At 45.9% G+C, this 243,793-nt stretch overlaps 2 protein-coding genes across 3 annotated transcripts; both read right to left on the minus strand.

Moving 5' to 3' along the window:
- Positions 1-7,572: 7,572 nt before the first annotated feature.
- On the minus strand, positions 7,573-86,285 carry PHF12 (PHD finger protein 12). 2 transcript variants are annotated; one of them, XM_029612083.1, is made up of 15 exons: positions 84,773-86,285; positions 84,426-84,607; positions 31,197-31,253; positions 30,443-30,846; positions 23,583-23,700; positions 22,679-22,811; positions 14,223-14,387; positions 13,675-13,830; positions 12,587-13,376; positions 10,880-11,008; positions 10,194-10,337; positions 9,659-9,760; positions 9,242-9,324; positions 8,943-9,081; positions 7,573-8,730 (listed from the first exon to the last, which is right to left on the minus strand). In XM_029612083.1, exons 1-15 carry the CDS (start codon positions 84,836-84,838, stop codon positions 8,384-8,386), a joined length of 3,015 nt encoding a protein of 1,004 aa, XP_029467943.1. In that variant the 5' UTR covers positions 84,839-86,285; the 3' UTR covers positions 7,573-8,383. The 2 variants fall into 2 exon arrangements, with proteins under 2 accessions (XP_029467943.1, XP_029467942.1); XM_029612082.1 differs by having other exon boundaries at positions 30,443-30,831; positions 31,180-31,253; positions 84,773-86,284.
- Positions 86,286-95,083: 8,798 nt separating this feature from the next.
- On the minus strand, positions 95,084-237,733 carry SEZ6 (seizure related 6 homolog). The gene is made up of 17 exons (XM_029613524.1): positions 237,163-237,733; positions 197,366-198,199; positions 196,778-196,911; positions 149,618-149,810; positions 129,648-129,833; positions 127,023-127,191; positions 126,049-126,215; positions 125,543-125,737; positions 122,477-122,615; positions 112,225-112,421; positions 111,002-111,196; positions 100,100-100,291; positions 99,626-99,820; positions 99,410-99,448; positions 98,214-98,334; positions 97,194-97,296; positions 95,084-95,928 (listed from the first exon to the last, which is right to left on the minus strand). The coding sequence occupies exons 1-17, from the start codon at positions 237,731-237,733 to the stop codon at positions 95,899-95,901; spliced, it is 3,660 nt and encodes a 1,219-aa protein (XP_029469384.1). The 3' UTR covers positions 95,084-95,898.
- Positions 237,734-243,793: the final 6,060 nt, after the last annotated feature.

Raw genomic sequence — 243,793 nt, forward strand, 5'->3', positions numbered from 1 at the left:
CATAGGGTCTCATGTTTTTTGTTTTTGTTTTGTTTTTTTTTTAACTGGGCTACTGCATCCTGGATCTTCTCCCCAAACAGGTTGTCTCATATAGAGGGTAGATCTGCAAGTTTGTCCTGCACTTCCGGGTATAGATCTGAGGCCTTGAGCCAGGCCCAGAGCCTAGTACTGATGCCCGCTGCCGAGACTCTGGCTGCTAAGTCAAAAGAATCGTAGGCAGCTCTGACCTCATGTTTGCCTGCTTCCACTCTTTTTTTTTTTAGGATGGAGGACAAGGTCTCTTGTTATTGCTGGTGTAATGCCTCCGCAAATGCCTGGACTTGTTTCCAGAGATTTCTATTATAGTGGGTCATGTATAATTGATATGCTATTCACGCTATCAACATGGACCCTTGGAAAGCTCTTCGTCCCAATGCATCTAATGCCTTCTGTTCCTTACCAGGAGGAGCAGAGGAATGTGGATGTGATCATTTAGCCTTTTTCTGAGCTGATTCCACCACTACAGAATGGTGGGGCAGCTGGCTTTTCTGAAAACCTGGGTTGGACCAGGTACATAGCATCTGTCTTTCTGTTGACTGGAAGGTACAGTACCTGGATGGTCCCACAGGCGGTGCAAGAGGTCAAGAAGAACTTCATGCACTGGTATTGCCATTATCTCTTTTTGAGCATCTACAAATTGTAAGACCTCCAACATCGTGTGGTGAGTGTCTTCATCCGTAACCAGTGGAAATGGGATAGTCTCATATCTCTTTGACAAAACTGGCAGAGAGGTCTTCTGGAGGAGATAGTCTCCTTTCTTCCGGGGTGAAGGCTCAGAGCAATTCCTCAGAAGCTTGTGAGGAGTCAGAGAATGCATCTTCCATGGATTATAGGGACTTTCCCCTTCCGCCGGAGAGCTTCCTGAGGGAGGAAGTATGCCAAAGCCAAGAGGGCAGGAAGGCATCGATGGATGTGGCAACAACATTGAGGGCACCGGAGCAGATGAAGTGCTCTTGGGCACAGATAGCACCCGATGGACCTGGCATGGGTTCCAGCATCAGTGGTTCCCATGGAGGGATCTGGCCGGGAATCAATTCTTCCTCCTCCGAGGAACTCTGTATTGGGACCTGCGGAGGCCTCGATGGACGACTCTGTGCCAGCGTGTCTGGTGGCACAGGTTGAGTTTGCAAGGAACCGATAAGCATATAGAGGCGCACGAGGAGCGGTACAAACGTTGAGGGAGCTGGTTCCGGTGCCAGCAGCAATTGGATGCCTCGTAGGGTATTCAGCACTGCCTCTTGGACCATGCAGTCTAATTCGTCCTGAAAAGCCGGCATGGATGGCACGGCAGCTGGGGTAGGAGGCAGGCTAGGTGTCACCCGAGCTTCTATGGGGGCCTGTGGAAGCTCAGTGCCCAGCACCAGTATCTGTGGGGAACGCCTAGGGGTCCTGGGTCCAGAGGAGGATGGGGGCTCCTCTCCTGGGCCCTCATTGCAGGCAGCTCAGTGGAAGTCGATGGCGCTGCGGTATCTGTGCCAGCATTGGGCAGGGATGCCCGTCTGTGCCGGTGATGTTTCCCTCTGTGCTCGGTCCGGTCCTTCTCCGGCACAGAGGACGATGACGCCGATGGTGTCTGAGAAATATGGTCATCCGCTCCACAATGTTTCTGGCAAGGCGTCTCTGAGGTCCATGGACCCTCTCCAGCCGGTGGCGCTTGAACTGGTGTTGATGGAGCAGAACGTTTTGAAGCAAACAAATGCTCCATCTTGTCCAGATGAGCGCGTTGGCCTTTGGGGGTCATTTGAGCGCAACTAGAGCATCGACAGACATCGTGCGAGGGACCTAAGCACAAAACACAAACACTGCATGTCCATGATGGACATAGTCCTCTGACACTCGGGGCATTTTCTAAACCAGATCGCCATTGAAAAAGAGGCGGACACGCGGTCGGTAACCATCAGGTACTGCGAGGTATGCTGCCGGGAACAGACCGCAAATCACGGGGAAAACACTTACCGAGCATAGGAGGGAACAGAGTACAATGGGGGACCCCAGTGAGGCTGATTTTAAGACGATAAACTTCAAAAGTTTCCGTGAGGAAAGTTATGAGAAATTTCTCACAGAGCTGCAAACTGTGAGGCAACTTGCTGCGTGGAAAAAAAAAAAAAGTGGGACTGAAACACCTGGTGGCCACAGGGTTAATAGCATGCTGAACATGCTCAGTGTGCCAGTCAAAGTTCTAGAAACTTTGACAAACGTATTCAGTGACAGGGCTCCATCTGATATCACCCATATGTGAGGACTACCATCCTGCTTGTCCTGGGAGAATCACCTTTCCTGGGTGGATTTCTATTCTTCTCAGAACTTTGCCCACCAAAGGCCATGGTGGGAACACATAGATCAGGATAACACGCAGCTAAGGAAGAACCAGGGCATCGACCCCCTTCATGCTTTTTTCTGTGACTGAAGCAGGGTGACTTGGCATTCCGTTGAATTGCCATCAGATCCATATGAGGGATTCCTGATCTGCAAGTAATGAGTTTCATTGCTTCCTCCAATAGCTCCCATTCTCCGGGATCCGATTGTTGTTGGCTAAGAAAATCTGCTTGCACACTGTCGGACCCTGCTATATGGGAAGCTGCTATCATAACTAGATGCCACTCCACCCAGTTCATCAGCATCTCCACTTCTAGAGCAACTGCCCGACTCCTGGTACCACTTTGGCGGTTGATGTAGGCGACCTTTGTTGCATTGTCAGACAGTATCCTGTTTGGATGGTTGCGCACAAGGGGCAGAAAGTCCTGCAAAGCCAAGCGCATTGCTCTAGTCTCTAAGCGATTGATGGATCATGATGCTTCCTCCACCAACCACTGGCCTTGCACCATTGAGACTGACACACTGCTCCCTAACTGGAGAGGCTGGTGTCTGTAACTACCATCCACTGTGATATCTCCCGGTCCACCCCGCAGTCCAAATGGTTGCAACCAAGCCACCACGAGAAACTGGACCTGGCTGAATCTGTAAGAGGTAGCAGGAGATGAAACTGTTCCGACAATGGATCCCACCAGGAAAGAAATGCTTTCTGAAGCGGTCTCATACAAGCAAAGGCCCAGGGGACTAGCTCCAAGGTCGAAGCCATGGAACCAAGGACCTGCAAGTAATCCCCAGACCATGGGTACTCAGGCCTCCAGTAGGCTCAGAACTTGAGTCTGTAGCTTGATAATCCACTCCTCCGGTATCGAAGTGCACACCCAAGAACTCCAGGACCTATGAAGGAAAAAGGTGGCTCTTGGCCAGATTCACTATCCAGGTCCAAGGACCTCAAGCAGTGCAACATCATTTCCACCGCCTATCTGCCAAGGTCCTCCGACTTTGCCCGGATGAGCCAGTCATCCAGATATGAATGAACCAGTACACCCTCCTTCCTGAAGGCTGTCGCTACCACCATTACCCTTGGTGAAGGTCCTCGGGGCCGTGGCTAGACCAAATGGTAGCGTGCAAAACTGAAAATGCCTCAAGGATCATAAGCCAGAGGCAGCTCCGATGATCTCGGCAGATCCTTATGTGTAAATACGCTTCCATTTAGATCTAGGGAAGCCAAAAACTCCCTGCTTCATACCATTGCTATGACAGACCTGAGTGTCTCCATCCAGAAATGGGAAGCCTTGAGAGCCATGTTTACTTTCTTCAAGTCCAGAACTGGACGAAATGTTCCTTCATTCTTTGGTACCACAAAATAAATGGAATGTCCCGGCCCCCTCTCCTCCTGGGGGCAGGAACAATGGCGGCCAAGCAAATTCTAAAGCGTAGCCTTGTCCTAATTCACGCTTAGAACCCACTGGTCCGAAATGATCTTGACCCACATCTCGTAAAAGAGTCAACCAACCCCCGATGACTGGGACTGAGGAGTGGGTTAGCTGCACTTCTTTGCGCAGACTTGGCTCTGCCAGCCCCTTGGCCGGAGCCTTCTTGGTTCGCTCTGCATCCACGAAAGGACTGGGACCAGGACCGAAACCTCTGCTATGACAGAAACACACCTTTGCCCTCGAGAGCGAAACGGAAGAAATCTTTTGGGCTCATCCTCTGTAGCTTGTGCACCATATTATCTCCCAGATGCTTTATCAGCTGCCCTAAGTCTTCCCCAAAAAGAAGCTTGCCCTTAAAAGGCAGCGCCACAAGCTCAGCCTTCGACAAAACATCTGCTGACCAGTTTCATAGTCATAGGAGCCTTCTAGCTGAGACCACAGACATCATATAGTCCTAGAAGAAGTGTGAAGAAGATCATATAAAGCATTGGTCCCCATAAGCAACCACTGCCTCCAAGCATTCCGCCTGCTCAAATTCCAAGGGTGACAGATCCCTGGCAACTTGTAACTGCTACACCCATCTCAAGCTAGCCCGAAGCATAAAACTGCTGCACATGGAGGCCAAGAGCAGAAACCTCAAAAATCTTCAAGGTGCACCTCAAGCTTCCTGTCTTGCAAATCCTTCAGAGCTGCTGCACCAGCTACTAGAATGGTGGTCCTCTTTGTAACCACAGACCCAGAAGCATCCACCTTCAGCACCCTCAAGAGCTCCAGTGTATCTTTGGGCAAGGGATAAAGCTTATCCATGGCTCTACTACCCTTAAGGCCAGTCTTCTGAGTGTCCCACTCTGACCACCAATTGCTTGACCATCCTATGAAAAGGAAAAGTCCTGGCCAGGCCCCATAAGCCATCCATGACCAGGTCTACCAAGTCCTGATCTGAATCCTCCTGCGGAACCATTATCCCTAACTCCGCCAGGACATGTGGGATCATAGGACCCAGCTCCTCCCTTTAAAACAGGCGAGTCACCTTGGGATCATCCCCTTCCATGGAAGGAACCTTCCCAGGTTCCTCCTCCAGAGCTTGACTACACTTGGGCCGGATAACATTGTGAGGACCATCCCCCGACAGCAACCCCTGGTCAGACTCGGAGGAAAAGTCATCCATGGCCCTCTGCACTGCTGGACCTATGACTTTTTGGATCCTTGTGGACCCCGAAGCCTCCGAAAACTTGGGCTTTTTTCTGGGCGGGCCCTCAAAGCCTGCACTTGGGGAACAGCATCCCTTAGCCCTCCAGGCCAGATATGCTTCGTGCATTAAAAGGACAAACTCTGGAGAAAATGGAGAAGGACCATAAAAATCCTCCTCCAGGGGATAAGGATCCCTCCCTGACTGCCCCTCTAGCTCCCCCTGGGCCTTATCGGGGCTAGAATCCACAGGTGATGGCACTGGCGAAAGATCCCCCTCCCCCTGCTGCCCTCTCAACAGCTGTGAATGTTTTCAAAATGGACACCATTCCTGTGCTTAGCGGGAACCTTCTGATGCAGCCAGCGACCTGCCAGGCCTATACTGCTTTGATGATGCTGCCGCAGTTCCCCAGATTAACCCTCCCCACTGAAGAGGCATCAGGAGCATCGGCCGGTCTTAGAGAGCCACGAGCAGTGTTCCCCACAATCGGAGCAACTCCAACGCAGCATGGCTCGGCATGATTCTGTCCGTGCGGCACTTGCTGAGACTGACGGGATCGGGGGAGCCACAAGACTGATTTCCCTTGACCAGCTTTATTGCCAGCGACAGAAGAGCCAAAAAAAGAGAAGCACTGTGTTTTGTTTTTTTTTGTAATCTTTACTAGAACAAAAAGCTCACTTCCCTGAAAGAAGGGTGGCAGAAGCTTCCATCCATCTTTCTGAAGGGGAGAGAACTGGACCATTAGCATTCACCCTCTGTGTGACAGAGAGCAATTTAGGGACCCTAGTCCCTGCTAGTCTTATCCTACTACCAGAAGCAATGGCTCCACCAGGAACTGCCAAACTCCTGGGAGGAAAATCTCAAACTGACCAAAAATCCCTTTTCTTTTTTTTTACACTCAGGTATAGAACAGCAGGTTTTGCACCACCTCCACCTGATGGAGACAGAAATACTGAGGAACTACAGGTGGCTCATCAAGTTAAGAGGCAGGTCTGTGAAGCTCTGTCTCCATCTGCTGGGAGGCAAAACCCAGGAGTCTGGCCTGATCTGGGTATGTACAGGGAATGAAGTTTAAGATTTTAGAGAATAAATATCTGGAGAGACTGAATACATGTCCGTGCTTGCGCTCAGACAAAAAATGACTGGGGAGACTCATGAGGCAACGTCCGCGCAGGAACTTGCGCTCATGCTCGGTAAAACTAAAAAGCTCTACTAGTTAGGAGAGACAAGTCCATTTGGTGCCGTCAGATGACATACATGTCATAGCTAATTCAGCCTAGCAGAAAACCTGGAAGCAGCAAAAAGGGAGATGGAAGTGGGGAGGGGGATATAATGGTGCACCATACCAGGGGTATGCACACTAGTCCTCAAGTGCTATATGCAGATTGGGTTTTCATGACAGCACTGAACATGCATGAGATCCATTTACATGCACTGACTCCTTTTCATGCAAATACATCTCATGTGTATTCAATACACATTTACTGAAAACCTGACCAACTTCCAGCACGCAAGAACCAAAGTTCCCTACCTATGCACCACACCATCTGCACATCCCTTTTTAAAATCCTTGATCTGCCACTGTGTTATGTATGAAATTCAGTCAAATTTTTTTATCTGGGCAGAACTCAAGATAATTTCCTAAAAACTGGTTATCTGGCCACTCTAGTTATTGTTGATACCAGGTTCCAAAGCAGAGCGCATCTCATCTGTACAGAGTCATGGCCTGATGGTGACCATCCCCCTCTCAAAATGGCTACAGTGTAGTGCCCAAAAAGCAAAGTGGGGTAAGGAAAGGGTGCTGTGGGCTTCTTTTTAAAAGCCACTGAAGTCTGGCTGAAGCCTCAGACACTTAGAGCTCCCAAAAATAGTGAACCTACCCAAAATCCAGGGGAAAGCAAGCAGGAAGTTCTCAGACTAGTAGAATTAAAGTCTGCAAACCTTGTATTTTGTTTTAAAGAATTTGAATTTGTTAAACTTCAATACCTGTAAACCCTAAGACTGCAAACAAAATTTGTATTCAGGTAGCAGAATAAAAGTCATAGCTGCATTCTGCTGCACTTGCAAGTGGTAGAAGAGAGGCTGGTGCTGTAGCTATGCATGTGGAAACCGGATTAATATCTCGAGCAACTCAGTGCTTTGTTACAGTACCCTAAGCATTCCCTTACCTAAGCTCAGAATAAACTGACAGGGAATTATCCATGAGAATTATCTTGTAATGTACTGTGCACACACGTCGCTGTAGATATATGTGCCTACAAAAATGCATGCTGGTAGCAGCCCTTCACAAACCCTACTGTAATGTATAGACAGAGTAATTTCTGGGGGCAGGGAGGCTGATGAAGGTCCTCGTTGTCCACGCCTATATTTTATTGCTGCAAGCTCTTTCAGCATCTTCCAGCTGCTGTGCACGCTAGTGCCCCATCAGGCAGCTACACAGAGCTATCAGTTTCCATGTTACTCTGACCCCCTCCCCCCTTCAGAGTCACACAGATGCTACAGGTGGAATGCAGAAGGCTCGCAAAGATCTCTCACTCCAGCATCAAGAGGAAATGGGCTGTTTAAGACCAACAAGAGAAAGGCAGAGAAACCAAACAATTCATTTGTTTTTTTTTTTTATATACAGAATACAGGAAAAGTTTTCTGTAAAATCTAAAACAATACAATTAGTATTTACACTGAAACTAGCTTAACTTCCTGGGAAGAGAGGCGGGAATATCATAATTATAATAAAAAATAAAAGAAGGGACAAACAAGTTTACGACAAAACGCTTTGTTACAACAGACGACTCAGAACCACATGTAGCACTGTACAATTCCTTAAAAAAGAAAGAAAGAGGAAAGAAGCGGTGGAAAAGGCCGGATATATACATGGATTCCACTGCTTCCACAGAGAAAGCGCAAGGATTCCCAGCAGCAGACACCTGCTGTCAGCAACCTGTTGTGCAATCACAGCCGGAGGTTCCAGGGGCAGGGGGCACAGACAGCACTACCCACCTTCCAGAACAGAGCATCTGCGGTATGAAAACTGGATTTCTTTTTCATAGAAAACTATCGGCACTGGCACAAAATAGAAGGAGTCTCTGATTGGATTGTTTTTTAAACCACGACAGCTCCTTCCTGGAAGCTCCAGTGCTGAGCTTGCGTTTGGTAAAATCACCTCTGTAGTCCCCTGCCCACACACACACTGGACATTTTCACGGCTGTGCAGTGAGATCATCATCTTTTTCCATTTAAAAAAAAAAAAAAAAAAAAGAAATGAAATGCCTGGTACAAATATATGTGCAAATGCTCCTAAAACTCGAGCAAAGAAATCGTAAAAAGTTCTTCATGTCATGCAAAGGTGGGACCAGCTTCTGGCCAAAGTAGAAAAAAGGGAGGGGGCAGCTTCTGTACAAGTCTCGTGGCCCTAAGGGACAGAGTGGGAGCGCAGCACGGGCACCTGGTATGGGGGCTTCATGAACAGCTTCTCTTCCAGTTCTGTGTCATGCGCTAGGCCACTCTCCCCTTTGGGCTGTTTGGTCGCAAACTCGCTGATGCTGAAGACAAATTGAAGGCAGCCCAGCTTGATATAACTGCCATGGTGGAGCAGAGCAGTGCCCTCCCAGCCGGCCCCGCTGCCCCCAATTAGGCTGGAGCTGCTGGCTTTGCAGCTGCACGGTCTATGGTGTGGCCCTTGGGCCTGGGAACTCATCATAGCCACAGCTGCCGTTTCTCGGTGTGGCTCTTCGTCCTGCTTTCGGTTCTTGCGTCGCTCTGGAACACAAGAGAGAGAAGTTAGAAAGAAGCAGGCGAAGTTGTGAAAGGAATGGAAAGTTGGCCAGTAACCATTAGTGTTACATCTTAAGAGTCTCCACTGATCACTGATCTCTGGCAGGTCCACGGCCCCCACCCAAGATACAAGCTTAGTACTGCCAGTTCAGTCAGAAATGGCCAGAACGCAAGCAGCCGACTGTTACTTCACTTACTTATCACACTCTGCACTTTGGCAACAATACTGCTGGGAGGGCTGGGTATCGCCTTCTCGGAGAAGTCACAGGAGTACAGGACATTGTCCACAGTCGTTCCATGCTCACTGTAGTTCAACAGCTCGTAATGCTTTGTATTCTAAAGGGAAGGAAAAGAAGAGCTGCCCATTACCACACTATCAATGCAGCCTTCGGTGCTCACTAACATGCACAGATTGAAAATACTGTGTCCTGCAGCAGCTAACCAAAGAGAGCATTAAAAGAATGCTGGGGCAGACATCTGAAGCACAGGTGCTCACCTCATCATAGAATATGCAGGCATGCTTTGCAGATACGTAGTTACAATGACCGTAGTTTGTAAGGCACACGTCCATGTCTGCTCCTGCAAGGAAGAAGGGGCTGAATACTGGTAGGACAGTTGCACCTCACCTACTCTCAGGAAGAATGGAAAATAACCCAAAAAGATACTCTCAACTTGGCTATGGGATGGGGAAGGGGCACAGCAGACTTGTACAGACATTTAACCACATGAATTATATCCCACTGCACGTTTTGGATGGGTCACAAACTATTTAAATAAACATCTAGACCCAGAATAAGGAACTGTTTATGACCCTGAGCTTGAATTCTAAGCTGCCCAAAGAACCTAAAAGGACCGAAGAAAGAAAAAGCCTGCAAAAGACTTTGCATACATATGTATCATATGACTAACTCACCTGTTCCAATGTAGAGGGTCCTGTAACACATGTTGACTGGCACACCAGTTCCCACCATGAGGGGATAGAAGACAGCTCGGGCCTGCACTTCTCTTCTCTGCACTGTGAGAGAAACAAGGGGCAGAAGAGATTAAATATCTGGCATCCAATGCTTATATTAGCTTTAAACCTCAAGCTTTTTACCCTGTAGTTCTATAAAAGGAACTTAAGGACGGTCACAAAGAGGGCAGTACTGTCAGTACCAGCCTGCTTACATGAGCTCTAAATGTCCTCTGTACACATTGTGGAGCAATCCTGGAAGGAATACACCTCTATTCTGCTTACAAAAAGACTCATTAAAATGCAGCCCCCCCGCTTCCATTCTGAATTTGGCTCATGCTGTGTGAAAATCCTGCTCAGCAGCATGAAGGCATTTCTCCCGCAGGACCCCAGAACCCTTCTCTGCTCAGCAAGGAAGCAGAACCCAGCATGGGGAGGGCGGAGATCTGCTCTAAATAAGGCTACTAATCCAAGACCCCTCCCCAAACTGACTCACCTTGTGAGTGATTCCCAAGCAGAGGGGGCTGGTGAGCATTGCTACAGCCTGCTGCAGATGGGGTTTTGGAAGAGAAGAGCTGATGTATCCTCTGCAAAGCCAGGAATTTCACCAACCTGTCATCCAGCAGACTAATCTCCAGCTCTGTAAAGAACACAAACTTAGAGCAAGCAGTTGACCCCGTTTACCCTCCCCCCCAACACACAGAAATCACACATTACTCCCAGCATCCTCTACAATAGACCCAGGGCAAGCACCCATCCCCATTCTCTCCCCAACCATCCCACTGCCTGTCCTCCATTCATTCCCCCCAAAAAAGTATAAACCATTCCCATTTAAAATGACAAACTGAAACCCTGGTGAATACATCAATTGCAATGAACTAATGGATTCCCAAAGTAGCATAGAGAATTGAAGTTACCAAGTGCATCCTTCCATCTGAGAAGGTAACTATCAGACAGGGTGAACAACTACAATAAGAAGAATCAATATGAACCTAATGCACAGGTGTTCTCTACAGAACAGTTGGCACCAATGCCAATGAGGAATATTAACACTGACCCTGCTATAGGGATGAACGTACATGTATTAAAAGCAGTTCTAGAAAGAAGACTTCCCATGTGCACTAAGATTTACATAGAAGAATCGAGTGGAACAGATGCACAGCTGAAGAGAGAGTCACTCACCTCCACTGCCGGCCATTAATGCTCTTAGGGAATTGGTGAGTTCTGCCATCACTGCAGGGTTTGACAGAAACGAGGAGGGAGCTGTTGCAGAGCTTCCTATGGATAAGGTGCTGGGGCTGAGCTTCCCATCTACAGAGAGAAGCAAAGGCAATCAGACACAGGCACCATCACCCTACAGAGCTCTGCTAGTTTCTCCTCCACCCCTCTGGCCAGTGCTCCTGCACCAGTCCCTTCAGGGCCTCATATACCTGCATGTTGCATACAGCTGACACTAACTGCAGATTAACAAATGCTTTTCAACTTCTTAAACAAATTCCTGAGATGCAGTGTATACCATGGAATAGGAATGAGAGGTTTCCTTAGGGATACACTTAAATCAATTTATAGTGGTTAGCTACTTTTCCACGGTAATGTTTCCTAAATCTTCAGCAAGAAGTAACACTAGCTGATCAGTTCAGGATGTAAAATGGTGCTGGAATTGCTGACAGCTCACAAGTTTATTTTTAGACTCCAGACCCACTGGGTTGCAGTGTCAGTTTCCCCAGGATCTTGCAAACTGAATTCCACATAGACACTCCTGTAGGTGTGCTCATGCGTCTTGAAGAGGCAAGGGACAAATGCGACAGGCTGAGGTCCACCACACCTATCCTCACAAAAACCTCTAAGGGAGATCAGTTCATTTCCAGGTTTTGTTGAAAAAGGTTTGGCTGCATTTGCTAACATAGTTCCAGGAGAGTCTCTTATCAGCTTAAGAGCCATTCCACACAGTTTTGTTTTTTTTTTAATTTTTATTGCATTTAATCAGAACATTATAATAAGTAACAAAGATATTAAACAAGTATGCACTGGTTTAATACGTAGAACATACTTTAGAAAAATACAGTGGGGGGGAAAAACTGTGATTATGATGATCCAGACAGTTTTAAGTGAAATGTGAAGCATATCTGCATCCCATTTTCTAATGGATTTAAAGCCAATTAGGTGGCAGAAGGCCAAGTTTCCAGGTTGACAGGAGGTAGAAGCTGCCATCTCCCAAGCCATTTGAAAGAGGGTTTCTGGCCAGCACTTTCAGTGATAAATCATAAAACTAAACAGTCACATTCCTCCAAAGGCAAGCACAAGGCAGGTATGTAGCACAAGTGCTTTTGGGTCCATGCAGCTCTCCATGCCTTTAAACAAGGCATGATCATGCATAATGCTAGACAGCATTATTGTGCCAACAAGGACCTTTGCTGGGTATTCATGGAAAAAGACTAGTAACAAAGCTCAATGTCAAGGGTGGCCAACTCAGTCCTCAATAGCAGGAAACAGATCTAGTTTTCAGGATATCCACAATGACTATGCATGAGAGATCTGCATACAAAGGAGGCAGCACTTGCAAATCTCTCTCATGCATATTTATTGTGAATATCCTGAATACCAGGCCTGCTTTTGGCTAAGGACAGAGTTGGACACCCCTGCTGTATGACATCAGGTATCTAATCCTGAGTCATGTGATCCCACAGTGATTATTCTCAGAGCAACTTCTTTACCTGCAAACCAAGTCTATACCCAACCCTCTCCAAGTTCTCTACCAACCTTTTGCCAATAGGTCATGCTGCAGGAAGAACTTTCTTGCCGATGCCCACTCCTACCCATCAGCCCTACCCAGTAAACCCCAAGCTCTCTCTGGAAGCTGGTGATGCCAACCTCCATGAAGTTACTCACCTGAACACAACCTCTGTGAAGCTGCTACAGAGGCAGAGAGCCCATCACTGGTGGTCTGTGGAGGGGTAAGTGCCCTGGTGCCCGTTAACGGAGACCCAATGGGCCGGGAATCTATCACCGGCAAGGGTGGACCTAGATGTGTCTGAACACCGATGCCTTTCCGCTGCAAAGTGCTGGTGGTCTGTAAGCTGGTACCAGAGCTTGGGTGAGGAGCTGGTAGACCAGGGACAGGTAGAGAGTTTCTTTGTGCACATGACGTGGCTCCCGTCACATTCTCTGTCTTCACAAATGGTCCAGTGGTGTGATTGGGGAGCACGCCTGCTGCTGGTAGCGTGGTAGGCTGGGGCCATGACTGTCGGTGGGACAAAACAGAGAGCGTAGTACTTGGTCCCATTAGCCTCTGGGGTTCAGTCAACTGGGTGGAAGTTTCTGGAGAAATGCTGTACACATGAGGTCCGTTCACTTTCACTTCAGCAGTCATGGGACCATTGGAAGTTCCACAAGGTGCTACCTTCTTGAAGTTTTCCACACAGGTGCCTTCTTCCAACGGCACAGACTGAGGGGACGAGGGGGATTTTGGGAAATTCTGGGATGATGTCCCTGAGGAACAGGTGGTAGGAAATGAGGAGACCAGAGTCTTGTCAGCTGCCTGGTGAGAGCTGGGGACGAAGCCGTCTGTTGTGATAAAAGGCTTAATATCAGCCTTCTCAGTGTCCCCATGGAACGGCATCTGCTTAGCAGATAAATGCTTCAGTATACTGCACTGAAGGGCAACCACGCTGCGGAGCCACTACAGACAGAAAACAATGAATTAGCATACTTCACCGACCATTAATGACAGCCCCTCACTCAACACAGCGAGTATTGGGATAACCCCTCACCCCCTCCACTTACACCAGGAATCTTTGCTCTAATTATGGAAACATCATCTGCAATACTGAGGGAGTTTGGTGACACTGACTTAAGTATCCCTAAAATGTGAGGAAGGCAGAGGGCTGTCAAGGAGAGGGAAAGAGCAACAGAAAAAGCAGGATGGCAGCAAGCCAGGAGGAAGGAGAGAATGAGGGGGAGTGAAGGGTAGCATGTACCTCTTGTTGCTCTGATTGGTTGGTTAAGTGCTCAGAGTTTAAAAGGTGCTTCTGCGAGTCAGCAGTCCCATTACAGACCAGTTCTCCATCACGGATCCCTGCAGGAGCAAGCAGCTGGGGTGGACACTGGTATTGGGCCTTTATGGCATCAGGAACCTGGAAGAGAAGGATAAAATGACAAACTGCTAACAGAAGTTTGTTATGCAGCTGGAAACAAACTGCAATCTTAGAAATGTGGCACGTGTGAAGCTTTGCATTTTTATACTAGGCTGCTGACGCTGGCATTGTGTCTGAACATTGGTTTCAGAGCTACCTGACCACCATCAAAATCTGTTAGGGGACCATCAATTTCTGAACAAAGTAAACATGACTAAAATTTTTTGCTAGTCAAACAACTTTTCCTACTGCTTTCTTCTCCGTGCACTAGCAGATTAGCGTTTCCATCGGCTTATGTGGGAATCTGTCCCTGCAGCAATGAGTGGGACGGTAGAACTTACGTTAGTTTCCTGCCTGCTCCACCCAGTCCAGCTTGCTCATTTCATACCTACCTTCAAAGTTCTTCTCTTGGCAGACTGGGCGACCCTGCGGTTAGGAGGATGCTTCTTGTGGATTCTGTTCAGGAAGTCCACCTTTACCGTGTGTTGTGATATGGTGTCCTGAAACCAGTCAAACACCTGGCACCTGTTGCTCAAGGTCATGTTCTTCTGATTGAGCTGTAGAGAGAGCACAACAATGGTAAAATAGAGGCACAAGCAGCAAAGCTGAAAGCTTCACCATCACGCAGAAGCACAATGCCCGTAGGCACAGAGAGGGGAAGGAGTAGACAGCCAGGGCCAGCAAACACACACTCTGGAAAAAAATATCCACATCCACACTTATGGACCACAACATACAATTACTATTCGCCAGAACTGAGCAAACAGGAATGATGAGAAAACTGACAGTTTTGCTTTTCAAGCTCAGGAAGTGAAAAGCAGAATTTGAAGATGTTTTATCAGTGCCTGTTAGTATAAACTCACAGAAGTGCCAATTTTGTTTTGAATTTCACTTTCTTGCATAGACACAGATGGGATACATTTGAGGGTACTAAGGGAACTTGGAGATGTCCTAGCAGCTCTGCTGGCTGACTTTTTCAATGCTTCTTTAGAATCAGGAGTTTTTCATGAATAGGAACCAGATGTGGTTCCTATTCATAAAAGTGTAAGTAAAGAGGCAGCTGAGATCTACAGTCTAGTTAGTCTGACCTCTGTGGTAAGCAAATTAATGGAATTGCTACTAAAACAGAGGATAGTGCAATTTCTGGAATCCATTGTCAGATGAAGCCAAACAATGTCTGATTGGGTGACCACAGAGCTGGATTAAGGGAGAGCACTAAATGTAGTGTACTTGGATTTCAGTAAGGCCTTTCACACTCTTCTGCATAAGAGAATTATAAACTGAACATCCTTGGTATGGGCCCTAGAGTGATTGACTTGGTTAGAAACTGCTTGAGTGGGAGATGACAAAGGGTAGTAGTAAATAAATTCATTCCGAAGAGGGGGTACTTTACTAGGAGTCTACCTCAGGGATCAGTCCTTCCACTGGCTCTTTTCAACATTTTCATGAGGAGGATTGTCAGGAAAGGTTTGTCTTTTTGACAATGATACCAAAATCTGCAAAAGGGTAGTCAGGAAGATGTGGAAAACATAAGGAGGGATCTAGCAAAGCACAAGGAATGGTATAGGGTCTGGCAGCTAAGATTTAACACTGAAAAAAATGAGTTATACATTTAGGATAAAAAAAACCCAATGTACAGTATGGGGGTGAAATTCTTCTAAGCACAAAAGAAGAGCAGGATCTGCAGATGATTATCTCTGATGATCTTAAGATGGCCAAACAAATGGATAAAGCGACATAAAAGCCAGAAAGATGCTTGGCTGCATAGGGAGAGGAATGGTCAGCAGAAAGAGGGAGGTGATATTGCCCCTGTATAGGTCCCTGGTGAGACCTCACTGGGAATACTGTGGTACAATTCTGGAGACCGCACCTTCAAAAGGATATAAACAGGATGGAGTCAGTCCAGAGGGTGGCTACTAAAATGATCAGTGGTCTTCATTCTAAAGGACAAACTTAAAGATTTCAACATGTATACATTAGATGAAAGGTGAGACAGGGAAGATATGATAGAGATTCAAATATCTCAAAAGTTTCCATGCACAGGAGGCGAGTCTCTAAACAGAAAGGTTTAGATGGGATCATGGGATAAGAGAAAAGGGAATAGACCCAGAAGTAATCTTAGGAAAAATATAGGAAAATTGGTTGTTACCTGCTAGTTTTTGTTCCTGTAATATCACAGATCAGTCCAGACAAGTGGGTTATGCATCCCTCCCAGCAGATGGAGGCAGAGAACACAACTTGAAGCACTGCTACATAACTGAGTGCGCCACCTGCAGTCCCTCAGTATTGAACTGTACCCAAGCCAAAGAATTAGAAGCTACAAAACCCCATCTAGAGTGAACAGATAATGCAGGGCTGGAACACCCTGCCTGGAACCTCCGTCATCTCCAGAAACTCAAAAATTAAGTACAAAAACTCTTCAGACTATATTACATTGACAATCAGGAAACAGTCTTTCAGCAGAGATTGGGAGGGTCTCTGGACTGAACGAAAATAAGCAAGTAAGAACAAAAAGTTTCCTTTCCTGTACATAACCAGATCAGTCCAGACAAGTGGGATGCACCCAAGCGCTCCTAAACTGGGTGGGAACCTGAAAGGCCCACGCGCAACACACTCACCAAAAGATGCATCCTGCTGTACGTGCACATCCAAACGGTAATGTCTGGTGAAAGTGTGAAGACCACACCACCGCCCTGCAAATCTCCTGGGGAGAAAGCAATTGACACTCTGCCCAAGAAGCTGCTTGCACCCTAGCAGAATGCATTTTCAGCTCCTCTGGAACCTTACGCAGAGCAAATAGCCTAAGTCACCATGCAATCGTGGTCTTAGAGGCCAAAAATATGGGTCCGTGTCGCAGCAAGCAGGTCAGAAGGGTCAATCGGAGGGGTCCCTTAACCGCGAGATACACGAGATCCGCGAACCATGGATGATGCGGCCATTCTGGCGCCACAGATCATGGATACGACTATGCACCATAGGATGCGTCTGATGAGGGACCACTAGAGAAACACGTACAACAGGATCTCCCATCTGCCAAGGACACACCAAGCCATCCAGGCCTACCGCACTGGCCTATCTTCTGGGACTGAAAAACCTTGCCCTTTTTGCATTGTCCCACGTCACCATAAGATCCAACTTAGGCACGCCCCCATCTGGCACAGATGCGATCCCAAGCTTCCAGGGACAACGTTCATTCCCCCAGGTCCAACTACTGCCTGCTGAGGAAATACACCTGCACATTCTCCACACCTGCGACATGAGACGCTATCCCCTCGAGATGGAGCTCAGCTGACAAGCTTCAAGTGCCACCGCATGACTTTTCATCCCCCCTTGGCGATTCATGTATGCCACTGTTGACGCATTGTCCAAAAAATAACTCGGAACATCCCGCCTTTGATCCAGGGGAGAAATTCCTCTAATGCCCCAACTGCCCTCGTTTCCAGGAGACTGATAGACCAGGTTCTTTCCTCCGCTGATCAAAGGCCCTGGGCAGACTGCCCCAGGCACACCGCACGCTAAGACTGACGTTCACGGTCAATACCACCCAAACCGGGGTCTCCAAATCCACACCCTTTTCCAGGTTGGGACGCAACAGCCACCACGACAGACTGGATCTGGTCTCTTGTAGGAGAGGTAAAGGCAGATGATACTCCTCTGACAGAGGATTCCGCCTGGATAATAGCATGCTCTGCAATGGTCTCATATGCACAAATACCTATGGAACCAAATCCAATGTGGAAGCCATGGACCCCATAACCTGTAAATAGTCCCAGACTGATGGCAATTAAAAGTTTAAGCAGACAAGACACCTGCGCTTGCAATTTGATCGCTCTGTCGGAGGCGAAAGACACCCTGCCGGATATCAAAGAGCACCCCCAGATACTCCAATGTCTGGGAAGGGACCAACAGACTCTTCGCCACATTTATCATCCAACCCAGCGACCACAAGGTGTCCATAACTCGTCAGACAGACCACTGGCATGCCGCCTCAGTCTTCGCACGAATCAGCTAGTCGTCCAAATATGGATGGACCAACATTCCTTTCTCTGCGAAGGGCGGCTGCCGCCGCCACCACCACCACCTTTGTGAAAGTCTGAGGCGCTGTGGCCAGCCTGAAGGGGAGGGCCCGAAATTGGAAGTGCAGACCCAACATCTTGAAATACAGAAACCTTTGATGGTCCCGCCAAATGGGAATATGAAGATATGCCTCCGTCAGATTCAATGATGCCAAGAACTCTCCTCTGCGGACTTCCGCCATTACCATTCTTAACATCTCCATCCGAAAACATGGCAACCTTAGGGCACTGTTTACCTTCTGCAAGTCGAGGATGGGCCGATACATGCTTTCCTTCTTGGGCACCACAAAATAAATGGAGCACCTTCCTCGTCCCTTCTCCTCCCTCGGAACAGTAACGATTGCGTTGAGGCACAATTGCCTCTGTAGAGTCCCCTGCACCACTTCTCGCTTGTTCCGGGAGACGATGTGGGACTCCAGAAAGGCTTCCCTGACAGGGTGAGAAAGTTTTAGTGCGCAGCCATCTCGGACCACATCTAACACTCATCGGTCCAAGTTAATCTTGGTCCACTCCTCATAAAAGCTGGATAATCTGCCCCGCACTGCTTCTACAGCAGAATGGGTGATGCTGGCTTCATTGCGATGATTTTCCACCAAAGTCCCCCCTTGGTAGGCACCAATCCTGGTAAGACTGTGGGCTCCTCGAAAGGACTGCCGACATCCTGCTGACTGCTTAGCCCCCTGCCCCCGAGGTGCGCTTGCCGGACTGGAACCTACGCAACTCCCGAAACCGGGACAGAGGCAGAAGCACCTTCTTGTCAGACTTCCGATCCTCAGGCAACTTATTTTCCTTGGACTCTCCCAAAGTCTTCAACAGCTGATCCAAATCCTCCCCAAACAGGAGCTTTCTCTTAAAAGGAAGACTGCACAGCTGGGGCCACATGTCCGCAGAACAATTTTGCAACCACAAAAGTCTGCGAACCGCTACTGCCGAGACCATCCTCCTGGCCGAAGTGCGGACCAAGTCATAAAGCGCATCTACAACATAAGCCACTCCAGCCTCCAAGCTCGCTGACTGTAGAGAATCCCCATCCCCAGAGGAAGCTTGCTCTCGTATCTTCTGCAACCAGCATAGACAAGCTCTCTGCATCATGCTACCACAAATCACGGCCTGGAGACTCAAGACAGACACTTCAAATAACCACTTCAATTGAATTTCCCTCAAAGAGACAGCCCCTGCCACTGGGATGGTCGCCTTCTTGATGTCCGCTGAAACCGCTGCATCCACCTTTGGTACCCACAGAAGTTCCAAGGTCTCTTCCATCAGGGACAAAGCTTAGCCATTGCCCTCTCGACCTTCAGACCCATTTCCGGGGAGTCCACCTGCCAGTTCACCAACTTGCGAATTTTCTTCAGCAAAGGGAAAGGCACTAGGGGGCCCCCACAGACCATCCAGGACTGGGTTCACACCCTCATTATCTGACTCCTCCCGAGTCACCTTCACCTCCAATTCCTGCAAAACCTGTGGAATGAGGGGACCCAATTCCTCCTTTTTAAACGAGTGGACTACCCGAGGGTCATCACCCTCCGACACCGGGAACTCATCCAGGTCCAGATCATCCTTGTTCTCATCTGGGTCCACATTCGAGGTTGCATCCGCATCCAGGTCAGTGCACTGCAAATTGAGAGGATCTTCTGACATATCAGAGTCCTCCCCATCACTGGGGTCAGCCTCTGAACCTGCTTGACTCAAACCTAGGCGTCGCATAAGGTCCCCGGATCCCACTGCTGGAGCCACCTTAGCGTTCTTGGAAGTACAAAAGGGTGGCCCTCCCCTTTGGATGCTTGATCCCCGCTCCCTTCTTAACCAGGAAGGCCTTATGTAGGAGAAGAACAAACTCTGGGGAAAAGTCTTTGGGGTCCTCAGCCCCCTGGATCAGAAAGTCTGCCCTCCAAATCTTCACCCCCATTGAGATCTTCCTATGCCACAGGTGACGGGGGAATCATGGGAGTCTGTTGAGCACTGGATCCCATCCATGATCCCCAGCAGGTGCAGCTGTCCCAAGACCCTCCCCCCAGGGTCTCAGCCAGGGCCCTCTCCTCCAAGGATGCCCCCCCCCCAAGGTCCCTTCATGTCCCACCCTGGAGCTAGATCACAGGGATTTACTACTCTCATCTGAGCAGACCAAACCCCGCAGGCCACTACACGCGGTTTTGGCACCATTCCACAAAAGGCGTGCGCTGCAACACAGGCCCCAAACATGGCTCAACCGTTGTGGCATGCACAACAGGCTGCACACACGACAGAAACAGTGTGCTGGCTGCTAACAAAAACTGGCCTGAGCAGCATGTGGGAAACTCCAACTTGAAGACAATCTGTTCTGCTGCAAAGTCACACATCAGACCTGGCCCGAGAACCCAACTGGCAAACAGCAAATCAAACAGCACCTGCGGTCCCCGTTAGCAGAACCACCACTTCCCTTACCACCCCCGGGGCCCCCCGGAGTGCGGGATAAGGGAGAAAGACCCCCCAACCTTCCCCTCCTGAAGTGCTAACGGCTCCTGCAGTCACAGAACCACTCACTGCCCGACTGTTCCCTTAAACTGCTGTAAAAAAAAAAAAAAAGAAAGAAAAAAGTCACTTTTTTTTTTTAAACAGCTTAACTCAAAGACAACAGGGCACTTCCCTGACAGGTTGGTGAAGTCTCAGGCAGAGGCATCAGTGACCCTGAGGGAGCCAGTCCCCTGGCTCTCATGACCTCCGGCTGGCCAAGGACAACACCAACCAAGGGTTTCCAACCCCCCAGTTGCTCTGCTCCACCTGAGGGATGGTCTACAAAGGAGCCTAACACCTCAGGGAGCCTTCAAAAACTTCAGAAACCACTTCTCTCTCTCAATTTAAATTTGGTCAGACTGCAGGTTTGCACCTCTACCATTTGCTGAAGACAAATACTGAGGGAATGTAGGTGGCATTCTTCGTTATGTAGCAGTGCCTCAAGGTTTTGTTCTCTGCCTCCATCTGCTGGTAGGGATGCATAAACCCACTTGTCTGGACTGATCTGAGTATGTACAGGAATTCATCACAGAAAGGGTAATGGATACATGGAAGTGGTGGAGACAAACAATATCTGAATTCAAGAAAGCATAGGATAAACCCAGAAGATCTGAGGGAGTGATGGCAATTGTGAAACTAAATTAGTTGGGTAGATAGACCATATGATCTTTTTCTGCCATCATGGTTCTATGTAGTTCAGCCAATTTGGTTTGGGGACACATTAAAGTTCCTTCTGAGAAACTCCTGACAAATTAAAAAGTCATAGGATAGAAAGCAGTGTCCAATTGAGGACTGGTAACTGGTTAAAAGACAAGAAAAAGTAGGTCTAACTGGTCAGTTTTCTTAATCGAGAAAGGTCAATAGTGGAGTGTCTCAGGACCGGTGATGTAACAAACAACCTGAAAAAGGAATTAGTGAGGTGATCAAATTTGCAAATGATTATTCAGAGTTGTTAACACACAAGTGGATTGTGATGAACTGCAGAAGGACCTTGTTTCTTTGGGCATGCAAATGGCAGACGAAGCATGTCAACAGAAAGACCATATAGCCTAATTTGCCCATCTAGACCAACTACTTTACAATCCCGACCACTCACTTAGAGATCCCCTGTATTTATCCCGTGCTTTCTTGAATTCAGATAATGTTCTTATCTCCACCACCACCAAGGGGAGTTGTTCCATGCATCTTACCTTTTCTGTAAAGAAATATTTCCTTAAATTACTTGAGTCCACCAGCTTTCATTATTATTCCTCATTCTAGAGCCTCCTTTCCATTGAAAAATGCTCACCTCCTGTGCATGGAAACCTTTGAGATGTTTAAATCTCTCTCATATCTCCCCTCTCTCGCCTTTCATCTAGGATGTTCATGTTCAGATCTTTAAGTCTGTACCCATATGAAATTGTGTGGACAGTTGCAAACTGATGCTCACAGGGAAAAATAATTATGGTTACAAAATGCTGGCTTCTCTATTAGGAGTCGCCACCCAGGAAAAGGAGCTTAGTCTTTGTGAATGGTATTTTGAAATCCTCATCTTCAGTGTTCAGCAGTGGTCAAAAAAGCAAACAAAACATTAGGAATGATTCAGAACAGAATGGAGAATTAAATGGAGAATACCATAATGGCTCTATCAATCTATGGTGCGACCTCACCGGAGTACGGTGTGTGGTTCTGGTCACCCCATCTCAAAAAAGACATATCAGAACTAGAAAAGGTATAAAGAAGGGCAACAACAATTATAAAGGAGATCGAACATCTCCTTTATCAAAAGGCTAAAGGAATTGGAGAAGAGGCGTCAGAGGGGATATGATAAGAGGTTTTTAAAATCTTGAGGGAGTGAATAGGTAAACAGAGGATGGTTATTTATTCTATCAAATAGTTTCATGGTGTGTCCCCTAGACAGCAGATTTAAAACAAATTGGAGAAAGTACTTTTCCTCTCAGCCAACAATCAAGCTGTGGAACGTGTTTGCCAGAGGATGTGATCAAGGCATCTAGTACAGCTGCATTAACAGGGATTTGGATAAGTTCATGGAGGAAAAGCCATTAACCATTATTAGCCAGACTTAGGAAAGCCACTGCTTATCCCTGGAAGTGAACAAGGAATGAATCAACTTTCTGGGATCTGCCAGGTAATTTTGACCCAGAATGGCTACTGTCTGAGAGAAGATGCTGGACTTGGTAGAAATTCGTTTGACTCAGCATGGCTTATGTTAAAAGCTACCAGGACTCAAATCACTGCCACAGGCCATAGTCTGCCCATCTATCTTAGATTATCCTTACCACAATGTGCTCCATGTGGTTGGGGCACATCCAGCGACCAGCAGGCATGGCAGTGAGGGGTGGTTCTAAGCAATCCATATGGAACAGAAGCGGGCAGTAATCACACTGTATAAGAGGGGCCACTCGGCAGCTCCTAGGAGAAAGTTATTTAAAAATGATGGGTTTGTTCTAACATTCAAGGACAAGTGTTTCATATACATTTATATAAATTGTGTTTTGAGCTAACAAAACTTCTCTATCATACAGGTCCTATAGGTGTCTCAAAGCTACACCTATACGATCTATACTGCTGGCTGATAGATCCAAGAGCTTTCAGAACAAAGACCCAAAATGTTATGACCTAAGAACCAGTCTTCCCCCCTTTCCCCTGCAATATAAGAACCTCTGTTCCACATGAATATGAAGAACAGTGTCTGGTGATCAAGTCATGCTGTTGCTACACTATTCAAAATCCTGCAAGGTGTTCAAGTTCTCTGACCAGTCTTGTAAAAAGGCATCTCCTAATCAGCTTATGGTTTGGGTTATGTCATGTCAGACAACCCTTCCACCACCACCACCGTCAGAATTCAGCTCCTTCCTTACCACTTACATTTCAACTTTAGAATTAGAACTTCCTAGAATAATTCCATTTCATCCTAATTCCAGCTTTGTGGCATTCAGTAAGCCAGTCTCTGACCTAGTTTAATCTGATGCAACCTTTGGCAGGCTACCGTTTTCCACGATTTTACTGTCTTCTGAATCTTGTGCAGTGTTGTATAACAAACTTCACATTTTAGCATGCTGAGAAGTGTTCCAGAAGCCGCTATGCATGCCCACTAAGCTTGGCCTGTTGAATCATGGCTTAGAATTGTTCATAGCCAGAGAGACAAGGGCAAGGATAGATGGAAGACCGACAGCTCCTCACCTGTTGCAGGTGAAGCAGACTTTAACAGGCAAAGGAACCAGCCCATTGTGATCCAACTCATGTTGTGGTTTCTTTACATTCTTCCCCGTTTCCTCCTTCCTCCTCCTTTTACTAGTGCCTGAAAAATAAATAAAAGCCCTGTATTAATTTCCAGCATGTTTATATCACTGCTTCCCACCTCACAAGAAAGCCAGTTTCAGCTTTATCATAAGCTAGTGTTTACCTATTCCCTTCAAATCATCACTATGCTGTAAAGATCAGCGATGCTTAATTGTTTGTTATAAGTTTAATGAAAGTTTTCAGTTTGGCATATTAAATTTTATTCAACAAATTAAAGTAAATTATAGATATTAAGAAGCCATAGGACCTGATTTACTAGGCTCCCCCCCCCCCTCCATAGACACAAAGGGAGAAAAGGCTTAGTAAATCAGTCACTAAAGTAAACTAAAATCAATTTAAAGATAAAATGCAACTCTAGTGTCCAGGCACATTTAAGCACACAAGACCACCAGATATCCGCTGCACTGTGAATCTGACTCAAAGCCCTCCTGGCTGGGGCTGCTGTTCCATTTGAAGAACCTTCTGCTCTCCCTGGCAAAACAAGTGAACTGTATTCATACTACAATTTAACAACTGTAAAAACCAGTAAGGTGCAGCTAAAACTTGAGATATCTGAAACCAGTCTTGCCATAAGCTTTTCCATTTCAAGTGCACAATTCAGTAAGGACGGACTCTATTTTGGCTGCTGCAGTAAGATCAGCATAATCTCAGAGATTCTAGCATAAGGAAACAGCACTGTACAGAAGGCCAGAGATGTGGTTAAAGCAAGTTTGCTGATCTGTATAAAGCAGACTGACTTTCTGTAGGCAGCAGGATGAATTAGCCATTACGCACGGTTGACATCATCTGATGGTACCAACAAGACCTAACCCTCAGAGTTCAGTAAAGACTCTGAGCATGTGCAGGAGCTCTCAATTCTCGCATGCTCCCTAGTGAGCCCCTCTGTCTCTTCCCAGTTTAAAACTTTATCAAGACAGTTGATTCTCCGGGGAGGTAGGTGGGTATTAAGAAAAGCTAACTCATCCTGCTTTCTAGAGAACCCCGTTTACAGTTAAGTAAACGTTTTCTCAGTTAACAAGGACACATGAATTAGCCATCACACAGGAGGAGTCCCAAGCTGAGGCTTCTACTGCAGAAGCATTTACTTAAAGACAACCCAGCTCACCAAGTAGACAGTGGACTACTGGGTAAACAGATTTCACAGAACTGTCTCCTTGGGACAAGCTTCCAGACAATAGTGGGACATGTAGGTGTACAAACATGACCAAGTAGCAGTTTTACAAATGTTTCCAATGAGGGGCCCTGAGATGAGCCACTGAAGTCACTAGAACTCATTTGAAGAGCCCTGACAGCATCTGTAGTTTTTGGCCAGCGAGTGCATAACAGTATGTGATACAGTTCACTAGCCAACTGGACAGAATTCATTTGGCAGCTGCCATTTCCAATCAAAGGACAGAAACAGTTAAGAAGCTTGATGGGGAGACAGAGTTCTCTTTAGGTAATGCCAGGGCTCTTTTACAATCCAAGAAGTGAACAGCCCATTCTCCTTTGCATGCATGTGGTCTTGTAAAGAATGTAGGTAAGCACAATAGCTTAATGTGGAACAGACGCCATTTTCAAAGGACCTTGGGAAAAGTTTGTAGAAGCACCCTATTGTGAAAAAAAACTGCAGGTATGGCAAATATGAATTCAAAGCCTTTAGTTCAATTATTCTTCATGTCAAAGTGACAGGTCATGAGAAGTCAAAAACTTTCCAGTAAACAAAGCTTCAAAATCCACAAACAAGTATGAAAAGGAGGTTTTGTAAGTTTAGCTAGAATCAGAGGTCCCAAGGTACCGGAGATCTACTGACCGGAGGTTTGGAATGCCAGACTTTTCATGAATTTTGATATCAGGGAATAGAGTCCCTTCCACTTGCTAGTGATATACCACGACGACAGATGAATTTTGAAGAGGTGCTCTTGCCCGAGGACGAGAGGCAGAACAGGGAATAAAGAAAGTCTCTTGGGCCACACAAGAAGGGATCCAGCTGATTGGACTTACACCAAGACAAGCCTCTTCCATTTGAACCCATAGAATCTTCTGGTTGAAGGTTTCCTGGCCAAAATTAGAATATCCTCCACCTCTTTTGGCAGGACCAAGGTGGAGACTACCATGTATTCAACATCCATGCCATGAGGGACAATGATGGCAGAGCTAGTGTGTAAATTAGCAACTGAACTGACAGATGGATGAGAATGGGTACTACACTTGTCATGGCCCAGCTGGTGCTACACGGATTACTGCCTTGTCTCGAAATTCCTCCTAGACAGTCCTGGTGATTAGAGGCATCTGTAGTTAAGCAGACCAATGCTCCAGTCTAGCACAAAAGCGTCAGGAGCTAACCTGCAGCTGGCTACGATGCAAAGAGAAGAACTTTTACCTTTGTCGTCTTCTGAAGTGAACAGATCGATCACTGGTTTTCCCTTGTGACTGAAAAAGTCGGCCATGATCTCTGGATTTAGAGACCACTTGTGCAGCTGCAACTCTCTGCTGAGGTGGTCCAACATCATGTTCTGGATTCCCCGAAGGTAGAAAATCTGGAGATAAGCATTATGTTGTCTGCCTATGACCAGATTCAGAGAGCTTTCTGGCAGGAGGCGTAAGAGCCAATACTTCCCTGTTTGCCTGTCTGGATCAAGACTATTTTCTGAAAGAAGGTTGTCATGTTATGTTATTGACTATTTATATACCATCAATCTGGAGTACAAAATTGGCGGTTTACAGTAGAGTTAAAATACAAATACATGGCATATAATTAAAATCATACATTAAAATCTAAGTATAATCTGAATCGAAAAATAAGATAATAATCAAATTTCAAGCTATATTTCATCTTTTTTTTACCTTAACTGCTATCCTTTATCCAAGACCTTGCAGCTCCAAGTGGTTGATTTGCAGAAGACACACAGAGGGTCCACAATCCTTGGATCCACACCACATTGGCATAGACTCCCATCACTTGGACAAAGTCACTTGATGTGTGGAAAATGCAAATGAGACCCCCTATTTTTAGAACTTTTGGACTCAAATATATCACTGAAGATACTCTCATCCCGGGCATGTTAGATCTGGTAGGATAATGGCTTAGAGAGATGACCCCCACTGGCTTCAGAGGCCCACATGTATAGACGAGTAAAAGAAAAACATGTGTACCCTAGCTTCCATGTATCCAACAACAACGAGAACAGACCTTGCTAATGTTCAGTCCTGGTAAAGGAGAGACCTTACCAGGCCCATCAACAATGCAGCTCTTTCAATGAGGAGAAATGCTTTTTCAAGAACGAGTCTATCCAGACTCCTATAAACTGCATTTTTGAGCTGGGATGGAGGTTTGACTTAGCAAAGTTGACCAGGAAACCCAGGGGATTGGAGGAGCTATATGGTCTTTTCAAGGACTCCAGTACTCCTGATAAGGTTGGATGTATCACTAGCCAATTGTCCAGGTATGGAGCCGCACAGATTCCATAACTACAAAGCTGTACCACTGCTACCCAAGGCATTGTTAACATCTTCTAGACTAAAGAGAAGCCAAAGGGGATTATCTCGTATGGGTAGTATGGTTCCTTCACCACAAACCTGAGGAATTTCCAATGGGCGGAGTGAATGGGAATAGGCAACATAAGGATCTTTCAGATAAAGAGCACACCTCCATTCCCTCTATTAAATGAAGGGGGAATTGTCTGGAGGAAATTCATCTTGTACACCAACAACCTGTTCAGTTTCTGCAAGTCCAGAATAGATCTTAAACCTTCTAAATTCTTAAGATCAGTAAATACCTGGAAGAGAAACCCTGATCACACTCCTAAGGAAGGACAGGCTCAGTCACCCTCTGCTGAAAGAGCAACTTCATTTCCAGTTGGGAAGAATGAAAAGGGCCAAAGGGCAAGAGAAGAATAAGTGGTAGCTATGCTCCACAATTCTCATTCTGGAAGGAAGGATTAAACCCTTATCCCAACTAGAGGACATGGCTAGGTTAGTCTCAAAGCTATCAAAAAGTGGTTCCCAGCTTAGGCTGCATCTACTGCTGAGCCCTGGGCTAATTATTTCCCTTCGTTGACTTCTGAATGGCAGCTGCTGTTGAAGAGCAAAAGCAGTTAAATGATGCTGAAAGGAGAAGAATGGACTTTAAAGGAGAAATACTGTGCATGTCTTCTTGGAGGCCACATATACTTGCAACCATGCAAGCTGCCAGAGTCCTATCAAAGTAGCCAAGGTTTTGGCCACAGTACTTAAAGCTTTGTAAACAGAACAAATGAGGTGCTACACTGCTTGGAAAACGTCTGCCTGTTTAGGATCTGTCGAATCCAAAGGCTTCAGCTTTTGCACACATTTATGGAGCTACTGCATCATGTAGAGCTGATAAACTGCAATCCAGGTGCTCAGCATAGATCCTGGAAACCATACTCCCCTCCCCAAATACTTCCAACACATTTCTATCCTTCCAAGACCATTCTGGAGTGATCATAAATGTACTTAGCACAATTCAACACTGACTCCACCACTACTGAGTTGGAAGACCTTTGTACCCTGTATTTTAAATCCAGCTTCTGGGCCACCAGCAGGCACAATGTCAGCACCTTCCACACCCTCTTCTAGAGGTCCTTAAGTTGTGACCCAGGGTAGCCAGAGAATCTGCAAAGACTTAAGACAACCAAAGACATCTGTCCTTGAGTCCATTTCCTTCCTGATACTAACAGCATCTTCACAGCTTATCTAAGAGGATCTTAGTAGCAAAGATCCTCCTGAAGAGAAATATGCTGGGACAAGTCTGGCAATGGATCTGAAAGACCATGAGAGATCACTGAGCCACAATCCCAAAGATGAGGACAACTGAGGAGTCTTCCACTGATCTGAGGGGAAATATTTGCTAAGAACTTAGAATAAGTCCATGTCACCCCCTTCTGATTGTATGGGAACTCCCCTGGAGAAGGAGAATCCACCACTTTATTGGGAAAATATCACACAACTCTGGAAGCTTTTGAGGAGATATATGCATTTGTAAGGGTTATTTGAAATAACCACTATATGGGAATATTTCCTCCACCTTGGACAGAGAAGGCTTTCAAGTTTCCCTCTGGTCTTCAGGGAATAAGGAGGCAAAGAAAGTCTTCACCAGCTCTGACAGCTGGGCCCCTACCAGGTGGAGTTTGAGGCGTATCATCTTCCAAAAAAACCCAAACAAACCAGATCAGTTCATCATCGCTAAGGTAGCTTGTACCACCGTGAAGGAACTCTGCACTGTAGCAGTTATCCTTGCCATAACAGCAGCCAGCTCTAAGGCCCTCTGTGCCAACTGCACTATTACTTCCCATCGATCAGTGCGCCTTGGACCATGGACAGCTCCAGTTCTACCTCCTGAGACGACCCAGCTTAAGTAGTAGGATTCCTGAGCTTATGTGAAACACTCTGCTCAATATTTCCAACACTTTGTCATGCTACACAGAGAATAGATAGACTTATTTAAAATATTTATTACTTGCTCTAAAATCCTAGGCAAGTCACAGCATACAAATGGAGTGTGAGCTCTGCACAAAGAGCATTAATGTTGCAGAGTCTGGGAAGAACAAGTGACTCAGTGCCATGGAAATCTTCTGTATCATGAAGGATGAAAGGACCCACACAAATAAGGCTATCTTCTGCCTCAGATTGATAAGGGGTCCACATTGGCAGAACCCTATGCAGATGGTCTATGGCTCTGAAAGGGGACAGCATTGAAGGGAGTCCTGTGTGTCATTTGGATGCTCTTCTTGGCACCTCACCGAAAGCCATAGGTTCTTCACCACGCTTAGCTCCTGACTTGAGGCAGATTTGAAAACCAACATCATGGGAATGGGGGAAGGTATGTTGATCTCCTGTGCTTGTGGGATTGAGAAGAGGAAGAATCTCGATTCAACTTCCTACATTGAGATTTGTATGACATTTCTCACTCCTGGATGAGGAACGGGTCTGCCACCCAGCCTCATGCTGTGGCTTCAGGCTCTTCATCTTCCAGGCATGGTGTTGTAGAACTCTGGGGCAAATCCGACCACAGCTGTAAAAGCTGGAGAAGTCATGGTCTGGGCACAGGCAGTGATAACAGACTGCATGCATATTCATGATGGACATTTGGCACCCACAGATACAGGCCTTGAAGCCAAGGGACTATGGCCTTTTTGGCCATAAACTTTTCCATACTCGTCTCCCTCTACACTTTTTTTTTTTTTTAAAGATAAAACTTAAGGTTTGTTTGAGGAACTGCTGAGCAATAAGGCTAGTAAAATAAGGCACAATACCAAAAGTTGAAAAGTTTTAACAGACTGGGACATGTCTGTCCAGTAGTTCTGACCAAGGAAGACTGAGTAGCTCATGAGGCAACACACATGCAGAATTCCCAAACATACTCAGTAAAATCTTTACTGAACTCTAAGATCTGGATCCAATGACAGCACTGCAGGATGACCTCACTCACACGTAATGGCTAATTCATACCTACTTGCTGACAGAGAACCCATGCTTCAACATGAGAAGGGTAAACAGCAGGGCTGCTGCACCTAAAGAGATCACTCAAAAAATAGTAGACAAGGATCTAGACTTGTCCATAGAGGCCTGGGATAAAAGTGGCTCTCCTTTAGTAGTGGCTCCTTGGCAATCTATAAATGAACAAGCACTAGAGAGCAATTACATATTAGAACTCAATACTTTTTCAACTGGGCTGAAACAGGGGCTGAAAGTACTGTGGTGCACATCAGCCCTGCAGGGTATAAGCCAAGCCCTCTCACCTGGAAGTGCTGTAGTACACGTCAACTCATTTGGTAGCTGGAACTGGGTGGGGTTTCTTTCCATGGCTGCTGCTATTAGCAGCTCAAAGGGCCTCTTCAGCTGGGGTTGCCCATATTCTGTTTCCAGGACTGTTGGCTCATCGTCCACATCAATGAGATCCTCATCCATATCATTCTGTTCAGAGTTAGGGGTTTCAGTGCTGGCACTGGAAGTGGGAGTACCAGGTCGGCTCGCTCTCCGTTCTAAGATTCTTGAATGGGTGAAGGCCCGGATGCTACTGGCTGTGCGATCAGACAGATCCACGTCATTAGTGGGAGAGATGGTTCTTCTCCCAGATCTGTCAACCAGTCCATTGACCTGACCAAGCTCTCTCTTTCTGGTCTCGTTTCTGCATGACAAAGGAAAATGCTCAGCACGCACGTCTTGAGAAAAGACAGAAAAAAAAAAGCACTTTACATCCCACATTAAAACAAACTAGTCCATGCTTTTACCTACATGCCTAAAAGAGGCATGCAAGAAGCTCACACAATTTACTGACACTCCTAACAGATTGCACAGATCACTTCTGCCCCTCTTAGATCAGGGGACTGCAACCTTGGAACTTCCTTCACCTACTGGTTCATAGAATGGTACAAAAATTCTTGACAGTGGTGATCTCTTTACAACAGAAGAGCCTCATGCTTTTGAATATATAACCTAGTTTCTAATTTTTTTTTTTTTTTTATTAGGAAGTTACCTTTCTGCGGATAGTGTCAGCGATGACAGATCCATTCTCCTGGTGGCAGCATCTCTTCGCTCAGTGGAGGGTTACTAAAGAGTAAGAAAAGACCAAACATCATTTAAGGCACCAGGGTATACTGGGAAAGGCAAACTTACATCAGGGCATGGACAGGCTTCATATAGACTGCATTTCCTATACCAGCCTTCGTAGCAAGCTCTGAGAAGCAACTTTAATTCCACTTTACATCTCTGCTAGTATATGCCTTACAATGATAAAGTGAGTTTGCTTACCATAAACAGGGTTCCCTGTACAGAGCAGGATGAATTAGCCGAACAGATCCCTTTCTCTTAGTTCATACAACTTTGCTCTTCTGAGCATATGGGGGGAGTTTATCTTTAGCTACACAGTCTAATCTCCAGGTAGGATTATTAAGCATGGTCAATTTATCCTCCTGTCTTTCAGAGAAGCCCATTTTATATATAGTAAGCAAACTCACTTTCTCCAAAGACAAGCAGGGTTTGAATTAGCCATAATTACATGAGGATTTCCAAGCGAGGACTTACTGACTCACCTGTGGAGAATGGACTAATCTGAAAATAGGTTACTCAAAACTGCTTGTCCAAGTTTACTATCACACTCTGAAAGGTTGTTCAGATAGTAGTGGACTTGACAGTGTGCAGCCTGTGGATGTCTGATGGGGACAGTTCCGAGATGAGCCAGAGAGGCCACCATGGCCTACGCTTAATGGACTTTTACCAGCTCTAATCTGGAGACAAGCCAGGTTACAGCAACGTGCAATGCAGTCTGCTAACCAATTGGACAAGAGTATGTTTAGCTACTGCTTTCCTCATCCTATTGGGGATAGACAAAAAATGAAGCTTGAAATATGGAGGAGTCCTTCACAGGTAATAAAACTATAGCCCTCTTACAGTATATATGAAGGGCTCTCACACCTGTTGGCATGCAGCTTTTGGGAAAATGTTGGTAAGAAACTGCTTGATTTACATGAAAAGCGGACTCAACTTTCAGAAGAAGTTTTTGGGAGAACGTGTAGTATCACTCCTATTGTGAAAAAAACTGCATATAAGGAAAGTAAAAGACCAGGACTTTGTAACTTGCTGACTTTCTCACTGAAGTGATTGCCACTAAAATCTCAGTAGTACAGGCTATGGTTCAATGTTTCAGGAATTGTTGCAGAACCATATCAAGATGCCACAGATCTGCAGGTTTGGAGATTGGGGTCTTAATATGCCATAACCTCTTTATGACTTTGAGACCAATGGGTGAATGGAATTGAGTTTCCATCTACACAGGGGTGATAAGCTGCAACAGCACTTAAGTGAACCTTCACGAAGATATATTCAGACCTGAGGAATACAGTACTGAGGATACTTAGGATGGCAAGTAGAAGGATTTAAAAATGATTGGTACCAATCAAATATTTTCCATTTATAAAAGCATATATCTGATGGTTTTCTTGTGTCTGATGAATTGTACAAAGATATTTAAGGTAATGCTGAAGACCTCTTTTCAGGCTAGCATTTAAGTTGCAGAGGGATCTCTATTTGTAATGTTTATGATTTTTATTGTGGTTTTTATGAATTATGTATGTTTCATTGTTCATCACCTAGGGTTTTGGTATGGGTGGTAATAAATTAATAAAAAAAACAAACAAAAAAACCCCCCAATCAAGATGTTCGCCACCTCCTTGAGTAGTGCCCTTGGAGAGATTAACACAAGCACTCAATCCCCACGTCGTACATTTGAGAAGGTTAGGCACGATGGTGAGGTAACCAATGAAATTGGAGATGAACAAAGTCTAACCAGGTAAGAGACCCACACCAAGGTAATGAGGAACCTACTCTGTTTGATCCTGAATTACCTTTTGATGTATCCTAGTTACTAAAGCTAGTGACAAAAGTGTACAAGACCACCAACATTCCTTTTGAGCAGAAAAGTTTCCTGTGTGAGAATGGAACACTCCATTTTGAGTTATGACACAACCAGGTCCATAGTTGGCTGACTTCAAAGGGAGAATAGGCTGTTTGCCACTTCCCATTTTAATAACAGGACCACTCGTGGTTGAAAATCAGGAGGCAGTCGACCAGTGTGTTGACAGTCCCGGGAGGTACATTGCCGGAGGGTAGGCTCTGTGACCAAAAATCCGTGCCCACACTTTTTGGGCCTCCTAACAGAATCCAGGATCCTGTTTCTAACTTGTTTACATAAAACATTGTCACTTGATTTGTCCTGTCTGGATTAGAATCCGCTTGCTTTGCAGCAAGTGAATAAAACGTTCAGAGCATAAATTCTTAGGGTCCAACAATTTATCTGATGGTAGTGCTCCAAACACCACATCCCTCGAGTTAATAGGGTCCCGTTATTGCACTCCAACCCACACTGTGTTACTTGATATGGAAAGGCAGACTATTGTGAGAACTTCCAGCCTCAACCACCATTGAAGGGATTACTGTAAAGTCACTGGTACCCTGATAGGATGCAACAAGGGCCAAAATGTCCACTGAAGAGGCCTCATATGAAGGCAAGCAAACTGTACCATGTGGACAGTAGCTGTCATGGTACAGAGGATGACTTGAATTGAGTACGCTGTGGATAGAGTTTGGTGTACAAAACTTTGTACCAGAGTAGATAGGTGCGTTGCCCTGTCTTCTGGAAGGAATGACTTTTCCCTGATTAAGTCTATCCAGGCCCCAATAATTGGATCCTAAGTTGGAGCTAGGTTCGAGTTACTGAAATTGATGACAAACCCCAGAGACTATAGAAACTATCATTTCGCCTAGCGATGTTAAGGCTTCTGTCCTGGAGTGACATGTCACTAGCCAGTCATCCAGGTAGGGGAAAACTGATATGCACTGACAAAGGTGTCCCACTATTGAGCGTTTCATGATTACTCTTGGAGCTGCTGATAGGACAAACAGCCTTGCCTGGATCTGAGGTATTGCCAAATGAGACAGGTGAACTGGGATATGGGCATAAGCTTCTTTTCAGGTCTGGAACATACATCCAGGTATATTCTGGATAACTGACAATAGTGTTGAGGGAGTTAATCTTAAAATTCTCTCTTCAGATGTATGTACTGTCTTACATCCAGGAGGGGTTTTAGACCCCCCCACGATCTCTTTGGGATATGAAAATATTGTGAGTAAAACCCTTTGCCATGTTCCAAGAGGGAATCATCTCTATTACCTGTTGAAGCAGCAGCGTGTCCATCTCAGAATGAAACGAAACTGGATTGAAGAAGCAAATGGTGCTGCCATGGTAGATGAGAGAAAAACAAGATACCCCACATTCCACAAACTTGAGGGACCAGACGGTCCCTGGTGAACATCTTCCACTCCTGAAGGAATAGTTTTAATTCTCCCTCTTACCAGGAAAGAGTGAGGCTTTAGCCTTGACAAAAACTGGGCCTTGCTTTCACTTAAGGCTGCTGGGTCATCTTAGACAAGTGCTGCTCATGTGATTGACCTCTAGGAGGAAATTGTGGGGCCCGGTAGCACCAATATATGTGGAAGGGACAACACTGAAGTATGCTTGTTTGTACAAGAAATATGGGCATCTTTATGCTGAGAGTTTATCAGCAGCAGTTGATAAAGACTGAAGACCACATGCTGTCCTTGATTTGCAACAGTCTCCTTGATCTTATCTCCAAAGCGGTAATCTCCCAAGTATGAAATGTCTGCCAACTTATCATGGACATCCTCTCATGACCCGCTAGCTTGCAGCCATGCAGGACCCAGTGGTGGCAGCTGAATCTCTCACTGTTCAAAGGACTCAAACCGAGTGAGAGAGGTGATATTCACACTCCTCTGCATCTAGGAATGTCTGGTGACAACCTCCATGTTCTTCACCCAGGGAATAGACAAAGGGGAGCAATTTTAGATCTAATTCTCAGTGAATGAGATTTGGTGAGAAAGGTAACTGATCATTATCATTATTGCAAAGCAGCCCCACCACAATTTTGAATTAATGACTGGAAGGGGGACAGTAAATAAATCCACAGCTCTAGCACTAAACTTTCAAAAGGGAAACAAAATAAAAAAAAGGTTATTAAAAAAAAAACCCCTGAAAGGTACAGCTATGAAGGTTAAGAGTATGAAACAGGTGTGGACATTGTTAAAAAAAAAAAAAACCATCTTAGAAGCACAATCCAGATGTATTCCATGCATTAATAAAGATGGAAGGAAGGCCAAACAATTGCCAGCATGGTTAAGTGGTGAAGCGAAAGAGGCTATTTAGCCAAAAGATTTTCATTCAAAAATTGGAAGAAGGGTCCATCAGAAGAAATTAAGATAAAGCATAAGCTAGCAAGTTAAATGTAAGACACTGATAAGAGGCTAGAGAATATGAAAAGAAAAGAAGTTTGCTATAGAGACAAAAACTCAAAACTTTTAAAATATCTCCGAAGCAGAAAGCCTACAAGGGAGTCAGATAGACCATTAGATGATCGAGGGGTTAAAAGGGGCATTTAGGGAAGCTAAAGCTATCGTGAAAAGGCTAAACAAATTCTTTGCTTTGATGTTTACTGAAGAGATGTTGGGAAGATACCCGTTCTGGAGACTGTTTAAAGGTGACGATTCAGATGAAATGAACCAAATCACAGCGAACCTGGAAGATGCAGTAGGCTAGACTGAAACTGAAGAGTAGTAAATCACCTGGAACACATGATATACAACCCAGGGTTCTCAAAGAACACAAAAACGAAGTTTCAGATCTATTACAATTCATTTGTAACCTATCATTAAAATGATCTGTTATACCTCCTAAGAGAATGGATGTTCAAATGAAGATGGAATTTAATGTGGACAAGTGCAGGGTGATGCATATAGGGAAAAATAACCCTTGCTATAGTTACACTATGTTAGGTTCCATATTAGGAGTTACCACTCAGGAAAAAGATCTAGGCAGCAGAGTGCATAGCTTGAAATCATCGGTTCAGTGTGCTGTGACTGTCAAAAAAAGCAAATAATGTTAGGAATTATTAGGAAGGCAATGGCGAATAAAACAGTGGATGTCATAATGCCTCTGTGGCGCTCCATAGTGAGACCACACCTTAAATATTGAGTGCAATTCTGGTCACTACATCTCAAAGACGATACAGTTGCACTGGAGAAAGTACAGAGAAGAGACACGAAAATGATAAAGGGTATGGAACAGCTCCCCTATGAGGAAAGGTTAAAGAGGTTAGGGCTATTCAGCATAGAGAAGAGATGGCTGAGGGGGATATGATAGAGGTCTACAAAATCACAAGAGGACTTGAACAGTTATTTTCTCTATACAATAGAAGGACTAGGGGGCATTCCATGAAGTTAGCAAGTAGCTCATTTAAAACAAATTGGAGAAAATTATTTGTCACTCAATGCATAATTAAGATCTGGAATTCTTTGCCAGATGATGTGGTTACAGCAGTTAGTGTAACTGGTTTAAAAAAATTTTTGGATAAGTTCCAAGAGGAGAAATTAATAAACTGCCATTAATCAATAAATAGTAGCTTGGGATCTATTTAGTAATTAGCTACTTGCTAGGTACTTGTAACTTGAATTGGCCACTGTTGGACACGGGATGCTGGGCTTGATGGACCCTTGGTCTGACCCAATATGGCATGTTTTATGTTCTTATGAGTCCATGACGGGTCTCATCTTATTCATGCAATTGTGCAAAAACTGCATCATATAGAAGTAGGTGGCTGGCAATCAGAGCATTAGACTTTGGATGAATTTTTCTACACCCCCCACTCCAAATGAGTCAAGTAGCCTTGGATCCTTCCTGGAGGGGTGACTGAATAAAACTATTATATTCACCTTCAAGTTATATTCTGCCATTATCAACTGACAGAAGTTGGACCACCCCAAAACCAGGTGATTATTGCACCCTATACTTCAGATCCAGTTTCCTTGCCATTGGTTTGAAGGTCTTTAAGAATTCTATGAGCTGGTAAGGCCACTGGCTCAGACGAAGTTTCCAGCACACAGAACAAACACATCCTTGTGAGGATCCTTAACATGTGAATGTTGAGCACGTTCCCTAGCTTATCAAGAAATATGAAGAATGACAAAGCTTCCAACAGAAAGGAATGCTCCAGTAGTTCTAGTGAAAGTCTAAAGGTATGCCTGGCGAGCCCTCTTTTGAATCAGATAAGGATGGGACACATGCACGATCCCGAACACCACGGAAACCTTGATGGTTCCAGAGGCAAAAAGTCCAGTGGAGCCAAGCCTTCTGTGCTTTTCCAAGGTTTCTGATGGAGCAGAATAGATAGCTGCTATACTGCAGTGTATGCAGTTGGGATTCCCCCCTTGAGGGAAGGGCTCTGTGAAATGGAAAACACTGGATGTAAAATCCCCTGGCTGTCACTGGTTGCTAATGATGTGAGGGTGGCTCTAAAACAACTCCATCTGATTAACTGGTTGGGTCCACTATGGTGGTATTGGGGGAAGATATATCCTTCTCCAAGACCATGATGAGATCATTACTCTAGGAGGCTTCTGACCTCCATGGACGGCCTCATACTGGATCTCCTGAGTCTGTCCTGATATGACAACTACAGGCAAGATGATGCAGATGGGATTAGAGGTTCCAATCACAGTATTTAGATCTGTGAGCCACTCTCCAATGCCACTAGAGGACCTGCTGGTATTGGATCGGGTTAGAAGAGATGAGGTGGTGGCATGGGAATCCTTCATGGCCAAAAGAAGAAGGGACTTGCATAGTATCACCCCTAAATCTTGCCAAGACACTTGCTTAGATTTTGACAGGTCCTACACAGACTGCTCAGCACCTATGCAAAGAGAGTGTTCTGCCAGTGCCAAATAATTCAGTAGTGCAGATGACACCCTGTGCCAGATCCTTAGCTTTAGCATGGTTTGCGCTGCCAAAAGCTGTTGGTGCAAATGCTTGTGACCTAGTAGCAGAAGACTCTTGGTCTTTTGCCGGTGCATCAGGGCCCTGTGCTTGGCAGCACTGAGGAGCCCCAAGCCCATTTTGTATGCTCCGAAAGACCATGTCAGCCAATGCCCAGCATTTCTTGGATTCCCTGCTCGAATCAGTGTATGGAGCTTACTGAGGAAGAGCAGCAACAAACTCTGGAGTTTGGCCACAGCTCTAGTGCTAAAACTTTCAAAAGGGAAACTTTGATAAAATGAGAAAAATAGTTAGAAAAAAACTGAATGGAGCAACTACAAAGGTAAAAAGTGTGCAAGAGGCATGGACATTGTTAAAAAAAATACCATCCTAGAAGCATAGTCCAGATGTATTCCATGCATTAAGAAAGGTGGAAGGAAGGCAAAATGATTACCGGCATGGTTAAAAGGTGAGGTGAAAGAGGCTATTTTAGCCAAAAGATCTTCATTCAAAAATTGGAAGAAGGATCCAACAGAAGAAAATAGGATAAAGCATAAGCGTTGGCAAGTTAAATGTAAGACATTGATAAGAAAGGCTAAGAGAATTTGAAAAGAAGTTGGCCAAAGAGGCAAAACTCACAGTAAAAACTTTTTAAAATATATCCGAAGCAGAAAACCTGTGAGGGGAGTCAGTTGGACCGTTAGATGATCGAGGTGTTAAAGGGGCACTTAGAGAAGATAAGGCCATCGCGGAAAGACTAAATGATTTCTTTGCTTTGGTGTTTACTGAAGAGGATGTTGGGGAGATACCTGTTCCGGAGAAGGTTTTCATGGGTAATGATTCAGATGGACTGAACCAAATCACGGTAAACCTAGAAGATGTGACAGGCCTGACTGACAAACTGAAGAGTAGTAAATCACCTGGACCGGATGGTATACACCCCAGGGTTATGAAGAACTCAAAAATGAAATTTCAGATCTATTAGTAAAAATTTGTAACCTATCATTAAAATCATCCATTGTACCTGAAGACTGGAGGGTGGCTAATGTAACCCCAATATTTAAAAAGGGCGCCAGGGGCGATCCAGGAAGCTACAGACCAGTTAGCATGGCTTCAGTGCCAGGAAAAGTAGTGGAAAGTGTTCTAAATATCAAAATCACAGAACATATAGAAATGCATGGTTCAATGAAACACAGTCAGCATGGCTTTACCCAAGGCAACTCTTACCTCTAAAATCTGCTTCACTTTTTTGAAGGGGTTAACAAACATGTAGATAAAGGTGAACCGGTAGATGTAGTGTATTTGGATTTTCAAAAGGCATTTGACAAAGTTCCTCATGAGAGGCTTCTAGGAAAAGTAAAGCGTCATGGGATAGGCGGCGATGTCCTTTCGTGGATTACAAACTGGTTAAAAGACAGGAAACAGAGTAGGATTAAACAGACAATTTTCTCAGTGGAGGGGGTGGGCAGTGGAGTGCCTCAGGGATCCGTACTGGGACCCATGCTTTTCAATATATTTATAAATGATCTGGAAAGGAATAAGACGAGTGAGGTAATCAAATTTGCAGATGATACAAAATTATTCAGAGTAGTTAAATCATAAGTGGATTGTGATAACTTACAGGAGGACCTTGAGAGACTGGAAAATTGGGCATCCAAATGGCAGTTGAAATTTAATGTGGATAAGTGCAAGGTGATGCATACAGGGAAAAAAATAACCCTTGCTATAGTTACACGATGTTAGGTTCCATATTAGGAGCTACCACCCAGAAAAGAGATCTAGGCATCATAGTGGATAATACATTGAAATAGTCAGTTCAGTGTGCTGCGGCAGTCAAAAAAGCAAACAATGTTAGGAATTATTAGGAAGGGAATGGTGAATAAAACGGAAAATGTCACAATGCCTCTGTATCGCTCCATGGTGAGACTGCACCTTGAATACTGTGTACAATTCTGGTTGCTGCATCTCAAAAAAGATAGTTGCGATGGAAAAAGTACAGAGAAGGGTGATCAAAATGATAAAGGGGATGGAACAACTCCCCTATGGGGAAAGACTAAAGAAGTTAGGACTGTTCAGCTTGGAGAAGAGACGGCTGTGGGGGGATATGATAGAGGTGTTTAAAATCATGAGAGGTCTAGAACGGATAAATGTGAATCTGTCATTTACTCTTTCAGATAAATAGGACGACTAGGGGGCACTCCATGAAGTTAGCATGTAGCACATTTAAAACTAATCGGAGAAAGTTCTTTTTCACTCAATGCACAATTAAACTCTGGAATTTGTTGCCAGGGGAATGTGGTTAGTGCAGTTGGGTTAAAAAAAATTTGGATAAGTTCTTGGAGGAGAAGTCCATTACCTGCTATCAAGCTGACTTAGAAAATAGCCACTGCTATTACTAGCATCAGTAGTATGGGATAGACTTAGTTTTTGGGTACTTGCCAGGTACATTTATCCTGGATTGGCCACTGTTGGAAACAGGATGCTGGTCTTGATGGACCCTTGGTCTGACCCAGTATGGCACGTTCTTAAGCTCTACTGAGCTTAGAGACAATGGTCCGTTTGGTATCATTGGATGTCACCCCCAAGTCATGGATAATTCATCCCTGCTTGTCAATGGAGAAACATTAAGGTTTTAGTTCATTTAATAAAGACATTTTCACAGGGCCGGTGTTTTCATTAAGCATACTAGGCCTGAAGTACCAAAATTTTGGGGGTAGCAAAAGCCTGCTACAAGGGAGACCTGTGCTGGAGGAATGTTGGGGGGGGGGGGGGGGGGGTATGGCCAAAGGTTTGCCTAGGATGCTAAGTTCTTTCACTGGCCTTGGGTTTTCATGATGATGATCACAGTATTGTGGTTGCAGCCACAGATATGCTGTGGTGTAAATTCCTGGGGTAAACGCTGTCTCAAAGAGACCATCATTACCCTTGCTCATTACAAGAAACTTTTCTAAATGTCCTATCACACTCAGGGTTGCCCATCATCTGCTTATGTCTCGCTCTCTTTTAATAAAGGGAACACTTTCCCTTGCCCCCCCCACCAAGATACAGAACCAGGCAGAACAGAGTTTACTGTTGTTCCTGAGTAATCCTTTCCTTTACATGTGGCAAAAGCCTGGAAACAGACTACAGAGACCACAGGGTGGAGTTTCTGCTTCTTCTAATCGCACCATGACATGGTGAAGCAATGCTGATCTCCCAGCTAGGCTCCCAGATGTGTAATCTGCACCTGGATGAGCAGCAGCTGCCATAAAACAATCACCCAAACACCTGCAAAGCATTTCTATCACCTGTAAAAAGGACCAAGAATGAAGGCCATTACTTGAAGATTTTGTGCTCAAGCCTGACAATACCTGGAAATAAGCTAACACCCTCCCACCCCGCGCCTCCCAAAAACACAAAACAAAACCCAAAACTTCAGCCAAGCATAGAAAACCCACAAGAGCAAAGTCAAGAAGAGCCTGGGAGTCACAGGGCATTAAATGTCCGGATGCTCTGTGAAGACCTCCATACCAAGTCAACAGAAGCCTTTTACTGACTAAAATACATCATGTAGAGCCTTGGCTAGTGACAGAACAGAATATAAAATAAAGCTTATTTCTTTGCATGTGCCATCTTTTGAGACAGAATCCTGAGAGCACATTTCTGCAGGAACTGGTTATTTTGTTCCTCTATTGTGCTTTTTTCCCTGAACTGATAGTATATACTGTTCTACTAGGATGTAATAAGGCGAAACAAGAGGAGCACAGGCTTTCCTCAGCTACCTGCATTTACCTTGTTTCTAACCCAAGTTCCTATCCCTACATGCATTATGTAAATCTCTGCTTGGCAAATATTACAATTCATTTCATTCATTTATAGTCCGCTTACACAGTGGCACTAAGCGGGAACATAAAACACACAATCTTTAAAAAAAAAAAAAAAAGGCAATCTAACTTTGAACAGGGTCAAACTGCAGAGAACCTTATAGGAGCTTTCCATGAGGCAAGTATCAGTTGAACAGTGTCCCCAGTTTTAAATTTCACAGTCCAGAGATTACATAAGTGACTTACATTTTTTGTGATGCCTGTCAATGGCCATCTCTCAAAGCACCCCAACACTGAAAAATGTCTTTCCCACCAACCAAAACTGCAATATGTACAATGTAATTCTAAATTATGATGCAATAAATTTGAATTACCAATTTCAGCTTATTTCACAATTCATCATGGAGTCTGGCGTCAGCAATAAGTTATACACATGAGCTGGTAACGTCAGTAGAGGAAGTATCAGAGAATTGTTCAGAGCTGTTCTGATACCCACAAAGGAGAAACCCCTTGCCACATGCTATGCTCTGCTACCTTCCAATGTGTTACGGCGCCATAGGAAAAAAAACAATTTCATGTCACTGCTTCCGTGAAAGTGTTGATCAGACAAGGATGAGTGGGACTTTAGACCTCTGCCATCCCAAGTCTTTACTGTAATCGACTTGTGTTAGTCCATAAAAGGTCAACAAGGCCAGTCAGGGCAGAACTAAACATTCATAATTCTCTATGTACCTGTCCATCATCAAACTACTAACTCATATGACACATACTTAACACTGACAAAACAGAAATCATACTACTACAGAGAAAAACTAATTTAATGTCTTCCCTCCATTAAAACTTGAACACCGAGTATCAGAAATTGCCCCTGTGACACATGCACGTGACCTGGGTATCATTATTGATAGTGAATTAAACTTCAAAACACACATCAACGAAAATAAAAGACAGATTTCACAAATTATTAATTCTCCGACAAACCTCAAATTCTACTGATTTCAACTACTGTTCTACAACTACTCATATTTGCCAACATTGATTATTGTAATTCCCTCCTACTCGGCCTACCTCTTTCTACCATCTGCTCTCTACAAATACTCCAGAATGCAGCAGCAAGTATCCTAACCGGCACCAAAAAATATGAACATATCACTCCTATTTTAATATCACTGCCTTGGCTTCCAATAAAATCACAAATAGAATACAAGATTCTTACCTTAGTACACAAAATTATATATGAAGAACAGACTGGTTGAACGCAGCAATTAAACTTCACATTCCACAACAAAATCTCCACTCTGTGAACAAAGGTTTACTGACAATCCCCTCCTGTCTGATCGGCTCAACTCTTACAAGTGCGCGAGCACACAATATCACTTGCAAGCCCCAAACCATGGAACGCACTCCCCTCTGATCTAAGATTACAAATTAATCTCAAAACTTTTAAAAAGGACTTGAAGACTGGCTCTTCTCAACAGCTTATCAAGATCCCTATTTTTTAAATAAGCCCAAGAGGTCTCTACAATCCTAACTTTTAAATCCTTCCTTTTATCTGATATTTATGCTCTAGTAATTTTAAATGTAATGTGCTCTTATTACGAACACATGTGTACTTGTATTTTAAAATTTGTGTATTTTTCATTCTAAAGTGCAATTTTTAATATTTTACTGTTTTACCTCTTATTTAATTTAATGAATGTATACTGATTGATGCACTACCCTGTCAACTGTTGTGATGGCTATGCTGAACGACGGCATATAAAAACCAATAAATAGATTCTCCATTTATTCTATGCCATACAAGATCCCGAGCATCCTGGTATGCCATATCAGCAAATTATGACGTCCCAACACTCCAGAGAGAATCAGATTATTTGCACAAGACTAGTTCAATGCTGCCAAGTTCAGTTCACAAATTCTCCAGACTTTTATGACACTTCCCCACCTCTGCCATCAGTATTGGGTAACTTATAACAAACATTCGAAAAACCTAGAGCAGGCACTGCCAGATTACTATCAGATGACTACTTGTGTGAATGTGTGAAGCTTGTCATGCTTTTTACCTAGGGCACAAAAAATATTAGTTTCAAATCTTCAGAATATTTCATTTAAGAGGGATTTTTTTTTTTTTATCACATATACTGTACAGTCACATCAACGAGTTAAATACAATACTACAGGATAGAGAGAGATTCTTCTAAGCCTAGTCTAATTCTCTCTGTAGGAGGAATTTCAGCCAGGGAAATGGAAAATGTCATAATGCCTCTGTATTGCTCCATGGCAAGACCGCACATTGTGTACAATTCTGGTCGCCGTAACTCAAAAAAAATATAGTTGCGATGGAGAAGGTACAGAGAAGGGCGACCAAAATGATAAAGGGAATGGAACAGCTCCCCTATGAGGAAAGACTAAAGAGGTTAGGACTTTTCAGCTTGGAGAAGAGACGGCTGAGGGGGGATATGACAGAGGTGTTTAAAATCACGAGAGGTCTAGAACGGGTAGATGTGCATCAGTTATTTACTCTTTCGGATAATAGAAAGACTAGGGGGCACTACATGAAGTTAGCATGTGGCACATTTAAAACTAATGGGAGAAACTTCTTTGTCTCTCAACACACAATTAGACTCTGGAATTTGTTGCCAGAGGATGTGGTTAATGCGGTTAGGGTAGCTATATTTAAAAAAGGATTGGATAAATTCTTGGAGAAGTCCATTACCTGCTATTAAGTTGACTTGGAAGATAGCCACTGCTATTACTAGCAACAGTAGCGAGGAATAGACTTAGTTTTTGGGTGGTTGCCAGGTTCTTATGGCCTGGATTGGTTACTGTTGGAAACAGGATGCTGGGCTTGATGGACCTTTGGTCTGACCCAGTATGGCATGTTCTTATGTTCAGGACTAGACTCACAGAACCTGTGCTGACCTTTAATAGGGCCAGCAAGGACAATTCTGTCTAATTTTAGGAAAAGTGACCTGGGGCAAATCCACGGCAGATACAGGACCCTGGATTGTTTCATCTCAGCTTGCATACACAATGGGGCACTAGTGTCTCAGGGAACAGCATCCTCTACTTAGGAAACTACTTCCTGCATTGCCTGGAAGTCTCTTGCACATCTGTTTAGCTTCTGAGATATTCTGCGATCAGGTCTCTACTACACTAACAACTGGGTGCTTTGGATTGGTTTCCTGTGAAACCATGGCAGAGTAGAGGGCTCACTGACATTTTCTTTTTCAAAAGTCCACTGGTTAAAGCAGACAGCTGTTAGCACACAGTGTGCCTGATAAACATTATGCGACAGGCACTCTGCAACCAAAGGTGCATAACAAGAAAAAGCAAATAGCAAATCTCCTCGCAAGAGGTATAACTACAGTTGAGACAGACACCCACCCATTCATAATGCTCAATATATGCAAGTTCAGTATCATACATGCTATGTTATTCAATTTGAACAAATACTCCGTACTTGGCAGCTAGTGAACACTAATTCATATGTACTGATATATAATGAGTTAAAAGTAGACCTGCTGCAGTCAAGCAGCCTGGGTCAAAATTCTCCATGACCCATGCCTTTTGAACATTTGTGTATGCTAAATTAAATTAATCCTGATATGAAAGTCAATCTTCATTTCCCCCTCTTTGATCAAGGGGGACAAGGGGATTACACTTCAACATAAACTTTTGCCAACAGCACTGAACCTGCACATGTGTTATCAAGTAATGCATTAAAGGGAAGAGCTAGAAGAGAAAAACATTTTACCAGTGCGATCCGAGTGATTTTCCTGGAAGATGTCTAATGCAAGGAAACAAAGGTACAGCAGATAGGGCAAAGTACACCACACAGCTCTTTTTTTAGCCATTTGTATTCTAGTGAGAACTTGATCAACGTAGACTATAAATACTATCTAAATACATTTATAGGTTTTAAACACACACACAGCACAAGCAAATGATTTTATACTGAAAACAAAATCATGAATATATCCCAAATAAAAGTTCAATCAACTTAATGGTTTAAAGCGCTTGTCTTTGAGAGGTACATAAGGAATTACGATTATTAAAGCATAACATGGTGTAAAAGTACAAAAGGAGGGAACACCATCAAGCATGACACCAACTATTGCATCCATGTCTAGGTCCATTAGCAGTACATTTCACAGCTAAACCAACTGATATTACCAACAACCATAACCTATAAGAAAAAAGCCGTTATTAATGCTCCATCCTGGGTACTGTAGAAACTGTCCTATGTAAGCTCAGGCTTGCTAAGGGGCAGAAAACTCAAGCTGATCTGGATCAAAACACAGATGCATTTTGTTTATAACAGAGACATTAAAAGGGAAAATTGCCATGATCAAGAACTACTTGATAAAGTTTATAAACATCTTCATTAGGAGACCACCTGTTTCTGTGAGTAGAATAGATGTAGAATTCTGTGCTCAGGCCTCCTCCCTTGGCACTTTGACAGTTATTTGTACTCAGACGTTCTACTTGAGCCTCTTATTCCTCCTGTTGGCCCAGCTGGCAAAAAAAAAGAAAAAGAAAAAGAAAGAGCAAGCCAGTGTCTCCCAAGATGGCCAGACGCACAGACAAGGATCAGAACGGTGTTAAAAATGTTGGCAATAAGTGAACTTAAATCTGATTGTCACTGCACTAGAACCAGAGTTTGAAAAGATCGCCGATAAGCTAGATGATTTTTCGGCGACTATCTGGTTTCAAGAGGTGAATGCCTGAGGCGGTGCAGAGGATTTCTGATGCGCATGATGACCTACATGCTATGCAAACAGATTTCGTGGCAGTGCAAACGGTTCTGGAAAAGCATAGGGAGCGACTGGAAGACTTCAAGAACAGGTCGCGCCGCAACAACTTACAGTTCATGGCCTACCGGAAACACTGGAGGACCGTAAGTTAATCAGTTTGAGTATGGGGATTTTCACACTGAATGTGATCACCTGGGCTCTCAAAGAGAATGCGAACCGGCAGAGAGTCGTGATTGTTTGCTTGCTCAACTTTGCCCAAAAAGTGAAAATTCAACAAGCTATACGAGCCAGGAAACAACTAACCTACAATGGGAGAAAAATTATGGTCTTTCAAGATTATTCCATGAAGCCGTCAGCGCAAAGGTGAGAATTTGCTATTTGCTCCAAAGTTTTTCAGCTGGGATTCTGTTCAGCCTTATTGTATCCAGCTAAACTCCAGGGAGCGCATAAGGGCAGAGTTAAATGGTTCGATACAGTCAAAGTGACCAAAAAAATTCATGGATGTATTTGAATCAAAAATGAGAAATGTTCAAATAGACCCTGATACTTGTGTCGTTATGGCTCTCCATTTTTATCCCCATGATGAGAGTGGTTTTGTTTTGATTTGTTTTAACTGTTCTGAAGGCCTGTTCTGGATATAGTGTACTGCGGCGTAAGTGTCTGATACAGAAAGAGGCCTACTCATCTTTGACTGCATACATTTGGCGGGAAAAGACATTCTGCAGATCAGTTATGTAATTAATACATTTATAAGTTTTTCTTTTCCTTCAAACAACAGCTGTTGGCAGCAGTCTGTTTAGAGTTATTTTTACTTTAACTGTTGAACTATGTATTGTGAATTTAATTGGAGAGCTATTACTCTCAGGGAAGGAATATGTCAATTGTTGTAATTGAGATGGTGGGTAGGATGGGGTGGGGAGGTGGGTCTTAGCAAGGAACATGATCTCTATAGTGGTTGAATGGCATTGCAGGTTGGGGAAGAGGGGGAGATGGGACAGTTTGCATATTTCATTGCACAGACGATATAGGACCAGGATTGGTGCTTTTGTTTCGAATCAAGATTGTGGTGGAGGTTTAATGGGTGGGAGTCTATGCTGGGAGGACTCCTTCTCACAAAATCTGTTAGCTGGTTGTTCAGTGAATACCTGTTAAATGTCAAGGTAATATATGTCTTCAAATCTTGTGAAAATGTTATTCTGGAATGTGTGTGGAATTGATTCAGTAATTAAGAGGTCTAAGATCCTGGCTGCTTTAAACAGGAAAAAAGCAGACATGGTGTTTCTTCAGGAGACACACTTAAGTGATTTGGAACACCAAAAAAGCTAAAAAGGTGGGTGAGTGGGGGAAGTCAAATTTGCATCCACAAACACAAAATCAACAGATGTGGCCATTTCAAAAGGTAAAAATGTACCAATTCTAATTAAGTGGGAAATTAAGAACCTTAAAGGGCACTGATCTTGGTTGCTGAACTGAATCACAAATTGTAATATCTAAGCACCTAACAATAATGAGCAGGGGGGTTTGTTGTTTGTTTTTTAAGAACTTTATAAACATCTCTGCCCATTCATGAACAAAGGTCTAGTAATAGAAGGTGATTTAAATTGGGTTTGAGATCCAATGGTAGATAAATTTAATCCAATCTGGGGTGACAAGATTCGTCCAAATAAGGGAGTACATTTTTTGGAAAATGGGCTACAGGTAATGGATGCTTGACGACTCCTGCACCTGCTAGAGAAAGATTTCACATGTTCATTCATCGTATTCCCGAAATGATTGCTTATTGGTATCTAAAAATGTTTTCTCTGGAGTACTTGGATGCTGCCATTGGTGATATTACATTATCTGATAACACTCCAATTTGGCTGGAACTGACTGACGGGGATGGAGAGAGTTGGAGCCATCAATGGAGATTCCCATATATTTTGGCAGCAGAGCCAAGTTTTCATGACTTCCTTAAAGCAAAGTGGAATGAATGTGTGACATAATGGAACATATCCGAGCAATCTGATTTTCTTTTGGCAAGCCACTAAGGCTGCCTTGAGGGGGGAAAATCTCTTATGTGATTAAAAGGAAGAGGGACATTGATAAACTGTTGAGAATGGAATGGCAATTGTAGAGAGCAAAGATAAGGTTATCTTTTAATATGAACGAAAATAGGGAAAGTTATTTGGCCTCAAGATCCCACTTAAATGCGCTAGTTCATCAGAAAACTAAGAAAAGTGTTTCTTTAATGTAAATTATATTAGTAGAGCAGTAAGACTGGAAAATTTATGGCCAATATAGTCAGGGCCAATGGTGGCTCGCAATTTATATCTACCCTTAAAACAAAGGAAGGAAACTGCTAGAAATAAGGATATAGCTAACACTGATGGAGTATTATAAGAAGCTATACATTTCATAGGGCAATGATATGGGTAAAGGAAAGGAATTTTTACATATGATCTAACTCCCAATAATTATGGAAGCTCAACTTGAATGGCTGAACCGCCCAATTTGTGAAGAGGAAATTAGGGTGGAAATCAGACAAACTAAGCCATTAAAGGCCCCAGGGCCAGATAGCTTCAGCAATGAATTCTTTAAAAAATTGTGCTGGAAAATCTTCGACACCGCTTAAGGTGATTCAGGCCCTATTGGCCAGGCATTATAACCTGCAGGAGACAACACAGCCCAGATCATTGTCATTCAAAAGGGCAAGGTTGAGTCCTTACCAGCTTCCTACCGCCCTATATCCCCCTCTTGAATTTTGATCAAAAATTATTGGCCAAAATCTGGGCCAACAGGCTAGCTGTCATCTTGCCCAAGGTAATCAAGAATGGCAAGAGGGCTTTGTGTGGGGTACGTATGCGCTGATGAATGTCCCAATTGGTAATGACAGCGATGACACATTGTAAACTGCAACAGAGCTATATGTAAGATGTCAAGTGAATGTGAATACCTTGACTCATACATTTTGGACATTTTTAAACTCTCAATTTTTTGGATAAAAGTAGCTGGATACTTTTCAAAGATTTTGGGACATATGGCCCCGACATCCCCAAAGGCTATTCTGTTTAAACATTTCTCTGTTCCCTTTAAAAATAACGCAGATATTCTATTTTTCAGGAAAGCATGTCTGATGGGAAAAAAAGCTATCAGTGACATGGAGAGATATGGGTCCTTCCTACTGGGCAGTGGCGCAATTCACTACATGACCTTATACAAGTGAACAGCAGAGCACCAATGTCAGCAGCTGTTTCTAGCGATTTGGAAACATTACCTTTAAACGTTTTCTCCTGGAGTGAGGAGCTTGGTGTTGAATGGCACCAAGTGAACCTTTCTATTGCAAGATTTATGTCCCCTGAGCATCTGAAGTTACTATTGACGCTTTTAGATTTAAGTGGGAAATTGGGGGGGGGGGGGGGGGGGGGGAAGAGGGTTACCCGGGTATGGAAATTTGTACTTGCATCAATGTAATGCTTTTCTTCTTTTTGCCATGTGACGTGCATAAACAAAATGTACTTTGCGGGGGGGGGGGGGGGGGGGGGGGGGGGTTCTGTAACTGATTTTTTGGAAAATAAAACAAATTCTCACATAAATATCGATTCTAGCCCTGTCCTTGCTCCACCAACTCCACTAAAAATAAATACTTCTTTAGATAACTCCTGAATCTGCCTCATACCATAACCCCTTGTTTCAGTCTCCCTTCCCTTGAAAGAGGCCTGCTTCCGGTGCATTGATACCTCGGAGGTATTTAAATGTCTATTATCTCTCCCCATCCCACCTTTCCTCTAGGGTATGCATCTTTAGATCTTTAAATCCCCCAACTCCATGGCCAATAACCATCCTATACCATTATCCTGGACCCTTGTTTTTGTTTGATATAGCCTCCAGGGTACCTAGCTTATGCCTTTGTAAACTCATCCCAAGGCCTACCTGCCCCCTGCCTGTTGCAAATTAGCATGCAGGTCATCTTCTTGCCAATCCATTTTATGCACTCTGTATCAGCCCCCTGCCTCCCCCTAGCTCTTGGTCCCTCCCTCCCCCCCAATTAGTTCTCTTTTGCAATTGATCTTTTTAACTTGTTGTATTGTATTCCCGTATTTCACAGTTTATTGTAAAGCCTTGTTGCTGCATTCTGTTTTCTATTAACCGATGAGATGTTCCCAACGACTGTCAGTATATAAAAGACTTAATCTAACACCAAATGGTTTATATGGAAAACCACTGATCATTTTAGTAGCCAACCTCTGGACAGACTCCATGCAATAGCAGAGAGGAGTCTGGGAACCATAGGCTGGCAAGCCTTACTTTGGTGGTGGAAAATTTAATGGAGTCTCTGCTGAAGGAAATGATCCAAATGGATTTCTGGATCCAATGCAACATGGTTTTACCATATGAAGGCCAGGTCCAACAAATTGGATTGATTTTTTTGACTGAGCGATTAGAAAATTATTTATCTGGATTTTGGCAAAGCTTTTTATATGGGCCCGTACAGGTGGTTCATGAATAAAATGAAAAGCTGGGATTTAATGCCAAGAAGTTCAGTCATGCATTTGGGATGCAGTAATTCAAAGGAGCTTTATGTCATGGGGGTGGGGGTAGAGGTAAAGATAGAGGGGAGATGAGGTGCTGAACCAGGAGACATCATCTTGGGGTGATAGTGCCTGATCATCTGAGGGCAGCAAAGCAATGTGACAAGACAGTGACTAAGGCCAGAGGGATGCTGGGCTGCATAGAGGCATATCCAGCAGAATAAAAAAGATAATTCTCCTGTACAGGTTACTGGTGAGGCCTGACCTGGTCTATTGTGCTCACTTCTGGATACTGTAACACAAAGGATAGGGACAGGATGAAGCAGTCCAGAGAAAGGTGACCAAAATGGTATGTGCACTGCACAGAAATCAATACAAGACTGAAGGATCTAAATAAGTATACCCTAGAGGAGAGTAGGGAAGATATGATACAGACTTTTAAATACCTGAACGGTATTAATGGTGCACATTAATTCATCATTTTCCAGTGGAAAGGAAGCTGTAGAATTAATGGTCATGATAAACTCCAAGAGAGTAGACTCAGGAAAGGAGAAATTACTACTTACCTGATAATTTCCTTTTCTTTAAGGACAGGAGGATCCAGAACCAGTAGGTTATGCACCTCAACCAGCAGATGGAGACCAAGCAAAGCTGTCATGGTATATATACCCCTGCACTGACATCAGCCCGCCAGTATTCTATGCAGAAGCCACCTGTGGACAAACACACCCCACTTGATTATTAACAGACAACCATTCCAGCACTCAGTCAACAGGAAACACTGAGCTCAAAGAGTGTAACAACACTAGTCTAGGGACTGGAGAAACACTTACCAGTAACCCTGGAACACGCAGCCACAGGAGGACAACAGTACAACCATCCGGCAAGCCAAGGGCGGGAAGGTGGATCCACCTGTCCTTATTAAAGAAAAGGAAATTATCACATGGGTAGTAATTTCTCCTCTCTCAGCATATGGACAGGTGGATCCAGAACCAGTGGGATGTACCAAAGTTATACCTGAACAGGGAAGGAGACTGCCCACGGTCCTACCAACACCACATGCACAAAGGTTGGGTCCTCCTGGGCTTGAACATGCATACGGTAATGCCTGGAAGGTGTTTAAGGACCATGTCTCAGCTCGGCAAATGTCGACGGGAGACAAAAATCTAATCTCTGCCCATGACGCTGCCTAAGCCCTAGTGGAATGAGCCCTAACCTGACCAGGCAACTGCTGTTCAGCATCCACATATGTGGCCATGACTACCTCCTTAATCCAGCAGGCTATTGTAGTCCGTGACGCAAGGTCTCCTGTTTACTCCCCCCATGGAGAAGAAACAGGTAATCTTGTCTTCCTGAGAGGTCCGATAAACTCCAAATACCTCAAGATATGCTTCATGACATCCAAGGGCTGTAACGTGCGATATTTCTCCGCATCTCTTTCCCTGTCCAGGTATGGAAGGGAAATTGACTGACAAATGAAAATCTGACACCACTTTTGGCAAAAAAAAAAAAAAAAAAGGAACAGTATGAGGCTGTATCGTCCCCTGGAATCAACCTAGAAGGGCTCCCAGCAAGACAAGACCTGCAGTTCGGATATTCTATACGCAGAACAAATTCCCACAAAAAAACAGTTTTCAAGGTCAGTAACCTCCAATGAGAGGCTACATATCTGTCGAACAGCGAGGCCTGCCAAAAAATCCAAAACTAGATTAAGACTCCACAAAGGCACAGTAACTGTAAGGGAGGACAAAGATGCTTCACTCCTTTTAAGAAACAGGCCACATCTGGATGAAATGAGAAGGGTCCACAATTCACCTCACTTCAGGACAGGCAAAAGCTGCCACACGTATCTTTAATGAATTAAGGGTCAACTCTTTACTCAATCCATCCTGCAAAAAATTCAAAAATAAATGGGATCTTAACCGAATGAGGAAGAAGCTCTTCACACCAATCCTTAAACACTCTCCAATCCTGCAGATAGGCTAAGGAAGCGGAGAACTCTCTGCTCGTAGCAAGGCTGCAATCACCGCAGTAGAATATCCATGGCTTCAGCAACCGAGCCCTCAAGGAAACCAGAGGGAATAGTCCACCAGGAGCCTTCGTAAAACTGCATACCACAGTCTCCTGGGCCAATCTGGTACCGCCAGAAGCACCATTTCCTGTGACTCTCGATCTTTCGAATCATACTGTCCAACATGGGCCGTGGGAGAAAGACACAGCAGCTTCCCCTCCAGCCACTCCTGCTCAAACACATCGATTCTCAAAGGACTTTTGATCTCTCCTGCGACTGAAGAAGCGAGGAATCTTTGCATTGTGAGAAGTCGCCAGAAAGACCAGAAACGGAAGGCCCCAGCGATCCATATGCTGGAACGCCTCGTTTGACAATTTCCATTCTCCTGGATCCAGACTGACTGCCGAGAAGGACTCTTACATTATCTTTTCCCATAATGTGCGAGGCTGAGATCCTGTGACAGTTGCTGGCTCCTGGCTTCTCCCTGCCAATTGATGCTGGCCACCGTTGTCGCATTACCAAACATTATCCGGATCGCTAGACCCTGCAAGCGAGCACCGAAACATAAGCATGTCAACCAGACAGCATGGTTTCCATAATGCTCCAGAGAGACTTCTGTACTCCAGCACCCTTGTGCTATCAAATCGTGACAGTGAGCTCCCCAACCGTGGAGGCTCGTATCCGTCATGAGTACTAGCCAGTCTGGTGATGTTAGGGAAACCCCCCCTTTCTTATAATATCTGCTTGGAACACCACAACAGCTGTATGCAGGTCTCTATCAGAAGAAGCCAAATTGAATAGTCCTGAAACTGTGGGCTCCAACAAGCCAGCATAGTACACTGAAAGGGGGTGCATATGCGCCCTTACCCACAGCACCACCTACAGGTTTGATGCCATCACACGGAATGTGATGCCAAGGAGTGAGGAAGAGGAATAGAAGGAAAGGGAAGGTGGTGATGATGCCAGGAGTGAAGAGTTGGAGAGAGAAGGTGATGTTGATGCCAGGTAGTAGCCAAGTCCCAACTTCAGATTGGCAGCCCTGGTGCTGCCTTGGAGGAAGAAGGTCGCATGATTGGAAAGCATCAACTTGGTGCAGCAGGAAAGGATCCTGTAAGCAAGGACCTGCTCTTCAGGTATTGCACTGTCCTTTCACACAGAGGATGTCTCCCCAAGGGCTACTGCCCAGGAGGGAAGGGTTAGGTCGGCCATCCTAGTTGGCGATTCGATTATTAGGAATGTAGACAGCCAGGTGGCTGGTGGGCGTGAGGATCGCCTGGTAACATGCCTACCTGGTGCGAAGGTGGCGGACCTCACGCGACACCTAGATAGGATTTTAGACAATGCTGGTGAGGAGCCAGCTGTCATGGTACATGTGGGCATCAATGACATAGGAAAATGTGGTAGGGAGGTTCTGGAAGCCAAATTTAGGCTCTTAGGTAGAAAGCTTAAATCCAGAACCTCCAGGGTAGAATTCTCTGAAATGTTCCCTGTTCCACGCGCAGGTCCACAGAAGCAGGTAGAGCTCCAGAGTCTCAATGCATGGATGAGATGTTGGTGCAAGGAAGAGGGATTCAGTTTTGTAAGGAACTGGGGAAACTTTTGGGGAAGGGGGGGGGGAGGAGTCTCTTCCGAAGGGATGGGCTCCACCTTAACCAGGGTGGAACCAGACTGCTGGCGCTAACCTTTAAAAAGGAGATTGTTCTAGTTTAAAAGCTGCTCTAAGGGGAAAGCCGACAGTCGCTCAGCAAGGCTTGGTTCGGAGTTATCTTCAAAGGATACTAATGAGACAGAGTTAGGGCACATCCTGACAGTGAGGTTCCAATAATAAGAAAAGTAGTCTAAGTGCCTGTAACTAAAAACTCACCTGAGCTAAAAAATTCTAAACTTATCTCTATCAATTAAAAAGCAGAATGAAAATACAACACACACACTTTGAAATATCTGCTAATGCCAGAAGTCTAATAAGTAAGATAGGAGAATTAGAATGTATAGCAGTGAATGACAGACAGACTTAATTGGCATCTCAGAGACATGGTGGAAGGAGGATAACCAATGGGACACTGCAATACCGAGGTACAAATTATATTGCAATGACAGAGAGGAGCATCCAGGAGGCAGGGTGGCACTTTATGTCCAGGATGTCCCTTGTCTGTTGGGGAAGAGTATAGTGATAGAAGTATACTACCATCCACCTGGCCAAGATGGTGAGAGACAGTGAAATGCAAATAGAAATTAGGGAAGCTAACCAAATTATTACTGCACTACCAATGGTAGATTTCAATTACCCCAATATTGACTGGGTAAATGAATCATGGGACATGCTAGAGAGATAAAGCTCCTGGATGGAATAAATGAGAGTTTTATGGAGCAATTGGTTCAGGAACAGATGAGAGAGGGAGCAATTTTAGATCTAATTTTCAGTGGAGCACAGGATTTGGTGAGAGAGGTAACGGTGGTGGGGCTGCTTGGCAATAGTGATCATAATATGATGAAATTTGAATTGACTAGAAAGGGGACAGTAAGCAAATCCACAGCTCTAGTGCTAAACTTTCAAAAGGGAAAATTTGATAAAATGAGAAAAATAGTTGGAAAAAACTGAAAGGATCAACTACAAAGGTAAAACGTGTGCAAGAGGCATGGACACTTAAAAAAAAAATTATACCATCCTAGAAGCACAGTCCAGATGTATTCCACACATTAAGAAAGGTGGAAGGAAGGCAAAACGATTACCGGCATGGTTAAAAGGTGAGGTGAAAGAGGCTATTTTAGCCAAAAGATCTTCATTCAAAAATTGGAAAGATCCAACAGAAGAAAATAGGATAAAGCATAAGCATTGGCAAGTGAAATGTAAGACATTGATAAGACAGGCTAAGAAAGAATTTGAAAAGAAGTTGGCTGTAGAGGCAAAAACTCACAGTAAAAACTTTTTAAAACATATCCAAAGCAGAAAACCTGTGAGGGAGTCAGTTGGACCGTAAGATGCTCAAGGTGTTAAAGGGGCACTTAGAGACGATAAGGCCATCACGAAAAGATTTCTTTGCTTCGGTGTTTTACTGAAGAGGATGTTGGGGAGATACCCGTTCCGGAGAAGGTTTTCATGGGTAATGATTCAGATGGATTGAACCAAATCATGGTGATCCTAGAAGATGGGATAGGCCTGATTGACAAACTGAAGAGCAGTAAATCATCCCAGATTTATTAGTAAAAATTTGTAACCTATCATTAAAATCATCCATTGTACCTGAAGACTGGAGGGTGGCTAATGTAACCCTAATTTTTAAAAAGGGCTCCAGGGGCGATCCAGGAAACTACATACCAATTAGCTTGGCTTCAGTGCCAGGAAAAATAGTGGAAAGTGTTCTAAATATCAAAATCATAGAACATATAACAAAGACATGGTTTAATGGAACAAAGTCAGCATGGCTTTACCCAAGGCAAGTCTTGCCTCACAAATTTGCTTCACTTTTTTGAAGGAGTTAATAAACATGTAGATAAAGAGTGGGGAAGCTGCTCCTGGTTGCTCCATGCTGTTTTTGTAATTTTACTTGACAATTTCAAGTTATGCCGCATAAGAGAAAAGGGAGGGTTAGGGTTTATCCACCTGGACCTAACCCTCCATCCTATCAGCACCTAATCCAGGAGTTTGCAGTCCCTGCTCCAAAAGTAAGTGCGTTCTCCCCCGCTGGTGGAACGGACAGAGGAGCTCAGTTTTCACCTGAGGAATGGAGAAATTACTTACCTGATAATTTTATTTTCCTTAGTGTGGACAGATGGACTCAGGACCAATGGGCATAGTGTACTCCTGATAGCAGTTGGAGACGGATCAGATTTCAATCTGCCGTCAGCCCTAGTACATATACCCCTGCAGGAACTGCAGCTCTTCAGTATTCTCCTCGAAAAGCATTGGGGATATATGTATGACTGAATAAATTGAATAACTTGATTAACTTTATAACTTGGTTAACTTAATTCATTTGAACTGGTTGAATTGGCTATAGCTGGAGACCACCAGTGCCCTCAACCAAGAAACGTCGACACCTGGTAGGATGAGTGTCCTGGATGAAGGAAGCATGGCTTACTTGTGAATCACTCGCTCCCGGGGATGTCCCCCGCGAATTCCATGAGTAACGGAAGCAGTGGGTGGGTTGCTGAGTCCATCTGTCTACACCAAGGAAAACGAAATTATCAGGTAAGTAATTTCTCCATTTCCTAGCGTGTAGCAGATAGACTCAGGACCAATGGGATGTATAAAAGCTACTCCCGAATAGGGTGGGAGGCTGCCCATGACCCACTTAGTACTGCCCTTGCAAATGCTGTGTCCTCCCGAGCCTGAACATCCAGGTGGTAAAACCTGGAGGTGTGGATGGAGGACCATGTCGCCGCCCTGCAGATCTTGGCGGGTGACAGCATCTTGGTTTCTGCCCAGGACACTGCCTGGGCTCTAGTAGAATGGGCCTTGACTTGTAAAGGCGGTGGCTTGCCAGCTTCTACATAGGCCGTCTTGATGATTTGATCCAGCGGGCTATGGTTGCTCGCGAGGCCGCTTCCCCTTGCTTCTTCCCGCTGTGAAGGACGAATAGATGGCCCGTCTTTCGTATGGATTCCGACCTTTCCAGGTATCGGACAAGGAGTCTGCCAACGTTGAGATGGCGTAGACTTCGAGCCTCTTCCGAATTCTTATGCTCATCTGGTGATGGTAGCGAGATGGTTTGGTTGAGATGGAAGTGAGACACCACTTTGGGGAGGAACGACGGAACTGTGCGCAACTGGATGGTTCCCGGGGCGAGTCTGAGGAACAGCTCTCGGCAAGGCAGTGCTTGTAGCTCGGATATACGACGGGCCGAACAGACTGCCAGCAGGAAGGCTGTCTTCAATGTTAATAGTCTGAGAGACAGGCCGCGGAGAGGTCTGAAGGAGGTTACTGCTAGGAAATCTAGGACTAGGTTGAGGTTCCAAAGAGGCACCGACCACTAGGAGTGGTCGGATCTGCTTGACTCCTTTCAGAAAGCGGGAGACAGCCAGTTGAGAGGCTATGCTGCCGCTCTCGCTCTTGATTCCGTTGCATGATAATGCGGCCACCTGTACCTTGATGGAGTTGAGACACAATCCCTTCTGTAGGGCGTTCTGCAGGAATTCCAAAATCACAGGAATTTTGACTGAGCGTGGTATGATGTCGTGGTCCTCGAACACTCTCCAAATCCTTATGTATGTTAGGGATGTGGAGAACTTGTGTGCTCGCAGTAGGGTGTCAATTACTGCCCCCAAGTATCCGCTCTTCCTTAGGTGAGTCCTCTCAATGGCCAGACCGTAAGAGAGAATCGAGATGGATCTCATGGAGGATCAGTCCCTGTTGGAGCAGGTCTCTGTGTGGAGGTAGTTGCAGGGGGCTACCTGTCAGCAGTCTTCGCATGTCTGCATACCACGGTCTTCTTGGCCAGTCCAGGGCCACTAGAAGTACTGGTCCCCTGTGGTGTTCTATCTTGTCGATGATTGCGCCCAACAGGGGCCACGGCGGGAAGGCGTACAACAGAGTCTCCTGTGGCCAGGACTGTACCAGGGTATCTATTTTCTGGGACTGGGGTTCCCGTCTGCGGCTGAAGAAACTGGGTACTTGGGCATTGGACCGGTTTGCCAGGAGGTCCATGGTTGGTGTTCCCCAACGGATTATTATCAATTGGAATGCTGTGGTCGACAGCCTCCATTCTCCTGGATCTAGACTTTCTCTGCTGAGGTAGTCTGCCGTGATGTCTTTCCCCGGCCGAGATCTCTTGAAGATTCACTTCTGCCCATGACATTAGGTGGTCTATTTCCAGAGACACCTGCTGGCTTCTGGTTCTTCCCTGACGGTTGATGTAGGTCACTGTTGTGGCGTTGTCAGACATTACTCTGACCGCTTTGTCTCTGATTCTGTGAACGAACCTTAGGCAGGCTAGTCTGACTGCCCGGGCCTAGAAGCCCGGGCTAGTCTGACTGCCCGGGCTTCTAGCCGATTAATATTCCATCCCAACTCTTCTTCATTCCATTGCCCTTGGGCGGTTAGCTCCTGGCAGCATGCTCCCCATCCTCATAGGCTGGCATCAGTGGTGAGTAGGATCCAGGTTGGTGAGGATAGTCTCGTTCCCTGGCTCAGATGGGCTCCTTGTAGCCACCATCATAGTTGGGCCTGAACTCTGTCCGGGAGCTGAAGCCATACGGTGTAGTTCTGGGACAGTGGATTCCATCGTGATAGTAGTGAGCGTTGTAGGGTTCTCATGTGAGCTCATGCCCATGGCACTACTTCCAGTGTGGATGCCATGAGGCCGAGAACTTGTAGGTAATCCCATGCTGTGGGGCAAAGTTCGCTCAACAGAGTTCGTAACTGGGTCATCAGTTTTTATCTCCTTGTCTTGTTTGGTGTCGAACCGACTCCCAAGTATTCTAGAGATCGGGAAGGCTGCAGGTAGCTCTTGTTTGTGTTGACCACCCACCCGAGGCTCTCCAGTAGAGTTTTGACTCTGTTGGTTGCCTGGTGGCTTTCCTCTGCGGATTTCACTCTGATCAGACAATTGTCTAGATAAGGGTGCACGCGGATTCCTTCCTTCCTCTGTGTTGCTGTCACCACCACTATGATCTTGGTGAACATCCGGGGTCCAGTGGCTAACCCGAAAGGTAGCGCCCGGAACTGGTAGTGATGGTCCAGGATCGAGAAGCGTAGAAAACGCTGATGCTCTTGATGGATTGGAATGTGTAGGTAGGCTTCAGACAGATCCAGGTATGTAAGGAACTCTCCCGGTTGTATCGCCCTTATTACAGAGCGTAGGGTTTCCATGCGGAAGCGAGGAATCTTCAGGTGACAGTTGACCGCCTTTAGGTCCAGGATGGGTCTGAACATTCCTTCTTTCTTGGGGACGATAAAATAGATGGAATAATGTCCAGTATTTATTTGTTGTAGAGGCACAGGTGTTATAGCCTCTAAGGCTAGCAATCTGGTCAGTGTAGCTTCCACTGCCATCCTCCTGGAAGGGTTGTGGCAGGGAGATTCCACAAACTTGTCTGGAGGGAGGTGGTGGGAATCCAGGTAATATCCCTCTCAAATGATGGATAGAATCCACTTGTCCAAAGTTCTCTCGACCCATCTTTGGTGGAATAGGGCAAGTCTGCCCACTATGGCTTCTTCCTTTGGATAGATCGGCTGATTTTCATTGTGGGGTGCAGCTGGGGCCTAAGCCCGAGCTGGATCCCCTTTTGTTGTGCTTGTTCCGAAAGGACTGGCTCTGGCCTGCTGGGCAGGCCGCTTGATATGTGCTTCTATATGGGTTGAAGTGCTGTGATCCTCTGCCCCTGGAGGCTCGGGGGAAGGATCGCTTGTTTCTCTTATTCCTGTCCTCTGGTAGCCGCGGCAGTGGGGACTCACCCCATTTGTTGGCTAGTTTCTCTAATTCGCTTCCGAACAGGAGTGTTCCCTTGAAAGGTATTCTTGTGAGTCTCGTTTTGGAGGACGCGTCAGCCGACCAGTTTCGGAGCCAGATTTGTCTTCTGGCTGCCACGGCGGATGACACTCCCCTAGCCGCTGTGCGTACCAGATCAGAAGCAGCGTCCACGAGGAATGATACAGCTGGCTCCAGGGCCTCCCCAGGAGTGTTGTCCCTGGTCTGTGCTAAGCAGGCGCGTGTCACCACAGCACAGCAGACCGCGATCTGTAAAGACATAGTGGAGACGTCAAAGGACTGTTTGAGGATAGATTCCAGATGTCTGTCTTTAGCATCCTTGAGTGCTGCTCCTCCCTCCACCGGGGATAGTAGTGCGCTTTGAGACCACGCAGACCATGGCATCCACTTTCGGACATGCCAGGAGATCTTTAGCGGCTGGGTCCAGGGGGTACATGGCTGCCAGAGCCCGGTCCCCTTTGAATGTAGTTTCTGGGGCATCCAATTCCAGGTCAATTAGTTGCTGGACGGCTTGTAATAGTGGGAAATGGCGGGAGGTCTGACGGAGTCCCTCTAATACTGGGTTCATCCTAGGTTCCCCCGAGGCACTCGTGCCCGGGATAGCAAGCTCTTTTAAGCTGTGTGTGACCAGGTCTGGAAGCTCGTTCTTGGTGAAGAAGCGTCTCATGGTTCGGTGGGGCTCTGTCCCCGGGAGTTCCCCTTCCTCCAGGGGTTCTGAATCCTCATCTGAGTTGTCTGTGTCCCAGAAGGTGGGGCTTCTGGGCGGTGGGAACACTTCCCTGGGCATAGAGGGTCCTGGCATGTTGAGGTCCTCTGGTGGAGCCTGTAGTCATATTATAGAAGGCCCCTGTTGCATATGGATGAAGGTATGCAGACCTTTGAAGAATTCCACCCAGGAGATAGATGCTGGGTCTAGACTAAGGGGCGCCGTGTCCCTGGGGAGCCCCGTTTGAGGGGGGTCCCACTGTGCAATGCTAGGTCCGGCATACTGCTCAAGAGGCTGGAGCCTGGTACCGGCTGGGGAGGGCCATGAATTGGATCCCCTAGGGCCTCTTCGCAATGTATACACACAGGGCCATGGCCTCATGCTGTGCAGCTCTAATGTGGCATGCTGGGCAAAGGCCCTGAGCTTTGAGTTTATTTTCCGGTGGTGCCATGGTTTGTGAGTAAAATACAGTTGTGCGCATAGGTTTGGTGCGCGCAGGTCGAAGTTATGCGCCTGGCACAGTAAGCGTGTGGCTATGCATGTCGCTTGTGTGCCCGGTACTGTGCACGCAACATTGTGCGCACAAGGTGTGTGTGCACGGATCGAAACGGCGGACAGGGCGGCCAACAGAGCAAAATGGTGCCGGCGACCACGCCGACAATATGGCGACCACATCGGAGGGTCTCCACGTGGGAGGACCCTCGGATCTGACCGGGGTCTAGCCCTGCTAGGGCAGATCAACCAGGTGGCACTGGTCCCGGCTGGTGACCTGTGCGGCTCCTCGAGCTTCGGAGACCGGAGACTTTTAAACAGATTTCTACCTTACCTTGTCTTGGCGCTTCCCGGTCTCGTTTCCGGCAGTCTCCAGCTGTGGGGGGGAGAGGGAAAATACCTTCACCGCCGAGCTCGAGGTTGCACCCGCTGCCTCTCAGCCTCACCCGATGTCAGGGGCTAGGTCGCAGCCGGACCGAGGCTTACCTCCAAGGGATCGCGGAAATCACCTCGGGAAATCACAACTGGGGGAGGGACCCAATGGGTGTCACCGCAGGAGAGCAGGGCTCATCTGTAGAGGTAAGATTTCTTATTTTGGTTTTCTTTGGTAAAATTACGCCGTGCGAGCGTGCATAGAGTCCCTAACTGCTATGGAGATGGAAAATACTGAAGAGCTGCACTTCCTGCAGGGGAATATGTACTAGGGCTGACGTCAGATTGAAATCTGATCCGTCTCCAACTGCTATCAGGAGTACACTATACCCCACTGGTCCTGAGTCCATCTGCTACATGCTAGGAAAATAACCTTAAGCCCTCCGGACCCACGACAACTGCTCATAGCTTCCTCCTCAAGAGGCACCACAGACACCAGGGAAGCAGGAGGGAAACCTACTGAACAGCCTCGGCCGGACAGAGCTGGGGGGCGCTGGTCTTGAACGGGTGGGGACTTCGACCCCAGACCAAAGCCTGGAAGGCTCTGAGGAGGGTAAAGGAGTTGACCGAGACGACCTGCTGGAGGCAGTGAGCGTGCAAAATTGCACAGCCGAGGTCGGTGGGGCGAGTCAAAGCCCTGTGGGGATTGTAAGACCAACAGTTGTGATGCTAGAATCCCTTTTGGATTTGGTGGCAGGCCTTGCCACTACATTTCAGGAACAGTCCCCAATGATTGCAAGGTGTTTCTCAAAAATTGGATATGGTTGCCCAGGACCATCAAACTATTCTGGTGCAACAATGTGCTGCTATTCAAAAATTGGAGGAGGAGGTGAAAACCTTAAAAAATACAACTGCAGTGATTATACAAGAGCGCTTGGTCTCAGCTAGAAAAATGGAATTTCTGGAAAATTCACTTCATCATCTTAATCTGCGGATGTTACATTTTCCAAAGATAAAAGGAGAACAGATTGTGATAATTTTAAAGAATATCTGGGGGATATTTTAAAAATCCCTTCAGATATAGTTCCTGTGATTAAGAAAGAAATTTTCCTGGCTCAAAAGTCCACCGAGAATTAATCCTATTGAGAACTTATCCAATCTTACTCAATACCTGGAAGAAACTCAAATAGAAGTCATAAGTAGAACAATGCTACTGGTGACTTGAATACAGTAATGTGTTCCTATTTTAAATCTCTGGATATAACTTTTCTGGAATTTGTTGCCAGAAGATGTGGTTAGTGCAGTTAGTGTAGCTGGGTTTAAAAAAGGTTTGGATAAGTTCTTGGAGGAGATGTCTATTAACTGCTATTAATCAAGGTGGCTAAGGGAATAGCCACTCCTATTACTGGCATTAGTAGCATGGGATAGACAGTTTTTGGGTACTTGCCAGGTTCTTATGGCCTGGATTAGCCACTGTTGGAAACAGGATGCTGGGGTTGACGGACCCTTGGTCTGACCCAGTATGGCAACTTCTGTTCTTAAGTCCAACACTACTTGGACCATGGTAAACAATTTGGAAGTCCGGTGACTAGTTAATGCACCAATATGCTTCAGAGGAACAATTTGGAACATAAGAATCGCATACTTGGTCAGAGGGTCCATCAAGCCTAGAACCCTGTTTCAAACAGTGGCCAATCCAGATCACAAGTACCTGGTAAAATCCAAAACATTAAATAGATCTCATTCTACTTTTCCCACATCTACCTGGTAAATAGTTTATGGTCTTCTCCAGGACCTTGTCCAAACCTTTTTTAATCCAGCTATTCTAGCTACCTTTACCACATCCTCCAGCAATCAATTCCAGATCCTAATTGTGAGTTGAGGGAAAGAATTTTCTGCAATTTTGTTTCAGATGTGCTACTTACTAACAGGCCGATACAGTACAGTGTGCTCTGGTGGAGCGCACTGTTAACCCGCGTTTGCACGCACGTTTTCGACGCTCTAGCTTTACCCCTTATTCAGTAAGGGGTAATAGCGCGTCCAAACCCCCCCCCCCCCCCCCCGAGACTAATAGCGCCAGCAACACGCAAATGCATGTTGATGGCCCTATTAGTCATTCCCGCGTGATACAGAAAGTAAAATGTGCAGCCAAGCCGCACATTTTGCTTTCAGAAATTAGCGCCTACCCAAAGGTAGGCGCTAATTTCTGCCGGCACCGGGAAAGTGCACAGAAAAGCAGTAAAAACTGCTTTTCTGTGCACCCTCAAACTTAATATCATGCGGTTATTAAGTGGAGGTCCCGAAAGTTAAAAATAGTAAAAAAAAAAAATACCAAATTTAAAAAATGGGCCTGCGGCTTGAAAACCAGACGCTCAATTTTTGCCGGCGTCCGGTTTCCTAACCCGTGGCTGTCAGCGGGTTTGAGAACTGACCACCGCAAAATTGAGCATCTGCTGTCAAACCCACTGACAGCCGCCGCTCCTGTCCAAAAAGAGGCGCTAGGGACGCTACTTGGAATAATTTGCATAGGCCACGCTCAGGAGAGTGGCCTGGGCGCTCTCCCGTGACTTTTTCTGTATCGGCCTATAACTTGGAGTGTTCCCTAGTTTTTGTATTTGAAATAGTAATAACTGAATCACATTTACTGTTCTATTGCACTCATGATTTTATATCCCCCTCAGCTGTCTCTTCTCTAAGCTGAACAGCCCTAACCTTTTTACCTTTTCCTCGTCTTCTATCATTTTAGTTGCTTGCTTTTTTTTTTTTTTTTGAGATGCAGCAACCAGAACTGCACACAGTACTCTAGGAAAGGTGTAATGAAGTTCTCCATTCCTTTCCTAATAATTCCTATCACCCGGTGTTTTTTTTTTGTTTTAAAAACAGTCACTGCACACTGAGGGAAGGATTTCAAAGTATTATCCACAATGACACCCAGATCCTTTTACCTGCGTTGTAACTCCTAAGATAGAACCTAACATCATGTAACTAGTATAGGATACTTTTCCCTAACTGCAATCATTTTGCACTTGTCCACATTAAATTTCATCTTCCATTTAAATGCCCAGCTCACAAGGTGGTCTTGCAATTTCTCACAGCTCAACTTGTGATTTCACTACTTGGAATAAGTTCGTCATCTGCAAATTTGATCACCTCACTTGTCATTCCCTTTTCCAGCTCATTTATAAATATATTAATAAGTACCGGTACCAGTACATATCCCTGAGGCACTCCACTTTGTACCTTTCTCCTCTGAGTAAACTGACCATTTATACCTATTTTGTTTTATATCTTAACCAGTTTACAATCCACAATAGGACACTGCTTCCTATCACATGCCATTTTATTCTTCTCAGGAGTCTCTTGGGGGACAAATCCCTTCTGAAAATCCAAATATCCACATGTTTCTTAACCCTTCAAAAAAAAAAAAAAAAAAAAGTAGCTGATTGGTAAGGCAAGACTTCTCTTGTGTAAATCCATGCTGGCTGTGTCAAATTAAACTATGCCTTTCTATATAGATCCCTGATGAGACCTCACTTGGAATACACACTTTCAAAAAGATATAAACAGGATGGAGGTGGTCCAGAGGATGGCTACTAAAATGATCATTGTTCTTCATTCTAACACATATGGGTATAAGACTTGGAGATCTAAACATGTATACCTTAAGAGGAAAAGCGAGATAGGGGAGATATGATAGACATTCAAATATTTCAAAGGTTTCCATGCAAAGGTGGTGAGCCTTTTTCAATGGAAAGTAGGCTCTAGAATGAGGGGTCATGAGATGAGGCTGAAAGGGGGCACATTCAGGAATAATCTTAGGAAATACTTCTTTACAGAGAGGGTGGTGGATGCATAGAACAGCCTTCCAGTGGAGGTTGCGGAGAAAAAAACCAGTATTTGAATTCAAGAAATCATGGGATAAATACAGGGGATCTCTAAGGAAGTGATAATTATAACGCTAAATTAATTGGACAGACTGGATAGGTCTTTTTTTGCCATCTTTTCTATGTTCTGTGTTTTATTTTTTGGAATAGTTTCTATGATTTTTTTCCTGGCACTGAGGTCAGGCTGATTGGACTGTAGTTTCTGGATCACCTGTAGAGCCCTTTTTAGAGATCAGTATCACATTGACCACCCTCCAATCTTCAGGTACAATAGAATATTTTCATGATAGGTTGCAAATTACTAGTAATAGATCTGCAGTTACATTTTTTAGTTTTTTCTGAACTCTGGGGTGTAAACCATCTGGTCTAGGCGACTTGCTACTCTCTTTAGTTTGTCAGTCTGCTCTATTATGTCATCCAGGTTCTCTGTAGTTTGTTTGTTCTCCCAATCATCACCATTAAATATAGTTTCTGGCACAGGTATCTCCCCAACTTTGACTCACATGAACTCCAATATCAAATGTTTTTTGTATTAGTACTCAGGTGAAATACCACACACTGTCATAAATCAAAAATTCACCAGTACTATAGATATATGGGACAGACACTTAAGGTAAATTATGACCTGTCATAATAGGCTTCATCTCATGAGCAAGTTTGCTGGATGATTGGCCTTATATTTAATCATCGGTCAATATCATGTATCATCAAATAATTTTTTGGTATTTTCATTTGCTTAGTGCGATTCGTGTAACTTAACTTTGTGAAGTCGCTGAAGCCATCAATACGCCCAACATGGTTCCATGTTTCGAACGCTCCTCGTTCTTTGTCAAGGGCTAGTATTCAGCGTTGTATTTGTAGTCCTTTAGGATTTAGGAATTCAAAGTTTCAATGTGAAACTTTGAATATAAGGCCAATCATCCAGCAAACTTGCTCATGCGATGAAGCCTATTATGACAGGTCATAATTTACCTTAAGCGTCTGTCCCATATATCTATAGTACTGGTGAATTTTTGATTTATGACACAGGTATCTCTCCCCAACATCCTTGTCTTCCATAGCTCTGACATTTGATGGCTTATTTCATATAAGGGTTTTATGTCATGCTTTTGGTTTTCTATTTTGATTCTTTTATGTATTTGTCTTGTATGTGGTTTTTAAGTATTACATTTTTATTATGAGATTTTACGTGTTTTGTTACAGTAAGGTATGGTTTTAGTTTGTTTTGTATGGGTTTTAATTTTGAATGTTCTTTGTAAACTGCGAAGCAATGCTGACAGTCTAGAAATTAGTAAATAACAAATGCCCCTTTAAACCCTCGATCTAACAGTACAGTAGATGGGGGATATATGTGCTGGGGATATATTTTAAAATGGTTTAATTATGAGTTGTTGACTCTATGGGCAACTTCTTTGCAAATTCTTTTTCCCATTTAATGTTCTGCATCTAATTTGCCAGTGCTTGTTTTTTTTGTTTGTTTTTTTTAAGTTCTTTTGGTTAAAATAGCCTCTTTTACTTCACTTTTTAACTATGCAGGCAGTTCTTTGGCCTTCTATCTTTTAAATGCATGGAATACATCTCATCTGAGCTTCCAAGATGATATTTTAAAACAATGTCCACCACTGATGTAAGCTCTTTACCTTTTTGTGACTGCACCTTTTAGGGGTTTTTTTCTATTTTCCTCATTTTATCAGTATCCCTTTTGAAAGTTAGATGCTAGAGTGGTAAATTTACTTAATGTTCTCCCTCCAGTCATTAAGTCACATTATGATCACTGTTGCCGAGTGGCCCTACCACCATTATCTCTTACATCAGATCTTGCATTCCAGTAAGCATTAGAATGTCTAAAATAGCTCTCCCTCTCTACTCCATGTGGCAGCCATTTATTTCATCTAGAAACTATCACCCTAGCATGACCTGATGTGACATTTACCCAGTCAATACTGTGCTGCCAAATCTGTTAACGTCACTAATTTCTGTTAGCATTCTATTCTTTTCTGTTCAGTTTGGCCAGGTGGATGGTTGGATACTCCCCGCTGCTATACTCTTTCCCATTTACACATGGAATTTCTACCCATAAAGATTCTACTGTGCATTTAGTCATTCAAGATCTTTATCCTGTCGGACTCTGTGCTATCCCTTACATGAAGCATTGCCCCAGAGTTGACTATAAAATAACTTGCATCCTGGTATAGCATTGTCCCATTAATTATTCTACTTCCACCTGGTCTCTAAGATGCCAGTTAAACCTCTTCATTTATTTTGACTATTCTATTTTACTTTATATACTTCTGGCATTAGCATATAGACATTTCAAGGTACATCTTTATTTTTATATACACTTTCTTAGCTGACAAGAATAGTTTGGAATATGTTGTCTGTTCTTTACTTATAAGTAAATGGGCTATGTATGCTTTTATTGGAACCTTTTTATTAGAATGCCCTAACTCACCTGTTTAGTAACCTCTCAAGATATCCCCCTCTGATCCATGTGCTGCTGAGATATTGTTGGCTTTCCCCTATGTTCAGTTTAAAAGCTGCTCCATCTCCTTAAAGCACTGGTTTCCAACCCTTTTTGTTTCGTGGCACGTGGGTCTCTTCATTGTGGCACACCACCCATTTCCCCATCATTACTTTCTCTTCTCTCACCTTACCCCATGGCATCATCACTTTCTCCCTTCCCTCAACATCATAATCATGCCTGTTCCTTGGCAACATCATCATCTTCCCTAGCCCCTGCCTCCCTGGCATCATCATCATCATCCTCCATCTCGTCCCACTCCCTCACTACCTAAGAATATGCCATACTGGGTCAGACCAAGGATCCATCAAGCCCAGCATCCTGTTTCCAACAGTGGCCAATCCAGGCCATAAGAACCTGACAAGTACCCAAAAACTAAGTCTATCCCATGCTACTGTTGCTAGTAATACAGTGACTATTTTCTAAGTCAGTTTAATTAATAGCAGGTAATGGACTTCTCCAAGAACTTATCCAATTGTTTTTTAAACCCAGCTGCACTAACCACATCCCCTGGCAATAAATTCCAGAGTTTAATTATTCGAGTGAAAAAGAACTTTCTCCAATTAGTTTTAAATGTGCCACATGCTAACTTCATGGAGTGCCCCCTAGTCCTATTATCCGAAAGAGTAAATAACAGATTTACATTTACCCGTTCTAGACCTCTCATGATTTTAAACACCTCTATCATATTCTCCCTCAGCCATCTTTTCTCCAAGCTGAAGAGTCCTAACCTCTTTAGTCTTTCCTCATAGGGGAGCTGTTCCATTCCCTTTATCATTTTGGTCACCCTTCTCTGTACCTTTTCCATCACAACTATATCTTTTTTGAGATGTGGCTACAAGAATTGTACACCGTATTCAAGGTGCAGTCTCACCATGGAGCAATACAGAGGCATTATGACATTTTACGTTTTATTCATCATTCCCTAATAATTCCCAACATTCTGTTTTCTTTTTTGACTGCCACAGCACACAGAGTCAACTATTTCAATGTATTATCCACTATGATGTCTAGATCTTTTTCCTGGGTAGTAACTTCTAATATGGAGCCTAACACATTGTGTAACTACAGCGAGCGTTATTTTTCCCTATATGCATCACACCTTGCACTTGTCCACATTAAATTTCATCTGCCATTTGGATGCCCAATTTTCCAGTCTCGCAAGATCCTCCTGCAATTTATCACAATCAGCTTGTGATTTAAGTACACTGAATAATTTTGTATTATCTGCAAGTTTGATTACCTCAGTTATAGTATTCCTTTCTAGATCATTTACAAATATATTGAAAAGCACTGGCCCAAGTACAGATCCCTGAGGCTGGCCACTGTTTACCCTTTTCCACTAAGAAAACTGACCTTTTAATCCTACTGTTTCGTGGATTAAAAACTGGTTAAACAGGACGAAAGGACCTCTCCTCCTGTCCCATGACATTTTTGTTTTCTTAGAAGCCTCTCATGAGGGACTTTATCAAATGCCTTCTGAAAATCCAAATACACTAACCTCATCTACCTGTTTACCTTTATCCATGTTTTTAAATACCTTCAAAAAAATGAAACAGGTTTGAGAGGCAAGATTTCCCTTGGGTGAATCCATGCTGTGTTCCATTAAACCATGTCTATGTGTACTGTGATTTTGATCTTTAGAAGAGTTTCCATTATTTTTCTCGGCACTGAAATCAGGCTCACTAATCTATGGTTTCCTGCATCATCCCTGGAGCCCTTTTTAATATTGGGGTTACATTGGCCACCCTCCAGTCTTCAGGTACAATAGATTTTAATGATAGGTTACAAATGTTAACTAATAGATATGAAATTTCATTTTTAGTTCTTTCAGAACCCTGGTGTACATGCCATCCGGTCCTTGGTACTGCCAACAACAGCCACCTTTAAAGAAGCCCTCAATCATTATCCAAAGCATCTCTATTGCAAACTCTGCACATAATTCAGTCTTCCCCCATAGTATCCAATCCCTGGGGTCTAAACTAATCTGCTCTTATGACATTCCAAGATGGAGCCACCATCTGAAAAAGCTAAGGCACCCAGATTCATCTCAAATACCATCAAAGCTGAAACCCTCTCTTCTTCATTTTTAATGGCAAAGAATTCTTAGCCCGTTTTGCTGGCTAAAGTCTCTTTGGTGTCAGAGTCACCTATTGGGTTTTGCTTGACTGATTTCTCAGCCTAGCACCAGGAGTAAATCCAGAGAGTAAGTGACCCAGACTGAGCCCCATCTTCCAGTAATATACCCGAGCCTTATCCTCTTAGCATATGGTTAAGGTTTACATAGTAAAATGTAGATACTCTGATAAATGTTATTCAACTAGGAGAACATATAAGGCACTGAAAACATGTCAAAACATACTGCAGCCATCTTGGAACTCCCCCATGGCATAAGAACATAAGAAATTGCCATGCTGGGTCAGACCAAGGGTCCATCAAGCCCAGCATCCTGTTTCCAACAGAGGTCAAACCAGGCCACAAGAACCTGGCAATTACCCAAACACTAAGAAGATCCCATGCTACTGATGCAATTAATAGCAGTAGCTATTCCCTAAGTAAACTTGATTAATAGCAGTTAATGGACTTCTCCAAGAACTTATCCAAACTTTTTTTGAACCTAGCTACACTAACTGCACTAACCACAACCTCTGGCAACAAGTTCCAGAGCTTAATTGTGCATTGAGTGAAAAAGAATTTTCTCTAATTAGTCTTAAATGTGCTACTTGCTAACTTCATGGAATGGCCCCTAGCCCTTCTATTATTCGAAAGTGTAAATAACCTATTCACATCCACTTGTTCAAGACCTCTCATGATCTTAAAGACCTCTATCATATCCCACCTCAGCCGTCTCTTCTCCAAGCTGAACAGCCCTAACCTCTTCAGCCTTTCCTCATAGGGTAATTGTCCCATCCCCTTTATCATTTTGGTTGCCCTTCTCTGTACCTGCTACCGAAAGAACATTTAGAAGGAAACTGGCTTCTCCCTGAAAGAAATACTCTATCATAGGCCATATACAGTTGGAAAAAAGACATGATGGTTCAATAATGCTCTATTCAGCATAGCAACAAGTTCTGCAACATGAGTATCCACATCCAGCAGCTAAAGGTACAACAGCACAGACCCAAGTACAGAAAAATGTTCACTTTCTCCAGCATGGATTTTGTACACCAGAGTAGCTCAAATGGCCAACCAAGCAGCTAGCAAGTGCACTTCCTTCATGCTACGGCATGAATCGTCAGTGTGAAAAGGTCTCAACTCATTCTATGGTGAAAAGCAGCATATAATTTTTTTTTTAAGATCAAACAAAAGTTAGCTTGTCCCTATGGCTATTTCTTTTTAAAAACACAATATTGAAGAACACCGACAGGGCAGCCTTCATGGCAATTTAAAAAACTATCACTTCAATTGTGGTGCAACCACAAAAAGATATGTAAATAGAAGCCACAGGATTGCCCCATTCTACTAATAACCTGCATCACCACTTAAAGCCTGTCACTACAGTTACCAAAGACATTCTGAAATCCAAAGATTTATAGTCTACCTATGATGGCACACTCACCCATAAGAAGTTATAGATGGGTACCTGTGCCCACAACCAGCACACCCTGCACAACAGGAGACTTGCAGCAGAGGTATGTAGATGCAGAGTGTTATCAGTAACCTGGCCTCTTCCATGTGAGCTTTCATCAGTGGAGAACTCCCATGATAGCTGGTAACTAAAATTAAATGTCTAAAATGCACCATATACATGGATGACAAGTTTGATCTTTAGCAATTTTACCATCACAGATAATGGCACAATAAGTACCCTCAAAAACAGTGTGCCAGAAGCTCCTTTGAGAACAATGTTCATCTGTGGCACTCAAATGTTTGATCAGGATTTTGATTAAAAAAAACAAACCAAAACAAATACTACACCAGATAACAGAATCGAAGATGTTAAACAAAAATCTTCACAGTGCAGGAAATTGTCTGACGTGGTTCTGTGAAAGTAATGGCCCAGTTTTCAAAATAGATCCTCTCGTGTACTGACAAAATAAAGTAGTCTGCTGTATGAGGAACAGTGATAATAGCGGCACTGTAAAAAAAAAAAAAAAGAAAGACAGATCCAGCTGCATGAGCTTTCCTGTAAGGACCTCAGAAGACAGTCCCTCACTAGCACAGAAGAGAGGAGTCCGGCGTTCAAGATTCACATTCCAGCATGGATACAGAACAAAGTCGATGAGACTGAATTCACTTTAGTGTGGAATTGGCTTGTCAAAAATTAAAACCCATTCAACTTAAAGCTGAATTAAAAAAAAACAAACCCAGAAACAGTGAATGCTAATCTGCTGTTTTTAATAAGCTTAAAAGATTCCTCAGGCTCTAGGCTTTCCCTCTGGACAATACCCAAGGTTCTGCATGCCTCCTCTCTCCAGGTCCCCTACAGCACCTGGATTCAATCTCACGAGAAGAGTTGCTCCAAACTGTTTGCATTCCTGGCAAAAATGCACTAACCGTGATCATCACATCAGAATTAATCTTAAACACCTATGACCGTTGTCCAATTAAAAGCCCATTTATTTAAAATATATACAGTATTGGGGAGCCCATTACAAGCCTATGGACACACCGGAAGATGAACCCTATTTTGTCGTTTCCACTCCACAGCCCCCAAGAAGAAGTGGTGAAATGGCTGGAGGGTTGACAGCATGAAGATGCTCTGAATACTTGGAATAAATAAAAGCTTTTATAACCTAAAACACCTCTACTCACAAACCCAGCATGTGGCAGCATTGCTTGGTGTGAATCTTCCCCAAGTGGGATGTCCACAAATTACTGTACTGTGGTTGGTCATAAAAATTAAGTCCAAACCTAAAGTCTCCAAAAACCAGAACCTACAGTGAAATCCCATGTAATGATGAAAAGTTTTGATTCTTCACATTTAAGATATTTATAACCTGCACCATCACCTCTTCTAGGTGGGTAACAAACAAAATAAGACATTAAAATGTACAAGCATCTGCACGCTCGACAGGTGTCAAACAAGCACAATTTAAAGAAACACAACCAGTAAACAAAAACCTGCCAAACCTCAGCTCAGCTATTAAAACTAATTCCAGTAAGCTTAAACTGATACCTTTTATGCATTTTTCTAAAATGAATGCAGCACATTCACAAAAATGTCATAAAATGCAGTTTGTCTACAGAATGAATTTTAAATGTGTTCACAGTTAAGCAGTTTCTCTCTTACTACATTCATGTCTCATTTTATTTAATTTTGTATTCCACCTTTCAGCCACTTCAGTCAGGAACTATCCCCAGAGTGCTCACAATCTACGTTTATACCGAAGGCAGTAGAGTGTGAAGTGACTTGCCCAAGATCACATTGAATGGCAGTGGGATTTGAACCCTAGTTCGCAGCCCACTGCTCCTTCACTAAACACTTATATCCTGCCTATTAACATTCCTAGGAGGCTTACAATAAAAACACGTGTTAATCTCCGCTAAGATAAGATCAAAAAATTCACACTCTTGGATCCTAAAGAAATCTCACCCTATTATATATTTTATTTGTTATGAAAAAGTTTGAAAAAAACAAACAAAATAAAAATTAAACAAATTATAAAACTGCAATAGTCTAAAAAGCAATAAAATGTTTAACATAACTAATTTATAAAAATCACAATTTTCAGGTATTGTATGACTCCACTCACTGATTGAGTTATCCCATTTCCCGAAATGACATCACACAATGTCTCTAGGGGCTGGCCTGGTAGTGGTGCTCACAACCACATGGGAGACCTGGGTTAAATTCCAGGGCTCAGTTTCTATTCCTTGGGCCAGTGGGGATGTTACAGGTAGTGTACAGTCCAAATTGTTATGCAATGGTGACAGACTGGGAGTGCATGTGTACTGGGTTCCAGAAGGAGATCCTGTCTGTATCTCCTGACTGGACTAAATTGGAAGGTGTGGGGAAGCTGTGAATGAAGGTTCATGCTACCACAGAGCAGCCGAGGTTGGTTCCCATTGGGCTAGAAGCCCAAAGAAAAACGACCAAGTCAAAAAAAAAAAAAAGAGAGTGATCTCCACAGGGCACGATTGCTGTTTGTGAGCTTAATAATTTGAGCTGGAAAGAGATGCTGCTCAAAACTAAAGTAACTGGTGAAGAGTCCCCAAATCTCCAGACCTGGGCAGGATGAAGGCAGGGTGAGCGCAGGGTCCCTGGAGAGGGATGGGGCAGGAAGTTTGGGTTATAGCATTCTATGCTTTTCTACATTGCCTGCCTTTTTGGGGGAGATTAGGGCTTCGCATGAACTGTACCCGATCTTTTTAGATATTTCACAAACAATTGTGTACACAGTCGCATAACTCTTAGCAATTAAAATATAGATATCCCTGAAACTCATCCACAACTAATTGACACAAACTAGGAGTACTAAATACATCCATGAAACAATTCAAATCTTTACTGTTCAACACCGAGAAGAGATGAAATGTTTAACTGTTTACAGAAATGTCTTTCCATCTAGACTTTTTCTGAGGTAACTACTCAGAACAAAAAGGGTAAACTGACCTCTCCACTAGCCACAAATGTAATTCACCCAATCCTCCAGAGAAGTACTAGTGACAGTGAGGTGGTAACTGCTTGCTATTTATTTTTGCTCCCAGGTTGTGGCAGCACCTGACGTTCTCAGCATTAAATGGAGAGTGTCTGATGCAGTGTAACAAGCGCCAAAACAATGGCCAATCCACTTAAAGAACTGAATTTTACACAATAGATGATTCCAGATAGACAAACAGGGTATCTTCCACTTCGGTAGATAAGTAGGGGGGGGGTGTAAAAATTTCCCAGGCAGCTATTACTGGCCCAGAAGATTTGTCACAGCCCAAGGCTACACCCTGACAGCAAGGAACAAGCATTACTATTCTATTACGGAGTCCCTCCACACACACTATGCCAATGCACTTCACTCCTGCCCTGCGGTAGCCCCTGTCATTGGCCATGCAGCAATGAAGAAACACACTGCGACCCGTTTAGCCCAAACATGTTTAATTCTGTCATGATTTTGGTCTGCTGCTTCCTCTGCCGGTAGCTTGTTGCAAACATTCTCCACCCTCTCAGTAAAAAGTATTTTCTTCAACTTTATAACATGACCCAGGGTCCTTGAATTTCCTATGGAAAGTGTCACCTTCCTGTACTTTATTAAGTCTGAATATTTCAATCAAGCCCCCTTCCCTTCTTTCCTCCAGTGAGTGCATTTTGAGCGTCTTAAGCTTCTTGGTAGGGTTTGGATTGCAGGCCCCGTGCTCTTAAGAAGGTGCAGCCTTCCCAAAGTGAACACAGTACTCATGGTGGGGTCTCACTAGTGACTTGTACACAAGAGAATTTACCCCTGCCCTTACTTTTCTCTTGTTTTGGTTGTTGCCATTCTGCTTATTTTGCTCTGTTTTGTGTTTTACTTTTCTGAATTTTAGACACTAGGCCCAAGTGACCTGGCTCCTGGAATTTGCCAGCCCTTCCTATACTTTTACTTATGCATCCGAGCACACAGTTAGCTTTATTACGCTGACTGGCTACCTTCAGATCACTCCAGACAAGATGACAAACCTGGCAGAACTATGGAGTCAATTCTGTTTTTCAGGGAATCAGCCATTTGAAGTCTGCCAGCTGATTTTACTCATAAGTAAAACGGCAGTTGTTTCTTGCACTACTGCTTACTTTTCCTTTTGGCAGCAGACAGCACTGCCAGAGTAAAAGCAATGGCTAAAATGAAGAGCAAGTAATCAGGTGCTCACCAGTGCTTGCATCAATCAAGAAGTACAAGAGGTTTCTGCCCCAATACCAACTTGGAGCAGAAAGCCACATCATGCTGTTATGGCATCCAGCAGTTCAGTCTATGTTGACGTTTTCCCCAGCGACTTCAGATCCAGTCACTGCTGGGAGAAGCTCATTCTGTTCATCTAAATGTAGTATGCTCTCTCACTTCTTATAACAACTCAAATTAGTTTATGATTGTTAGTTTTCAAATGATTTTTAAGCATGCCTGAAGACAAGGCATCAAATTAAAACTAATTATTAAGAACAGCCTGCACTTCTCCAAGAATGCTCCTATTCACTATTCCCAACTCTGCCATGACAAGTTGCAGAACTGAATGCGGATCTCCAACTACAGCTTTGCACTTCTCAACTTCTCCGGTGCCACTGTCAGAACAGACTGCCATGCATCTCTACCCATTCCTTAAAGGCTACATGGACGATCTGGTTTTCAGCATATCCACAAAGAATATGTATAAGAATTTTCATACAATGGAGGCAGTGCTTAGAAACATTTCATGCAGATTTGTTGTGGGTATGCTAAAAACTAGAGTGGCTAAGTGGTCCTCAAAGACCAGGTTAAGAATCACTGCAACAAGGTAACAAAGCAAAACATACAGAACTTCACTGCAAAGCACAAGAACCTCAGCAAATATTACGCCACAATTTCAACACATGAAGAATAACAATGCAATGAAATGTGCTTCTCCAGATACAAAATCTGCCTCCCCTGTAACTGCCCCAGACGTATCTGAAAGTAGCACCTCAGACTCAAAACAAATATCCAAAGTCGTTCTGCATATAATTTTCTTATACAGTATCACAGAGTAGTGTACAACTTTGATAGAGAAAAAAAAAAAGATTCAGAAAGCTAGGAGGCACTCTAGATTACCAGGGAAAATACCTGGTTTAAAATATAGGACTTTTTTTTTGTTAGGGACCAGCCAAAATTCTTGGGAGCTTGGGTAGAGGGCTTTATAGCCACCCCCCAAAAAAAAAACCAACCCCAAACACCTTTTCCCTCCACCATCCAAATCATTGCTCCTCACTCCCAGTCCCTTCTTCCCCAGCTGCTATTCCCTGAGGCCATTACTACTCCTCCCATTCCTGGCAAGACCGCTGTTCCTCCTTGCCCTAATGACTGCTGTAATTGTGGCACATGGCCACCAGAGCTCTTGCCTGTCTTGATGGCTGATCTTTCCATCCCTGGTTCCTCCATATGGTGGCAGGTGCCACATTTTAGGCACCTGGGCTTTTTCCAGCCCACTGTGCTAAAGAGAGATGACACTAGTTCTTTACAAAACATTATTCCATATGTACAGGCCAATGCTCACGTAAAACGGGCCCTCATGATTGAGCGCTGGGCATACGATGCATTATTTAAATGAGGGTGTTATGCTAAAAAGGATATGCTAGGGATAAATTGTGCATGCCTCGCGCATCCATGGCATCAGACACCCATGAGAAGTGGCTGTGTGCCAGATAGGAAAAACGGACGCTCAATTAATGGGCATCCGTTTTCCTAACCTGATTGCTCGCAAAAAATGTTTTCATGCTGCTTCCTCATGCTTAGTATCAGGAGGAACCACAGAAAACCAGTATTTTAGGCTTGTTTGTGGCTTTGTTTTTTTTCACGATTCGAGCTAGCGTTAAGTTCTGTGTTAAAACATGCACAACGGGTACAGGGTGATTTTTTGCATTGGGGTAATAAGTATTAGCCTTATCTACATGCATTTACATGTGATGAGCACTATTAGCTATACACTCCTTTGGACACCCTAAACCCCATTTTGCAACAGGTGTTAGCCTAGCACATCTAAAACACAAGTCCAAGAGCTCGTTAGCCTGTGTGCTAGCCTCTGCGCACGATACAGCATTGGCCTGATGTTTCAGCCTATAAACCAAGATCTTCATTAGCTCTTCAAGAAATGTTACAAACCATCCAACAAAATATTTAAACCCAACATGCTGACGTGTCACAAAAGGAGGAATATACTGGTAAACTATAAAAACAACATGGCTTAGTAGCCCAGGCTTTATATGAGCAAGCCACCTGTTACAGGCAGCAAAGACAACTTTAACAAAAATATTAAAATTCTAAATAGGACCACGCAGCCAGCATATATACAGCATCTATCACTTAACGACTCACGTTTATCACCAATCATGTATATTTCCAGCTAGGCTTATTTTAAAACACACTGCTGGGAAAGTGGAAACCACCAACAGGGAAACATCTGGAATATCTCTGTAAAGAAAAGGTAGAGAAGAGTATGATGGTGGTTTCTCAAACACCTTCCATTAACTCAAATCAACCATCAGTGGAACAAGCCCAGAATTCAGGAATGAGAAGGTTGATTTATTGAAAAACATCACCCCTCCAGAGGAAAGTAAAGTAATTCCCATCTCCGTCATACTTATTTTTTTAAAGCAGCCTACCATCCAGCAGTCAGGAGTAAAAGGTTCTCCACAAAATGCTGCCACTAGGAGATAGCAAGGGACAAAATCCCTGTAATCTGGTTAAAGAATCTGTTATGCATTGATCAGATTCAAAATCATATCCCAACACACACATCTTCATACATTCCCATCACAAAGAGCAGAATGTCTAGTCACAACTTCTCCAGAATTTCATAAATACGCCAATAAAATGTGGCTCAGTCTGCCTGGTGGAAGATATCATCTATATAGTAACCTTTAGATATGAACACAAAGCATGCCAAAAAAAAAAAAAAAAGGGAGGGGTGAAACACAGCTATGGTAAAACCTGGATGGCAGGCACATTATCTAGAACCAGGAAACGATAAAGTTCTTTATTAAATGGAGCCTTGGCCGAACAATTCTTTATATAAAAACTCTATAGTGCAACATGATTCAAGCTAAAATCCATTTCACTTTCTCCCAAAGCTGCATCCAGACTTTAGGCCTCATTTGCAAACCAGCTGAAGTGCAGAACTGGACGAATATCAGAAGCTACTGGACTCATGGCAAATTTCATGCTGTATAAAAACAGACTCTGCCCACCTCAGGGGATATGTGGCTTTCACATATTTTGCAAAGCAGAGGTCTTAAAAATCAATTTCCTACTACCTATCATTGAAATAAATCTGTATACAGAAATTTCAGTTTTCCAGCAAGAATGAATGAAAACATCTCAGAAAACTCCACATACAAAGCCAATAGCCCAGACTAGAGAAACTCAAGCAACACCACATTTCCTGACAGGTCTCATCTATAATGCTAGAGCCCAGCCTAGTGTTGTGACTTGTGTACAAACAAACAATTAGAGAACACACTTCAGGATCAGGAACAGAGGGACCTATTCACCAAGGATACACAGGCAGGAAATCCTCACTCACTAGCAAAGCTCTTCTTCCGGCAGAGTAATTAAAAATAGAAACCCTCACACAAGAGGAAACAGTGGGCATATGGAGAAAATAAAGAGAATCAAAACAAGCTCCTCTGAAGAGAAGAGCTGGATACAATGCCAAGAGACGAAGCCAAGTCTGAATCTTCAGAGGAGACAAGTTGAGCACTCTCCCTCTTTCACAAGGGTGCATTTCTTCTCCACTTATCTTGCCAATTTTCATTCTAGAGGGGTCTGGGCCTGCACCTCCTGAATGTTCTACAGTCTCCTGAGCCTTGTCAAGACTTCTTAAATATGAGATGCCACACTCCACCAGGAAAAAAAAAAATACAGCCATGTGAATAATTAAACAGTTAAACAGAACTACTACAAAGTAGAGAAACCAATGACACGCAAGATCTATTTAAAAAAAAAATTCTCTGGAGATTCAAATATATATAATATAAATCATGTTTTAGAAGTGAACGAGTGTCTCACTGCAGTGTGCACAACTCCAAAGAATCTAAACAGTAATCTTACCAAGTGTTAAGAGAACTAGAGAGGAAGACAACTGGGCAGACTGTGGGGGCCAACTGATCTTTATTTAGCCTCATTTACTATGACACTATGAAAGCAAGGAATCCATGCAAGGTCCTCTGCTGCACCAGGATTCCATGACTGTGCAAACTGCCAAAGGACAGCACAGTATCTGCTGGCCACAACTGCTTCTAAAAGTCACCGGTATGCTGGCAGCAGGCCCCAGTGTAATAACATGCGCTTGGGTGTGTGCACAATTTACTCTTCATTTAGCAAGGAGTTTAGTGCACAAACACACAAAAAGTGCACCTTTGTGCTCCTCTGCATAAATCCCATATTAATCAAGGTATTAGCTAGAACATCCCAGTGCAGAGAAGCTGAACTCAGGTTCTCTTAACATTGGAAATTTAACATCTGACCAGAAGAGGAATCAAGCTTCTAGGGCAGGGGGGGGTCCCATATTTAAGATTTATGAACATAAAATAATTTGTGCACAAATCAGGCTTTTCTACACAAAATGTATGCCAAAGAAATGCTTTGTGCACTTTACAGGTTAGCAGCCTCTCGTTCTAAATTCCGGATGAGCTAGTATACTGCATCAGGAGATAACTCGTTTTACTGCACAAGAAAACACGCAGTGAAATTCAGCGTTTTGTTCATGCCTTATTTTACTTGGGTCTTGAGTGAGTGGCAGGAGGAAAAAAAGAAAAAAAAAATCAACCTGAGGATTAGAGGCAAGTGTGAGAAACACACCTTTAGAAAGTGTGGCAAGAGGGGTGAGGGGATAAAGGAACATATACAGGAAAGAAATGGGACAAAAACAAACTAAAAATACAAAAAAAAATTATCTATAAAGAAAATTCTTAAATGGGAATTAGGGCTGGAATCCTGGGGCTAGGAGCCTTCATTTGTAGCTATCCCCTCATATGTAATCAGTCTAGTCATTGCAGGGACAGTTGGGATGGCACAGCAGGAGGTGCACCATTGCTCCTTGCAAGCAGACACGAATCTGGACACTAGATGTCACTCTTAAGCAATAACCATATTTCCTTCCCTCCCCAGGAGCTGTGAACACTGCCTCTGCAGCCCTCAGTGGAGGACCAACTTGGGCATCAAAAGAGCAACCTGAGAACTGCTACCAAGCCAGCCCTGGAGAACTTTTTAAAAGAGAAAATTGTTGATCACAAAGATGAGAATGTAAGCAAATGTGCCACAATCTTAAAAGGCTGTGCTGCCACAGAAAACAGGAGACTTGCCCTTGTGGCAGTGTGCTGAAACGCATGCCCAGAGCATTTCACATTTTTTCTGTAAATAGTCTTATCTACCATGCCAAAGAAACAGACTAATTTACATCAGCACCACTGCTCTAAAATAGCAAAAAGATCCCCGCCTGAATACACTACACATAAGATAGTCAAACAGGGCAGCAACACACAAATGGAAGATTTGAGTCCATTTTGAATTAAAAGTATAGGACCTCCCATCCCTAAACCAGGTTGCATGACACTGGCCAACATGTAGGATCCTTGCTGGAAAGGATCAGTGGCTGAGAAAACAAGAGAATTATCCCCAGTCATCTATGTCAAAGAAAGCCCACAAAATACTAACTCACAGCAAAGCTCAATTGCCAATGTTTTCAGATAGCTGGCTTGAATACTAGCTGAAAAAAATTCAACAGCATGTGTGACAACTGAACTGTATCCAGCTCTAACATATATGTTTACGCTGAACCACAAGTGCATTCTGAATAGGAAGACAAGAAAATGAAGCAAAAGAGCAGTGTGGAAGACAGTTGTCAAAAAGGACATTGGGGTGCTCACAGAAAGAGGCATAGCTAGCAGAAACAAGGGAGCATTAATGCTGGCAAGACCTGACCTACAGTACTGCGCCCAATTCTGGAGAGCATACCTCCAAAAAGATAGACAGCATGCTGGAAATGAGCCAGAGAAAAGCTACCAAACACCATATGAGACTTAAGGACCTAAATTCGTAGACTCAAGGGAAGAGGAGTAACAGGGGAGATATAATAGAAATTTACAAATGCCTCAAGGAGGTATACAAAAATATATAAAAGACCAACTTTTTCCAATGGAAAGGAAATGAGGCTTCAAGAGGGCATACCCAGAAATATCAGAAAATGTATTTTCCCCAGGAAGGGTGGTAGATGTATGGAACCTCCCCAGCAGATGTGACAGAGGCAAAAACAGTAATGATTTCAAGAAAGCCTGGGATAAGCATAAGAATAAACGCAAACCTAGAGGTCCCATAGCACTACAGGAAAAAGTAAAGTAAACAGATGATCTGTTTCAATAAATGCAAAACAGAACCAAACTGACCATGTACTGTCAAAGCCTGAGCCTACACACACATCTAGGAAAGAATGAGATGTGACCTAGAAGATGGAAAAGCCATTAAACAAAAGATCAATTAGAAGTAGCAATTAGGGTTAAGTGAATCCTGAAAATCCTGGTGCTTCTAATTAGGAGCACTATTCTTAACTAAAGAGGATTTCAGCAATTGTGGCAGCCCAACAGGATTTCAAGGGACAGTTGCAATCTTGTTCTCATGGGCTTCCAGTGATCAGGTCAGCTTCAGAGGCCCCACATTGTGGGAAATAATTAAGTTTAAAAGCTGTTAACTGTTAAGAGCCTTCAAACATGACTAGTTGGTAATCTTGTGCCTTATATAGAGTATATTCTCTGCATTCTTTCAAAGAACAGATACCTCTTATAAACACAAGACCATGATATGAGGGGTAAGTTGCCAGAAGGATCACAAACTCAGCAACCCCAACTGTAAGTTGTAATAGAATAAAAGGTCATCATAAAACAAACACCTCCTATAAACCTTTTTAAGCATATTTTATATGTATTTTTAACAAATGAGTAGTGTAGCGAAAATCTATTACATATGCACCTGTAGGCAGAATCTGATTTGGTCCAGAGTCCACTGATCACTGTGGACCCAAGACAGATTCTTAGAATCCAGTCAGGACATCGCATGAAAACAAAACAAATAATTATGTGCAACAGGAAAGGGGTTATTCCACATCTTACTGCACTCATTACATAATGGATAGCTCACGGTAAACGCAGAAGCAAAACAGAATACCTGAACACGCTTATATGGGGCTTCCACAAGATCAGCAAAATCTGTATTCTCCGATAACGGGACTGAGGATTTCTGTCCTATGCAAATGTCAGAATACTGTTACTAATATCTCGCTCCCTACATTGCTCTGCCCACAGGTCCTACCCTCCTCCTCCTCTGCAATAATCACAGTAACCAACATCTCCAAGCCCTGTAATTACTAGTTAGCTAATCACGGAGTACAACAAACCGAAAGTAGCGAACAGGGCAAGATTTCCTTTCCGAGTTTATTAATAGCGGGAGCAGAAAGGCACGTTAGAAAAGTTACAACACCATTTTCGCTTCATTTTCTGGGGCGGCAGTTCCACAACACCCCACAGCACGAAGTCTGAGCAGAAAGAGAAAGTGAAAACTCCCGGAGGAAAGCAAGCCGGACTGCTGAGCCTGACCGGGAGCCTCTCCCTGCATAGCCGCTGCGAGCTGCAGGGTCTGCTCCACAGCGCCGGGGAATTTCTATTGCATCCAGCCATAAACATGTCAGTCCTCCCCAAGAGCCGATCGTAGAAACCCCGCTGCAAGATCCCCCGAACATCACTTCCAGCACAAGGTAGGGCAGAAAAGTCCACCCGGGGCACGGTAGGGGGATCGCAGGGTGCCAGGGCTGCAACCATCTATGCGGCCAAAATGGCGCTGAGAATAAAAATATAATTTAAAGGCAGGTCGCCATGTTGAAGCGAGAGCGGCAGAGGCAGAGACCCGCGCAGCCTCCATATTTCTGAACGGCTCCGCCCGCAGCAGCCCCGGCCCCACCATCGCAGCCTGCACCGGCGCACTGGCACCCTGCAGCCCCGATCCCCGGCTTACCAGCACCGCTCGGCCGGCGGAGAAACCAAGGCGGTGCTGGACGATGGGCCCCGGAGGGAGAGGAGAATTAGGAGCCCTAGACAGAGAGGGATGGAGAGCGGAGCAGACAGTAGGGAAGAAGGAAGGAAGGGGGAGGTTCTGAAAAGGGGGAGAAGCGTGACCCCTGGAGGGGGTGCGATGTGGCCCCTGGACAGAAAAGTGAAAGGAGGCCCTGGACAAAGGGAGGTAATAGAAAGGACGTGGGGCCCTGGGCAGAGGTGGTGGGACTCCGGGCCCCTGCTTACCAGCATTGCAGGTGGAAGGCGGCGGGGCAGTGGTCACAGCACAACAGGTCCCCTCCTTCCTTGCAGCTATCGCAGCTGTCGTGGTTGGTGGCGCGGCCGCTCCTCCGGGGCTCTTTCTCGGGCTTCCGGCTCTTCTTTTCTCCGTCCTCGCTCTTCGGGGGAGCCAGCAGGGCCTGGATTTGCTAAAGCGGGGAGCAGGAGAAAGTCTGATTTCAGGATCCCTTAGTGGGGGGTCCCCTCTCACCACCTCCCTCCCGTCAGCAGCAGCTCCGGCCCTCTCCCTTCACTTCCTCCTCCCCTGGCCGCAACCCTACCCGCTCCGGAGCGCCCTCCCCTCCGGCACTCACCTCCATCAGCCCCCCGGACGTATCCAAGTCATACACGATCGTCTTGGTCTCCATTTTCTCCCACATTCATCCAGCTCCGGTGCCGAGGGAAGAGCAGGAGGCCGGCGCGGGCCCCGGAGAGCACCGAAAACAAAGAGGCGGCGGGGCCCTGCCGGGGCCTCTCCCCGCGTCCGTCCGACGCAGCTGAGCCGGAGCCGGGCCCGGGCCTGCAGTCCTGGAAGAGGCGAGACCGGAGCAGCTAGAGCGGCGGACAGGCCGGGCGGCGGGCGGGCTCCGTGCGGCCTGCGCTGGGCCTAGCCGACATGCAGCTGGTTCCTCGTCCTACGGCCGGAGCGAAGGCCGCTGCTGGCGCCTCGCAGGCCGGCCGCGGACATGGTGTCCCCGGAGGCCCGGGGAGGTGGCGGCGGTGGCGCGGCTCTCCTCACGCTCGTTGGAGGAGGAGGAAGGAGTAGCAGGGAGACGGCGGTCGCTGCTCGTCGGTGCGTCCCCGCCGAAGGCTCCGGCTCGCTCTCGGCCTCCGCTCCCCGCCAGGCGCGCTCCCTGTCTCTGTGCCCGCGCTCGGTCTCCGCCACAGGAACTTGCTTACGTGCGTCTCCCTCCACCGCCGCCGACGCGCACTTGGCGCAAACTTACTGCGAGCTACCACACAGTGCGCAGGCGCGACAGCCAGTCTGGCGCAGACTCTCCTTCAGCGCGCCGGCCGCCATATTGGTGAAGGCTGCACGACACTCTGTTCGAGAAGAGGCCGAGGTCGACGGGCGCCATCTTGGTAAAGACTACGCGGCCCGGGCAAGCGCAGAATCCGTGCGGGCCGGGCGCCATCTTGGTAAAGGCCGAAGGGAACGCGGCATTAGCGCTGTGACAGGGTAGGCGCACACATCTGCCTAAGGAGCCGCGGCTGCTTCTTTTCCATTGAACTTGAACGAATTTCACTGTTCCGTGTTGGCTTTTTCTTAGAGTGGCAGAGAGTAGTGACACGTGGGGGAGGGGCGCAGGAGGTTTTCCCGACGCCATCTTGGTACAGGAAGGCGAGGAGCCGGTGGCGGAACGGGGCTGTGCGCAGTGTCTTGGCCGTTCGGGACTGCCTAGCCTGGCTTGCCTTGACGGGAGTGATGCCGCTATCTCACTTGTCGAGCGGGGCTTGGGTCGCCGCAGTCTTACTCCCCGGCTGCTCGGGCACGGGTGGTGCGCATGCGCAGCGGGATTCCAGGCCGTGGTGCCCCCGAGTCTTTTCCTTCTCGTTATTGAGCGGTGAGCGGAACACCTAAGAGCGGAGATGCCGGTGCTGTTGGAGATTCAGCTTTTACAACGTTAACCCAGCGCCCACTTCGGCCTCGAGTCGGGGTGGTCGGAGTGAGATCACCGGGGTTAGCCCCCAGACCGAAGACAGAACCGCTTGGATGGGATCCGACCCGTTAGAGTCCGGTCCCCTCTCTGCAGCGACGGAGTTAACGGGCTCGGTTCCGTGCCCGAAGGGTTCGCTCCCGAACGCGCAGGCGCAATGACGCCATGTCGTGTGACCGACGCCATGTTGGATGTGGCGTGTGAGCTCTGCTGCAGCTTGGGGCCCGGAGCCGCCCAGTCCTCTTGTTGCTAGGAGACTTCAACTCGGGCCCGGCTTACTGGCACCCCCTTTTGGTGCAATTTGGTATCTGCCGTGCTGGCTAGACGTGGAATGGAACAACAATTTAAATGCACCGTGATCGCAGTTCAAAATCGTGGACACACCAAGTGTCCACGAATCCCGATATTCTGTTTCTAATAGTCACCAGTCCATGTTACAGGGACCTGCGCATCACTTCTCAGCATTTTTGAAGGCTAAAGAAGGTCCAGAGCTGCTCGCGGGCCTTTCTTGACATTTTGATTGAGAACATGTATAGTAGGCGAGGAAAAGTCTTGCAGCCATTGCCAAAGTGGAATAGTTAAATCTCTTGGCTTTTTTTTATTTCTTTAAAGCCTTTGAGTAACGGGCTGTTTCTGTGGAAGCTGCTGTGTCCTTGGTCAGGTGCTACTGGCTCCTGTTGTTTTAATTACCTACCTCATCTGTAAGTTCTTCTGGGCAGGGATTCATTAGATCCTATGATTTGTTGTAGGACAGCCTGGTCAACAGCTGCTGTTTGGACTTGGCTAGATGGCTGTACTCTTGTTAGCCACAAAATAAATGAACACAATTCTGCAATAAATAGAAATTGTGTGTATTATAGCTTGTAAGATTAAAAATGTATTTTTTCAAATCTGTTTATTTACTAACACTAATGATATCTCTGAATAATATGAAATAAAGGATTAATCTTTGAAGAGATTAGTGTCCAGAAATAATTAATTTCTAGAACTGCTCCTCCCTGCACTTGGCACAGTGACATACTGTGTAGGATTACTTTACTTAACTCCTTCAGTCCATGTCAGGACAAATGGCTTAGCACAGTTAACACAGAAAGGAAGGAGGCTTGCCAAACACAGTTTGTTGCAATATAGTTCTAGCCTATGAACAATATTTCTAGAAACTCTTCTGATGTATTTTCACAATGCACACATGCTCTAGCTTCTGGCCCTGGGCACTAACCTCCTCTTCGCCAGCTATTGATAGCAATAAGAGGGCTGCTGGTGGCATGTCTTTTCTCTGTTTATTGGAGCTAACTTTGAAGGAAATGTCCTTTCCTGCTTCATCACACTCTTACTTTGGTGGGGAGAGCAGTTTTCAAAGGCATTTACTTGGGTGAAAGGGCCTGGCTGAGAATCATCCTCCTTGAATATGGTTCTGGAGTGTGTACTTTTATCTACATTAAAAAGAGGAATTTCCTGTGGGTGTTCATGCTGGAGGAGTAAATAGCACGTGAACAAGTGATTTTCAGCTCTAGGTGGGCTATTTTGTCTCCACTATTTAGAAACAGGCAGAAGAACACCGGCGCACAGCATCTAGGATGGTACAGTAGAGTGGTCCACAAACTCTACATCACTATAAATATAATTATAACACTATGAATAGTGAATTTTACCTGTGAACAGTACCTCACTGGTACAATTGGTCATGACCTACCCCACTAAACAATTGATTGTCTTTAATGATATATTGTAACCGAAACTTTAGCGGCACCTGTTAGAATGTACTATTGTACGTCCTCACCTACATTAATTTATGTGCCTACATGTAAACTGTTGCGATGGTATATGACTTAGCGACGGTATAGAAAAGATTTTAAATAAATAAAAATGTAGTTGGGATGGTTTTCCTTTGAAAATGGGCTGCAGTGTAACAGACTTCATGTGCTCACACTCGCTGGAAACTTCATGGGCCGTTCAAAATTGCCTCTTCTCTGTCCTTTGCCGTGGTATATTCTTGAGGGCTGTGAGATGCATCAGGAAAAGGGATCATAGGGGAGATGCTATTCACACCTAAGGCAGCTTGCTGCTCCATATTCTAGTGCATGTTTTATTGTTCACAGCTAAATCTAGATGTCTCCAATTTACCAAATGTATCAGCAGATTTTATTCCCATCCCTTGCATTCAGCCAGGGGTCAGGAACCTCACAGACTATGGCTATGATGATTTTAGTTGTACAGTGGAGTTAGAAAAGACACCATATTAGCAGAAGCCTAGCAGATCCATGCAAGTGTAAACGGCACTTTGTTTCACTCTTGTAGTTGTGGCTGCTGGTTTTTCTACGTGTCACTGGACTGCTGAAACATTGGTGGCAGTGGGCCAACTAGGGTGACTCTCTTCAGACCTAAGCAATATTTGCATGGAAGAAGTGGCATTGATGGTGCAGAGAACTCCTTCCAGAACACACATCCATCCCAGCTGCCACGGGTTCACCACAGTTCAATAAAGAAACAAATGAAAGAGACTATTTTATTTTCTTCTCAAAACAGAACGAGTGATTGAAAGCATCACAGCTCTTCTATTTACACTTTACATATACAAAGTTACTGCTGTCTCTGAGCGAAAGTGTGAGCCCTGGGCTGAGGAGGTGGAGGAAGGGAAGAATGTATAAAATGGATTCCAAAATGTCAGCATCCCAAACTTTCTGCTTTCCCCCAAAATGTCAGCATCCCAAACTTTCCCCCGCCACTCCTCCCATCTGACATAACATGTATATTCCAGCTGTATATATTCCATATATATACATTTCCATGTATATTTCCGCTGATTATAATCCATGTTTTCTGTATTATTAATTTATTGTTTTATGTTAATTTATAGTTTGTAATTTTGTTAACTTATTGTTCAATTACTTAATTCTGTCCTATCTTCCGACATCCATGTTTTTACTCTCCCTGTTTTAATGTAACTTCTCTTTTCCACTTATACGTTAATTGATTTTTCCCCTTGTTCTAATGTAAACCGGTACGATAAGACCTGGTCTTGAGTGTCGGTATAGTAAAAGAAGTTAAATAAATAAAAATAATAAATAAATAAATTGAAACTAAATCTGACTTTCCCCAAATATGTCAGGACGAAATATTTCTACCTGGTAAGCATTTCCAGTCTCAACATTGAGAGAAACTGGGGCCAGCTGCAGAAACAGCACCTGGGAAAGCCACGAGGCAGACTAAAAGTTTTTTTTTCAGTTTCTGTTTATGGAAGAAGATCTAGTGCATCCGGACCATTGTGCAAGAACCCTAGCATCTCATCCTCCCACCAGAATCCCCACATCACTGTATGCCTTCTTGCCCACTTGTATTCGCTCTAGCTGAGTGTATGTCATGCCCCGACACCCTAAGAGCATGCAGGGATACTGCTCTGGAGGTGAGCCTGTAAAAACAGCTATGATAATTTCAGGTACCTCTTCATCTGAATCAGGAGTTTTGAACAATTTTCTGGTGATCACACTGATAATTTTTTTTACTAAATATCCGTCAACAATTATATCTGTTTGAGAAACACTGCTCTGAATAATATACAATTATCTACAGTTACTAGCTGCTGACCCACTTCAAATTAAAGTTTAATTGAAGGATGGCATAAGAACACTGTTGGCATACATTTTGCCATTTGTGGTTTATCATCTTCAGCCACCCAATCACTGCTTCTCTCAGGTGCTCTGGCTTTCAAAACCACACATGGAGCAGCAGAAGGCGAGAGGGTAGCCTGCACAGAGGGGGGGAGCAGCAGTTACAATCCTAAACAGAAGGTGAGGGGTAACTTGCACAGAGTGGCAGCTACAACCCTAAACAGAAGGTGAAGAGGAAGCCTGCACAGAGCGGCAGTTACAACCCTAAACAGAAGGTAAGGGGGTAACCTGCACAGAGTTGCAGTTTCAACCCTAAACCGAAGGTGAAGAGCAAGCCTGCACAGAGCGGCAGCTACAACCCTAAACAGAAGGTAAGGGGGTAACCTGCACAGAGTGGCAGCTACAACCCTAAACAGAAGGTGAAGAGGAAGCCTGCACAGAGCAGCAGTTACAACCCTAAACAGAAGGTAAGGGGGTAACCTGCACAGAGTGGCAGCTACAACCCTAAACAGAAGGTGAAGAGGAAGCCTGCACAGAGCAGCAGTTACAACCCTAAACAGAAGGTAAGGGGGTAACCTGCACAGAGTGGCAGCTACAACCCTAAACAGAAGGTGAAGAGGAAGCCTGCACAGAGCAGCAGTTACAACCCTAAACAGAAGGTAAGGGGGTAACCTGCACAGAGTTGCAGTTTCAACCCTAAACAGAAGGTGAAGAGCAAGCCTGCACAGAGCGGCAGTTACAAGCCTAAACAGAAGGCAAGGGGGTAACCTGCACAGAGTTGCAGTTTCAACCCTAAACCGAAGGTGAAGAGCAAGCCTGCACAGAGCAGCAGTTACAATCCTAAACAGAACGTAAGGGGGTAACCTGCACAGAGTGGCAGCTACAACCCTAAACAGAAGGTGAAGAGGAAGCCTGCACAGAGCGGCAATTACAACCCTAAACAGAAGGTAAGGGGGTAACCTGCACAGAGTGGCAGCTACAACCCTAAACAGAAGGTGAAGAGGAAGCCTGCACAGAGCGGCAGTTACAACCCTAAACAGAAGGTAAGGGGGTAACCTGCACAGAGTTGCAGTTTCAACCCTAAACAGAAGGTGAAGAGCAAGCCTGCACAGAGCGGCAGTTACAAGCCTAAACAGAAGGCAAGGGGGTAACCTGCACAGAGTTGCAGTTTCAACCCTAAACCGAAGGTGAAGAGCAAGCCTGCACAGAGCAGCAGTTACAATCCTAAACAGAAGGCAAGGGGGTAACCTGCACAGAGTTGCAGTTTCAACCCTAAACAGAAGGTGAAGAGGAAGCCTGCACAGAGCGGCAATTACAATCCTAAACAGAAGGTAAGGGGGTAACCTGCACAGAGCGGCAGTTACAACCCTAAACAGAAGGCAAGGGGGTAACCTGTGCGGCAGTTACAACCCTAAAGAGAAGGTGAAAGGGAAGCCTACATAGAGCAGCTGTTACTACCCTAAACAGAAAGCAAGGTGATAGCCTTCAGGGAGCAGCAGTTTACAACCCTAAACACCTTGCTAGGCAGACTGGATATGGAGCATTTTATCTGCCTTCATTACTATGTTACCGCCCCTCTTTCATACTATCTTTGTACTTCCTGTACCTTATCATTTCCCTCCTTGCTTGTGGTTAATCAGAAAATCTTTTTCTCCCTCTCATATTTGCATTCTTTCATTTCTCTGTTGCCCTTATCCCCACCATCAGCAACTGGAATATAACATTTCCAAGTCTATCTGCATCTGCTTAGCCACATTTTCTCCATTGACTTTCTAGCCGCTGTCCTGGCTCCTTACTTTCTTTTAATGCATCTTGGCTTGCTGTTTCTGAGATCAGACTTTCTCCTTCTGACACTACCAGCCCTGCTGCTTTTAATTTTACACACACGCACATCCCAACCCTCTATTTGAGGTGGGGCTGGTGGTCTTTAATGCACCTCTTCTTGGGCCTGAATGTCCTCTGACTTTCATCTATAAGAACTTAAGAGCTCATAAATTTATTTCATTTCTCAGATCCCACTTCTGCAACCGACCCATAATCCCCACTCTGTTCCCCTTGCTAACCTTGATGCCTTTCTTCTCTGACCTAGCCATTTTTAGCACGTCACTTTCTTGTCTTCTCATTTTTAAAGCTGCCTTATTGTCACCTTCAAATCCCTAGACTCTCTTTCCAAGGTTCTCAAATGTGCTGTTCAGTAGCAGCTCTTTGGCTGCCTCTCCTCTTCTATTGATCCCTTTCCTCTCACTCTACTGAGACTCTTGTTATGCATCTACTTACTCATCTCAATGGTTCTTTTACTGGCCTTGTTTTCCGGGATCTTTCTCCCGCCTTCGATACAGTTCACTGTTCTCTTCTGCTGTGCACCATTTCTTCTTTAGGAATATCGGGACAGGTATTCAGCTGATGGTCACCCTTTCTCCCAATTGCTCACATTCAGGCCATTGCAGTAAAGTGCACTCAGGCTGAGCGCACCGTTAGCCCGCGTTTTCGACATGCTATTTTTACCCCTTATACAGTAAGGGGTAATAGCACGTGGAAAACACGCGTCCAACCCCCCCGAAGCTAATAGCGCCCGCAACATGCAAATGCATGTTGATGAGCCTATTAGTTAGTCCCGCGCAATACAGAAAATAAAATGTGCAGCCAAGCCGCACATTTTAATTTCAGCCAGCACCGGGAAAGTGTACAGAAAAGCAGAAAAAACTGCTTTTCTGTACACCCTCTGACTTAATATCATAGCGATATTAAGTCGGAGGCACCAAAGATAAAAAAAAATTAAAAATCTAAAAAAAAAAAAATCTGCCCACGGGTTGGAAAATGGACGCTCAATTTTGCCGGCATCCGTTTTCCGAACAAGTGGCTGTCAGCGGTAAAATTAAGCGTTGGCTGTCAAACCCGCTGACAGCTGCCGCTTCTGTCAAAAAGGAGACGCTAGGGACGCGCTTGTGTCCCTAGCGCCTCCTTTTTACCGCGGGCCCTAATTTGCGTACCTGGGCTTCCTGAATCGCGTGCCCAGGAGAGTGGCCTGGACGCGCGTCGGGAGAGCGGGCGCTCGCTGGCTCTCCCGCAAAGTTTTCTGTATCGGCCCATTTATTTCTTCCCTGATCCTTCTTGAGGTCCGGCTCCTTTTCTCTGACCCACAGGTCTTAGCTGATGACATACAAATCCATTGAACCTCTTCTTTGCCTTAAAAACACAAGTACCACGTGATGGCAACCCAGTGGTCCATTAGTGGCCAATCCGGACACTGCAGGTCTTCCATTGTTTTTCTCTTGCCTTTCTGTTATTGCCGCCTGGACAAACCGCAGACATCCGGCTAGAGGCTCAAGCCCCCTGGCTGCCTGGTTTCAGCAGTCTGGTTTCTTCCCCTCTCTCTACTCTTTTGCAGGAAGCCTCTCTCCTTTTTTTTTTTTTTCCAGACATCCACCCTCTGTTTCTTTCTCAGCTTTCAGTTATTCAGCATCAGGAAGATAAATCCATATCTGTCCTTTAACTTTGGCTGCTCCTAATCCAAGCGTTTCTTTGTCATGGTTTGACTTCTGCGATGCATTGCCGCTCCCCTCCAATTCTTGAAAACTCTCTCCCTCCCTGCTGCTCCCATGTCACTCTGCTTCTCCTGGCTCTTCAGTGGCTTCCTGTTTGTCATCAATACAACTTTTTCTCCTCACTCTTAAATGTAGACAGAGCTCTGCCCCACACTCCCTGTCTTCCTTCATCTCCTGCTCTGCCCCTTCTTGCTTACCCCATTTTCTTCATCACAAGGCACTATTTCCTGCTTTGGAAATTGTCTATGTGCTCTTTCCTTGGGAACCAAAGATTTGCAGGGTGCTTCTTCCATGCCTTCAGCTGAACTATGCTATGCTCATTTTTTTGTGTTTTCATCCTAGCCCTGTAACTTTGCTTTATGCGCTAGAATTGCTGAATTAAATAAACCTCAGTGTGATTTTATTTCAGTTACAAATTTATGAATGCAAACTATATCCTAATTCTGCAAAAGAGGAATCGGCAGAAGGCAATGGGATGTTTTCATTTACAGACAATGATTTAAGAGCAGGATATATAAAGTCTAAATACTGTTACTGATGGAAAATCTGCCTCTGAGGCCCCAATGCAATAAGATGTGAGTAAAAAAATGAAGGCAGAATTTCATCACAAGCTAAAATAACTTAATGCAGTAAGCTAATGGGATGTTAATGTATTGGGAGCTTAAAGAAGCATGCTAACTCAAAAAATGTGCACAAAACAATATGTTTAGCATGCAGAAAACCTGATTTATGTGCCTTTCAATCCAAAGTATAGGACCACTGCACTACAGACTCCAGGTGCAGCCCCAGCAACTTTACTCTGACCAGGAATTCAGTAAGAAAACATACATTAAACCTACACATGTCTCTCATAGGGGAGTAATCAACATGGGATTTGCATGAAGGAGTGCTAATTTGTGTGCTTGTTTTTTTGTGTGCTAAATTTGGCAAGTTGGTAGTAAAGTCATACACACAAAAATGTGCACACACCGTGGTGCATCTTATTACATCGTGGCCTCAGTGAGTTACCATTGGTAGAAAAAGGAGATCATAGGGAATGTGTCCTTTCGCAGAAAGCAATAGTTTATGAATAAAGGAAATAATTTCACATCTAGTTGCTGAGAGAAATGTAATTAGTTATGTTACTTTCTTCCTCAGAGTATTAATTCAAGTGACGCAGCTAATACTTTAGTAATAGTGAATCTACACTGCTGGTTGGGGTACTGCCCCATCTCTATGAGAGACAGAAATTGCTTAAACAGTAAAAGTACAGGAAACTGAGCCAGCACGCTCAGATCACCAGAGTTTATAAAACAGTGTAAAAATGAAAGCTTCTCTCCCTGCCATTTTATCCTTCCTCTGCATTTGCCTCATCCCCAGGCTAAGAATTTGCCAGTGCACTGAGACTGCAGGAACAAGGACTGGGAGGTTTGAGCGTTAAGGACAAATGACAGATTACAAGGGAGAAATGGCCCCAAAATAACCCCCTTCCTAGTATGTCTTTTTCTAACCCTGCAAAATCACAGTCTGCACACCCCACTTGCTCCCTGTCTGCTGTTAGCTCATCGTTGTCTTAGAGGTTGAAGGTCTCCAGTGACTACATGCCCATCTCCTGCAGAGGCTCAGAGCTTATTAAATGTGTTGTCAGCTGCAAGGTCTCATTGCCCACCTAGGTTACAGAGTTTCTATGGCATCGTGGCGCTGGAGAACGATCCTGCAATTTTCTGAGAGTTCTTCTCTTTCCTCCCCACAGGATCCTGCTCTCTTTTGGCACTGGGGGGGGGGGGGGAAGTGCCCATTGGCCAAACACCAGTGCCATTGCAGAGCACTGACAGGCAATTTCCTTCAGACCCTACTAGCCTTACAGTAGTCAGCGCTGGGCCTTGAGAACTAACGACAGCAGTCCATAATGTACCAGACTGAAATGAGGCAGGAGTTTCCAGCATGTCCACCTGGATATGTACATCTTACGCCAGGGTTCCATTCTGCTCAGGCCGGGCAGGAAGAAGTCAGGCATTCTGAAGTTCCTGTGCAGAGCTTACCCTCCCCCCTGGGTTTTGGGGCATGTCTCGGCTCTGTCCAGGATACGCTGCAGGGATAACACACATGTTCCTTTGGGATGATGGACATCAGGTGGAGGGTGGGGGAGCCACGCATGCATCAGGGTGGGGGCGGAGCTGCAGGGGAAGTGTTGTGAATGCACGCCGGGATGAAGCACCACTGTATGGGCAGAGTACAGAGCGCACGTCAGTGTGGAGGCAGGGGAGCAGTCAAGCATGTGTCAGATGGGGGGGGGGGGCCCAGCTGTGTGCAGGAGATGAATTGTGAGCATGTGCCATAGTTGGGACACAGCTGTACGGGAGGAGTCCAGAGTGCACATCAGGGTGGGGGCAGAGCTGCAGGGAAGAGCACTGTTTGACGTTACCGTTTGTGGCAGTTGCTGCTGTATCAGTCCATGCACATTCTCTTGCAGTCCTGGACAGAGATGTTAGGCATTAAGAACAAGTCATTGTGGCTAAAAGACACCAGAGAAAGCTCTCAGTTATTTCTGCAAGACAAACCGGGGTGAGGGGGTGGAGGGTGGTGGGGGAGCTTCTTCCCTCCTCCCCCCGCTGACAGACGGGTTGGGTGATGCTGCTTTTCCAGCCTTCTATATGGACACTTCATACTCCCTCATCTCCTGCAAAGGAAACAGTGGCTATTAGGTCTTAGAGTTTGGTAAATGCATTGTTGCACTATAGGCAGAGATTGGAGGTAAGTGCATACTGGCCACACATAGACATGCAACTCAGCAGTCTCTGTTTCACATGCATCTTCCTGTTTTCTTTAATGAAACATAAACTCCATGAGTGAACACATGCAAACCTGCACATGGAGGCTGATATGCAAAAATCGTGGTGCCTAGATCTGGTAAACTGAAAAAAATCCCAATCGGAGCACTTAACTTCACAAAGTGCCTTAAAGTGGGTGGGGAAGGAACAGGTGCCTGAAGTTAGGAGAATCAGTGACACCTCTACATTTAGGTGCCTTGATTTTAGTGCTTTAATTTCATCCTGAAATTAAAGTGCCCGAGTTTAGCCGCTGAACGTCAGGCTGATAGTGTTTTCTGCTAATAGAGTGCATATGTATTCCTGTGTATCAGTAATTCAGCTCAGCTTTGCATTTCCTGTAAGATCATTGGAGAAGTCATCCATTTTAACTTTGAATGAAATCTCCATTTCTCTTTTCAGTTTCTCTCTTACTGTCTGAGCTGGAGAGGGCAGTGACACTGCCTGTTGATGATGCTGGCTTTGAAGAGTGGAATTGATGGTGATGGTAGTGATAAATCTGAAGCATTACATTGATGGTGGTGGTGGCGTCAATGGTTGTGGTGAGGATTGTGATTGATAATGGCAGTGATGGTAGTGGGGACTGTAATTGTGATAACGGTGGCAGTAGTTATGACAGCAGGGATGGTGGTGGTGGTGATAAATCTGAAGCACTACATTGACGGTGGTGGTGGTGGTGGCCAGGATTGCGAATGATTGTGATGATGGTCGTGGTGGCAGTGATCATGATGGCAATAATGGTGATAGTGCTTGTGACCGACAGTGGCAGCGTTCACGGTGGTGAGGATTGTGATCCATTGTGATAATGGTAGCGGTGATGGTGGTGAGGTTTGTGATAACAGTGGCAGTGACGCTGAGCATTGAGATAGATCGTGATAACGGTGGTGGCGATCGTGACTGCAGGGATGGCGGTAATGGTGTTGTGGTGAGGGTTTGATAGTTTGTGATGATAGTCGCAAAACCGATGACTGCTAAGAATGTCAAAATAATGACTGATGGTGGTGATGCTGAGTCCATTCCTAGCAGAATTATGAAACGGCACAATTTACTCTCCTCTGCTTATGCTTGCTGAACTATTGGGAATCTTGGAGACAGGGGTGTGCGATTTCATACTTACTCCAGTCTCAAAGGTGGGGTTGTCAAAGGAAGATTCCACTGTAATATGGCTGTAGGGGTGAGAGCCAGGGAGAGGAATACGAAGGGAGGTTTTCCCTTGCAGCCTAAGAAAAAGAAACCAAAGAAAAGACGTTTGAAGGAAACATGATGATATCAGAACTGCACAGAATTAAATTGCGCCTTACTGGAGAAAGAACAGGAAAGGAATTCAAAATAAAAAGGATCTGGAGTACAGGTGTATACAAGCCCTCCCACCCTTGGGTGAATGAGGTGGGGGTCAGAAGCTGGGTTGCAGGTGTATGCAAGCTCCTTCCATACCTGGAGCAATGAGGTGAGGGTCGGAAGCTGGGATCCAGGCATATGCAAGCAGCACCCACACCTAGACAAATGAGGTGGGGGTCGGAAGCTGGGATCCAGGCGTATGCAAGCAGCACCCACACCTAGACAAATGAGGTGGGGGTCGGAAGCTGGGATCCAGGCGTATGCAAGCAGCACCCACACCTAGACAAATGAGGTGGGGGTCGGAAGCTGGGATCCAGGCGTATGCAAGCAGCACCCACACCTAGACAAATGAGGTGGGGGTCGGAAGCTTGGTTGCAGGTAATTGCAAGCCCCTCCCACACCTGGAGCATGGAGATGGGATCAGAAGCTGGGGTACAGGTATAGGCAAACCCTCCCATACCTGGAGCATATGAGGAGGGGATCAAAAGCTGGAGTGCAGGTATATGCAAGCCCCTCCCACACCTGGAGGAATCAAATGGGGATCAGAAGCTTGCATATGGGTGTATGCAAGCCCCTTTAATACCTGGAACAATGAGGTGGGGATCAGAAGCTGGCGTACATGTGCATGCAAGCCCCTCCCACACCTGGAGGAATGAGGTGGGGATCAGAAGCTGGGGTGCAGGTGTATGCAAGCCCTTCTCACACCTGTACCAATGAAGTGGAGGTCAGAAGCTGGGGTGCAGGTGTATACAAGCCCCTCCCACACCTGCAGCAAAGGTAGGAGTCAGAAAATGCTTACTTTGCAAAGTAAAAGTAAACTCCGCCTATGACCACCGCAACAATGGCCACAGGGACAAAGATGGAGATCAAGAGATTTCTGCCTTCCGGATGGATCTGTGAGCTGACAGGTTTTGCTGCAGCTGCAGGACAGACAGAGAAGAAATGTAAGAGCAAATACAATGAGAACCATACCAAATGGCACACTGACTGTAAGACCCTATCTCCAGCATGCAGAGACACTGTATGTGGTAGAAAGACTTTCCTTTAAAGACTGGGCCTTCCCAATGCCATGGGCATAGAGCACATGAAGGTGCTGATGGCCACGCTCTTCTCTGTCATGATCTCCGTATGTCAGATTGGATTTTATCTAAGAGGGAAGCCCCATGGGCAGTCTCAGAGCCACTGACTAACAGATTTTAAAAGTATTGCTCATGCAAAAAAGAGCCCCATACGCATGTATGTGGGTCGCACACAAGCAACGCAAATTTTATGACGCCAGGAAGTAGGCCGCGTCCATTTTAGGAAGCCGAGACTTACACGCATAACCCTGAATTTTGCAAAGGCTGATCATGGCACGCATTGGCATGTTACCTGCATAACTTTACTACTGGTCCTGATGAGGAGCAAGGTTTGGGCTCAAGTGTGGGGCTTACAGGATGGGGAACCAGAGGGCTCCTGAACATGGGGGGGGGGGGGGGGGGGGAGAGAGAGAAGGAGGGTGAAAGAGAGAGAGAGACAATATGACCTCTCTATTTCTCCCACTGTATGAGGGGCACTTTCAACTCACGGCAGGGTGGGGTGGGATGGGGGGGCAGTGTTACATTGGTTTACTTGGGGACAAGGGTCTATAGACCCTTATAACACTGCCCCCCCCCCGTGAGTTGAACATACCTCTCATACAATAGGAGAAATAGAGAGTGTCAGATTGTCTCTCTCTCTCTCTCGCCCCCCCCCCCCCCCCAAAATATGGTCACTTGTTCAAGCATGTTATTAAAATATGCACTTAAAGGCTGCACACATATGCATGGCAGGGATATTTTAAATGATACGCGTGTCCTTGCACTCATGATATAAAATTAAGCGCATCTCTGCTCGCGTGCCAATACGCACGATTATGGGTGCACGCCCGCTCCTTTTAAAATGTACCCGTAAGGATCCATAAACCCTCTGCTGAGAAAGGAAAGGGGAAGTGGGATCTGAGAGAGAGACTCTTACCAGCCAGGCTGTGGTCACTGTAAAAATCATCAGAAGGTGCTGAGACAAGGGACAGGAGAAAAATATTGTAAGAACCAACACAGCAAGAAAAAAAGATTGCAAAAGAGGTTTAAAAAGTACGAGTCTATACATTCCCACTAACACAGGTACACATTATTCATTGAAAAGCGAGTCTTCTAATTATAAGCACAGGCGGGCCCCCGCAGAGCCCTTTACCTTTGCAGACAGGTGGTGAGCTGTTCCATTGGGAAGGGTGTCCAGGGATGCAAATGATGCTGGCATCCCCTACCAGCAGGTAGCCTGTAGCACAGGAGAACTGCAGGACATCCCCTGCCTGGTACAGCGGCCTTTCAGGGCTCTGCAGGGCCTTCTCTGGTACTCCAGGGTTGTGGCAGGCCTCGTAAATGTCAGCTGGAAATATTACAGGGTGAATGAAAGGACGAAAGTGTCAGCCCAAACAGCAGCCTGGAGCAAGCTCCGGAGAGTTCCTCATCACACCTCGTCACCCCCATGCTCATTTACAAGGGTGACCCTGGGGGAGCACGGAGGCACATCTGCTATTAAATAATTGGTGAGTGTCTGTGTGTGTGTGGGGGGGGGGGGGGGATTCTGGGAATGGGACAGGGGCAGGGCGGGTGACATTCCGCAGGGTGAAAGTGGAATAAAGAGGGGGGAAGAGCTCACACTTACGGACACATTTGGGGAGGCGGTCACTCCATTTCGGGGTCCCAGTCTGTCGGCCGTGACAGGTCAGGAGGCTGCTCCCTGTCAGCGTGTAGCCCTTGTCACAGAGGAAGCGCACCGTGGAGCCCACAGGGAACTTGGAACTGGTGAGAAGTCTGCGACTGTGAGCCACATCTCCGGGGTCTGAGCAGGAGGTCACTGCCGAGGGGGGGGGAAGAAGAAATTGTGAGGAAAGAGTGCATCTCCTGCATCCTCTCCTGATAACCCCAAGACCTCGCTGCGTCCCCCGAGAGACTGTCCTCCCCTTATTCCCCCCTTGGTCTTTCCTCCTCATTTTTATTGCTTTCCTCTGCACCTTTTTAAGTTCTGCTTATATCCTTTCTGAGGTGACCACGGCACTCAAGGTGTGGACTGATAGAGAGACTCGGGCAATATGATATAGGAGAAGCACTTTTCCCAAAGAATGAGCAGGAGAATATCTGTCTAATACTGGGAGAAAGAGCAGCGAGAGCAGCAGAACTCTGTGGGATCCTGCCAGCAGGCCAGAAACACGAACCACACCAGAAAGCTGAGGTTATCTTTGCTTTTATCCTTTCTGTACTTTGCAATGTTGTTTTGCTGTGCTATGTTTTTCCCACTGCTTTTAACTTTTTAACCACTTTATGTATTACTTGGCAACACATGCGCAGATTGTTAGGCCGAGAAACTTTCCTGAATCTCAGTCCCATTGATTATTCAGGTTACTGTCCAGCAGGGGGAGCCCCCTCTGGTGGGTCACAGAGTCTAAACAGCAGAGCTCTAACGTTACTGCAAACGCTGCCGGCCCACCCCGACGCCGTGTCTCATCCTTTGCGGCATGGACACCGGTGCTCCTGTGCGCGCACTCCTCTTACAGGCTGCGTGGTGGGAAGAGAGCCGCAGCGCCGTCTGATGACATCATCTGACTCTTCATTATAAATACCCCCCCCCCCCCAGCTATCCACTCTACTGATGCCTCAGCAACAGCTCCTGCAGTGCTTGCTGCTTCCTTGTCTCAGTACCTTGCCTTGTTATATCAATGCCTGCCTTGCACCACTTGTGATTTGATCCCCAGTGCCCTGTTTTATCTTGTCTTGTCCTGTCCAACTCTGCCTGACATCTGGTTCTGACCCTGGCTACGGACTCTGATTACTCTTTTGGACTGCTGCCTGCCCCAACCTTGATCTGGACCTCTGTCAGTCCTGATCTCTGCCAGTTATTTGACTTCCCCTGACCGCTCCATACAGGACTCTCGCCTAAGCCCTGCTGGCTCCTGGAGCCCAAGGGCTCAACCTGCGGGGAATGGGACTGGTATAGGTGAAGATCCAGTCCTGGTAAGAGCGAGTCCGCCTGCTGTCAGCATGGGCCTAGTAGGTTCGCCTGCTATGCTGTGTCAATCACACCACGGCTCAAGGGCTCACATCCTGTGTGGGGAAAGGAAGCAGCAGGGGGGGTATTGTACAGGCAACACAAGGGTCATTGGGGCCGATGCAATAAAAGTGCGTCGAAAGCGGGCGCTTAGTGTTGAGCGCCTGCTTTTCTAATGCGCGCCCAGGCACCTCTCTTGGTTGTGCGATGCAATATTTAAATGAGGGGGTCACGATGCCAATGAGGCACTAGGGTTGATTGCTCACCCCTAGCGCATCCTTGGTAGCGGGCGCCCAGGAGAAGTCGGCTGTCCGCAGGTTAGAAAAGCAGACACTCAATTTTACGAGCATCTGTTTCCCCTAACCGGTGCACAGCCATGGGTTAGGAAAATGGATGCTCGTTAACTGACCATCCATTTCCCTAATTTGACTACTGGCACTTTTTTTTAAAACTTTTAAAACTTTTGGTTCTCTGACTTGATGTCAGCATGATATTAAGTCGGAGGATGTACAGAAAAGCAGTATTTTCTGCTTTTCTGTACAACATTTTGGGCTGCTCGGAAATTAAAGTCTGCTCTGGGGAGGAGTTCATTTCTGAGTGTAAAAATGTCCGGGTCCGGCGCCCATTTTTTTTTTTTTGCATGTGGGTGAATAACTAATAGCCTCATGAACATGCATTTGTATGTGATGAGCGCTATTGGTTTTAATCCCCTTATAGAATTAGGGACTGTGGACGCCCAGCCAACTGCGGATTAAACAGTGCACTCGGCTGAGCGCGCTGTTTTGCATGGGCCGCACTGTGTGTAGGGAGACTGCAGCCAACAGGGGCATCAGGTGTATGGAGGTGTGGGGGGGGGGGGGGGGAGGTGTAAAGGGGGAAGGACTGCACAGACAAGTCTGGGACATGGGCTGGGTTAACATTCACAGGAGTGAGCTGAGGGGATCTGGGGATCTGCCAAGGGCTCAAAGGTGAGAAATAGTCTGCCCTCCGTAGGGAGCATAAATCTTTTCCTCATTTCTCTCTCCCCCCCACCTTTCTTTCTTTGATGAACCTGTCCCCTCCGTTTTAGGAAGGAAGGGAGATCTCTGGATGTGCGATTTTTTCAGCCTTCTATACCACTATCTGAAACAGCTGAAATGCTAATTTTGATCAATCATCTGCTCTGTTTTCTAAAATTAGCTGCACAGGCCAGGGCCCAACCTCTCCGCTCCCCCCCCCCCCCCCCCCCCCCCCAAGCAGAGAGCAAGAGGGATTCATTCTATCAATGTGCTGCTGATTACATTGGAATAAAAACACAGCCGCAAGAAGAGTTCAGGAGAGGGAGCAGCCAGGGCCGTCAGAAGAGGCGGGTGAGACAGGCACCCCCCTTGGTGGTCTTGCCAGCTTCCTACCGTACCTGACTGTAAGTCCCCTTCAGCTCAGGTGTGTCCCCCACCCCTGCACACACTGCCTGAGGCACTGCTTAGCCCGACAGTGGTGATCAGAGAGGAAGGAAGGTGACTCGGTTTCTGAAGGGACAGTTTTGGTTGGTTCTGGGTTTTGATTTTACACCCCAGCGCATTGTGGGATGTGTAGTCCTTGTTTCTTCCGTTTGAAATTAGCACCACATATACCAGAATGCACCAAGAGAAAGCCAGGATGGCCTTAAGATCTTTCTCCAGAAACCAGGCCACCTAGCAGATGAGAGAGGGGGAAGCAAATTTAAAAACAAAACAAAAAAACCCCCTTTTGATTATTTGATACCCAGGTCTGCAAACTGGAATCTGATACAATTAAATCCAGGAATTCATCATTCATCAGTAAGGTAAAGATAAGGAACCTGCAGACAGAGCAGGTCAGGCGGGCCGCAGTCTGAGCCCCATCCACTTTAATATCTACATCAAGGACCTCTCCAAAGAGATGAAATCCTGTTGAATGCAGACCATCCCTTACTCCTAAACCTGCCAGAGACCTACTGCAAATCATGGATTCTAAAGGAGAACCAGAAAAGCAACAATATATGATTTTCCAGAAAAAGTCAAAAGAATTCTCAAACAGAAATTCAAATTCAAGCTAAATAACAAGAGGTAAAGCACACGCAACCTCCACACTGCAGGACGTGCCTCTGCTGTTGACACTACAGGAAAAAGTTCGGAGATGCTTATTTCCAAAGCTCTTTCCAGTTCCTGGCCTTCTAATTGATAGGCGCTTAATGCGTTTTTGCATCCCAAACGCAGGAGTTCACACTTGTTAGCAGTGAAGCTCTTGACCATTCTGCTGTTCTTACAAAATCCCCTTACATTGTTTCTGGTGTGCTTACTCTGTTTTGCCATGCACCCCAGCATTAACTCCCAGGACTGAAACAGCAGCAGCCCTACCTATGAAAAGGCCGCAATGGAAATATTACATCGGACCCTAGAGCTGGAGTCTGTCTCCTACTGGGAGGAGGGAATAAGCCAAACTATCAATCCCTACACAGAAAGTACATCAGAGCTACCTAGGGATCTAGCTCAGGGGGGAGTCATTTGGCCAGCACTGATTTTGCATAATGCATTTTGGTATTCAATAGTCCCTGCTTCTTTATTCAATATTTAAACTTCTTTATTAAAAAAAATTGCAAAATACAATTGCAGAAATAAAGTGGACGGATCCCCCTGTCCCAAACATAATGATACATAATAGGAAGTCACTACCCTGACGGTTAAACAACAATTGATTACGGTATCACTTTGAAAACATATACAGAGCTGCTCACTGCTTCAACGGCAGGGGGGATGAAGAAAAGAGGATTTATATTCAGACAACAACTAACAAGGACTAAATTGCACAGGCTGGATAAACAAATAAGCGTGGGAGTAGCTTGCTTATTGCAGCGGTTACTACCCCTAACCAATTAGGCTTGATACTTCACTTTTATGCAGCTCCAGCACTGCTCTCTACATCAATAGCAGGGGTGGAAGGAAATTAGAACCAAAAAAGTTACCAATAAGGGCCCTGACCTCAGCAGTCAGAGTAACAGATAAGTATGAGAAAAATAACTGTGAAAGCTTGCTGGGCAGACTGGATGGGTCGTTTGGTCTTCTTCTGCCGTCATTTCTATGTTTCTCTGTATCTGCACACCTTTACAATGCCTCAGTCTGTAACAGTTGCACTATCCAAACTCTCATACAGGCCGATGCAATACCGAGGCGCTAAAAATGTGCATCTACATTGGACGCACTTTTTTTTTAATGCGCATGCAATCGCCTTTCCTGGGTACTCGATGCAATAGGCAAATGAGCCACAGGACGTGGCTGTGCGCAGGTTAGGAAAATGGGCGCTCATAAATGGAGCATCTCTTTTCTTAATCTGACCGCTTTAAAAACATTTATTTATTTGCTGCTTCTGAGGATCTCCCTGCTTAGTACTGCAACAATATTAAGTCAGAGGAAGCACAGAGAAGCAGTATTTTTTGCTTTTCTGTTCATGGCTTGGGGTACCTCAAAACTTTTGAGAGTAAAAACGTGAGCATCCAGCACGCGGAAACTTTTTTCATCGGGCATACTAGCTAAATAGCCTCATTAGCATGCATTTACACTTGATGAGAGCTATTAGCTACGTGCTGGTTTGTACGCACGTTTTGGATGCGCTAATCCCCTTATTGCATCAGGCGTAAGTCTAGCATGTCGAAAATGCGCGTCCAATTGCGCATTCAGCGCTGCACTGACCTTAGCGCCCGATATTGCATCAGCCTGAAAGTTAAGGAATTCAAGACTGGGTCACATTGCCTTCTGCAGCACATTTAAGGAATGTTTTCCACGCTTTCAATACAGAAATGGGTGTCCCACAGAAAACTCCTTCCACGAGAATTGCAGTCAACAAATGTGTGCTTTTCCTGCGACTTCCAATGAAGTGTCACACTTCTATCATTTGAAATCGATACCAGAATGCAACAGGACGGGGTTATCAGAAATCCATGGCTCAATATCTCCCTCCTTGAACTGGGTTACGCGGCAGCTCTGTCACATGTGCAGGACGCAGACAGACCCTCACCAAATACAGAATAAGTCTCGACAAATTGGAAAAAGAAATGTGCAGGCAAAAACTGAACTGGAAACCCCAAGAAGCTGGACTTGGCCTGCAGTGCAATACCAAGGAAACAGAACCAGAACTGCAATTCCTCCTGTGCTGTGCAAAACACAAACTGGCCGATACAGTACAGTGCGCTCCAACGGAGCGCTCTGTTAACCCTCGATTGGACGCGCGTCCAATCCCCCCGAACCTAATAGTGCCCACAACATGTAGGCACTAATTTCTTCAGGCACCGGGAAAGTGCACAGAAAAGCAGTAAAAACTGCTTTTCTGTGCACCCTCCGACTTAATATCACGGCGATATTAAGTCGGAGGTCCCGAAAGTTACCAAAGTAAAAAAAAAAAAAATTTGAAGTCGGCTCGCGGGTCGAAAACCGGACGCTCAATTTTGCCGGCGTCCGGTTTCCGAACCCGTGGCTGTCAGCCGGCTCGAGAACCGACGCTGGCAAAATTGAGCGTCGGCTGTCAAACCCGCTGACAGCCGCCGCTCTGGTCCAAAAGGAGGCGCTAGGGACGCGCTAGTGTCCCTAGCGCCTCCTTTTACCTGTCTTTACCGCCGGGCCTAATTTGCATACTGAATCGCACGCACAGGAGAGTGGCCTGTGTGCGTGCCAGGAGAGCGGGTGTTCGCCCGCTCTCCTGCGGACTTTACTGTATCGGCCCGAAAGAGATCAGAGCCGCACATTTCCCAGAGCTGACAGAAACTCCAAGACTTCCCACAGAAGAATGAGCAAGACCAACTCTTCTGATCCTGGGAGAAAGAGGAGATACACAAACTACAGCAGCAGAACCTGTGGGATCCTGCCACCAGGCCACAGCCACAAAGGGGATATCCACAAAAGGCTGTCAATAGTGCTTATAAAAGAGCAAAATTCAGTGCACGTTCGTCACTTTTACAATATAAACCCCAGAAGGAAGAATCCAGGTTGACGTGTGTTTTGCAACAATCAACAGCAGCAAGCGCAATAAAAGCAGCAATATACAGACACTGGCATATATTATCTATGTATGATATTTTTTCAGAACCACCTATATTTGCCATGTCACGGGGGAAAAACATTAGAGATCAGACAGTACATGCTCAGATAGACAGTTATGACAGAGAGGACCCTTTAGTGGGTCATCGAAAGTGTGGCCATTGCTCTTGGTGTTCACAGACCATTACGGGTGTCCTATGGGAAGTTCCACCTTCAGGTTATAAGATTTGGAGGAAGAGTAATACAGATTGTCAGTCTAATAATGTGGTGTACGCGATTATCTGTACATGTCCAAAATTATACATAGGACGGACCACCATACCCATCCGAGTGAGACTTGGGGAACACAAATCACGGTTTACCACGTTGAAACTCACGGCACCCATGGTTCAACATCTGGTGGATTTTGGCCACACAATCGCAGATTTGAAATGGACGATTATTGAGCAAATACAGCTCTCACCACCCCGTGGTGGGGATATACGATCATTGCTCAACACACGAGAAGCCTTCTGGATTTTCACTTTGCAAACTTCTGTACCTCACGGTATGAATGACGAGCTCAATTTCAATATTCTTTTATGAACGATCAAATGGAGTAATAGTGACAATTCACCGGATATGCCAGTTATCTCGTTACCCGATCGCTCAAAAGACTGAAATATCCGGACTTTTAAAGCCCGTGGGAAGGCTTCCTTTGTTTACAATTTTGACAGCTTGAAAAGCCTCATTTAAGATTCTTGGACCGCAGCATCAGCCCATAGAATGAGTTCTTTTGCAGGTGTGATACCGACATCATTGATTATGTCTTGACAGTTCAGAGTGCTTCTTTCAGGTCCGAGACTCTTACCATCAGTCCACAGAGCGAGTTCTCTTGCAGGTCCGATAGAGACGTCATTAACCACGTCGTAATGTTGAGATTTCTCATTGGTTGTTTTGAGCCCCAGTAGTAATATATATAAGGAGTCTGTTCCCCTGACAGGTTATTCTTCCGGGCGATCCAGAGAGGAAGATCGCTTTGGGGCACAACACATTGAACTCAGGAGAAACCGTTGAGAAGAGGGTTGCAGACTCCGTGAAGTTGGTTTCGGGAAACATCGAACCCCCTGAGGAAAGACATTTCTGTCTGAAACATGTTGGGATAACACAGAAGAAGATGGACATACCAACCAAAAACGGGGAAGTCTGTTTTTATACCCTTTATTAACATTCTCGTCGAGTAGCATTCAGTAAATAGTTTGCAGCATTGCATTTAAAAATTATATTGCCACGGAAGAATCCTGTAGGTGTTTTCAGGGATAACACAAGCATACATATATAAAAAAATCTTTTTAAAAAAAAACTATTATTAAAAATCAATTGAGGAGGAGGAGGAAGGTTGATGATTATATGTTCACCTTACAGAGGTGCAGGGCACCTACACTAGTATGAAACCTTTCTCTGACTCCATTAATATTTTTCATAAATTACATTAACATACAAAAAATTTTTCCATCTGACAGTGTAGGTATTTACTTTATTTAAAATCACTTGTAAAACACACATTATTTTTTGAAAAGTTTATTTAATTGTTCAGCGACAGAGCTTTCGCTCTTGATTGTTTTTTGATTAACAGCAGTTCGCTGTTTTGGTGTATTTTTGGATATTCATTGCACAGCCAATATAGGCCAGCGCCAGAACCCAGAAATTGGCTGTTATTTCTCCTCTGCACTTTGAAATTCTTCCCTTTGCCGACTGTTTTTGTTACTCTGGCGAAATATTGACAAAATTGTCAGGCCACGCAGGTTTCTTGAATCTGAAGAAGGGGTGATTGTGCCTTCTCTGTTTCTGATCAGTGTTCAGTTTCTGTATGCTCCCCTCTGCCTTCTGTCAGTGTGAAACAGGATGCCTGCATGGCCTCTGCTTTTCTCTTGAGACACCCGACCTTTCAACCCACAACTGAAATTTAGATTGTTGGTCCTCATTGATTAATATATTTGTCATTTAATTAAGCTTGGTCTTGTCAAATGCTGGCAAAAAGTCCCCTTTGTACAGCTTTCTAATGATACTGAAGAAGTGAAAGCTAGCCGCTCAGGGTCCTGTCAGAGGCAATGCACACAAAGCGAGTCAAACAATTTAAATAATCATAAAAATAAACCACGTCGAAAAGCAATACTTGACTTGCTTGTGTAACTGTATGCAGATCGATGTAAAGATGCAATGACGGAAAGCACTGATGATTCTTGAGTTTATGTGGCTGCCAGGATTGGTAATATTGGCTGCCTTTTGCCAGACCTCCCTCCCCAATCTGCTGCCCTGGGCCTGTGCACACTTTGCACAGTGGGTTTTGGCGGCCCTGAAATTATCTTCATTCCAAAATGCTCTTAACATAAAAAATATTCTTCAACTCAGAGTAGTTGAATGAACCCAGTTTTATAGCACAGAGCAGAAAGGGTGGGCATCACACAATCTGTACCCTGTGCTGTTGTGATATCGACGTCCGCAGCCGAGGAAAACATGTGCCTTCCATTGCAGTGCAGGTTATGTTGGCTTGTCCTCTTTTTTTTCAAATCCTCTGTGTCAGCTTAGGACCATGAAGTTTTAGCTGCAAAACTCTGCGCTCTAGCATATGGTGAAGCGTCACCAATCGTTCAGAAGTTTGGACTACTGCGTAAAAGTAGATCAATAAATCTCCAGTGACTCCAAAATGACATACAATTTGATGTGTGGACAATGAAAGAGGAAAGCACTATGTGAGAGCATTGTAAAGCCAAATTCCACGCGAAATACCTCTAAGCAAATAACCTTAGGCCTCAGACAAGGTGCAACAAAGAGCCGAGATATTTTACTTTTGGGAAGGGGGTCCAGCATGTATTTCTGCATTTGTATTTATTTATTTATTTACAATTATTTATTAATTGCCTAACTGATAAAAAAAATCTTTCTAGACGATGTGCAACATATTATAAACAATATTTACAGTGATAGTCAGGAAACTTCAAGTCCTATCACATCACAGATGGAAGGTGCACCAGTGTGCTCAAAAGGACATTACTGCTGCCACATGTCTGGCTCATGTTTTGCACAGTGTGTCAGGAAGCTGCAGGGCCTCAAACCAGTGACCCTGGAAGAAAAAGTCTTGGAACTTTTACAAGAGCCAAAAGAGGCCAGAAGGAGACCACCCAAGACGTTCCCAATTGGTGGAGCAGGGCAAATGCTCCAGTAGGTACCAGGATTTAAGGACCGTTCTGGAAACCAATCCTCACTGGTAGTTTCAGTCTGTTTCTGCTGGGTTCTTGCCTTTCCAGATTGCTGCCTTGTTCCGGCATGCTTCCTGCTTCCCGGCTCTGTAACCTGAATGCAGACTGGATTTATGCTGCCTTCTTCTTTCCCTCTATAGAGCTCTGGAGATTCCTTTGCGTGCTCTGATCAGGTAACCCTTTTCCTTTCCTTTCTGGCCCAATGCCACAAGGCCTGCCGTGGGAAAGCTTGATATCGATGCAGAAAATCTCTTTCTAGCGGTACAAGCAGAATAGTGCGGTTGAAAGAGTTTTGTGACTTTGCTGACGTGGAGAAGTGTAATTTATCGCAGCGTGTTGTGAGTAGACAGCTTTCTCTGCTTCCATCTCTTGAGTGGTTGTTGAATGCTCAAAACCTCAAACAAGTTATTTTCAGATTTTAAGTCAGGATGAGTACCCCAAAATACTGTGGAAATACTTCAGCAAGGAGGGAACTGGCTGAGCTCTGCTTTCTCTTTCTCAGCCATGCCCTGAAATAATTTAAAAACTGTATTGAAGCTTTAGAAGCCAAACCATTTAGCGCTATCTCATTGTATGAGCTAATGGCTGAAATCTCTGGGAAACCTGAGGGAAGTATCTGAAACTTTTCAGCAAAACCCAGATAACCTTCAAGAACATGAAGATAACCAGCTCCTACATATTCTCAATACCATGCAGCAATGTTCGTACAGAACCTGTTTTTCAAAGATGACCACAGCTTGGAAAAATGAAAGGAACAGACTGGAAACGGATACTGTGAAAGCAGAGCTCCAAATGTGCATTCATTTTTTTTTTTCCAAAGAATGCAAAGATGTACTTTCACTTCCTGGGGAACAAAAAAAGGTCTGAAAAGTGCTAGGAAAGCACAGACATAACAATACTTGTCACTCCTAGAATTAAGAGTAGCATTTTTGGTAGTCTTTATAGATGTCATTATTATAAATTAGCACTAAATTTAGTTTAAAAAATCATTATGTATTAAATACGATTGCCTTCTATACTTGAGATATTTCAGTGGCTACCTCAGGTGGGGAGTGGAGGTGGATAGGGCATGTATTGAGATGAATAGGTTGCCACTCAGCCCTTTCCTTAGCAGATTGTTGAATCTCCATCTGCGCTAATCAAGGCCCTGTTAACTCTTCCGTGACCAATCACAATGAGGCAACTCCAGCATATGCAGTTTTTCCCCCTCCCTTTAGCCTCCTGCAACGCTATGAGGATAATAATCCCACACTTACCTCTCTCACATGTAGGCAGATCACCACTCCAGGTCAGATCCCATTGGCACATCAGAAGCTCCGCCCCAGTGATGTCATATCCTGGGTAGCATTGATAGGTCACCACCGTGCCATGTGTAAGCTCAGATTGGGAGGAGGTTTTCCAGCCATTGGGAATCTCTGGCAGCTCTGGACAAGTGTCATTCCGTGGGACCTCTGAGGAAGAATTAAGGGGCGGGGGTGTATGTAGAGCACAGAATCACTCCAGCTCCCACAGTACATCCACTGTTTATTTTGGATGATCCTACAGCTCACTCTGACTGGACATTATTCCAGTATCTTGAGAATTTGATTCAACAGAAGTAACTGACTCAGCCATCCTCATTACCTGGCACCATGCAACATTTATAGAACTATACAGGTACAAATAGTCACTGCTGTGCTATCCGCACCCCAAAGAATCTATGCATGGCTCTTAAATATCAGAACTCAGAGTACAGCTTCGAGGATTCCTCACCTGCTCAAGGAGAGTCTGATTTTTCACCCTCCACAGGCATAACTGAAAGAGGTACCAGGGAGAATCTGGACCTCATACTCCAGGGCCATAATCGAGAGAGGTGCTAGGGAAAGTCCAGGCCTCAGAAACTGATTTCAGATTTTAATAAATTCAAGTAATTACTACAAGTATCTTAACCTCAAGTTAAATATTGAGACAGAGAATGTTTTCGGTGTAAGACTACAAAGGATTACATATAGAAGCTGGGAAAATACCATGAGCATTTGTCTGATTTGCCTGAAGATTTTGTAAATGGTGAGACTGTGGAATGGGGTGTTTGTGTCTAGGTTTCAGTGCAATGCTACGGCTAGCACTGCCCAGAGCGGGTTCAGTTCCTGCACCAGCCAGCATTGAGAATTTAATGGCGGCAGCATTCATGGTCTCGAGGTGGGGGGGAGTCCCAGGCGTTGTGCAATGGATTTAGGGCCCCTGACTGCAGGTTCTGAGGGGGAGCTCTGGTGCATGGCCCTGGCCCAGGGCTGTCACTGACTAAAGAAAGTTAGAAGGGGATATACATTTTTTGGGGGGAGGGGTGGGGAAGTCTCAGGCTAATTGTGAATGAAGCTCCTGGCACCAGATCCCAGCCCTGGTTCTGATAGAGCTGGAACAGAAGGAAACTGCCAAGGGAAAGTGTGTGTGTGTGTGTGCGCGTGTGTGTTCATGGAAAGACGACTGGGGAAATTCTCACCAAAGAAGTGGACAACGAATCCTTGACGATAGCCGAAGACGCTGCTGCCAGGGTCTGTCTGGAACTGGATGGTCACGTCAGCGGTGGAGGTGTAGAGTTTAAAACGCCGCTGGGTCCCCATGTACTGTCCTAGGATCCTTGCACTCAAGTCGTCACCATCATAGAAGGTGAGGATGTCATTGCGCCCCATCGTCAGGCTCCTGGGGGAGGGGAGAATGGCCATACTTTACAAACTGTGAAAGGCTAAAGGAGCAGTGAGCACAGAATGGTGACATTAAAAGGGTTCTTTGTAAGCCGCTCGGTGGCAGAGCTGTGCGCTGCCATGCAGAAAGCACCTATGTGATCCCTGCCTCGGGTCTTTGGCTGGAGGGGATGGGGGGAGAAAGGAGATCTTGTCATTAATCAAGGGTGACATCTAGTGGCCGGATTGCACAGTTCCTGAAGGAAGCATTGGTGCATGACTGCTTGCCCAGGAACATGGCTTCAGTGTCCAGGCAAGGCAGAGAGGGGCTGGAAGTAGAATATAAACAAGAATATAAATAAGTACAACTTTATCACCCTCCCTCTCGCTGCCCTTCTCCATCACCCACCGCCGTCAGCGAAGTTTCCGCAGAGTCTGCCCCGACGTCGCCCCGACTCCTCCTCTTCCGGAGCCGATGCCACCCTGACTCCGCCCCGATTTTTTTTTTGCATGCGAAAAGTCCCTTTTCGCGTGCGATATCAATAGAAAATGACCCCCTAAGTTAACTGGCTAACACTGATATTCAGAGTTAGCTGAAGCCAAAGGCCAGCCCTAAAGTTAACCAGCTATCTTTAATAGTGCAGCTACACCACTGAATATGCCTCCAAAGTTAGCCGGAAAGCCTATCCAGCCAACTTTGCTGTCCAGACTGTATGTGAATATAGACCTGACTATGTACATGTGAAAAGAAGATCAGCAAGAAAGGATAATGAAGCTCTCTATTGTACTTATACTAAAAAAAAATGTATATTTAGCATTCATACAAACTTTCTTATATACACTCTAACACCAGCACACCTGCCCATTCACTCTCATACTCTCACACACACACACACACACACATTCTCAATCTTCTCATTCACTCCCCAGTCTCTCATGCACACGTAGACTCACTCAGTTCTCCTCCTCTCGCACACACACACCCTCACACACACTCACACACTCATCTCACTAACTGCAAACCTTTCACCGCCAATACTTTGAGAAGTAACAGAAACCTCTCAGGACTCGAAAAGCAGCAGCCTTATCTATGACATGGCAGCAATGCAAATATTATACCATGCCCTAGAACACCACCTACTGGGATTAACAGAATAAAGCCCTACAGAAAAAACTATATGCCAGCAGAAATACTGCATCTCAGTTACACATGCAGAACACAGAAAGACCCTTACCTAATACAGAATAAGGGACTACAAATTAGAAACAGAAACATGGAAAGCCTGAGAAACCAGACTCTGAACAGTGGAATACTGAAGAAAGAACAAAATACAAATATGATAAAATTTGCCAAAATTCAAAATAAGTTTGGTTATTTTTACCTTTGTTATCTGATCTTATTTTTCTAATCTGTTGATCCCAGGCTTTTTTTTCCATGTTCCCTTTCTCAGTCTTTTCCTAATTCCTTTTACAGGGTCTCTTTTGTTTTTCTTTCTGTTTCTTCTCTTTTTACTTGTCTTCTTCCCTTTCTCCCTCAAACACACTCAGGCTCTCATTCTCAGATGCTGTCTCTCTCTCCCTCACACACACACACACACATCACATGCTCTTTACCTCTCTCACACACACATACACACACAGGCTCTCACTCTTACATGCTGCCTTCTCTTAAACACACATTCAGGCTCCCACTCATATTATCTCACACACAGGCTCCTACTCTCACATGCTGTTTCACACACAAATGGCCCATTTTCACATGCTTTCTCTCTCATCCATACACAGTGGCTCTATCTCTCACATGCAGTCTCACACACACATGCTCTCATGTACATGGCTGTCTCTCACACACACACACACAGACACAGAGGCTGTCATATTATATCTCTCTCTCTCACACACATACACACATACACACACAAAGGCTCTTACTCTCACATGCTGTCTTTCATACACACAGTCTCAAGACTCTCTCTCTCACACACACACACACACACACACACACACACACGCACACTCTCTCAACAGGACCTCAGCTTCTCTCTCAACTCTGGGCCTCCTCTTCGCAGGTTGCCATGGGATGGGCTCCATGGCGGCCCTGCTACTGGGAATCTGCTTTTGGCTGCAGCAAGACGGGATCTGCAGCAGCCCTGCTACAAACACTGCTCCTCTTCCCTACGCGGGTTGACGGTCCTCCTTCTTCCTGCCCGCACGGCTCTGGCAATTTTTTTCTTCCAGGGCTGCATTGGCAGGAAGGAAGAGGAGCACCCGGAGTTTTGGAGATCTCTTCTTTGCTTTGGGTTATGGTGGGACGTGCCCCGCCCATCTTCCTGCAAGGGGGCTGAAAGCTGTGTGCGGCTGCGCACATGCGCAACTTAGAGGGAACACTGGTTACGCACCTGGAATGCCCCTAACTTATCCGGCTAAATTCTAGCCTCCTAACTTATTAGTCGGGTAGAATTTGCCAGATATTCATGTAGCTGGCTAATTGTTTATGAATATGAACCTCGGTGTGTCCAGATTTCCTTCCTTTTAATTCTCTTTTAGGTCTGTTTATGGCAATGTATTGCCCTGATGCAGGCGGTAGCCAAAACATAGCCATGTCAGGTTCGGGCTTTTAATTTGTGTCCAGAATGATTGTGGTCTTTTTCTCATTCCTGTATTTTCGTATACTTTCACTATTTCATTTTTGTACTTATATTATTATTATTACTTTCTGTTATCTTAGTCATTGCTTCTCTCTGCCCTTGCTTTGGCATTCTTTGCTTGTGTTGCGTTTCCCTTTCCTTTTTGTTTTCCAGGAAGGCTCCTGGCAGCAGACACCAGCCCTGGTTCTGATTGAGCGGGAAGTTTAAAGGCCCAGAAAGAAACTGCTGGGTACAGAAAACAAAATTGATAAAACTTTGCATTCTGATTTTTATTTAATTCTGAGGCAATATTAATGTTTCAAGACCTCAATGGCTGTTGTCAGCATTAGGAAACTAAGAAAAACTGGGCACTGATGTACTGATCATAATCAGATCATCATCAGAGCCCCATGCAGGTGTCACACTCATACACATGTGAAGCATGAATACAGCACAGACAACTGAGGAGCAGATCTTCATCAAAGCCTCATGCAGGCGTCACACTCATACACATGTGAAGCATGAATACAGCACAGACAACTGAGGAGCAGATCTTCATCAAAGCCTCATGCAGGCGTCACACTCATACCCATGTGAAGCATGAATACAGCACAGACAACTGAGGAGCAGATCTTCATCAAAGCCTCATGCAGGCGTCACACTCATACGCATGTGAAGCATGAATACAGCACAGACAACTGAGGAGCAGACCTTCATCAAAGCCTCATGCAGGCGTCACACTCATACGCATGTGAAGCATGAATACAGCACAGACAACTGAGGAGCAGATCTTCATCAAAGCCTCATGCAGGCGTCATACTCATACGCATGCGAAGCATGAATACAGCACGGACAATTGAGGAGCAGATCTTCATCAGAGCCCCATGCAGGCGTCACACTCATACACATGCGAAGCATGAATACAGCACAGACACTTGAGGAGCAGATCTTTATCAGAGCCCCATGCAGGCATCACACTCATACACATATGAAGCATGAAAACAGCAAAGACAATTGAGGAGCAGATCTTCATCAGAGCCCCATGCAAGAAGCATGAATACAGCACAGACAATTGAGGAGCAGATCCTCAGCAGAGCCCCGTGCAGGCATCACACTCATTCACATGCGAAGCATGAATACAGCACAGACAATTGAGGAGCAGATCTTCATCAGAGCCCCATGCAGGCATCACACTCATACACATGCGAAGCATGAATACAGCACAGACAATTGAGGAGCAGATCTTCATCAGAGCCCCATGCAGGTGTCACACTCATTCACATGCGAAGCATGAATACAGCACAGACAATTGAGGAGCAGATCTTCAACAGAACCCCATGCAGGCGTCACACTCATTCACATGCGAAGCATGAATACAGCACAGACATTTGAGGAGCAGATCTTCATCAGAGCCCCATGCAGGCGTCACACTCATACACATGCGAAGCATGAATACAGCACAGACAATTGAGGAGCAGATCTTCATCAGAGCCCCATGCAGGTGTCACACTCATTCACATGTGAAACATGAATACAGCCCAGACAACTGAGGAGCAGATCTTCATCAGAGCCCCATGCAGGTGCCACAATCATACACATGGGAAGCATGAATACAGCACAGACAATTGAGGAACAGATCTTCATCAGAGCCTCATACAGGCATCACACTCATACACAAGTGAAGCATGAATACAGCAGATCTTCATCAGAGCCTCATGCAGGCATCCCACTCATACACATATGAAGCATGAATACAGCACAGACAATTGAGGAGCAGATCTTCATAAGAACAGAAGAACATAAGAAATTGCCATGCTGGGTCAGACCAAGGGTCCATCAAGCCCAGCATCCTGTTTCCAACAGAGGCCAAACCAGACCACAAGAACCTGGCAATTATCCAAACACTAAGAAGATTCCATGCTACTGATGCAATTAATAGCAGTGGCTATTCCCTAAGTAAACTTGATTAATAGCTGTTAATGGACTCCTTCTCCAAGAACTTATCTAAACCTTTTTTGAACCCAGTTACATTAACTGTATTAACCACATCCTCTGGCAACAAATTCCAGAGCTTTATTATACGTTGAGTGAAAAAGAATTTTCTCCGATTAGTCTTAAATGTGCTACTTGCTAACTTCATGGAATGCCCCCTAGTCCTTCTATTATTCGAAAGTGTAAATAACCGATTCACATCTACTCGTTCAAGACCTCTCAGGATCTTATAGACCTCTATCATATCCCCCCTCAGCCGTCTCTTCTCCAAGCTGAACAGCTCTAACCTCTTCAGCCTTTCCTCATAGGGGAGCTGTTCCATCCCCTTTAACATTTTGGTTGCCCTTCTCTGTACCTTCTCCATCGCAACTATATTTTTTTTGAGATGTGGCGACCAGAATTGTTCACAGTATTCAAGGTGCGGTCTCACCATGGAGTGATACAGAGGCATTATGACACGTTCTGTTTTATTCACCATTCCCTTCCTAATAATTCCTAACATTCTGTTTGCTTTTTTGACTGCTGCAGCACACTGAGCTGATGATTTTAAAGTACCATCCACTATGATGCCTAGATCTTTTTCCTGGGTGGTAGCTCCTAATATGGAACCTAACATCATGTAACTACAGCAAGGGTTATTTTTCCCTACATGCAACACCTTCACTTGTCCACATTAAATTTCATCTGCCATTTGGATGTCCAATCTTCCAGTCTTGCATCTTCAGAGCCTCATACAGGGATCACACTCATACACATATGAAGCATGAATACAGCACAGACAATTAAGGAGCAGATCTTCATCAGAGCCTGATACAGGCATCACACTGATATACATAAAGCACAAATACAGCACGGATAGCTGAAGAGCAGATCATCACAGCCCCATGCAGGCGTCACACTGATACACTCAAAGCATAAATGCAGCACAAACAGCTGAAAAGCAGATTTTAATCAAAGCTCCAGGCAGATGTCACACTGATATATGCAAAGCATGAATAAAGCACTAACAGCAAAAGAGCAGATCATCAGAGCCCCTGCAAATGTCATACTGATGTTTCACTGCACCTCCTCTTTTCTTCCCCTGGCTCTCTCCTTCCCGCAGCTTCTCCTCCAAACCATGCCCACTCCCCACAGTTCCTCTCTTTCCCCCCTCCTCTGTTCCCCCCCCCTTGTATATACTCCTCCTTGGCAATAAACCTGTCCTTTGGGAGGTCTCATCACTGCTCCGGCTGTAAACACAGGTGTCTGCTCTGAAGCAGTGAAAAACCTGCGGCTGCTGCTCCTCCGACGATTCCCTGGGATCTGTGCTTTCAGTAATTGCGCTCAGGTAATTGATTACAAGTCACTAGGAAATGTTATCGCTGAAAGCAAATAGCAGTTCTTTTCCTGTAATGAGTTTGTCTGTGCTCTGCACAGAACTACCCAGAGAAAGACACAGAAGGATAAGTTAGAAAGCCTGCTACTACCCTGCCCCTGGTCTCGCTAAAGCAGAAGCCACGCAGCTGGCAAGGAAGGTATGCACACCCATCTGGTGCTGCCAGGCCAGAACTATGGCTCCCTGGGGACCCTGGGGATCCAAAGCTGTTATAGAGCTCTAGAAGGAGACTCCGCACCTGTCTAGCCCTCTCTTCTCTCTCACATACAGCAGATTGTTGGGTTCAGTAGCAAATGGGACATTAATTATGTTGGTGCTTCTGGTGAAGGAATGGTAATCATTATTAAATGTGGTTTGGAAAATGACAACTCATTGAGGGATAATACAAGGGAGAAAGATACAGATACAGATGAAGGAATGTTAATTAGCAAGCGACATAAACAAAGCAAGAAACAATCCATCAGAGCGCATCATGTCCTGGGTCATTCCTGTGAGGATGTGGTGTGAGTCCCTCATGTCCCCAGGTCATTCCTGTGAGGATGTGGTGTGAGTCCCTCATGTCCCCAGGTCATGTCTGTGAGAATGTGGTGTGAGTCCCTCATGTCCCGGGTCATTCCCGTGAGGATGTGGTGTGAGTCCCTCATGTCCGCAGGTCATTCCTGTGAGGATGTAGTGTGAGTCCCTCATGTCCTGGATCATTCCTGTGAGGATGTAGTGTGAGTCCCTCATGTCCTGGATCATTCCTGTGAGGATGTGGTGTGAGTCCATGTCCCGGATCATTCCTGTGAGGATGTGGTGTGAGCCCCTCATGTCCTGGATCATTCCCGTGAGGATGTGGTGTGAGCCCCTCATGTCCCGGGTCATTCCTGTGAGGATGTGGTGTGAGCCCCTCATGTCTCCGGGTCATTCCTGTCAGGATGTGGTGTGAGCCCCTCATGTCCCGGGTCATTCCTGTCAGGATGTGGTGTGAGTCCCTCATGTCCCCGGGTCATTCCTGTGAGGATGTGGTGTGAGTCCCTCATGTCCTGGGTCATTCCTGTGAGGATGTGGTGTGAGCCCCTCATGTCCCGGGTCATGCCTGTCAGGATGTGGTGTGAGTCCCTCATGTCCCCGGGTCATTCCTGTGAGGATGTGGTGTGAGTCCCTCATGTCCTGGGTCATTCCTGTGAGGATGTGGTGTGAGCCCCTCATGTCTTGGGTCATGCCTGTGAGGATGTGGTGTGAGTCCCTCATGTCCTGGGTCATGCCTGTTAGAGATGTGAATCGTGTCCTCGATCGTCTTAACGATCGATTTCGGCTGGGAGGGGGAGGGAATCGTATTGTTGCCGTTTGGGTGTTTAAAGTATCGTGAAAATCGTGAGCCGGCACACTAAAACCCCCTAAAACCCACCCCCGACCCTTTAAATTAAATCCCCCACCCTCCCGAACCCCCCCAAATGCCTTAAATTACCTGGGGGTCCAGCGGCGGTCCGGAACGGCAGCGGTCCGGAACGGCCTCCTGCAATTGAATCGTGTTGTCTTCAGCCGGCGCCATTTTGCAAAATGGCGGCGGCCATAGACCAACACGATTCGACTGCAGGAGGTCGTTCCGGACCCCCGCTGGACTTTTGGCAAGTCTTGTGGGGGTCAGGAGGCCCCCCCAAGCTGGCCAAAAGTCCCTGGGGGTCCAGCGGGGGTCCGGAACGACCTCCTGCAGTTGAATCGTGTTGGTCTATGGCCGCCGCCATTTTGCGCCGCCATTTTGCAAAATGGCACCGGCTGAAGACAACACGATTCAATTGCAGGAGGCCGTTCCGGACCGCTGCCGTTCCGGACCGCCGCTGGACCCCCAGGTAATTTAAGGCATTTGGGGGGGGGGTTCTGGAGGGTGGGGGATTTAATTTAAAGGGTCGGGGGTGGGTTTTAGGGGGTTTTAGTGTGCCGGTTTTCCTGCCCTCCCCCTTCCCCCGATTTACGATTTTTTGACGATAAATCGGGGGAATTGGTATTGTATCGTGGCCCTAACGATTTTTGACGATTTAAAATATATCGGACGATATTTTAAATCGTCAAAAAACGATTCACATCCCTAATTTGCCTGTGAGGATGTGGTGTGAGCCCCTCATGTTCCAGGTCACTCCTGTCAGGATGTGGTGTGAGCCCCTCATGTCCTGGGTCATTCCTGTGAGGATGTGGTGTGAGCCCCTCATGTCCCCGGGTCATGCCTGTGAGGATGTGGTGTGAGCCCCTCATGTCCCCGGGTCATGCCTGTGAGGATGTGGTGTGAGTCAATGTCCTGGATCATTCCTGTGAGGATGTGGTGTGAGTCCCTCATGTCCTGGATCATTCCTGTCAGGATGTGGTGTGAGTCCCTCATGTCCCTGGTCATTCCTGTCAGGATGTGGTGTGAGTCTCTCATGTCTTGGGTCATGCCTGTGAGGATGTGGTGTGAGTCCCTCATGTCCCCGGGTCATGCCTGTGAGGATGTGGTGTGAGTCCCTCATGTCCTGGGTCATTCCTGTGAGGATGTAGTGTGAGTCCCTCAGGTCCTGGGTCATGCCTGTGAGGATGTGGTGTGAGTCCCTCATGTCCCCGGGTCATGCCTGTGAGGATGTGGTGTGAGTCCCTCATGTCCTGGGTCATGCCTGTGAGGATGTGGTGTGAGTCCCTCATGTCCTGGGTCATTCCTGTGAGGATGTAGTGTGAGTCCCTCAGGTCCTGGGTCATGCCTGTGAGGATGTGGTGTGAGTCCCTCATGTCCCCGGGTCATTCCTGTGAGGATGTAGTGTGAGTCCCTCAGGTCCTGGGTCATGCCTGTCAGGATGTGGTGTGAGTCCCTCATGTCCCCGGGTCATGCCTGTGAGGATGTGGTGTGAGTCCCTCAGGTCCTGGGTCATGCCTGTGAGGATGTGGTGTGAGCCCCTCATGTCCCCGGGTCATTCCTGTGAGGATGTGGTGTGAGTCCCTCATGTCCCCGGGTCATTCCTGTGAGGATGTAGTGTGAGTCCCTCAGGTCCTGGGTCATGCCTGTCAGGATGTGGTGTGAGTCCCTCATGTCCCCGGGTCATTCCTGTGAGGATGTAGTGTGAGTCCCTCAGGTCCTGGGTCATGCCTGTCAGGATGTGGTGTGAGCCCCTCATGTCCCCGGGTCATGCCAGTGAGAATGAGGAGTGAGCCTGTAGTACCATCTAGGGTGGGGGACAGGGGCACAGACGTTCTGTCTATTGGTGAAAGGAAGATAAAACATTTTCGAAAGCTCCTTTTGCAGAGCTCTGTGTGTGCGCGAGCTTTGGAGGAAGATGAATGCATTCCCTGCTGCTGTACTTTTTATTGATGTTATGGTGTAGAATTTTAGTGCGGCTTTATTGTTTGTTTAATGATTGTTTGTTCTCATTCCTGGATCTTATTGTTTAGGTTTTATATATGTACTCCACCCAGCACGGCAGGTCTGATATAGACAGGCAAGAAATCTTTTTAAATGAATAAATAAAACTTTTATTACACACCACATCCCACAAGATGCAACTTATAAACAACGATAACAGGACTCTGCCCCCTCCCTATCTTCCTCCCTAACTCGTCATGCTCCCCTCTCTCTTTCACCCCCCCCCCCCCACCTCGGATGTTTTCATCTCCCCTGTCCAACTTATTTTACCTGCTCCAGAGCATCAGAAAGAAAGGGAGGGGGGGGGAGGGACCACCCTGGGGGCAGTCTGTGAGGATGTGAGCCCCATAGGAAAGGGAGCGTCAAAAGCAACCCTCACCTTTGCCACCATTTTGTCTAGCGCCTGCCCTGATGCTCCCCTCCCACAGCTCGTTCTCTTCTAACCCAGCCCGTCTCTCCTCTCCTCTCAGCCCATCCCACCTCCCTCCAGCCCCTCTCTTCCCTCCTGCCTTCTCCACCTCTCTTTAGCACTTTATCCCCCCCCCACTATCCCCATCTCACGTCATCCCCTTCTCTCCCCATTTACCCCACTTCTCTTCAGCCTCTCTCTCCCCTTGCCTCTTTATCCCCTGTTTTTCTCTATCTCTCTCCCTCCCTGCCTCGCTTCTCTTTCCCTCCTCTATCCCATTGTATGGCTCGGGGGTTCTACTCACACTTGGATGTCCAGCAGGATCCGCTTATCTTCATCCACGTGGATCCCCCAGATGCAGTCCTGCCCTTTACCATAGGCCTCTGGCCAATTAGGGGACAGCACGACGCCAGCAGAGTCAGTGATCTCTCCGCTGCAGACAGCTGCAACAAGATAAACATTGAGGATGGGAGTGCCAAATGCCCAGGCTGCCTTCCCCCCAGCAAGTACATTAATTAGACCCACAAGCCAAGTGGTGAGGGAGTCACGCTGGGGTAGATTTTCAAACCGCGCGATTTGGCGTACTTTTGCTGGCGCATCAGGCGCAAGCAAGAGTATGCGGGATTTTAGTAGATACGCGCGTAGCCGCTAAAATCCTGGATTGGCGCGCGCAAGGCTATCAATTCCGTATAGCCGGTGCGCGCCGAGCCGCGCAGCCTACCCCCGTTCCCTCCGAGGCCGCTCCGAAATCGGAGCGGCCTCGGAGGGAACTTTCTTTTGCCCTCCCCTCACCTTCCCCTCCCTTCCCCTACCTAACCCACCCCCCCAGGCCTATCTAAACCCCCCCTTACCTTTGTCGGGGGATTTACGCCTCCCGGAGGGAGACGTAAATCCCCGCGCGCCAGCGGGCTGCTAGCGCGCCGGGACGCAACCTGGGGGCGGGTCCGGAGGGCGCGGCCACGCCTCCGGGCCGCCCCGGGCCGTAGCCAGGCCCCCGGGCCCGCCCCCGGAACGCTCCCGACACGCCCCGAAAACGCTGCGCGGTTCGGGCCCGCCCCCGACACGCCCTCCTCAGAAAACCCCGGGACTTACGCGAGTCCCGGGGCTCTGTGCGCGCCGGTAGGCCTATGTAAAATAGGCTCACCAGCTCGCAGGGCCCTGCTCGCCTAAATCTGCCCGGATTTGGGCGGATTTAGGCGAGCAGGGCTCTTAAAATCCGCCCCATAGTGAATGACGGGAGATAAAGCTCCTTAGGCCCATCCAGCCTGCCCAGCTAAGGATAAGGTGAGCAGCTGCTTGTATGCTGTCTGGCACAGCTCCATTCTGCTCTTCTGACCATTCTCTGGGATCCATCACCGGAACTGGCTATGTCGTCTCTGGTGATCTCCATCGGAAGATTGCTTTACATCAGACACCAGAGCTGACTGTGAGGGAAAGATTCAGGGGCAATGTGGAAACAGATTAAGTATCTGGCTTTCACTAGGAGCTGCTGTAGGATAAACAAGGACTGGGCATTGGCAATTACCTTATTGTGGGGGAGGGTGAAGTAGTAACAAACGGGTGACAGAGGTCAAGGGAGTAGTCTCTGGGGTGGTGTGGTGTGGTACTATATCTCAGATGAGGTAGTGAGGCGTGGTGGTGAGGTGTGATCTCTGAGATGGGGTGGGGTGGTGAAGCATACTCTCTGCAGTGGAGCAGTGTGGTGAGGTGTGGTCTTTGAGGTGGGGTGGTGAGGCATGGTCTCTGGGGTGGGGTGCTGAGGCATGGTTTCTTGGGGGGTGGGATGATGAGGTATGGTCTCTGAGGTGGGGTGGTTAGACATGATCTCTGGGGTGCGGTGGTGAGGTGGGGTGGTATGGTGAGGCATGATCTCTAGGGTAGGGTGGGGTGGTGAGGCATGGTCTCTAAAGTGGGGTGGTGAGGGGTGGTCTCTGAGGTGGGGTGGGGTGGTCTCTGAGGTGGAGTGGAGTGGTGAACATGGTCTTTGAGGTGGGGTGGTGAGGTGTGGTCTCTGGGGTAGGGTGGGGTGGAGTGGTGTGGTACTATATCTCAGATGGGGTAGTGAGATGTGGTTTCTGAGGTGGAGTGGTGTGGCATGACCTCTGGGGTGGAGTGGGGTAGTGAAGTGTGGTCTTTGGGGTAGACAGGGTGGAGTGGTGTGGTACTAAATCTCAGATGGGGTAATAAGGCGTGATCTCTGAGGTGAGATAGTAAGGTGTAGTCTCTGGGTTGGAGTGGGGTGGTGAGAAGAGATCTCTGGGTTGGGGTGGTGAGGCATGGTCTCTGAGGTAGGGTGGTGAGGCGTGGTCTCTGAGGTGGGGTGGGATGGTGAGGTGTGGTCTCTGGGGTAGGGTGGGGTGGAGTGGTGTGGTACTATATCTCAGATGAGGTAGTGAGGCGTGGTGATGAGGTATGATCTCTGAGATGGGGTGGGGTGGTGAAGCATGCTCTCTGAGGTGGAGTAGTGTGGTGAGGTGTGGTCTTTGAGGTGGGGTAGGGTGGGGTGGTGAGGCATGGTCTCTGGAGTGGGGTGGGAAGGCATGGTTTCTTGGGGGGTGGGATGATGAGGTATGGTCTCTGAGGTGGGGTGGTTAGATGTGATATCTGGGGTGCGGTGGTGAGTTGTGGTTTCTGGGGTGGGGGTGGTATGGTGAGGCATGATCTCTAGGGTAGGGTGGGGTAGTGAGGTGTGGTCTCTGAGGTGGGGTGGGGTGGAGTGGTGAGGCATGGTCTTTGAGGTGGGGTGGGGTGGTGAGGTGTGGTCTCTGGGGCAGGGTGGGATGGAGTGGTGTGGTACTATATCTCAGATGGGGTAGTGAGATGTGGTTTCTGAGGTGGAGTGGTGAGACATGACCTCTGGGGGGAGTGGGGTAGTGAAGTGTGGTCTTTGGGGTAGACAGGGTGGAGTGGTGTGGTGCTATATCTCAGATGGGGTAATAAGGCGTGATCTCTGAGGTGAGGTGGTAAGGTGTAGTCTCTGGGTTGGAGTGGGGTGGTGAGGTGTGGTCGCTGGGGTGAGTGGAGAGGCATGGTCTCTGAAGTGGTATGGGGTGGATTGTGTGGTACAATATCTCAGTTGGGGTAGTGAGGTGTGGTCTCTGAGGTGGGGTGGTGAAGTGTGGTGAGGTGTGTTCTCTGAGGTGAGGTGCGGTGATGAGGTGTGGTCTCTGGGGTAGAGTGATCTGGTACTATATCTCAGATTGGGTAATGGTGTGTGGTCTTTGAGGTGGAGTGGTGTGGTCTCTGGTGGAATGGAGTAGTGAGAAGTGATCTCTGGGGTAGGGTGGGGTGGTGAGGAATGGTCTCTGTAAGTGGCAGAGAGTCTGAGATGTGCAATGTGAAACCCCTGTGTGTTCCCTGCAGCACTGACCTCTACATGCAGGTTCGGTCTCATTCCACTGGGGGTCAGCGTAATCCACACACTCAATAATGATAGAGCCTTGTTCTAGGGTGTAGCCTGGATCACACGTGAACTCCACCACAGTGCCCACAGAATAGGAGCTGTCACTCGTTGTCAGGTTTCCGTACTTGATAAAAGGTTCATAGCAGTGACCCTGTGCAAAGGCTACAAGGAGAATCCAGTGTCAGGCTGCAGAATAGTTCATGTGATGTCCCTGACGCCCCTCTGTGTGTTACCCCTCATATATCCCCAGCTCACTCCCTCCTTTCCACATATGTCTACCTTCCTTGTGACACTGGTTCCTTCATGTCCCTCCAGTGGGTCCCTGACTCCACCCTTGTGCCTCCCCCTCCCCTTGGCTCCCCCTCTGTCTGAGAGCTTCACAGCACACTCAAAACATTGGGACTTGTGAATCTTCCTGCAGAGACCTGAGCGTGACTGTGTGTGTGCAGCTCCTGGCGCATGCTCGTGCTCACCTTCGTATCTCAGAGCCACACCTATGGAGGCGCCGCTGCTGTCCGTGGTCAGTTCTATGAAAAAGTGCTGTGTTCCACTGACAAGGCCCTCAATCGGCAGGTATTCCACTTCATACGAGTCGTACACGGGGGCAGCATCAATATTCTCTCCGTTTCGGATGATCAGCCTGTGGAAACCAAACGCAGAGCGTTCAAGGTCTGTCCAAGACCGCCACACCCCACTCACTTCAGGGAGAGGCATGGGAATAGCTGGGCCAGCAGCACTCACCTAGGGGAGAAATGGACTCCCATGACAAGACCCTCCTCCGTCAGCCCCCATGGGATCTTATAGGGGTAGTTGATTCAACAGCATTCTGTTTTCCTAGAAATTGCCTCTTACAGCTTAAGAGAGTCATCTCTGTGTGATAAAACTTGCAGAGGGGTAGCTCTGTTAGTTTGTAGTAGCAACAATAACCCTGAGGCTGGTGGCATCTTATAAACAGATTACTGAGTGGAAGGGAGTAGGGTTGTAATTATATATCATCTCCGCTGCAATACTTCATTCATCTGCTGACGTGGACTCTTAATCTATGCGGTGCCACCAGTCACTGGGATGTTCTCTCTCTGGCTTCTTTAGTGGCAATTGGTATCTGAGTACATCATAATTCTGACAAAATCCAAAGCAAGGTCTTTAGACTAAATACCCATCCAAGTCTGACAGTCCACTTCTCAGCAGGTGTAACCTGAGTACTCAACAGTAATGGCCATCCAAATAGTTCTGAATTTAGTCTTTTTCTCATTTAACACTACAGTGAATGTCCATAATTTACCCTGGAATCTGGAGCCTGTCACTCATAGGAGGAGGCGGCCACATAACCTTTCTTCCAAATAATGCCTGGCACGTGCACGCTCTCCTGCTATTGGTAATGCATGAGGGTCTCTTATTGCGAAAGAGTGTTTCTCATTATGCCTGTACTTTTAGGCTGCCCCATTACCTGTCATCATCCTCAGCCAGTGAAACCTTCTCGAAGTGCAGATGTAGCCGCTGAGCCTCGGGGGCCTCCAGTAGCCAGTGGCAGGTCAAATTGTGGCTGTAGTTTCCTGGGAAACCAGGAGATATGATGCGGCCTATTGTAGCATTTCTGATCACCCCCCCACAGGCAGCTGCAACAGAGGCAGAGAGTCAGTGGGCATGGAAGGCAAGGGGTGTGTGTGTCTGCATGTCTGAATATCTCTGTAAGTGCATGCATGTACACCTATGTGTATAGTTTAAAATATTTATATTCCATCAATAGTAACAAAGTTATGCTAAGCAGAATATATAAATATATTCAAGTTTGTGAATACATTTATTTGCAAGTATATGGTTATGTGTACATGCATGTATTTGCATTTGAGTATATGTGTATCTTTGCATATGCAGGTACATACATTTATATGTGTATGTCTGTGTAATTAGGTATATACATTTATTTGTATATATATATGGGTATGTGAACGTATGTGCTTATGTATGTGTATGCATGTTTATTTGTATTTAGGTGTATACTGTACATTTATTTATAAGTATATGGATATGTGTATGTGTGAATGTTTGTGTATTTAGGTGTATACATTTCTTTGTACATACATGGGTACATGTATACATGTATGTATTTAGGTGTATAAATTTATTTATATGTATATGGGTATAGATACATGTGTGTGTTTGTGTATATGTGTATGTGAATAAGTGTATTTTCTGTATTTAAGTGTATATATTTATTTGTATGTATATGGGCATGGGTATATGCATATTTGTGTATTTAGATGTTTATATTTATTTGTATGTATATGGTATGGGTAAGAACATAAGAACATGCCATACTGGGTCAGACCAAGGGTCCATCAAGCCCAGCATCCTGTTTCCAACAGTGGCCAATCCAGGCCATAAGAACCTGGCAAGTACCCAAAAACTAAGTCTATTCCATGTTACCATTGCTAGTAATAGCAGTGGCTATTTTCTAAGTCAACTTAATTAATAGCAGGTAATGGACTTCTCCTCCAAGAACTTATCCAATCCTTTTTTAAACACAGCTATACTAACTGCACTAACCACATCCTCTGGCAACAAATTCCAGAGTTTAATTGTGCGTTGAGTGAAAAAGAACTTTCTCCGATTAGCTTTAAATGTGCCACATGCTAACTTCATGGAGTGCCCCCTAAGTCTTTCTATTATCCAAAAGAGTAAATAACCGATTCACATCTACCCGTTCTAGACCTCTCATGATTTTAAACACCTCTATCATATCCCCCCTCAGCCGTCTCTTCTCCAAGCAGAAAAGTTCTAACCTCTTTAGTCTTTCCTCATAGGGGAGCTGTTCCATTCCCCTTATCATTTTGGTCGCCCTTCTCTGTACCTTCTCCATCGCAATTATATCTTTTTTGAAATGCAGCAACCAGAATTGTACACAGTATTCAAGGTTCGGTCTCACCATGGAGCGATACAGAGGCATTATGATATTTTTCTGTTTATTCACCATTCCCTTTCTAATAATTCCCAACATTCTGTTTGCTTTTTTGACTGCCGCAGCACACTAAGCCAACGATTTCAATGTGTTATCCACTATGACACCTAGATCTCTTTCTTGGGTAGTAGCACCTAATATGGAACCTAACATTGTGTAACTATAGCATGGGTTATTTTTTCCTAATTGCATCACTTTGCACTTATCCACATTAAATTTCATCTGCCATTTCGATGCCCAATTTTCCAGTCTCACAAGGTCTTCCTGCAATTTATCACAATCTGCTTGTGATTTAACTACTCTGAACAATTTTGTATCATCTGCAAATTTGATTATCTCACTCGTCGTATTTCTTTCCAGATCATTTATAAATATATTGAAAAGTAAGGGTCCCAATACAGATCCCTGAGGCACTCCACTGCCCACTCCCTTCCACTGAGAAAATTGCCCATTTAATCCTACTCTCTGTTTCCTGTCTTTTAGCCAGTTTGCAATCCACGAAAGGACATTGCCACCTATCCCATGACTTTTTACTTTTCCTAGAAGCCTTTCATGAGGAACTTTGTCAAACGCCTTCTGAAAATCCAAGTATACTACATCTACCGGTTCACCTTTATCCACATGTTTATTAACTCCTTCAAAAAAGTGAAGCAGATTTGTGAGGCAAGACTTGCCCTGGGTAAAGCCATGCTGACTTTGTTCCATTAAACCGTGTCTTTCTATATGTTCTGTGATTTTGATGTTTAGAACACTTTCCACTATTTTTCCTGGCACTGAAGACAGGCTAACCGGTCTGTAGTTTCCCAGATCACCCCTGGAGCCCTTTTTAAATATTGGGGTAGATGTGTATGTTAAGTGTATATGTGTATGTGTACAAGTGTATTTAAATGTATATATTTATTTATATGGGTATGGGTACATGTGTGTGTTTGTGTATATGTGTATGTATATAAAAGTGTATTTTTGTGTATTTAAGTGTATACACTTATTTATATTATATGGGTATGCGTATATGTGTGCGTATTTAAATTAATCTATTTATTTGTATGTATATGGGTATGGGTATGTGTGTGTATGTTCTGCATATATTGACAACTGTAAGTTCCTTCATACCTATGCATTTGGGCTCCTTGCTGCTCCAGAAGGGTCGCGTGGCATTGAGGCAGGTGACAGTGTGGGGCCCCTGCAGCTGGTACCCTGTACTGCAGTAGAAGTAGGCATCTCCCCCTGGGTGTAGGCTGGTGACTGACACATCTCCATAGGCAGGGCGACGAGGGAAGCGGCAGCTCAGTAGGTAGGCTGTAAGAGAAGAAAGTGAGTGAGGACAGGAGAGGAGGGAACCTGCACACGCTGCTTCAATAGACCACCAGGGTAGCAGATACCAGGGCCGGGGACATGAGGATGAGGAGATGAAAGCAAATCATCTGCATCTAGTCATCAGAATAGATTTACACAGGAGAATGCAGAAACACTAATGGCATATTCCGTTTCAGGACTGAAAGTGTGACCTGAACTGTGCAGAGAGTCAGAGCTGTGGGCAAACCTCCAAGCATTACCCACAGAGTGCCACAGAGCAGACACACACACACACACGGAACTTGATCCCTCCATCCATTAGATTAATATCCAGCACTATGGACTTCAAGAAAGTTTTGGAAAGCTATCTATTCAGACAGACATATCAAGATGTCCCCTGCATGTAACATCTGTTATACCCTGCAAGTTCCCTGGTCATGTCCAGTAGTTATTTGTTTATTACAAAGTGCAGCATCTAGAATTGAGTTTTCTGTGGCTTTTTAGTTTGTCTTTTCACGAGTAATATGTTTCTCCTTTATTTTGAATGTTTTAGTGTAACCCACCCTGAACATGTAGGGCGCGGGCAATAAGTTCTTTTAAATAAAATAAATAAAAAATATGCATGCACTACTCAAAAAGTGCCACACACCAGAGACACATACACAAGCATTACTCAAAGGTTGCCACAGGGCAGCCAATCACACATACACACTCACACACACCCGGAAGGACATGCACTTACACACATACACACTCACACACAAACACAGACTCACACACCCAAGCATTACTCAAAGGGTGCCACAGAGCAGTCACAAACACACACATACACACACACCCTCTCATACCTGCACACACATTAGCCAAAGGGTGCCACAGAGCAGACCCACGCAGCCACACACACATAAGCATTACTCAAAGGTTGCCACAGAGCAGAAACACACACACGCACACATTACTCAAAGACTTCCACAGAGCAGAGGCACACACACACATACTCACACACATTCCCCACTAGGTGCCACCGAGCAGACATACACACATACACACACATTACTCAAAGGATGCTACAGAGCACACACACACAGTCACACACATCCTAGCATTATTCAAAGGGTGCTACAGAGCAGACACACCACACAATGGGTGCCACAAGGCAGAGACACCCACCACACACACACATTTCCCAAAGGGTGCCACAGAGTAGACACCAATACACAAACACACATACCGAACGGCATGGTTTCTGGAATTGGGTAGTAAGGAATGGTCTTTGGGGTGTGTGTGTGGGGGGGGGGGATTGGGTAGGATAGTGATGCATGGTCTCTGGGTTAATGTAGTCAGGAGTGGTCTCTGGTTTGGGGTAGTGAGGTGTGGTCTTTTGAGTGATACACATGAGGTGGAATGGGAATAAAAGCACTGAGAGTGTGGCAGGAGCCGGGGAAGGAGGATGAAGGAAGAGAGCAGATTGCACAGTGGCTTAAGCAGGTGTTAAAGGAACAACAATAGTTCTTGTGCAGGAAGCAGTGTGATAAATTAACAGGAATGAAGATATAATGGCTCATCTCCATCTTCCAATGGATTTTCCAGGGCTGGATATTTGGTACCAATCATTAATTTCACAGCATGATAAATTAGCCCTGGTACTTCCCTAATGGGAAGCATAAAATATGGTTGCGTGATGTCACGCTGCTCGCCTCAGAGACAGGCTACAGCACTGAGAGACAGAATGGGAGGGTATGGAGGGACTACGTCCATAATATGAGAGACATGGACTGGCAGGAAAAGAAAGAGAGGGAGAGAGAGAGAGAGACAGCAGAAGGCAATGATCAGGGTGTTCCTCCATTGTCTGCAAGCCTTGGGTTAATCTCGTCTGCTCCTGCACTGACTGATTCCTCTTCACTGCTGGCACGAAATCCACCACAGGGTCAGCATGCAGTGAGCAGTTCAGTCCACTTGCCTTTTACCGCAGTAACTATTAACTTCCCCCAGGACAGGACACATCAGTGGCCAACTGTCTCGAGGTATTCAAGAAAGGTTCCCATTGACCCAATAAAGGGATGTCTCACATCTGTAGAGAACAGGCAGACTGCTGTCTTAACATATGGCAAGGGGTCAGTGCTCCACTCAGAAACCATCTATTCCCACAGTTAACCACCCCCCCCCCAATCACTCACCTACCCACCCACTATCAGTCCATTTACAAACTCACTCAGTCACTCACCCGTCCACACACACCCAACCACTCACCCTCCAACAGACACAAAATCACTCTTCTAACAATCCATCTACACGGCTCCTCAATTACTCACCTTTAACAAGCCACTGACCCACACATCCACTCAGCCTCTGTCTCCCTGCACACCTTCCCTGCACACTTACCCTCCAACACCGGTCCATCAACAGTCCACCTACAGACTCACCCAGTCACTCACCCGCACACTCAACAAATCCTCTGGCCCCCCCCCCCACACACACACCTACCCAACGACATAGCCTCCTGCGACTGTGTGTGCCTTTCCCTGTGAATGCACGTGCATGTTTCACCGTGTGGCCCTGATTGTGCAAGTATGCTTCCTCTGTGCCCGTGAGTGCATGTGCATGCTCTCCTTGCAATTGTGTTTGTGTGTGTGTGTGTTTGTCCCCATGATTGTGCCTGCGTTTCGGTTTCTTTGTAAACAAACAGATCCTGAAGTAATTTGTATGATTTGAATTGCATTATTTCGTGCTTCTCTCACAGTGGGGTTCCGCCGCTGCAGTGTGGTTTCTCATCACGAGCGTATTATCAGCCGCTTCCCTCTGCGATTAGACTAATGTCTGTGGACATGCACACCTCACAATCCTCCCAGAAAATTATACTCCCCATTTCCCCTCTCCCCGAGGCTTCTCCCTCTGTTGCCCTTAAGGAACTGAAGATTAGGGAAAGGGAAGCAAAAATGGTGAAGTAAAAAAAAATGGGACGCGACTTGCACAAGGGTCACACAGTGAGGAGGGGTTGGTGCAGGCTTGACTCCGTCAATTCTAAATTTCCTGATTGGAATTCCAAAGGTCCCAATGTATTTAGAAGATAAAACCATCCCGTTCCTATGGAGAGCAGCGAGAGACTGTCTAGCATTAGAAAGCCAGAGATCCACACAGACTGTTCTGCTACTATAACTTTGCCCAGTAGAGCAGGTGCATTGCCCTGGGATTAGATGGACCTTCAGAGCTAACACGGGGAGGCCCCAAGAGATGGTGAGAAAATCCATTCTGCAGATGTAACTCCCTCCAATGGCCCTACTAGAGTCAGCTATGCAGAGGGCTATTCATCCAGCCCTCATCCAACAGTTCCCCTAAAGCAAAGTCAGGAATGGGAAAGGCATTGTCAGGCTAAAGAATGCATTTTCCTGAGCCATTAAGTTAATTAAGGGGGGAGACACGTTATCTCTGGTGCTGTCAGCGCAGACTGCCGTGCCCAGGCTGGGGACTGGGTGCTCCAGTGTACAGTAAGTGCTGCTGGTCAGCCTCCTGCATGTCGGTTCTGATTCTGAACAGAAGGTGGCAGCAGCCTGTCAGCATTGCAGTGATCCTCAGTGAGCTGCTTCCTCCGGACCCTGAGCCTCTGACCCTGTCTACAGTAGGAACCACTGCTGCAGAGAGGGATTTGTACTCCTCCTCCTGCCTGCACTATGTTGGGTGAACAACTATGTGTTTTACATTTCTGTGTGTGCATGCTGGTGCTGTATATATGCACATTTGTTTTGGCATGTTTCAGTCTATGTGCCTGTCCCTATGGTAGGGCAGCATGTGTGCCTATCTAGCTGGTGCCACTGCTGTCTGTGCTGTCCTTGTTTTCTGTGGTATCAGGTCAGGGTCAGCAGCAGCCTACACGTTCCACTCCAGCTGAAATGGGGAAAAGGAAACAAGTTACAAATGGCTCGGGCTCAGCCAACTGCCAGAAAATCCCCATTGCTGGGCTGGGGTGGGGCAATGTGTGTGCATGTGTGTGAAGCCTGCATTGCTATAGTCCGAGTTCTTCCTGTTGTGAGGTAGTGTGTGAGTGTGTGTGTGAAGACTGCACTGCTATAGTCCGAGTTCTCCCTGTTGTGAGGTAGTGTGTGAGTGTGTGTGTGAAGCCTGCACTGCTATAGTCCGAGTTCTCCCTGTTGTGAGGTAGTGTGTGAGTGTGTGTGTAAAGGCTGCACTGCTATAGTCCGAGTTCTCCCTGTTGTGAGGTAGTGTGTGAGTGTGTGTGTGAAGCCTGCACTGCTATAGTCCGAGTTCTCCCTGTTGTGAGGTAGTGTGTGAGGGTGTGTGTGAAGCCTGCACTGCTATAGACCGTGTTCTCCCTGTTGTGAGGTAGTGTGTGCATGTGTGTGAAGCCTGCACTACTATAGTCTGAGTTCTCCCTGTTGTGAGGTAGTGTGTGCGTGTGTGTGAAGCCTGCACTGCTATAGTCTGAGTTCTCCCTGTTGTGAGGTAGTGTATGAGGTATGAGTGTGTGTGTGTGAAGCCTGCACTGCTGTAGACTGAGTTCTCCCTGTTGTGAGGAAGTGTGTGAGTGTGTGTGTGAAGACTGCACTGCTATAGTCCGAGTTCTTCCTGATGTGAGGTAGTGTGTGAGTGTGTGTGTGAAGCCTGCACTGCTATTGTCCGAGTTCTTCTTGTTGTGAGGTAGTTTGTGACTGTATGTGTGAAGCCTGCACTGCTATAGACCGTGTTCTGTTCTCCCTGTTGTGAGGTAGTGTGTGAGTGTGTGAGTGTGAAGCCTGCACGTCTATAGTCTGAGTTCTCCCTGTTGTGAGGTAGTGTGTGAGTGTGAAGCCTGCACTTCTATAGTCTGAGTTCTCCCTGTTGTGAGGTAGTGTGTGAGTGTGAAGCCTGCACTTCTATAGTCTGAGTTCTCCCTGTTGTGAGATAGTGTGTGCATGTGTGTGAAGCCTGCACTGCTATAGTCTGAGTTCTTCCTGTTGTGAGATAGTGTGTGCATGAGTGTGAAGCCTGCACTGCTATAGTCCGAGTTCTCCCTGTTGTGAGGTAGTGTGTGAGTGTGTGTGTGAAGCCTGCACTGCTATAGTCCGAGTTCTCCCTGTTGTGAGGTAGGGTATGTGTGTGTGTGTCTGAAGCCTGCACTGCTGTAGACCGAGTTTTCCCTGTTGTGAGGTAATGTGTGAGGATGTGTGTGAAGCCTGCACTGCTATAGACCGTGTTCTCCCTTTTGTGAGATAGTGTGTGAGTGTGTGTGTGAAGCCTGCACTGCTATAGACCGTGTTCTCCCTGTTGTGAGACAGTGTGTGAGTGTGTGTGTGAAGCCTGCACTGCTATAGACCGTGTTCTCCCTGTTGTGAGGTAGTGTGCGTGAGTGTGTGTGTGAAGCCTGCACTGCTATAGACCGTGTTCTCCCTGCTGTGAGGTAGTGTGTGTGTGTGTGTGTGAAGCCTGCACTGCTATAGACCGTGTTCTCCCTGCTGTGAGGTAGTGTGTGAGTGTGTGTGTGAAGCCTGCACTGCTATAGACCGTGTTCTCCCTGTTGTGAGATAGTGTGTGAGTGTGTGCATGAAGCTCGCACTGCTGCAGTCTGAGCTGTTCCTGTTGTGAGAGGTAGTTCCTCTGATACTTTACAGTTACAGGTCGTACACTAGGATGCAGAATTTATATTTACAAGGGAAGTTACAACCCCATGAAATTACAGTCGACTCGTTCCCAGAATTGATGCTATTAAGTACGCTGAGTGCAGACAGTAGAGAAAGCCCTTCCTGTGGTGCCCCCTTTAATTCCCCACACCCTCTATGAGTCTAAAATATACAAGAAAATCTTTTCTGTGCCGAGTAAGCTAGTTGCTAAAATGACTGCACCCTCTGGGCTTAGATACTGAACCGAACTCAAAGCAATTACCTTATCTGTCAACTGGAGCTCATGTGTTCCAGTCCCTACCACTGTTCACCTGGAGATTTCTTTCCCTGTTTTAAAGAGAAGACCAACGACCCTGGGAGAGCACAGAAAAGGCAGTGCCAAGGACACACACCCCGGATGTGCTGATGTGCCGCAGGCAGGTGAAGGGACAGGGATGTGCTTCACAGGGATGGGGGAAGCATCACTGCTGGAGAATTATAAGAACATGCAAAATACTCCATGCTTAGCAAAGAATTGAGCAAAATACCTGGGAGACACGGGCTGGATGGTGGCTGTGTCCCTGTACCTGTCGGGTAATGTGCCTGGGAGAGACAGGCTGGATGGGGCCTGGGACCCTCTATCTGAAGCGTAATATGCCTGGGAGACACGGACTGGGTGGTGCCTAGGTCCCTGTATCAGTAGGGAAATATGCCTGGGACAGACAGGCAGGATGGGCCCTGGCACCCTTTATGTGTAGGGTAATACGCCAGGGAGGGACAGGCTGGATGGGGCCTGGAACCCTTTATGTGTAGGGTAATATGCCTGGGAGGGACACTCTGCATGGGGCCTAGCACCCTGTATCTGTAGGGTAATATGCCTGGGACAGACAGGCAGGATGGGCGCTGGCATCCTTTATGTGTAGGGTAATATGCCTGGGAGGGACAGGCTGGATGGGGCCTGGAACCCTCTATCTGAAGCATAATATGCCTGGGAGACATGGACTGGATGGTGCCTAGGTCCCTGAATCAGTAGGGTAATAGGCCTGGGACGGAGAGGCAGGATGGGGCTTGGCACCCTGTATCTGTAGGGTAATATGCTTGGGAAGGACAGGCTGGATGAGGCCTAGCACCCTGTATCTGTAGGGTAATATACTTGGGAGGGACAGGCTGGATGTGGCCTAGCACCCTGTATCTGTAGGGTAATATACTTGGGAGGGACAGGCTGGATGTGGCCTAGCACCCTGTAACTGTAGGGTAATATGCCTGGGAGGGACAGGCTGGATGGGGCTTGGAAGCCTCTATCTGAAGCATAATATGCCTGGGAGACACGGACTGGATGGTGCCTAGGTCCCTGAATCAGTAGGGTAATAGGCCTAGGACGGACAGGCAGGATGGGGCCTGGCACACTGTATCTGTAGGGTGATATGCCTGGAAGGGACACTCCGGATGGAGCCTGACACCCTGTATCTGTAGGGTAATATGCCTGGGAGGGACAGGCAGGATGGGGCCTGGCACCCTGTATCTGTAGGGTAATATAAGAACATAAGAAAATGCCGTACTGGGTCAGACCAAGGGTCCATCAAGCCCAGCATCCTGTTTCCAACAGTGGCCAATCCAGGCCATAAGAACCTGGCAAGTACCCAAAAACTAAGTCTATTCCATGTTACCATTGCTAGTAATAGCAGTGGCTATTTTCTAAGTCAACTTAATGAATAGCAGGTAATGGACTTCTCCTCCAAGAACTTATCCAATCCTTTTTTAAACACAGCTATACTAACTGCACTAACCACATCCTCTGGCAACAAATTCCAGAGTTTAATTGTGTGTTGAGTAAAAAAGAACTTTCTCCGATTAGTTTTAAATGTGCCCCATGCTAACTTCATGGAGTGCCCCCTGGTCTTCCTATTATCCGAAATAGTAAATAACCGATTCACATCTACCCGTTCTAGATCTCTCATGATTTTAAACATCTCTATCATATCCCCCCTCAGCTGTCTCTTTTCCAAGCTGAAAAGTCCTAACCTCTTTAGTCTTTCCTCATAGGGGAGCTGTTCCATTCCCCTTATCATTTTGGTAGCCCTTCTCTGTACCTTCTCTATCACAATTATATCTTTTTTGAGATGCGGTGACCAGAATTGTACGCAGTATTCAAGGTGCGGTCTCACCATGGAGCGATACAGAGGCATTATGATATTTTCCGTTTTATTCACCATTCCCTTTCTAATAATTCCCAACATTCTGTTTGCTTTTTTGACTGCCGCAGCACACTGAACCGACGATTTCAATGTGTTATCCACTATGTCGCCTAGATCTCTTTCTTGGGTTGTAGCACCTAATATGGAACCCAACATCGTGTAATTATAGCATGGGTTATTTTTCCCTATATGCATCACCTTGCACTTATCCACATTAAATTTCATCTGCCATTTGGATGCCCAATTTTCCAGTCTCACAAGGTCTTCCTGCAATTTATCACATTCTGCTTGTGATTTAACTACTCTGAACAATTTTGTGTCATCTGCAAATTTGATTATCTCACGCGTCGTATTTCTTTCCAGATCATTTATAAATATAATGAAAAGTAAGGGTCCCAATACAGATCCCTGAGGCATTCCACTGTCCACTCCCTTCCACTGAGAAAATTGTCCATTTAATCCTACTCTCTGTTTCCTGTCTTTTAGCCAGTTTGCAATCCACGAAAGGACATCACCACCTATCCCATGACTTTTTACTTTTCCTAGAAGCCTCTCTTGAGGAACTTTGTCAAACGCCTTCTGAAAATCCAAGTACACTACATCTACCGGTTCACCTTTATCCACATGTTTATTAACTCCTTCAAAAAAGTGAAGCAGATTTGTGAGGCAAGACTTGCCTTGGGTAAAGCCATGCTGACTTTGTTCCATTAAACCATGTCTTTCTATATGTTCTGTGATTTTGATGTTTAGAACACTTTCCACTATTTTTCCTGGCACTGAAGTCAGGCTAACCGGTCTGTAGTTTCCCGGATCGCCCCTGGAGCCCTTTTTAAATATTGGGGTTACATTTGCTATCCTCCAGTCTTCAGGTACAATGGATGATTTTAATGATAGGTAACAAATTTTTACTAATAGGTCTGAAATTTCATTTTTTTAGTTCCTTAAGAACTCTGGGGTGTATACCATCTGGTCCAGGTGATTTACTACTCTTCAGTTTGTCAATCAGGTCTACCACATCTTCTAGGTTCACCGTGATTTGATTGAGTCCATCTGAATCATTACCCATGAAAACCTTCTCCATTACGGGTACCTCCCCAACATCCTCTTCAGTAAACACCGAAGCAAAGAAATCATTTAATCTTTCCGTGATGGCCTTATCTTCTCTAAGTGCCCCTTTAACCCCTCGATCATCTAACGGTCCAACTGACTCCCTCACAGGCTTTCTGCTTCGGATATATTTAAAAAAGTTTTTACTGTGAGTTTTTGCCTCTACAGCCAACTTCTTTTCAAATTCTTTCTTAGCCTGTCTTATCAATGTCTTACATTTAACTTGCCAGCGTTTATGCTTTATCCTATTTTCTTCTTTTGGATCCTTCTTCCAATTTTTGAATGAAGATCTTTTGGCTAAAATAGCTTCTTTCACCTCCCCTTTTAACCATGCTGGTAATCGTTTTGCCTTCTTTCCACCTTTCTTAATGTGTGGAATACATCTGGACTGTGCTTCTAGAATGGTATTTTTTAACAATGACCACACCTCTTGGATATTTTTTACTTTTGTAACTGCTCCTATCAGTTTTTTTCTAACAATTTTTCTCATTTTATCAAAGTTTCCCTTTTGAAAGTTTAGCATGAGAGCTGTGGATTTGCACACTGTTCCTCTTCCAGTCATTAAATCAAATTTGATCATATTATGATCACTATTGCTAAGCGGCCCCACCACCGTTACCTCACTCACCAAGTCCTGTGCTCCACTGAGAATTAGATCTAAAATTGCCCCCTCTCTCGTCAGTTCCTGAACCAATTGCTCCATAAAGCTATCATTTATTCTATCCAGGAACGTTATCTCTCTAGCGTGTCCCGATGATACATTTCCCCAGTCAATATTGGGGTAATTGAAGTCTTCTATTATTACTGCACTACCAATTTGGTTAGCTTCCCTAATTCTCTTAGCATTTCACTGTCCATCTCACCATCTTGACCAGGTGGACGGTAGTATACTCCTATCACTATAGTCTTCCCCGACATACAAGGGATTTGTACCCATAAAGATTCAATTTTATATTTAGTCTCATGCAGGATGTTTATCCTGTTGGACTCTATGCCATCCCGGACATAAAGCGCCACACCTCCTCCCGAGTGCTCCTCTCTGTCATTGCGATATAATTTGTACCCCGGTATAGCACTGTCCCATTGGTTATCCTCTTTCCATCATGTCTATGAGATGCCAATTAAGTCTATGTCATCATTCACTGCTAAATAAATCAACAAATCAATGCCCCATCAATGTCTTTTATCTCACATTCAAAATACTCTTATTTTGAATGGCGGAAGAGCGCTAAGGGCGCCTTGATGTAATTATATATAAATACTTTGGGATTACCTTTAGCTATCTTGGTAGACCGACTGATTATAACAGGAGAATATCCCCTGAAGAAAGGTCCTTTTGCGGACCAGAAACGTGGCTGTGTCGGGTTTTTCAACTATACCAGATAAGTCGGGACATTTAAAGCATGCTTTTTTAACAATTTTTTGCTCATAACATAAATCTAAAAAGAAAAATATATGCAGTTTTCACCTATGGTGTATGTGATATATTGACAAAAATGTTGGATGGAGGAGGTTTGGTTAATGATTATGCATGAAAAGAGTTCACCCATGGGGGTTTAATACTCATATATATGAAACCCTTCCTCTGTCCTTCTAAAAAAAATTTTGTCAAACATTCGGGCTATAGGAGTCATTCAGAGACTCCGCAGCCCTTAGTGAAATCATTCGGATTAACACACGACTCATTGTTTTGAGCATATATAAGTGTATTTTGAATGTGAGATAAAAGACATTGATGGGGCATTGATTTGTTGATTTGTTAGTTTATCATAATTTCTCCAGAATATTTTGGTGCTTTTGAGTTCTGGTATCATTCACTGCTATACATTCTAATTCTCCCATCTTACGTCTTAGACTTCTGGCATTAGCATACAAATATTTCAAAGTTTGTTTTTTGTTTGTATTTTCATTCTGCTTTTTAATTGATAGGGATAAGTTAGAATTTTTTTTAGCTCAGGTGAGTTTTTAGTTACAGGCACTTGGACTATTTTTCTAATTATGGGAACCTCACTGTCAGGATGTCCTAATTCTAATGCATCATTAATATCCTTTGAAGATACCTCTCTCCGAACCATGCGCTGCTGAGCGACTGTCGGCTTTCCCCTATGTTCTAGGCAGGATGGGGCCTGGCACCCTGTATCTGTAGGGTAATATGCCTGGGAGGGACAGGCAGGATGGGGCCTGGCACCCTGTATCTGAAGTGTAATATGCCTGGGAGGGACAGGCAGGATGGGGCCTGGCACCCTGTATCTGTAGGGTAATATGCCTGGGAGGGACAGGCAGGATGGGGCCTGGCACCCTGTATCTGTAGGGTAATATGCCTGGGAGGGACAGGCTGGATGGGGCCTAGCACCCTGTATCTGTAGGGTAATATGCCTGGGAGGGACAGGCTGGATGGGGCCTAGCACCTTGTATCTGTAGGGTAATATGCCTGGGAGGGACAGGCTAGATGGGGCCTAGCACCCTGTATCTGTAGGGTAATATGCCTGGGAGGGACAGGCAGGATGGGGCCTGATACCCTGTATCTGTAGGGTAATATGCCTGGGAGGGACAGACAAGATGGGGCCTAGCACCCTGTATCTGTAGGGTAATATGCCTGGGAGGGACAGGCTGGATGGGGCCTGGGTTTCTGTATGGATGGGAGTACTCCCCCTCCGGAGAGAGCTGCACATAGCCATCCTCTTCTGTTCATGGTTTCCGGAAAAAGTAAGGAAATAAATCTGTGTTCTTTTCCCTCCGCCTCTGCCTCTCCTGCAGGGATCCTCCAGTAGTCAGGACTGCCAGAGTTTCATATTGATTCCTGCTTTTCATCTTTCTCCCAATAAATCTGTGCCAGTCCATGGGGAGAGCGTTGTTGGTCTGTGTGCAGGTAAAGTAATAGGCGTGAAAGAGCTGCCATTACCCCAGTGGGAGTCAGAGCTCAGTCTGGCCTAACAGAAGATAAATACAACGCTAATACCTTTTAAATTATCTTTATCCTTTAAATTCCACCCAGGGGCTCAAAAGGTACTTTGATTGTTTATTAAAAAGCCTCTGGCTAATTGTTATTTGATAGAGTTACTGTGTGTCCCCTCACTCATTCGTTACAGGTTTAATTAAAAATCCTCAACACCGGTGCACCCAACATCTGTTCATTGTCTTTTCGATTTAAGCATCCCCAGCTGTGGGGGGGGGGGGATAGCTCCTCCGGCCCTGCATACGTTCCCCAGCCATGGTGGTGGGGGGAGGGGAGAGAGCTGCTCCTCCTCCTGTTCTGCGGTGCCACTGTGTGTCACTTCCCTGCCTCCCCCAGACCTCCTCATCGGGACCCCCCCACATGCCCCTCCCCCTCCCTCAGTGCAGGGTAACCGAGGCACTCCTGATGCTGCCCCGGGATACCGCAGTATCTCTGTCCCTCAGCGACAGCCTCTATTCCATAGAGAGGGGACCCCCCCCCCCTCAGCTCCTCCCCCCCCCCATACCCAGGGAGCTGGGGAACAGCAGCTTTGGAAGGGGAAGAAAGTTTTTCTCCACCACTGTCCGTAACGTACAGTGAAGAAAGAGGAGGGGGGGGTCAATATTCAAAAGAGGCTGGTTAGAACATATCTGTACAGATGCTGCGGAATATACGCGTATATATCAGAGCCCTTGACCGTATAAGTCTTACCGGCTGTGCTTAGGCCTGCTTTATGGCACATCTAGCTTAGCCGTGCAACTTATGCGGTTAAGTCTGAATATCGGTAATTAGCCACATTGGTTGTACGGCTAACTCGCTCTGCCCTGATCCACCCACTTTCTGCCCACTTATGCGGCTAACTTTTTAGCCATTTATGGGACTTATACGGCTAAGTGGTGGCCGCTGAATGTGTGCAAATATTCAGCGGCTGCTACTTAGCCGCGTAAGTCCCACTTATCCAGCTAAGTAGTGCTAAAAGTGCTTTGAAAATCAGGCCCACATTTTCCCCAAAGTCTGTTACCCTGTGTCCCCTCTAATGCAGCTCTTGAACTAATGCTAATACATTTCCGGAACCCAAAACAAGGGCAGACTGTAAAATACTGGGAAGCATTACAGTGTGAAACCAGCAGAAAAAAGAAGCTGCTCCCAGTGTCCCATTAGGGAGTGATTAGCACAAAGCAGGAGTTTTAGCCTCTGCCCTCCTGCCTGCATGGGAGCGATACTTTATATATTGGCCCAAGGTAAGATCCTGCGTCAGTTCTAAAGTCCACACAGGCCCCTTCAGGCTGCTCAGTGCTGTGGGAGTCAGGCCTTTAACCTGGTGACACCAGGCACATTGTTTTTTGAATGATCTAACTTCCTTTTAATGGAAGCAGGCAGGGAGGACCTGGTTAGCAAGAACGTGTCCCAGTGGTGTCTTGTCTTCCTCCCCCAGAATGGAGTAGATAATCTGATGGAGAGGGAAAGGGCTGCTCATTCCATGCTCCAAAGTGGAAAATAGATGATTTTAAATCCTAAAAGCTTCTGAGATAATCCATGATACAGAAAACTCATTTGTGCACACAAATACAAATATGCATACACATACATGGACACACAAACACATATACACATGCACACAGGCACACACATGTATACACCCATACACATACATGAACACGCACACAGGTATACACAGGCATACGCATGTATACACACACATACATATACACACACTTAGACACATGCACACAGGTATTCATAGGCACTTACACATATACATGTACACACATATGCACATAGGTATGCACAGGCATACACACAAATGCACACACATACACATATATGTACACACACTTATACACATGTACACATAAATATACACATGCATACAGATACATGATTATACAAACATATACACATATAGACAGCTGTACATGGACACACATGTATATACACATACATACACATAGGGGTAGATTTTAAAGGAATGCGCACGTGCTTCCATGTGCGGGCGCTACCCAGCGCGCACACATGGACACACGATTTTATAACATGAGCGTGCCGGTGCGCGAATGTTATAAAATCGGGGGTTGGCGCGCGCGCAAGTGGGTGCACAACCTGCGTGCGCGGACACCCGCGTTCTTCTGCAGTTTCCTCCCAGTCCGCTCCAATTTAGGAGCAGCCTGGGAGGGAACTTCCCTACCCCCTATACCAACCTTCCTACCCCTTCCCCTACCCTTCCAGCCCCCTAGCCCTATCCTAACCCCCCCCCCCCCCAAATCCTTATCTTACCTTTTGCGCCTGCTTTGAGCAGGTTGCAAGTTGCGTGCGCCGGCACCCTGCCAGCACGTGATCCCCCGGCTCAGCGGCAAATGGCCACTGTGCCAGGTACCTCTAGCCATGCCACGCCCTGCCCATGGACCGCCCAGCCTCGCCTCCTCTCCACCCCTTTCCCAAAGCCCCGGGACTTACACGCATCCCAGGCATTTATGCGCATGGCCGGGCCTTTGAAAATTGGGATTTACATGCATAAAGTTTTGTACATACACATGCACACAGGTATACACAGGCACACATGTATATACACACATACATGTACATACACTTATAAACATGTGTACAGGTATACATAGGCGCACACAGATATACACACATACACATACAAGTACACACACACATGTACACAGATATATACAGGCGCACACACATATGCATACACACACACACACACACATACATATTTAAAAAAACTAAAGGCAGAACAATAAGGTCCAAATTACCCATAATGCAGTACTTGCAGCCAGATGGCTGTTCCGCATGTTATAAGCATCCCTGTTTGCAAATATTTAGAAAATATTATGCCTTGGGTGTTGTTACTTAGCTGCAGCGATCTGTTTGGTCCCGCATGCTTATCTCTGCGGACAGACTGTGTGACACGCCTGAGTGTGCAAGGAATTACACCAGAACAAGAACCAGAGGGGGTGGGTGAAGCTGCTGTGGCACCCAGTGCAGAGCACCCCCAGTGGGGAGTGGGGTGCAGCCCCTGCTCTGTTAATTCAGTCACACACTTGGGCTTCAGCTCAGACTTCTGGAATGGGTCACAGAGAGGCAAACAGCTGAGGGTGACCTTGAATAATGCGCCATCATATGTGCTCTCATGAGATGCTGCAAAGTTGCAAGCCACATTTCAGTATTTCCCACACATAAGCCTGTTAGACTGCACAAGACCGTCAGACCCTTACCAGGGGTTAACCACCTTACACAGCAGCATCTCCCCTACCCTATGGTTTCAGAGAAAAAGCAAGAACCAGGTAGGGAAAGAAATGTAAGCGAAAGAAGCTCCTGAGAAGTACTATAATGTCCAAGTAAAGCCTGACCTGCGGGAGCTCACTGCTGTCCCAGCAGGGATCACTTTTACTAGATTTTATTTGATTGTAAAGATTTGTGGTGTCACGCAGCTCCGATTTCTATTCTGAGGCCAGGAATCACTTCCAGTGAGTGAGAGCGCAGCGTCTGCTAAAGACATAACAGTGAAGCTGGATGCTTGTGTGTGTGCCTGTGTCTCTGCATACTTTGTGTGTGCATGTGCATGTCTGTACAACTACATACACTTGTCTCAGTGTGTATGCGAGTTTGAGTGCACATGCCTATCTGTACATTGTGTGTGTCCCCTCAGACATCACTTTGTATACATATGTGCATGTTTATACATACATTTATCTGTGTGTGTGTGTGTATGTGTGTGTGTTTATGTGCACACGTGTCTATGCATACATTTATTTCTGTGTGTGTGCATGTGCACATCTGTACATACATTTATCTCAGAGTGTGGATGTGGGTGTGTGCACCTTTGTACATCCATTTATCTCTATGTGTATGTGTGTGCTTATGCATGACTGTACATACTCTCTGTGTATGTGTGTTTATATGTCTGTACACACACTCACAGATAAATGTATGTGCAAACACACACACAGACATGCATGCACGCACACACAAAGGTCAATGATTGTACAGACATGTGCATACACACACAGACACACACAATATGATAGATGTATGTGTGTACATGCACGGTCTGAACATGTGATGTGTGTGTGTGTCTGCATGTGTCAGTGTGTGAGTATTCCCTGGTGTATAGTAAGCATGCCTGTTTAGGGAAAGAGGAAACATCTACCAAACCGAAGTGCTCAACTTGCTCATAAAGAATGTTAATAAGTAAAAGAGAGACAAGAACAAAGGGTGGTTTGTAATAGCACTAAGCATATCAAGCAGTAAGTATTGTGGCGATGAAGGGTTTCAGCAATTCAGTAACAACTTCTGGCTGATAAAATAGTCAATGCCGGTCCTCTCTATCATCAGCTAAACAAGTGGAAGTTACTACCCTTAACTGAAGGCATGGGGGTAAACTGCACGGAGCGGCAGTTACTACCCTTAACAGAAATCATGGGGGTAACCTGCATTGAGCAGCACTTACTACCCTTAACAGAAAACATGGGGGTAACCTGCACAGAGGGGCAGTTACTGCCCTTAACAGGAGGCATGGGGGTAACCTGCACAGAGGGGCAGTTACTGCCCTTAACAGGAGGCATGGGGGTAACCTGCACAGAGCGGCAGTTACTACCCTTAACAGAAGGCATGAGGGTAACCTGCATAGAATGGCAGTTACTACCCTTAACAGAAACATGGGGGTAACCTGCAGGGAGTGGCAGTTACTATCCTTAACAGAAAACATGGGGGTAACCTGCACAGAGGGGCAGTTACTGCCCTTAACAGGAGGCATGGGTAACCTGCACAGAGTGGCAATTACTACCCTTAACAGAAGGCATGGGGATAATCTGCACAGAGTGGCAATTACTACCCATAACAGAAGGCATGGGGGTAATCTGCACAGAGTGGCAGTTACTGCCTTTAACAGAAGGCATGGGGGTAACCAGCATGGAGCGGCACTTACTATCCTTAACAAAAATCATGGGGGTAACCTGCACACAGCATTAGTTACTACTAACAGAAGGCATGGGGCTAACCTGCATAGAGCAGCAGTTACTACCCTTAACAGAACACATGGAGGTAACCTGCATAGGGTGGCAATTACTACCCTTAACAGAAGGCATGGGGGTAACCTGCATGGAGCGCCACTTACTACCCTTAACAGAAGGCATGGGGGTAACCTGCATAGAACGGCAGTTACTACCCTTAACAGAACACATGGAGGTAACCTGCATAGAGTGGCAATTACTACCCTTAACAGAAGGCATGGGGGTAACCTGCATAGAATGGCAGTTACTATCCTTAACAGAAAACATGGGGGTAACCTGCACAGAGCGGCAGTTACTGCCTTTAACAGAAGGTATGGGAGTAACCTGCATGGAATGGCAGTTACTACCATTAACAGAAAACATGGGGGTAACCTGCACAGAGCGGCTGTTACTGCCTTTAACAGAAGGTATGGGGGTAACCTGCATGGAATGGCAGTTACTACCCTTAACAGAACACATGGAGGTAACCTGCAGAGAGTGGCAATTACTACCCTTAACTGTAGGCATGGGGGTAACCTGCATGGAGCAGCAGTTACTACCCTTAACAGAACACATGGAGGTAACCTGCATAGAGTGGCAATTACTAGCCTTAACAGAAGGTATGGGGGTAACATGCATGGAATGGCAGTTACTATCCTTAACAGAAAACATGGGGGTAACCTACACAGAGCGGCATTTACTGCCCTTAACAGAAGGCATGGGGGTAACCTGCACAGAGTGGCAGTTACTGCCCTTAACAGAAGGCATGGGAGTAACCTGCATGGAATGTCTGTTACTACCCTTAACAGAAATCATAGGGGTAACCTGCACAGAGCATTAGTTACTACTAACAGAAGACATGGGGGTAACCTGCATAGAGTGGCAATTAATACTCATAACAGAAGGCATGGGGGTAACCTGCATAGAGCAGCAGTTACTACCCTTAACAGAACACATGGTTGTAACCTGCATATAGTGGCAATTACTACCCTTAACAGAAATCATGGGGGTAACCTGCATAGAGTGGCAATTACTACCCTTAACAGAAGGTATGGGGTAACCTGCACAGAGCGGCAGTTACTACCCTTAACAGAAGGCATGGGGTAACTTGCACAAAACAGCAGTTACTACCCTTAACAGAATTCATGGAGATAACCTGCAGAGAGTGGCAATTACTACCCTTAACAGAAGGCATGAGATAACCAAGGGAGTAATCTGAAAGGAGCAGCAGTTACAACCATAAGCAAATTGCTGGGCAGACTAGATGGACCACTTGGTCTTTATCTGCCATCATTACTATGTTACTATGAGCTATGTAATAGAAAATCCACAGCAGAAAGGGGAAAACAGATTATTTCTAAGCAAAATACAAGCTTGACTCTTTAAAACAGGGAATTGTTGTACAGATACATCCCTAGTGCATAGATACTGATACAACTGCGGTAGACGGATACATTGCCTCTGCAACACAGATACTATGATATACATATTTACTTCCTCCGGGACTCAGATATCACCCTGGTGCATAGATAAACCTCCTCCAGATCACAGATAGAACCCTCATACATGGATATACCTCCTCTAGATCTCAGATAGAACCCTCATACATGGATATACCTCCTCCAGATCACAGATATAACCCTCATACATGGATAAACCTCCTCCAGATCACAGATAGAACCCTCATACATGGATATACCTTCTTCTGGACCCAGATATAACCCTGGTGCATGGATATACCTCCTCTGGGATACAGATATAACCCTGGTGCATGGATATACCTCCTCTGGGATACAGATATAACCCTGGTGTGTTAACTTCGTGGACCCTTGGACCGATCGGAACTGAAGGATGGAAGGTGGCTGAGCGGTACTCAGCACTGGTGCCGATCGGAAGGCGGCAGAAGCGGACTCGGGGACGGCTGGCGGATGGAACCGCGGAAGGCCCTATGCGACCAAGGGCCTGTCAGGGAGATGAGGAGAAGATGAGACTGGCCTGGTGGTGGAAGGTCTTCGCCCTGGAAGCCGGTACTCCCCCGAGAGGAGCTCGTAAGAGTCCGGCCGCTGGGACTTAGGAGATTCACCCTGGAAGCCAGTGTCCCCCCAGGAGGAGCCCATAGGGACCTGGCCGCTGGGACTTAGGAGATACCTTGAAGACGGAGTCCAGAAGAAGTCCAAAGGTCGAAAGCCAGAGGAACGTCGCTCACCAGGCCAAGTCGAAACCAGAGAATCACCGCTAGCCGAACCGAGTCAGGAACCAGGGAACCACCAAAGCCAATCCGAGTCAGGAGCCAGAGAATCGTCGAAAGCCAAAGCTGAGTCAGGAACCAGAGAATCGTTGAAAGCCAAAGCCGAGTCAGGAACCAGAAGACGAAGAGAAGAAGCAGGAAGTGAGCAACTGGGAGCAGGCAGGACCTGGGAACCTCGTTGCAAGGCAGGGAAACCTGGGGCTGCAGGGCTTACATAGCCCTGCAGCGTCTGACGTCATCCGAGGGAGGAGCAGGGCTTTCCTGCGCTGGCCCCTTTAAATTTACTGCTGAGACGCGCGCGTCTAAAGGGGCGGGGCTAGCCGCGGCAGGACACTGACTGCTCCGTCGGAGCAGGAGCGCGGTGTTAGAGGCCCCAGCAGGCCTCAGCGAGGTGGGCACGGGCCGGGACCGCGTCGGAGGTAGGTGGCGATCCCGGAGACGGCCCGGGATCGCAACAGTGTGCATGGATATACCTCCTCTGGGATACAGATATAACCCTGGTGCATGGATATACCTCTTTCTGGACCCAGACATAACCCTGGTGCATGGATATATCTCCTCTGAAGTACAGATCTAAAACCTCTGGGACACACACAAAGTAACTTTGTGAGCTGGGAGAACAGATATCACTTCTTAGAGTTCAAATAAATCAAAACACAAGGAATATACCTTGTCTGGGGCACAGATAAGAATGACCTTAGTGACATTTACCTTGGTAACGGAAGTGGAAGGTGCCTGGATGGCCCAGATTCAGGCTCTGGAAGTGGATTATGACTTGATTGCTTGGACTGCGGATAACCTGCCCCTTCATGAGAAAGGATTCGTTGGCCAGAATGAGAGGTTCTGGCCCTCCCAGGCTCTCCACGGTAATGGTCTCACCTTCTGCCAGGCTGATGTTCTGGACCTGTGGAAAGAGAAAATGAGGTATGTGGTTAGTAGTGGCAGGTAGGAGCAGCCAGGGCTCAAGGAGTATCAAAAAAACGTTCAGCCAATCATGTGCAGGAAACAGGGAGCTGCGTTCTAGCAGGAGTGCTTAACCCCTAAGCTCTTAAACCTCTCCTTTATACAGGAAGAGTCTGAGAGAACCCAAATGTCTATGAGATAGGAGGCACTTTACCATACGTCGATTGGACTTTATCTGACTCCTCACCATTCCCATTTCACTTTAGTGCGTAGCTTTCAGGCTCTCTTTATCATCCCATGGTTTCTTGCTATTCTTTCAAGACAAGAGTGGAGTTTGCCTCCTCAGGCATTGGTGGGTTTCCCTTTCCTGGGGTCTGGGTTAAACCTGAACTGGCCATTGAGTGCTTCCTTTTTCAGGCCGTTCCTAGGTCTTGGAATGGGCTGCATCTTGAGAAAAAGCTGCTACGGCCTGAAAGCCATGTAACCCCTACCCTGACCATCCCTCAGGCCTGCCCTTGTGCTGCTGGGGCTGCCTGGCACTGCCTGCATTGACCTTGGGTTGTGATCCAACAACATCTTCCCTCCCTGGGAACAGAGCATTGTGAATCTTGAGCCATTCCAGAAACAGAACTGAAACTCTTTCCTATTCTAGCTGGCACAGAAGAAGAGAGTGAGAGCCCAAAGCACTGGAGAAGGGGAGGGCAGGGCAGTGCTGGCTGCAGTTTTTGACAAGCAAAAGACCTTCTGGTTGGCTTTGTTTGCCCCAAACTGATATGCAGCTACCAGCAAAACTCCCCTTGCACCTGAGCCATCTTCCCCATTGAGTAGAGCTTGATCTATCCCACGTCTCTCAGACACAGAAGGGACACAGAAGGGAGGAGCTGAGGAGCTGCAGGTATAAGGCTGTAGCCTTGAATTGCTAAGCCTCTGCCCAATCACCCATTCATTTGTGCTATCCTAGCAGCATGTTAAGGGCGTACAGTCTTATCCCTGGGCAGGTAGAGCCTGTGTTCTCCCCAGGGTGCCAAATACTGCCCCTCCTAGTGATCTAGTGAGTCCAGTTCAGGGCATTCGGAGGAGCACGCTTCATGTGCACAGCTCCCATCCAGTCTATGCATGTGCTGGCGGTGCCCTCTCTCCCCCGCTGGGCAAATCCAAGAGTGGCAGAGGAGAGGAGTGGTCCAGGTCTGCCGCTGGCTCATAACTTTCCACGTCCTACTCTGTTAATTTCCAGAAGACTGATAGCAAGCAATGCCCAGAGTGACTCTTGACAGCAGGAAGATAAGGAGAGATGCCTGCTACTGAAGGGTGAGAAGCAGACAGCATTCACCATTTAGCAGCGAGCAGATTTCTTGTATTTAAATTCCCCAAACTGCAGGGAAAAACCAGAGAGAACATTTGGAGCTTAAATGGTGATTTTCATGCGAGTGGGAGTCCCACTCAGCTTTGTAAGTAGTCACTGAGAGTCAGTGATGTGACAGGGCTGAGGCACAAGGAGATAAAGTCGCACAGAGAGTCAGTGACAGAGCACCAGCCTAGGGGAGGAATCACAAGTAAGCTTTCCCTAGAGGAATCCAGTGTGCCGTCTAACGTCTCTTACACTGGGTGGCAAAACCTACTCTCCGGTCACTGAGCTGAAGTCTCAGTCTCATGTTAACGTCATTGCTTTGGCTGCGCAGTTCTCCACTGAAAGGATGACCAGAAGACCAAAGAGTGTCAGAGCAGCAGCAGTGCTCCGGCCGTGAGCAGCTGTCTCAGGGCCGGCTGTGCCACCGAAGGGTTAGTTGCTCTCAGTCTCACGGTTTAGGATCTGATTATAGCTCAAGCCCCTTGTGAGCCACGGTTATGAAGAGAATCACTTCATCATCTGCTGATCACAGTGTCAGACCCTGGACTATATCACCTCCATATGGTCAGCACTCAGGAAATATGCCAAGACTGATGCACCTCAGGGGGCTGATGCACGCACGCAGGCAGGCACACATGCAGACACCTCTGCACATTGCACGCACGCAGACGCATGCCTAGTGAGCACTGAAACATGGCTTTGCTCTCTGGAGGGGCCACAGCTTAGGCAGAGACTGAGGGCTGGTTCAGGCCCATCACTAAGTCTGGTTTCTCTCTCTCCACGGTGGATCCAACTCGATGGCTGCTGATTGAGTACATGGCAGGTCGGATTAGTACAGACAGCTGTTCCCTGTGCTTATAGCATCCTCATACCAATCTCATCTCCATAAAATGCGGTCTGCTGTGTGACCCTGCCAATGCAGTAGGACCTCCTCAGCAAGTTATTAAATTCAAGATTTTCTTAGATATAGGGCAAAAGGACAGAGAGTCACAGAAAAGAGAGAAAAATAAACTTCAGAGATTAGGATGACAGCAAACTGGACAAAAAGAGAGAGAGAGAGAGGGGCGGGATTGGAATGCGCAAGCGAGAGACTGGGATGCGAGACAGAGGGGGAGAAGCAAAGCAGGAGAAAGAGAACTGATCAGGCAGGAGCACAGAAAATCAAAAAGAGATCTATGTCAGCTGAAACCCACTTCCCTGTTCTTAACCTTCCTCACTGCAGTTTATACAATAATGCAAAAATGTTTCTCTTGGTTCTGAACTGTCGCAGTTTACCTCTGTAGCTAAGCTGTAAGCCCGATTCTCTGTTCCAAGCTATAAACAGTGATCTGTAATTAAATGGGTCACTGACTTAAGAGGACTTCACGAGGGAATTGTGTGTGTGCAGAAATGGAGTTTTGACTGCTAATTAAAGAGTGTAATTAAGCAGAAATAAAATAAATTATGGAGCATGGGCTCCATATGCATTCAGGAGGCATTGGGACCCAAAGAGAGAGAGAGAGAGAGAAACATACAGAACCATACAGGCCAAGAGAGAGAGAGAAACTGACATAGAAAGAGTGAGGGGATGAGACTACAACATGTCTATAATGACAGATAAAGAGAGAGAGACCATGTGCATCACATGTACATTTTGTCATGCCAATATGTCAGATGGAGGTGGGGAGAGAGAGAGAACCCTTACAGACATAGAGGGATAGAGACTGACACAGAAAGTGTGAGGTGACAAAAGACGTGTTTATAATGACAGATAACAAGAGAGACCACATGCATTACCTGTACATATTGTCAAGCCAATATGTCAGACAGGGGTGGAGGGGAGAGAGAGAGAAACTGAAAACCAAACTGGAAACCCCAAGAAGCCTAACTGCATGCAGTGAATAGAAATGCATTGCTAGGGTCACTCAGGGATAGAATCTCCTGATACAAGTTCACTGTGTGAGTGTGGGAAGACACAAGGCCAGTATCCCCTGGTGAGATTCACTACCCCAAGACACAAAACATCACACTCACGCCTTGAGTCAGTACATCTGTGGATTCCAGAAATACATTTATTATGTGCTCAGTTATACTTCAGAAAACAAGGCAGCTGAGATAATACACAGATATAGTAAAGATAATGGTTCTAATAATAATCCAGTACAATACTTCCCTTTACTGTTGTTAAAAGGGCCTTGGAAAGCAGCATGGCTCTGTCACTTCTGGCAGTTCAGGAGTTTCTCTTCCATGCCTTTGTTAGTTATACCCTTTTTGTATGCACATCTGAAAGCATGTTTTGAGAGATGCATGCAATACATATACATACAACATAACTTGAAGAGATTCAGGAAAGATCTAAAAATGTGGCTTTTTAAACAGGCATTTGAGAAGGTCACTTGAGCTATAAGCCAGGTCTTTTATACATTCTATCTTTCAGTCTGTTCTTTACCTAATTATAACGTAATTTTTAGCCTTTATTAGCCTTTTATTGAAATATTGTAATTTATTTTTGGAACATTTTATGATGTACTTTTATTTCTTTTACTGTTTTTGGATTTTTTTAGATGCATATTGTAAACCGTAGAGATAGAACTTGTTTCTGTGCAATGGTATATTAAAATTGTATAAATAAATAAATAAATATTGTAGAATTGTAAAAGATACGTGGCATGAGGCGGACACTGTTGCTATTGAAAGCGTTTGAAGAAGTTACAGAAAACAGGAATGTGCCATATATGACTGTAAGAGAACGGAATCTATCTAATAAATTCCCCTGATGAAGCCCTATACAGGGTGAAACGAGGCTTTCGTCAGGAGTTTGAGAAATCGGGAGCTTGAGAAATCGGCAGTTTGAAAGACATGAGAGGATTAGGGAGTGTATTGAGGAAAAGTTAAAATAACATCAACGTTAGCAAAATAATAGTGTGGTAGTTTTTGTTATGCGCACCGTCTGCGGCAGCCCCACGGCACAGCCCTCTCACCTTCTCAGACGGACTACAGGGCCTGGCTCCTCTTCTCTGGTGGCGAGGGGCCACCAGCTCTGACCTTGGGTTCCCTCCAGTGCCTCTGGTCTTGCCTCGCTACCCAGTGCTGCCAGCCAAGATGTCCCTGCTCGTTGGGCCTCTCCGCGTGGCCTGTGGCGGGAACCTGGCCGCAGACCCGGATGATGATGTCAGACTCTTCAGCATATAAAGGCTCAGGCCTCGCTCAGTAGCGATGCCTTTGCAACAGGTCTCGTCGTATTCCGAGTAATCGTTGCTGATCCTTGAATTGTGTCTTCATTGTCTTCCTGTTTCCTGTGGTTCCCGGTTCCAGTTCTCCTTGTTCCTGTTTCATCTATGTGTTGGACTGACTATTTGGATTTGACCTCTGCTACGCCTGACTACTCTTCAGCTTCTCTCCAGCCCCGGACCTCTGCTACGCTTGACTACTCTTCAGCCTCTCTCCAACCTCGGACTGCTGCTGTGCCTGACCATGCCTGCCTTCTCCATGCCCTGACCATTGCTTTGATTGACTACGCCTGCCTTCTCCGTGCCCTGACCACTGCTTTGATTGTCTACACCTGCTTTCTTCATGTCCTGAACCTCGCCTTGAACGACTACGCTATAGACTCTCCTGTGTTCAGAGTCTACAACGCTTGCCACAACTTCTACTTGCCACTGGTTCTGTTCCCTGCCTGCCAGTGACTCCTCTCCTTGCCCATTCTCTCGACTTGAACTTACAAGGCTTAGGCCTCCCTTTGCTTGGGCGCCACCAGCTACCTATTGTTCCATTGGCGCCCAAATTCCCGTACCAAATCCTGTCCAGGATAAGACTACGCCATCTACCGGCTGCTGTCTCTGGGCTGAACTACCTTCCATCCTTAGTTAACACTGAGGCCCACCTAAGCCTGCCGGCCCCGGAACACAAAGTGAAGCTCCAGTGGCCTCAAGCTTCAGCCCACTCCACCTGCTGATGGTGGGGACCAGTAGGTCCCTGCCTATGGGTTGCATCAACCCCACCTCAGCCCAAGGGTCCACCTCCAACGCAACAGTTGTTTAGCTTGTGTCTGGGGAATTTCCCCTTGCTGAGTAGATTTTATGTGATTTTGTTGGGTGTTTTGTATGAATGAGTGTGTATGCAATATAGAAAGAATGGAGGGTAATGCATATATGGATGTTAGGGTTTATTTTATACAGGGTAAATGTATGTTAATTGGATAACAATGAACATGTCTGTACAAACATTGTGTTAAACATTGATATTGTCTGCAAGGTATCCACCTGTTAAAAATGTTATTGCTAATAAACATGTTCTGTTAATAATAAAAGAATAAGTATGTCATATAATAGTCTTATATTCCTCTGATTATGGTAATGTTTCTTTTATGTCCTGCAGGAGGCACCTGCACCCAAGGCCTGCTTTCATTTCTTCAGCTATAATCCAGCCTCTGCTTTGCACAGTCCTGGTCCAGCCACTGGTGGTGTTTCAAGCCTTCAGCTGTGTCACAGACTAAGCCTACAACTTGTTGCAAGTCTTCTCCTACGTTCCAATAGTTTCCCTTGCGGTGTGCAAGCTGCTAACTCTGTTTCAGCCATCAGTCAGATTTCAACTCCTGGTTTTGGAGGACTTAAAATTAGTGGGGCCTTTGGATAGTACCATTACCTATTATTCGACTCATTGGACTGCTGCCCTAGAGAGAGTCCTAGAATTGTCTTTTCAAGAAATCAGCTGAGTATCAATCATCTTTTCCATGACGCTGTTGTGGAGAGTCATCTAAAAAATGTATTTATTTATTTTATATACCGTCAATCTGTAGACAATCTAGATCAGGGGTGGGCAAGTCTAGTCCTCGAGGGCCACAAACCTGTCGAGGTTTTAGGATATCCTAATGAATATGCATGACATAGATTTGCATACAACTGAGGCAGAGTGCATGCAAATCTCTCTCATGCATATTCATTAGGGATATCCTGAAAACCAGACTGGTTTGTGGCCCTCGAGGACCGGAAGTGCCCACCCCTGATCTAGATGGTGTACAAGTAATTAAGAAAAATACAAAATCTTAGTAAAGGAAAAACAATAAAATTAAAATAAGCAAGTACAAAATAAAATTAATTTAAAAATAGTTAAATACATGAGACGAAAATAAAAATTATCTAAAATAAAATATCTAAAAATGAAATACAATATCTAAAAAATGTTTGTCGTAAAAAGACAAAAAGACACTTCTGACCATTATTTACTACTAAAACCATTGGATTAAAGTATCACAAGCATATCTGACTGCTAATTGTTGCTTAACCATTACTTTAGAAGTATCACAGGCGTATCTGTCTGCTAAACATTGTTCAAAATTAAGTTTCACAGGCTTTTTTAAGTAACCAAGTTGTAAGGTTTTGGGTTTTTTTTAATGTTTTAATGTCTTTTTGGAGTCTAAGCTCATCAGATAAAGAGTTCCATAATTTGGGGCCTGCAACCAAAATTGCTTTGTCTCTGACTTCGGACAAATGAGCAGTTCTTATTTATGGCACTGTAAGAAGTCCTTTATTGGCCGACCTTAAATTCCTTTCAGGTGTGTGTAGGTGTAGAATTCCCCTTACTGCTACTCTCAAGCTATCACCCTCCAGCACCTTCTTCTTGGAACCTTCCCTGAGTCGGCATGGCTTTGAAACCTGATTGAAAAATCCCGATTCATTTCCCAGTTCTTCTATCCTGGCAGCTAGTGCTCTCTCCATTGATAGCCAATGGACTTAAACAACAGCATTCCCTTCTTATCTTGAAAGGCTAACATTGCTTTTTCCCTTCATATCCTTCAATTGGAACCCATCAGTACCAATCTTGGGACCTCTTCATCAACAGCTGTTTTTTCTCCAGAAGAGTTTTTGGGTAACATCACCTTTATTCATGGATCACACCAAGGGATGTTTCGGCCATCTTCTTGAGCTTCACTTTGCCTGCCTCTGCTTGGCAGCAGCCTTCTTACTCAGGACCCTCTGAACTTCTTCTGAACGCAGTTAATTTTACCATGGGGTATTGTGGATGGGTAGGAACAGAGAGCTTCTGTAGACGCCTGCTGAAATCCTATGCCGTCTTCCAGATCCATTGCATTTTTAACCAGATGGTCCCTACCTCAGATTATGAGGCCACCCTTTTAAATAAGTTTCGGCATTGCCACTTCTGCCATGTATTTCTTGGAGGTATCGTTTAATTCCATCAAGTGTATATGAGGTCAGCTCAAGAGTTTCCTCAAGTAAGGAAGCATGTATTATTAGTTTTCCTATGCTAAATTCCCTGCAAGACTCAGTGATCTCCAGGGGAATGGAGCCAACCCAATGAAGAGATGTTCAAGCTAATATGTTAGGGACTGACTCGCCTCTTGATGAACAACTAAGCCCTGTTCTGGTCAACTCCAATGTGAGCAAATGAAAGTGAAGAAGAAGCCATCGTTAGTTCTTTTACTGTATACCTGTCATTGCTTCAACTCTAAAGATCAGATTCCATTGTTGACGGCCTGCCTGCTTGACCACAGACCTCGACACCTGGGAGTAAATCCTCTTCCTAAGCCATACTACAGGCAGTAGACCCTGATGTCTCCCGATCCTGGTTCATACCATGTGGCTGACTTTCCTTTCTATTGGCAGAACTTGTGATGTCGTTTGTTCCGTCACAAGTCCCAAGTTATTTGATCGTGTACTGTCCACTTATGTGAATCATGGTCAACTTTGAATTCATACTCCCTGGAAAGCAGTTTTCCTCTTTAGTGAGGTGTCAAGTGCCATCTGTTATTCAGGAGTCTATCCATTTCCAGTCTGGCAGTCCGATTTATTCATCTATTGATTCAACAGCAACTCTAGCCGCTGAATGGTCAAGAATTGAGTCCCCAATCACCAACAGAGCTCAAGTAATTTATGGACAGTAAACTCAGTTTTACTTCCCCTTCTGATAATGTCCATGTGAGAACTTAAGAAGATAGACCAGTACTCCTGAATGACAACTAAAATCTGCGCCTTCAGATATTTCCTTGGTTACAGCTTTGTCAAGTTTATAATCATGCCTTCGACCAGTCTGCAGTTATGTCCTTCTTCAATTTGTTCTGAATGGTTCCTCGCTTCAGTTCCTAAGGCCAAGCAGCCTTAGATCCTATGTTTGGACCCTCATTTACCCCTGATGGTATAAGGGATATACCTTCATCTCCTCTAAAGCTGAGGAAAGGAGGCTTGAGGAAGGGGCTTTGAGAAAGGGGTACTGTTGCGCTTGCTTGTGGGACAGGCCTGTGAGCAGCTCTACCCACCACTCTCAACACCACCATGAAGCCGTGGTCAGAGTGCCTCTGATGCCTGCCTCTCCATGGCCCGAGTGCTGCTGCCACTGCTGGCTCTTTGCAGCTCAAGCCACCATCACTCTCTTGATCTTCGTGGCCCCGAGCCTCCAGCCATGACGCCATCCCTGCCTTCTTTTTGTGGCAGGGTGCCGGTGGCACTGCTTTCATCCTCGCGGCCTGGTTCGCTGCTGCTGATGTTCCATTTCTGTGCAGCGTCTCCCTAGACAAGTGTGTCTCTGCTCAGAATTTAAAGGGCCTGCAGCAGAAAAAAACCCATGGCCCTCTTTGATGATGTCACCATCTTGTCTTATCTTCAGCCCTATAAAAGAGCTTCCTTGCCAGTTCACTGTCACCTCATAGTTGTCCATGGCCCTTCTTCCTTCAAGGTCTTCCATGGTTATGCTCCTGCTTGATGGCCTTCATGTTCTTCGTTGGATGTTCCTGGTCTTGTCATTACTGTTCCATGTTCCTGATCTCTTGTCAGTTCCTTGTCCAAGTCTTCTGAGTCCTCACTTTGTCCAAGTTTTCTGAGTCTTCACCTCATCTAAGTCTTCCATCAACTTCCGGATGTTTCAGACCACATTCCCAAGTTCTCCCCTTCAGTTCCTCTCTCGTTCTTCCTCCAAGCATGTCAGCATCATGATCTGTGACCAGCCCATGGTGGGTTGTGTAGGGCGCATCCTGGCACAAGGCCTGTCTCCAAGTCCATCTTTGCTCAGTCAAGTCCTCAGAGGCCATCCTTGTTTTTAGAGTTTTGAGTTCCAAGTCAAGTTCCAAGTTCCTAGTCATATTCCTAGTTCTGGTCTTCTGGAGCTTGTCCAGCCAGCGGATCTCCTTGTTCCTCGTTCCAAGCAATGTTTCTTGTTCCAAGCCATGTTCCTCATTCCAAGGGATGTTCTGGTTCCTGTCCTCATCTCAGTCTCAGTCCAGAGCTTGTCTCGCTCCTGGCGTGGCCTGTGACCAACCCATGGTGGGTTGTGAAGGGCACACAGCGGGACAACATGGTCTGCGATCAGCCCTAGGAATGTGTAGGGCATGCTGTGGTGCAGTGCCCATTGAAGCTGAACTCTAACCTGAACCTGAGCCTTCGTCCATGTTCCTCATCTCCAGGGTCTTCATTCAGGGTCCAAGTCTTTGTCCAAGTTCCAAACCTTCATTGTCTTCGCCCATGTTCCTCATCATGCCATGCCTTATCCTCAGCCTTTGTCTGTCCTGATGCACTCGCCGTTCCAAGCAGCAGGTCCAAAAGGGCTATCGAGTGGCTGGAGGGCTACCCCAGAGATCGGCATTGCATTATTGGGTCTCACTCTGAGCTTACAGGTTAGGCGGAGGTTTGATTGAGCTACATTCCAAGTCCAAGCTATGTTCAAAGTCCAAGTTATGTCCCAAGTTCAGCCCATGCCTGGATACGGTTGCCTCCCACAGTGCCTACCTTGGAGCCTCACCCTGAGGTTGGGCTGTGATTCAAGGGCTCACTCTCTCTCAAGCAAGTGACCACACCCCGTGCTCACAACAAAAATTGGTTCTTACTTGCTAATTTTCTTTCCTTGAGTCCCACAGTCCAGAGTCCTGCACCTGGAGTCTGCAGACCTCTGTTCTGGTTATATATGGTATCAGTGTGCTCTTAATTTGTTATACTCCTGGCTTTTGGATCCTCCCAGAGAAGGGGTTTGCAAGTTAAATTTCATGTTTTCACCGAATCCCCTGTTCAAAGGAGTTAGAGGGGTGTTGTTTGCTAACTTTTTTATAGATTTACTGAGAAGCTGCAGGTGGCATAGTAGCTTTTATTCTCTGTCACCATCTTCTGGTAGGGGAGAAAACCCCATGTGTCTGGACTGGTCTGTGGGACTCAAGGAAATAAAATTAGCAGGTAAAACCAATTTTTCCTTAAAACACCTCCCAGCACACATGGCTCATGTTTGAACAATTTTTTTTAAATCTCTGCTTTGTGTGGTTTTATTTGTTGAAATATTAAAAATACAACCATCTTCATGTGTTTCCATGGGCACAAGGAGGACTTTTCTAAGATGAGAATTTTAAGACTTTGATACTATTTTACTAAGCTCCTTCCCCATAGACACAGAATGGGATAAAAGCCTTAGTAAATCAGGTCCTCTGCCATCTGAATCCGATGTCTTCCTTTTTTATTATATGGGAATATCGAGAGAAATTTGGAATCCTTAATTATTTATTTATAAACTTTTCATATTTTGCCTTTTGCTAAATTAGTCTCAGTATCAATGTTCCCCATCTCCTGGTCAGACCATAAATTGATCCAGGTCACCTTACCAATTTCCATCCACACCGAAATCTTCCTGCAGAAACTTTTCTTCAGTTACCAATGAAAACTTAAGTGAACTCCTCAACATATCAGCAACTATTAGCACTTCACACCAGCCCAAATTACTAGCTCAGCACTGGATTCAAATATTCTCTGCAGCCATTTAGACCTAGAATTCCTCATGCCTAACCCAACAGAACTCTTAAGAAATTCTCCTTGGTTTCACGAAAGTCTTCATCTCATCAAACAACAATCCTGGTAACTCAAATGGGTTTGTTGAAAACAAAAAATGGATACCAACTTCCAGCTCTGCAAAGAATATTCCAAAAAATACAACAGCTATCTGTCAAGCAAAAAAAAAAAAAAGACTACATCTCCAAACTACTTGAAATAGACATGAACCATACAAGTAAGCTCTTTGAACTTGTGTGGAAACTCTTCAAACCTTATCCCCAATCACCTCTTACCGCTACAGAGGATCACTCAGCAGAAGACAATTCTTCATAGAAAGAATCCAAAACATTAAATCTTTCTTATATGTCTTCCCATCCTCCACCTCACCCATATCTGCCCCAGATCATCCCAACATGGACATTATTCTCCCGCCAAACAACTCCCACTAATATACTTCAGAACAGTCACTCCACAAGGGGTGGAGAAGATCCTGCAAAAATTCAGCAGTCCACAAGCTCACTAGATCCTATTCTCCCTAGATTCATCTGCTGTTATGGAGTCTCAATTTAGTGGCCCCTTGGGCCGACCTGCAGGAGACTGGGAAAGGTGGTCAATGTCTCTAATATGTGACAGGCCAGGAGGCAGATGTTCAGGCAGGACGTAGGTGCTCTTCACCCTGGAAGCTGGTACTCCCCCGGGAGGAGCCCGTAGGAGCCCAACCGCTGGGACTTAGGCGGCTTCACCCTTGGAAGCCGAAGCCCCCCCGGGAGGAGCCCGTAGGGGCCCTGCTGCTGGGACTTAGGCGGATTGTTGATCAGGACTGAGGACTGGAACCAGACTAGAACAGTAGACAAGTACTGTAACAGGGCTCGGGTACTAGAAACAGGCAGGAACTGTAGCAGGACTCGGGTACTGGAACCATGCAGGAACTGTAGCAGGACTCGAGTACTGGAACCAAGCAGAAACTGTAGCAGGATTCGGGTACTGGAACCAGGCAGGAACTGTAGCAAGACTCGGGTACTGGAACCAAGCAGGTACTGTAGCAGGCAAGCAGGAACAGAGCGAGTAGCAAGGCAGCTCACTCCGGGGCACGACGTAACAGGGAACCAGGAGGTAAACCTGTTGCAAGGCAAAGACTGAGTATCCGCAGCCCGCTTATCAAGGCCACGGCGTCTGACGTCAGGAACTGGGCGGAGTCACCACTGGCGGAAAACGGCCTAGAAAAACATCCAAGTGGCTCGCGCGTGCCTAGAAGAAAGGCATCCATGGGAACCTTCCCGGCGGCACGGCCCCCGTGGGGATGCCACCAAACAGGGCGCAAACCAGGCCTCCAGAAGCAGGAATAGGTCCAGGAGCATGGAGGTAAGGGTCTGGTCATGGCGCTCGCGACCAGAACCGCAACAGTACCTCCCCTCTTATGCCCCCTCTTAGCCGGTCCGGGTTTACGTGGGTGGTCCAGATGGAACTACCGTAATAAGTCCTTGTTGAGGATGTTACGGGCTGGTTCCCAACAATTATCCTTGGGTCCGCAACCCTCCCAGGCAAGCAAGTATTCCCAGCGGCGTTGATGGAACCGGACATCCAAGATCTCACATACTTGATACGTAGCCTCATCTGGTAATGAAGGGTCCGATGGTTCAGGAGCCCGGGAGTGGTATCTGGATAAAACAAGAGGCTTCAGCAATGACACATGGAACACGTCATATATGCGCATGGAGGAGGGTAGGCGTAGTCGGTATGAGACTGCTTCCACTCGTTCGGCGACTCGAAAAGGCCCACAGAATCTCAGAGCTAGTCTTCGAGACGGAATTCGTAGCTGTAGATATTTTGTACTAAGCCAGATGCGGTCTCCGGGGAGGAAGATAGGCGCTGGCTGACGATGCCTATCCACCCATTTCTTGGCGGACTGGGCGGCTTTACGGATCTTTCCCTGGATAGAAGTCCATAATGAAAGAAGCTGGCGGGCTGAAAGTTGCACTGCCGGGAGTGCACTAGGTTCAGGTGAAGGCAAGGGCGGTCGAAGTTGCTTCCCATAGACAATGAGGAAAGGCGAACTTCCAGTAGCGGCATGCGTATGATTATTATACGAGAACTCCGTCCACGGGAGTAGCTTGGCCCAATTATCTTGTCGTTCATTCATGAACGAACGGAGAAAAGTCTTTAAGGTTCGGTTAGTCCGTTCCGTTTGCCCATTACTCTGGGGATGGAACGCAGACGAAAGACTAAGTTGCACATTGAAGCATTTGCAAAGTGCTTTCCAATATCGAGCAGTAAACTGTGGTCCTCGATCGGAGACTATATCCTGCAGGAGACCGTGAAGTCTCAAGATATGCTGAGCGAAGAGGTTAGCTAGGTCAGGTGCAGAAGGCAACTTTGGCAAGGGGACAAAGTGTGCCATCTTGGAGAATTGGTCTACGGTCACCCAAATGACCGAATTACCTCCTGAGATGGGAAGATCCACGACAAAGTCAGTGGAGATGTGTGTCCAAGGCTCCACCGGGATAGGCAATGGTTGCCTATCCCGGTGGAGCCTTGGGCCTCCCGATGAGCAGCTTTTGAATGGCGCAGGTAGGGCAAGAGCCCATAAAAGCTTGGACATTCTGTCTCACCGTCTGCCACCAGTAGAATTGGTTCAACAAGTCTAAGGTCCCTTTACAGCCAGCATGATCCCCAGTGAGGAAGTCATGGGCCCAAGCAAGAACTGCTCTCCGGGAGCGACGTGGAACGACGGTCTTCCCTTGGGAGGACACCAAGGTTGCTGCAAGGCTCACTTTCACAGGATCTAAAATATACTGGGGAGTGTCAGGAGTCTCTTCGACCTCAGAGGAGCGCGACAGCGCGTCAGCTCGAACATTCTTAGAGCCGGGTCGGTAGCGTAAAGTAAAGTCGAACCGATCAAAAAAATAGCGACCACCGGGCTTGCCTTGGGTTCAGGTATTGGGCTTGCTTCAAGAATGCTAAGTTTTTGTGGTCGGTGTAAATCGTAACCGGATGGTTGGCTTCCTCCAACCACTGTCTCCAGTCCTCCAGGGCAAGTTTCATGGCTAGCAACTCTTTATCACCAAAACAGTAGTTGCTCTCTGCCGGGGAGAATTTCTTCAAGAAATATGAACAGGGAAACAACTGTCCAGAATCAGAGTACTGGCTCAACACGGCCCCCACAGCCACATTGGAGGCATCGACTTCCACCACAAAGGGCCGGCTGGGATCCGGATGACGAAGGCAGGTGTCTAACAAGAACACTTCCTTAAGGGCCTCGAAGGCTTGGCAGGTGAGAACAGGCCAATCCACCGCATTGGCCCCCTTTCAGGTGAGGGCAGTCAACGGGGCCACAATACGGGAATAGTTAGGAATAAAGTGACGGTAGAAATTGGAAAAGCCGAGGAAGCGTTGCAATGCTTTAAGACCCCTTGGCCGGGGCCAATTCTTAATTGCTGCCACTTTCTCAGGATCCATTTGAAAGCCTGTTGCAGAGATTATGTAGCCCAGGAACGGCAGGGACGTCTTCTCGTCCACGGAGTTGCAGCAGATCAGATGTAGCCGTTGCTACTCGGGTGGGCTCATCAAAGGCCTGTCGAAAGTTCAAGATGAACTGTTGTAAGTTCATTAGTGAGGGATCATTATTTTCCCAAAGGGGAGAAGCCCATATTAAGGCTTTCCCATCAGCAGGGACAGGATATACGCCACTTTTACCGCATCCGAGGGGAACTGCCGAGGCAACAGAGAGAACCGTACGAAACATTGGTTCAGAAAGCTGCGGCAGGTTCTTAAATCTCCAGCGTAGCGGGAGGGTGCTGGTAGCTGAGTCCCAGAAGAGCTGTGTCCCTCGGGTACCCCGCCAGCAGGAGGCAAGGACTCCAGGCGGGAGGACAGCCGTTCCACCGTGGCTGCCAGAGTGTCTATGCAGCTCTGGTGCTGTAGCATCTGCCGGGCCATCCCGGGCAGATCTGAGGGAGTGGGCACATCCACCGAGTCCATGGCCTTGCAGTCTGTTATGGAGTCTCAATTTAGTGGACCCTTGGGCCGACCTGCAGGAGACTGAGAAAGGTGGCCAATGTCTCTAGTATGTGGCAGGCTGGGAGGCAGACGTTCAGGCAGGATGTAGGTGCTCTTCACCCTGGAAGCTGGTACTCCCCTGGGAGGAGCCTGTAGGAGCCCAACCGCTGGGACTTAGGCGGCTTCACCCTTGGAAGCCGAAGCCCCAGCGGCACGGCCCCCGCAGGGATGCCGCCAAACAGGGTGCAAACCAGGCCTCCAGAAGCGGGAATAGGTCCAGGAGCATGGAGGTAAGGGTCTGGTCGCTGCGCTCGCGGCAAGAACCGCAACATCTGCAGCCTGAAACAAGACATAGCCTCCTGGCTAACAATTATTACAAATGCCATCCTAATTCAAGGCATTCTTCCCTACTAACTCAAAAAAGCAATTATCAAACCTATCCTGAAGAAACTTGGATCAAATCCAAAATAATGGTCAATAACCACCCAGTCTCCCGTCTCCCCTTCTTGTTCAAGCTAGTAGAAAATGTAGTCAGCTCCTTAACTACCTTGAGGCATGCAGCTTCTTACATTGTTACCAATTCAGCTTCAGGAAAGGCCATGGATTTGAAGCCATTCTACTGGACAACTCCAATAGTATCCACTTACATGCTGATCAAGGTGGTAATTCCCTACTCATCATATTAGATCTCTCCTCTGCCTTTGACATGGTCAACCACCATCATTGTTTAAGAGACATTGGCATTGAAGATACTGTCCTTAATTGGTTTAGATCCTTTTTATTGAACAGAATACAATCAGTCACTTGGGCCAACAAATCCTCCAAACCCAGATTTCTCACATGTGGAGTGCCCCATAGCTCAGTCCTCTCCCTGATCCTTTTCAACATTTACATCTGCCCAATCTGTGACCTCATTCAGGCCTTCTGCATGGAGAACCACCTTATTTGTTGATGATATTCAACTCTGTGTCAAAATCGGGTCCATCCAAATTTCATCCATCGCAAACCTCAAGCAGCTCAATGGCTTAGCAATCAGAAACAATTTGAACTCCTCTGGATCATCTGCCAAGATCATCTCGTACAATCAATACCTTAACTGTTAGGTACCCTGTTACATCCCAGGGAATCAGTAGAAAACCTAGATCAGAACATCAGCATGGAAACACACATCTCCAAGGTAGTAAGAACCTTGTTTGTGTCCTGGGTCAAATCGGACAACTATGCAACTACCTTGATAAATACAATCTGGTGTGGTGTATTTAGATTTTCAGAAGGCGTTCGACAAAGTCCTTCATGAGAGGCTTCTAAGAAAAATAGGAACAGAGGCAATGTCCTTTTGTGGATTGCAAACTAATTAAAAGACAGGAAACAGAGTGTAGGATTAAATGGTCTGTTTTCACAGTGGAAAAAGGTAAATATTGGAGTGCCTCAGGGATCTGTACTTGGACCAGTGCTTTTCAATATATTTATAAATGATCTGGAAAGGAATACAATGAGTAAGGTAATCAAATTTGCAGATGATACAAAATTATTCAGAGTAGTTAAATCACAAGCAGATTGTGATAAATTGTGAGGCTGGAAGACTGGGCATCCAAATGTCTGTTGAAATTTAATGTGGACAAGTGCAAGGGGATGCATATAGGGAAAAATAACCCTTGCTATAGTTACACAATGTTAGGATCCATCTATCTTATTAGTTACCACCCAGGAAAGAGATCAAGGCATCATAGTGAATATACATTGAAATTGTTGGCTCAGTGTGCTGTGGTGGTCAAAAAAGCAAACAGAATGTTAGGAATTATTAGGAAGGGAATGGTGAATAAAATGGTGGATGTCATAACGCTTCTGTATCGCTCCATGGTGAAACCACACCTTGAATACTGTGTGCAATTCTAGTTGCTGCATCTCAAAAAAGATATAGTTGCACTGAAGAAAGTGCAGAGAAGGGCAACCAAAATGATAAAGGACATGGCACGGCTGCCCTATGAGGAAAGGCTAAAGAGGTTAGGGCTGTTCAGGTTGGAGAAGAGACGACTGAGGGGGATATGAGAGAGGTCTACAAAATCATGAGAGAACTTGAACAGGTTAATGTAGATTGGTTATTTACTATGTCAGACAATAAAAGGACTAGGGGGCGCTCCATGAAGTGAGTAAGTAGCTCATTTAAAACAAATTGGAGAAAATTATTTTTCACTAACACATAATTAAACTCTGGAATTCATTGCCAGAGGATGTGGTTATGGCAGTTAGAGTAACTGGGTTTAAAAATTGTTAGGATAAGTTCCTAGAGGAGAAGTCCATAAACTGCTATTAATCAATAATGTTTGGGATCTATTTAATGTTTGGGTACATCTGTCATACTTACAGTTCATGGGAATGGTGGGGATAGCGATTAGCATCAAAGACCCCTGCTTAGAAATCTTTGGGCCCTTCCAGCTATTGAATGCCACATCAGAGCCAGTGGCTCTCTGTCCACAACATATACTTGTAGCCTGGATTAGCTACTGTTGGAAACAGGACACTGGGTTTGACTTTGATGGACCCTTGGTCTGAGCCAGTATGGCATATCTTATGTTCTTATGGCCACAATAATCCAAGAACTAATCACAAGCAGAACAGACTACTGCAATTCCTTATTTAACGGCATCTCACAATACAGTATGAAACATCCCCAGCTCTTACAGCTGTGAGAAGTGTGGTAGAAGCCAAAGCAGCAGGACCACATAAACACCAACTACACTGGCTCCCAGCTGAAAGTAGGATAAAGTTCAAAATGCTGTGTTTCATCTTCAAATGCATGAACAAGCAAGCCCCAGAATATCTCTTGCAATTTTTTTCTCTTTTACTCTTCCACAAGAGCATCCTGTTGCTCCCAATTTGCTCTTCTTTCTATCCCACTTCCGGCCTCTGCCAGATTATCCTGCACCTGGCTTTGGGCCTTCAGCTGTTATGCACCAAAATCTGGAACTTGCGGCCACTAACCATATGTCTTGAGGCCAGCTACCCCACCTTCAGGAAAAAGCATGACTGTTTAGCCAGGCCTTCCTGACTGACCCAACAACTGAACTGAAATAAAGTCCACCGGTTGCCAATCCTGGTTTACTATTACGAGGCAGACTGCTAGATTGCCAGTTATGAAGCTGATACTAAATGTATAGCTATTATTTATTTATTTAAACACATTTATATACTGCTCAAATGATGATATCTGTTGTGATCTGCTTCAAGGCTATTTGTGGTAAAAAGCAGAATATCAAATACCAATAATAAGGCAGATTACAATCAAAATTTCAATTAAACACAAGGTTAGAGCAATATGCAGATATGGCTAGAGACATGAGGTAGCTTGCAAGACTTATAACAGAACGTAGAGTAGATAAAAAAGGGTCCAGTGGTAGAAACAGATACCAAGAATATAAAGATGGGTACTATAGATGCGCATAGGGATGGTAACTTTCAAACTGGTACGCGGGTGCGCTGTGGCACATTCTGTCAGCGCGCGCCCAGATACGCGGCCATTTTATAACTTGCACGTGTATATGTGTACATGTTATAAAGTAGCCTGACCGCGTGCAAATGTGTACCCGATTTTAAGAGGCCGCATCTATGCGTGTAAATCCCACTTCTGCTGCGCAAGTAGGGGAATTTTAAAAGGGGCACGCATCCACACCATTGCCAATTTCACCAGTTCATCCACCAGTTCACCCAGTTAACAGCTAGGACCTCCAAACCTCCCTGGTTTGATAGTCTGCACTCCCCCCAGTTACCACAGACCCTTTAAACCCCTGAGAAATGGCTCTTCCTTTTTATTTTTAAGCTTACACCTCCTCCTTAGCAGAAGTAAACTTATGCAGCAGGGGATGTGGACACGCACCCAGGCGTGCAAGTATTTATGTCCACATCTCTTGGCCACGTCCTGAAACGCCCACACCCCACCTGTTTTTGAAAACCTTTGAGATGTGCGCGCAGTGGAAGGTATGCGCACGTCGGGGCATCTTTTAAAATTTGGTGGTGTGCGAGAGCCTGACTTGGGCACATATCTCCTGATTTTGGCACACGCTGGGCTTTTACATTTCGCCTCATTATGTAATAAGGCAAACACTTTGTGCCGAAGTAATAAGAAAACATTAAATAGGAGTCATCCAGTGGTGGATGAGGTTGTGGGCTCATGATCAAGAAGTTCTGGCATTCAGGTAGCAGGCCAAATAGCAGGCCAAATAGCAAGCCTTTAATTTTTTCAAAAGTTGAGGTAGGAAGTCTCAAGACATAGGGGTAGTGGTATCTTGTTCCATATTTTGGGGGTACAGCAGCTGAATACGTGAAGTTTCATGCAAGTTAAGGGGGGAAGAGAATCAGAATTCCCTCATGGAAGAGTAGGAGAACGAAAGCTGGGATAGAAAATAAGGTATTAGAGATACTGTCAAGGAAATGTAGGGGCCTAGGCATGACATTAGGTGCCCAGATCCCTAGGTTTGAAAATTGGCCCAGGCAGAGAAGTTAAATCTAAGCATAGATTTCCACAAGGCAGCTAGGTTCAGTTACTGTTAAAGTAGGCAATCCTGGAGGACAGGGGAGAAAAATCCCCATCTATAGCCGACTGTTGAATTCGGTTTCTCTTTGGAGCAGATTGAAGTCTGCAGGTACTTTAGTAGCTGGCTAGAAGTATTGGTCAATACATTTTCTCCCTGTTAACTTTGGGGCAGATGGCCTAGCTCCACTATCTGCTCCTCAGACCCAGGTCTTGCAAGGGGGCAGGGATGATCAGGGTCAGGCTACTGCAGAGGGAATAAGCTCCATCCCAGGGAAGGAGGGAAGGTAACCAGCCAAGGAGAGGCACTGAGGAATAGTCTAGAAAGAGTCTTCCTTGCTACCTTGGGCCGAGGATTTAAAGAGAAAAATGTGGAAAAAAAGGAATTACACCCAACACTTGGCAACTTCTGCTTCCATAGAGAGAATTAGAATCTCAATTACTCCCAACACCTAACACTTTCCATAAAGAGAATTAGAATCTCAATTACTCCCAACACCTAGCAACTTCCTCTTCCATAAAGAGAATTAGAATCTCAATTACTCCTAACACCTAGCAACTTCTGCTTTCATAAAGAGAATTAGAATCTAAATTACTCCCAACACCTAACAATTTCCATAAAGAGAATTAGAATCTCAATTACTCCCTACACCTAGCAACTTCCACTTCCATAGAGAGAATTAGAATCTCAATTACTCCCTACACCTAGCAACTTCCACTTCCATAGAGAGAATTAGAATCTCAATTACTCCCAACACCTAGCAACTTCCACTTCCATAGAGAGAATTAGAATCTCAATTACTCCCAACACCTAGCAACTTCCACTTCCATAGAGAGAATTAGAATCTCAATTACTCCCAACACCTAGCAACCTCCACTTCCATAGAGAGAATTAGAATCTCAATGACTACCACACCTAGCAACTTTCGCTTCTTTAAAGAAAATTAAAATCTCAATTACTCCCAACACCTAACAACTTCCATAAAGAGAATTAGAATCTCAATTACTCCCAATACCTAACAACTTCCGCTTCCATAGAGAGAATTAGAATCTCAGTAGCTTGTTGGCTGATTATTTGTGATGTAGGTTGGAAGGTGACTAAATGTTTCCAAGCTGCAACTGTATACAAGTTTGGGATACATTGTGAAAGAAAGGTGGAACAGAAACTCCTCTCTCCACAAAACTTGCTACCTTTGTGTGTTGGTCAATCTGTCAAGCATGAGCCAAAAAACATATTTGCATTAAAACTGCAAGCGATTTAATGATTGATTTTGTTTCCTGAGGATCCATTCTCGGTATCCCATCAAGCATTGTCCCTTAACAGCCTTAATTAAACATGAAATACAATTGAAATGTGTTTCTCAAGGGAAATGTAAAGAAGGCAATTTTATATGGGTTTCCTATAGGTGAGGACATGTTTATGTGCAAAAAACAGTATTTCTGAACATTGTGCAGGAAAATGTACGTGCACAGTACAACAGCAGTGATAACAAGTTTAACATTTACAGAAATCTCTGGCTCTCCTTTTATGATCTGGTGTAAAAGAATAAACTACTCCAAGGGAAGAATAGTTGAGATGCAGAGATTCGAAGATATTGCAACATATGTTTCAATGTGCTTGTGGATAAATTATCTGAACAAAATGTATCGATAAAATTAATGGGCAAACAAAAAGAAATCTCTGACACTCTGAGAGACGGTCCCTTCCATCACTTCCTTCTGAAGCTGTAAAGTTCCTCAGAATCTTTCTGCTATTTTTAAAATCAATATTGAGAGCCCTCCACACATCTCTGCCAATGCACCTTGCACCTGCTCTGCAGCACCCCCTGCTACTCCAGTACTGAGACCCTCATACACAGCTCTGCCAATGCATCTCACTCCTGTTCTGCATCACCCTCTGTGTTCCAGTATTGAGACCCTCCACACACATTTCTGCCCATGCACCTCACTCCTACCCTGCAGTATCCCCTGCTATTCCAGTACTGAGATCCATACACACAGCTCTGCTGTTGCACCTCACTCCTGCTCTGCAGCACCCCCTGATACTCCAGTACTGAGACCCTCACACACAGCTCTGCCAATGCATCTCACTCCTGTTCTGCATCACCCTCTGTGTTCCAGTATTGAGACCCTCCACACACATTTCTGCCCATGCACCTCACTCCTACCCTGCAGTATCCCCTGCTATTCCAGTACTGAGACCCATACACACAGCTCTGCCAGTGCACCTCACTCCTGCTCTGCAGCACCCCCTGATACTCCAGTACTGAGACCCTCACACACAGCTCTGCCAATGCATCTCACTCCTGTTCTGCATCACCCTCTGTGTTCCAGTATTGAGACCCTCCACACACATTTCTGCCCATGCACCTCACTCCTACCCTGCAGTATCCCCTGCTATTCCAGTACTGAGACCCATACACACAGCTCTGCCAGTGCACCTCACTCCTGCCCTGCAAAGCCCTAAGCTGTTCCAGTACTGAGATTCAAGGATGAGGAGAAAATCATGCACTTGGAGGTAAACAGCTCTGATTCTTTTGAGAATAAAGTGCGTGTTCTTACTCATAGTAAGAGGAGTAATGTTTATGTACATTAAAATAAACCAGATGTTGGAAAAATAATTCCCTAATCCTGGTTGTTCATGGCTGGGAAAGCACTGAGCACAGTCCTAGGGGCTCAAATATAGGTGAGGGCTGCCACAGATAAGATGAGATGGCCGCTTCTATCCAGAGTCTGCAGCAGCTCCCAAGTCCTGAGTGCTTTCCAAGATCAGTGACTTCCCTACCTTCATTAATAGTGCATAGACCATTAGGCAAGCTGTAAGGAATTGTGGGTAATAGGTAAAGAGTCGCTTTTCTGCTGGCTGGTGCCAGGGGAGTTCTTCCTTAGGCTGGTAGAGCTCTCTCCTAGGAAGCTAATGAGCACCATTCAAGGCCAGCACAGATTGGCTGAGTGTAAGCCCCTCCATGAATGGCTCAGGCCAAGAAGTGGCATTCTGGCCTTTAGTATGTAGGGCAACCCCACCAGAGTGAAAACACAGAGCAATAAAGGAGGAACAATACCATTCTGTCTGAATAAGGCACAGAATCCTTGCCACAGTATCAGCTAATGAAATAACTAACAGAAGCCTGCATGCCACACACAGGGGAGGAGGAACTGCAGTAAGAGTGAGGGCTAAGGGGCTGGTTTAAGTCTATAACCTTTAAAGCAGATGCATGACTGGCAAAACCAGTATCAAACACTGTGGGGTGGATTTTAAAAGCCCTGCTCGCGTAAATCCGGGCGGATTTACGCGAGCAGGGCCTTGCGCGCCGGTGCGCCTATGTTCCATAGGCGCACCGGCGCGCGCAGAGCCCCGGGACTTGCGTAAGTCCCGGGGTTTTTCGAGGGGGGCGTGTCGGGGGCGTGTCGGGGGCGTGTCGGATCAGCACGGCGTTTTGGGGGCGGGCCCGGGGGCGTGGTTTTGGCCCGGGGCGGTCTGGGGGCGTGGCCGCGCCCTCCGGAACCACCCCCAGGTCGCGTCTCGGCGCGCTAGCGGCCCGCTGGCACGTGGGGATTTAATTCTCCCTCCGGGAGGCGTAAATCCCCCGACAAAGGTAGGGGGGGGGGTCTAGATAGGGCCGGGAGGGTGGGTTAGATAGAGGAAGGGAGGGGAAGGTGAGGGGAGGGCGAAAGCGAGTTCCCTCCGAGGCCGCTCCGATTTCGGAGCGGCCTTGGAGGGAACGGTGGCAGGCTGCGCGGCTCGGCGCGCGCCGGCTACACAAAATCGGCAGCCTTGCGCGCGCCAATCCAGGATTTTAGCGGATACGCGCGTATCTACTAAAATCCAGCGTACTTTTGTTTGCGCCTGATGCGCCAACAAAAGTACGCGAAGGCGCGCTTTTTGTAAATCTACCCCTGTGTTTGCATATATCTACATATATGTGGCATGCTAAATACCTTCCCTCCAGGAATACCATATGTGACAATGTGCACTGGTACCTAGAGAGGGCAGCGCCAGGGCACTCATTTACATATGTGATTGCGACTATCCAGTGGCAGTGCTGCAGCTTTTACACTAGTTGATGATGTCATAAAGCCCCCACTTGCTCTGCAAGGATGAAACTAAAGCAGATTGTAGTGGTTACTGACAGCAGGGGTCAATTTAAGCATCTTACCACCAAAGGAGTCTGACTCTCTATAACAACAGGTTAATCTGGTTGCTTTAGCCACATTTAGGAGAGGGGGTTCCCAAAGGCATGCTTAGGTCAGGGAAGGAAGATAGTGCATGCATGTAGATCACAGTTTCTTTTCCAAGGGGAAAAAATACCTCAGAAAAAGGAGGCACAGGGGTCTGCACCAGCAGCAAGATTGCAAATACAAGTTCTCTTTAAATACTGGTGCATAGGCTGCTGCTATAAGGAACCCCCCCCCCCCCCCGAAGAGCACAGCAGGGTGTTTGAATGCTGCGGGTTGGAGGAATTTGTGTGTATTATGCTTATGATTGTTCTGTATTATAAAATTACGTGTATAATAAATATTTAAGATAACTAAATAAACACAATTACCCCAAAAGACAGGGCATGTTGCTTTTCTAAACCTACCCTCTTCTTATTCCAAAGTAATACACATTTTTTAAAAATCCCCTTCTGACAGCTGGTAAAGGGTTTTGTAATTTTGTGGTTGCAGAAATCAAATTGGTCAGTGAGAAGGGTCATCATGTCCAACGGTCTGCACAGGGCTAAGGTTTCACAGATGTTAGCCTGGAGTTATTGAATTTTATGAGCATGCATGGAACCCCTCAGACATCCATGCATAATGTCACATGTGCTTCAGAACCGGAGTAACTCGATGTGTGTGGATTTAATTGTGCGCTTTTCAAAATCAAAAGTATTCATGCAAATCCTTCTCCTGCCCCAACTCCGCTTCCCAGTATGCCCAAAATCATGATCCACATGTGCTTTTACAGGCTTAGATCCCAAACTGATTTTGAAACGGAAATTTACATGCAGAAACCAAGGTTTCTGAGCATACAAACCTTTGAAAATCAGGCCCTGAAAGGATCTCTTCTGGTCCATCCCTCTCTGCTGTGTGACAAAATCCACATCTGTCTTCCTCTGCATGCCAAAGCTGGGGAAAAGCATCCAGCTGGAGCTGAGAACAGGCACATGCAACTCCATCATACAAGCAAAGTGGAAGGGAAATGGAAGAGCTTAACATCAATAAGGCAACTCCTTTCTTATGAGCAGGAAAGCTTTGGTCAGCACTAGTTATTAACCAGAGAGGTGGAGAACAACTTGGGGCATGGCAGTACAGGAAGACTTCCTCATGATACTGCTCCAGGCACCTGTTTTCCCCTGCCCATCTGCCTACATTTTTGGCTGCCATAATGTAAAGGGGGTGGGGGTGCTAGAGTGTGCTGGACCCCCCTCTCAAAGCATGCTCACAGAGCATTTAAAGTGAAGTTGTGTCTTTGAGACAAGACAAATCAGTTCCTTACTGTCAAGAGTGGAATGAATTACTTTACTATAAATCAGAATTTTAGTTTTTAAAGTGGTGGTCAGGCAAGTCCGAGTAAACTCAGCCAAGGTCACACAGAGAGTCCATGGCAGTTCCCTGACCCGAAGAAGGACAAGGCAGCTCTGCCAGTGAAGTTCCTCACTCATGCATCCACTTACTCCAAGAAAAAGGTCTCAGCGCCAACTTGTTGACCTTCATTTCTCTACTAATTTCTCTAAAAGCTCTTACCTGCAGAGTTGCCACAATAATCAAGGAAGCACGAGGTACTTTTGCTTTGGTTATTGCACCTCCAAAAGTACCCACATAGATCTCTGCCGGCTTTTTTTGCAAATACTTTTTTTTTCAGGGAAAAAGCACATAAACTTTTGAATATCCAAAACTACATAGGTAGTTGTTTCCCTGACCTAACCTCACTTTTACCCATGTAGCTGGCGGGCAATAATCAAACAGCCCATTTCTGTGAGTGAAACAGTGGTTTCCGTCGGAAATGGCTTTCATTGGCTTCCCAAAGCAAATGTGCCAGATAAGATATCTGATCTGATTCCATTCAATGCTGATTCTTTTGTGAAAAGCGCAGGCTAACTTCCGTGTTTTAAGTTATTTGCACCCCAACTATAATAGTATTCCAGTATGTAAATGTGAGATATTATCTGGCTGAACTCAATTGAGTTGTGATGTCATCAACCAATTATGTAATCAGTCTGGGACTTCATAGGTGCAGTGCATGTTCTTTAATCAATCAGGTGCCTGGATCTTTAGCAATACAAAATAATTTATTTTGTACCATATGATGTCAGCACTTCTCAGCTTCAGAACTCAGCATGGTGCTGGCATGGAGATCCTCCTGCGTCCTGCTCTGCTCCTCAGTGAGTATTACTGTACAGACCCTTTCAGGCTGATGCAATAAGTAGCACTCAGAAGAGCGCACAGTTTTACCTGCACATTTTGGGGCCAATGCAATAAGCCACACATAAAAACGTGTGACCAAACTGGGTGCCCGATTTTTTAAAGCATGCATAGCCACGGCTCCTGGGTGCCTGATGCAGTATGGTAATGAGGTGCCATGCTAAAAAGGACATGCTAGGGATCAATTGTGCGTCTCTAGTGCATCCTTGGCATTGGGCACCCAGGAGACATGGCTGTGCGCAGGTTAGGAAAACAGATGCTTGTAAATTGAGCGTCTGTTTTCCTAACCTGCGCACAGTCATAATGCAATCACATCACTTCTACCCTGATAGAACTACTTTGGCTTTCCATTCGTGAGAGGATTAAATACAAGGTTGCATGATTACTTTCAAACAATGAATCTAGTATTTGGGCTAATGCCATGCTCCGATTTTATCAGCCTACAAGATCTTTGCGTTCCTCTCACCATGGTTTGCTGGATGTTCCATTTCCTCGGCTTGCCATGTCACTAGAGATTGTGCCTTTTCAGTTGCAGAGCCCATTCTCTGGAAGTCTTTACCCATTGAAATAAGGCAATCAGATTCCATCAAGAGTTTTAGAAAGTTAATCAAAACTTATCATTTTAATTGTGATTTTTAGGAGTTTTAAGGTTCTTTTTATTAGTTCATGTATTATAGCTTGTTTTATTTATTGTTTTTATTGATTTTATTTGTATTTGTTTTTTTCCCTTAAATATGTTTTATTTACAGTTATATTATGTATGTTTTTATTGTACATTGCCTAGTCCCATGTGTGTTAGGCGATTCATAAATTAATAAAATCGAAATCTAACGCACGCCCAGCCACCTCTTCTGGGTGCGTGTTGCAATATGTAAATGAGGGGGGTCATGCTGCCAAGGAGGCACTAGGGACAAATGTGCACCCACCCCTAGCGCCTCCTTGGCAGTGGGCGCCCGGGAGAGGTGGCTGTCAGCCGTTAAGGAAAATGGACGCTCAATTTTAGGAGCGTCTCTTTTCCTAACCTGACCACCAGCACACTTTTTTTTTTCATTTAAACCTTTTGGTTCCTCTGACTTAATATCGTCACAATATTAAGTCAGAGGATGTACAGAAAAACAGTATTTTCTGCATTTCTGTACACTTTATTGGGCTGCTCTAGGGCAGGAGCTAATTTCTGAGCATAAAAATGTGTGGGTGCACATTTTTTGGGGAGGATCTGGGGAGAATAGCTAATAGCCTCATCAATATGCATTTGTATGTGATGAGCGTTATTAGTTTCGCAGGGGGAGGGGGGATTGGGCGCGCATTTTGGAAGCGCTAATCCCTTTATGGAATGAGGGGTTGTGGACGAGCGTCCAAAGCCCGCATCCAACCGTGGGTTAAACAGTGCGGTCGGCTGTATCGGATTGGCTTGAATGAAACTGGCTTTATTTTTATTTTACTGCCAAGAGGAACCTCTCAGGGGGGTAGGTGGGGGGAGAGAGAGGGCTAACACCAGTGGCAAACTTTCTGAGTCTTTGGGTCGGGCTCCATTTGCCTTTTGGCTTCCCAGACAACCCGACACAAAGACTTTGCTTGGATAAAAACAGGTCTGGGAGGAAAAGGAGGTGCAAGTTTAAAAAAAAAAAAAGAAAAAAAAAGGCAGGAACTGCAGTGCCGCAGCTCTCCCCATTTTGACGCACCTCGTTCTCTCTTTTGTTAGACTGACTTCCCTCCTCGCCACTCTACACCTCCTCCCTTATCAGTTAAAATGTGTGTTCAGCTTATGCTGAATGCATTGGAACTCCCAATGCATTGGCATGGCATTAGCTTACCACATCAGGAATTAAAAGAATAAGGGAGCTTTGTGTTGGATTTCAGCTCAGCTTTCTGCTTCGGCCTGTGGGTTCTGTGAACGCTGGGCCTCGCCCTTCTCATGAGAGGACCTGGTTTAGGCGGGCTTTGTGTCCTGTTGCACAAGAATCTTGCTGGACCGCTGCTGTTCAGCTACCTCCTGCTTCTTTACAATGGGCCCGCGTTATCTCTGGTACTAGTTAGAACAATTTAGCCAGGAAGTTTCAGGGAGCAAGGACCAGATTGTGCAGGTTTCTTATAAGCTCTGGGTGTGCTGTAATTGCTTGGGAGAAGAATTTGGGCCTTAACAGGGATTTGGAGCATTTCTCACTATAGTGGTGCTTGCGGACAAGCTGCCTCTGGTTACACCGCTAGAAATAATCTCAGGGCAGAGATGGCACAGGGGCCAGAGGCAGCCCCAGCTGCTGACAGTGATAAATTGATCAATTATTTTGTTTTCTTGCTGAGTGGAGTGTAGGAGACTCAGCCTAACCTCCCACGGTCTCCGTTCCCCAGGGCTACACAGGGGGACTGACCGCCATATGAGGGGTTCGGGAACCTGTCTGCTCCAGTGCTCTTCGAATCCCCCTCCCCCACACCTATCGGGGCAGCGGTGCTCCAGACCATTCTTCCCTACCCTGGCATTAACCTCACTTACTGCCCGTGACCGCAGACTCTGTTTCCCCGCTCATACCCCAGTGCACCCTGGAAGTTACACATGGGGACATTGGCTCTCAGAGCTCTGCAGGAGATTTGCTGGAGACTCCCTCCACTTATTCTTCAAACCTAAGTTGGAAACCGATTCAGCTGAGATTATATACTGGGCTGTAAAAGAAGCAATATGGGCTCCGTGGCATCTCTTCCAGCATGGAGCATTTCTACTGCCCTTAGTGAGTCTGGGTGGGGCAAGACACTGGGTCAGAACAGGCTGTGGGTGAGACAAGATTCTGCTGCTCCTACAGGCTTTAGGCAGGACCAGGTGCAGGGTCATGACTAACTCTATCAGCATGCAGCTTTTGAATGGGAGATTAGATTGCCCTGAACAATTCCTGCCCTGCTGTACACTCTCCAGTCACTGCAGAGGTCAGAATCATGCATCACCACCATATTGATTGAAAAGATTCCTGTGTAAATTATTTACTGGGAAAACTTAATTAAAGGAAGTAGCACTGCTCCTGCTGCTGAGCCACCCATTTCTAAAGAGTCTAAGAGGGCCAAACAGAAACCAAAGTCTTCTATTCTTTAATCAGCTCACAGGGGGTGCACTGAAATCCGCGCTGATTTTCTGCGCAGATGTTTTTGGTGCGTGTGGCAAAACCCAGCGGAAGCACCGGATGTAATAATGACCGCATATGCTAATTAGATACGTGCATAAAATCCACACACACCAAACATATGTGCCATAATGCACGCAGTAACACGTGCTCATGGTCCTATGTAGTAAAACACGCCGACATCTGCGCAGAAACCCATGCAGACCCCCATCGGCGTGTGATCGCCTGTGATTAATTCTCGGGGTGAAAGCCTTTCTTTTACAAAAAAATTAATAAGTTAGTGGTCCAGAAGTTGATGTGAAGGTGGGTAGAGCAATTATCTAACCCCTTTATGATCAGACGCCGAGCGCCGGTAAGAGCGTGAAATGCAGATTGAAGATTCTGCCTCATTGAGAAGCTGCCTTCTCTCTACCCATTCTGTCCACTGCTTGGCTGACCCAGAAAAGGATTAAAAAATGATCTCCACATCGGCACTTTCACTTAGCTCCTGTCCTGACCCAGGCGCTAAAAACCCACATTAAAAAACCCGCACTAACCCGATCTACATGCTAGCTCAGCTCCCTGCATTGCCCGTAAATAGATAATCATCTCCATTGCATGCCATTAGCATGCACTTGCACACAAAAATTGTGGGTCTGTAAGTGCGCTTGTACATGCTATTTCCCCACGCAGAAAACCAGTATTACACACCCATATATGGCTTTGCGCAGGAAAACGCATGAACAAACGCACATAGACGCGCACAAACCCACGGCAGCTCCAGTGCACCTTATTGCCCTCCCCTCTTCCTTCGCCCAGAGCAGCTCCAGAGCTGCCGCCATTCCAGTCTCAGGAGGAAAGGAAGGCCCTCAGTGAGCACACTGAAATGTGCAGGAGAAGAAAACTGTGTCTTGCTGCCCAGAGCTGAAAAATGATCCAAAGTGAGGGTCTACCACTCCTTAAAGTGATGCTCAGTTCTGCACCCTGGTCAGAGAACCCACTCAATGAATTTCCCTGCCTCCCTGCCAAAAGCAGAAGGCAAAAAAAAAAAAAAGCAGTGCAAGAATTTCTGAAGTCCAATCAGAGCAGACTTGTTAGTTTGGCCCGCAGGTAAAATTGTCATGCCAATACAGTTTTCTGGAGGGTACAGATCCCATCTTGCACATCCCAAAGGACTGCAGTTCCTCAGGTGCCAAGGACCTGCCTACAGTGGGAAGTTAACGCAATATTGCTTGTGCACCTATGGGAGAAGGAACAGGCAGCCATAAATAATGAGAAAAATCTGGCCTTGCGGCCCCAGGGCCCCTTCTGACTTGTAGCGCCTCAGCACAGTGTGGCTGCGCCTCCCTATTCTCCCAATGGGTCGGAGTTGGCATTTTTGTAAAAACAAAAACAAATAAAAAAAAACAAAAAACAAAGAACCGAGAGGCAGTGATCCCTGGAATTTGTGTACCCTTCCCATTCAGAGATGCTCCATCTCTCACGTGCCCAGGGGCGGCAGGCTCTGCCTCCAGCCCAGCCTCTCCTCAGGTCCTGCCCAAACATGCCTTCTGCTGAGGCTTTTTTTTCACTGAGACAGGCTGTGACATTTTCATATTGCACTTTCATTCCGTCTTGGGTTCTTTTTTTTTTTTATAACTCTTTGCTCTATAAAAAGGTAAAGATCAGCATATCACAGCCACCGATCTATCAAGTTTCGGGTCCAAGATGGGGAGACTTTTCAAAGACCTTCCAGCACCTTTACGGTTTTTCCCCACTTGGAGTGGATCCTTCCTCTGGCCGTGTTTGGGCTGACTTGGGTTTTTGTTTTGTTTTTTGTTTTGTTTTTAGCATGGAAACAGACATCTTCTCCATTAAAATTCATAACAGCATCCTTTCTCCGACATTCGTTCGGATCACTTGCAAAGTACCCGGCAGATCCCTTTCCCAGAAGTAAGAGGGGGTGGTGGTGGTGGTCCCCACGTCTGGCTAGTAAAAATCGTTGATGGACCCTTCTCAACTTGTCTGAACCCTTCTTTAAATTCCCCTGCCCTCGACGAGCACTCACGTCCTCCAAATTAAAAATGATCTCTGCTTTTGCCGCAGTGTGCGGAGGGAAAGACACAGTCACAGCCCAGAGGCTGCAGCTGTGTCACCGGGGTTAGTTATATTTGCTGTCTGGGAGCAGAAAGCCACGTGCTAGGCTGCAGCAGGCCCTCTACAGGGCTTGGTCATAGGATCAAGAAACCTCCAGTGATATTTGCCCTCCCCATCACCTTGTCAGGCTTGTCCTCATTCCTGCAGCTGGGACCGAGGGCAGAAGCCTTGCAGGTCTGACAGAGGGGCACCCACAGGACCGCATGGGACCTAAGGCCATGGGCATGGAAGCATTTACTATTCAGCAGGGCTAGAGAGAAGAGGCTCTGCCTCTGAGCCACTCACCATCTGACTGCCTATTTCAATTTGCTGCAATGCCCTGGAGGGGCTCTGGGCTGACAGCAACTGGAAAGCAATACAAACTATTCAGGAAAGACAGAGGGAGCAGGGTGGAGACAGGAGGGAAAGGGGAAGAGGTGAGAGAGAGAAAAAAAAAAAAAAGAGGCAGGGAGAGTCTGCGGCAGAATTTTGAAATACCTCGGCTTGAAGGACCCAACACGTCTTCATCATCCAAGACTTGATTTCTGTTGCCCATAGCAACAGTGAATCAAAAATTCAGTTCTGCCATCTGGGGCCCCAGATGAAGAGCAAATTTTGGGAATGTGCTTACCTGCACTGTCTGCCCAGGTCCCTGCCTTGCACCATGCTCGTCTCTCCAAGAAAGCAGCAGCAGGGGGAAAGTGAGAGAACATTTTCAGCTGTGAGCAACGTGTTTGTGGAGGAGGAATCAACTCATGTGAAAAAGTCTCATAACACACACTATTGGGTTATTGCAGCTTTCAGATTTTATGATATTATTATTTGTTCTCATGTGTTGCATTTGATCCTAAATTAATTCATCAGAGGATTCAAAGCCTCTGGAAGCTGAAGGGAACATTTCTCTGCCAGACAGTTTGAGCGTGGGATGGGCGGAAAAGGAAAGCTGAACTTGTCAGTTTTTCATCTTTTGAAACAAGATTCAGTGGAGGCTGTCCATGGGCCGGAAATGGAGGGGAGCGAAATCACCTTATTCACAGCGCAGCCTGTGCAGCCAAGGGCAAGTCAAGAGGACGACACATTGGAGGCCCAACAGCAGGAGCCAGTGGGCAGAAAAGAAACCAAATGGGAGAGTCAACAGGAAGCGTAAGAGCTAATTTGATAGTCAATGGGAGGGAGGGACCAGTGCAGAGTAGCCAGCATGAGAAGGATGGAAGGGCTAGCACTCCTCCCTCCATGATTAATTGTAGCCTTTCCTTGAGTTCCGCACTCTTTCTCTATCCTCACCACCACATTTTGCAAAGAAAACTAGTATTTTTTTCTGTAACTAGAAGGTGGCCCATGGGGAGCGCTTCTGGGAAGAATAACGGGCGGCGAGTGGGTTTTTAGTTAATTCTTCCTAGGCCGCAGGGCAGATTCTCCCTTCTTTTCCGATGAAAGCAGTGGGGGACTCAATATCCTAATACAGATTAATGTTCTGTACTACTAGCATGACAACAAAAGCGATATATTACGCGAATACTCCCAATCCGAAGACCTTCTCTGATGCTGGGAGTGTTGAAACGTAATGTGCAGCTCACACACTCCCTCACTGTAAAGGCAGACAGACGTGAGCAGCAGCAGCAGCATGCAAGCCTGGAAGAGGCAGGAGTCCGACCAGATGTGCAGAGAAGCACATCTGCCAACATGCGGACATGTGTGCAAAGTGCAGAAAAGACAGACCGGGAGTGATGGTCAAACTGCTGCCCAGTGCAGGCACTTTGCATCCCCTACTTTGTATTTCAGTGTTGAAGAAAAATTGCTGAAAACTGCCACCTGTACAAACTACTTGTGCACTTTCCGGCTTGCTTTTTGCACAGGTGAAATTAATATCTATAGAAAATTATGCACATTGATTTGAAAATATAATTTAAGTGCATTATTTTCAAAACCTGCTCAAAATATGTTCCCAAAGATACCCTCCCTAAGTGCAGGAGAAAGTGCAGCATTGTGTGGGGGGGGGAGGGTAACCTTTGGAAATTACATTGGGACACCCTCAGATAACAGCTTAGACACATGTGTGACCACCCGGGGCTAAGAATACAGCCCTAAAGTGCAGAGGCAAACAATGTACATCTCAGAATAAAACACACACACACACACACACACACACACACACACACACACACACACACACACACACACACACACATGCGCCTGCCTTGCCTTCCTTAAACTGCTTCCCAGGGTAATCTGGATTCCAGCCAGACAGAGAGAGACTAACACCATCTGCTTGTCAGTGTGCAAAGGAAGTGCATGGAAGTGGAGGGCATGGAGAGGACGTAAGAGAGGGGGATGAGAAGGAAAAAACACATGGAGGACAAGCAGAGGACATGGAAGAGAGGGCTGAGAAAGAAAATACATTGAAGTGGAGGGCAAGCAGAGGACATGGAAGAGAGGGTTGAGTAGGAAAATGCATGGAGGTGGAGGGCAGGCAGAGGATATGGGAGAGAGGGATGAGAAGGATGAGAAGGAAAATACATGGAGGTGGAGGGCAGGCAGAGGACATGGAAGAGAGGGTTGAGTAGGAAAATGCATGGAGGTGGAGGGCAGGCAGAGGATATGGGAGAGAGGGATGAGAAGGAAAATGCATGGAGGTGGAGGGCAGGCAGAGGATATGGGAGAGAGGGATGAGAAGGAAAATGCATGGAGGTGGAGGGCAGGCAGAGGATATGGGAGAGAGGGATGAGAAGGATGAGAAGGAAAATACATGGAGGTGGAGGGCAGGCAGAGGATATGGGAGAGAGGGATGAGAAGGAAATCACATGTGGAAGAGAGGGATGAAGTGGAGGGCAGGTAGAAGACATGGGAAGAGACTGATGGAGGGCAAGCAGAGGACAGGGAGGAGAGACAGATGAGAAGGGAGGTACATGGGGTACAGAGCAAGCAATGGACATGGGCGGGAGAGGGATTGGTGAGTTTCTGTCAGAGATGGCTTCTCCATTCTTGGTTCTGAATTTCAAGCTCCTACATGGCAGTGGAGGATGTCTGGATGTCACAGGACAGATACAGGGTGGGAGGAAGGATGCCTCTCCCTGTATCTGGTTCTTCTTTCCACCTCAGTCTAATTTTAGCATGGGCGAAAGAGGCAGGAAGAGACTGTGTCCAACCTTCAGATTTCTCAACCCAGGGCAGGCACTGGGAAATTGTAACAAAGCAAATATATGAAAAAGATTCACCGCCTCTGGTGGGGGCTGCCCGCATTTTGTGGATCTTGGGGAGTAGTGACCGTGCCCTCTCCTGGAAACTGGGTTATTTGTGAGGAGATCAATGCAGTCCCTTGGCCTGTGGCGGTAAGGCAGCCCCTGTGGCTGAACCCTGCTCCCACATGGGCTCTGCCTAAGGTTCCTGGCACCAGGTCTGCTGCAGCAGAGCCCTCATCTCATTGCCATGGCAACCGGGCCTAACAGCTGCTGCTTGCTCAGGCCTTGCTGCCACCCACCCATGGCTGGTTTGAATTATTAGAAATGGTGGATTCAAGAGAGCCTGTGAGACCAAGCAGAGGCCTCTAGCAGTGCACCAGAAAGTTAGTTAGGCAGATTAGAGGGGTTGGACCTTCTTCATCTTCCATCATAATGTATGTTTATGTGCTGGAAAGGGCTGCAGCAGCTCAAGGAGAGGAAGGGGTGAAGCCGGCATGCCTATGGGGAGGTATCATGAGGGGTTGTAAGGAGGAGGTGCGAGAGGAAGGTGTGAAAGGTGGAGAGATGAGAAAGGGAAGGTAAAAAAAAGTGCAGGTGAGGAGTATGAGAGGAAAGTGAAAAGTGAGGGGGTCAGGCGATTGGGGTGAGAGGTGAAGGAAGAGAGGGGTACAGGACAAGGTACAGATTGAAGTTAGAGACTCTATCCAGCCACAGGGAATGGATCTCCCCATTAGGATCTGCCAGGTTCTTGTGACCCAGCCTGGCCACTGTCAGAGACATGGATGCTGGGCTCCATGAATCTTGGCTGACCCAGCCTGGCACTTCTGATATTCTTATGTTTCAGGTGTATTTGACCATAGGAAGTTTGTTCACACCTGTCTCAGATTCCTTCCCTTTGCATCCTGTTGGGCTTCACATACTTTATGAGTAATGAAATAAGAAATAAACTCTCCCTAAAAATCACCTAAATAAACTCCCTAAATATCATCTAAATAAACTCTCACAAAAACCACCTCAAATCCTACGAAAAACTGGTTCTGAGCGTTTGATTCTGCGCAGTGACCAAGACAGCCTGAACTAAAGCAAAGCATCAGCCCCTCCTTTTCCACAGTAACTTTGCATGTTTTGGACCGAAAGCCGATCCGAAGTTCAGCTCCTTCTGATGTGAGCTGCATCAGTGATCTCTGCTGATGGCTCCTCCTGCCCCTGATGGGCCAGCTGGTGCCAGGACAGACCCCTGACAGTGGCACATGCAGTCAGCAAGGGACTAATGCAAGTCAGGGCAGCGATGGCCACACAGCCAAAGCCTATCATAGCATTAATCAGACGGGAGGACTGGCAGCAGCATCTATCGCTTCCACTTATACACACAATCAGATTTCCTTACTAAGCATGACGGATGACAACTTTCCTCAGCTTTGTCTCTCTCTTCATTCCTGGAGGGGAGAGCTCCATCAGACGCTAAGAGGCCTGACATGTTTGCAAACATCTGAAGCTCGGCATATCACCTCCGGCAATGGAGACTCCAGAAAATGAAGCTGCCTCGCAATCTGACCCAAAAATCAATGCCCATTTTTTCATTTAAAAAAGGGCCCGAGGGTTTAAAAAAAGAGAAAAGCAACAAGACATCTCCTCTCGCCTCTCCCCTACAGTTACCATCAACAATGCGGTATGATGTTGGAAAGGGGGTGGGGGAAGATATGCTGGGGTCCAGGCTACAGGCCTTGGGAACTTGTGCTCTTGCTCATAGGTTGACCTCACGAATAAAATCTGTTGCAAGGGAAACCTGGGAATGAAGCCTTTTTCACATAGAGTATGAGGGCAGCAGAAGGAAGAGTGAATGAGACTCCATCACACGATGTGTGAAGTCAGTAAGGGGGGGGGGGGGGGAGAGAGTGAGATTCTATCGCACGGTGTGTGAGGTCAGTGAGGGGGGGAAAGAGTGAGACTCCATCACACGGTGTGTGAGGTCAGTGAGGGAGGAGAGAGTGAGACTCCATCGCACGGTGTGTGAGGTCAGCGAGGGAGGACAGAGTGAGACTCCATCGCACGGTGTGTGAGGTCAGCGAGGGAGGACAGAGTGAGACTCCATTGCACGGTGTGTGAGGTCAGTGAGGGGGGGAAAGAGTGAGATTCTATCGCACGGTGTGTGAGGTCAGTGAGGGGGGGAAAGAGTGAGACTCCATCACACGGTGTGTGAGGTCAGTGAGGGAGGAGAGAGTGAGACTCCATCGCACGGTGTGTGAGGTCAGCGAGGGAGGACAGAGTGAGACTCCATCGCACGGTGTGTGAGGTCAGCGAGGGAGGACAGAGTGAGACTCCATCGCACGGTGTGTGAGGTCAGTGAGGGGGGGAAAGAGTGAGATTCTATCGCACGGTGTGTGAGGTCAGTGAGGGGGGGGAAAGAGTGAGACTCCATCACACGGTGTGTGAGGTCAGCGATGGAGGACAGAGTGAGACTCCATCGCACGGTGTGTGAAGTCAGTGAGGGAGGAGAGAGACTCCATCGCACGGTGTGTGAGGTCAGCGATGGAGGACAGAGTGAGACTCCATCGCACGGTGTGTGAGGTCAGTGAGGGAGGACAGAGTGAGACTCCATGGCAGTATGTGAAGTCAGTGATGGGAGGAGTGAGCAGGACTCCATCACATGGTGTGTAAGGTCAGTGAGGGGAGGAGTGAGTGGTACTCCCTCACACTGTGTGTGAGATCCATGAGAGGAGGAGTAAGTGAAACTTCATTGCAGTGTGTGAGGAGAAGTGAGTTAGACTCCATCACATGGTGTGCGAGATCAGTGAGGGGAGGGAAGAGTGAGTGAGGCTCCATCACATGAATTTCTTGCCTAATAAATGTGATTCTTCTAATTTCATGAATAAGAGGCTATGGGCCTCGGAGGAACCCTTCACATTACAGGGTTAAATTATTAGAAGGGCTCGTAACTGACCCTCTACCTGTCCTACTTTTTGGCCCACATTTTATCAGCCATGTGGCTAAACAATTGTGCATTTGCAAACCTTCTTGTGTACACACATTTTTGAAAATAACCTGCATATAGTTCCCAAGTGCGACTGAAAGAAGTTTGCCTTGAGAGAGAATTCAGATTTATGTCTGTTCAAATAGCAAACCCCATTGAAAGGATGTCTTATTCGAGGGCTTTCCAAACCTGTCCTGGGGACCCCACAGCCAGTCAGCTTTTCAAGAGATCCACAATAAATATGCATGAGATAAATTTGCATATATGTATGTATGTACCCCTGTGTGTGTGTGTGTGTGTGTGTGATATATATATATATCCCCAGACACACACACAGATACATACATACATATATGCAAATTTATCTCATGCATATTTATTGTGGATCTCCCACACCGGGGTACATATTCAAAAGCCATTTAGATGGATAATGTGAAAGTTCTCTGTCTAAATGGCTTAGCCACATTTTTAAAATGCTTACCCATCTAGATTCTAGCAAGATAACAAATTATCCGGATAGAATTTAGCTGGGTAAGTCAGGGGCATTCCTGTGGTGGGAGGTAGGCGTTCCGGGGAGGACCTGAGTTAGCTGGTTAAGTTAACCAGCTATTTCCTATATTTCGTGCCATAGGGCAGGTCTAAGATTAGTCGGATACCACATATCCATCTAACTGTAAATTATCTGGGTGTATGCAGTGGTGCGGCTACGCTGCTGAATATCCTGGTTGTTAGCTGGATAAGGGTATCTGACTAACTTAACTAGCCACTTAGAGGCTGAATATTTACCCCCGAGTCTCCATGGTATGCAAATCTATCTCATGCATATTTATGTGGATCTCCTGGAAACCCAACTGGCTGTGGGTCCCCAGGACAGATTTGGGAAGCCCTGGCCTATTCTAAGCAGCATGCCCAAGCATTTTATATAAAGAAATAATTGCTCTCAGTGGGTTAAAAGTCCACTGAGCCAGACAAAGCTGATTTAGGAAGCTTAACCCTTGTTTTAATCACATAAAAGACCCATAAGTCTGAAACATGAAACCAGTTCAGCCTTATTCCTCTGAAGTGGCTGCTGGTTGCCACATGGGAAGGGTGGAGTGTGGGAGGGGGTGCAGGGCTGGACCACTGTCTCATCATCTGTCCATATGGGGAGGGGAGGTGGGAGGTGGAATCCAGGCTGCCTGGCTATGGAATTAGAGATTAAAGGATCAGCTGCACTCTCCTCCAGAGCCTTGTTCTTAGTGGGCCCTCACTGACAGCTGCTGTTGTACTGCCATGTGGATGAGCTGAATTTGTGTTCCCAGCCCTTGGGAGGGTGGGGGTCTCAGCCATTGCTCATGGAGGCACCCAGTGGCCAGTCCTAGGGTCCATGTTAGTTGGTTTTAGAAGGAGCTGCATTTTCTGACACAGTCACTCCACTACCTCAGCTAAGCCTGAAGGAACCTTGCTCCATTAGATGCAAATGGCGCCGTAGCCCGATAAAGGTCAATTCTAATTGAGCTGGAGGCCCAAAGGAGCAGGAAGAAACCATGAGGTCCGAAAGGAAAACCTGAAAAATGCTGCTTGGAGTGTGGGACTTGGACTCTCTCTTCCTCCTCTTGCCTGTTCTCTCATCAACCCTCCCTCCGCTGAGTTGTCTCAACCCTCCCCCATATCCCCCAACCCTGAGAAGCCACAACTCCCACCCTGAACAGCCACACACCCCCTAATCCCCGAGCAGCCTCAAACCCTACACCCCCCAAGCAGCCACAACCCCCCCCCCCCCTCTCACCTCCCTGAACTGCCACAACCCTACCTAGAGCAGCCTGTTGGGGTTGGAAAGGCACTGGTAAATGAGTGCATTACATTTGCCTGCCTGCTGCACATTCATTTGATGAAAGATGCGATGCTGTGAGGGGATCAATCCATTTCCTCTCTGCCACTTTTGCTCAGTTTACAGGTTACAGGAATGTTTTTAATCCCAGAGATGAAGAAAGCATCAGCAGAGAGAGAAGCAAACAGGTCCATGCATCAACATGAGCATTAAGAACCTGTGCGCTGGTTTTCAGCACACATTTCTAATGCTCAGATTAATTTTTTTTTAAACTCCCAATGCAGTAAGCTAATGCTATGCAAATGCATGGGGAGTTAATAAACAAGCAAGGATTGTAAAATGTGCATTCAACACAGGCAGATTGCACATTCCTGCACTCGGGAAGGTGGGGGAAGGCATTCCTGACAGGCAAGATCGTGGTAACAGCCTGAATAATTACTGCTACTGTCATTTAGCCGGATAAGTCAGTACGTATCTGGCTAAGTGTTCTGGACTTTTAATCACTTTTTTAAGTTTTTTAAGTGCCATCACAATAGCGCTGGAAACTTAACTCCAGCTCTGAACAAGGGTTAAGTTTCCAGCACTAAGAAAAGTGGAGTGGCAAAAGGCAGGCTCTCTGCGTCATAAGAACATAAGAAGTTGCTATATTGGGTCAGACCTGGGGTCCATCAAGCCCAGCATTCTGTTTCTAACAGTGGCCAATCCAGGTTACAAGTATCCAAACACTAAGTAGATCCCATGCTACTGATGCCAGTAATAGCAGTGGCTATTCCCTAAGTCAGTTTGATTAATAGCAATTTATGGATTTCTCCTCCAGGAATCCATCCAAACCTTTTTTTAAACCCAGCTACTCTAACTGCCTTAACCACTTTCTCTGGCAATGAATTCCAGAGCTTAATTGTGCATTGATTGAAAAAGAATTTTCTCTCGATTTGCTTTAAATGTGCTACTTGGTAACTTTATGGAGTGCCCCCTAGTCCTTGTATTATCTCAATGAGTAGGTTTCACATTTACCCATTCTAGACCTCTTATGATCTTAAAGACCTCTATCATATCCCCCCTCAGCCATCTCTTCTCCAAGCTGAACAGCCCTAACTTCTTAAGCCTTTCCTCATATGGGAGCTGTTCCATCCCCTTTATCATTTTGGTCGCCCTTCTCTGTACCTGCTCCATCACAACTATATCTTTTTTGAGATGCGGCGACCAGAATTGTACACAGTACTCAAGGTGCGGTCTCAACATGGAGCAATACTGAGGCATTACGACATATTCCATTTTATTCACCATTCCCTTCCTAATAATTCCTAACATTCTGTTTACTGTTTTGCCCGCCAAAGCACACTGAGCCGACGATTTCAATGTATTGTCGGGAAGAATTACTTAATGGATTTGCATGGGATTTCCATGGGAGAGTACTAAGCAGTACTCCTATTTAGGGACACCCACATTTTCTGCTTGTAAAACTCCTTGTTGCATTGGCAGTAAATTTTGCGCACAGAAAATATGTACCGAAGTGCAGTCCGAGCGACTTGTTCGGTTGAACACACCTTTCTGCCTTGGCCTGTCAGTTTGTGATGTGGGAAGGGGAAGAGAACACAGCCTGATCTTTCTCAGCCAGGTTAGTACTGCAGTATTTTGTTCTATGAGACTTTGGTAGCATGCTGCCTTGCTTCTGGCACACGATTAGTAGCTGGTTTTCATTGGCTACTAATTTTATGAACTATAATCATTTCTCTGCTTTAATTGCCAGATGGTGTTCATTAATTACTAATGGAGATGATTATGCTGTGACATTGTGTCTATGTTCTGAACTACACATTTCTTTATTATCACAGTGAAAGCCCCATGCTAATAACGTTCCTAATTTCTGCTCGTTCATAATCAAACCTGCCCCAGAATTCCTGAACAGCTACACTTTCTTCAGATTTTAGCTTTACAAGATACCTCTTTAGATCTCTTTAGGAAATGGGCTCTAAGGTGAGCCACTGGGCACCTGGGGACCCCCAGGTAGCTGGAAGCAGCCCAAGCAACAGATTGTAGCCCACAGGGGGGTACCTCAGTGCTCACTCCTGCCAAGGCAACTGCAGTAGGAAGCTCATTCCTGGTTCCCTAGCACAGGGAATGGTGAGTGGGTGGGTGGGTGTTGCAGGGGTGGGGGTAATGTGAGGGTGGTAACTGAGAAGCAGGAGGCAGAAAAAGTTTCATTTTTTCAGCTTTTAGTCAGTATTGAATATACAACATTTGTATGCTCTCATGGTGTTGCCTAGTAACAGTTTTGCAGTGAATGAATACAATTATTGTATAAAATTAACAACTCACAATGAACTGTTCCTGAATCAGGTCTCTACATGGAAATAACCATCAGTGTAGGCACAGGATACAAGCAAAGGAAGAGATCAGGGCAAACGTTCGGCACAAGGTGTGTACCATGAATCAGTGTGCAGCTAACGCCTGCGTAAGGGAGCAGTGCACACTCACGGCACAAAGCACAGATCATGAGTCAGTGTGCAATTAATGCCTGCTATAAGGAATCAGTGTACAGTCATGGCACAGTGCGTGTATCATAAGTCAGCGAACAGCTAAAGCCTGGTGAAAGGGATTAGTGCACACTCACGGCACAAAGCATAGATCATGAGTCAGTGTGCAGTTAATGCCTGCTATAAGGAATCAGTGTACAGTCATGGCACAGTGCGTGTATCATAAGTCAGCGTACAGCTAAAGCCTGGTGAAAGGGATTAGTGCACACTCACGGCACAAAGCATAGATCATGAGTCAGTGTGCAGTTAATGCCTGCTATAAGGAATCAGTGTACAGTCATGGCACAGTGCGTGTATCATAAGTCAGAGTACAGCTAAAGCCTGGTGAAAGGGATTAGTGCACACTCACGGCACAAAGCATAGATCATGAGTCAGTGTGCAGTTAATGTCTGGTAGAAGGGAGCAGTGCATGCAATGCACAAGGAAAAAGGAGGAAGAAGGACGAGAGGGAGGGATGATAGGAGACAAGAGGGAGAGGGAGAGGCGCTATTAGTATTATCCTGATAAGCAGCGAATGGCCAGTCGCATCCCTCTAGCCTGACCTGGCTTTATCATTTAAATCAATTGCCTTCTGCTGTAGAATCTCTTAGTACTTCTCATTTGCATAGTGCTACTAGACTTGCAGAGCACTGTACAGAGCTAAATACAAATAAAATAAATAAATATGCATAGGAGGCAGGGTTGGTGCCTTGGCAAACCTTTGGTCATTCACCCCCCCCCCTTCCCCCAAAATAACTACTGGCAGCAGTTCTAGCACAGTGATCCCTCCTATTGGGGGGCAGTGGCTCTAGTACAACACGCCCTCCAGTTGGGGGGCAGTGGCTCTGGCACAATGCTCCCTCCTGTTGGGGGGCAGTGGCTCTGGTACAGTGCTCCCTCCTTTTGCGGATAGCAGATCCAGCTCAGTTCTCCTTCCTGTTGGGGGAAGTGGCTCTAGCACAGTGATCCCTCCTGTTGGGGGGCAGTGGCTCTAGTACAACATGCCCTCCAGTTGGGGGGCAGTGGCTCTGGCACAGTGCTCCCTCCTGTTGGGGGGCAGTGGCTCTGGTACAGTGCTCCCTCCTTTTGCGGATAGCAGATCCAGCTCAGTTCTCCTTCCTGTTGGGGGAAGTGGCTCTAGCACAGTGATCCCTCCTGTTGGGGGGCAGTGGCTCTAGTACAACACGCCCTCCAGTTGGGGGGCAGTGGCTCTGGCACAGTGCTCCCTCCTGTTGGGGGCAGTGGCTCTGGCACAGTGATCCCTCCTGTTGGGGGGCAGTGGCTCTGGCACAGTGCTCCCTCCTGTTTGGGATAGCAGATCCAGCTCAGTTCTCCTTCCTGTTGGGGGACGTGGCTCTAGCACAGTGCTCCCTTTGGTGGGATTGGCTCTGACACAGCACCACTCTGGACCTCATGCTAGCAAGATTTTGCCACCCCCCCCCCCCTCCCAAAAAATCTTGGTGCCTACTTTGCTTAATGGAAGCACCAGCCCTGATAAAAGGCAGTCCCTGCACCCTGGATCTTAGAGTAGACAATAGCTTAGTTCGCAGTAGGTCTCTTTGTGTCTGACTTTCATCAACTCCTGTACTCTTACACCAGCAGTTCTATGATCTCGCTCATTTAGTGCTAATTTGATAATGATTATGTAAATTAATGAAATGTTGCATATATTTGCTGATGAATAAGCACCTCCCACTCCCTAATTACAGATAGCTCTTGATAATGGATGGGGATGGGGGTGAGTGCGTGTGGGCTGCTGTGTCAGAAAATGCATGCTCAAAGCGATCCCCCTCCTCATCAGAGAGGTCTGTGAAGTAAGAGTCAGGACTTTTACTGGGAGGTGCTATCATACGGGGGTAGAGAATATCTGCCCTCTAGGGGCCACCCTAAAGCTACTGAAAAAAAGAGGAAAACAGCTCAAGGATGCCCGAGGTCAGACTAGCTGCAACCCCTCCTGTGGACCAAGGACGCAGGGTCATGTCCACTCTAGCTGTCACAGTACTGGTGGTCCAGCTATGGAGCAGTTTCGAGAAACCCCCCCCCCCCCCCTCCACACCCACAGAAATCCTTTCTAACCTGGTGTGTTGGAAAGCTGATGGATGAATTCACTGAAGATCCTGCACTGTGAGGCCTTATTTATATGACCGAGAACTTGGAATATTTGGTGGCAAACATTCTGTCCACATCTCTAACCTTCTACTGGAGCAGAAGGGAGACCCAAATACCAGGGGAACTTCTTCCCTTCATCTAGAAAGGACAGGTGCAGAGCTCACCCTGGTTGCTGATCTTTAGCATCAGATAAGGACCTTGCTGACGTGCAATGCATCTGGCTTCACCCTAAGCTGCTGATATCTCCAGGGCCTCCAAGAGTCTGCTGCTTGCAAGGTGCGGTGGGAATGAAGATCACGCCTTGAAGCTCCTGTGGCTGGCATTGGACTGGATGAATGTGTTCACGGGACAGAAAGAACCCGCCCCCCCCCCCCCCCACCTCCAACATTTATCAGAACTAAACTGGGGGACTGTGTCTGCCAATGCAGGGTTGCTGGCCATCCTGCTTGCTTCATACCTGCTTGGTAAGGTCTGCAAAACATGCCAGGTTTTGGGACTCAGTGCAATGTCCTCATGTCACCATGATATCGTCTTATACAGTGCAATGCACAGATGTTGAAGACAATTCAAAAAAGACTTTTTATGCAAATAAACATGTGTTTACTCACTAAAATACAGATTTTGAAAACGGCTCCCTCTCCGTACAAGTAAAACTACCCCATTGCTGGTGCGCAATGCCAAGACTTTTATCTTCAGGAAGAAAGGGGCAGAGTTTACCTGAAGGAGGTAAAGTACAGGTGGTGATTGCTGGGAGAAAGGGGGAGGGGCTTGTCTGGGGAGGTAAAGTACAGATACTGATTGGAGAGAGAAAGGGGCGGGGATTGGTTGGGAAGGTACAGTACAGGTACTGATTGGAGGGAGAAAGGGGTGCGGACTGGCTAGGGAGGTAAAGTACAGGTGGTGATTGCAGAGAAAGAGGAGCAGGGCTTAACTGGGGAGGTATAGAGGTGGTGATTGTAGATAAAAAGGGCAGGGCTTGGTTGGGGAGGTAAAGTACAGGTGGTGATTGCAGAGAAAAGGGAGGGGAATAGCTAAGGAAGGTGGACAGGTGGTGACTGCAGGGAGAAAGGGGCGTGGCTTGGCAGGTGGTGATTTCAGGTGCAAAGTGCATGAATATGTTTGTACCCACAGTGCCCGTGCTGGGGTATTTCTACCAGGAGATTCTCTTTGAAATGAACTTCCACCGGCAAGCTGCACCCACGGACAGAAAACTTCCCCAATAAATGTTAAATTATTCTCTCGGTCCTCCGCTTCTCTCTTCCCAGGCTGACATTAATATTACTTCCAGCCCACCGAGTGCATGCAAACTGCTTCCAGACAGCATCAAGAAGAAATATTTGTGGTACAACAAAAATCAGATGGGCTAGCAGGAAAGTTTCCCTCCGATTGTTTTTTTTTAGCTTAAATTCTTCCCTTGCCAAGTTGTAAGTAGGCCACAGGAGAGGAGGGAAATGTGCTCCACTTTCATTATTTACAGATATGAGACATGGGATTCATTCCCTCCAGGAAGGCTTCCTTCAGCCCTGCTCTGTTGGAAGAGTTGCCCCTCTCCCCCTTTCTGACTCCCAAGGAGTCTTTTCTGAAAGTGTTCACACTCAGAGCTAGGCAGACACTAGCAGAGCAGATTCTCAGTCTCCCTGAAAGGACAGAGAGACATAACCTTGCTGTGTGGCCTTCCAGGTCCTTAGCAGTAAGCCTCCAGCCCGTGGCTTCTGCTTCCTCTGAATCTGCCAAGAACACTGTGATCAGAGTTTACCCATCTCCCACCTCCTCCTCTCTCTGCGGCACCCTGCCTGTAATTGCACAATATTTCTCTGAGTGCTTTTTTCTGACCATTGGCTTGTCTTCTTTTCCATGCTGGCTCTCGGTCCCATATAATACTGCCTGCCTCTCAACCTGACTCCTCTCTCGGTCCTCTTCAAGTTATGCAGAATTCTGCTGCTCATTCCTCTTCTATCAAACTTGCCATCCTATGAGGTTCAGGTTGCCTGCAAGGCTGCACCTGGAAACCTGTTACCTCACCGTCCGTCTGGAAGGAAAGTGAAAGCTTTGCTGTTTATCCAGGCCTTCTCATAAACTCCACAGCAGAGACAAAGCCTCTCGTATCTGCCCACTGCCAGAAAATCCCACACGGTTCACCCATTTCCAACTGACTCTTAATCTCTCCCACGTCGCTGCTATTTCTCTCACTTCTTAACTCTAGAACTGCAATTTATCCCCAGAGCTTCCTCTACCTAATGTCCTCCGTTCTGATCTATTCACTTGCATTCCACCTCCTCTCTGCATGCAGGCATTACTTCTTACTTTACCTAATCTGCCTTGGGATCCAACTTTAGGACAGGAGAAACACTAAATGTTTAGAAATAAAGAAATAAATACAACTTTTCGCGATTTTGCCGCACTGGTTCCCCGTTTTTTTTCCAGGCAGTCGTCAAACATGTGGCTTTCACCTTGAAATGAATGCACAGGCCGGCTCTTCCTTGACTCTCCTCTCTATTCCAGCCTTACTCCTTCCCTCTGGCTCCTCTTATTAGCAGGAAACTGTCCAATATCCCCGTGACTCCTCCCGTGCTCCTCCTCATCTGTGGGACAAACTCCCCCACCATCTCAGGTCCTGAGTCAGAGGAGCAGTGCCTGTGATGCCTGGGGTGCCCTTTCTCCTCCTCCTCCTCATGGAAGGCACCAAATATGACATAAACCAGGGAACGCACGGCCCCGTCTTGGGTCTCTCCCTCACTGTCCTGTTCTCTCATACAGAAGAAAGGATGCTTTCACTGCACTGCTTACAATAAAAGCCGGTTTTGTTGTAGAGTTCCAGGTGCCTGCACCAGCCTGAGGTGGTAAAGGGCCTTCTTGTTTTACAGTGTTTGCCCTCAGTGACTCCCCCTGCCCTATGTTCTCGTTTTTTTTATGTTCAAATATTTTTTATTGAGTTTGTTTACAACAAATACCAGCAATTGTTAAATGTTCTGGAGTAAGAGCATGAGCATCCATTTTATGAAAGCAATCGCCAGCAGTTAGAATGTTCCAGACATATCTTCCCCCTTTACTGACAAGTGATGTTATATCAGGGTGTACACCCCACCCCTCCCCCCTGCAAGCCTGCTGGGTACAGAGCAGAGGGAAACCTGAGCGGGGATGGATGGGAGCAGGGCTGCAGTCACTCACCTTCACCTCCACGCCGTAGCCTGCATAGACGGAGAGGGAGTAGGTGCAATCCAGGCCTGACAGGTGCCTCCAGTCACTTTGCTCCGGTGAGGTGATGTAACCTTCGGGGCCCGTAAAGTTTATGCTGCAAGGACCTGGGGGAAACAATTATAAACCCAGGATGAATAAGTCACAGTAACAGAGGAAACAATTAACTTGAGTTGGCTTTGAATTCAAGTTTATTCCATCTTCCTCGAAAATGGACATGAAAAAGGTGTAAGAAAAACTCTCTTTCCTGCTTTCCCTCCTATTCCATCACTCTATTCTTCCTCCCTCCGTCTCCTCTCTCCTTCAAATTCATTGCATTAATCTGAGCAGTCCAAGGTGCTTCACTCACGGTCCCCCCCCCCCCCCAGGACGAGCCCTCCCCAGTGCTACAGCCTTGTGGGTGCCTCCGAACTGAGCCTTCGTTGGTTACTGCAGCTCAGGGGTCGCAGGGCCCAATACTGAGCTTTCCCCCACCCTCACTGCTACAATGCCGAGCACTCCATTCCCTGAAGGGTGCTAGGGGCCTGAACTGCTCAGTGGCCCCAGGTTTCCACCCTGTACCTGCCGTGTCCATGGTGGTGATGGTGGTGGTGGTGATGGTGCTGGTGGTGGTGGTGGTTGCTTCCTCTTCATCGCCAGAAGGTGATGCGGACGATGTCGTCATGGAGACGTCCACTGTGGGGTCCCCTCGACGGGATGGGCTGGACCTCTGTGTTGGTAGAGTTATGGCTTGATTCAATGAGGTCACAGCCGCCGGGGCTTTGCTGATCGCGGCGGCGGCGGCTGTGACTTGGCCAGCATCCATAGGGCCAGCTCGGGAGATGGCAGCTGCCTCGGTGGAGTCGAGTCCCAGGTGTGCCGACGCAGTACTGAAACCTGAAAATGCTGCAGTTGGGTACGTGGTAAGCACGTCTGCGGTAAGAGCCATCTTTACTCTTTCGCGAGGTCTCTTTCTGTCTGCTGTGCCGGTTTTTTCTCCCAGAATGGCCACAGGAGGCATGGGGACCTTTGAGGTCATGGGGGATGTGGAGGACATTCTGGGAGCGGTGATAAAGTCAGAGAAGACGGGCATGTTAGCTTGGCGTGCCAGGTTGGACACTGGAGCCTGCATGCTCTGCGGAGCCGCGCTTGGCTGGGTAGGCTCAGCTCCAGCCTCGGGCCCTGACCTGAGTATAATGAAAGGTGGCTCCTTCAGGTAATCCTTCTTCCTGAGCGTCTCGTGGAGGAACTCTGCCAGCAGGGGCTCATGGTTCAGCAAGTTTAATGTTGGAGCTGTCGTTACAAAGTGAACCTCCCCTTCCCGATCCTCTGCTGTGGGCACTGCTGTGTGGTCCTCGGCAGCCTCTGAGCTCTCCGTTCTGCTGCTGGCTCCGTTCTGAGCCACGGAGCTAAAACCTAGAATGAGAGAGACGAAACCTCTGAGCAACACCTAGATAAAATATTCCTTTTATTTGCTCCTGTTTTCCTCTCCTTGGTTTATATACATTTTGCCCGACAGGATAGGTTTCACTACTTTGCTTACCCGCTTCAGCTTAGGGGATAAAACGTATCTGGCTGCATTCAAGCATATCCTGCCAGACGTATGTCTCTTATTGTGTAACAAAGGTTGAGTGCTCCTGGGAGCCCGAACTGGTTAGAATGTTATTCTTATGCAGTAAGAAACACTTCCCATAGCATCTATTCAAAACTAAAGTATTTTTCACAGGAAAAGCATAACCAACTTGCAAAAGGTTGGTATCTAAACATCTCTCTCCCTTCAGTGACTCACCGGAGTGGTTCCAAGGGCAGAGCTGTTACGAGGTGAGGAAAATGTTCTGACTATGAGACATTTCTACACAAGATAAGAGGTGGCTTTAATATTACCAAATGCTGTACTGCGATTGACTGACTGGTTATTTACAAATGGGGGGAAAAAAAACCAAAAACAAAAAACTCCAGCTTCTCCAACCCATCTCATTGACCCTTTCCCTTTAAGCTCTGTTGCTGTGATGAAGACCTGCTACTACACTGTACAGAGAGGAGACCTCTCCCCACTATCCATGCTCAGTTCCCAGTGCTGTTGAAGGCTAATGGGCCACAGAGGCTTTCCTTGGGGACTGGGTGCTCTGTCAGGAATAGCCCAGCACTCCTCCAGGTTTCCTGCAATCTCTGGATCCACCACGTGTGAGTCCCATGTGTCGGACTCTTTAAAGAACAAGTCTGATTTTTTACTCATTTGGGAAGTATTTATTTAGTGCTCGCTGTGTGGCATTCTCAAAGGGGAGCATTTATTCTTTCATAAGGCATGGTAGAAGTGGAGGTTTTTTTTGTTGGTTCTGAGAACTGGGAATGGATGTTAGCTGGGGTGGAGTTTGGGAATGGATGTTAGCTGGGGTGGAGTCTCTGCATCTGCTTTGTCTCTTCCAGCAAATGGAATTCCTCATTAAGCATCTTTCAGGCTGGCAGCACATTTGGCCAATTCCATGCCTGGGACAGCTGGCCAGTGCTGAAGTTTCAAATAATTACCTATCGGTGTGCAATATTGCAAGCAAGCATGTAATTCACAAAATGTATCTGGTCAAGGTGTCCCTTTCCCAAAGGGAAACAATTTCTAAACTAATTAGCCAACGTAAGCAAGTTAGGATGAAGGAAGACCCCGCTTTGTTCCCAATGAGTGAAGCACACGGGTGGGACACTACTGACAGTGCAGCTCCTATGGGTTCCCCTTTAGCTCAAAGCAGACATTTAAGAATGGTGGAGGCCTGGGAAAAGCAGAAAGAATTCTGCAAGTGAACGTGAATCCTAGGATTGGCTCTGCTGGGATCTGCAATCCTTATCTGTCCTCAGATTCTGGTAAGCAAGTGCCTACACTTAGGGACCGAATTTCCGTTGAAAAGTCACAGGAAACTATGGATCCTAAATGCATGCCTGCTGCTCAATTGCCTAGATTTAGGTCCTGAAGTTAGGTGCATGGCGCTGAACATCTGTGCTAAGCTCCTTAGCTTAGTTTCTCTGCGCTAACTCTGCTGCCAGAGAAACAGGGAGCCTACTTTTAGTGAATTTTCAAACAAGCCAATGTAGGAGCCCTCCCAAACAGGCCGATGCTATACCGCGCGCTGGCTTGAGCGCACAGCTCAACCTGCGATTGGATGCGCGTTTTGGATGCGCGTCCATAACCCCTATGCAAAATAGAGTTAGTGCATCCAAGAACTGCGACCAGTCGCACACGTAGGTAATAGCGCTCATCACATGCAAATGCATGTTGATGAGGCTAAAATCTATTCCCCCCAAGCAAAAAAAAAAAAGTGTGCCCAAGGAGCACATTTTTACTCACCAAAATTATAATGTCCCAAAAATTATAATGTCCCCAAAAAAAAAAATGTAAGAAAAAAAAAAAAAGGATGCTGGCGGTCAGGTTAAGAAAAGGGATACTCAATTAACAAGTGTCCGTTTTCCTAAACTGCTGACAGCCACCTCTCCTGGGCACCCGCTGCCCAGGAAGCACTAGGGGTGTGCAATTTCCCCAGCATCTCCTTTTTACCGCTGCAGCCCATTTACATTTTGCATTGGGCATGGGCACCTCAGAGAGGTGGATTGGGGCGCATTAAGGGGGCGAGCGCTCAATCATCAGCGCCCCTTTAATACGTGCTGATCATGCATCGGCTTGAAAGTTAGGAGCCAAACCCTTTTGAGCTGTTTTCTTGAGATACTGGACCTCTTGAAGGCTGAAATCTTTCTCGCTCCCTGAAAGTGACAGCAGAGTTTTCAGTACCGCAGCTGCAGTGTTGTCAGCCAAGAGGCATCTAAGCATTTTACCACTACAACTATTAAACGTTCCTACAGCGCTAGCAGAGAGCATCAAGAGACAGCCCCTGCTCTATGCAGCTTAAAACTAATCAAGACATACAGACATGCAAAGAGAAGGCTTGCATTAAAATCGCTACACTTTGATGAATCTTCATTGCCAGAGTAAAATCTCTAACCTTTCAGAGTCCCTATACAAAACAGAGAATAGGGTGGCTGGCTTGGACTGTTCGTTTCTGGACATGTTTACTCCTCTTTTTGTGCATCTAACTTTACTCGTGATTAATAAGGATTTAGCTCAAAAAAAAAAAACACAGCACAAATAAATGGGAGTCAAAATGTGCACAAATTAGCACTTCTGCATATTAAGGAAGGCATTAGCTCTGACTTCCCCACTGCAGAGCCCTGAAGGCTTAACTCACATTTTCTTAATGCTGGAAACTGAACTGCTGAGTCAGAGGTGCAGTAAAGTTAACACAGGTCTGAAGCTAATGTTAACCTATGGTGCAGTAGCGGTGAGGCCCTGGACTTGGGTCTTTTGGGTCTGGGATGGACCACGGCACCCAGAAACTCCAGATCCAGGACGATGCTGGCCCAGCACCATGCATTGATACCAGCCCCAGAAATGTGAGTTAGCTCTTAGGTCAGAGCTGGAATAAAAGGTAAATTTCCAAGTCTGAAAAAAAAACAAAGAAAAAAACCACAGGCTAAGCATAGAGGTACCCAAGTCCAGACCTCTGAGTGAGATCTTCTGCTCCAAGACCTCCAAGCCAGGAGAGGACTCTGCCCTTGGACTCCCAAGCCAGAGACTCTCTGCTCCCAGGGCCCTTGAGTAATAGGTGCAGAAATGCTGTATGTGCAACTGTCTGTCATTATATAAGCTCTATGGAGAAGGCTCTTTCTGCAGAATTGTCTCCGCGGTGCAGTACTTGCTGTATGTGCAACTGTCTGTCCCCTTATGTTTCTCCAGCTTCACACCATGTCTCAGTGCACAAAACCTGGGAGAACAGCTGGCAGCAGAACTACTGACCAGGCAGGAGCAGGATTGCCAGCAGCCTGATGCAGGGATAGCAGCTCTTACGCACTGAAATGAGACAAATCCCGAGCAGCCTGAGGCAGCAGTGATAGACAGGAAGTGCTGCACAATGGAGACAATGTTCTTGCAAAAAGTGCCTTTCCCAAAGAGCTTACATAATGATAGACAGTCACACAAGAGCAAGCACTGCACAATGGTGACAACTGTGCTCCTAGAAGTGCCTGCCCCACACAAAAGCACACGTGTCACTTTATGCCTTTTCAGTTTTATGTGCACAACTCACGGTTTATGCACATGGTTTTGTGTTAGGGCACTTTTATTTTAATGCTGTAGCAATCTTAACTTTTTATTTATGCAGTTTCAAATGACATGCATCAAGATAAACTTGAAAAAAGAAAATCACAAGCTGATATGAAAAAGAAAAAAAATAAAGAACTATCCAATAGAACATGAAGAAACTAATAATCAGATATAAATCAAGTCCATAACGTGAGGAAAACCAAGATCACAATCCAAAAAGCTAACCCAATTACTATATATAAGAAACAATAGACAGGACAGTTTCGCCCTGGGCTTCAAATAATAACGAAAACAAATTTACACCTACACTGGAACTCTAGGTGCAGAAGCAGGAGGATCTGAAGATACAAGTTTATCAGCAAGAAAAAAGAAAGTGAGTTGGCTCGGTTGGGGAAAAAAAAAAAAGAGAGAGAGAGACACATAGTACTATTATATTTAACATAACCTTTGCAGAGGAATTTAAAAAAGAACTGAGCTCCCAACTACAAAACCCTGGGTCTCATCAAAAGTAATTGCTTCCTTTGCTTTTGGGTTGATCTTGCGGCATTCTGAAATGCCATAATCTTGCATTATAAGTATCACCTCTATGTCTATAATGCATCCTAAGGAGCCAGTCTCTGTCAGAGTCCAGGACCACAGATACCAGCAATGTAGAGGGTTGGGTGGACACACTGTTGGAGGTTTCCAATAAAGCAGTAACATCCAATGGATTGTCAGATACAGGAGAAAGTTCCTGAGATCTTCTAAGCTCAGCTTCTCGTTTAGAGAGTGACAAGCAATAATTCCTAGCAATATGTGGGAGTGCAGAATCAGGGATCTTGAGAGCTTCCAAACATATCTTCTAAACATATCCCTGTATGTAACCAGGGCACACATAGAAAATTCACAAAACACAAATTTTGATGTCTCAAAGAATTTTCTATACTCTCCAATTTGTTGGAAAGAAATATATTGTCTTCTTTAAGCAGACTTTCTTGCAAGGTTTTAACATGAGTCTCAGAAATTTGGACTTCAGATATCTCTGTAGCAATTAAATCTTTAGAATTGTCTAAGATCAAAATAGAAGATTCCAAATTCACTTGTTAACATAATTGTAGAAGGAGGTGGAGTAGACTAAACCCCACTTATGGAAGAGAATGTATGGGAAGAGCTAGGAAAACTGAAAGTGGACAAAGCCTTGGGGCCTGATGAGGTTCATCCCAGGATACTGAGGGAGCTCAGAGATGTGCTGGTGGGTCCACTGTGTGACCTGTTCAATAAATCCCTGGAAACGGGAGTGGTGCTGAGTGATTGGAGAAGAGCAGTGGTGGTCCCGCTTCACAAGAGTGGTAGCAGGGAGGAGGCTGGAAACTACAGGCCGGTTAGCGTCACCTCAGTGGTGGGAAAATTAATGGAGACTCTGCTGAAGGAAAGGATAGTGAATTATCTACACTACAGTAAGGAGGATTGCTGGACCTGAGACAGCACGGTTTCACCAGGGGAAGGTCCTATCAGACAAATCTGATTAATTTATTTGATTGGGTGACTAGAGAGCTGGATCAGGGAAGAGCGCGCGATGTAATTTACTTGGATTTTAGTAAAATTTTTTATATGATCCCACATAGAAGATTCATAAACAAAATGAGAAGCTTGGGGGTGAGCTCCAAGGTGGTGGCGTGGATTACAAACTGGTTGATGGATAGAAAGCAAAGTTTAATGATAAATGGAACCTACTCTGAAGAGAGAATGGTGTTAAGTAAGTGGAGTGCCACAGGGATTGGTGTTGGGACCAGTTCTGCTCAACATCTTTGTGAGCGACATTGCGGAAGGGATAGAAGGTAAAGTTTGTCTATTTGCAGATGATACTAAGATCTGCAACAGAGTGGACATGCTGGAAGGAGTAGAGAGAATGAGATGGATTTTAAGGAAGCTGGAAGAGTGGTTGAATATATGGCAGCTGAGATTCAATGCCAAGAAGTGCAGAGTTATGCATATGGGGTGTGGAAATCCAAAAGAACTGTATGTGTTAGGGGGTGAAGGGCTGATGTGCACAGAACAGGAGTTAGACTTTGGGGTGATAATGTCTAATGACCTGTAGTCAGTGAAGCAATGCGACAGGGTGTTAGCTAAAGCCAGAAGAATGCTGGACTGTATAGAGAGAGGAATATCTAGTAAGAAAAGGAAAGTGATAATTCCCTTGTACAGGTCCTTGGTGAGGCCTCACCTGAAGTACTGTGTTCAGTTCTAGAGACCGCATCTCAAAAGGGACAGAGACAGGATGGAGGCGGTCCAGAGAAGAGCAACCAAAATGGTGGGTGGTCTCCATCGAATGCCTTATAAGGAGAGGTTTGTTACATGCCCCACCCGCGGCCGTCCCATGCATGGGACCGCTCACCTGCATAGTTCCTCAACGGGTCCCAGGATGACCTCCCTCGCGGTAGCGGCTAGTCCAGCTAGGCCCTGGCGGTCTGCAGTGGCGGTTGCCAGGCCTTCCACTGCACACCAGGCCTCACGCCGAGGTTCGGCATCTTCCTCCATGCTAGCCACGCCCATGTGCGCGCCCAGTCTGCCCCGAGACTTGTAGGGCCGAGGGTGGGACCTGGGTTCTGCGGCGCTCCCTGATTGAGCTACGATATAAGGACGTTCTTGACTGCACTTCCTTGCCTTGGCAATCGGGTTAGTACTCTGCTAGATTGTCTTCGTGTTTGTTCCTACTTGTTCCTAGTCTCGTTCCAGGATCCTTCTGTTCCAGTTCCATTCCTGACTTGTTCCTGCATCCTCGTTCCTGAGTCCTGCCTGTTCCTGTGTTCGTCTGTCTGCCTTCCCAGGTAGCTCCCTCGGACTGTCTTACTGGTACTGACCTCAGCTTGTTCTGGACCTGCCTGTCTGTCTGCCACCTGCCTCAAGACCCAGCCTGTTCCTGATCTACTCATCTGTCTGCAACCTGCCTCAAGACCCAGCCTGTTCCTGATCTGCTCATCTGTCTGCCACCTGCTCTAGACCTCTGCTTGCCTCTGACTACTTCTGACCTCCGGTATCTGACCCTTGCTTCGGTGACTACTCCTCGGACTGATCTATGGACATTAACCTTTCACCTGCCTGACCACACCTCCAGATTCTGGCTCTGTTCCTCGCCTTGTCGTCACCCACTCTGTTCTGGTTCTCCTTGCTCCAGCTCGAACCCAACCGTGCTCCTTCTGTGTCTGTGGGCACGCTGGACTATCACTCTCCCAAGAGACCCTGCGAAGCCCACCTAAGTCCAAGCGGCCTGGGTCCCTATGGGCTCCTCCAGGGGGGATCTCAGGCTTCCAGTGATGAAGCTTTACCTAGCCTCTGTCTCTTTCAATGCTCCACCCCCTAGGGCCAATTACCTCCAATGACCCCCCTAGGGCCAAATACCTCAGGAGCCATTCCACCCTTGCCCCAGGCCAAGGGTCCACCCCCGAGAGCAACAAGGTTGAAGAACCTGAATATGTATACCCTGAAGGAAAGGAGGAGCAGGGGTGATATGATACAGACCTTCAGATACTTGAAAGCTTTTAATGATCCATGGTCAACAACAGACCTTTTCCATAGGAAACAATTTAGTAGAACTAGGGGTCACGATTTGAAACTCCAGGAAGACTTAGAACCAATGTCAGAAAATATTTCTTCACGGAGAGGGTGGTGGATGCCTGGAATGACCTTCTAGAGGAAGTGGTGAACACTAAAACTATGAAGGATTTCAAAGGGGCATGGGATAAACACTGTGGATCACTAAAGGCTAGAGGATGGGAAAGAATGAAAAAAAGCATGGGTCTAGAAGACTTGGGGGTAATCTGCACAGAGCTGCAGTTGCTATCCTTAACAGAATCATGGCGGTGACCTGCACGGAGCGGCAGTTACTACCCTTAACAGAATCATGGGGGTGACCTGCACGGAGAGGTAGTTACTGCCCTTAACAGAAACATGGGGGTGACCTGCACGGAGTGGCAGTTACTAACCTTAACAGAATCATGGGGGTGTCCTGCACGGAGCGGCAGTTACTACCATTAAACATAAACATGGAGTAACATGCATGGAGCAGCATTTACTGCCGTGGGAAGCTTGCTGGGCAGACTGGATGGACTATTTGGTCTTTTTCTGCCGTCGTTACTACATTACTATGTAAAGGTGAAACCTAAGAAATAATGGTAGTCCCCAAACCCTCTTTGGCTTCTCAGATGCACTCAAAGGTAAATACTGTATATTGGGTATGCTGTAGTAATTTGAATATACTCAAAATAAAGACCCAAATATGTCGCAAGTGTAAGAAACACAAAGTATATATAGTACTTGCTAAGCAGGATATCTCTATTGAAAAATTAGTCAACCTTCATACGATACCAAGAACCACTGGTTATCGTGCTGATAAGCCGAGTGAAAGTCCGGAGTGCCCACAGACACAGAAGGAGCATGGTCAGGTTCGAGCTGGAGCAGGGAGAACCAGAACAGAGTTGGTGACGACAAGGCAAGGAACAGAGCCAGAATCTGGAGGTGTGGTCAGGCAGGCGAAAGGTCAATGTCCATAGATAAGTCCGAGGAGTAGTCACCGAAGCAAGGGTCAGATACCGGAGGTCAGAAGCTGATAAGCCTGATAACCAATGGTTCTTGGTATCGTATGAAGGTTGACTAATTTTTCAATAGAGATAACTTGCTTAGCAAGTACTATACAGGGATGTGAATCGGGCTTCGGACGATTGAAAATATCAGACGATATTTTCAAAATCGTCAGAAATCGGGGGCTCCCCAAAAACGATAGGAAAACCCCACAATATTGATCATGGGGGTTCTCTTATCGTTTTGGGGGAGGGCGGGAAAAACGGCACACAAAAATAACCCCTAAACCCACCCCGACCCTTTAAAACTAATCCCTTAGCTTCCCCCACCCTCCTGACCCCCCCAAAAAACATTTTACAGGTACCTGGTGGTCCAGTGGGGGTCCCTGGAGTGATCTCCCACTCCGGGCCATCAGCTGCCACTAATCAAAATGGCACCAATGGCCCTTTGCCCTTACCATGTGAAAGGGTATCCGTGCCATTGGCCGGACCCTGTCACATGGTAGGAGCACTGGATGGCCGGCGCCATCTTGTGCTCCTACCATGTGACAGGGGCTGACCAATGGCACCGGTAGCCCCTGTGACATAGTAAGGGCAAAGGCTATCGGCGCCATTTTGAATACTGGCAGCCAACGATCCGAGTGCAGGAGGTCGCTCCCAGACCCCCGCTGGACCACCAGGTACCTGTAAAAAGTTTTTTGGGGGGTTGGGAGGGTGGGGGAAGCTAAGGTATTACAGTAGTTTTAAAGGGTTGGGGTGGGTTTTTTTTTATCAGCTCAGACACAGCCGATAAACAAAACCGCGATCGGGCCCGATGAAAAAAAAACCACATGTGAATCGGAACTGGAATCCGAACCGATTCCGGTTCCGATTCACATCTCTAGTACTATATATACTTTGTAGTAATTTGAATGACATTAGCTTACTGCATCAAGAGTTAACATTTTTTTTTAGCAAATCCCACAGGCCTGGAGGCAGAAATTCAGTCTGACTTCAGCCATTCTTAAAACATAATCTTTATTCACAGCTTCAGTCATATACACAACAGTAGACTGCCTTTACCTTCGGACAGTGCACTCTCTCTACTCACAGTCTGTACTGCCTTGTCTCAGTTCAATGTTACCTACAGGAGCTGCCTTTCTCCTGAAGACCTGGACTTGGTCTGGTTATCCCCACTTGGATCCCAGCTCTTATTATCCAATCTCTGGTTATGCCCTCTGAGCCCCACCTGCCCCACAGGATCCTGCCCTTAGAGTATACTCTCCTTAAGGCATTTAAGGTGGACCTCACATAACCTTCCCCTCAGCTTGAACCCATCAGGCCAAGCATCCCTACTCCCTCCTGGATCCCATCCAGGATAGTCCAAGACCTTCCAGTCCCTTTCCTCTGGCTTTCAACCTGCTACGCTTTGGAATGGGGACCTCGTGACATGCTCACCCCATCTCTTAGGGTTACCCTCGACAGTGGTATGACCACCACCCAGTGTGCCATTCACGCAGTGCACATCCCCAGTCCTTTAATTAGGTCATTTGATGGCTCCAGGTTTGAATTCCACCCTGATGGAGCTTTATGGATCAACTGGTGAACCTCTAATGCTAGATCCTCTATAACCAGCTGCACCCACTTCCTGGCATCTGGTATCTCTGATGTACAGACCCTCCTTGGCTCCTCAGTTCCTGGAATCTCCACAGCACCATCCTCTGGGATCTCCATGGACTCTTCCTTCAGGTTCTCCATAGCGCCTCCCTCTGGGTTCTCCTCAGTTTCCACCTCTTTCCACTCTGGCCACTCGCCATGCCAGTTGCTGGCTCCTCCACAGACTCACTCACTGGGGTCTCTGCAGCACCGCCCTCTGGGCTCTACATGGCATCTCTTGCTTGCCTTGCCATGCCCTATCTCTCTGGGAAGGTGATGTGGGATGCCCAGTAGTGTTTGGGCACCTTACAGGGTCTTCATCTGCACCACCTGTAACACTGACTTCCAATTTCTCAAAACTGCCTCCTTCTGGGCAGTCTGTGTTGCCCTCTCCAGGGCTCTCTGTGAACCCTCTCTCAGGGTTCTTCACTGCCTCACTTCTTGGGGCTTCTCACAGGAGCATTCTCTGGACTTCTGGTAGTGTTTGGGCACCCTACAGTGTCTTCCTCAGGATCATCTGTAGCACCATCCTCTGAACAATCAGTTTTGCAGCCTGTTGGCCATTCTGTACTGCCCCCTCCTGGGCCTTCTGTGTTGTCACTTTTTAACAAGGCCATGAGACTCCACTCCAAATGGAAGTTGACCATGGCCCAGTGTATTTCTTAGTTCTGTTTTTGCTCAGCCCAGGCCCACTGACTCCTTGCAAGGCTCTCTTGTAACCTATCTCCCCTCCTGGTGATTCTGTATCAGGGCTTGCCAGCTTCCTTCAGTCATGCTCTCAGACTGCTGCATTAACTTGACTGCTCCACTCCAGGTTTTATCATGGCTGCACACCTTACTTGCTGAATGGCTTGTTTGCTGGAAGAGGGCCCCACACTGTTCCCTATTCACCGCACTCACATCCTACTCTGGCAGCTTTTCCAGGGCCACACTCTGTTCAGTACAACCCTGCTGCATCAGTCTACCTTCCTCTTTTCTTTTTCAAGGCAAAAAGAAAAAAAAAAAGGTTAAAAAAAAGCCTGCATAACCAGCAATAATTAGATCACTCTTAATTCCCTACTTCCTCCAGCTGGGTGTCTCCCATCTCCCATTAGCCAATACAAACCTACCACTTCATGGCTTTCCCTGCAACCAGGCCCACCCACAGTTTCCTCTTTACTTGAATTTAAACTTTGGTTTTTTTTCTTCAGTGCAGCTTCTGAGCCACACCCTTTCACAAGCTACTATGTTCTGTGCACCCCTCCACTCTGGTCTTTGTTTTAGAGCCACAGGCCCCCCTGTGTTCTGTACTGCATTTAGAACCACAGGTTCTCTGCACAACTCTTTCTTCACTCCAAACAGACACTTTCTTGGAGGCTGAGGGTTTTTTTTTTCTGTGCAAAGCTTTAGAAAAATCACATGCATGACACCATATGTGGGAACAAGCAGTAACTTCCACAGGCCTGGAGGCAAAAATTCAGTCTGACTCCAGCCTTTCTTAAAACATAATCTTTATTCACAGCTTCAGTCATATACCCAACAGCAGACTGCCTTTACCTTCAGTCAGTGCACTCTCTCTATTCACAGTCTGTACTGATTCATCTCAAATCATTGTTTAGATAGTGTTACATTACAGGAGCTGCCTTCCTCCCAGAAACCTGAGCCTGGTCTGGTTATCCCCACTTGGATCCCAGCTCTTATTCCCCAGTGTTTGGTTATACCCACTGAGCCCCTCCTGCCCTGCAGGATCCCGCCCAGAGAGCATACTCTCCTTAAGGCATTTAAGGTGGACCAGGCATCTAGACTGGCCCTGCACAGGTAAATAGAGGAACACTAGGAGCACTGCCAAATAGGCATCCTCTCTGTACCTAAAACCCAGGTCAAACCATTTCTGCACAGACACTTGGCACCCCAATAAAAAGATGTGGAAAGGGAGGCATAAGCTCCACTCCAACTGAGGTTTACACAATCATTAACCCATACAGGCTAAAAGTGGGGAACAAGCCCAGCACATAAGCCAAGCCATGTAGGGACACGTAGAATGGAATCTCTAAGCACACATGCCCATGTTCATCCCATGACACTCACAAGAAAGCCACGCAGAAGTACAAAAAATCCCAGCAAACTCTAAGAGAAGCAGAAACCTTAGTTGGAGAAGGTAACCTGCCGCTCCTGGGCACAGCGGAAAATCCTCATTTATCAAATGACAGGAAAACAATACAGAAAATCTGGACCATCCAATGAATAACTTTTATTATGGAAAGCAGAGCTGAAATTTACTTCACAGCACGCAGCTCCGGGCTCCATGGTAGAGGCTGCACTGATACGATCTCCTAATGTCAGTAGATAGGGTCGTATTTTTTACTAATACATTTTTATGCACTGGGGTGTCCAGTTTATTCCTCTCTTACTTGTATCATTTCTTTGTTGAAATAATACTTACAGAGGGTAATTTCCAATTGTGCGCAAAGCATAATTCATGTCATAGGCATATGAGCAGCTGTGCCTAGCGTCATGCCTGGATTGTATACACTGCGAGGTGGGGACAGGGCCAAAGAGAGCGGTACGGTGCATCTCCAACCCAAAAGTATGCCCACAACTTTCTATACACACCCAGGTTTTAATGCAGGCATCCGTATAGTTTAGCAAAAAACACCTGAATTTCCTTCAGGAACACAGTCACTGTCAATATACCAACTCTTCTTTTAAACTTTGTTTCTCTATTAGGATTGACTATCTTGTCATTACTTCTTCTATTTCACAATTTTTGCTTAACATTATCTCTAGAATATAATCATTCCCCACTTTTTATCCCACATACACTCTCAAAAATCCTTTAACCCCTATATCACATAAACCTCCCCTTTCACATTCATCACATCACCTCTCCATCCACACTCATCCCACATTCAACACTACCAACACACTCTCACCATCCAATATGTATGGAAACAGTCTTCAACATATAGAAAACTATACAAGGGGAGGTTTATATGATATAGGAGCTAAAGGATTTTTGAGAGTGTATGTGGGATTTTTGAGAGTGTATGTGGGAATGATGACATTCTAGAGATAATGTTAAGCGAAAATTGTGAAATAGAAGAAGGAATGACAAGATAGTCAATCATAATAAAGAAACAAAGTTTAAAAGAAGAGTTGGTTTATTGATAGTGACTGTGTTCCTGAAGGAAATTCAGGTGTTTTTTGCTAGGTATTGACAGACAGTCTTTATTGCGGTGTGTGATTTGGTGGTGTTTTAATCCGTATAGTTTATACACCTTATTTATTAAGGACACACGTATATTTTGTGTGCTAAATAAATGTAATGTGAGGTCATTCTCAGTTTATGTGCAGAGGAGGATGCTTTATAACGTCGGCTGATGTCTGCACTTACCTTTACTTAAGAAAATATTTCCAAGCACACCATCACTCACTTGCCCTAGACCCGTTCCACCCAAAAACTACAGGCAATAAGAGCAATCAGATTTAATTTCTGTGACTTGATTAGCAGGTGTAAAAGCGTTGCTTGCATGTTTGATGATAAAATGCACATGTCACTTATAAAATGCATGAGTCTGCACTTTCTGACCCTGCCACATAATGCTCTTGCAATGCTCTCCTTCTCCGTGCACACTTTTCCATGCCTTAGTGGAAGTACACGTATATTTGTGGCCTTCTGAAAGTTCACTTGCCCTGCATAAAAGCTACTTACACACATACAGTATACGGAGTGGAGGAGCAGCCTAGTGGTTAGCCCAGCGGGCTGTGAACCAGGGAAACTCCCTCCACTCTCTCAGGTACAAATCTACTAAGCATTTCCCCACAGGCCCAAAATGGGATAAACTCCTTAGACTGTGAGCTCTCCAGGGATAGGGAAAGACAGACAGATCATTGAACAACCTGCGAGCCTCCGCACCTCCTCCAGAGCTGGGAGGCTCTGCCATCTCCATGCTGTGCTCATCATGCCTGCAGCGCGCACCCTGTGGTCAGAGATGGAATCAATAGCTGTAAAATACAGTTCTGAGGCCCATTATTTCAGAAGCTGCACTGCCCAACTAACATTTCTGAAATTATCCTGCTCTTATTTTTGTCAGGAGCTTGTTTCATATTGTCTGCAGGAAAGTGAGATGCCCTCAGTGAGAAACTCCCTCCCTATGCCTGGGACTCAGGCAGCTCTGCCAAAGGCTCTGGCTGGCAGCTGCTTGCCAGGGAGAATGCCAGATGCCAGCCACCTTGCGGAGTCCGAAATGTAATCAGCACTGTGTCATAAAATGGATTGAATGGTAATTAGCGGTGACGTGTTTGGCAGAGGGAAAATAATGCAGTTAAAACAAGACATGGTTAGGCTTGGTTTCAAACAGTTATCTTGTTTATTGAAAGGATGGGACATGAAGATATCCAGCAGGGGTGCAGCAATCAGAGGAACAGGGGAGAGAGATATAATCATGAGTCTTCTAGGCCAGACAGCATCAATCAACCTGTGTGCAGAAAGCTGCCCTCACATCTAGAGCGGCAGAACAGGATTTTCATAATGTCACACAGAGTTCCTAGAGCAGGAGGAAGGCCTTAAGACTCTTTCATTTTCACGTGATATGATCACTTTCCTTACATACAATATTAAAATTCCATTATACAGCTTTACAGTGTAAGAGTTAGTGAAAGTAGGAATTTTAGGACAAATTGGATATCTCAGAGGATGGGTGCAGGGATACAGAGCCTGTCACCTCTAGGACTGGAGGGTTCAGGGGATGGGGGCAGGGATACAGAGCCTGTCACCTCTAGGACTGGAGGGTTCAGGGGATGGATGCAGGGATACAGAGCCTGTCACCTCTAGGACTGGAGGGCTCAGGGGATGGGGGCAGGGATACAGAGCCTGTCACCTTTAGGACTGGAGGGCTCAGGGGATAGGGGCAGGGATACAGAGCCTGTCACCTCTAGGACTGGAGGGCTCAGGGGATGGGCGCAGGGATACAGAGCCGTCACCTCTAGGACTGGAGGGCGCAGGGATACAGAGCCTGTCACCTCTAGGACTGGAGGGCTCAGGGGATGGGTGCAGGGATACAGGGCCTGTCACCTCTAGGGATACAGAGCCTGTTACCACTAGGACTGGAGGGCTCAGAGGATGGGTGCAGGGATACAGAGCCTGTCACCTCTTGGACTGGAGAGCTCAGAGATACAGAGCTTGTCACAGCTAGGTCAGAGCTTTAGTGAAAAAGTGTTTACCATTTGTTGACAATTGAAGATGATGTAATTTAGTCTCAGTCCTGTTCCCTGTGGAGACAGGTGTCCACATCACTAAAACACCATAGAAACATAGAACATGACAGCAGATAAAAACTATACGGCCCATGCAGACTGCCCAGCCACAACTGCTCAGCTTTATCGCCCCTTCTCCCTCAGAGATCCCTTGTGCTTCTCTCATGCTTTCTTGCATTCAGATACTGTCCTTGTCTCCACCACCTCTACAGGGAGGTTGTTCCATGTGTCCACCAGACTTTCTGTAAAGAAATATTTCCTTAGATTACTTGTAAATCTATTCTCTTTCACCCTCACACCCATAACCCTTGTTCCAGCGTCTTCTTTCCATTGAAATAGACCCACTGCCTGCACATTTATTTTTTTTGAGATATTTAAATGTCCCTACTATATCTTTCCTTTTCCTGCTTTTAGCTAGGGTTAGATCTTTAATTCTGTGCCCATTCACTTTACAATGAAGACTATTATAGTAGCCACCCTCTGGATTTACTCCATCCTATTTATATCCTTTTAAGGTGCGGTCTCCAGAATTGTACACAGTATTCCAAGTGAGGTCTCATCAGGGACCTATACAGGGGCAATTTCATCTTTTTCCTGCTGGCTATTCCTCTATGCACTCAGGTATTCTGGCTTTTGCTGTTGCTTTTCTACCTATTTGGCCATCTTAAGGCCATCAGATAGGATCACCCACAGACTCCCGTGCTTGTTTTATGCACAAATAACTGCACCACCATACTGTATTGCTCCTTTGAGATTTTGCAACCCAAATGCATACCCCTGCATTTTTTGGCATTACATTTTAGCTGACAAACTCTAAGGAATAGTTTCTGCTGGTAGGGCAGAGAGAGGCAGAGTCCAAGATCTACATTTCACACTTGGCAAGACAAAAACGGAAGAGTGCAGGGCCTGGGAGCTAAGAAACATCCTCTCCTCGCTTAATATACAGAATTATGCAAAATAATACCAGCGAGACACCCTCTGTAAAGGTAATAAATTAAATGCGTCAGTGGGAACCGAAAGAGAGAGAGCCTCTCTGCTTGCAAATTGCATTTCTTTTGATTGTTTGCTGGGGATATGCACGATGTAATATCACACGCAGGGCAGATAATTAATCTTTGGTTCACAGACATTATGTTTACCCCGATCCGCTCCAGTTTTAATTACAACACATCTACCGAGTCCTCGTGCGCTCCAGGGGCTGATGTGAACAAGGAGAGCCCTGTCCTACAAAGAAAGTGGGGAGGAGGGAAAACAGGTCAGATTGAAAACTTGTGTTGTAAAACGATTTGTACAGACAGGCATTAACAGGTCATTTCAGGGAAACCCTGCCCGTTTCTGGCTTTCTATGCCCTCAGATCTCTATGAATCTCCGTGCGCCCCAACCATGCGCTCAGCACCCTGGACAGCGACTCCTTCTTGCGCCACAACTCAAGGCGCTGCTTGTGCAAGTGACAAGAGTTGTCATGGTTACCCCGGAGCCATTCGGCACTGCACTGTATGAGGACAGAGATAAAAGAGCTGCGTACAAAACGGAGTTTTATATTAAATACAGAAACCCGTAGCTATTTAAAGCAACAGTGCTTGAAAAACTGCTTTACCTACATTTAGGGCTCTTTATTACCGCTGGCCTTGGAAAGCAAAACTAAACCGTTAACCAGCAGATTTTTATTTCATTCCTGAGGCAACCTGAGATTTGTTTAGATTGGCGATGTAGGGAATTTATGGTTATTTATCCACCTTTTACAATCTAAATGCAGGGATTTTTAAAATGTCGCTAGGAATTTAGTGTATTAGTTTATATTTTGTATTAAGAATTATGTCAGTGGTTATTATTGTTAGTCTCAGTTTTGGACAAATTCATTTTTGGAAAAGCAGAATATAAACAATAACATTTCCAAGTCACTCTAAGTATAATAAATAAAATGGGACTTCCCTGCTGCTTCTCATCAGAACCCTATGCAGGCGTCATACTGATACACGTAAACAGGAATACAGCATAGACAACTGAAGAGCAGATCTTCATCAGAGGACCATGCAGGATTCACACTGATACACGTAAATCATGAATACAGCACCGACAGCTGAAAAGCAGATCTTCATCCAAGTCCCATACAGGTGTCACACTGATAGATGTAAAACATGAATACAGCACAGGCAACTGAAAAGCATATTCTGAAAAGGAACATTTTAAAATAGTGGGTATGATTTTAACTTATTTATAAAAAAAAATATTTTAATAAAAAAAAATTTATTCCATGAAATATGAAACTATAAAAAATAAAATATATTGGGACAAAGAAGGAAAGAAGAAGGACAGAAGTTGACCTCACACTCTTGAGACTATAACATACCCCAAATCTTTTACACCTATTTAAAAACATTCCTCTTTCAGAATGCCTATTTTAGGGGTAGATATTCAAAAGGCATTTATTTATTTATTTATTTATTTCGGATTTTTATATACCGACATTCTCAATACAAGTATTGAATCAGGTCGGTTTACATATAACAAAACTTTCGCACAAAAGGCGTTACATGGAACAGCGTTTCTTAACATATAACGTATAACATATTGCATTTAGCATATAACCTATAACATATGGATATTAATAATAGATTAAATTAAATATTACATAGATAATAATAATAATAAAATAATAGTAACTCGTCAACAGGACGTAGGTGAATGCTCGGCATGATTATAGCGAGAATAAATATCTAGAAAAAAAATTAAAGGGTAGACTAAATTGAGATTTGAGGGTACACAGACCATGTTGATGTGCAAAGTATGCGAGAAATCCATGAGTTAAGGAAGACAGATGAATCAGAGAAGAAGTCTTTAAGAAGTCTTTAAGAAGTCTTTAAGGTGAGAAGTTCAGATCCGACGTAGTTGAGTCTTGAAGGGGGGTAAAGGTGAAACTGGATCTGGTGTTGAGCTATTTTTCTTTTGGCCGGTGTCTAAGTAAACTTGTGATTCTGTATATGTTTGCCTGAAAAGCCACGTTTTTAGATTTTTCTTAAAAGTTAGATGGCAGGTCTCTTGGCGTAGATCTGGCGGTAGTGAGTTCCAGAGTGTGGGTCCGGCTGTTGAGAGTGCTCGTTTTGTTAATGTGGTTTTGATCGGGGGAGCATATAAGGAACCTTTGTAGTTGTGCCTGATGGGTCTTTGAGATGTGTGAAGGCGGAGAAGCGAATTTAGATTTAGGTGGGCGATGCCCATTATGTCCTTGTGGATCATTGATAGAGTCTTGTAGGTGATTCTAGCTTTTATAGGAAGCCAGTGTAGGCTGTGAAGAATAGGTGTTATGTGGGCTCTTTTATTAGTGTTGGTGAGTAGCCTTGCTGCTGCATTCTGCACCATCTGTAATGGTCTGGTGGATAAAGCTGGGAGACCTAGCAGTAGAGAGTTGCAGTAGTCCAGCTTAGACAGAATTAAAGACTGGACTACTAGTCGGAAGTCGCTGAAGTGAAGAAGAGGTTTGAGATTTTTCAGCACTTGGAGTTTGTAATAGCATTCTTTAGTTGTGTTGGTTATAAAGGATTTTAGGTTAAATTTGTTGTCAAGACGCACCCCCAGGTCTCTGACGGAGGTGGAGAGGTTAGTGATTGGATTTGAGAATTGAGTTACGCTTTGAAAGTTGGTAAGGGTGTGATTTTCGTCTGGTGAGATGATGAGGATTTCTGTCTTGTTTGGGTTAAGTATGAGGTTCAAGCTGGATAGGAGAGAGTTGATGGTTTGTAAGCAGATATTCCAATGCGCCCAAGTTTTTTGTAGTGATTCTGTGATGGGCATGAGAATCTGAATGTCATCAGCGAAAATATAGTGTTTTAGCTTGAGGTTAGAGAGTAAGTGGCAGAGTGGGAGCAAGTAAATATTGAATAGCGTAGGAGAGAGAGATGATCCTTGTGGTACTCCTCGAGTTGATTTGATGGGTTGCGATTCTTCATTGTTGATTTTTACTTTGTAGAATCTATTTTCCAGGAACGATTGGAACCAGCTATGTGCTTCTCCTTGAATTCCAATGTCGGATAGTCGCTCGAGTAGTATGGTATGGTTAACTGTGTCGAATGCGGCGGATAGGTCAAGAAGAGCAAGGAGGTAAGGTTGTTTTTTTTCCAGATTAAGAAGTATGGTGTCGGATAACGATGTTAGGAGTGCTTCAGTGTTTTGTGATTTCCTGAAGCCGAATTGGAAAGGGGAGAGAATGTTGTTATCCTCCAGGTATTCCGACAATTGTTTGTTGACGAATCTTTCCATCACTCTTGAAATAAGGGGAAGGTTAGCGATAGGTCGGAAATTTGCAGTTGGATAACTGAAAATTTAAATTTAGTTGGATAAATTTAGTTGGATAAATTTAGTTGGATAAATTTAGTTGGATAACTTTGGATAAATTTAGTTGGATAACTGAAAAGTAATCCATCTATATGGCTTAGCCACAATATTCGGTGACTTATCCAGCTAAATTCTAGCCAAATAACTCTTTATCTGGCTAGAATTTAGCCAGATATGTTGGGGGCATTCCTGAGGTGGGCGGTAGGCATTCTGGCTGCACTGCAGGTAGGTCTAAAGTTAGCCGGATATACCTATCTGGCTAACATTTAAGATAGCTGGGTGTATTCAGTGGCACAGCCACATTGCTGAATATCCTAATTAAGTTAGCCGGATAGGAGAATCTGGGCTAACTTATCTAGCTGCTCAACAGCTCAAAATGGACCCCTTAATAATTAAGCCCTCTCAATCGCTTTGGAAGCTGTATCTTACCCCTAAGGCTTTTAATGCATTTTAACATTTTCATATTTTAATGACTGTTTGCATTTTATTAATTACTTAATTTTCTTCCATTGTTTGTCCATCTTTTTATGAACATCCTATATGTAAGCCGCTTAGGTAAATTTTATATAAGCAGAATATAAAAAAGAAACCGTAAACTGTTAGAGCAAGGTAGGCTGCAACAGACACAAGAAACAGACAACTATATGGCAGTTTTCTCCTGTTCCTTTAGGCCTTCCACTTAAATAAGAACCAGAGCTAGTTTGAGCAGTCTGTCCAGTACTGTGGCCTGTAATAGAACTTCACATGGAGAAAAGCTCCCACACTTAGAAGCAGAAGAGGGCCCAAGATTGCTGCTACAGACCAGCAATCTTACCCCATCTCTGAAATGCTCAGAATCCCAAAATAGCAAATCCATAGTTGGTTCCTACTGAAGCATGGCTTACACTTCTCTGGAGCTCTTTTTTGGAACAGTAATCTGTGCCACTGCATGTGAGTAGCATGGCGGGTGGATGGATAGTGACCTCCATTAATGAACATTAAACAAATGCTTTCAAAGAAAAGTGTCTGATGCATTTCTGGTGCCTGCCGCATCTCTGCCAGTTACCTGAAGTCTAGCAAGTAGAAGTCACCTCCAGCAAAATGGGATGGGTTCTCAGTCCTTGAGCTATAAACATCTTAATTATGTTCCAAGACACTTTGAAGTAGATATTTAAAGATCTAGGCATCTCTTTTAAGACGTCAGAGGAACCTAAAAAGAGGTCATGGTCAGGAGCAGAGTTATTGTGGGGAAAGGAGGTTAGGCTGATTTCCAGCAGGCCTAAATTTAGGTAAATGTTCATCCTAAAACTTAGGTACCTAAGTTTGACTGAAAATCTTTCTATCTTTGGGCACCTAGGTCAGGCACTCATCTCACTTTGTGTCTGTGTGCCCTCTGTAGAAAGGATTATTAGGATGCATTGGGATTCTGCCATCCCAGTCACTCTGTCTGCTGAGAGCAAGCTTTGTCTCCCTACAGTGCTGCTCCTCCTGGAAACCTGTGCCTTACTCGAGCTCACCTCTCTTTCCTTACTCTGCTTAGTGAGGGCCATATGTATAAGGAAGGCTTTTGATGTCCTTCTTGCTCTGTGTATCAGAAGCTGATCCCTTGGGAGGTTTTGGAGGAGGAAGAATGTCCTGTGCTCAGAAGTGGTGGTTAGGGAAAGGTTTCATTGCTTTTAACTAATAACAAGGGGTGGGAAGCTGGACACGAACTGGAGAAAGCAGCTACAGACAATGTCTACTCTGACCTTCCAGCAGCCTCCATTCTTTACTGCCCTGCTAGTTCCATTTTCTCATTTAATTGCCTGCCAATTTAATATGTTTTAGGTGAACAACATCTTAATCTTTAATGAAGTTCAGAGCTTTTCATGTAGCAGGATCTGAGAAAAGGAATGCTGGTATTTAATCATGTCAGGGCTGGGCTGTAAATGTGAATTAAAATGTGACTTTAATGGGAAATTTCACGAGACAGTGTCCTAGGATCACCATTCCCTACCAGAATCTGATCCTGTGTATTCTGGACTCTCAGTAATCTCTGTATGCTTAAAGGTTTATTTTATTCTGTTTGTTTGTTGTTTTTGTTTTTTTTTAATTTCAAACTTTTTATGTTTCATGGCACAAAACTTAAGCCCATAGAATTCTGGCACTAACCTCTAGATGTCACAGGCCGCCCTCTCAGACGGATAAATATTACAGCAAACTGATCTCCTCCCTTCCAGGGTGAAATAAATATGCAGTGGGGAAAGAAAACTCTGAGTAGTGGCTGCTGAGGTGCCACTAATGTCTGATACCAGCACTCATGACTCCATCACTGGTTTCATCATTTGGATTATAGCAGCAAAACCCAAAGATCCAAGAATACCTCCACAGGTACATGGCTAGTTCCCTTCAAGTGACCAATCTCCTCCCAAAGATATTTCATTTACTGTTGGTTGATGATCTGAAACTCTACGGTGTGGTGAAGAATTTCTCAGATGTCATCAGGATGACAATTTGACTTGGACAAATGCGCTGTGGCAACTTTCCTTAAAGGAAAATTAATCAAAATTAAAAGCAGCTCCCTGCCTGAAGATTGCAATATAAAGGAACTGGAGAAGGAAGGTGAATACAAATATCTAGGAGTAAGAGGAAGATGGAAAAATTCAGCATAAAATACTGAGAGAAAAGATCAGTAAAGAGTACTATAGGAGAGTGAAGCTGATATTGAGGAGTGCCTTAACAGCACAAAATAAGAATCAAGCTACTAATCAGCTTGCAATCTATTGCGACTGTCGCTGCCTGACGTCTCCACTCTGCCCACCTTACTGCATTGGCGACTCCCTCCGGGGTTGATGGAAGGCTGGCTGCCGCGGCGTCTTTCGGCCGTCCTCGTCCGGAGTCCCCGGACTGGCCCGACGCTGCAATCCGCCATGTTGACCTGATGCCTAGGGGCGCGCACGCGGCACGGCCCCGCCTCAAGTACCAGAAGTGGCGCGAACCTCAGGGGCGTCCCCCTGAGATGACGTCATCCGCTTCAGATATTTAAAGGTCTCTGAATTGCTAATAACTCGAGTTAGCGAGGATAACAGATAAGGAAAACGGATAAGGATAACAGATATGGATTCGTTCTATCTACGCTACTCTGCCTCCTCGGACTAACCAGGGGTACCCTCTCCTCGGGGGCCTCGTTCTCTCTTACTTTGTAGGTTGCAGTCTGGAACCGTACTCGCTCCTTGAGGGCCCTCGTTCCTGGACTTCTTCGGAATTCACTTCTACCTGGAAGTCATCACTGCCTACTACATCTGTGAGTTACCATCGCTCTCTCAGAGCTTTCCCTGGAACCAGGTACTCGCTTCTCGAGGGCCTACTTCATTCCAGCTTCTGGGCTTTTATGAGACATTGTGTGAGTGTTAACATCAGGTCCTGTCCATGAACTCTGCATATCCTGCCTACTCACTATATTCAGTTTCTCTACAGCTCAGCCTCCAGGGATCGCCGTTCCAATATCTGAGGGACTACAGCCAGCCGGGCATTCCAGCTCACTACTGCCACCTCTGGTGGTTTAGTATACTGACTAATAAAGAACTAGTGTGTGTCTGTCTCCTAACTCTGAGCCTGTCCGGTGGTCCCTCTCGAGATCTTCCCCCGGGGGCATGGTCATCTACCATCGGTCCAAGGATCCACCCACAACTCTCCTAAATAATAACACAATCCCTGCACTATTATACAGTTTTGGAATAGTAGACTGGCCCCATAAATATCTTGAAGAATCGAATGTAAAAATAAGAAAGCTCCTCCACGCTCATCAGGTAATCTCTTAGAACGAGTGCATGCCAAGATTGTTCAAGATAGGGCTGAAGGTGGGATGGGTCTTATTGAAATTGATTGCACCTAGAGAGCTTCCATAATAGGCCTTCAAGTATACTTAATGGGCTTCGATGGACTGAAATGCTAAAATAGTGGAGATGTACATAGCATTAGCAACATATAGTAACATAGTAATGATGACAGAAAAGGACTAAATGGTCCTTCCAGTGTGCCCAGTAAGCTTCTTATGGTACTAACTGCCGCTCTGTGCAGGATACCCCCATGTTTCTGTTAAGGGTAATAACTCCCGCTCCGTGCAGGTTACCTCCTGGCATTCTGATAAGGGTGGTAACTGCCTGTCCGTGCAGGTTTTCCCCATGTTTCTGTTAAAGGAGGATCAATTTGGTGGGGGTGTGGCAAAGGTTAAAAGTGTTCAACAGGAATGGACATTGTTTAAAAATACAATCCTAGAGGCGCAGTCCATATGTATTCCACACATTAAGAAAGGTGGAAGGAAGGCAAAACAATTACCTCCATGGTTAAAAGTTAAGGAGAAAGAGGTTATTTTAGCCAGAAAAAATCCTTCAAAAATTGGAAGAAGGATCCAACTGAAGAAAATAGGATAAAACATAAGCATTGTCAAGTTAAGTGTAAAACATTGATAAGACCAGCTAAGAGAGAATTTGAAATGAAGTTGGCCTTAGAGGCAAAAACTCATAATAAAAACTTTTAAAAATATATCCAAAGCAAGAAAACTGTGAGGGAGTCTGTTGGACGGTTAGATGACCGAAAGGTTAAAGGGACTCTTAGGGAAGATAAGGCCATTGCAGAAAGACTAATGAATTCTTTGCTTACGTGACTAATGAAGATGTTGGGGAGATAACAGTTCCGAAGATGGTTTTCAGGGGTGATGAGTCAGACGAACTGAACGAAATCACTGTGAACCTGGAAGATGTAGTAGGCCAGATTGGCAAACTAAAGAGTAGCAAATCACCTGGACCGGATGGTATGCATCCTAGGGTACTGAAAGAACTCAAAAATGAAATTTCTGATCTATTAGTTAAAATTTGTAACCTATCATTAAAATCATCCATTGTACCTGAAGAATGGAGGGTGGCCAATGTAACCCCAATATTTAAAAAAGGCTCCAGGGGCGACCTGGGTAACTATAGACCAGTGAGCCTGACTTCAGTGCCGGGAAAAATAGTGGAAACTATTCTCAAGATCAAAATCGTAGAGCATATAGAAAGACATGGTTTAATGGAACACAGTCAACATGGATTTACCCAAGGGAAGTCTTGCCTAACAAATCTGCTTCATTTTTTTGAAGGGGTTAATAAACATGTGGATAAAGGTGAACTGGTAGATGTAGTGTATTTGGATTTTCAGAAGACGTTTGACAAAGTCCCTCATGAGAGACTTCTAAGAAAACTAAAAAGTCATGGGATAGGAGGCGATGTCCTTTTGTGGATTTCAAACTGGTTAAAAGACAGGAAACAGAGAGTAAGATTAAATGGTCAATTTTCTCAGTGGACAATGGTAAATAGTGGAGTGCCTCAGGGATCTGTACTTGGACCGGTGCTTTTCAATATATATATAAATGATCTGGAAAGGAATACGAACAGTGAGGTTATCAAATTTGCGGATGATACAAAATTATTCAGAGTAGTTAAATCATAAGCGGATTGTGATACATTACAGGAGGACCTTGCAAGACTGGAAGATTGGGCATCCAAATGGCAGATGAAATTTAATGTGGACAAGTGCAAGGTGTTGCATATAGGGAAAAATAACCCATGCTGTAGTTACACGATGTTAGGTTCCATATTAGGAGCTAACACCCAGGAAAAAGATCTAGGCAAGTGGATAATACTTTAAAATTGTCAGCTCAGTGTGCTGCAGCAGCCAAAAAAGCAAACAGAATGTTAGGAATTATTAGGAAGGGAATGGTTAATAAAACAGAAAATGTCATAATGCCTCTATATCGCTCCATGGTGAGACCACACCTTGAATTCTGTGTACAATTCTGGTTGCCGTATCTCAAAAAAGATATAGTTGTGATGGAGAAGGTAGAGAGAAGGGCAACCAAAATAATATAGGGGATGGAACAGCTCCCCTATGAGGAAAGGCTGAAGAGGTTAGGGCTGTTCAGCTTGGAGAAGAGATGGCTGAGGGGGTTATGATAGAGGTCTTTAAGATCATGAGAGATCTTGAATGAGTAGATGTGAATCGGTTATTTACACTTTCGAATAATAGAAGGACTAGGGGGCATTCCATGAAGTTAGCAAGTAGCACATTTAAGACTAATCAGAGAAAATTCTTTTTCACTCAATGCAATAAAGCTCTGGAATTTGTTGCCAGAGGATGTGGTTAGTGCAGTTAGTGTAGCTGGGTTCAAAAAAGGTTTGGATAAGTTCTTGGAGGAGAAGTCCATTAACTGCTATTAAAATCAAGTTTACTTAGGGAATAGCCACTCCTTTCAATTGCATCAGTAGCATGGGATCTTCTTGGTGTTTGGGGAATTGCCAGGTTCTTATGGCCTGGATTGGCCACTGTTGGAAACAGGATGCTGGGCTTGATGGACCCTTGGTCTGACCCAGCATGGCAATTTCTTATGTTCTTAAGGGTAGTAACTGCTGCTCCATGCAGGATATCCCCATGTTTCTGTGAAGGGTAGTAACTGCTGATCTGTACACTTGTTCCCAAGCTTATGATAACCTATAAAAAATTTACTGCTAGCAACATTTTTACTGGGTGATGAACCTTCTTGAAAATTCAGACAGTGCTGACGTGTTTTGCTTATGGACTTGCCCTAGAAGCAGTCCTGTGCTTTTTTCCTTATGTCTGCCTATCAGTACCCCAGACTGTAAAAGTCAGGGCCCAGGTCAGATTATCTGAATCCAATTCCTCTTCCCCCCTCAACCCCCACCCCCTTCCTTCAAAGCAGAGAGCGATGTTGCAGTTGCATCAAAAGCATCAAGGCTTATTGGTTAAGGGTAGTAGTCCCTTGCCTTCTGCTAAGGGTAATAACTGCTGGTTACCCCCATGCTAGTCAGTTCCCCAGACTGTAAGAGTTGGGGCCCTCATTGGTTGAAACAGAGAGCAATGTTGCACTTGCATCAAAAGTGTTATGCCTGATGGTCGCAGATGGCTGCGACTGTGTTTACTTACTTCCTGCACTGTTCTCCTGCCCTCCCCGGGTCTGCTCGCGGCGCAGGCCAGTCTCCACCACCGCGTTCCCCAGGGCTCCTCGTGGCGGTCTGGACGCCGCCGCTGCCACCACCCATGTCGAATTTGGGCCTTTCTAGGCGCGTACGCCACCGAGCCCTCCTTTGAAGCCTCTTCAGCGGGAACCTCGGGGGTGTCCCTGATTGATGATGTCATCGGACCTGGGTACTTAAGCTCCACCTTCGCCCCCAGCTAGCCAACTTGGCAGCAAGTTCCATACGTCTCTACAAGCTCCTGCCTTCATGTTCCTGTGGCTACGCTATTGGACTCTTTGGACTTGGACTCGGTCTGGTACCTGCTCCTCGGGGGCCAATGTGCGCACTCTACGGGGATTTGGTCTCCTGGCCTCCCCCGCTCCTCGGGATGGCCCTGCACCTCCTGGAGTCCTACCCTGCAAGGCTCCCTGGAACACCTCTGCCACTCTGGAGTCCTACCTCAGTGCTTCCCCGCTCCTCGGGGCTGCACCTATGTGCTACTCAAGAGACTGTTAGTACTTTCCCGTTCCTCGGGGCAGTGCTCTCGTGCTACACTGTGACTCTCCAGCCCTCCCCGCTCCTCGGGGTCGCGCCTACGTGCTATACTGAGTCTGTCAGCACTCCTCCACTCCTCGGGGCAGTGCTTCTGTGCTATACAGAGACTGTCAGAGCTTCCCGCTCCTCGGGGTTGTGCATACGTCATCAGTGGAGACCTGACTTGGGCTTCCCTGCTCCGCCGGTTGGCCTTTGTCATTACATGAACACCTCCTATGCCGCGCAGCTCCGCCCCTCGTGGTTGCCTCTCCGGAATACCTCCTGCACGGTCAGTCTCACGCCTCCCACTCTGCGGCCTCTCTGGTGCCTTCCCCTCTGGGGTCTCTGCCCAGGTATTATCTTCAGCCTGTCTCCCTACTGGGGTAATTCTCCTGGCTCCTTGGGACCTCTCCATAGCCTCACCCAGAGCTCTGCGCTGTGCCTGACCTCGCCTCCCGATGGTGTGGACCTGTGGGGCTCCTCCCCACAGGTGGTAACAACTCCCATCTCGGGCCAAGGGTCCACATATCCACAAACCATAACAAAAAGTATCGAGGTTTATTGGTTAAGGGTAGTAACTGCCGCACCAGCAAGTTATCCCCATGCACTCTTTTCTTCATTCCCATCCTCCAGTCTTTAGGGATCCACAGTGTTTATCCCATGTCCCTTTGAATTCTTTGACTGTTTTAGTCTTCACCACCTCCTCCGGAAGTGCATTCCAGGCATCCACCACCCTCTCCGTGAAGAAATATTTTCTGGTGTTGGTTTTGAGTGGTTCCCTGGTGGATTTTCATTTCATGACCCCTAGTTCTACTGATTTCTTTTCAACAGAAAAGGTTTGAAGTTCATGCATCCTTAAAACCTTTCAGATATCTGAAGGTCTGTATCATATCCCATGCACCTTCTCTCTTGCAGGGTATATATATATTTAGCACGATAGTGAACAATCATCCTCAGTCTCAGTTATTAAGTTAGGACAATCGTTCCAGTGTATAGCGGGAATGAGTGAAGATCCAGCAGTACACAAAGGTAAAGAAGCTACAGAATTAGCAAGACAAGAGAAGAAAATCTTTAAAGAATCGGACCAGCAAACAAGGAAGGATAATTGGCACAAGCATATGTACAGTGGGAAGTAGAGAGAGCCACTTCAGCAACCCCACGTGGAACAAGATTTGACACAGCAGTGGTTGAGAAGAGGTGAATTGAAACCTATGGATGAGAGATTGGTACTTGCAGCACAGGATAGTGGACTGTGGATGAGATGGTTCACAGCCAGCATAGAAAAAACTGGTAAAACGGACAAATGCAGATTCTGTGGGAGAGAACTGGAAATGGTTACACATCCCATCGCTGGATGGGATGTGCTGATGTCAGAGGGGCCTGTACACGGAGAGGCACAACGAGATAGCATGGCTTATTCATTGGAAGCTGTGTAAACATCAGGGGCGAATTGTCCTATCACGGGATCAGGCTTCCCCCAGAGGACTAGTCACTCCCATCACATTTTTTTTTAACATCCCAGCCAAACAGAAGAAGAGGAGCTGCTGTGGCCCGAAGAGAAACCTGTAGGACCATGGCAGAGCCATCCTGCTGCAGCTGGGAGAGAGCCCTGCTAGGCCGCAGTCGAGCCCATTCCGCTGCGGCCAGAAGACAGCCATGTAGGGTCAGGAGAGAGGTCTCTAAGGTTGCAGCAGAGCCCAGCTTGCTGCGCAGCTGGAAGAGAGACCTGCGAAGCTGTGGCAGAGCCCTTCCTGCCAGAGCTGGGAGAGAGGCCTACGAGGCCATGGAATAGCCCATCCTGCCATAGCTGGAAGATAGGCCTGCAAGGCCATGCTACCCCCCCCCCCCCCCCCCCCACCAACTTTGCAGGTGCCGCACAGTATCTGTGGCCTCCTTCCACCTCCCTTCCGGTAGTGAGGAGCAGTGGTGCCATCTAACAACGGCAAAAACAAGGTCCCAAAGAAAGGGGGAGGCCTGAAAGTTGTAGGTGTGTATGCTTGTGTGTATGTGACAGAGAAAGCACCTGCGTGTATGTATGAGACAGCCTACATGTATGCATGAAAGAGCGAGCGAGCCTGTGTGTTTGTGTCAGAGCCTGCAAGTGAATGAGAGTGACAGAGTCTGCATGTATATGTGAGATCCTGCATGTGTATAAGAGAATGAGAGAGCCTGCGTAGGTGTGAGAGACTGCATATATATGGGAGAGTGAGAGAGCCTGCATGTGTCTGTGAGAGTCTGTGTGTATGGGAAAACGAGAGAGACTGCATGAGTGTGTGAGAGCAAGAGAGCCTGTGTATATGACAGCATATATGTGAGTTAGAGTCTGTGTGTGTGACAGCATGAGTGTGTGTGAGGGGAGAGAGAGAGGATAAAGATTGTGAGGTTGCCCTTCCCCAATCCACAACAATCTGTGGGTGACTTGAAACCAAAGGATCCCAGGTATGGAAAGCTGGAGACTTTTAATCCTATTATTTTAAATTTTGGGGTGTTATTTCATGTGTCTGCTGTTTGAAATATTTGGTGTTTGGAAAATATTAGAAACAAAGTGAGTCATTTTAATTACTGGATGTTCATTGGTTGTTGCCTGCTTGACATATTTATTCTTTTTATTAGTATGATTTTAATATTATGAATGCTGTTTTATATTTCTTGACTTTATTGCTTAATATTTTATGAGGAATGATGATGTTTCTGTTTTTGCATTGTTGCACTGCATAATACTATCAGGCTTGCTGTGGTTTCCAGAGCATGTGTGTGAGCGAGAATGAGTGAGCCAGTGAGCATGTGTGTGAGAGAGAAAGAACGAGTTTGTCAATGAGCATATGTGTGAGCAAGAAGACTATTTAAAGCAGTGAGCAGTGAGCAAGAGCGGATCAGTGAACATGTGTGTGAGTCAGAGTTTGTAAGCCAGTCAGCATGTGTATGAGTGAATATAAGGAAGTTTCCAACAGTGGCCAATCCAAGTCACAAGTACCTGGTAAGTACCCAAACATTAGATAGATCACAAGCTACTATTGCTTATTAATTACTATAATAGCAGTTTTTAGATTTATCCTCGAGGAACTTATCCAAACCTTTTTTTAAACCCAGTTACACTAATTGCTGTAACCACATCCTCTGGCAATGAATTCCAGAGCTTAACTATGCATTGAGTGAAGAAAAATTTTCTTCTATTTGTTTTAAATGAGCAACTTGCTAACTTCATAGAGTGCCCCCTGGTCCTTCTATTATCTGAGAGAGTAAATAAGTGATTTACATTAACTTGTTCAATTCATTTCATGATTTTGTAGACTTCTATAATATCCCCCCTCAGTCGTCTCTTCTCCAAACTAAACAGCCCTAACTTCTTTAGCCTTTCCTCATAGGACAGCCATTCCATGCCCCTTATCATTTTGGTCACCCTTCTCTGCACTTTCTCCAGTGCAACTATATATTTTTGAGATGCGGTGACCAGAATTGCACACAGTATTCAAGGTGCGGTCTCACCATGGAGCAATACAGAGGCATTATGATATCCTCCATTTTATTTTCCATTCCCTTCCTAATAATTCCTAACATTCTGTTTGCTTTTTTGATTGCCATCGCACACTTGGCTAATGATTTCAATGTATTATATCCACTACGATGGAGCACTCTGTTAGCCGGCATTTGGACGCGCATTTTCAATGCGTCCAACCCCCCCGAACCTAATAGCATATGCAAATGCATGTTGATGGCCCTATTAGGTATTCCCGCGCCGCACATTTTACTTTCAGAAATTAGCGCCTACCCAAAGGTAGGCGCTAATTTCTCCGTGCACCGGGAAAGTGCACAGAAAAGCAGTAAAAACTGTTTTTCTGTGCACCCTCCGACTTAATATCATGGCGATATTAAGTCGGAGGTCCCGAAAGTTTAAAAAAGTAAAAAAAAAAAATTGAAATATGCCCGCGGCTCGCGGGTTGAAAACCGGATGCTCAATTTTGCCGGCGTCCGGTTTCCGAACCCGTGGCTGTCAGCGGGCTCGAGAACCGATGACAGCAAAATTGAGCGTCAGCTGTCAAACCTGCTGACAGCCGCCGCTCCTGTCCGAAAAGAGGCGCTAGGGATGCGCTAGTGTCCCTAGCGCCTCTTTTTACCGCCGGGCCTAATTTAAATAAATGTATTTACTGTATCACGCGCACAGGAGAGTGTCCTGTGCGCGCGACGGGAGAGCGGGCGCTCACCCGCTCTCCCGCGATTTTTACTGTATCGGCCCAATTGTGTAACTAGAGCAAAGGTTATTTTCCGCTTTATGCATCACCTTGCACTTGCCACAATAAATTTCATCTGCCATTTGGAAGCCCAGTCTTCCAGTCTCGCAAGGTCCTCCTGCAATTTATCACAATCTGCTTGTGATTTAACTACTCTGAATAATTTTGTGCCACCCGCAAATCGCCTTGTTACAGTTTCCAATTTAGTTTTTGTCTGCATGTTTCTAGTTATACTTCATAGCCTCTTTATTTAGTATTTGGTGAGGGTCTGTCTGTGTTCTCCATGTGCGACTGAGGTGAGGTATTCTGCTAGCATGTAGTTGCTATGTCAGGCTCTTAAGCTTGGGTTGTTCTGTTTTCCTAATATTAGATGTACTGGTGCTTTAGGGCCTGGTGTAATATTTGCAGAGTTGCCTTTTCATAGATAGGATTGTTACTGTCTGAGTGCTGACAGTTGGTGCTGTTTTTGTATGAGAAGCTTTCTATATTGTAATTCAGTTTACTTAAAGCGTTCTGATGGCTGACATGCTTTACAATAATCCCAATAACATATGGCTGCAGGTGTCTCTTTTTTTTTTTTGCAGAATTTTCTGGTTGGTATCACAGCAATGCATGTAAATAAGATATATATATATTATAAGTGATATTTTGTCCTTAGATCACTGAATATTCGTTTTCATGTAAAATCTGTTATTATAAATGCATATTTTTAAATTATTTGTGGGAAGGGTGGGGCCAGGAGCGTGTGCAATGCTGCAAGGCTCACCTATGATACTAGCCCTGGCTCCAGAAGGGAAAGTAGGATTCCATCTGGAACTGTGCTACTTTGGATTAGTGGCTCTGCCTAGTGTTGGCCAGGGCTTAATTTTCTCTTTTTATTTGCCCAAGGAACAGTATGGGCCACTTCTGGTCACCCCCCCTCCCTCCAGCAGCCGATAGGCAGAGCAGAGCCTAGGTAACCATAAAATCAGCAGACTGTGTAGCCTGCAGTCCATGGGAATGCACTAAAGTGATGGGAGGGTTGCGGAGAAGTGGAGGCAAGCTACAGCCACAGAAAGAAAGGGGGAAAGCCAGGAGGAAGTGCCTATGCAGTGTTGGGGAGGCTTCTACCTGAGGTGACTGTACTGAGCTCTGAGAGAAGCAGCTGGCTGTGGAACCAGTGAGTCTCCTAGAGAATGGGATTGGGAAAGGGAGGGGCCAGCTGCAGAATGGGGAAGGGCTGGCAGCAAGCAAAACCTTTACAACATGCTGCAGCAGTGCTGGATTGGGGTCGCTCACTGTGTAAGCAGCACAACAGTAGCATGTCAGAGAGAGTGCGTGTGTGTCTGTGTCAGAGAAAGTGAGAGAGAAACACAAACCCATACACACTTTTGTCTGTGAGAGAAGGTGTGTGTGTGTGTGGATAACCTTCTCTCTGACATGGATGCACACACACACACACTCTCTCAGTATGTGGGTGCGTTTTTGTATCTGGGAAAGAGTATGTGTCTTTGTGGGTGTCAGTGTGCAGGTGCCAATAAATTTCCTGCAATCTAAAAATCTGTTTGTGATTAAGCGTGTGTGTGTCTGACCCTGGCTGGCAGTGTTATTACTTGCAACTGGTTCAAGAACCAGACCTAGAATCCAGGATATATCTCTATAAGAGAGATAAGCAGATGTGTAGGGGGCCCAACCAATTTGCATGGATGGAACAGGCAGCTCTGCTACCCCTCATCTACAATGTGCTCAATTTCTTAGTTATTTAGGAAAGATGAAGTTTATTTTGGAGATATTTTGGCTCAAATCTACCTGGTTCCAGGGTTGACGTGGCATGCATTTGGGAGCTGTTGACACATGTACTGCAGGGAAAGTGCATGAAGACATCGATACTCCTGGGCCAGTTTTGAAAAAAATCCCCCTGGCTGATATTTTCCTGCAATCCATCCCCTGGCAAACATTATAACATCCATGTATCAAACAAACATTGGGAGCACAACCCTAATAGAATAGTGGAGAATGAAAAAGAAGTTGTGATCACCTGAGACAGTCCTATTCCCATTGACAGGAAGAACAACGCATGAAAACCAGATATCGTGGGGAAGGAGAAGAGCACAAGAACTGCACTGCTGATAGAGGTGTCAGTACCCAGCGATTATTCTGTGGATCATATGGAGAAAGCAAAGATCCTTAAGTACCAAGAGATGCAATCAGAGGCCAAGAAAATGTGGCAGAAGTTTACAGAAATTGCCCCAATCATTTTGAGTGCCCCTGGTCTGATTAAGAAGATTTTTCAAACTCATTTTGATATGTTGCCTATTAAAATTACACCCTATGAACTCCAGAAAGAGGATCTCTTGGTGCAATGCAAGAACTAAGAAGGGCATTAGCGGTAAATCTGAGAGACTGAGATCATCCACAACATGCCATGGCTTACGAATGAGGTCGAGGTATGTGCAAAATAAACCCATTTAGAGAAACTGCCTCGTGATATCTTGTTTGTACATTTTACACCCTATAAGCTCCAGAAGGAGGCACTCTTTGGTGCAATGCAAGTACATTTGAGAGGAGACTGCAGGGTTACTCATTCTCAGTTCTGTGTCTCTGTGTTGTGCATAGGGCTCCAATGTCTGTCCCCAGGGCTTGGGTGACGTAAAAGAGAACACCCTGTGTATTGCTTTGTTTGAAGCATTCTGAAATCCTTATATCAGATCTGTTGATGGGGCTGGAATTTTGTTCTTAATTGGGAAATAACTCATGAAAATAAATTACTGGAACCCATATTCATGTCATTCATGTCTCGGTAATAAGGTGTCCTTGATGCATCCTGTGCCACGGGGAATGGGGGACCTTATATATGGCTGTAGTATAGGAGAATTTTCCATACAGTACAGTGATATTCCACCTCATGTCTGCAATTTATGCTCACAGGAGAGGTTAGATTGCGACGTTGCTCAGGTTTAGTATTAGGTAGCCGGCAGCAGACAGAAGATGCAGCGAAAGTTTGACAGTTCAGGCTGGTTCATCTCCTGCTGTTCCTGAGACCATCGGTCAGCAACTTGTGCTGAAAGAGACGTGATCTCCAACCCAGAGCAAACACCTTCTCTGTCACCTGATGATTAATCGCCACATCTTCTGGCACTTCTGTTTTTGTAAATAGACATCTTTTAATATCTGGCCCCACAAAAGCTGAAGTTATTACATTTCCAAATCTATTATCTTTCCCCTTCAGGCTCTGCCTTTGAGTGGCTGCTTTGGCATTAATAATGGAGAAAAACTTTTTCACCTTATATTTCACTGTCAAGATCTTGCCCTTTGAAATGAGATTAATACTGGGACACGTTTCGGCTCTCTTCCCCCCCCGCCTCCTCTACCCTTAGCCTTTTTCAAATTCCCATTTCCCTTTTATATAGGGTTGTTTTTTTAAATATAACATTTTCTTGATGCACTTGCTTATTAAGGTGAGAGGCTCCAGAGTCAAGGGGAGCAGCATCTGTCTGCAGCAAGGTCATTCTCAAGGTCAGAAACAGGGATGCAAAGAAGCTGTGATTCATGTCTGGCTGGTGTGCCTTCCATGTGGCGGATTCTGAGAAGGTTACCGAGGGAGCAGAGGCATCCCAAAGTGGTGAAAGCAAACACAGCCACAAGGAACATTTGCTTTCAAGCCGAAACGTAACAATTGGTCTCCCTTATTTAAAGCAACATACGTTGTAATCTGAACATTGTGCTGGAAGTTATGGGCATGGTGTCTGCCCAATGAACTAAGTTATGAGACAGCCCTAACTATTTTCTGTCACTTGTAGACTGGATTTTTTCACAGGAGAAGGCGGATTGCATTAATCAGAATACATTGCTGGTGCCGGATACCCGGACTGTCTCCAGAGGGGAGTTTCGGTATGATGTTATATTGTAAAGCATTCTGCAGAGTAATTCAACCACCCCACCGTCCTTTCCTGGAGGACCAGTCGTGGCTTTCTGGTAAACCACTCCTGATGCATCTTGCGGCACTGATTTCAAAAGGAAAAAGCAGAACTATAAATACCGCAATGTTTTGGGCCAAAATACAGCAGAAGTAACCAAAGGTCTTCCTGCAAGAAAAGGTCACTGAGCAAGTGGGCAGCCTTGGCTCTTCGTCTTGGTGATTTTAAGGGCACTACAAGACCCAGAATGCTTTTTGAAAAAAAAAGTCCAAAAGCCAGAACTGGAGTTTGACTCATCCCAAGGAGCATAAAAGCTGCATCACTTCCATGCTGAGCAAGCCTTTGTTCCACTAGCCATTGGCTCTCATTAAACATAAACAGCCTTTCACAAAGCTTCCAGGAGCCCACTTGACTACTTAGTCCAAGTGATTGCTGACTGGAGGGCTTAGTGTATTTAATGTCTGTGTCCAACTTAAGGAGCTCTGTTATGTTATGCAAATAAGACAAGTTTGGAGCCTTTTAAAGTATTTAAATTAAAATTTAGAAAGGTTTATGCTGTTCCAATTGAGTCACTAAAAAGTAATTCTGGCAGCTCCTTCACGTGTACAGTCCCACCTCTCCCTGCCGGGCACACCTCTTCTGGCAGCACCTTCATGATCCCACTTTTTCACCCTCCCACCTCTCCCTATTGGGCACCCCTATACTGGCAGCAATTCACCCTCCCACTCTACCACCTCACCCTGCTGAGCACCCCTCTATTGGCAGCACCTTCACCCTTCCACTCTCCCTGCTGGGCATTCCTCTATATCAAGGGTGGCCAATTCCGGGCCTCAAGAGTCACAAATACATCTGCATGCACTGCCTCTATTGTATGCAAATTTAACTCATGCATATTCATCGTGAATATCCTGAAAACCTGGCCTGCTTGTGGCTCCTGAGAACTGGAGTTGGCCATCACTGCTCTATATTAAAATCTCAGATGGCTTTCTAGGCAGTACTGCACTACAGGATGAGCCACAGAAAACCAGCATCAGATTGAATGTTTGGGCAAATGCAAGTTACTGCATTTCAGCACGAGAGACTAGTCCATGTCTGGTGTTCCAACTGCTATGCCAAAGCAATCTGTTGCTCATTGTTCTGCAGTCTGCATTAGGCTGGCAGCTAGAAAATCAGGACTGGAGGAGAGAAATTTTATGATGATATGGATTTACTGTTCATAGAGTCCTGGGGTAGGTGGATATCCCTAACCTTTCCACTCCTACCATAGTTAACACATATCAGTAAGAGACCAGAACAATGCTGTCTCATGCCAAGCAAAGGGCCTCATTTTCTAAGCTTTTTCTTCACAGACACAGAATGGAAGAAAAGCATTAATTAATCATGCCCATAATTCCTTAAATAATTCAACCAGCACCTGCGACACCCTTATTAACAGCCCTTTTTATTTCTGATTTGCATTTTGTTGTTTACATATTGGAAGGTCAGGAAAGCCCCTTTTATATCTCACAAGGACTAGGGCTCACACCATTGAACCGTGCTGGAAGGTCAGATCCACAGCTGTAATTGCACAGAGAGACCTCATCAAGACAGCAGTAATTTGGGAGGCAATCAATCCTGAACCTCCGCCTGGGCCACTCTTATTTTACAATTCATAGAATATAAGTAAGGATCTTTGTTTTCAGCTTTTATTTTATTTTGCCTGGGAATTTCAATATTAGAACAAAAAAAGAAATCAGTGGATAAAATGACTTTCCTACTGCTTTTTCTCCTGTGTGTTATATCAAAGTCATTTTTCCTACTGACATCTTTTATTATAATATAGAAATTCCCAGGCAAAATAAAATAAAAACTGAAAACGAAGGTCCCTAAATATGTGCCAGGAGTCAGATTATTGCTCATGTATCACAGCAGCCATATGATCTGCCCAGCCAGTGAGATCTGCAGTACAGTGGGTTGACCCAAACGCCCCCTAATGGTGATTCAGAGGAAGGCAGAAAGAAAATTGCAAGCCACAGACATGGCATCGCCTTGGACCAGCAGATAAATGGACCTTTTCATTGGGCTTATAAAATAGTGCAACAGAAGAGCATAGCCCAGCAGCAGCTACAAGTAAGCTCTGCACAGTGAGCCAGTGGCTTTCTGTTCATGCCCCCTCTCCCTCCTCATGGCCCTGTGAATCAGAGCTGAAGCCAGGCAGTTTGGCACATAGGACCAAGCTTCCCTTCACCCGCATTCAACAAATGATACCACAAGCTGGAAGACTCGGAATTGTTTTGATGGGGTGGGGGTGTGAGGGATATTTAAATATACTTTGTATTAAAACTCAGCAACAAAACCACATCAATCATTTGTCTTTGTTTATAAACAGCAAGTATCCATCTACATGGCAAAAAGCACGTACCTAAACAGCTTTCTCCTCTTCCTGCAATATAAATCACAGCATCTTCTTTAAGCCCCTTCTTCTACCCCTCTTCCCTTCCCCCATCCCGTACCAATCTGTTAAGTTATATTTACATTCAATGATTTATTATCTACCTTTGGGTTTTACAGAAAATGAAAAACTTTCCTTCTATCTCTAATAAAACACTGAGCTCTTTGATCCATTCCTGCTCAGTTGCTGATATTACCTTATTCCAATTTCTTTGCTTTTTCTCAACATTCACTTGTCTTCCATTTCCTGGCTTCTCGGGCCACAAGAAAAGGACCAATATTCTTGGGGCATCAGGTATAGACAACACCAAAACCTTCCACTACAGGACCCAGTGCTAAAATATGACATAGATTGCCCTTGTGCATGCATAGTCTCCAATAACTGTCTGCCTATCCTATCTATAGTCTTTAATTGAGCTGGTGTCATATTCTGTACTGCTGCTCAATTATTACAGCCAAAGCAGAGCATTTTCAAATTCCCAGACTTCCCCCATTTCACTATAGCAGGGGTAGCCAACTCCAGTCCTTGAGAGCCACAAACAAGCCAGGTTTTCAGGATATCCACAACGAATGTGCATGAGATAGGTTTGCATATAATGGAGGCAGTGCATGCAAATCTAGATCATGCATATTCGTTGTGGATATCCTGAAAATCAGGCCAGTTTGTGGCTTGCCAGGACTGGAATTGGCCACTCCTGCAGTATAGCAAACCTGCTGACCCATAAGAGCACTAACACCCAGGACTCACACAGCACACTTTCTAAACACTTTTACTGCTTACTCTCTCACTAGATTTCTATGATTGCCCTGTGTTGTCTGCTGTACCCTTCTCCTTCACAGCTGGTTAGTTTTCTTTCTTCTTTTTTTTTTTTTTAATTTTTAATTTTCAAAATTTTCAAATAATTACATATAATCTGCAATTTAGAACACGGTACATATTGGTCAGCCTATTTCTAAGAAATAATTTCAAAACATTATTGCGGTCAGTAATGAAAGCAAAGGAGACCAACATGGATTTTCTTTCCCAAAATTCAGAGTCAATTGAAAGTTCAAGTAATTCTGAAATGTTTAGTGTGTTCACCTGCTCTTCTCCCATAAAGCTTCTTTGAGGCAGATAATAAATCTTTGTACATACTGGAAAATGCGTCTCCGGAATTTTTAAAACCTGCTTCATGTAGGTTTTAAATAATTCGAGTGGTGATATAGCTCTTATAACCGGAAAATTGATAACTCTCAAATTGAGTATCTTCAAAGTACTTTCCACTTTCTCTATTTTTCTCTCCATCAACAAATCAGACTATAATATTCTTTTGAACATTTTCAATCTGAATTATTCTTTCCTCATGATTTTCAATCTTAGAATTAAAAATTACAATCAGAGAATTGTTAAGCATTGTCTGATTTTTTGTTTCCAAAGTTGTACCCGTTAGAGTCTTTAACATGGCTTCGATTGCCTTCAGAGCAGACCACACAGTTTCTAAGGAAATTTGTTCAGGTTGACCAAGCTGTATACTCACGGATGAAGGGTCCGACTGATCCCCTCTTACATCCCCAAAGGCTCCCAGCAACTTTATTCCCAGCGTTGTCATCTCCACAGGTCTCAGCTGACTCTCCTCTCCATGGGAGTCAGGGCTCCGGACAAGCCAGCCATCTCCTTTCCACGGGGTTCCTCCCTGCTCCTCTCTGTGCTCGGGCACCAGCCGGACCAAATCTCCTCGAGCCAGATGGTCATCGCTTTTGGTCTCCGTTGTTCTCGGAGATGCTACTGGCTGTGCGGGGTGTGCCGGCTTCATCGGCTCGCCGGGGCTCAGAGTCACTTCCAGGGTCAGAGGGGACTGTGTTGGCTCCTCAACAGTCCCCTCAGCGACCAGCCCCACTGGTGTTTGAGGTGTTCCATCGGGGAAGAAGCCTTCAATTCGTCGTTGCAGAGGGTCAGTATCGGGCAAGCCAGACAGGGCTCCCCTAACTCGACCCTTCCGTTTAGTGTGGGGCATTTATTTTTAAGTAGTAGATATTATAAGAATAAGACGACGAGAGCCTCTTTCCTCCGCATCCTACCAGGCGGCCATCTTGCCCCCCTCAGTGCACCAGCTGGTTAGTTTTCTAACCCAGTCTTTATGAACAGGATCAGCACTTACCCCACTTCTGAGGACATTGCCAGCCTGGTTACATTTCCAGTTCAGGTATTTCTATGTAATCTGAAATAGCAAATCCTCCCTCTGACTCCTTTCTTCACTCAATGTCTTCTCTGCAAATGTCCTACCTGAGATCTTTTGAGTTGTAGTCACCCTGAGATTTGCGTGGATTGAGGGAGAGTGCATGCATCAACTTTCTCTATTTAAACACACACATACACTCTCTCACTCCCACACACACATTCTCTCTGCATCTCCACTCTTCCAGGGATGGCCTCAGCACTCTCCCCTTCCTTAGCCATAGGAACAAAAGGTTTCTACAAGGAATCTCACTCAGCAGAGAACAGCCCTCTGCAGTAGTGAATGAGAAGGGCTGGGTGAGGCATAGGCTGGAGAAGACAGAAGAGAGAAGAAAAGATCCACTTTGCTCCTTAATCCAGTTCCTATCTTGCAGGAAATAGGAGAAATGGGGAAAATATTGTCATGGACAGAGCAGAACAGACTAAAGAAGAGCTACTTTGCTCCCTAATACAACCCCTCCCTTCCTGTTGTTTCCCCCCCACCCTCTGTACTGCAGGAGGGGCTGTAGCTATTGCTCTGCAAGAACAGATTATACCCAAACAGCAGCAGTTTCTGACATATCCCTTTAACTCCCTCTTTAAATTGAGAGGCTGTGCGAGCCCTCGTGATTTGCTATGGCTCCTGACAGATGGGCATGAGCTGTCTGTGGCCTGCAGGCTCGTGTCCTGATGGCTTTTATTTTGGGTTAATGGCTGAGATGCAAGCAGAATGAGGAATGTTTGCCCCAGTCTGGAGCCTGTGGTGCGCAGCGCTGTGTGGAGTGCTCAGCAGCTGCAAGTCTGTAATCATCCCCTCCTGTCTCCAGCATCACCGTTCCTCCCCTTCCCTCCGCCTTCCCACTTTTCTCCTACTCTTGTACCCTAAAAATTAATACTTGCCATGACAAAAGAAAAGCAGCTTCTTAAGACTGTGAGAAGTAATTATAAGAAACTGACAGACAAGGATTGTGAGAGAAAAGTCTGTAATTAAAATGCCTTTCAGTCTTTGTAAGAAAATTAGAAGAGAAGAGAAAGATGGGGAGAGAATGGGAAGATAGGGAGTGAGAAAGCAAGTGGAAGGAGGAGAGAGAGAGGGGGAGAGAGGGAGAAAGCATGGAGGAGGTTAGGGAGGTAGAGTGAGGGAAGGGGGAGGGGGAGGGGGAGGGAGGAGGACAGGGGAGTGGTGGATGTGTGTCTCCTTCTACTGCAGCTGGCCCAGACTTCCTCATTCCAGTTCAGTAAAGGAGATCTCTGCGGCTGCTGCTGGTTGTTTTAGCACAGGTAATCTAGGCAACTACTTCATGCGCCAAGTAAGTTCTCTGCTTTCCATGTGTATCAGAAGCTGGGAGAAGGCTGGGACAAGGGTGGGGCATCACACCATGCCCCAGCCCAGTGCTCCTGGGCCACAGACAGCTGCAGAGTGCAGAAGCCACACCATGCAGCATGCAAGAGGAGCACCTTGAGAAGAGCCTGTGCTGAAGCCTTGAGCTGCCACCCGCAAGAGAGAGGCTAGAGAGAGAGAGAGAGGAGGGGATGGATGCTGCTGGGCAGAGAGAAAGAGAGGAGAAGAGAGAGGAGGATGGTAGGCAGGAGTGGGGAATGAATGGATGCTGCTGGGCAGAGGGAAAGAGAGGAGAAGAGAGAGGAGGATGGTAGGCAGGAGTGGGGAATGAATGGATGCTGCTGGGCAGTATGAGGAAGGGCAAGTGAACTAATGCTGTATTCTAAATTTTTAAATAAAAGATGGAAATGATACATGTTATGAATGGAAAATATGTATTTTATTATACATTTAGTGGGTGTTTCTAAATGTAGTGCCTATGGTCACTAAAATCTTCAGTCTGGCTCTGGGTGTCATCTTGAGATCAGAGTGCATGGGAGTTAGAAGACTGGAATTGGGGTGTGGGGTCGCCTAGGGGTGCATTGAGTTGTGGGATCCTCGAGCACTGTGCTGAGCGCCACTTTCTCTGCTTTAAAGTCATCTCTTCACCCAGGGGAGGCACCTGTGTGGCCCCTGGCAGAGGGCTGTTGCCGCAATGGTCAGGAGGGAAAATTCCCCCTCTAGTTGCCACGCGATGTACACGGCACTGTACAAAAACACACAAGAGGCAGTCCCCTTCTCTGTAGAGCTTACAATCTAATCAGGATAAACGAACGGGGCAAAAGAGACTTTGGGGATTTCTTTTATTAAGAAAATGGTTAAACTCAAGAAGCTGCCATAATCAGTAGCTCGATGCTGGATCCGAAGCCAGGTTCTCATTGAACTGGAGGCTGAAAGGAGCGGCAGGAAATGTCAAGTCTGCCCACCTTGTCACCCCCCCCCCCCCCGAAATTCTCCTCCAGTGAGCATTTCTCTCTCTCTCTCTCTGACTGGAAACAGACGTGGCTGAAAGGCTGGGGCAGTGTGAGGAGGATGAGCACTTTTTGTTATTCCTTGCTTGGAGGCCTCTCTGGTAGTTATGAAATGGCAGTAAATAAGCAAGCAGCTTCCACGGACAGCGCTTGCATCTGCATTGGTGGTGACCGCTTGCTCTCACCCCATGGTGGTGGTGGTGGGGGCTGTCAGATGAGGAAGGACTGCCTGGCAAAAGGCGCTCTCTCTCTCTCTTCCCCGTTCTGTCCCTCCCTCCCAGACAGGCCAGCAGACCCGAGGAGAGAGGAGCAGCCCACTCCCTTCCCGGCTCTGCGCCTTCTCGCAGGAGTTCTGGGAGGTTAACTTGCACCCAGTATGAGCTGAATTATTTTTTAATAGGATCCATTTATTATCCCATAAAAGTTAATGAGTTTATACTGAAGGGTGCCAAAACTCCTTTTATGTTTTAATAGGGGATTAGTAGTGGAGCACAAGCTTCCCGATGCCTCATTAACCACCTCCTGCGTTAGGACTGCACGCCTCCCTCCCCCCATGCCTGATGAGCAGCCAGGATGAGGGGGAGGAGGGGGCAGCAACAATGGCCATGACAGTCCCTCCAGCGCCTCACGTGCTCCTCCCTGAGCTCCTGGCCGGAGGATGTGCGGTGACACCACAGAGGTCTCTGCGCCCTGTGCCATGTGGAGAAGCCAAGGCCTCAGGTGCTGCTGAGAGCCAGCAGCAGGAGAGCCTTTAAACAGGCCACCCCGACCGGAAGCAGAGAGCAGCAGGCGGGGGGACCCGCCCCCACGTGCGGGGCTGCAGGCGCTTCCCGTCCCGTGACCGGATCTTGTTAAACAGAAAGGAGCCCTCTAGTCTCCCCGCAGGAAGAGGAGACTTGAACTCCTCTACTGCAATCGCTTCTTATACCGGAGGGGCAGCCTGTACGGGTGCTCTGCTCTACGCACAATGGTCGGGGTTTTTTTTTGGAAAGGGTAAACAGGCACCGTTTTAAGGAAAATGACGCACGATGCAAAAATGAACCCAAAGAAGTTCTGTTTGGCAGATGCTACTGCAGCAGCTGTTGCAAAAAAATGGCCATTGGGCGATGCATTCAGCCAGTCACTGGTCAGTACTGGTCTAGGGATCCCGTTCTCGCCTCCCGGGGGGGTCAAACGATGAACGCTGACCTGAGCGTTCCCTCTCTAGGCCATAGGAGGAGGGAGGCTGTGCCCTACAGAGAAGCTGCAGGCTAGCAGAACTCCTCATAGGCACAGAACACAGACACATCCTCACCACACACAAGTCAAGAAGGCAGTTTTCAGGGGTAAGAAGTGTTTTCCTCGCCTAAATCAGCTGGCTGAGAATTGTAGATAAAATGTGCGGGTAGTGGGGAAATGCCAGCACTGAGAGGAGACATTGCCCGGGTCACGTGGGGGGGGGGGGGGGTGAACGCATGCACGTAAATTACATTTTTAAACCTACTTGTGTATTTTTAAAGCAAAATTCTGCCCACATAAAAATAAATGCAAGAGATCATGTGTACTTGGAACCTGCCTGCATACTGTTCGTTTGAATACTGATGCAAAGACCAGGGGGAAAATTTGCATGTGGACTGTGCATCAAAGTGATCAGAAATCGGCAATGGAAAGATGCAGACAAAAACTGAACTGGAAACTCCAAGAAGCCAGACTCTGCATGCAGTGCAAAACTGCAGAAGAAGAAGAAATGCATTTCCTCCTGCTCTGTGCAAAATACAAAGATATCAGAGATGCACAATGCCCAAAGATAAGAGAGAAAATTCAAAACTTCCCGTAAAGAAGTGAGCAGGAAAAACTGATGGGGGGGAAGGGAAGGAAAGAGGAGAAACAGCAGCCAAAGCAACAAAATATATGGTACCCTGTGAAGAGAGGACAATTTTGAATAGTCTGCATTGTTTGAAAAGTGCATGGCCACTTTTAGCCCATTTCATTGTATCCAATTTTCAAAGGGACATCAACTGCAAAATGTGCATGCACCTTCTACTTAAACTGAGTCTGACTACTTAGGCCTTCATGGATTCAGAGTTCTCACACTGACACACATTACATGACTGTAACAACTGTGAGACTATAAGAGAGAAAACACCAGGTGTGCAGAATCTGTGGTGAGGAAATTAGAACCACAAGAGAACCTGGACTGGGTTTCTCAAAACATGGTTTCAGATATGCAGATGGAAAGGGTATAACTAACAGGAGGCAGGGGAGGGAAATGGTAGCAGAACAGAGAGAATCCTTACCAATAGAAGCAATTCAGCTGCTCTAACCATAAGAAAATATTTGTACTACATAATTATCATTGGAACTATTGCTTTTGCTATATCTGTGTATTCTGCCTGGCTTTCTGGGTTGTAACTTAGCATTAATAATAAACACTGTTATCCCAGTATCCATTGTGTGCTGACTCAGAATGTGAATAAGTGTGAGAGTGTGGCTTTGTGTTAAGTAGTGGGTCCTGCCAGGAGAGGAAGAGCCTGGGGGATACCACTTTTGTGTCTTGAAGTGGCGGATCTCACCGGAGATGTTACCTGGTGATGCCAGTTTGTTGCGTCTCTTTTTTTTTTTCTTTACCACACCCATAGAATGAACCTGCAACATACAAGCAGCCAAGCAGCAGCAAAACAGTGTTCACTCATGTGAAAATTGAATGTATGTGCACTGTTTTACTCACCTGACCTAAACATGCTCATGGGAATGCCACTTTTAGACGTGGCATTCCCATGAGACCTGCTTTAGAAGCCTATGAACATTTCTAGCTGGGGCAGAAAGCATGATTTCTACACAGACCTGGGAAAATCACTTTCAAACTTGTCCCCTCAGAGCGATTAAAAGTATGCACAGATTCTTCTGTACATTTGGATTTTCAGTTTTACATGGATCGGCCCTGCCCAGAATTAGGAGGTGCAAAGTATGGGGGAAACTTTGTGCCTGCAGACCTTATATGCAATTTTCAACTACTTGCCATGTTCCACTTTGAAAACTGGTTACAGGGTCCATGGGCAGAAGAGTGCCTGCACATGTGGGCCACCGCACGGGTTACTCAACATTGGCCGCTTTTATACTATAGTCACATGTGCACAGAGTGTCATGACAAGAAAGTTTCTGGAATTTTAATCAGATGGTAAGCATGAGGCTAGGGAGTCCCATGCCCAGGATCTGAGAGGAAACAGGAGACAGTATTATCCAGGGGAACCCCTTTTCCAGAGCCCAAGGAAAGACAGGAGCTGGTGCAGGTTCAGGAATCCCTCCCTGGGGGAGGAGGATAAAGACAGCAAGCATAGGGCTAACACAGAGAGCCTGTAGAAACAATCACTTCATGATATTGCATGGGTTTACACTTGCAATCTCTACCCCTCCCCCCAATACACACACACATAGCATAAGAGGAAGAGAGAATACAAGCTCTATCCAAAGGCTGTCTGTATACTGAATTACAGAAACTGCTCATCCCCCCAAAGATCTCATCCTGTAA

This window comes from Rhinatrema bivittatum, chromosome 8 (genome assembly GCF_901001135.1).
Source record: "Rhinatrema bivittatum chromosome 8, aRhiBiv1.1, whole genome shotgun sequence".
Lineage (NCBI taxonomy): Eukaryota > Metazoa > Chordata > Amphibia > Gymnophiona > Rhinatrematidae > Rhinatrema > Rhinatrema bivittatum.

Bases quoted from the DNA above. Each gene is read 5' to 3' on its own strand.
- PHF12 (XM_029612083.1), bottom strand. From the start codon at position 84,838: ATGTGGGAGAAAATGGAGACCAAGACGATCGTGTATGACTTGGATACG. The intron at 22,812-23,582 runs GTGAGGAGCTGT...ACTTTCTCCTAG, and splicing joins GTCTGCTTCACCTGCAACAG to GAGCTGCCGAGTGGCCCCTC. The intron at 11,009-12,586 runs GTGAGTAACTTC...TTCTCTCTGTAG, and splicing joins TTCACAGAGGTTGTGTTCAG to ATGGGAAGCTCAGCCCCAGC.
- SEZ6 (XM_029613524.1), bottom strand. From the start codon at position 237,733: ATGCCCCACACTAAACGGAAGGGTCGAGTTAGGGGAGCCCTGTCTGGC. The intron at 198,200-237,162 runs GTACAACTTTGG...CTCTCATTCTAG, and splicing joins CATGTTAAAGACTCTAACGG to GTTTTAGCTCCGTGGCTCAG. The intron at 99,821-100,099 runs GTAAGTGTGAGC...TAATATTTCCAG, and splicing joins CCGCCTCCCCAAATGTGTCC to CTGACATTTACGAGGCCTGC.